This window comes from Scyliorhinus canicula, chromosome 19 (genome assembly GCF_902713615.1).
Source record: "Scyliorhinus canicula chromosome 19, sScyCan1.1, whole genome shotgun sequence".
NCBI classification, from domain to species: domain Eukaryota; kingdom Metazoa; phylum Chordata; class Chondrichthyes; order Carcharhiniformes; family Scyliorhinidae; genus Scyliorhinus; species Scyliorhinus canicula.
Genome location: NC_052164.1, coordinates 1,410,193 through 1,698,550, shown reverse-complemented (window position 1 = coordinate 1,698,550; position 288,358 = coordinate 1,410,193). Strand labels below are relative to the sequence as shown.

General features: G+C 50.4%; 5 protein-coding genes across 15 annotated transcripts; 2 read left to right on the top strand and 3 right to left on the bottom strand.

Moving 5' to 3' along the window:
• The first annotated feature begins 54,107 nt into the window (after positions 1-54,107).
• LOC119954349 (zona pellucida-binding protein 2-like) lies at positions 54,108-149,903 on the top strand. Of its 2 annotated transcripts, XM_038779522.1 has the most exons (8): positions 54,108-54,216; positions 80,178-80,267; positions 82,984-83,109; positions 94,005-94,154; positions 120,235-120,453; positions 122,757-122,842; positions 138,936-139,113; positions 149,376-149,903. In XM_038779522.1, exons 1-8 carry the CDS (start codon positions 54,144-54,146, stop codon positions 149,471-149,473), a joined length of 1,020 nt encoding a protein of 339 aa, XP_038635450.1. In that variant the 5' UTR covers positions 54,108-54,143; the 3' UTR covers positions 149,474-149,903. The 2 variants fall into 2 exon arrangements, with proteins under 2 accessions (XP_038635450.1, XP_038635451.1); XM_038779523.1 differs by lacking the exon at positions 82,984-83,109.
• On the bottom strand, positions 143,830-158,979 carry LOC119954350 (von Willebrand factor C domain-containing protein 2-like). Its single transcript, XM_038779524.1, has 4 exons — positions 158,561-158,979; positions 153,460-153,589; positions 150,927-151,125; positions 143,830-144,253 (listed from the first exon to the last, which is right to left on the bottom strand). The coding sequence occupies exons 1-4, from the start codon at positions 158,936-158,938 to the stop codon at positions 144,241-144,243; spliced, it is 720 nt and encodes a 239-aa protein (XP_038635452.1). The 5' UTR covers positions 158,939-158,979; the 3' UTR covers positions 143,830-144,240.
• A 13,389-nt stretch (positions 158,980-172,368) lies between these two features.
• On the bottom strand, positions 172,369-252,322 carry erbb2 (erb-b2 receptor tyrosine kinase 2). Of its 2 annotated transcripts, none has more exons than XM_038778616.1 (27): positions 252,234-252,322; positions 224,776-224,927; positions 223,873-224,056; positions 220,710-220,847; positions 220,516-220,584; positions 217,572-217,690; positions 216,830-216,971; positions 216,600-216,716; positions 215,937-216,063; positions 214,822-214,895; positions 205,600-205,690; positions 203,870-204,069; positions 198,810-198,942; positions 198,567-198,657; positions 196,645-196,790; positions 196,507-196,551; positions 193,018-193,156; positions 189,079-189,201; positions 188,389-188,487; positions 187,470-187,655; positions 184,833-184,991; positions 184,206-184,281; positions 181,706-181,852; positions 179,071-179,168; positions 175,206-175,379; positions 173,968-174,241; positions 172,369-173,285 (listed from the first exon to the last, which is right to left on the bottom strand). In XM_038778616.1, the coding sequence occupies exons 1-27, from the start codon at positions 252,286-252,288 to the stop codon at positions 172,936-172,938; spliced, it is 3,708 nt and encodes a 1,235-aa protein (XP_038634544.1). In that variant the 5' UTR covers positions 252,289-252,322; the 3' UTR covers positions 172,369-172,935. The 2 variants fall into 2 exon arrangements, with proteins under 2 accessions (XP_038634544.1, XP_038634545.1); XM_038778617.1 differs by having other exon boundaries at positions 175,275-175,379.
• Positions 252,323-252,498: 176 nt separating this feature from the next.
• pgap3 (post-GPI attachment to proteins phospholipase 3) lies at positions 252,499-267,606 on the top strand. 7 transcript variants are annotated; one of them, XM_038779553.1, is made up of 8 exons: positions 252,499-252,724; positions 254,982-255,079; positions 255,387-255,539; positions 258,156-258,218; positions 258,592-258,653; positions 259,963-260,099; positions 264,699-264,903; positions 266,782-267,606. In XM_038779553.1, the coding sequence occupies exons 1-8, from the start codon at positions 252,535-252,537 to the stop codon at positions 266,828-266,830; spliced, it is 957 nt and encodes a 318-aa protein (XP_038635481.1). In that variant the 5' UTR covers positions 252,499-252,534; the 3' UTR covers positions 266,831-267,606. The 7 variants fall into 7 exon arrangements, 6 of the variants coding, with proteins under 6 accessions (XP_038635481.1, XP_038635483.1, XP_038635482.1 ...); XM_038779555.1 differs by lacking the exon at positions 254,982-255,079 and having other exon boundaries at positions 255,387-255,478; XM_038779554.1 differs by lacking the exon at positions 255,387-255,539.
• A 2,552-nt stretch (positions 267,607-270,158) lies between these two features.
• LOC119954239 (phenylethanolamine N-methyltransferase) lies at positions 270,159-277,883 on the bottom strand. 3 transcript variants are annotated; one of them, XM_038779314.1, is made up of 4 exons: positions 277,858-277,883; positions 276,370-276,549; positions 273,149-273,356; positions 270,159-271,961 (listed from the first exon to the last, which is right to left on the bottom strand). In XM_038779314.1, exons 2-4 carry the CDS (start codon positions 276,521-276,523, stop codon positions 271,535-271,537), a joined length of 789 nt encoding a protein of 262 aa, XP_038635242.1. In that variant the 5' UTR covers positions 276,524-276,549; positions 277,858-277,883; the 3' UTR covers positions 270,159-271,534. The 3 variants fall into 3 exon arrangements, with proteins under 3 accessions (XP_038635242.1, XP_038635244.1, XP_038635245.1); XM_038779316.1 differs by lacking the exon at positions 277,858-277,883 and adding an exon at positions 277,590-277,671; XM_038779317.1 differs by lacking the exon at positions 277,858-277,883 and having other exon boundaries at positions 276,370-276,551.
• Between the last annotated feature and the right edge of the window lie 10,475 nt (positions 277,884-288,358).

Below are 288,358 nucleotides of genomic sequence, written 5' to 3'. Positions count from 1 at the left end.
AAGTGCTTATAAAGACTTTGATGTGGGGCTATTAATACAAATGCTTTTTATTGTAACGGATTAAGTAGTTGAAGGAATTTCAATGTAGTGATTTTTTATTTTTATTAATGAGAGTTCTTTTAAAGTCACAAATTAATCAATAGACACTTAGAACTTTATTTTATTTCCTCTCAGCATGGGTCCTGAGGTCTTCCCATGGTGAATACTGGGTTGGGTTGACAAAGGATTTTGGGGGCATGGGTTGGCATGAGCTAGCACTAAGTTGGCATGGGGCTATAAAGGGCTATAGCGGGTGAGTGGAGGGTCAGAAGTTGGCATGGAAGGTATCATGGGCCATGGTGAGTGGGTGGACGCAATAGGTTGGCATTTAGGGCATGTGGTAGCGTAGATAAGTCATTTGGGGTGAGGATTTTTTGTTTTGTTGATTTATTTTTGCAGCTGGCCTGACGCCCAGCCCGTGTCCGGACCCAGCAACCCCTGTACTGCTTTGAAACTGTTTCTCACGATGATGGGGTCGGCTCTTGCTGACGCCCGACTCCCAGAACAAAAATCAGACATCCCGGGGCTGATTGCGTGGACTTGAGTTTGCAGAGCAAGGGGTTCACTTGACTCTATGCCACCAATCTGGGAGGGTACATTCAGGCCATTGTTCTTGTAAAAGAAACATGGAAAGTAAATATACAGGCAGAGCAGGCAATGTGGAAGGTAAATAGTATATTGGCCTTGTCAGAGAATGGAGGTAGAAGAGTAAGGAACATTTTCTGCAATTATACAGGGCTTTGGTGAGAGTTGGAGTACAGTGTGCAATTTTGGGCTCAGATCTTTACCACAATAGAGAGAGAGATTCAATAGAATCCCTACAGTTCAGAAAGAGGCCATTCAGCCCATCAGGTCTGCACAAACCCTCTGAAAGAACAACCTACCTCGGCCCAGCCCCGACCCTATCCCCATAACCCCACCTAATCTGCTGGACTTCGAAGTTTCAGTCATTACCAGGATTTTCGCCACAACTGCCCATGTGGAGTTTGCTCGTTATCCCGGTACTGGCCCACATGTGGGTTTCCTCCTGGTGCTCCGGTTTTCTCCTGCAGTCCACTCAGGGGATATTTAGCATGGCTAATCCACCTACCCTGCACATCTTTGACTTTGCGAGGAAACCGGAGCATCCGGAGGAAATCCACGCAGATACAGAGAGAACATGCTAACTCCACACAGACTGCCATGCACACATCAGCAAATGTGTGGACGACTGCGTGCCAAAGAAAGCAGTACGTACGTTCCCCAACCGGAAACCATGGCTCAACCGCGAGATTGACTCCCTACTGAAGGACAGATCTGAGGCGTTCAAGGCAGACAACCCTGTCCTATACAAGAAATCCAGGTACGACCTCCGCAAAGCCATCCGAGATGCCAAGAGAGAATATCAAACTAAGCTAGAGTCACAGACAGACTCTCGGCGGTTGTGGCAAGGACTAAACAACATAACGGGCTACAAAGCGAAGCCGAGCAGTATCACTGGCAGCAGCGCACCCCTCCCCGATGAACTCAATGCATTCTATGCTCGGTTCGAGCAGGTAACCAACAATCCGCTGTCGAGTGCCCGAGCAGCCCATAATTCACCCATACCCACCATCACAGTTTCCGAAGTCAGATCGGCCTTCCTGAAAGTGAAACCTCGGAAGGCGATGGGCCCGGACGGGATCCCTGGTCGTGCACTCAGAGCCTGCGCGGACCAGCTGGCAAAGGTATTCACAGACATCTTTAATCTATCCCTACTCCACTCTGAGGTCCCCATCTGCTTCAAGAAGACCACCATCATACCGGTACCAAAGAACAACCAGGCAACATGCCTCAATGACTACCGCCCGGTGGCCCTGATGTCAGTTGTAATGAAGTGCTTCGAGAGGCTGATCATGAAGCGCATCACCTCCATACTCCCGGAACGCCTTGACCCACTTCAATTCGCATACCGTCGCAACCGGTCCACATCAGACGCCATTTCCCTGGCCCTACACTCATCTCTAGAGCATCTCGAAAACAAGGACTCCTACATCAGACTCCTATTTATTGACTACAGCTCCGCCTTCAACACCATAATCCCAGCCAAGCTCATATCAAAGCTCCAAAACCTAGGACTTGGCTCTCCACTCTGCAACTGGATCCTTGACTTTCTGACCAACAGACCACAATCAGTAAGAATGAACATCAACACCTCCTCCACAATAGTCCTCAATACCGGGGCCCCGCAAGGCTGCGTACTTAGCCCCCTACTCTACTCCCTGTACACACTCGACTGCGTGGTAAAACTTGGTTCCAACTCCATCTACTAGTTTGCTGACGATATGACCATAGTGGGCCGGATCTCGAATAACGATGAGTCCGAATACAGGAGGGAGATAGAGAACCTAGTGGAGTGGTGCAGCGACAACAATCTCTCCCTCAATGCCAGCAAAACTAAAGAGCTGGTCATCGACTTCAGGAAGCAAAGTACTGTACACACCCCTGTCAGCATCAATGGAGCCGAGGTGGAGATGGTTAGCAGTTTCAAATTCCTAGGGGTGCACATCACCAAAAATCTGTCCTGGTCCACTCACGTCGACACTATCACCATGAAAGCACAACAGCGCCTATACTTCCTCAGGAAACTAAGGAAATTCAGCATGTCCACATTAACCCTTACCAACTTTTACAGATGCACTAGAGAAAGCATCCTATCGGGCTGCATCACAGCCTGGTATGGCAACTGCTCGACCCAGGACTGCAAGGAACTTCAGAGAGTCGTGAATACCGCCCAGTCCATCACACGAACCTGCCTCCCATCCATGGACTCCACCTACACCTCCCGCTGCCGGGGGAAAGCAGGCAGCATAATCAAGGATCCCTCCCACCCGGCTTACTCACTTTTCCAACTTCTTCCATCGGGCAGGAGATTCAGAAGTCTGAGAACACGCACGAGCAGACTCAAAAACAGCTTCTTCTCCACTGTCACCAGACTCCTAAATGACCCTCTTATTGACTGACCTCATTAACATTACACCCTGTATGCTTCATCCGATGCCAATGCTTATGTAGTTACATTGTATATATTGTGTTGCCCTATTATGTATTCTCATGTATTTTCTTGAATTTTGTTTAATTCCCTTTTCTTCCATGTACTGAATGATCTGTTGAGCTGCTCGCAGAAAAATACTTTTCACTGTACCTCGGTACACGTGACAATAAACAAATCCAATCCAATCCAATCCATGGCGGAAATCCTGGAAAAGGCTGAAATTTCTATGTCCCGTCCCTGTACTTGGCATTTACCATCTTCGTGGGCATGGGTCTGGAGTCTGGCCAGGTTTTGCACGTAAGAAATTAGCGGGGTCAGCTGGCCATTCCATTTACCAGCTGCCTCCACTGAAATGGAATTTTGGCAGAACGTAATTGTGGAATCTGGAGTTTCAAGATTAGAACAGGTAAGAGGAGTGAACTTTGTGGATCTGTTTGGATAGCTAGGATACCCCTTTGGGTTTGTTAAAAGTGAACATAATTAGCACTTCTAACAACAACATTGGAACTATTAAGCTGTCGAGTCTGTCAAAACTATCAAGGAAGTGTCAAAGCTGTCAAGGAACTGTGCAACTGAGTTGGATGGACGGGCTAACGTTGGAGGCATGGGATGGCACTAGGTTGACACAGGTGGTATGAGGCCATTGTTGTGGGTACAGTGGCTCTAAATTGGCATGGGGTAGGTAGGGGCACAGGTTGGCATTGATGGGGTATAGGGAATATGTTACAATGATTTTTGTTTAATTATTTTTTATTAATTTAAACACAGTACCAGGGTACAGATGTAGGCCTTGTGCCCAATATGTCTCTGCACCTGGCGGCCTGCGCACTTGTTCCCTGGTCACCGCCCTAACTGCTGCTTTAGCCCATTCCCTAAACTGCGGCCGACATTTTTAAAGGTCAGGTGGTCAGGTTTGTTGAGCCGGGAAATCTCCTGTGCTACCCTTACCTCCTCCCCTGGCTGCAGGCCGCTCGTGCCTCACCATGTGTGGGTCCTTCCCCTAAGCCATCCTCTACAATATGCAAAAGTGTAAGTATCTGAGCTAGTGGCTGCAAGTGTGAGTGAGTGATGGTTTTTGTTCTTCATCAGCCTCTTCTTCCTCTTTCACTTCTTGCCCGTGCAAAACATCCTGGCCAGGTGGTTATTCAAAAAGAGAATGGCACAAAGAAGGGATTGTGGTGAGGTGAAGGTGAAAGTAAGAGCTGCATGTTAGGCGACCTCCAGCTTGTAAATAAGAAGAGATTGTGACGAGTGGGAAGTTGGATATGAGGAGGATGAGGCAAGAGCATCTTCACTCCTTTCAGCCCCATCCTGTCATGGCCTCAATCATGGGAATGAATTTTACCATGGTGCATATTCATCCCCAAGTTAGAAAAGTCAGTGTAGACCAACTGATTTGAAAAAGGCTGCCCTGCGGTAATATTTACCCTGTGCGCAGCCTTCACAAGCTCAGCGTGGCCACTTCTACACCTCAGAGGAAGGAAGTTCCACCCTCAGGAGCTATTGGCCAATCAGACCTTTTGGCATTCTAGTTGCTAAAACACAGTAGTGGACACAAAGAACAGCAATGGATCCTGGATAAGGGGAGGCAGTAGTGTTGTGGTATTGTCGCTGGATTAGTTATCCAGAGACCTCGGTTCCTCTGGGATTCCAGCTTCAAATCCCACCACAGCAGATGGTGAAATTTGAATTCAATAAAAATCTGGAATGGAAAGTCTAAAACCATTGTTGTACCATCTGGTTCACTAAGACCATAAGACATAGGAGCAGAATTAGGCCACACGGCCCATTGAGTCTGCTCCGCCAATGTCCTTTAGGGAAGGTAATCGGTCATCCTCCAGATCCACAGCAACATGGTTGACTCGATTGCCCTGAGGGATGGCCCAGCTGGTGACCCCCACATCCCATGAATGAATCACAAAAAAAAGATAAGTCCGAGCTTTTTGGGTTGGGAGGGATCAGCCGGAGGGCTGTAAATTCACCCCTGATGGCTGCAATTGTGGAAAGCACTGTCTCAAGCATTGAGGTGAAAGTATCCAGCTGTACCTGTCCCAATAGCTAGATGCTGCTAGCTGTAGTTGTGCGCTACATTCTCTTGAAAGAGTGTCCTGGAAGAGTATAATGAGTGTGGTGTGTGTTTGAGCAATGTGCGCAAATTGTGAGATGTGAGGTGAGGTGGGTAGTAACGTTAGGTGCAGGACGATGATGGGAAGCTATGTGTGAGGTTGGAGTCGTGGTTGATTGACATTGTTGGTAGCTGAGAGGTGATGAGTTAAGCTGTGTGTGTATATGAACTGAAATGAAAAATGAAAATCGCTTATTGTCACGAGTAGGCTTCAATGAAGTTACTGTGGAAAGCCCCTAGTCGCACATTCCGGCGCCTGTCCGGGGAGGCTGGTACGGGAATCGAACCGTGCTGCTGGCCTGCTTTGCTCTGCTTTAAAAGCCAGCGATTTAGCTCAGTGAGCTAAACCAGCCCCTATATGAGGCCAATGGTTCTGTAAAGTAACTGAACTCCTCTCACTGCACCCAGGCTGTTGGGGTGAGATTTTTGGCATTGACCACAACTGCTTCCATATCTGCTTCCATTGCCTGTGTATGTCTATAGGGCTTACTGGATCCCTTTGGATAAAGCTCCTCTCTATTCCTGTCCACCAAAGCCATCTTCAGTGATGTGTTGGAGAACCCTGCTCAGTTACACTCTTATTCAGTATTCATCCTGCTTGATTACTTTTTCTCAGCCACTTCCAGCATCTGTTCCAGTCACAATTCACCTCCTCTGGGTTTGAGTGGTGTTAGCTGTTGTGTTCTGCTGCTTCGTGTAGCATAAGCTGCTTCCTTGATGTATGGTTTGACAAAGGAAGCTCCAGACTATGAAATGAGTTCAACGTGTTTATTGAACTATTAACACAGTTCTTAAATGAGTTTGACACTCTGCTAATCAAACTGTCGGAACTCAGTCTATCTTTACCAGCTTGCTCTAAGCCACGTGCTGGGTGTGATGCTGTTGATCAACCCTGATGTACTCTCTAGATGTCTGCCTGTGGAAAGAGGCAGAGAATGTGTGCCTTGTCCTTTTATATGGGTTGTGAAGTGCCCCCTTGTGGTAATGCCACCTTTGGGTGTCCTGATTACCCATTGGTTGTGTCCTGTTGTAATGACCCATTGGCTGTATGTCTGCATGTCATGACATCTCTGGTGCTCCCTCTAGTGGTTACTGAGTTGTAGTGTATTTACATTAACCCCTTGTATATTTACAGTGATGCATATCACCACATTAGCGTCTCCGAATTTTACACTCCATGTTCAGACATGCAACCTCTCAGTTGTACGATTATCACTGGCTGCGCGCTACAATCGTGGTAAAGAATAGGTAACTGCATGCTGCTGGGAGGAAACAGGCATTGGTTACTCCTGTTTTCAGACCCCTGCACCCATTTTTGGATCTTATCGGATTTTGCAGCAAAACGTGTTAAAAGATTATTGTTACATCAAACTTCACACATTTGATTCTAACCAAGAAAGAAATTCTCCAGAGGATATTTTCAGATATATTTTTGTCAGGGTATTTTATTGATTTCTTTTTCAGGATAAGTGGTGAATCTATATATAAAAGTTTCCACCCAGCCAGTGCCATTGTTTAAGGTGCAATGAGAACAAGCTAGTGGTTAAGTCAATAGCTTAAAGTTTGACGCAAGTTTAAACCACTCAGACTCTTATTGGTGACATGTAGATGGGGGTTTCCAGGAGTGTTAATCACATAATGTTCAACAAGTTGAAAATACTTGGGTTACTGATAGTCTGGAAGTGGCATGAGTAAGGTCAGACCACAAAACCCAATACAAAATTTGATGAATAGCAATTGCAAAAGAAATACTGCAAACAGAGCTACCTTTGGCAGCTCCTCATAAAGCAACATTTCATTTTCTCAGAGACACATAGAATATATTATATATGTTACAGGTTACATTAACATATCTACTGGGCTTGTCCCCAAAAGATCAAGAGGAAGTAGCAGATAGAAGGGAGGAATGAAATAGTTCAGTGTCCCGTTACAAATCTGTGATTCCTACAGAAACAAATTGCAATACGATCACGCAGTGGGAATGGCAACGGCAAACCAGTTGGAAAGTGACATAGTGGAGGGACATTGTTTGTTCTGGTTGCATGTGATATATTCAAATCCATCCACAGCATCCAAACTAACATGGACGTAAGTAATTAATTCCCTGACATCTCTTTATAAACAATTCGCAGCTCTATAACCCAAGTGTATCAACAACCTATATAGCTTCTTTAATGGAGTACTACATCTTAAGCACTTTGCCGGTGTTTTATCAGCCGCAGGATATCAGGATAGATAAACAAAACCTTGGACAAAGAGGTAAGTTTTAAGAAGCATCTGAAAAGTGGAGAAAGAGGTAGAAGAACAGAGAGGTATTCTTTCAAGTTCCCATCTAATATCCTTTTGAAATTACCGATGCTCTCTGCTTCCACGACCACCGTGGGCAGTGAGTTCCATGTCATTACCACTTGCAGTGTAGGAACGTTCTCTCATTCCCCCCAATCTCTCGCCCCATCATTAAATCTGTCTCCCCATGTCCTTGTACAGCTTTACTGTCCACCTCCTAAACCTGTCATAATCTTGCACAGAGATGGAATTCCACCGCCCAGGGCCCAAACAGCTGAAGGCACTGGCACCAATGATGGAGGAATTAAAATTGGGAATGCGCATTGTTAAGAAACTCAAATACTTCCCTTCTGTAGTTTGTAGGTATAACGGCCGTGATTCTCCGAAAATGGGCAATGTCCCTGTGATACGGGGTCCTGCACTCCCCCCCCCCCCCCCCCCCCGCTCCTGATACGGGGTCCTGCACTCCCCCTCCCCCCCCCCCCCCCCCCCGCTGCCGATACGGGGTCCTGCACTCCCCCCCGCTCCTGCTGCCGATACGGGGTCCTGCACTCCCCCCCCCCCCCCCCACCGCTCCTGCTGCCGATACGGGGTCCTGCACTCCCCCCCCCCCCCCCCCCGCTGCCGATACGGGGTCCTGCACTCCCCCCCCCCGCTCCTGCTGCCGATACGGGGTCCTGCACTCCCCCCCCCAACCGCTCCTGCTGCCGATATGGGGTCCTGCACTCCCCCCCCCCCCCCCTGCTGCCGATACGGGGTCCTGCACTCCCCCCCCTCCCCCCCTCCCCCGCTCCTGCTGCCGATACGGGGTCCTGCACTCCCCCGCCCCCCCCCCCCCGATACGGGGTCCTGCACTCCCCCCCCCCCCCCCGCCCCGATACGGGGTCCTGCACCCCCCCCCCCCCCCCGCTGCCGATACGGGGTCCTGCACTCCCCCCCCCCCCCCCCCGCTCCTGCTGCCGATACGGGGTCCTGCACTCCCCCCCCCCCCCCCCCGCCGATACGGGGTCCTGCACTCCCCCCCCCCCCCCGCTGCCGATACGGGGTCCTGCACTTCCAGCCACAGGTCCGTGCAGTGGCCAATTTCACACCAGCCCCCACGCAACATGGCGGAGCCACACAGCGGTCCAGCGTGGATGACGACAGCCCCCTCCCCCCCCGCATAGCGCGCGCCTGCCAATCGGTAGCCCCCGATTGCGGGCCTGGCTGTCGCGAAGGCGCCCCCCCCCCCCCCCCCCCCCCCCCCCGGAGGCTGATCCCCACCCCCCACTACCAGGACGGCCACCGTGGCCGCAGGTCCGAGTCCCGCCGGGTGAAACCGTATAGGAACCACGCCGGCGGAACTCGGCGGGAACTCGGCTGGTCGACCGCGGAGAATAATCGCAGAGGCCTCTTTCAACGGCCCCCGACAGGCACCGAATCAACCGCGCGCGAAGTGGCTGGAGAATTGCGCCCCAGCGTCAGAGCAGATCGCAGGTCTGAGTCGCCATTCTCCGTCCCCGCGCTGAGCCAGATTTCGGTGCGGAGGGTCCCGGCCAATATCTTCAGGAGTCCCGAGAAGGTTGCACAAAGAAAATTTCTTTTGGCAAACAAAAGTAAAGGCGTACAACACAGTCCCAGTCGGGTGTTCCGATCCGGCCAGTTCAAATCCGGGCTGGCTTTGAAATACAAGCCCCAGCTGCTAGGCCTCCGTCCTGATTGGGGACCTCATATCCCACATGGAGATCAATTGGGTCATCACCGTGAGTCTCATGAGGGTTATTACATCTCTTCCCCCCCCCCCCCCCCCCCCCGCGCCCCCCCCCCCCCCCCCCCCCCCACACCCCTTGTCCTTTGGTCCCTCTGTCACTGGAGGAATCTCCTTCATTGCTTTGCCTCTGGTGTGTTTCCAGCAGTTGTGGTGCTGGGTCAGAGGGTGTGTAACGTGTCAGGCAGCGATGCTTCCGCACAGATCCTGTCAGCAGTCTCACCCTGACCAAACTGTCACCCAAGATAATGGATGTTTCTATCTCCATGTCTGACCCAGTATCCTCCGTTTCAAGCAGATCAGTGTTAAGAACAAAGAAAAGTACAGGACATGCTGCCCATATAACCTAAAACCTTCCAGGATCCGTATCCCTCTATTCCCATCCTATTCCCATCCTATTCCCATCCTATTCATGTATTTGGCAAGACGCCCCTTAAACGTCACTATTGTACCTGCTTCCCCCACCTCCTCCGGCAGCGAGTTCCAGGCTCCCACATCCCCTCTAAACCTTGCCCCTCTTACTTTAAACCTATGTTCCCTAATAACTGACTCTTCCACCCTGGGGAAAAAAGCCTCTGACTATCCACTCTGTCTATGCCCCTCATAATCTTGTAGACCTCTATCAGGTCGCCCCTCAACCTCCGTCGTTCCACTGAGAACAAACCGAGTTTATTCAACCGCTCCTCATAGCTAATGCCCTCCATACCAGGCAACATCCTGGTAAATCTCTTCTGCACCCTCTCTAAAGCCTCCACATCCTTCTGGTAGTGTGGCAACCAGAATTGAACACTATACTCCAAGTGTGGCCTAATTAAAGTTCTATACAGCTGCAACATGACTTTTATACTCAATGCCCCGGCCAATGAAGGCAAGCATGCCGTATGCCTTCTTGACTACCTTCTCCACCTGTGTTGCCCCTTTCAGTGACCTGTGTTCCTAAATGCCCAAATCCCTATGCCTATCAATACTTTTAAGGGTTCGGCCATTTACTGTATATTTCCCACCTGTATTAGACCTTCCAAAATGCATTACCTCATATTTGTCCGGATTAAACTCTATCTGCTATCTCTCCGCCCAAGTCTCCAACCGATCTAAATCCTGCTGTATCCTCTGACAGTCCTGATTACTATCCGCAATTCGAGGCGGCATGTTGCGCAGTGGTTAGCACTGGGGATGCGGCACTGAGGACCCGGGTTCGAATCCTGGCCCTGGGTCACTGTCCCATGTGGAGTTTGCACATTCTCCCCATGTCTGCGTGGGTTTCACCCCCACAACCCAAAGATGTGCAGGTTAGGTGGGTTGGCCACGCTAAATTGCCCCTTAATTAGGAAAAATTAATTGGGTACTCTTAAAAAAAATTTTTTAATTACTATCCGCAATTCCACCAACCTTTGTGTCATCCACAAACTTACCAATTAGACCAGTTATATTTTCCTCCAAATCATTTATATATACTGCGAACAGCAAAGGTCCCAGCATTGATCCCTGCGGAACACCACTAGTCACAGCCCTCCATTCAGAAAAGCACCCTTCCATTGCTACTCTCTGCCTTCTATAACCTAGCCAGTTCTGTATCCATCTTGCCAGCTCACCTCTGATCCCGTGTGACTTCACCGTTTGTACCAGTCTACCATGAGGGACCTTGTCAAAGGCCTCATTGAAGTCCATGTAGACAACATCCACTGCTCTACCTGCATCAATCATCTTCGTCAATTCCTCAAAAAACCCAATCAAGTTAGTGAGACATGACCTCCCTTTCATAAAACCATGCTGCCTCTCGCTAATACACCCATTTGCTTCCAAACGGGAGTAAATCCTGTCTCGACGAAACCTCTCCTATACTTTTCCCACAAGGTTCACCGCCTGAAAGTTTCCTGGATTATCCTTGCTATCCTTCTTAAACAAAGGAACAACTTTAGCTATTCTCCCGTCCTCTGGGACCTCACCTATAGCCAGTGAGGATACAAAGATTCCGGTCAAGGCACCAGCAATTTCCTCCCATGCTTCCCTCAGTATTCTGGGGTATATCCCATCAGGCCCAGGGGATCTATCTACCAGGGCCTGATGGGATATACCCCATCAAGAAGCCAAACACCTCCTCTTATTTGATCCCAGATTATCTACACACCCTTCCCCAGACTCATCATCCACCAAATCCTTCTCTTTGGTGAATACTGATGCAAAGTACTCATTTAGTGCCTCACCCATTTCCCTTCGGCCCACGATGTTGTGCCGACCACGTATCCTAAGATCAATCTAACCTCCACCCCTTCAATTTACTGCTGTCCATGTGCCTGTCCAAAAGTCACTTAAACGTCCCTAATGACTCTGACTCCACCACCTCTGCTGGCAGTGCATTCCACACACCCACCACTCTCTGTGTAAAGAATCGACCTCTGACATCTCACCTATACCTTCCTCCAATCACCTTGTTATATCCTCTCGTGACAGCCATTTCCACCCTGGGGAAAAGTCTCTGGCTCTCCACTCTATCCATGCCTCTCATCACCTTGTACACCTCTATCAAGTCACCTCTCTGCCTTCTTCGCTCCAGTGAGAAAAGCCCTAGCTCCCTCAACCTTTCTTCATAAGACATGCCCTCCAGTCCAGGCAGCATCCTGGTAAATCTCCTCTGCACCCTCTAGCTCCCCGCATAGATCCCTTCCCCTGTCCTTGAGTGGACCAACCCTTTCCTGGCTATCCTCTTGCTCTTTATATACGTTTAAAAAGCCTTGGGATTTTCCTTAATCCTGTTTGCCAACATTCTGGCCCTTGGGGGGTATTACTCCCTGGTTCATGGCTGATGGACAAGAGGGAAGGGGGACTGATTCATTCGGTGGGAGTGGCTCCAGTGTGGGTTTCCTGCCTTTGAGGTGGTCTACGTGTTTGCGTACTGCCTATTCCTTGGTTTTGACCCTGTCTTCTCTACTATGGTTCCCGGTAACCACCGGGCACCATCCCCAAAATTCCGACGTACACAGTGTTCCCTGGATTGATCCCAAGGTCCTGCTTCCGGTGGTCATGGGACTTTGTCTGGATATCTTATTCTTTCTCGACCTTCCCATCAAGATTGGGAAACATTAGGCTGAGACGAGTTTGTAGTCTTCGGCCCATCAATAATTCTGCCTGTGCTACCTTGGGGTCGTCATATGCGGCGTGGTCCGATAGTTGAACAGGAAACATACCAATTTTGAGTCAACTGATCCTGTGGCTTGTTTCTTGATCCCCTCTTCAAGGTCTCTATCGTTGCTCAGCCAGGCCGTTTGAAAAAGGGTAGCACGGAGCGGTCCGAATGCTTCACTCCATTCGCCTGCATGAACTTTGAGAATTCTTTGCTGGTGAAGGATACCATGGACACTGAATGACTGGCGTAGCTTCTCTCTGGTGGTCTGCAAAGTGGCGGATGGCATCTGGTAAACGTCCATCCATGTATAGTGGGCGTCGACAAGTATTCGAAACACTGACCCTAAGAAAGGACCAGCGAAGGCGACATGTAACCGCACCCAGGCCCCGCCTGGCCCCTCCCACTCCCAGGGGTGAAGGAAGGCAGGAGCTTTTGATGCTCTTGGTACGTTGTACGCTGCTGCACAAATCTCTCAATGTCACCATCAAGTCCCGGCCACAACACGTAGCTCCTGGTGAGCAACTTCATTTTGGACAACCCTGGGTGTCCATTGTGCAGGTCCTGCAGGATGGCTTTCCTGCCTTGCCTGAGACTAGTACACGGACTCGGCACAGGATAATGCCGTCTTCAACACTAAGCTCCCGTTGCTTGGTTGTGAAAACCCGCAGTTCTTCAGGCAGTTTCCCTGTAGCCCCCATGTAGGACAACGGGGCGGAGCTTTGCCAGCATCGGGTCTTTTTACGTCCACGAACGAAGTTGCGAGGCTGTGGCAAGCAACAAAAATTTACTGCCCGCATGACTTTGTCCCTACTGGCGGGGACAGAGCGGCGTGTCGGCAATGGGAGTCGGCTCAGGGCATCTGCGTGCACAGTCTGTGCCCCCGAACTATACTCAAAGGCATATCATATGCCGCCAACAATAGCGCTCATCTCTGGATCCTGGCCCATGCTATCGGTGGTATTGCCTTGCCTTCGTTGAAGAGACTGAGCAACAGTTTGAGATCCGTAATGATTGCAAAGCGTTGCCCACAAACGTTTTCATGAAATATTTTGACCGCGAAGATCACTTTCCTTTTCAATCTGAGCATACCTGCGATCTGCATCAGCTAAGGTTCTTGATGTTTAGGGTATCGGCCTCTCCAACCCATCGTCCAACTAATGGACAGTACTGTCACAATACCATATGGGAGGCATCACATGGAACTAGGAGCGGTCTGGCAGGGTCATTGTGTGTTAGCAGCTTAGAGGACAACAGTTATCGTTTTACTTTGGCAAATGCCTCCCCCTGTGGCACCCGCCATGCCCATTTCTGAGGTTTCTTTAAGAGAGCATGTATCGGTGTCAGTATGATCGGCAGATTTGGAATGAACTTTCCAGAATAATTTCTGAACCTGAGGAATGATCGTAGCTCTGTCATGTTCTCTGGCGTGGGGGCCTTCTTGATTGCTCGGACCTCCTCCTGCACCAGGTGTAAATTGTCCTCGTCTACTCAATATCCCAGGTACATGACCTCTTCACAGTAACTTCATTGAAGCCTACTCGTGACAATAAGCGATTTTCATTTTCTTCCATCAGGAAGACAAATTTGCCATTTTCTTGCGGACACCGGCCTCCGAGAAACGGCTGAGGACTTTCTCGCAATTATTTAGGTGTTCCTCCGCGATGGCTCCAGTAATCAATATGTGGTCCAGGTAGATCGCCCCCCGGGGAGCCCTTGAAGTATGTTCTCCTTAATCCGCTAGAAAATCTCACAGGCGGATGGAAGTCTGATGTATTCATATAATCACCTGTGGGTAATGATGGCCACATATTTCCTGGACGCTGAATCCAACTCCAACTGGAGGTATGCATGGCTCATGCCCAACTTGCAGGAAGAATGACCTCCAGCCAACAGTCTATATCTGCGGCATTGGGTACCCGTCCAACTGCGAGGCCCTGTTCACCGTCCTTCTATAATCACTGCACAGGCGGGCGCTCTTGTCTGGCTTCAGCACCACGACTACCAGTGCTGCCCTCTCTGCGAAATGGCCTGGGCGAATAATCCCCAAGTTCTCCAGCCAGTTGTGCTCAACGTCCACTTTTGACAAGGCATATCGAACCAGGCAGGCTCTAAACTGCCTGAGTTTGGCATCTGGGCCCATGTACATTTTGGCCATGGCTCTCTTTATTTTCCCCAAACCACCTTGGAAAACTTTTGGGTATTTTCTCAGGACCTGGTACAACCCGCCTGTGCCCATTTTAAAACTTTGCTTCCAGTCTTGGCGAAGCCTCTGTGACCAGTCGCGGCCCAATAGACGAGTCTGTGCCTTTAACCACAATCTGTGGCAGGAAAACTGACTGCTGCTCAGAGGCAACCACAACCGTCCCTAATTTCCATCAAGAGTTAACCACATTGCTGTGGGTCTGGAGTCACATGTAGACCAAACCAGGTAAGGACGGCAGATTTCCTTCCCTAAAGGACATTAGCGAACCAGATGGGTTTTTATGACAATTGTTAATGGTTTCATGGTCATCATTTGACTTTCATTTCCAGATTTTTTCATTGCATTCAAATTTCAACGTCTGCCGTAGTGGGATTTGAACCTGGGCCCCCAGAGCATTACTCTTGGTGTCTGGATTACTAGTCCAATACCATTACACCATCACCTCCCCCACACTAAATGTTGGGGCTCCGCAAGCAGATAGGAGGATTACCTTTTGCCGATCGTCTCCTGCAATTACATTCGCCTGAAAGAAATACCTCATCTGCTCAGTACACTGGAGCAAACCTTCCATCTGCTCAGTCCACTGGGCCCAACCTTCCATCTGCTCAGTACACTGGGCCCAATCTTCCATCCGTTCAGTACACTGGGCCCAACCTTCCATCTGCTCAGTCCACTCGGCCAAACCTTCAATCTGCTCAGTACACTGGGCCCAACCTTCCATCTGCTCAGTACACTGGGCCAAATCTTCCATCTGCTCAGTACACTGGACCAAACCTTCCATCTGCTCAGTACACTGAGCCCAACCTTCCATCTGCTCAGTACACTCGGCCAAACCTTCCATCTGCTCAGTACACTGGACCAAACCTTCCATCTGCTCAGTACACTGAGCCCAACCTTCCATCTGCTCAGTCCACTGAGCCCAACCTTCCATCTGCTCAGTACACTGGACCCAACCTTCCATCTGCTCAGTACACTGAGCCCAACCTTCCATCTGCTCAGTCCACTGAGCCCAACCTTCCATCTGCTCAGTACACTGGACCCAACCTTCCATCTGCTCAGTACACTCGGCCAAACCTTCCATCTGCTCAGTACACTGGACCCAACCTTCCATCTGCTCAGTACACTCGGCCAAACCTTCCATCTGCTCAGTACACTGGACCCAACCTTCCATCTGCTCAGTCCACTGGGCCCAACCTTCCATCCGTTCAGTACACTGGGCCCAACCTTCCATCTGCTCAGGACACTGGGCCCAATCTTCCATCCGTTCAGTACACGGGGCCCAACCTTCCATCTGCTCAGTACACTGGGCCAAACCTTCCATCTGCTCAGTCCACTGGGCCCAACCTTCCATCTGCTCAGTACACTGGACCCAACCTTCCATCTGCTCAGTACACTGGGCCAAACCTTCCATCTGCTCAGTACACTGGGCCCAACCTTCCATCTGCTCAGTACACTGGGCCAAACCTTCCATCTGCTCAGTCCACTGGGCCCAACCTTCCATCTGCTCAGTACACTGGGCCCAATCTTCCATCTGCTCAGTCCACTGGGCCCAACCTTCCATCTGCTCAGTACACTGGGCCCAATCTTCCATCTGCTCAGTCCACTGGGCCAAACCTTCCATCTGCTCAGTCCACTTGGCCAAATCTTCCATCTGCTCAGTCCACTGGGCCCAACCTTCCATCTGCTCAGTACACTGGGCCCAATCTTCCATCTGCTCAGTCCACTGGGCCCAACCTTCCATCTGCTCAGTACACTGGACCCAACCTTCCATCTGCTCAGTCCACTGGGCCCAACCTTCCATCTGCTCAGTACACTGGGCCAAACCTTCCATCTGCTCAGTACACTGGGCCCAACCTTCCATCTGCTCAGTACACTGGGCCAAACCTTCCATCTGCTCAGTCCACTGGGCCCAACCTTCCATCTGCTCAGTACACTGGGCCCAATCTTCCATCTGCTCAGTCCACTGGGCCCAACCTTCCATCTGCTCAGTACACTGGACCCAACCTTCCATCTGCTCAGTACACTGGGCCAAACCTTCCATCTGCTCAGTACACTGGGCCCAACCTTCCATCTGCTCAGTACACTGGACCAAACCTTTCATCTGCTCAGTCCACTGGATCCAATCTTCCATCTGCTCAGTACACTGGGCCCAACCTTCCATCTGCTCAGTCCACTGGGCCCAACCTTCCATCTGCTCAGTACACTGGACCAAACCTTCCATCTGCTCAGTCCACTGGTCCCAACCGTTTCCACCAAGGAAACCCCATCAATAAGGAGAAGAGTCGGCAAGATATCGTTTTTTAAAAATTCATTTACGGGATATGGGCATCGCTGGTTAGGCCAGCATTTATTACCCATTTATAGTTGCCCTTCAGAATGTGTGGTGAGCTGCCTTCTTGAACCGCTGCAGTCCGAGGTGTAGGCACATCCACAATGCTGTTAGGGACAGAGTTCCAGGATTTTAGCATATTTCCAAGTCAGGGTAGTGAGTGGCTCGGAGAGGAACCTCCAGGTGGTGGGGCTCCCAGGGATCTGCTGCTCTTGTCCTTCTAGATGGTAGCGGCCGTGGGTTTGGAAGGTGCTGTCTAAGGAACCTTGGTGAGTTACTGAAGTACATCTTGTAGATGGTACACACGGCTGCCACTGTTCGTCGGTGGTGGAGGGTTTGAATGATTGTGGAAGGGGGGCCAATCTTGCAAATCTTTTCTGCGCATCTCTCTACATTCTTCCTAAAGTGTGTGTCCAGCTTTGGACACTTACCCCAGCTGAAGCAGAACCAGTATTTTTGACAGCTTTATCAGAACATCCTTACTTTTGTATTCTACCCCCTTATCGACAAACTCCAGGAACGTATGCTTTATTAATTGCTTTCACAACCTGGCATGTCACCTTCAAAATTTGTGCAGATATCCCCAGATCCATCTGCTCCTGCACTCCCTTTAGAGTTGTACCTTTTATTTTATATTGCCTCGCCTCATTCTTCGACTAAAATGTATCACCTCACACTTCTCTGCATTAAATTTAATCTGCCATGTGTCCATCTATTCCAGCAGCCTACCTACATCTTCTCGAGGTCTATCACAATCCTCCTGACACTTCACAATACTTCCAATTTTTGTGTCATCTGCAAATTTTGAAATAATGTCCTGTGTACCCAAGTCTAGATCATTAATAGATATCAAGAAAAGCTGTTGCCCTAACAGCGGAATTCCACTATAAACATTCCCCCGGTCCAAAAATCAAACCTGTTCAGCACTACCCTCTGTTACCTGTGAATTGGCTCTGTTCCCAACATGTTTCCATTGACAGTGAAAGTGACAGAAAACCATGCGGGTACATAACCAAAGTCATGTTACGTTGCTGTTGGATGGCAGAGTTTTGTGTGAACAATGGAAATTACCCTGCTACAAGGGTAACATAAAGAGTTGTCAAAGCTGAAGCACTTCAAACACTAATCTTTCAGTGAATAATCGAAATAGAACAATTCTTTTTCATTTATGGCTTGTGGGCATCATTGGATTGGCCAGCATTTAGAGATGCCGACGTTGGACTGGGGTGAGCACAGTAAGAGGTCTAACAACACCAGGTTAAAGTCCTGTTGTTGTCAATATTTTTCCCTCTTCTGGACTGTGATAGAAAGATTCAACAACTCTCGTTAAGAAAACAAAACTAAGCTTTATTTACGAATTACAACTGTCTGCATGCAGAAATGGCTGAAACTTGGAGTTGGAGAGCAGTCAAATACAAACTGCTGGGTCCATCCCAAGTCTGCGCTATTACAGAGAAATAGGACGATATTTATACATTATAGAATCAAGATAACATGAGTACAGCTTGGTCAGGAATTTGATCAAAAGTAAAACATAAGCAATATCATAAAACTGGCGTCACCTTGCTGACCTTTAGAGGACTCTGGATCTCATATCATTATCTTGTCTTTTGATCGCATGTTTAAGAAACGGAGCAAACTTGTTTAAGTATCGAAAGAGACGAGTTCTAGCTTATCTTGTGTATTTAGACTGCTCTGGGGTATGACGACTGAGTTTTATCCGAGTTTAGAGTCAGCCAGTTCTCGGGTCAAGTTGACCTTTTCTGCTTGTATTTGTGCCTTAGGTTATGTGAAGTCAGTTTAAATTTCATTGTACCAAGAAACTTGACTAGTTTTCCCATCATGCCATTATTTGCTTCGCACAACACCACAGTCCAACAGGTTTGTTTGTTTCGAATCACTAGCTTTCGGAGCACAGCTCCTTCCTCAAGTGAATGACCCTACGGACATTAAAGAAGCCATCCCCTATGGACAAGCCCTCCATATACACAGGATCTGCTTAGACAAGGAGGAGCGTAACAGACACCTACAGACGCTGAAAGATGCCCTCGTATGAACGGGACACGGCACTCGACTCATTGATCGGCAGTTCCAACGCGCCACAGCAAAAAACAGCACCGACCTCCTCAGAAGAGAAACATGGAACACAACCGACAGAGTCCCCTTCGTCGTCCAGTACTTTCCTGGGGCGGAGAAACTGCAACATCTTCTTCGCAGCCTTCAACACATCGTCAATGAAGACGAACATCTGGCCAAGGTCATCCCCACACCCCCACTACTTGCCCAACTACTTGCCTTTAAACAACCGTGCAACCTCAAACAAACCATTGTTTGCAGCAAATTACCCAGCCTTCAGAACAGCGACCACAATACCACACAACCCTGCCAGGGCAATCTCTGCAAGACATGCCAGATCATCGACATGGGTACCACCATTACACATGAGAACACCACCCACCAGGTACGCGGTACATACTCGTGCGACTTGGCCAACGTTATCTACCTTATACGCTGCAGGAAAGGATGTCCCGAAGCGTGGTACATTGGCGAGATCATGCAGATCCTGTGACAACAGATGAACGGACATCGTGCGAAAATCACCAGGCAGGAATGTTCCCTTCCAGTCGGGGAACACTTCAGCAGCCAAGGGCATTCAGCCTCTGATCTCCGGGTAAGCATTCTCCAAGGCGGCCTTCAGAATGCGCGACAACGCAGAATCGCCGAGCAGAAACTTATAGCCAAGTTCCGCACACGAGTACGGCCTCAACCGGGACCTGGGATTCATGTCGCATTACATTCACCCCCCCACCATCTGGTCTGGGCTTGCGAAATCCTACCAACTGTCCTGGCTTGAGAAAATTCACACCTCTTTAACCTGTGATTATCCCCTATCTCCAGTTGCTCTGTCTGGACCTGTAAAGACTTAATCACCTGCAAAACCTCGCATTCAAAGTATCGTCCAGCATCTTTGACTTTGTCTATATATATGTTTCTGGAACCCACCTCTTCATTCATCAGAGGAAGGAGCTGCGCTCCGAAAGCTAGTGATTCGAAACAAACCTGTTGGGACTTTAACCTGGTATTGTCAGACTTCTTACTGTGCTACAAATGTGATTAAACTGTGATTAAGGGGTTGTAAACATAAGGTAATCATAAATTTTAACCATTTACCTGTTTACATATAGATGGCTAATAGAATATTGTTTATGTTTAGGTGGCTCCCTGGGATGTAGATAATTTATGAGGCATTATGTTTAGTCCTTGCGAAGCAGGTCATGGGACATTATTAGTGGGAGGGGACGGGAGAATGCCTTACACTTGTGGTACAGATACCAGATCTGTCTGTAGTTTGGCGGTTTGCCATAGAATTTTAGTCTGACAAGACAGAAGGATTTCAGGTTGTTCCTAAAAGATCCTCTCCACAGAATCCCCACAGTGCAGAAGGAGACCACCCGGCCCACGCTGTGCAGAGGCGAGCTGCTTTTGGGGTGCAATGTGGCCATTGGATCATGCCCAAAATGTTTTTTGCATCTTCTCCAGCACTTCTATATCTTTTTAGTAATATGATGTGGAGATGCCGGCGTTGAACTGGGGTGAGCACAGTAAGAGATCTTACAACACCAGGTTAAAGTCCAACAGGTTTGTTTCGAATCACTAGCTTTCGGAGGGCAGATGCTTCATCCGTAATTTTAGTAATATAGAGACCTGACACAGTGCCATATTCTAAGTGTGATCAAAGCAAGATTCAATATTAACTTCTCTGCTTCTGACAAACATTGCGTATGCGTTAGTTTAAACATTAATAACAGGATAAACACATTCATACAGTATCTATTTCTAGTGGTGCTACACAGGCTAATGTTGATTCCCCAGGTGAAGACAGCGTCACGAGCGATGCAGTGCACAGAGTTAGAAGTGACGCTACTGGAGTTAATTTCTCCCTCATAAATGTCATTATTTTAGGTCAGGAAGTCAGTATCAACCACCTTGTGAGATCAGTTCGCATCACTAGGTGAAATATATTTTTTAGTTTCATAATTGTGGATTTATTCCAGTACTAGGGCAGTAGAAATAACTCATTTTAACCTGGTTCAACACTGATGGGGATAGGTTTTGCGGTGCAGTGGGTAGTATGTCTGCCTCTGAAGTTGGTTTGAGTCCCACTCCAGGACTGGAAGGCCGAGGAAGGTGTGTTCACAATGTGGCCAAACAGATTGATTATCACCCTGAAAATCTTTCCAATATGCCTACGGCAAATGGTAGGAGCCGGAGAGACTGCCATGCTTGATGCAGAGTGGCACCGCTCAAGCTGTAGCCTCTGGCTCCTTCAGGCTGCTGGTGACCTGTTCCAGGTAAACAAGCTGACAACTAAACCAACGTGAGCATGTGCTTTATCTGCCTCTTGCATCTGTGAATGTGGGAAGTGTTCAAAGTCTAAGTCAATGCAGAAGGATCTGGTCAGCCCATGTATAACAGAGATTTGAGTCGAAAAAGTTGCTGGAAACAAGCACAATATGTTGCTTCCAAAGTCCCAGTGCTTCAAGTTTGAGGCCTATTTCAGTAGGTCAATGGAACTAATTTGGCTATGAAACCCACCCTGTCCTAGTCTGGGGGAGTATTACCAGAGTTTCACATGGCGATTAGTTGGGAATGCCACAAAAAATATAAGCCCTGTGTATGAGCACACTATGGTGGACAGGTACTGTTCAATTCATTCCTCACAAATCAAATGACTTGTCATCTGTTTATACAATATAGCAGCATTGATGACTGGCAGTTCTCAAGAAAGATCCACAAAGAACTTCCTGATCAAAAGAAACAGCCTGACAGGGAGCAACCATCTGACAAGATAATCTGCTAAAAGTCCGACTTGTTGTCTTACCAATAACGGCTTCCGTGTTTAGCTGTTCCTGATTATTGGGCTCCTGAACAGGGTCGGAGGCATCGCTTTTCTCTGGAAAATCTGGAGTTTCACTTACAGTGGGGATTGCCTCAACATCTAAACAATAAAAATGTCATAGCTGATTATGTATTACAATGGTAAAGGTTTAAAAGTGCTATCCGCGATCACATTGTTAACAGCAAATTACTAAAATAGTTAAATCTTCTGTTACAAGCTTATGCAATGAAGATCTGCACAAAAATGATAGCAAATATAAGACTAAGGGGCAATTTAGCGTGGCCAATCCACCTACCCTGCACATCTTTTGAGTTGTGGGGGTGAGACCCACGCAGACACGGGGAGAATGTGCAAACTCCACACGGACAGTGACCTGGGGCCGGAATCAAACCTGGGACCTCAGCACCATGAGGCAGCAGTGCTAACCACTGCGCCACCGTGCAGCCTCTTCGAGCGTGTTACATCCACTTTTGATCAGGGGCTGGTTTAGCACACTGGGCTAAATCGCTGGCTTTTAAAGCAGACCAGGGCAGGCCAGCAGCACGGTTCAATTCCCGTACCAGCCTCCCCGAACAGGCGCCAGAATGTGGCGACTAGGGACGTTTCACAGTAACTTCATTTTGAAGCCTACTTGTGACAATAATCGATTTTCATTTAATTTCTTTCATAGAATCCCTACAATTCAGAAGGAAGCCACTTGGCCCATCAAGTCTGCACCAATCCTCCAAAAGAGAAGCCCACTCCCCGTCCTATCCCCATAACCCCTACACATCCCTGAACACCAAGGGGCAATTTATCATGGACAATCATTAGGTTGTGGGAGGAAACCGGAGCACCCAGAGGAAACCCACGCAGATAGTTACCCAAGGTCGGAATTGAACCTGGGCCCCGGTGAGGCAGCAGTGCTAACCCACTGTGCCGCCGTGGGCCCCTGGCGCTGTGAGGCAGCAGTGCTAACCCACTGTGCCGCCATGGGCCCCTGGCACTGTGAGGCAGCAGTGCTAACCCACTGTGCCGCCGTGGGCCCCTGGCACTGTGAGGCAGCAGTGCTAACCCACCGTGCCGCCGTGGGCCCCTGGCGCTGTGAGGCAGCAGTGCTAACCCACTGTGCCGCAATGGGCCCCTGGCGCTGTGAGGCAGCAGTGCTAACCCACTGTGCCGCCGTGGGCCCCTGGCGCTGTGAGGCAGCAGTGCTAACCCACTGTGCCGCCGTGGGCCCCATGCGCTGTGAGGCAGCAGTGCTAACCCACTGTGCCGCCGTAGGCCCCTGGCGCTGTGAGGCAGCAGTGCTAACCCACTGTGCCGTCCAAGGTCAAAGATGCTACCTTACTTATGAGTATTTCCAGCATTTTCTGATATTATTTCAGATTTCCAGCATCTGCAGTATTTCACTTTGGTCTAAGTCATTTTACTTGCCAACTTTTAAATATATTTTAATTCTGAAAAATTAAAATTGCTTTCTTTCAGCTGGATTCAAATTGCCTCCAAACGTGAGATGACAGTGAGTTAGGATTGTGCCAGGGGCCTGACGTTCCAATTGGGAGCATACCCTTTCCTGTCCTAAAACACGGTGGCATTACATGCTGGGATTGCCCTAAACTGATATTATCTTCCACAATGATTTATTAATCAAGTAAAGGCAGCATTACCTTCTTGTTGAGTCTTTTCTTGGATCTCTTCCATTCCCATATCAGACATATTCTGGAAGAGAAAGTATTAAAATCGCCCAAATTTAAGAAACAAATTCCATTTGAATGTTAATATTTTCTGAATATATTAACTACAATAAATAGATGCTAATCCCTTCATTAATGAACCGAGGAATTTCAGTTTTTATGTAAATTAAAAGCACAAATGCCATTATTTGCACTAGTAAATTAATACATTTATGCACATTCCCATTGACAATCTACTGTGGCTTTTATAGTTGCGATTTTAAAAAATTCATTCATGGGATGTGAACATCGCTGGCCGGGACAGCATTTCTGCCCAATCCTAATTGCCCTTGCGAAGGTGTGGAGCTGCTTTCTTCAACCGCTGACGTCCATGTGGTGTAGGAACACTCCCAGTGCTGTTAGGGAGGGAATGCCCCTATTCTGACCGAGCAACAGTGAAGGAACGATGATACAGTTCCAAGTCAAGATGGCGCATGGCTTGGAGGGGAACTTGCAGGTGGTGATGTTCCATGCTCCTACTGTTGTTATCCTTCAAGTGGTAGAGATTACCAATTTGAAAGGTGCTTTTGAAGGAACCTTGGCGAGTTGCTGCAGCGTAGATGGTCCACGCTTCTGTCACTGTGCCTCGGTGGCGGGCAGAGTGAATGTCGAAGGTGGTGGATGGGGTGGGGTTGCTTTGTCCAGGATGGTGTCGAGCCTCTTGGGTTTTTTTGGAGCTGCACTCATCCAGGCACCATCACACACTCCTGACTTGTGCCTTGTAAATGGTGGAAGGGCTTTGGGGAATCAGGGGGTGAGTTACTCACCACAGGATTCTGATTCTCTGACCAGCTCTTGTAGCCACAGTCCATATATGGCTAGTTGAGTTCAGTTTCCTGGGTAACTCCCAGGATGTTGGTTGTGGGGCATTCAGTGATGGTAATGACACTGAATGTCAAGGGGTGCCTGGCACATGTTTGGCATGAAAGTCACTGTCAACCCTAGCCTGGGTATTGTTCAGGTCTGGCTACATCTGCACAGAGAATGATTCAGTATCTGAGGAATTATGAATAGTGCTGGACATTGTGCAATTAGCGAACATCCCAATGTCTGACCTTATGATGGAAGGAAGGTCATTGATGAAGCAGCTGAAGGTGATTGAGCCGAGGGCAGTACCCTGAGGAACTCCTGCTGTAATGTCCTGGGACTGAGATGATTAACCTCCAACAACCACAATCATCTTATTTTGTGCCAGATATGACTCCAACCAGCACAGAGTTTCCCCCTGATTCCCATTGACTCCAGTTTTGCTCGGGTTCTTTGATGCCATAATCAGTGAAATGCTGCCTTGAACTCACGAGTAGTCACTCTAACCTCACTGCTGATGTTCAGTTCTTGTCGTGTTTATGAATCTGTTGAAATTATTCATGGAAATTTACTAATCTACTGTCACAAATTAGTCATTCTTGTTCCTGTATTTTACATTTTTAAACTGCTGGTTAGTTAGAGAAGTCTGGAAGTACAGGTTGAATCAGTCAGCTCGATACTATGTCAGGGCATCACTAGAATTGGACTTTATAAAATCACCATCACCACGGCACCCTGATCATTCGAAAACAAAAAATCACTCAATCAGGAAAGGACTGAGAGATTTCAGCAGAATTGGATACCTACCATGTATTTATGTCAACTCAGTGGAAAAACCTGAAGCTAAAATTAAAATCACTTAGTTTTATCTCAATTAGCATTCTTCAATATGACACAGCCTGCCTCAACATTACTGTCTCCAATATCAGAGTCTTTACAGTATTGGCAGATCCAGTACTGTAAGCAGAAACAATTCTTCACACTTCATTTCAACCTCACAGGACCTTTTCAAGACAGTACGAACACACTCAAAATGCTCCATAAGGTGGCATCATTGGGGCTCATTAACAAGATCATAGAATCGGTACCGACCAGTTAACACACTAATGGAGGGCTGTTTTTGTGATTGAAGCCTGTGACCAGCGGTATACTGTAGGGATCGGTGCTGGGACCCTTGCTGTTTGTTATATACATTAACAACTTGGATGTGAATGTAGAAGGGATCTTGGTGTACCTGTCCATGGATCCCTGAAGGTGGCAGCACAGGTAGATATGGTGGTGAAGAAGGCAAACGGAATGCTTGTCTTCATTAGCTGGGGCATAGAATATAGGAACAGGGAGGTCTTGGCACAACTTTATAAAACACTGGTGAGGCCACAGATGGAGCAGTTCTGGTCACCATTCCATTGGAACGATGTGATTGTACTGGAGGGCGGGTTGAGGAGATTCACCAGGATGTTGCCTGGGGTGGAAAGTTTCAGGCACGAGGAGAGACTGGATAGACTGGGTTTGTTTTCCCTGGAACAGAAGAAGCTGACGGGGGGAGGGGGAGAATGTGATAGAGGTTTACAAAATTACGAGAGGCATTGATAGGGTAGACTGTAAGAATCTTTCCCGCATGGCAGAGGTGTCTAAGACCAGAAGGCTTGGGTTAATTAGTTTAGAGGGGACCTGAGGAAATATTCTTTCACCCAGAATGTGGTGGAAATCTGGAACGAGCTGCCGGAGAGGGTGGTGGAGACAGGAACTCTCACAACATTTAAAAAGCATCTGGACAAGATGGTAAATCGCCACGGCAGAGTAGGGATGGACCAAGTGCTGGTAAATGGGATTAGTATAGATTGGTATATTTTAGCGATGGAAAGGAATAGGTATACACCGCAGGGCAAGAGTTATAGCTGGGGGAAAGGCAATTATGATGCGATGAGGCAAGACTTAGGATGCATCGGCTGGAGAGGAAAACTGCAGGGGATGGGCACAATGGAAATGTGGAGCATGTTCAAGGAAGAGCTACTGCGTGTCCTTGATAAGTATGTACCTGTCAGGCAGGGGGGAAGTGGTCGAGTGAGGGAACCATGGGTTACTAAAGCAGTTGAAACACTTGTCAAGAGGAAGAAGGAGGCTTATGTAAAGATGAGGCGTGATGGTTCAGTTGGGGCGCTTGGGAGTTACAAGTTAGCTAGGAAGGCTCGAAAGAGAGAGCTAAGAAGAGCCAAGCGAGGACATGAGAAGTCATTGGCAGGTAGGATCAAGGATAACCCTAAAGAATAAAAGAATGACTAAGGTAAGAGTAGAGCCAGTCAAGGACAGTAGTGGGAAGTTGTGCGTGGAGTCCGAGGAGATGGGAGAGGTGCTAAATGAGTATTTTTCGTCTGTATTCACATAGGAAAAAGACAAAGTTGTCGAGGAGAATACTGAGATACAGGCTACTAGACTAGAAGGGCTTGAGGTTCATAAGGAGGCGGTGTTAGCGATTCTGGAAAGTGTGAAAATAGGTAGGTCCCCTGGGCCGGATGGGATTTATCCTAGGATTCTCTGGGAAGCTAGGGAGGAGATTGCTGAGCCTTTGGCTTTGATCTTTGTCAACAGGAATAGTGCCAGAAGACTGGAGGATAGCAAATGTCCCCTTGTTCAAGAAGGGGAGTAGAGATAACCCTGGTAACTATAGACCAGTGAGCCTTACTTCTGTTGTGGGAAAAGTCTTGGAAAGGTTTATAAGAGATCGGATGTATAATCATCTGGAAAGGAATAATTTGATTAGAGATAATCAACATGGTTTTGTGAAGGGTAGGTCGTGCCTCACAAACCTCATTGAGTTCTTCGAGAAGGTGACCAAACAGGTGGATGAGGGTAAAGCAGTTGATGTAGTGTATATGGATTTCAGTAAAGCGTTTGATAAGGTTCCCCACGGTAGGCTATTGCAGAAAATACAGAGGTATGGGATTCAGGGTGATTTAGCAGTTTCAATCAGAATTTGGCTAGCTGATAGAAGACAAAGGGTGGTGGTTGATGGGAAATGCTCTGACTGGTGTCCAGTTACTAGTGGTGTGCCACAAGGATCTGTTTTGGGGCCGCTGCTGTTTGTTATTTTTATAAATGACCTGGAGGAGGGCGTAGAAGGATGGGTGAGTAAATTTGCAGATGACACTAAAGTCGGTGGAGTTGTGGACAGTGCAGAAGGATGTTACAAGTTACAGAAGGACATAGATAAGCTGCAGAGCTGGGCTGACAGGTGGCAAATGGAGCTTAATGCAGAAAATTGTGAGGTGATTAATTTTGGAAGGAATAACAGGAAGGCAGAGTACTGGGCTAATGGTAAGATTCTTGGTAGTGTGGACGAGCAGTGAGATCTCGGTGTTCATGTCCATAGATCCCTGAAAGTTGCCACCCAGGTTGAGAGAGTTGTTAAGAAGGCGTACGGTGTGTTAGCTTTTATTGGTAGAGGAATTGAGTTTCGGAGCAATGAGGTCATGTTGCAGTTGTACAAAACTCTGGTGCGGCCGCATTTGGAGTATTGCATGCAGTTCTGGTCGCCACATTATAGGAAGGATGTGGAAGCATTGGAAAGGGTACAGAGAAGATTTACAAGGATGTTGCCTGGTATGGAGGGAAGATCTTATGAGGAAAGGCTGAAGGACTTGAGGCTGTTTTCATTAGAGAGCAGAAGGTTAAGAGGTGACTTAATTGAGGCATACAAGATGATCAGAGGATTAGATAGGGTGGACAGTGAGAGCCTTTTTCCTCGGATGGTGACGTCCAGCACGAGGGGACATAGCTTTAAATTGAGGGGAGATAGATATAGGACAGATGTCAGAGGTAGGTTCTTTACTCAGAGAGTAGTAAGGGTGTGGAATGCCCTGCCTGCAACAGTAGTGGACTCGCCAACACTAAACGCATTGAATTGGTCATTGGATAGGCATATGGACAACAAGGGAATAGTGTAGATGGGCTTAAGAGGGATTTCACAGGTCAGCGCAACATCGAGGGCCGAAGGGCCTGTACTGCGCTGTAATGTTCTATCTTCTATGGTATTGATGGTCAGCACAGACATGGTGGGCCGAAGGGCCTGTTTCTGTGCTGCACGACCCTATAACTATACATAACAAATCAGTAGGAACCTCCAATGCTGTATTGTTTTTCTTAAGATTCCAGCGTATTTTGCCATCATTATTACCCTCCCCAAAAATTTATTCCTTTTATTCATCACTCTTAATATGCAGAAGAGCTGCCTGATAGCCTTTCCATCAGTTTGCCATTCAAAAATTAGACAAGAATGTTGGTTCAAAAGCCTCATTGATGCTGATTATTAAAAATAGTTGAATAGGATTTGCCATAAATAGTGGAACAGCTGACTTGGGCTGTGATATAATTAATTTTCTCACACACTATCCTCTTAGTCCAGATACTTAAAAGGACGGATGCCGATACTGCATTGCTAAGGGAGAGATGCTGATACTGCATTGCTAAGGGAGAGATGCTGATACTGCATTGCTAAGGGAGAGATGCTGATACGACATTGCTAAGGGAGAGATGCTGATACTGCATTGCTAAGGGAGAGATGCTGATACTGCATTGCTAAGGGAGAGATGCTGATACTGCATTGCTAAGGGAGAGATGCTGATACGGCATTGCTAAGGGAGAGATGCTGATACTGCATTGCTAACGAGAGATGCTGATACTGCATTGCTAAGGGAGAGATGCTGATACAACATTGCTAAGGGAGAGATGCTGATACTGCATTGCTAAAGGAGAGATGCTGATACTGCATTGCTAAGGGAGAGATGCTGATACTGCATTGCTAAGGGAGAGATGTTGATACTGCATTGCGAAAGGAGATGCTGATACTGCATTGCTAAGGGAGAGATGCTGATACTGCATTGCTAAAGGAGAGATGCCGATACTGCATTGCTAAAGGAGAGATGCTGATACTGCATTGCTAAGTGAGAGATGCTGATACTGCATTGCTAAAGAAGAGATGCTGATACTGCATTGCTAAGGGAGAGATGCTGATACTGCATTGCTGAAGGAGATTCTGATACTGCATTTCTAAGAGAGATGCTAATACTGCATTGCTAAGGGAGAGATGCTGATACTGCATTGCTCAGGGAGATATGCTGATACTGCATTGCTGAAGGAGATTCTGATACTGCATTTCTAAGAGAGATGCTAATACTGCATTGCTAAGGGAGAGATGCTGATACTGCATTGCTAAAGGGAGAGATGCTGATACTGCATTGCTAAGGGAGAGATGCTGATACTGCATTGCTAAAGGAGAGATGCTGATACTGCATTGCTAAGGGAGAGATGCTGATACTGCATTGCTAAGGGAGAGATGCTGATACTGCATTGCTAAGGCAGAGATGCTGATACTGCATTGCTAAAGGAGAGATGCTGATACTGCATTGCTAAAGGGAGAGATGCTAATACTGCATTGCTCAGGGAGAGATGCTGATACTGCATTGCTGAGGGAGAGATGCTGATACTGCATTGCTAAGGGAGAGATGCTGATACTGCATTGCTAAGGGAGAGATGCTGATACTTCATTGCTCAGGGAGAGATGCTGATACCGCATTGCTGAATGAGATGCTGATACTGCATTGCTAAAGGAGAGATGCTGATACTGCATTGCAAAAGGAGCTGCTGATACTGCATTGCTAAGGAAGAGATGCAAATACTGCATTGCTAAGGGAGAGATGCTAATACTGCATTGCTGAAGGAGATTCTGATACTGCATTGCTGAGGGAGAGATGCTGATACTGCATTGCTAAGGGAGAGATGCTGATACTGCATTGCTGAAGGAGATTCTGATACTGCATTGCTCAGGGAGATATGCTGATACTGCATTGCTAAGGGAGAGATGCTGATACTGCATTGCTGAAGGAGATTCTGATACTGCATTTCTAAGAGAGGGATGCTAATACTGCATTGCTAAGGGAGAGATGCTGATACTGCATTGCTAAAGGGAGAGATGCTGATACTGCATTGCGAAGGGAGAGATGCTGATACTGCATTGCGAAGGGAGAGATGCTGATACTGCATTGCTAAGGGAGAGATGCTGATACGACATTGCTAAAGGAGAGATGCTGATACTGCATTGCTAAGGGAGAGATGCTGATACTGCATTGCTAAGGGAGAGATGCTGATACTGCATTGCTAAGGGAGAGATGCTGATACTGCATTGCTAAGGGAGAGATGCTGATACTGCATTGCTAAGGGAGAGATGCTGATACTGCATTGCTAAGGGAGAGATGCTGATACTGCATTGCTAAGGGAGAGATGCTGATACTGCATTGCTGAAGGGAGAGATGCTGATACGGTATTGCTAAGGGAGAGAAGCTGATACTGCATTGCTAAAGGAGAGATGCCGATACTGCATTGCTAAGGGAGAGATGCTGATACTGCATCATTAAAGGAGAGATGCTGATACTGCATTGCTAAAGGAGAGATGCTGATACTGCATTGCTAAGGGAGAGAAGCTGATACTGCATTGCTAAGGGAGAGATGCTGATACTGCATCATTAAAGGAGAGATGCTGATACTGCATTGCTCAGGGAGAGATGCTGATACTGCATTCCTAAGGGAGAGATGCTGATACTGCATTGCTCAGGGAGATATGTTGATACTGCATTGCTAAAGGAGAGATGCTGATACTACATTGCTAAGGGAGAGATGGTGATACTGCATTGCTAAGGGAGAGATGCTGATACTGCATTGCTAAGGGAGAGATGCTGATACTGTATTACTAAAGGAGAGATGCTGATACTGCATTGCTAAGGAAGAGATGCTGATACTGCATTGCTAAAGGAGAGATGCTGATACTGCATTGCTCAAGGAGAGATGCTGATACTGCATTGCTAAAGGAGAGATGCTGATACTGCATTGCTAAAGGAGAGATGCTGATACTGCATTGCTAAAGGAGAGATGCTGATACTGCATTGCTAAAGGAGTGATTCTGATACTGCATTGCTCAAGGAGAGATGCTGATACTGCATTGCTAAAAGGCACGTAGCTCTCCTGCATCTATTCCAGATCTGGGGAACTCTGAGCTTCACAGGATCAAAGTCAAGCGTCCCACAAATTGTTCGAGTGTAAAATTCAGCTCTTTTTTAAAAAATGATCCTCTTCAAGAGGAATTCTGTAAATTACCGTTTTTCTAAGTGTGGCTGGATTAGCTGATCTCTCCCCAATGCTACAAATGGGACATTATGATTGGCTACAGCGACAGTGGAGCGGGAGAGCAATAAAGGTTGCTGCACTTGATATCAGGGGCGAAATTCACTGATAATGTTGCTGTGTCCCCACGCCCACGGGAAAACGGGCGGAAATCGTGATTCTCTGTTTTGAAGGGGGGCTAGTTGGACCCCGGGGTAGTCCATGCTGCTCTGGCTGCCGATACGGGGTCCTGCACGTCCGGCAGCGGCCCCATGCAATGTAGCGGACTCACGCAGTGGGCCGACCCCAACAATATAGCAACCCCGCACATCGCGCGCGCCTGCCAATCGGTGGTCTGGGTCCGCAGCCACCACTCTGAGTGCCCGCCGGGTGGAACCATGCCGGCGGGAACTCGGCCAGTTGTCGGCGGAGAATCGCCGCGGGGGCGTCTTTCAACTGGCGGCGATACTCCGGTCCGCAGAGAATCACGGGACAGCGTCGGACTCGATCGCAGGTCTGATGCCCCATTCTCCGTCCCCGTGCCAAGTGCGATTTTGGCGCGAAGGCTCGGAGAATCCCTGCCCCGGAATACTCCGTGCAGTTTTGGTCTCCATATTTAAGGAAGGATATACTTGTATTAGAGTTGGTACAGCAAAGGTTCACTGGATGGTCTCTGGGATGTGAGGGCTGTCCTGTGATGGGAGGCTGAGTAAATTGGATTATGTTCTCTGGAGTTTAGAAGAATGAAAGGGAATCTCATTGAAACATAGAAGATTCAGAAGTGGTTTGCTAGGGAGGACACGGAGAGGCTGTTTCCTCTGACTAGGAAATCTAGAACACAGGAGTACTGTTCCAGAATGAGCTGATCCTTTAGGACTGAGATGATGAGAAATTTCTTCATTCAAAGGGTTGTGAATCTTTGGAATTCTCTATCCCAGGGAGTTTGGGTGGGATTCTCCGGCCACGCCTCCCCGCCGACCGGATATTCCCGCCTGAGGTCAGTGGACCTTTACATGATCCGCCTCCCAGCCGTGGTGATGTGCGGTGGGTGGGGCAGAAGAAACCAGCCCTGTGTGTTTGTGTGCGTGTGGATAGGTGGGTGCGTGAGAGTGAGTGTGTGGGGTATGTCCACGTGTGGGATAGCTGTGCATCTAGTTTGTGTGTGAGGGAATGTGGGTGTGAGTGTGTCCATGGGTGGGTGTGCTGGTGTGTGGGATGTGTGTAACTGGGGTGTATGGGTAGGGTGTGTGTGTGGGATGGGTTTGAACTTGGGCGGAGTATGTCTGTGTGTTTTGGGGTGGAGGTGTGGTGGATGTGTGAGCTGCTGCCTGGTATGTGGGGTGTTTTTGATGGGGTGTGGAGTGGGTGTATGTGCATGGGGCGGGGTGTAGAATATGTGCAGGTGTAAGTGTTTGTAAGTGGGATGAGTGTGGTGGTGCGTGCGTTTGTGTGTAGTAGTCATTGGTGTGTGCATGGAGTGGGTGTGGTGTGTGTGGAGTTGGTGTTTGTGTAGGTGTGGGGCTTATGTGTGCAGGGTGTGTGCATGGAGTGGGTGTGTATGGTGATGAATTTGGGTAAAAGACAAGATTGGATGAAGCCCCATAGTCAAATAGCTTGATGATTCTCCTGGAAGCCCACTGCATCTGTTGAACCACAACCCAGCAATGGTTAGCCGCTTCAGGGGATAGAGGTTGAAAATAGGCAAGTATTGATGCCCAATCTTCCTCTGCAAAAGATGTTCTAATAGAAAGCCAGATGGCCTGTCTCCTCCATCAACCACTCGTGTTATTTTCCTTTGTGGGTTTTAAAACCCCTGAGAATACAGAAATGTCATTCCTGTAATACTCTCTGAATAAAGTAACAACTGAAATGTTGTTCTGTTTTTCGTTTTGATGCAAAGATGAAACTGCTGGTCTCAAGGAGTTAAACCCACGACTCCTGCTCCGCCTGCTCCTAACTTTTTCTAATGGTTACTTCTGAAAACAGTTTCTGGTTAAATTTGCTAAACTTTACTAAAACCAAACAACCAAGATTCTAAACTCAAAAAAGGTTCTCATGGTCCCCTACTCACCAGCAACAGGTTCTGTATCAATAAAATTAACTTTAAAGAGGGTTGTACTGAAGGGGCAGAAATCCCCCTCCTTCTACTGAAAGTGGAAGCTAATTAAAGTTTATTTTAATCGTACGTTTTTTTCCCAAGCTATTCATAGATAGAGAGCTTCTTCAGATAGTGCTATTATTTGGTGAGTGAAACAGTATCAAAATAGGAGTTCCCCCGGATGATCTTGTGAAGAACCTTGTGTGTCTGGTGATATCACAGCAGCCTAATTGCGACCAGTGAGAAGACACAACATATCCCCCAACACAAGACAGAAGCCAAAGAGAAAATGCTGGAAAATCTCAGCAGGTCTGGCAGCATCTGAGAAAAGAGCTAACGTTTCAAGTCCAGATGACCCTTTGTCAAAGCGCCTAACACAGGCAGCTACCAACAGCTTTGAACTTAAGAACAGCTATGGTACAGGAGAAAAAAGGCAGCTGATGTCAAGGGTTCTTGTTAGGATGTAAACAGAGCCAAAATGAATGGTTTCCTTTCTGTAAGAAGCACAGTCTGTTCCTTCACAAATCTTCATCCATATCAGCTTCACTCCGGGAGTATGGATAGAGTTGGACATTTGCAAGGAGCTCGTTCACTGTGTACTGATTGACACCGTAACCCAACGACCATAAGGTCTGGGAGAATATATATATCGAAAATATTCTGATCACCACTTAGTCATTACAACCTTTAAGAGTTGGTGTGAAAGTGGGCAAATAGACTGCCTGACAGTGTCTGCAATACTGGCAGGATCCACAAAGGTTTCATACTCAGCCTGCCTGCTTTATTCAAATAATCTACAAACATACAATGCACGGACAACCTGTCAGCAACTACAGCAAAATTGTAACCAAACATGCTACAAATAATAATGCTGTGAATAATCTACTTGGTGTTACCTTTAATGCCTGGATTTTGTGCGAATGATGTGTGACCAGTTATGAAAATTCTGTGGCAATAATAAAGATTTACATTTCCCTCTGTTGCAATTTTTTCGTGAATTTTCCTCTGTGATACCGAGGTGCTGCTGGTTACTGGGAGCAATTTCCTGAAAGCCTGTCAGACTATGCTACCTCACCAAGTGCCAGTTCTTCATGTCTATGCAGACAGTGTGCGGACAGTTGCCTTGACAGAGTATTCCAGGCAAGGGGAGCGATCATCACAACCAAACCCAATCATGTTCTTACCGAACATTTTCATGTACTTTCAAAAATATGTGAACGGGAGATAAAGAGCAGATCACTTTTCTTCTCAGTTACAGGATACCGAGATCAATCGGACCAGTCCGATCAATGCTGAGATCAGATCAACTAAATCAACACAGATAGGGAATGGAGACCAGGGCTTTGCACCATAAAGGTTCAGTGCTGCTCTGACTGATTCATACTAATCCATGATAGAGCACTCCGCCACATACATAGATAGATAAAAGATAGGAGCAGGAGGAGGCCTCTTGGCCCTTCGAGTCTGCTCCATCATTTATCAGGATCATGGCTGATCATCCAACTCAATAGCCTAATCCTGCTTTCTCCCCATAGCCTTTGATCCCATTCTCCCCAAGTGCTATATCCAGCCCCCTCTTGAATATATTCATTGTTTTAGCATCAACTACTTCCTGTGGTAATGAATTCCACAGGCTCACCACTCTTTGGGTGAAGAAATGTCTCCTCATCTCTGTCCGAAATGGTTTAAACCATTAACCCGGCCCTTTCAGCCAGGATTTTTTGAAATGGGGTTTGAGATATTCATACATGGAAACATGCGTCGAAAATAGAAGTAGGAGGAGGCCATTCAGCCCTTCGAGCCTGCTCTGCCATCCATTATGATCATGGCTGATCAACAAGTTCAAAACCCTGATCCTCCCCCCCCATACCCTTTGACCCTTGAGCCCCAAGAGCTGTATCTAATTCCTTCATGAAATTACACATTTTGGTCTCAACTACTTTCTGTGGTAGTAAATTCCACAGATTCACCACTCTCTGGGTGAAGAAATTTATCCTCACCTCTATCCTAAAGGTTTCATCCCTTGTGCTCAAACTACAAAACTATGATCCCTAGTTCTGGACTCCCCCACCATCGGGAACATTCTTTCTGAATCTACCCTGTCTAATCCTGTTAGAATTTTGTAAGTTTCTATGAGATCCCCTCTCACTCTTCTAAACCCCAGTGAATATAATCCTAACCAATTTAGTCCCACTATCCCAGGATTCAGCTTGCTAAACCTTTACTGCACCCCTTCCATGGCAAGAATACCTTTCCTCAGATAATGACACCAAAACGGCCCACAATACTCCAGGTGTGGCCTCACCAACACCCTATGATTGCTGTAAAACATCCCCATTCCTATTATAGAATATATTCCCATTTCGTAGAATCATAGAATTCCTACAGTGCAGAAGGAGGCCATTCGGCCCATCAAGTCTGCAACGACCCTCCGAAAGAGCACTCTACCTAGGCACTCCCTTGCCCTATTCCCATAACCCCATGCATTGATCATAGCCAATCCATCTAACCTGCACATCTTTGGACAGTGGGAGGAAACTGGAGCACCCGGAGGAAACCCCCAGACATGGAAAGAATGTGAAAACTCCACACAGACAGTAACCCAATCGAACCCAGGTCCCTGGTGCTGTGAGGCAGCAGTGCTAACCACTCTGCCACAGTGCCGCCCCACTGTAGCCAGGAGGCAATCAGTCAATTACAACAGGAGGACTTAGCTCTGGGGTTTTCACTCCAGTCCTTAATTTAATTCTGATCAGTACATTGAGAATCAATTTGTAATGTTTTGCACAATCACAATTGTGCAAGAAATTATGAGGGTATAAAAGTGTGGAACTCTCTCCCACAAAAGCAGTAACTACTCAAACACATACTTTGGGCAGATTATCAACCTATCCCCAGTCATAAAAGCGGGCGGCTGTGCAAACAATCCCACAATTTTCATTTCCATTGCTTTCTGCATAATATTCACAGTTTTAAAGATATTTTGCAGAGTAGTCAGATTATTGTAACAGAGGGAACAGCTCAGGGAAATCAAATTCTCGAAAGTCCCAGTTTCTGGATTGTGAGGGACAAGGTCTGCATGTGTGAGAGGCAGTTGCCCCATGAAAAGGCTGTGAAAAGCTTACGACCCAGCACCGTGATCCACTCACCAAAGTTGTAAAGTGATGCTTCTGGGCTATTTTATTTCCAATGGCTAGATTTGGAAAAAGTTCAATGGATAATATACACCTGCACGGGCAGGTATAATATACACCTGCAGACAGGTATAGTATACACCTGCACAGACAGGTATAGTATACACCTGCGCAGGCAGGTATAATATACACCTGCGCAGACAGGTATAATATACACCTGCACAGACAGGTATAATATACACCTGCACAGGCAGGTATAATATACACCTGCACAGGCAGGTATAATATACACCTGCACAGGCAGGTATAATATACACCTGCAGACAGGTACAATATACACCTGACGCAGGCAGGTACAATATACACCTGCACAGGCAGGTACAATATACACCTGCACAGGCAGGTACAATATACACCTGCACAGGCAGGTACAATATACACCTGCACAGACAGGTACAATATACACCTGCACAGGCAGGTATAATATACACCTGCACAGGCAGGTATAATATACACCTGCACAGGCAGGTATAATATACACCTGCACAGACAGGTATAATATACACCTGCACAGGCAGGTATAATATACACCTGCACAGACAGGTATAATATACACCTGCACAGACAGGTATAATATACACCTGCACAGACAGGTATAATATACACCTGCACAGACAGGTATAATATACACCTGCACAGACAGGTATAATATACACCTGCACAGACAGGTATAATATGCACCTGCACAGACAGGTATAATATGCACCTGCACAGACAGGTATAATATGCACCTGCACAGACAGGTATAATATACAGCTGCACAGACCGGTATAATATACACCTGCGCAGACCGGTATAATATACACCTGCGCAGGCAGGTATAATATGCACCTGCGCATGCAGGTATAATATACACCTGCGCAGGCAGGTATAATATACACCTGCGCAGGCAGGTATAATATACACCTGCGCAGGCAGGTATAATATACACCTGCGCAGACAGGTATAATATACACCTGCGCAGACAGGTATAATATACACCTGCGCAGACAGGTATAATATACACCTGCGCAGACAGGTATAATATACACCTGCGCAGGCAGGTATAATATACACCTGCGCAGGCAGGTATAATATACACCTGCGCAGGCAGGTATAATATACACCTGCGCAGGCAGGTATAATATACACCTGCGCAGGCAGGTATAATATACACCTGCGCAGGCAGGTATAATATACACCTGCGCAGGCAGGTATAATATACACCTGCACAGACAGGTATAATATACACCTGCACAGACAGGTATAATATACGCCTGCACAGACAGGTATAATATACACCTGCACAGACAGGTATAATATACGCTTGCACAGACAGGTATAATATACACCTGCACGGGCAGGTATAATATACACCTGCACGGGCAGGTATAATATACACCTGCACGGGCAGGTATAATATACACCTGCGCGGGCAGGTATAATATACACCTGCGCGGGCAGGTATAATATACACCTGCGCGGGCAGGTATAATATACACCTGCGCGGGCAGGTATAATATACACCTGCGCGGGCAGGTATAATATACACCTGCGCGGGCAGGTATAATATACACCTGCGCGGGCAGGTATAATATACACCTGCACAGACAGGTATAATATACACCTGCACGGGCAGGTATAATATACACCTGCACGGGCAGGTATAATATACACCTGCACTGGCAGGTATAGTATACACCTGCACAGACAGGTATAATATACACCTGCACAGACAGGTATAATATACACCTGCACAGGCAGGTATAATATACACCTGCACAGACAGGTATAATATACACGTGCACGGGCAGGTATAATATACACCTGCACAGGCAGGTATAATATACACCTGCACAGGCAGGTATAATATACACCTGCACAGGCAGGTATAATATACACCTGCACAGGCAGGTATAATATACACCTGCACAGGCAGGTATAATATACACCTGCACAGGCAGGTATAATATACACCTGCACAGGCAGGTATAATATACACCTGCACAGGCAGGTATAATATACACCTGCACAGACAGGTATAATATACACCTGCACAGACAGGTATAATATACACCTGCACAGACAGGTATAATATACACCTGCACAGGCAGGTATAATATACACCTGCACAGACAGGTATAATATACACCTGCACAGACAGGTATAATATACACCTGCACAGGCAGGTATAATATACACCTGCACAGACAGGTATAAGATACACCTGCACAGACAGGTATAAGATACACCTGCACAGGCAGGTATAATATACACCTGCACAGGCAGGTATAATATACACCTGCACAGACAGGTATAATATACACCTGCACAGGCAGGTATAATATACACCTGCACAGACAGGTATAAGATACACCTGCACAGACAGGTATAATATACACCTGCACAGGCAGGTATAATATACACCTGCACAGGCAGGTATAATATACACCTGCACAGGCAGGTATAATATACACCTGCACAGGCAGGTATAATATACACCTGCACAGACAGGTATAATATACACCTGCACAGACAGGTATAATATACACCTGCACAGACAGGTATAATATACACCTGCACAGGCAGGTATAATATACACCTGCACAGACAGGTATAATATACACCTGCACAGACAGGTATAATATACACCTGCACAGGCAGGTATAATATACACCTGCACAGACAGGTATAAGATACACCTGCACAGACAGGTATAAGATACACCTGCACAGGCAGGTATAATATACACCTGCACAGGCAGGTATAATATACACCTGCACAGACAGGTATAATATACACCTGCACAGGCAGGTATAATATACACCTGCACAGACAGGTATAAGATACACCTGCACAGACAGGTATAATATACACCTGCACAGACAGGTATAATATACACCTGCACAGACAGGTATAATATACACCTGCACAGACAGGTATAATTTAGGGGCTCTTTGATCAGAAGTAATCAGAATTTTCTTTTGCATTTTAAAAGCTTTCTAATTTCACATGTTTCAGACACTTATTATAATTCAATATAACATCATTTTAGTTTAATCCTTTTGAAGTGTGATGCCCAAACTGCATACAGTGCTCGAGATGTGGTCAAACCAGGGCTTTGTATAGCTTCGCAAAACCCCCTCCTCATTATATTCTAGCCCTTTTGATATAAAGTTTAAGATTGCATTGACCTTCTGATTAATTTTTGTACTTGATTATTATATTTTAGTGATCTATATGCCGAGACCTCCGGGTCACTCTCGACCTCCACTGCTCTTCACCATTTAAATACATATACATTAAATACATAATTCAACATCATTTAAATAATTTATGTAAAACCTAAACTTGGGCATCTTCCTTCACGCTGAGTCTGAATGATCAGCATTTACTTCTCCTGATTGCCAAAATTCATTTACAAATCAGGAGGGAAGCTACTTAAATTTGTTGTGTGAAGCATTGGTGCTTTATTCAATGGATTTAGTGCCTTATTAGCCCTGTGTGCATCAATATTTGCATCAACATAGATTTCTAAAGGCTAAATCATATCTAACAAACCTAGTCGACTTTTTGAGGAGGTAACTAATGTGGTAGGTGAGTGTCTATGGATGTTTTTAATATTAATTTTTATATATTTGTTCACAGGATGTAACAAAGCTTTGAAAAAGAGTCTCCCAGACTTGAAACGTTAGCTCCCTTCTCTCTCCTCAGATGCTATCAGACCTGCTGAGATTGTCCAGTGTTAGGGCAGCACGGTGGCGCAGTGGGTTAGCACTGCTGCCTCATGGCACCGAGGTCCCAGGTTCGATCCCGGCTCTGGGTCACTGTCCGTGTGGAGTTTGCATATTCTCCCCGTGTTTGCGTGGGTTTCACCCCCACAACGCAAAAGATGTGCAGGGTAGGTGGATTGGCCACGCTAAATTGCCCCTTAATTGGAAAAAAATAATTGGGTACTCTAAATTTAAAAAAAAGAGATTGTCCAGTGTTTTCTGTTTTTGTTTCAGATTCCAGCATCCACAGTAATTTGCTTTTATCTTACAGCTTGTAGGTTTGGAAGGTGCTATTGAAGGAACATTATTGAGTTGCTGCAGTGCATCTTCTAGATGATACATATTGCTGCCCCTGTACGTCAGTAGTGGGGGGAGTCAATGTTTTTTCACATGGACTTCCAGAAGGCAAGCAACAAGGATTTTCACAGTAACTTTATTGCAGTGTTAACATAAGTCTACTTGTGACACTAATAAAGATTACTATGATAAGAGACTGTTGACAAAAATGGAAGCACTTGGATTGGAGGCAACCTATTGGCATGGATAGGCAATATGTTAAAAATTACAAGCAAGGGTGATGGGTATGTACTCCAATTGACAGGCGGCTCCTGGTTGTGTCCGTCAGGGATCTACACTGGGGGCCTCAGCTTTTCACTATGTTCAATGATTGTAATAATGGAATAGAGAATTATATATCCACGTTTGCTGACAACACTGAGTTAAGTGGCACAGTAAATAATGTAGCTTGCAGCAGAAAATTCTAAAGAGACATTGATCCGTTAAATGAATGTGCAATCATCCACTCTGGACCAAAGAGAGATAGATCGGAATATATTAAATAGGGAAAAGTTAGGAACTGTAGAGTAGAGAGATTTAAGGGTTCAAGTACAGAAATCACCAAAAGCTCATGGACAGCTACAAAAAATAATCTAACAGGCTAACGGGATGTTGGTCTTTATCTCAAAGAGACTGGAAGATATTTTTGATTTTATGGGAACAGGCAGGGAGGTGGATTTGAGACCAGCCATGATCTGATTGAATGGCGGAGCAGACTGGAAGGGCTGAACTGCCGACTTCTGCTCCTATTTCCTATGTTCCCAATATAAAGTTGTGAAAGTTATTTTCTATATACAAATCTGATTGGAGCATTCACTCATTTGAGAGTTCAACATCTTAGAACCATATATCAGCCTTGGAAGAATTGCTACGCAGATTCACCAGAATGATATAAGGGCCAGAAGGGTTACATTTATAAGGATGGGTTGTATTCCTGTGTAAATTCGAGATTAAAGAGTTATCTAACTTAGGTGTTTAAGATGATTAAAGGAATTAATAGGATCAAGTTACAGGAACCATCTCCTCACGGGGGGGGAAGTCCAGAACAAGAGGAAATAATGTTAACATTAGAGCTAGGTGCTTCAGTGTGATGTCAGGAACCAATTCTTCACAAAAAGGGTATTGGGAATCTGAACCTCTCGGCCCTGAGGCTGGAGGTCAGCTGAAAATGTCAAAATTGTTTTGTTCAGAAACGGTATTCAGTCACAAAATCAAGGCAGGTAAATGGAGCCAACATCTACATCGGCCGTGATCTAAATGGGGTGGGACAGGCTGGAGGGGCTGAATGGTCAATTCCTGTTTGTATGAGACCCAATGCTCATACTTTCTCCAGTCTAACACAACATTCCTCTAATTCCACATACTATTTGGGGGGCACAGTAGCACAGCGGTTAGCACAATTGCTTCACAGCACCAGGGTCCCTGGTTCAATTCCCGGCTTGGGTCACTGTCTGTGCGGAGTCTGCACGCTCTCCCCGTGTCTGCGTGGGTTTCCTCCGGGTGCTCCGGTTTCCTCCCACAGTCCAAAGATGTGCAGGTTAGGTGGATTGGCCATGCTCAATTACCCAAAAAGATTGGGTTGGGTGGGGTTGCTGGGTTACGAGGGTGGGGTGGGGTGCTCTTTCCAAGGGCCGGTGCGGACTCGATGGGCCGAATGGCCTCCTTCTGTACTGTAATTCTATGATATTATGATTTGGAATATCACGTTACTATTCATCATTTTTACACAAATAGCTGGCGGATTTTCCATGGCGTCATTAGATTTCAGATTTTTTTTTTAAGTGTTATGCTCATTGATATCTTTGTGGTGTTACATAGGAACAAACCAGTGATTCTGCTAGAATTGTCTCTCTCCCTGCGCGAGTCCTCGAATCTTTCACTTTGTGATCCATTATTCTGAATTGTTTGACACCATTCGCTTTTCCTCCCTCTTCTTCTGTTTCTTCTTTCCTGCTCAATGTTCCTCTCCACTTCTTTGTCATATCCTTCATTCTTAGACAGCCACAATTACCATCCATGCTTTTTACTGTCGCTGTGACAGTCCTGTCAGATTTAGGGAACTGACTGGATCAGGTACTAGTACTGGCAGGCTCACCCATCCTCCTCCATTCGATAGTTTAACGGGGGAGCAGATTAATGACCTCTATCGGGGTGTAAAGTTTACAGGGTTGTTTCTTTTGAGTAACTATTTTCTACATTTGGCCACTGACCCCTGTATCAACAACTTCTGATAACATCTACTAATCTGTAAGCTCAACCCCAGCATTACTCCTGCCAACTGCTCGATGTCCACTGTGCTCTACTTATCTTTAATTGACCCTGCTCCGATTCCAAAACCCATACCCAAATAGCAGCCAGATCTCTGCTGATTCCATTCCGATTGCACCAAATCATTTCCAATACGGTTATCTTATTTCTCTTTGCGTTCTTTTTTAAAATCTTGCCTTTTTCATTGTTGTTTGTGAAAGCTTGCTGTGCATAAACTAGTTGCCATGTTTGTTTGCCTAACAGTGACGACAATTCCAAAGCAATTCATTGTCTGTGAAACACTTTGAGACGTCCAGAGGTAGTGAAAGTGCTGCAGAAATGAAAGTTCTTTCTTCTTCCCTTGACTTCAAAATCACCTTCATTCAACAATGCTTTTCTCAGATACCAGGAAGGGCATTTTTCCAAGTACAGGACTCTTCTGGGCTGCTCTCCTTAACCAGGCACCCGACAGGAGGCAGTGTGGTCACTACAGGCCAATTGATAAGATTGTTACGCTGTGGCCAGAGCAGGGACAGGTGAAAATAGCAACTTGCAGTGCTCATTTCTCATTCAAGACAAATGTGTATTTTTCTAACCTCAATCCACCCATTCCAGTTAGTTATTGACCATATTAAGATTCATTATCTCTTTTATTGCCAAATTAAAATTCATATAGAAACAGTAGATACCAAGTGCTGATCAGAGATGACACCTAAATGTGAAAAAGTAACCAACAGATTTATAGTGTAAGGGTCCTTTCCTTCTTTATTCCCCTTTCTTTTATTTTGTCATTCTTATTTTGATCCATGGATGATTATTGGACAAGCAGCCAGTATCTTTAATTCGACCAGAAGAATCCAGATGTTACAGGAGAGACCACTTTGCTAGTCTGTGCTGGTTTGAACAGGAGCTGCAAACCCTCTGGTACCAGGGATGGAGATAGGCTTGGGACTTGGTTTGATTGATTGGCTGGTGGCCAATGAATTGGCCCAAAATGCTGTGCTCTGCCCAGTAACAGGTGGTGATTGGAAGGCTTTTCAGAGTTCCAATGTGTTTCACTTTTGATCCTGGCAGCACGAAGAAAGGTCCTGCTATTCTCTCTCTTCCCAATTTCTCGCCAAAAACCCTGCTGTGAGTGCTGTATTACTGCAACAACAGTGGCCTGAATACAAACCACGAACTGAAACGGAAATTTGAAGAAAAGTAAGGTGCCTCTCCAGAAAAGCTGCTGAATTCCTGAACTTGCAGAGAAACCATTACAGGCTCCAAACCAAAGACCATAACCTGCAAGCTTGCTGTGAAGGAAAGTGTGCTGAAAAACCATCATCTGAAATAAAGACTTTTTTTCCTTTCACTTATGTTTTTTACCCCTTTCCACCTGTTATAACCTGCCTGCTTACCACTGGCTGGGGACTAATGGCAATCCAACAATCCTGTGGGAGTATGAGCTCCCCCAATGAGGGGGGCAGATAAATCATTAGCAGCTTCCCTGCATAAATAAAGCTGGCCAGTTTGGAACAAGGGAGAGAGAGGAGTGAGCAGCAAAGGAGTTGCTGCTGCTGTTGTATATATATATGTCATTGTAAATAAATGTTATTTCTTTCTATCCTTCAACTCGGGCTGGATTCTTCGTGGCCCTCACAAAACTGGCGACGAGGGTTAAAGTGAATTAACTGTCTACACTGCTGAAGCCACCTCCCTGGGTTTTTGTTGGATACAGGTTGGAAGTTGTTTTCTGTTACCCCATGCCTCTGTATGGACGTTTGGATGTTTTTGATGCTGTGCTGGAAAGCTGGAACCAGTACGCACAGCGGATGCGTTACTATTTCTGGGCAAACAACATCACCGAAAACGAGCGCCAGGTGGTCATATTGCTCACCGCCTGCGGCCCGCATACGTTTGGGGTGATTAGGAGCCTTAGGTACCCAGCTACGCCAGACACCAAAACGTTTGATGAACTTGTGAACTTAGTGGGGCAACATTTTAACCCAACCCCATCCACGATAGTCCAGCGTTACTGGTTTAATACCGCAGAGAGGACCCCAGGAGAATCCCTTGCCGAGTTTCTATCCAGGCTACGCAGGATTGTGGAGTACTGTGACTATGGTGAGATCTTGTCAGTAATGTTACACGACCGTTTGGTTTGCGGTATTAACAATGCGGCCACCCAGAGAAAGTTGTTAGCCGAGCCAACATTGACTTTTCAGCAGGCCATTCAGATAGTATTGTCCCGAGCGCAGAACAACGAGTGCAGGAGCTACAGGGAATGGAGGTGAATGCCTTGGGGCGCAACCCCTTCCGTCCGAAAGCATCCCCCTGCACCCCTGCGGTACCTTGGGCGAGGTGACGTCCGGATCGACGCCAGTGGCCGTCGGACATTCCTCCCCGAAGGGAACCTTCTCCAGAACCACTGGATGAGGAGCCATGTCCGTGTCAGACTTGTAGGCGCCGACCCCGTCGCGGACGCCGGTCCTGGGGGCGCCAGAGGCGCCGTCGTTCCGTCGGAGCTGGGGCCAGCCCAGGGCCGTACCTTTCATTTGGATGAACCTGCGGCGACACTCCCGAGGATGTGGAGACGGAGGATGACTGCCTGCAGCTGCATTGTGTGGCAGCTCCCCGTGTGGCAGCTCCCCGTGTGGCAGCTCCCCGTGTGGCAGCTCCCCGTGTGGCAGCTCCCCGTGTGGCCCCCATTAAAGTGACAGTACGGGTCAATGGTCACCCGCTTGAGATGGAGTTGGACACTGGCGCAGCGGTCTCCGTGATCGCCCAGAGGATATTCGATCGCATCAAGCAGGGTATACAGACCCTTACATTAACCGACACACAGGCCAGGTTGGCCACCTACACGGGGGAACCATTGGACATTGCAGGAACCACGATGACCCCTGTTGTTTATGGACGCCAGGAGGGACGTTTCCCACTTATTGTGGTGCGCAGCCATGGGCCCAGCCTGTTGGGTCGGGACTGGTTGCGCCATTTGCGGCTGCAGTGGCAGCACATCCTCCAAACAGTTTCTGGAGGGTTGACTGAGGTGCTAGGACAATACCCAGATGTATTCCAGCCCGGTTTGGGGAAAATAAAAGGGGCAGTAGCCCGTATCCAAGTTGAACCAGGAGCCACGCCGCGCTATTTCCGAGCGCGTCCGGTGCCTTACGCCTTGCTCGAGAAGGTAGAAGGGGAGCTCACTCGTTTGGAGACTTTGGGTATCATCAGGCCCGTCCGTTTCGCTGACTGGGCAGCACCAATTGTACCTGTAATGAAGCCAGATGCCACAGTTCGCTTGTGCGGCGACTATAAACTTACAGTAAATACGGCTTCCCGGCTCGACCGATACCCAATGCCTCGCATAGAGGATCTCTACGCGAAGCTTGCAGGCGGACTCTCGTTGATACCTTTGGGGTATCCTCTGCCTGTTCTATCTTTCAACGCATCATGGAGGGAATTTTGAGAGGTTTACCGCGTGTCGCTGTTTACTTTGACAACGTTTTGATTACAGGGACGCAGAGCAGGAACATTTGGAAAATTTGGAGGCTGTCCTGAGACACTATTCGGAGGCTGGAGTCCGTTTCAGTCTCACAAAGTGCGTCTTTCAGGCAAAGGAAGTAGTCTACCTGGGTTATCGGGTGGACCGCGAAGGTTTGCACCCCGTCGCAGAGAAGGTGCGCGCGATTCAACAGGCCCCCGCCCCGACTGACACTTCGCATCTTTGTTCTTTTTTCGGCCTCGTAAACTATTACGGAAAGTTCCTCCCCAATCTGGCAACTACACTGGCCCTGTTGCACCTTCTGCTAAAGAAGAATCACACCTGGGTTTGGGGTCAGCCACAAGAAACCGCTTTCCGGCCGGTAAAACAATTGCCGTCATCTGGGTTACTAACCCACTATGATCCTGGAAAGCCTTTGCTCATCACGATGCATCCCCGTCTGGTATTGGGGCCGTCCTGTCCCACAAGATGGAGAACGGGGCCGAGGGGCCGATAGCTTCTGCTTCCCGCACATTGACTGCAGCGGAAAAGAAGTACGTGCAGATCGAGAAGGAGGGCCTGGCGGTGGTCTTTGCGGTGAAACGCTTCCACCAGTATGTTTATGGCCGCCACTTCACTATCGTGACTGATCATAAGCCTCTGCTGGGACTTTTCCGAGAGGATAAGCCAATTCCGCCCATTGCTTCCACACGGATCCAGCGCTGGGCTTTGTTGCTCGCTGCATACGAGTATTCTCTGGAACACAAACCAGGAACCCAGATAGCGAATGCCGACGCACTGAGCCGATTGCCTTTATCGACCGGCCCCATGTTGACCCCCACGACCGGTGAAGTGGTTGGAACCGTAAATTTTATGGACACCTTGCCTGTCACGGCATCACAGATCCGTGAGTGGACCCAGACGGAGCCAGTCCTGTCAAAGGTTCGGCACATAGTCCTGTATGGTAGGCAGCATAGACAGCTCCCAGGCGAGTTGCGGGCATTTTCCTCCAACCTGTCCGAATTCAGCGTGGAAGACGGCATCCTCTTGTGAGGGACGCGTGTGATTGTCCCGGAAAAAGGGCAGGAGCTGATACTGAGAGACTTGCACAATGGGCATCCGGGTGTGACCAAAATGAAAATGTTAGCCCGGAGTTATGTCTGGTGGCCAGGCCTCGACACAGACATTGAGAAGGTGGCCCAAAACTGCTCCATTTGCCAGGAGCATCAGAAGCTTCCGCCGGCCGCACCCCTACATCACTGGGAATGGCCAGGGCGGCCTTGGACGCGCTTGCATGCGGATTTCGCCGGCCCTTTTCAAGGATCCATGTTCCTTTTATTAATCGGTGCTCAGTCTAAATGGCTAGAGGTGCATAAGATGTGAGGCACAACGTCCTGCGCAACAATCGAGAAGATGCGTTTGTCTATCAGTCCGCATGGCCTCCCCGAGGTGCTGGTTACGGACAATGGCACTCCGTTCACAAGTGAGGAGTTTTCGAGGTTCATGAAGATGAACGGCATACGTCATATTCGCACTGCCCCTTACCACCCGGCTTCAAATGGGTTGGCGGAGCACGCAGTGCAGACATTCAAACGAGGCCTAAAGAAGCAGTTTACCGGGTCGATGGACACGAGACTGGCTCGGTTTGTGTTTTCATATAGGACCACCCCCCATGCGGTGACTGGGGTAGTTCCCACGGAACTCGTAATGGGCCGGAGACTTCGCACCCACCTTAGCATGGTTTTCCCAGATATTGGTGCAAAAGTACGCTGCACACAAGAACGGCAGGGGCATGGTTTTTCTCGGCATCGGCCGATTCGGCAGTTTGCGTCCGGTGACCCAGTGTTGGCTCAGAATTTTGCTGGTGGTGCCCAGTGGGTCCCTGGCATTATCTTTCGCCAAACGGGCCCTATCTCTTACCAGGTGCAAGCCCAGGGTCGTCTCCAGCGCAAACATGTAGAACACGTTCGGTCCAGAAGACTATCCCTTCCAAAGATTCCCCGCCCTTGGAGCTCATTTCGACAGCCACAGAGACCAGACACAGCGGAGAGTATTCCTCACAATCTGCCTCTGGTGCCGCACTCAAAGCCTGCGCAGGTCATTGCAGAACCGCGTGGGGATAGAGACGCTGAGATGACGGAGGCAGCAGACTCCGACTCCGAGATGGAGACACAGGACGCCTCAGAGGGGGAGTCCTCGGGCCCACGGGCCGTGGATGTACAACCGTTATGCCGTTCATCACGGAAACGCAGGTCTCCGTCTCGTTACACGCCGCCCGATCCAGCACCTCGTGCAAATGGTGTCCAGCCTGCGGCAAAATGAGTCCGACGCCCTCCTTCGCCAGGGTCTTCGGTGGATTCCTTGGACTTTGGGGGGGGGAGGGATGTTATAACCTGCCTGCTTCCCATTGGCTGGGGACTAATGGCAATCCCACAATCCTTTGGGCGTATGAGTTTCCCCAATGAGGGGGCGGAGAAATCATTAGCAGCTTCCCTGCATAAATAAAGCAGTTTGAGAAATAGTTTGGAACCGGCCAGAGGAGAGTGAGCAGCAAGGGAGTTGCTGCTGCTGTATCTATATATGTTATTGTAAATAAATGTTATTTCTTTCTATCCTTCAACTTGTGCTGGATTCTTCGTGACCCTCACAAAACCACCCCTCTGTGTTTGTCTGCCAGTGTAGAGGGTGGGGGAACGTTAAAGTGGGGAGTTACTAAATAGTTAGTAGTTAACCAGTTGTATTTGCTGCATAGTTCATTATAGTTCTTGTTATGAACAGTAATTGTTACAAACCTGATGACTGTAATTATTGGGCCAAAGATTTTGGGTATTTTTCTAAGAATGATTGGTTAATTCAGTTGTGTTGTGACTCTGGGACAAGTGCACCTGGAATTGACCGCGCACTTACCCAGGGTGTCGTAGCAATAGGGCTTTACGCAGTATTACCATCATTAATATGTGTAAATTCAATGTGTACAGTATACATATCGATGTTATGGGATGTGGCGTATGATTAAAAACTATTCCCAACAGGATGCAACTTACAGGCAAGGTCATACCTCAGAATAAATTTTGGAAACAGCAGTACATCTGCACGGATAGGGCCCCAAATCTGAAAACACAATATCAGTGTCAATATCTAATAACGACCATGAAACCATTGTCAATTGTCGTAAAAACCCATCTGATCACTAATGTCCTTCAGGAAAGGAAATCTGTCAGCCTTACCTGGTCTGGCCTACATGTGGCTCCAGATCCACAGCAAGGTGGTTGGCTGGAGTGGCCTTGAGGGTGGGGAATTAATGCTGGCCCAGCCAGCGACGCCCACATCCCATGAACAAATTTTTTAAAACTTTGGCAGGAAGCCTAAGAACAGTACAGACAAAATGGTACATTAAAGGGAGGCAGGAACAGAGCTTGTGGTTTATTTGCAAATCTTTGAGGAGACAGGAGATGTAAACAGGTGGACTTCCTTCCTGATGTTCAATCCCGCAATCAGAGGCTGGCCAACCTCCCTCCCACCCCCTTCCAGGTGACAAGCTCGCCACTGAACTTTACCGGTCACATACACTATGGCCACCTGCAGCTGGGTTAATATGAGCGGTGATGGGATGGGGAGGATGATCATGGGTCTTTCCGCCAGAACCTATATCTGCTGGAGGTAGCAAGGTGGCACAGTTCTGGCATCCCACCATCCTGCCTCCAGGTTCACCACCAGTGACAACACAGGATTCCAGCTGGCACTCCCCAACATGTTCCCGCCTCTTCACATTTTCCAGGAGTGGGATCGCAGCTGTGACAACAATCAAACCCGGCGGCAGCAGCAGAATCCCGATCAAGGTATTTAATGAGCCAATTAACACCTATATTACCAGAGGAATACATCAGAGCATCATACAGCCCACCCACTGTGTCAGAATCATACAGAGCATCATACAGCCCACCTACTGTGTCAGAATTTCAGAAACTTGGAGGCAGTTGCACTACAGGAGATTGAAGTTAGGATTGATTTGAACGGTTTTAAATGTGCACACACCAAAAAAAGGCAAGAATGCTGCCATCCCAGGTGAGGAGCTTGCTATTGTGGCAGGGTCTCCCAAAGCCTCATGTCTCTGACTGTGCTGGGACTGATACAACTGCTCCGCTGGTAAAGATGGCACCTCCACTGAGCTCCTGCTGCTTGGGCCTCGGCAACATTCTCACAGGTGAGACAGCGAAGGTTGCTGGCTGCCAGCTGCCCAAGTAACGGTCCTTGATGTTAAGCCCCCGCCTCCGGAACCCACCTACCGTCCCTTATTGCAGAGCGACTCACATGTAGCTTGCTAATTGGCCGGCTGTTTAAGACTTTGCCAGGAGCTCACTGAAGCAACATTCAGGTCCGGGCCTTGAACTTGGACTAAACAGACAGCTGTACCAAAGAGCTGGCACAGGTCATGGGGCCAAATGGCCTCGTTCTGTGCTGCTTTTGGGATATGAACAGTGAGGGTCTGAGGGTCCATTAACCAGATCAGGCACTACTGGCGGTTCCTTCCTCTGAAGTGAGCCAGTTTGGTTAAGCGATAGTCCGACAGCTCTCACAAGTTATTTTATTGGATTAGTTGCCAGCCACGAGTTACTAGATTTATTGTGTTCAATTTCACAAAATGCCATGATGCGGTCTTACTTCACAAACTCTGGTTTCTAGTACCATAAGTTTCTTTACCCATCAGACACTGCTCTTCTGAAATAGGAAAAGATAGTTATGTTTGTGACACTTGCTACTTTTTTCCTGTTCCATCTGAGCAAGCTGTTCTGGTTATTTATTTTCACACGAGAATACTGGAAAATTTGAATCAAAGCATTTCAGTGTCAGTGAGCAGGCAAACACCCAAAGTAATTTCAGAGGTTAGTGGATGGGGTGGCACAAATCCAGTGGTCTATCCAGTGGTCTGTCTCCTCCTCAGCCCAGAGGGAGAGTTTGAGGCTTCTCGCAATAATCAGGGATTCCTGCTATACCAGCTGATCAACGGCATCCAATTCTAGAATTTTATACAACTGAACAACTATTTAAGGAAAGATTTCATGAAGAAAAACAATCCAACCCAAAACAGTGAAACTTTGCTAACAATATTCTGTAAACTGTCACCAAGGAATACTGGGCGTTGCCCTGGAATTAACCTGCTTCAGATTGTTTCTCCTTTTCCATAACCACATCAAATAAGGTGAGAGATTTGTGACGAGTCTGGAACACACAATATTTCTATTGAAGCACATCACCATTGGGCAGGCCTTTCTTTATTGCATCATTGTGATGCCATAAAGGCATAATTTTTTTTAAAACCTGCATTCTAAATTAACATCGAATCCCTACAGTGCAGACGGAGGCCATTCGGCCCATCAAGTCTGTAACAACCCTCCAAAAGAGCACCCTACTTAGGCCCATTCCCCCGTCCACCCCACCATGTCCCTCTAACCCTATAACCTAACCTGCACAACCCTGGACACTAAGGCAATTCAGCATGGCCAATCCACCTAACCTGCACATCTTTGGACTGTGGGAGGAAACTGGTGCACCCGGAGGAAACCCACGCAGACACGCGGAGAACGTGCAAACTTCACGCTGTGAGGCAACCCATGTATTAGATAAATAGGAGACAGATTATTATTTCCGCTCTTCAAGTTGAGCACAAAATCACGTCCTTAGAATTCATCATCATCTCCCTTTTGAACAAATCTATAATCAAGCATATCCTATATCTATACCGCTAATATTTGATGGTTAAGGTGTCCCTAAATGTGCTAATACGGAGGTCAATTTAGCACTGTCTCTGCACAGCAATGGGTACCAATCTGTCACTCACAATTCTTCCTTCAAATGGCTGCCCTTGTCCATCTTTTCACCATTGCCTGTGGGTGGGTAGACAAACCAAATGAAGGTTGTGTCAGTGAGCACAGGGAAGTATTGGAGATGTTTAAGATCGCTGAATCATATTGAATATTTCAGTCTGAATCCAAACAGCCTAACATGTCAAATACTGCCTCGCTGTAAAAGGAGAAGTTATTGAGCATTCATTCAGGGCAAATGCTACTGAAATTACTTGACAAGATTGCAATAATCTTCTGGATTGTGATTATTTTAGTAAAGATGCTCGCACAGGTCAAGTTGCAAAGTGCAAGGAGATCCATATGCGCCGCACTCTGTGTATTACAAAGAAAAGCCACTAAATAACTACGCCAGGTTGCTATGTTTGAAGCAATGAAGAAAACGTTTATTTTTGAGGAGAAAATTGTTTATAAAATTATAATCACAATCTTAAAAAAAAACATTTTTTCACCAGAAAGTTCGTTTTTACTATCCGTGTGGTGGAAACACATCCAGAAACCTTCTTACATTTTGGTTTGTGTATTTCAGACGGACTGTTTGATGTATTTGAGACTCTGAATGTGTGTTAAAGCTGTCTGAAAGCAGATGTGGGGCGGGTGAAAGTCAGTGTGATTCACAGCAGAGAATGGAAGGGACAGGCAATGTTCCAACACAATGAGATGGTGACAGAGAGCAATGGGCAGCTGCCCATTTGGAGCTCAGGGTTGGAGCTGAAACACAGCTTTGGGTTGACAAATACCCAGGTGCTTCCTGTTGCTTCCCATCTCCAGCATTTACTGTTTGTGGAGGTAAAATAGGAAGAAACCAGTCTGACAATAACCATTCTTCAAAAGATGGTGCAGAATTTCATTCGTTACTTAAAAGAACTTAAAAGAAAGGTCTAATAGTAAGGGGTGTGGAAAGAAATGGAGATACTTGCTGCACACGAAGCCCTCGGAATCAGCAGACTTGTCAAATGAAGCAAGAAGGACAGACCATAATCAGCTTGGCAGAGAGCCCTGAGCGGCTTCAAATACACAAACACCCCCACCTGGCATTAATGTTGCTGCTTTCAGCAATATAGACCATTAAATCTACACCATTAATATATCTCCCCTGTCAATACACAACAGGCTCTGGGCTGTCAATCCTTTCCAATCTACTGTTTCCGTCTCTGCCAGCATCAGATAGGTTTATGTGGCGGGATTCGGGACCTGGAAAGGAAAGCCAAGCACAGGATATCTCCCAATAATAACCCCCAAACTCTACTTTCAAACTTGTTTTCTCAGCTTTCCCACCTATTTTGTTATTCGCAAACTTCCACATTTAAGCTTCAGAAAGTGCCCCCGCGGTATTCCCAATGCGGCTGTAGTTAGGAATGCCGCTGGCTGGGTTACCTGCTCCTTAGCCGCTCTCTCCGCTCCCACGTGTTGGCGCCGCTCTGCCTCCTTCACATTGGATACAGGCGGGAGAATCCCTCCACGCAGCCTTCCGCACTCCCGTGACGCCAGCACGTCACTGGGATACTCTGCGTGCGCGGGGGCGGGGCGCGCTCCCCCGGCGGCAGTGCGCGGGGGCGGGGCAGGGGGCGGGGCAGGGGGCGGGACCTGCGCGGGGGCGGGGCCGGGGGCGGGGCCGGGGGCGGGGCAGTGCGCGGGGGGCGGGGCAGGGGGCGGGGCGCGGGGCGTGCGCGGGGGCGGGGCCGGGGGCGGGGCAGTGCGCGGGGGCGCGCGCGGGGCGGTTGGTGCGCGGCCTGCTGGGCGGCGCCGACCATGAGGAGCAGCCGGGCGGCCTGGCAGCAACTCCGAGTCACGGCGCTGGCGGTCCTCCTGTGCGCCGTGCCAGGTGAGCGGGGCCCGGGGCCTGGGGGCCCGCGGGGCGGCAGTTGGAAAATGAACAGCTGAGAAGAGCGGCCTCAGTCTGCTCCTACCCCCACCCCACCCCCAACCCCCCCTCACCCCCAACCCCCCCTCACCCCCAACCCCCCCCCTCACCCCCAACCCCCCCCCTCACCCCCAACCCCCCCTCACCCCCAACCCCCCCTCACCCCCAACCCCCCCCCTCACCCCCAACCCCCCCCCTCACCCCCAACCCCCCCCCTCACCCCCAACCCCCCCCTCACCCCCAACCCCCCCTTACCCCCAACCCCCCTTACCCCCAACCCCCCCCTCACCCCCAACCCCCCCCTCACCCCCAACCCCCCTCACCCCCAACCCCCCCTCACCCCCAACCCCCCCCTCACCCCCAACCCCCCCCTCACCCCCAACCCCCCCTCACCCCCAACCCCCCCCTCACCCCCAACCCCCCCTTCCCCCCTCACCCCCAACCCCCCTCACCCCCAACCCCCCCTCACCCCCAACCCCCCTCACCCCCAACCCCCCCTCACCCCCAACCCCCCCCTCACCCCCAACCCCCCCTCACCCCCAACCCCCCCCTCACCCCCAACCCCCCCTCACCCCCAACCCCCCCTCACCCCCAACCCCCCCCTCACCCCCAACCCCCCCTTACCCCCCCACCCCCAACCCCCCTCACCCCCCACCCCCCCCTCACCCCCAACCCCCCCTCACCCCCAACCCCCCTCACCCCCATCCCCCCTCACCCCCATCCCCCCTCACCCCCACCCCACCCCCATCCGCCCTCACCCCCATCCGCCCTCACCCCCAATCCCCACTCACCCCCAACCCCCCCTTACCCCCCCACCCCCCCCCCACCCCCAACCCCCCCTCACCCCCAACCCCCCTCACCCCCAATCCCCCCTCACCCCCCAACCCCCCTCACCCCCAACCCCCCCTTACCCCCCTCACCCCCACCCCACCCTCAACCCCCCTCACCCCCAACCCCCCTCACCCCAACCCCCCCTTACCCCCAACCCCCCCTCACCCCCAACCCCCCCTTACCCCCTCACCCCCAACCACCCTCACCCCCAACCCCCCTCACCCCCATCCGCCCTCACCCCCATCCCCCCCTCACCCCCATCCCCCCCTCACCCCCATACCCCCTTACCCCAACCCCCCACCCCCTCACCCCCAACCCCCTCACCCCCAACCCCCCTTACCCCCTCACCCCCAACCCCCCCTTACCCCCAACCCCCCCTCACCCCCAACCCCCCCTCACCCCCAACCCCCCCCTCACCCCCAACCCCCCCTCACCCCCAACCCCCCCTCACCCCCAACCCCCCTCACCCCCAACCCCCCTCACCCCCAACCCCCCCTCACCCCCAACCCCCCCTCACCCCCAACCCCCCCTCACCCCCAATCCCCACTCACCCCCAATCCCCACTCACCCCCAATCCCCACTCACCCCCAATCCCCACTCACCCCCAACCCCCCTCACCCCCAACCCCCCCTCACCCCCAACCCCCCCTCACCCCAACCCCCCTCACCCCCAACCCCCCTCACCCCCAACCCCCCCTTACCCCCTCACCCCCAACCCCCCTTACCCCAACCCCCCTTACCCCAACCCCCCTCACCTCCAACCCCCCCTTACCCCCAACCCCCCCTTACCCCCTCACCCCCAACCCCCCTTACCCCACCCCCCTCACCCCCAACCCCCCCTTACCCCCTCACCCCCAACCCCCTGACCCCCTCACCCCCAACCCCCCCCTTACCCCTCACCCCCAACCCCCCTTACCCCAACCCCCTTACCCCAACCCCCCTCACCTCAACCCCCCCGTACCCCCAACCCCCCCTTACCCCCTCACCCCCAACCCCCCTTACCCAACCCCCCTCACCCCCAACCCCCCCTTAACCCCCTCACCCCCAACCCCCTCACCCCCCAACCCCCCTTACCCCCTCACCCCAACCCCCCTTACCCCCTCACCCCCAACCCCCCCCTTACCCCTCACCCCCCAACCCCCTGACCCCCAACCCCCCCCTTACCCCAACCCCCCTTAACCCCTCACCCCCAACCCCTCCTTACCCCAACCCCCCTTACCCCCTCACCCCAACCCCCCTTACCCCCTCACCCCCAACCCCCCCTCACCCCCAACCCCCCTTACCCCCTCACCCCCAACCCCCTTACCCCCTCACCCCCCAACCCCCCTCCTCCCTCACTCCAAACCCCCCCTTACCCCAACCCCCCCTTACCCCCTCACCCCCACCCCCCCCTCACCCCCAACCCCCCCTTACCCCCTCACCCCCAACCCCTCCTTACCCCAACCCCCCCTTACCCCCTCACCCCCAACCCCCCCTCAACCCCCAACCCCCTCTCACCCCAACCCCCCCTCCCCCCCAACCCCCCCTCCCCCCCAACCCCCCATCACCCCCAATCCCCCCTCACCCCCAACCCCCCCTCACCCCCAACCCCCCTTACCCCCCTCACACCCCAACCCCCCCTTACCCCCTCACCCCCAACCCCCCTTACCCCCTCACCCCCAACCCCCCCATACCCCCAACCCCCCCTTACCCCCTCACCCCCAACCCCCCTCACCCCCAACCCCCCTTACCCCCTCACCCCAACCCCCCCTTACCCCAACCCCCCCTTACCCCAACCCCCCTTACCCCAACCCCCCCTTACCCCCTCACCCCCAACCCCCCTCACCCCCTCACCCCCAACCCCCCCTTACCCCCTCACCCCCACCCCCCTCACCCCAACCCCCAACCCCCCCTTACCCCCTCACCCCACCCCCCCTTAACCCCCAACCCCCTTACCCCCACCCCCAGTCCCCCTTGCCACCCACCCACTACCACCCCAATCCCCTCACCCCCTCACCCCAACCCGCCCTTACCCCACCACCCCCAACCCCCTTTACCCCACCACCCCCCTACCCCCTTTACCCCACCAACCCCCTACCCCCTTTACCCCACCACCCCTACCCCCTTTACCCCACCACCCCCTACCCCCTTTACCCCACCACCCCCTAGCCCCCTTTAACCCCACCACCCCTACCCCTTTACCCCCCACCACCCCCTAACCCCTTTATCTCCAACACCCCACCCCAACCCCCCCTCACCCCCCCCACCCCAACAGCTCACCCCCCCTACCCCAACACCTCACCCCCCTCACCCCACCCCCAACACCCCAACCCCCCCTCACCCCAACCCCCCCATACCCCAACCCCCCCTCACCCCAACCCCCCCTCACCCCACCCCCCTCACCCCAACCCCCCCTCACCCCAACCCCCCCTCACCCCAACCCCCCCTCACCCCAACCCCCCCTCACCCCAACCCCCCCTCACCCCAACCCCCCCTCACCCCAACCCCCCCTCACCCCAACCCCCCCTCACCCCAACCCCCCCTCACCCCAACCCCCCCTCACCCCAACCCCCCCTCACCCCAACCCCCCCTCACCCCAACCCCCCCTCACCCAACCCCCCCTCACCCCAACCCCCCTCACCCCAACCCCCCCTCACCCCAACCCCCCCTCTCCCCAACCCCCCATCTCTCCCCAACCCCCCTCTCCCCAATCCCCCTCTCCCCAATCCCCCTCTCCCCAATCCCCCTCTCCCCAATCCCCCTCTCCCCAATCCCCCTCTCCCCAATCCCCTCACTCCAATCCCCCTCACTCCAATCCCCCTCACTCCAATCCCCCTCACCCCAATCCCCCTCACTCCAATCCCCCTCTCCCCAATCCCCCCTCCCCAATCCCCCTCTCCCCAATCCCCCTACCCCCAACCCCCCTACCCCCAACACCCCCTACCCCCAACCCCCCTCACCCACCCCCCAGCCCACCCCCACTACACCCTCACCCCAGTCCCACCTCACCCCAACTCCCCTCACCCCACTCCCCTTACCCCACCCCACTACCCCCTCAACCCCAATTCCCCCTCACCCTAACCCCCCTTACCCCACCCCCACTACCCCCCTCACCCCCAACACCCCTACCCCCCTCACCCCAACCCCCTTTCCCTACCCCCAACACCCCTACCCCTTTTATCTCCAACACCTCACCCCAACCCCCCTCACCCCCAACCCCCTCACCCCCACCCCCCTCACCCCCAACCCCCCTCACCCCAACCCAACCCCCCTCACCCCCAACCCCCCTCAACCCCAACCCCCCTCACCCCAACCCCCCTCACCCCACCCCCAACCCCCCTACCCCCACACCCCCCTCACCCCAACCCCCCTTCCCTCACCCCCACTGCCCCCTCACCCCACTAGAACCCCCCTACCCCCACTACCCCCTCATCCCTCACTACCCCCTCATCCCTCACTACCCCCTCATCCCTCACTACCCCACTACCCCCCTCACCCCTAGCCCCCTTTATCACCAACACCCCCCTCAATCCCAACACCCCCCTCAATCCCAACACCCCCCTCAATCCCAACACCCCCCTCAATCACCAACACCCCCCCTCAAATCCCAACACCCCCCTCAATCCCAACACCCCCTCAATCCCAACACCCCCCTCAATCCCAACACCCCCCTCAATCCCAACACCCCCCTCAATCCAACACCCCCCTCAATCCCCACCCCCCTCAATCCACACCCCATCAATCCCACACCCCTCAATCCCAACACCCCCTCAATCCCACACCCCCCTCAATCCCAACACACCCCCTCAATCCCAACACCCCCCTCAATCCCACACCCCCCTCAATCCCAACACCCCCCTCATCCCAACACCCCCCTCAATCCCCACACCCCCTCAATCCACACCCCCTCAATCCCAACACCCCCCTCAATCCCAACACCCCCCCTCAATCCCAACACCCCCCTCAATCCCAACACCCCCCTCAATCCCAACACCCCCTCAATCCCACACCCCCCTCAATCCCAACACCCCCCTCAATCCCAACACCCCCCTCAATCCCAACACCCCCCTCAATCCCAACACCCCCCTCAATCCCAACACCCCCCTCAATCCCAACACCCCCCTCAATCCCAACACCCCCCCTCAATCCCAACACCCCCCTCAATCCCAACACCCCCTCAATCCCAACACCCCCCTCATCCAACACCCCCCTCAATCCCAACACCCCCCCTCAATCCCAACACCCCCCTCAATCCCAACACCCCCCTCAATCCAACACCCCCCTCAATCCCAACACCCCCCTCATCCCAACACCCCCTCAATCCCAACACCCCCCTCAATCCCAACACCCCCCTCATCCCAACACCCCCCTCAATCCCAACACCCCCCTCACCCAACACCCCCCTCACCCAACACCCCCCTCATCCCAACACCCCCCTCAATCCCAACACCCCCCTCAATCCCAACACCCCCCTCAATCCCAACACCCCCCTCAATCCCACACCCCCCTCATCCCAACACCCCCCTCAATCCCAACACCCCCCTCAATCCCAACACCCCCCTCAATCCCAACACCCCCCTCAATCCCAACACCCCCCTCAATCCCAACACCCCCCCTCAATCCCAACACCCCCCTCAATCCCAACACCCCCCTCAATCCCAACACCCCCCTCAATCCCAACACCCCCCTCAATCCCAACACCCCCCTCAATCCCAACACCCCCCTCAATCCCAACACCCCCCTCAATCCCAACACCCCCCTCAATCCCAACACCCCCTCAATCCCAACACCCCCCTCAATCCCAACACCCCCCTTACCCACTACCCAACACCCCCTACCCCCTTTATCTCCAACACCCCACCCCCAACCCCCCTCACCCCCACCCCCAACCCCCCCACCCCCTTACCCCCAACACCTCCCACCCCCAACCCCCCCTCAATCCCAACCCACCCCCAACACCCCCCTCACCCCAACCCCCCTCACCCCAACCCCCCTCACCCCAACCCCCCTCACCCCAACCCCCCTCACCCCAACCCCCCTCACCCCAACCCCCCTCACCCCAACCCCCCTCACCCCAACCCCCCCAACCCCTCACCCCAACCCCCCTCACCCCAACCCCCTCACCCCACCCCCTCGCCCCCAACCACCCTCACCTCAACCCCCCTTACCCCACCCCCACTACCCCAACACCCCCTACCCCCATTATCTCCAACACCCCACCCCTACCCCCCTCACCCCCAACCCCCGTTACTCCTAACCCCACCCCCTCACCGCCCCTTAACCCCCTCACACCCAACCCCCTCACCCCCCAACCCCCCCTTCACCAACCCCCTTAACTCCCTCACCCTACCCCCTCAACACCCAACACCCCTTACCCCCCTCATCCCCCCAACACCCCCCTACCCCCCTCACCCCACCCCAACCACCCTCACCCCACCCCAACCCCCATCCCCCTCACCCCACCCCATCCCCCCTACCCCTTTACCTCCATCACCCCCCTTACCCCCACCCTGCCCCCTCACCCCCAGCCCCCCACCCCATCAACCCCCTCACCCCACCCCCAACTCCCCCTTATCCCCAACACCCACTCCAAATCACCCTAACCCCTGACCGTCAGCATCCCCCTTACCCCCAATACCTCTTTACCCCAAACCCCCTCTTGCCCCAACCCCCCCCCTTACCCTCAAACATCCAAAAAACCCCTTGACCCCAATCCTCTTTCTGCAATCTCCACTGTCCAAATCCTTTTACACTCCCCTCTTTCCACTGCCTCTGCCCATTCCCCTCATTTTCCTCCACTATCTTCTGAGTTCTTTTCTACCTCCTGTGTCTTTTCACAAGGTTGGTTTGTTGGGAACCCCACGATGTTTCCCAGCATTAGTTTCTCACAAAATTAACAACATCATAATAATAATAATCTTTATTGTTGTCACAAGTAGGCTTACATTAACACTGCAGGGACGTTACTGTGAAAATCGCCTAGGCGCCACACTCCGGCGCCTGTTTGGGTACACAGGGAAAAGTCCGAATGTCCAATTCACCTAACAGCACATCTTTCGCGATTTGTGGGAGGAAACCGGAGCACCCGGAGGAAACCCACGCAGACAGGGGAGAACGTGCAGACTCCGCACAGACAGTGACCCAAGCCGGGAATTGAACCTGCCGTTGTGAAGCAACAGTGCTAACCACTGTGCTACCGTGCCGTCCATTGGACCCAATCTGCACACTGAAAGAAAGATCATGCTGTTTTCCTGTGGGTACCCTTCCCATCAACTTGGGAAAAGCAGATTAAAATCAGAGCCTGTGGGTGGTGAGTGGGAGGTCAGCGATTTAGCTTCACTGGCAAATTCCTGCCTGTCTTTTGCTGAATCGGCACAGTTAGAATTCTTGCTTTTGCTTTTGTGCAACATTTAAAAAATTGAAATAAAGATTCAATTTGTTATAACCTGCCTGATTACTACTGACTGGGGACTAATGGCAATCCCACAATCCTCAGTGAGTATGAGCATCCCCAATGAGAGGTGGGGCGGAGAAATCATTAGTAGTCACCTGCATAAATAGAGCTGGCCAGTGTGGAACCAGCGAGAGAGGAGAGAGCAGTGGTGGAGTACTGCTGCAGTTGTATATATGTAATTGTAAATAAAGTTATTTCTTTCGATTCTACAAACTTGTGCTGGATTCTTCATGGCTCTCACAAAACTGGCGACGAGGGTTGAAAGTGGATAGCTGTCTGCGCTGCTGAAGCCAGCTCCCTGGATTTTTGTTGGATACAGGTTGAAAGTTTTTTTTCTGTTACACCATGCCTCTTTATGGACGTTTGGATGTCTTTGATGCTGCGCTGGAAAGTTGGAACCTGTACGCACAACGGATGCGTTACTATTTCTGGGCAAATAACATCACCGAAAACGAGTTCCAGGTGGTCAGTTTGCTCACCACCTGCGGCCTGCATACGTTTGGGGTGAAGAGGAGTCTTAAACGTACCCAGCTGCGTCGGACACCAAGACGTTTGATCAACGTCTTGATGGGGCAGCATTTTAACCCAACCCCGTCCACAATAGTTCAGCGTTACTGGTTTAATACCGCAGCGAGGACCCCAGGAGAATCCCTTGCTGAGTTTCTATCCAGGCCACGCAGGATTGTGGAGTACTGTGACTATGGTGAGACTTTGTCAGAAATGTTACACGACCATTTGGTTTGTGGTATTAACAACGCGGCTAGAAAGCAAACAGTGGGGATTAATGGGTGTTTCTCAGTCAGTAGCCAGTGGTGTCCCTCAGAGATCAGTGTTGGGCCCACAATTATTCACAATTTACATAGATGATTTGGAGTTGGGGACCAAGGGCAATGTGTCCAAGTTTGCTGACGACACTAAGATGAGTGGTAAAGCAAAAAGTGCAGAGGATACCGGAAGTCTGCAGAGGGATTTGGATAGGTTAAGTGAATGGGCTAGGGTCTGGCAGATAGAATACAATGTTGACAAATGTGAGGTTATCCATTTTGGTAGGAATAACAGCAAAAGGGATTATTATTTAAATGATAAAATATTAAAACATGCTGCTGTGCAGAGAGACTTGGGTGTGCGAGTGCATGAGTCGCAAACAGTTTTACATGTGCAACAGGTGATTAAGAAGGCAAATGGAATTTTATCCTTCATTGCTAGAGGGATGGAGTTTAAGACTAGGGAGGTTATGTTGCAATTGTATAAGGTGTTAGTGAGGCCACATCTGGAGTATTGTGTTCAGTTTTGGTCTCCTTACTTGAGAAAGGACGTACTGGCACTGGAGGGTGTGTGGAGGAGATTCACTAGGTTAATCCCAGATCTGAAGGGGTTGGATTACAAGGAGAGGTTGAGTAGACTAGGACTGTACTCGTTGGAATTTAGAAGGATGTGGGGGAGGGGGATCTTATAGAAACATATAAAATTATGGAGGGAATAGATAGGATAGATGCGGGCAGGTTGTTTCTACTGGCGGATGAAAGCAGAACTAGGGGGCATAGCCTCAAAATAAGGGGAAGTAGATTTAGGACTGAGTTTAGGAGGAACTTCTTCACCCAAAGGGTTGTGAATCTATGGAATTCCTTGCCACTGAAGCAGTTGAGGCTCCTTCATTAAATGTTTTTAAGATAAAGATAGAAACTATCTAAGGGTTATGGTGTTCGGGCCGGAAAGTGGAGCTGAGTCCACAAAAGATCAGCCATGATCTCATTGAATGGCGGAGCAGGCTCGAGGGGCCAGATGGCCTACTCCTGCTCCTAGTTCTTATGTTCTTACCCAGAGAAAGTTGTTAGCCGAGCCGACAATACTTTTCAACAGGCCATTCAGATAGCATTGTCCCAAGAGAGCGCAGAATGGGGAGTGCAGGAGCTACAGGGAATGGAGGTGTATGCCTTGGGGCGCAACCCCTTCCATCCAAAAGCGTTTCCGGCACCCCTTCTTCAGAACCGATGGAAGAGGAGCCATATCAGTGTCGGACTTGTGGGCATCAATCCCCGTCGCGGACGCCGATCCTGGGGGCACCAGAGACACCGTCGTTCCGACAGAAACTGGGGCCAGCCCAGGGGCCCTACCTTCCATTTGGATGAACCTGCAGCGACTACGTCCGAGGATGTGGAGACAAGACGACTGCCTGCAGCTGCATTATGTGGCAGCTCCCGGTGTGGCTCCCATTAACATGACGGTATGGGTCAATGGTCAGCCGCTTGAGATGGAGTTGGACACTAGTGCAGCGGTCTCCGTGATTGCCCAGAGGACATTCAACCACATCAAGCAGGGTACACAGCCGATAGTAATAGCTTCATTGAAAATCTGGAGGCAGTTTCGCCAACACTTCGGGTTGGCGGCTGTGTCGAGGGAAATGCCGATCCGGGAGAACCACAGATTTGAGCCAGGGAGGTGGGACGGAAGCTTTCGGAAATGGGAAGAGAAGGGGATTATGACTCTAAAAGATTTGTTTCTTCGGGGTCGATTTGCAGGATTGAGGGAGCTGGAAGCGAAGTATGGGCTGGAGCAGGGAGAATGTTTAGGTATATGCAGGAAGGAGATACAGGGCTTCCCGGAAGAACCGGCCTCCACGTTGTTGGAGGAGATGCTGGAGGCAAGTGGACTGGAGAAGGGGACAGTGTCAGCGGTATGCGGAGCTATGTTGGAAAAGGATAAGGCACCACTGGAGGGGATCAAAGCGAAGTGGGAGGAAGAATTGGGAGAGGTTATAGAGGGGGGGGTCTGGTGTGAGGTGCTTCGGAGAGTTAATGCCTCCACCTCGTGTGCGAGGTTGGGGCTGATACAGCTGAAGGTGGTGTACAGGGCACACCTCACGAGGGCAAGGATGAGCCGATTCTTTGAAGGGGTAGAAGATGTGTGTGAACGTTGCGGGGGGCCCCCGCTAATCATGTTCATATGTTTTGGTCCTGTCCAAAGCTAGAGGAGTACTGGAAGGAGGTGTTTAGGGTCATTTCCAAGGTTGTGCATGTGAAGCTGGACCCGGGTCCCCGGGAGGCCATATTCGGGGTGTCGGATCAGCCAGGGTTGGAAACGGGTGCGGAGGCAGATATAGCCTTCGCCTCGTTGATCGCCCGAAGGCGGATCCTGCTGGGATGGAGAGCAGCCTCTCCACCCTGTGCCCTGGCGTGGCGGGGGGACCTGTTGGAATACTTGACCCTTGAGAAGGTTAAGTTCGAACTGAGGGGAAGCTAGGAGGGGTTCTACAAGTCATGGGTACTATTTATTATGCACTTTCAAGAACTGGATAACATCGAACATTAGTTGGGGGGGTGGGGGAGGGGGACTGTGTATGTTGAAGATGGCTATGGGTAATCCCTGATTCCTTTTTTTTTCTTTGTCATTTGTTTATGTTAACATGCGGGCTGATGTCTGGGCATGGTGGGAGGATGGGATCGTTGTTACTGTTATGGGGTTTGAGATATTTGTTGTTGGTTATTGATTGTTGTTGGGTGTCAATTCGGGAGAAAAATTGTGAAAAAGGAGAATAAAAATATTTTTTTTAAAAAGCAGGGTACACAGACCCTTACATTAACAGATACACAGGCAAGGTTGGGCAACTATATGAGGGAACCATTGAACATTGCTAGAACTACGATGACCCCTGTTGCTTATGGACGCCAGGAGGGGAGTTTCCCGCTTATCGTGGTGCGCGGCCATGGGCCCAGCCTGTTGGATCGGGACTGGTTGCGCCATTTGTGGCTGCAGTGGCAGCACATCCTTCAAACAGGTTCTGGGGTTGACAGAGATACTCGGACGCTACTCCTAGAACTTGCAGTAAATACGGCTTCCTGGCTCGACCGATATCCCAATGCCTCGCATAGAGGATCTCTACGCGAAGCTTGCAGGCGGACTCTTGTTCATAAAATTAGATATGAGTCATGCCTACCTCCAGTTGAAGCTGGACCCTGTCTCCCAGACAGATGTAACTATTAATACACACAGTGGCCTGTATGAATATACACTGTTGCCCTTTGGAGTATCCTCTGCCTGCTCTATCTTTCAACGCGTCATGGAGGGCATCTTGAGAGGTTTACCGCATGTCGCTATCTACTTCGACGACGTTTTGATTACGGGGACATCAGAGCAGAAACATTTGGAAAATTTGGAGGCAGTCCCTGGGTGCTTCTCAGAGGCTGGAGTCAGTTTACGTCGTACAAAGTGCGTCTTTCAGGCGAAGGAAGTGGTTTACCCAGTTTATCGGGTGGACCGCGAAGGTTTTCACCCCGTCGCAGAGAAGGTGCGTGCAATTCAACAGGCCCCGCCCAGACTGACACTTTGCATCTTTGTTCTTTTCTCGGCCTTGTAAACTATTACGGGAAGTTCCTCCCCAATTTGGCAACTACACTGGCCCTGTTGAACCTTCTGTTGAAGAATCGCACCTGGGTTTGGGGTCAGCTGCAAGAAACCGCTTTCCGGCAGGTAAAACAATTATCATCGTCTGGGTTACTAACCTACTATGATCCTGGAAAGCCTTTGCTCATCACGATGCATCCCCGTCTGGTATTGGGGCCGCCCTGTCCCACAAGATGGAAAATGGAGCTGAGCAGCCAATAACTTTCGCCTCTCGCACATTGACTGCAGTGGAAAAGAAGTACGCGCAGATCGAGAAGGAAGGCGTGGCGGTGATGTTTGCGGTGAAACGCTTCCACCAGTATGTTTATGGCCGCCACTTCACTATTGTGACTGTTCATAATCCTCTGCTTGGACTTTTCCGAGAGAATAAGCCAATTCCGCCCATTGCTTCTGCACGGATCCAGCGCTGGACTTTGTTGCTCGCTGCCTTCGAGTATATTTTAGAGCATAAACCAGGGACCCAGATAGCAAATGCCGATGCACTGAGCCGATGCCAATGCACAATGATCGAGAAGATGAAAATGAAATGAAATAATAATCACTTATTGTCACAAGTAAGCTTCAAATGAATTTACTGTGAAAAGTCCCTAGTCGCCACATTCCGGCGCTTGTTCGGGGAGGCTGGTACGGGAATTGAACCTGCGCTGCTGGCCTGCCTTGGTCTGCTTTAAAAGCCAGCTATTTAACCCTGTGCTAAACCAGCCCCTTATACGTTTGTCTTTCAGTACGCATGGCCTCCCAGAGGTGCTCGTAGCAGACAACTGCACTCCTTTCACCAGTGAGGAGTTTGCAAGGTTCATGAAGATGAACGGCATACGCCATATCCGCACTGCTCCATACCACCCGGCTTCCAATGGGTTGGCGGAGCGCGCAGTGCAGACATTCAAATGGGGCCTAAAGAGGCAGTCTTCCAGGTTTATGGACATGAGACTGGCTCGTTTTGTGTTTTCGTATAGGATCACTCCACATTCATTGACTGGGGTAGCTCCTGCAGAACTCCTAATGGGCCGGAGACTTCGCACCTGCCTTGGCATGGTTTTCCTGGACATTGGCGCAAAGCCTACGCCGCACTCAAGAAAGGCAGTGGCATGGCCTTCCTCGGCATCGGCCAATTCGGCAGTTTGTGCCTGGTGACCTGGTGTTAGTTCGAAATTTTGCTGGTGGTGGCAGTGGGTCCCTGGCATTATCTTTCGACGAACGGGCCCTATCTCTTACCAGGTGCAAGCCAAGGGTCGTCTCCAGCGCACGTATGTCGACCACGTTAGGTCCAGAAGGCCGCCTCTTCCAAAGATTCCCTGCTCCCATAGCTCACTTCTACAGCTGTAGACACCAGACACAGTGGAGGATCATCCTCACAATCTTCCTCTGGCTCCGCACTCAAAACCTGCGCAGGTCGTTGCAGAACCGTGTGGAGATAGGGACGCCGAGCTGACGGAAGCAGTGGACTCCGACACCGAGATAGAGACACAGGACGCCTCCGTGGGGGAGTCCTCGGTCCCACAGCCTGTGGATGTACAACCGTTACGCCGTTCATCGCAGAAGCGCCATTCTCCTTCTTGTTACCTGCCGTCTGATCCAGCGCCTTGTGCAAATGGTGTCCGGCCTGCGACAAAACGGGTCCGACGCCCTCCTTCGCTAGAGTTTACGGTGGATTCCTTGGACTTTGCGGGGGGTGGGGCGGGGGATGTTATAAACTGCCCCTTTACTACTGGTTGGGGACTAATGGCAGTCCCAGAATTCTTAGTGAGTATGAGCTTCCCCAATGAGGGGGGCGGAGAAATCATTAGCAGAGTCACCTACATAAATAGAACTAGCCAGTGTGGAACCAGCTAGAGAGGAGTGAGCTGTGGTGCAGTACTGCTGTTGTTATATACATGTAATTGTAAATAAAGTTATTTCTTCCGATTCTACAAATTTGTGGCCCTCACAAAACAATTCAAAAGATAAAGTTCCCTCGGCCGTTTGCTGAGTGACTGCCAATGGCCCCTTACGAATAAATCGCTGCTTTACTGTTTGAGATATCACACAGCGAGAAAGGAGATGTTGCATCTGCATTTACAAGGAAAGGTGCAGTAGGGAATGGCGGATGTTGTGGGGTGACTGAAGAGTGGATTAGGGTGTTGTGGAGGGTACAGTCCCTTCAGAATGCTGAAGGGTTAGGATGGAGACAGGAAGAAAAATTTAGGTCTAGCAGTATCTGGAGAGGGAAACAGTTAACGTTGAGTCCATATGACTTCTTCAGAGCTCAAGATATGTTTGGGTGGTTGCATCATGTTGGAGTTGGCAGCGATGGTGCAGCATGACCTATTCAATACAGAGGCTGGTGGAATGTGTTAAGAAAACAAAGGTAATTTTATGGGATTTATGTTTGTATTGGTAAATATTAGAAATAAAGTATAGTTTGAAATGAGTTTTGTTATGGGCCAGGGTTTAGAGAACCCCAGACTGTATCATGGAGTTCACCTGACCCACAACCTTTAATAGATTGTGGTATGGGGAGCACACGGCTCACTCTACGGGCGTGGTACAGCAGAAATGGAAAAGTATTTTGTAAAGCAAAACAATGTTTATTCTATGAACTCAAGTTAACTTTTCATAAAACATACAGTGAACATCTTAGCAACCATTAATTCAAATACAACCCCCAAAGAATACAACACTAAGTAATCCTTTAAGCTTCCCTCTTAACAGCCATAAGACTTAAAAACAAAACCTTCAACAGAAGCACCTCCGGTTTAACTTCACTACTGAGAACAGTTACCACGTTGAACTCAGCAAATGGACATTCATAACCTTGCAGAGAGTCACACACATCCTGCTGTGATTGCAGCTTCTCCAAAACTAAAATGAAACCAAACCCACCCTGCAGCAAAAAGCCTGAAGCAAAAGTAAAAAGCTGACAGACAGCCCAGCTCCACCCACTCTCTGACATCACTGCAGTAAGAAACACCCAATTCTTAAAGATACTCTCAATACAGATATTTATATACACACCCATTTATAAACACCCATTTCTTAAAGGTACTCTCACATGACAGTTTCATTTAATGTTTCTGTGCCTGGAAAGGTAAAACATAGTTAGATTTGTGCTGGACAACAATGACTGTATGTGTGGGGGTCGGTTCTGTTCCAACTATGTCTCTATTGTGCTTAGAGAGGGTTACAGAGTGAAGAATACATTTTCCTGCAGAGGTTTGCAGTGTTACTTAGCAACTGGGACCTGCTAAGATAGCAAAGCTTCAAAGTTTTAGTTCAGCTAATTTGGTGGCAGTTGGCGACAGGATCTCAGAGTGAACGTCTCTCAACTCGGCCAGAAGAAAGACTGGACAGGACGGAGCTGCAAAGAAACGGGCTACCGAAGTATAATTTACGGTCCAGGTAACCAGGAAATTGGAATAGAAGAGTGTTTACAATGACTGAAGTTAAGTGAACAGAGAGCAAGATATTGTTCAGAAGAATTCAAGGAAGATTAAACTAAGTGTTCTGAGTTAAAGAGACAATTGTAGTAACCAGCTTTAAAGTGGGACAGCAATCTTCAAGGGTAAATCAAACATCTGATATTTTTTAATACAGTCTGGGAATCGAGAATTATAGCAATTGTGAGCAGTTTGCACAGCAGTCAAGACACAGAAATCCTAATGGCATTGGCGTAAAATCCTGGATTGGATTTGCTGTTAAAAACGGAGCAGAAGCTTTGTTTAAAAGTCTAATTTGGAAAACCTGGTCTAGATTTTGGAAGCAAATTGCTGAGGAAAAGCATAATAATGAGAGAAGATTTTAAAGCATGTTTGTGGCATTGGAGTTTGGAAACTCACAGAAACATAGAAATTAGGAGCAGGAGGCGGCCCTTCGAGCCTGCTCGGCCGTTCATTATGATCGTAGCTGATCATCCATCTCCGTAGCCTGTCCTGTCTTCTCTACCCCCTCTATATCCTTTGATCCTCTTATCCCCTTCACCCCAAGTGCTACATCTAACCATGTCTTGAAAACATACAATGTTTTGAATTCAACTGCTTTCTGTGGTAACAAATTCCATAGGCCGACCACACTCTGGATGAAGAAATTTCTCCTCCCCATAGTCCTAACACTGAGACTGTGACCCCTGGTGTTGGACCCCCCACCATTGGGGACATCCTTCTTGCATCTATCCTGTCCACTCCAATCCCACAAACATGCTTTAAAATCTTCTCTCATTATTATGCTTTTCCTCAGCAATTTGCTTCCAAAATTTTTGAGAGCAAGGTAGTGCCTCCGGTGCCACACGGCTTCCACGATGGCTTGGGCTTCTTTTTCGACCGAGGAGTGTCGCATTTCAGAGGCGGTGAGGGTGCGTGAAAAAAATGCTACTGGCCGGCCTGCCTGCCTGATTGAGGGTAGCGGCAAGGGTGACCTCTGACATGTCGCTCTCCACCTGGAGGGGGACGGACTCATCCACAGCGCGCATTGCGGCTTTGGCGATGTCCGCCTTGATGCAGCTGAAGGCCTGGTAGGCCTCGGCCGCCAGTGGGACGGTGGTGGCCTTGATTATTGGGCGGGCTTTGCCCACATAGTTGGGGACCCACTGGGCGTAATAGGAAAAGAACCCGAGGCACCTTTTCAGGGCCTTGGGGCAGTGGGGAAGGGAGAGTTGCAGGAGGGGGCGCATACGGGGCTGTTTAGCACAGGGCTAAATCGCTGGCTTTGAAAGCAGACTAAGGCAGGCCAGCAGCATGGTTCGATTCCCGTAACAGCCTCCGCGAACAGGCGCCGGAATGTGGCGACTAGGGGCTTTTCACAGTAACTTCATTTGAAGCATACTTGTGACAAGCGATTTTCATTTCATTTCATACGGTCAGGGTCGGGTCCTGCAACCCCATTTTCCACGACGTAGCCGAGGATGGCTAGCCTGGTTGTGCGGAAAACACATTTCTCCTTGTAAGTGAGGTTAAGGGTTTGGGTGGTCTGGAGAACTGGAGAAATTTCTGGAGGTTGGCATAGTGGTCCTGCTGATCATGGCCGCAGATGGTGACGTTGTCCAAGTAAGGAAACGTGGCCCGCAGCCCTTACCGGTCCACCATTTGGTCCATGGTTCTTTGAAAGACCAAGACCCCGTTTGTGACGCCGAAGGGGACCCGGAGGAAGTGGAAGAGGCGGCCGTCTGCCTCAAAGGCCGTGTAGTGGCGGTCCCCCGGGCGGATTGGGAGCTGGTGGTACGCAGACTTCAGATCCACCGTGGAGAGCACCCGGGTGTGCATGATCTGCTTTACCATGTCCGCTATCTGGGGAAGGGGGTACGCATCAAGGTGCGTGTACCGGTTTATGGTTTGGCTGTAATCTACAATCATCCGGTTCTTTTCCCCGGTCCTGACGACCACCACCTGAGCTATCCAGAGGCTATTGCTGGCCTCTATGATCCCCTCCCGCAAGATTCGTTGGACCTCGGACCTGATAAAGGTCCTGTCCTGAATGCTATACCACCTGCTTCTGGTGGCGACTGGCATACAGTCGGCGGTGAGATTTGCGAAGAGTGGAGGAGGGTCGACTTTTAGTGTCGCGAGGCTACATACGGTGAGTGAGAGTAGGGGCCCACCGAATTTCAGAGTTAGACTTGAGGTTACAATAGAAATCCAGTCCCAACAGGAGAGGAGCGCAGAGGTTAGCGAGTGCATATAGCTTAAAATCGGCGTACTCGGCGCCCTGTATTGCTAGGCTTGCGGTAGTGCACCCCCGGATCTGCACCGAGTGCGACCCAGAAGCGAGGGAGATGGTTTGGTGTGCCGGGAAGATTGGGAGCGAGCAGCGTCTTACCATGTCTGAGTGAATAAAGCTCTCCGTGCTCCCGGAGTCGAACAGGCAAGGTGTTTCGTGTCCATTTACCTGGACGGTCATCATGGAGCTCCGGAGGTGTTTGGGTCGCGACTGGTCCAGGGTGACCGCACTGGGTTGCGGGTAGCCGGCGTGGTCGGAGGTGCTGGTGTGGTCCCAAGATGGCTACCCCCGTCGGTCTCACATGTCGGGTGGCGTTGCAGACGGCGGCCCCCGTCGGTCGCACGTGTCGGGCGGTGAGGAAGATAGCGTCCAAGATGGAGGCCCCCACGAGTTGCACGTGGCAGGCCTCGTGTGCGAGGATGGCCAAGATGGCAGCCCCCGTGAGTCGTATACGTTGTGCGGGCTTGAAGATGGCTGCCCCCACGGACAGTACGAGGCCAATGAGGCATCCGGGGGCGGAGCCGGTAGGCAAGCTGCTACACTGCGGAAACTGCGGGCCTGTGAGTCTGAGGGTCGGGCCTGTGATTTTGAGGGTTTGGACCTGGCCATGCAAACCTTAGCAAAATGTCCTTTTTTCCCCGCAGTCGCTGCAGTTCGCATTCCAGGCCGGGCAGCACTGTCTGGGGTGCTGATGCTGGCCGCAGAAGTAGCAGGGTAGCCCCCCCCCCATGTTGGGTGGGCAGCCGCGCGCACAGGCCTGGTGTACTCTTTGGTCGGGGGTCCACGAGGGGGGCGTGTGATCTGACGGAAACGCGTTGAGGCTTTGGAATGCTACTTCTAGGGAGGAGGCTAGCTTTACAGTACCTTCCAGGTCTAGGGCACCCGTCTCGAGTGGGCGCTGTCTCACATAGTTGGACCTGACTCCAGCCACGTAGGCGACCCTGACTGAGAGGCCCATATGTTGAGTGGCCGTAACGGCCTGGTAGTTGCAACTTCGTGCAAGGATTGAGGTCGCATAGGTACTCCTCCAGTGATTCCCCGGGGCTTTGGCGGCGCGTAGTGAGGAGATGCCGCGTGTACATCTCGTTCACTGGCCTTACATATAGGCGCTTCAACATCGCAAGCACGTCTGCGTAGGTGGAAGCTTCCTCGAGTTGAACAGAGATTCAATGGCTCACCCCAGCGTGGAGGAGGCTGTGAGGTAGGCCTCGAAACAGCGGAGCCAGTGCGAAAAAATCCCTTTCGCCTCCGCGGCTTGCGGGTCGAGTCCCAGTCGGTCAGGTTTGAGGGCCGATTCCATTGTGGTGTTGTAGTCGATTAAATTGATGTGACCATCAATTCACACGAAACAAGGAGTAGAAGTAAACTGTGGCTTTAATCGACTAGATCAGTGCCTGCCTGCGACTGCTCTGCTACTGAGAGCCGCTTACAGGGCTGCTGCTCTTTATACCTCCCCACAAGGGGAGGAGCCAGGGGCAGAGCCCACAAAGGCACCAACATGAAACATCACAGGTAATACCTTACAATGGTCCGTAGGTGGAGCCCTCCTGGACAACAGCGTGATCCAGTTACATACATGGTGAATGGTTAATGCAATACATTCACCACACTCCCAATCCCATGCACTTTAATTTTACACTAATCTCTTTTGTGAGACTTTGTCAAAAACCTTCTGAAAGTCCAAATAAACCATATCCACTGGTTCGCAATCATAAACTCTACTAGTTACGTTCTAGAAAAATTCCAGTAGGTTTGTCAAGCATGATTTCCCCTTCAAAAATCCATGCGGACTGGCCAATCCTGTCAGTTTTCAAAATGCTTTGTTATAAAATCTTTGATAATGGATTATTGAATTTTTCCCATTACCGATGTTGGGCTTACTGGTCTATAATTCCCTGTTTTCTCTCTACCTCCCTTTTTAAATAGTAGGGTTACATTAGCGATGCAGGAACGTAGTGTCCTGGAAGGTGACCACCAATGCATCCACTATTTCTAGAGCTACTTTCTTAACTTCTCTGGGAAGTAGATTATCAGACCCTGGGGATTTATCAGCTTTTAATCCCATCAATTTACCCAACATCATTTCTGTACTAATATTGATCTCTTTCAGTGCCTCCCTCTCACTAAACCTTTTTTTCAACATTTCTGATATCTTATTTGTAACCTCATTATTTAGTTACTCAGCCATTTCTTTGCCCGTATTATAAATTCCCATCTTTCTGATTATTTGTCTTTACTAATCTTTGTCTCTTCACCTATCTATAGAATCTTTTACAGTCAGTTTTTAAAAATGTTCCCTGCAAGTTTACTCTTGTACTCTATTTTCCTCTTCTTAATTAATCCCTTGGCCACTTTTGCTGAATTCTAAACTGCTCCCAATCCTCAGACCTCTTGTTTTCCTTAGGCAATTTGTATGCTTATTCCTTGGATTGAATGCTATCTCCCTTGTAAACCATAGATTGGCCACCTTTCCCACTTTACTTTTGTGCACGATAGGAGTAAATAATTGTTGCAGTTCCCCCATGTACTCCTTGAATGATTGCCATTGCCTATCCGCTGTCATCCCTTTGAGTAATGTTTCCCAATCCACCATAGTCGCATAACGTCTTAGATTCCTTTATTAAAATTCAGGACCATAGTCTCAGAATCAACTTTATCACTCGCCATCTTGATGAAAAATTCTATCATATTATGGTCACTCATTCCCAATCTAGCACAACTAGATTGCCAATGATTCCGTTCTCATCATACAGTACCCAGTTAGAATGGCCTGTTCTCTAGTTGTCTGCTCAATGTTTTGGTCCTGAAAACCATTCCGTTAACACTGCAGGAATTCCTCCCATATGGTATTGTGACTAATTCCATTTGCCCAATCTATATGCAGATTAATATCATCAAATGTTCTTTTATCACATGCATCTCCAATTTCCTGTTAATGCCATCCCCAACATCATCACTACAGTTTGAGGGTCTATATACAATGCCCACTAATGTTTTTTGCCCCTTGGTGTTTCTCAGCTTGACCCATTCAGATTCCATATTGTCAGAGCTAATATCCTTCCTCACTATTGCATTAATTTCCTTCTTTAACCAGCAATGCAACCCCAACGCCTTTTCCATTTTTGTCTGTCCATCCGAAATACTGAATACCCCTGGATGCTTAGTTCCAATCCCTTTTTTTGAAATAATTTTAGAGTACCCAATTCTTTTTCTCCAATTAAGGGACAATTTAATGTGGCCAATCCACCTACCCTGCACATCTTTTTGGGATGTGGGGATGAGATCCATGCAGACACTGGGAGAATGTGCAAACTCCACACAGCCAGGTCCTTGGTGGTCGTGAGGCAGCAGTGCTAAGCAGTGGTAAGCAGCACCCTCCCGCCCTTTCAGTTCCCATCCCTAATCACCGTGCAGCCATGTCTCCCTAATCCCTATTATATCATGGGCAGCGCAGCAGCACAAGTGGTTAACACTGTGGCTTCACAGCGCCAGGGTCCCAGGTTCGATTCCCCGCTGTGTCACTGTCTGTGTGGAGTCTGGAAACGAATCTGAGGCCCGCACCTGGTCCAGGTGTTTATTACATGTTTTCCCCACACGTATCTCATACGACACAGTTCCTGTCCTGGCCTTGACTGTCCCTAGTACCCATGTGGGATCATTCTCAATTTCTGACCCATACATTTTCATCCGTGTTGAACTGCCTTTCTGGGCGAGTGTTGTCGTGGCCCCTGCATTGGGCCTCATGGTGTCGCTCTATTCTGCCATCTAAATTCGGGAATAGTAGACTCAGCCAGGTTTGGAGTTGTCTGCCCATGAGTAGCTCCGCCAGTGCTATTCCCATTGTGGTGTGTGGGTTGTTCTCTATTAGTCAAATAGCCAGCGCAACAGTTTGGTGTCCAATGATGCTGCTGACTGTTTCTTCAACCCGACTTTTAACGGTCTGGATGGCTCTCGCCGCCATTCGATGCCGAGTGGCATGGTGCCATCCTTATGTGCTGAATGCCATTCGACATCATAAATTGTGAAGTCCTGGCTGGTGAAAACCGATCCATTATCCAAAACTAACACCTCCGGGATACCATGAGGTGAGAACGAGGTGTGAAGTTTTTCCGATAGTAGTTGTTGAATTTGCAGAGTTCTTTTTGTAGGCGTCCAGCCATTTGGAATGGTCGTATACTATTATAAAAAACATTGAACCCATAAACGGACCTGCAAAAAGCGATATGAAGTCGCCACCACGGTCTACCTGGCCATTTTCATGGGTGCAGCAGGTCTGCCGGTGGCGTCTTCTGCCCTTGTTGGCATTCTTGGCACCGACCTACCAATGCTGCTATGTCTGTGTCCAGGCCCGGCCACCAGACATAGCTTCTAGCCAGCATCTTCATTTTTGAGACTACAGGGTGCCCAGTACGGCTTGACTGCCTTGACTTGGAACTATTACTCGAGACCCCCATAGCATTATCTGCTCTCTTCTGCTCCAGTAAGGATGGAATTCCGCCTGGACTGGTCTTTCCATCTCCAGTTAGCACCATGTGTTTTATTTTTGATAAAACCGGGTCCCTTTGGTCCATAAACAAATGTTTTGTGTGGCCACTGGAAGGGTGCCCAGGAAGTGTAATGTCATCACCGTTTCCTCTATTTTGGGTACTAATGGCGGGGTGTCAGGTAATGGCAGCCTGCTTAGTGCATCAGTGTTTGCCACCCGGGTTCCTGGCTGATGCTCCAGTTGATAGGTACGCCGCCAGTAGTAGGGCCCAGCGTTGGATCCGGGCCGAAGCTATTGATGGTATTGCTTTGTCTTCTTTCAGCAAACCCAGCAATGGCTTGTGGTCTGTAATTATAGTGAATTTCCACCCGAACAAGTACTGGTGAAATTTTTTCACCACGAAAATCACAGCCAGTCCTTCCTTTTCGATTTGGGAGTACTTTCGTTCTGCTGCTGCCAGCATCCTGGAAGCAAACGCTATGGGTCGTTCCTGTCCGTTTTGCCCTCTGTGTGCCAAAACTGCACCAACGCCATATGGAGACGTGTCGCACGTGAGCACCAACTCTTTCCTGGCGCCGTAGTGTGCCAAGACTTTCTGAGGAAAGCTGTTCTTTTATCTTCTTGAAAGCCCTGTCTTGGCGGGCGGACCAATCCCAAGCTTGCCCCTTTTTTAGTAATTGGTGCAGAGGGTCCAAGATGGAAGCTCTGTCCTGTGTGAACTTTCCATAATATGTCGCCAGTCCTAAAAAAAAGACCTTAACTCCTGGATTGTGGTGGGGGCCGGGGCATCTCGTCCTCACCCGATCCTCCAAAGGGTGTAGCTCTGATTTGTCAACCTTGTACCCCAGATAGGTTACTTGAGGTGCTAGGAAAACCCATTTCTCCTCTTTAGGCGCATACCTGCTGCTGAAAACCTCCTAAGGACTTCCTCCAGGTTTTGCAGGTGTTCTGCCTTTGTTTTTCCTGTAATGAGGACGTTGTCCAGGTAAATGGTGACCTGTTGTAGCCCTTGCAATATATTCTCCATTGGCCTCTGGAATATTCCACAAGCTGACGATACCCCGAAGGGTAATCTTGTATACTGAAAAAGGCACTTCAGGGTGTTTAACGTTGAGAATTTTTGGGACTCTTCGTCCAGCTTCAGCTGTAGATATGCGTGGCTCATATCCAGCTTTGAGATTAGGAGTCCTCCAGCCAGCTTTGCATACAAATCATCAATCCGGGGAATTGGCTATTTGTCCAGTTTTGAGTAGCGATTAATCGTTTGTTTGAAATCTCCACAAAGGCGGACTGAGCTGTCCGGCTTAAGGACAGGTACCACGGGTGCCGCCCACTCTGCAAACTGGACCGGTTTTATTATTCCCTCGCACTCCAATTGTTTTATTTCCATATCGACTTTCTACCTTAATGCGAAGGATACTGGTCGGGCCTTGTAGAATTTTGGGTCAGCCTCTGGATCTACATGCAGTGTCACCTCTCTCCCTTTGTTGTTCCGAGCCCTTCTCGGAAAGCCTCTGGGTATTTGCACAGAGTTCGCTCAGATGGCCATTTTCCAGCTGGAAAATGTTTACCCAATCCAGCTGGATTTCTTTTAGCCAGTTTCGGCCCAATAAGCTTGGCCCCACACCTTTCACTACCATTAAAGGCAGCCTAACCAGTTGCTCTCCATAAGCCACAGTTACATGCGTTGTGCTCAACTCTCTCAGTGGTTCCCCTGTGTATGTCCTCAGTTTTGCCGAGGTCTTGGTTAGGGATAAGGGTTGGAGTCCAGTGCAAATTTTATTGAATACTGTTTCCCCCTATCACTGATACAACTGCTCCAGTGTCGACTTCCATCAGTAATGAGGACGTCCATTTAACCTCATGAATAATTTAATGGGTTTTGAGTTCACCATCGTTACACAATTTAGTTGTTCCTCGTCGGAGATAGGTGGGGCTTCTAGGGTGTGCATTCTCCTGTACCCTGGCCGACGTGACCTTCTCCAAGATGATGGTTTTGGGTTTCCATTTCTCCTTTCTGGCTCCGATCTCTGGCAACAACTACAATATTTTGCTGGGCGAAAGGCTGCAGGAGCTGCCGTCTGTCTGGACCTAATTTTCCTTTGCTTGGGAACGGTTCTGCGAGTGGGCCTGGTTAACTTAATAACCGAGTCGTTCCAGAGGGTGGCTATGCAGTTGCCTATCCCCCAGCGGTAGTCCCTGAACTCAGTTTCACTGGTATGGGCATCTACCTCCATCGGAGTACCCTGTAACTCATGCGCTCCGCTTGCCGTTCTTTTCTAAGGACAAAGCCAGCTGCAATGCTTGTTTGCAATCCAGCTCGGCCTCTGTTAACAGACGTTTCTGTATTGCTAAATTATTTATTCCACATACCAAACGGTCTCGGAGCATCTCATTTAGTGTCAGGCCAAATTCGCAAGCCTCTGCTAATTGCCTTAATCTTGTTAAAAGGTTTGTAACTGACTCCCCAGTGTCTCGGAATGCTGAGTAAAACTGGTTCCTTTGCAGGATCAGAGGTGGCTGAGGGTCACAGTACTCTTTTTACTAAGTCCGTCAATTCCTGGAAAGTTTTCGTGTCCGGTGCCTCCAGTAAAGTGAGACTGTGCATAATGGCAAAGGCTGCTGGTCCACATGCGGTCAGCAGAATGTCCCATTGCTTTTCATCCGGAATTATATCATTTGTTCGAAAGAAGTACTTCATCTGCTCTACATATTGGGCCCAGCATCCCACTGCAGGGTCAAAAGAGTCCAACTTTCCGAATAAAGGCATTTTGCCTGTCAGTGGCTTACCCTCAATATGCGGCAGCTGCTGATGAGCAGGTTTCTTCAGGTTGTTACGTTTTCCTCGTCGCCACTGTAATACGTCCACAGAGGCAGAAGTCCCATCACCAGAATTCCTTTTATTTACAAACCCAACAGTTGACCAACCGTGACCATTCTGTCTGCTGTCTACATCGGGAGTGCAGAGGGTCTGACACTCCCTGTTAGTTTCCCATGGCAGGTTGATGGAAAAAGTGATGCTTCGTATGCTTTGTATGGGGTTCAGGGTGTACTATCTAGATGGTTAAAGAAATGGCTGGGCAACAGGAGACAGAGAGTAGTGGTGGAAGGGAGTGTCTCAAAATGGAGAAGGGTGACTAGTGGTGTTCCACAGGGATCCGTGCTCGGACCACTGTTGTATGTGATCTACATAAATGACCCGGAGGAAGGGGTGGGCAAACTACAGCCCGCGTGACGCATGTGGCCCGCCAAAGGTCTTTATGCGGCCCACCAAGTCATTAAAAAAAAAATTTTTTTTTACTGGTATAGGGTGGATACGTTGACTTGAGTAGGGTGATCATTGCTCGGCACAACGTCGAGGGCCGAAGGGCCTGTTCTGTGCTGTACTGTTCTATGTTCTATATACACAAAAAGGGGTTCCCTCATCGGGCCACTAATCAGGGAACTCCTATTCTAATTGGCCAATCTCAAAGGCCTGGCCTATGTCATTACAAATAGAGAGAGAAGTTGAGGCAGGGGTGAGTCAGAAGGACCAGGTAAAGGTGGGGGGAAGGGGGAAAATTCAAAACAAAGTCAATTACATTTTTAAGTTCATGGTGAGAGCAAGAGGTGGCACCAATATAATCATCAATGTACTAGAAAAATAGATTAGGGAGGGGGCCTGAATATAGCTGGGATAATAAATGTTCCACATATCCCACAAAAGGCAGGCATAACTGGGATCATTGCGGGTCCTCATAACAACACCTTCTATTTGTAGAAAGTGAGTGGATTGGAGGAGTGGTTGTTCAGATTGAGAACACGTTCAGCCAGGCAGAGGAGGAGCGTGATTGTGGGTGGGAACTGGTTGGGCCTCCATTTTAAGAAGAAGCGGAAAGCTCTGGGACCGTCCGAGTGGGTATGGAAGTGTACAGGGATTGAGTTGAATTTGAAAATTGAATTAGGTGATCTGAGCAAAGTGACTCTAGTTGGAATTTCTAAATCCATCTTGCTATTCAGCATATGTGTATAGGGTTTACAGGAGTTTACCTGCTTCAGCCCTAAAGATGCAATGACATTACAACTGTTCTTTTATTTAACACAGGCAGAACCATTGAGTTCATTGGCATAACACAAAATCAACAGGAGCAACCTGAACAAATCATAGAAGTTTATGGCAACAGCAACAGACCAGGTAACTAAAAGCAAGAATGGTTGAATCTGATCAATGACTAACACTAGTTATCTTGGTAAGGCAAAACCCAGAAATCAAGGAAACTTAATAACTTAACAAAAAAAATCAAATGTTATCGAGTTAGCTTATAAAATTTTCTTCAGGGAAGGTTTATTATTTACTTTGAGGCAAAGTGGGATAAGAAGACAAGTTTAAATTTATTTGAGGCCAACAATACCCAATCTTCCACCTCTTCAGAAAGTTATTGTAAAAATATTATGATTGTGTCTGATATTGTTAGATGTGATTTAACACTATTCTAATCTATTTACTGGGTTATGGGGATAGGGTGGAGGTGTTGACCTCGGGTAGGGTGCTCTTTCCAAGAGCCGGTGTAGACTCGATGGGCCGAATGGCCTCCTTCTGCACTGTAAATTCTATGATAATCTATGAAACACTGTACATTCTCATGATAACTTTAACAATAAATCTCAATTACTAATCCTTCAGGGAACCTTTACATCAGATGCTGTGAGTGTCTGCCACTGGCTACTACTACTGGCAACAAAACAAAATTGAACTGATTGCATTAAATCCAAGTTGTATTGCTGCCTCAGTGCTTCATATCTCTGTGTGGTGGGGGAGGGGGTGGTGTTGCTGTTTCAGTATCTGGATTGTAAAGCTCCTTCCTTCCATGATTTTGATCCATGGCTGATTAATGGACATGTCATTTTAAGGCAAGCAGCCTTAAATAATAATATTATTATTAACAGTGTTAAAGTGGATGGCACGGTGGCACAGTGGTTAGCACAGCTGCCTCACAGCACCATGGACCCCGGTTGCCTTGGGTCACTGTCTGTGGAGTTTGTAAGTTCTCCCCATGTCTGCGTGGGTTTCCTCCGGGTGCTCCAATTTCCTTCTCCCACAGTCCAAAGATATGCAGGTGAGGTGGATTAGCCATGCTAAATTGCCCCTTAGTATCCAGGGATGTACAGGTTAGGTTATGGGGTAACAGGGATAGGGTGGGGTGAATAGGGGCGTGGACATGGGTAGACGGCTCGTTCGGAGGGCCAGTGGAGCCTCAATGGACTGAATGGCCTCCTTCTGCACTGTAGGAATTCTATGATGGCCTGCATCATTAATTCAAATGGGAGAATCTAGAAGGCCCAGGGGAGAACATTCTGCTAGTCTGCTGGTTTAAACTGGAGCTGCAGACCCGTTGGCACCAGGGAGAGAGATGGGGCCGGGACTCTGTTTGATTGATTGGCTGGTGGCCAATGAATTGGCCCCAAAGCTGTACTCTGCCTGGTAACAGGTGGTGATTATCAAAGTTCCAAGGTTTCAGTTTTGATTCTGGCAGCACAAGAGGCAGAACCAACTCACTCTCTCTCCAGAAGCCGGCTGTGAGTGCTATCTCTCTCTTTAGAAAGCCTGTGGGTGCTGTATTCCTGAAACCACAGAGACCTGGATACAAACTATGAATTGAAAGCAAAGTTTGGACAGAAGTAAAGTGCCTTTCTAGAAAAGCCTGTGAGTATTGCATCTCTAAACTACAGAGAACCTGAATGAATGAATCTACAGAGAAGCTGTAAACCAAAGACTCTGCAAGCTTGCTGTGAAGTTTGATAAAAACCATCATCTGAAACAAAGATTCCTTCTTCCTTTCACTTAGGAATTAGCTTCTAAGTAACCAGTTGTATTTGCTGCATATTTCATGATAGTTCTAACCTAGTGACTGTAGATATTGGGTAGCCAAGGGCAAAGATTTCAGGTATTTTTTAATAAGAATTGACCATGCACTTTCCCAGGGTGTTGGAACAGGATCTGTCTCAGCACCATTTTCAGTGTTTGTTCTGTTGTATCAGTCTTTGCCTTGCGTCATGTCAGACTTTTCCAATATTTATACTGATGTCTCAATGACTGCGGCAATGTATCTGCATCTGTCTCACTCATTGCATTACCATATACCAACATACTGCATTCGTCAGTCGAAAAACAGAAAGTCTTCATAGCCAAGTTAGAGACCTGCCTAAGAATGTTTTCAGAAGTGTGAATAATAATCCATGCAGAAATACAATCTGAGGTTCAATTTCCAGTGTGCATCATGTTAACTGATCTCAGCTGGAACATTTACATATTTGGTCTCAGTATCACTGGGTAATTGTTCTGAATTGCTGCCCAGTACCTTGTGCCAGAAAATGTGTATGTTAAGAGTCTCTGTGAAAATAAAAAAAGCTGAAACAACCTCTGTGATAAGTGAGCCTGTTGATGTCACTGTTTAGGCTCAAACAAGAAAAATGGCCTGCAGGGCTTCAGGACCTATAGAACTGCACTGTGATGTGAATTAGTATCTTTGCTGGACAAGAAGAGACAAGGGAGACTGAGAAATCTTGTAGAGAGATATGGATTATGATATTTTTGAATTTCAGGTGAATTGATCATGTTATACATGCAAACCCGGGCAGCACGGTGAAGCAGTGGTTAGCACTGCTGCCTCACAGCGCCAAAGACCTGGGTTCGATCCAGGTCCCGGGTCACTGTCCGCGTGGAGTTTGCACATTCTCCCCGTGTCTGCGTGGGTCTCGCCCCACAACCCAAAAAGATGTGCAGGGTAGGTGGATTGGCCACACTAAATTGCCCCTGAATTGGAAAAATAAAGAATTGGGTACTCTAAAATTAAAAAGAAAATGTAATCCTACTATACAAATAATGATCATCTTCATTAACTGTTTTGTAGTAAAAGTTTATGTGAAGATGTACCATGACAGCCCAGCTCTTCTCTGTGCAACTCAGGAGCTTTCTGAAAAAGAATTAGTGGATCCATATTTCATATGGGTGGGCCCATCAGGAAGGAATATAAAAGGTGAGATGCATTACTTTTCTTCCAGGGTCAGAACAAACTGGGCACAAGAAGTTAAATGATCTGACAGATAGTTCTGGCATGAAGCAAGATTACCATGCTATGCGGCTACCAGATAGAACATCATCAATTAGCAGAGGTTATTTACGGCTGAAGGGTATAGCAACAATGCCATGGATGTCTAAGTAATTTGTTGATGCTACTGCTTTACCTGGGAAGTAGAGGAAAATGTGGGATCCCACAGTTAAAATTGGTGGTGCTTTAGGAATCAATATTTTGATCACCCGCATAGGATTCCACTCTCCTTGGAATTTTTAACATTAAAGGCTGAGAGGTTGTGACACTAAGGAACTCTTGGAAAATTAACAGATATGGGGACTGGGCAGGAAAGTGGAGATGAGATTGAAGATCAGCCATGATCTTATCAAATGGTGAAGCAGACTGAAAGGGCTCCATAGCCCACTGCTATCCTTATTTTGTACATTCTCCCCATGTCTGCGTGGGCTTCCTCTGGGAGCGCCGGTTTCCTCCCACAGTCCAAAGATCTTTCTGATTAGGTGGATTGGCCATACTAAATTGCCCCTTGGTGTCCAATGGTTAGATGGGGCTATGGGGATAGGGCAGGGGTGTGGGCCTAGTTAGGGTGCTCTTTCAGACGGTCGGTGCAGGCTTGATGGATCAAATGGCCTCCTGCAATATAGGGATTCTATATTCCTACATTCTTATAGAAATAGCTACCTTGTCCTGAATTAGTATTCAGGAGAAATATTGATCACAAAACTGGAGATGCATTTTAAAGATTGGAAACCAAGTTATGACTTTAAACACTTGAGTCATGCCTATCTTTATCATATCTTTTTTTTAAAAGAAATGTTATTCAAATTTTCACAAAATATCAATAACAGAAAATACTAAGAACAGAAAGAACAAAAAAAAATACCCCCCCCCCCCCCTCCATGTATACAAAAAAGAAGAAATAAATTAGCAAAGAACAAATATACACGTCCCTTCAGAGACCTTCCCCCCCCCCCCCCCCCCCCCCCCCCGGGTTGCTGCTGCTGCTGGCCTTCTTCTACCGTTCTGCCAGGAAATCTAGGAATGGTTGCCACCTCCTGAAGAACCCCTGCACTGACCCCCTTAGGGCAAATTTCACCCTCTCCAATTTAATAAACCCCGCCATATCGTTGATCCAGGCCTCCACGCTTGGGGGCCTCGCATCCTTCCACTGAAGAAGAATCCTCCGCCGGGCTACTAGGGACGCAAAGGCCAGAACACCAGCCTCTTTCACCTCCTGCACTCCCGGCTCCACTGCAACCCCAAATATTGCAAGCCCCCAGCCCGGTTTGACCCTGGATCCTACCACCCTCGATACCGTCCTTGCTACACCTTCCAAAATTCCCCCAGCGCTGGGCATGCCCAGAACATATGGGTATACTTTGCTGGGCTCCCTGAGCACCTAATACACCTGTCCTCGCTCCCAAAAAAACGGCTCATCCTTGTCCCGGTCATGTGAGCCCTATGCAGCACCTTAAACTGTATGAGGCTAAGCCTCGCACAAGAAGAGGAGGAGTTCACCCTTCCTAAGGCGTCCGCCCACATCCCCTCCTCAATCTCCTCACCCAGCTCCTCCTCCCATTTATCTTTCAGCTCCTCCATCGAGGCCTCGTCTACCTCCTGCATCACTTGGTACACTTCCGAGATCCTCCCCTCTCCAACCCACACCCCCGAGAGCACCCTGTCCTGAACCCCACACGGTGGCAGCAGAGGGAACTCCGCCACCTGCCGCCTGACAAACGCCCTTACCTGCATGTACCTAAAGGTGTTCCCCGGGGGGAGCCCGAACTTCCCTTCCAGCTCACCCAGGCTTGCAAACTTCCCGTCTACAAACAGGTCCCTCAATCTCCTAACACCTGCCCTGTGCCAACTCAGGAACCCGCCATCAATTCTCCCCGGGACAAACCGGTGGGTCCCCTGTATCGGGAACCCCATCGAGGCCCCCACCTCCCCCCTGTGCTGTCTCCATTGCCCCCAAATTTTGAGGGTAGCCGCCACCACCGGGCTCGTGGTATACCTCGTTGGAGGGAGTGGCAGCGGCGCCGTTACCAGCGCCTCCAGGCTCATGCCCACACAGGATCTCCATCCTCTTCCATGCTGCCCCTTCCCCGTCCATTACCCACTTACGCACCATCGCTGCGTTGGCATCCCAATAATACCCACAGAGGTTGGGCAGCGCCAGCCCCCCCCTATCCCTGCCCCGCTCCAAGAACACCCTTCTCACCCTTGGGGTCCCGTGCGCCCACACAAACCCCGTAATGCTCCTGTTCACCCGCCTGAAAAAGGCCTTCGGGATAAGGATGGGGAGGCACTGGAACAGGAACAGAAATCTCGGGAGCACCGTCATCTTGACTGACTGCACCCTACCCGCCAGAGACAGCGGCAACATGTCCCATCTCTTGAACTCTTCCTCCATTTGATCCACCAGCCTTGTGAGGTTTAGCTTATGCAAGGCCCCCCAGCTCCTGGCCACCTGGACCCCCAAGTACCTGAAACTCCTCTCCGCCCTTTTTAGTGGGAGCCTCTCAATCCCCCCTCCTGGTTCCCCGGGTGTACAACGAACAGCTCGCTCTTCCCCAAGTTGAGCTTGTACCCTGAGAAATCCCCAAACTCCCTGAGAATCCTCATCACCTCCGGCATTCCCCCCACCGGGTCCGCCACGTATAACAATAAGTCATCCGCAGAGAGCGACACTCGGTGTTCCTCCCCACCTCGCACCAGCCCCCTCCAGTTCCTCGACTCCCTCAGCGCCATGGCCAGGGGTTCAATTGCCAGCGCAAAAAGCAGGGGGTCCCTCGGTATAACCGAAAATACTCCGACCTCCTCCTATTCGTGGCCACACTCGCCATCGGGGCCTCATATAACAGCCCCACCCACCTGACAAACCCCTCCCCAAACCAGAACCTTTCCAGCACCTCCTACAAGTACCCCCACTCAACCATATCGAAGGCCTTCTCCGCGTCCAACGCCACCACTATCTCCACCTCCCCTTCTACCGCTGGCATCATTATAACATTCAAGAGCCTCTGTATGATAGTGTTCAGCTGCCTCCCCTTCACAAAACCCGTTTGATCCTCGTGGATAACCTGCGGCACACAGTCCTCTACCTCGTGGTTAAAATCTTCGCCAACAGCTTGGCGTCTACATTTAAGAGTGAGATCGGCATGTATGACCCACACTGCAGGGGATCCTTGTCCCGCTTAAGGATCAAGGAAATCAGCGCCCGAGACATCGTCGGAGGCAGAGCCCCCCCCTTCCCTTGCCTCGTTGAAGGTCCTAACCAACAGGGGGCCCAACAGGTCTGCATACATCTTATAAAATTCGACCGGGAACCAATCCGGCCCCGGCGCCTTCCCCGACTGCATGCTCCCTATCCCTTTGACCAGCTCCTCCAGCTCAACCGGTGCCCCAGTCCCTCCACCTGTCCCTCCTCCACCCTTGGGACTCTCAGCCGGTCCAAAAAGTGCCCCCCCCCCCCCCCCCCCCCCCTCCTCCACTGGGGGCTCGGACCGATACAGTTCCTCATAAAAGTCTCTGAAGACCCCATTAATGTCTACCCCCTTCGTACCACATTTCCTCCCTATCCTTAACTCCACCAATCTCCCTGGCCGCATCCCGCTTGCGGAGCTGGTGCACCAGCATCCTGCTCGCCTTCTCCCCATATTCATACACCGCTCCCTGTGCCTTCCTCCACTGAGCTTCAGCCTTTCTGGTGGTCAACAAGTCGAACTCAGCCTGGAGACTACGCCGCTCGCTCAGCAATCCCTCCTCCGGAGCCTCCGCGTATCTCCTGTCCACCCTCACCATCTCCCCCACCAGTCTCTCCCTCTCTCTGCTCTCTCCTCTCCCTGTGGGCTCGAATGGAGATCAACTCCCCCCTAACCACCGCCTTCAGCGCCTCCCAGACCGTCCCCACTCGGACCTCCCCATTGTCATTGTCCTCCAGGTATCTCTCAATACATCCTCGAACCCTCCCGCCCACCTCCTCGTCCGCAAGCAGCCCCACCTCCAAGCGCCAAAGCGGGCGCTGGTCTCTCTCCGAGGTCCTCAGATCGAGGTCCACCCAGTGCGGGGCATGGTCAGAAATGGCTATCGCCGAATACGCAGCATCCTCCACCCTCGCAATCAGCGCCCTAATCATAATGAAAAAATCAATCCGGGAATAGGCCTTATGCACATGGGAGAAGTATGAAAATTATCTTTATCATATCTTTATAACGAAAACAGTTTGAGTTTTTCAATCCTATATTGATAAAAGCAGGCCCAGGGGCTGCTCTGTAATATTTCTGTCGTCTTGATCTTAGGCTGAGTGAAATAATTCAGTTATACCAGACCATGCACAAACCTGATCATAAACCATAATCTTCTGTTTTGGGATATAGAGCTGTACATTTGATTCCATTGTATTTATTCAAAATCCATACCTCTCAGCCTCCATGACTTTAGGTTAGAAAACCCTCGGGTTTACTATTCTTTTATCATAAGAACTAGGCGCAGGAGTATTCCATATGGCCCCTCGAGCCTGCTCCACCATTCAGTGAGATCATGGCTGATCTTTTGTGGACTCAGCTCCACTTTCCGGCCCGACCACCAATAACCCTTTATTCCTTTATTCTTCAAAAAACTATCTATCTTTATCTTGAAAACATTTAATGAAGGAGCCTCAACTGCTTCACGGGGCAAGGAATTCCATAGATTCACAACCCTTTGGGTGAAGAAGTTCCTTCTAAACTCAGTCCTAAATCTACTTCCCCTTATTTTGAGGCTATGCCCCCTAGTTCTGCTGTCACCCGCCAGTGGAAACAACCTGCCCGCATCTATCCTATCTACTCCCTCCATAATTTTATATGTTTTTATAAGATCCCCCCATATCCTTCTAAATTCTAACGAGTACAGTCCCAGTCTACTCAACCTCTCCTCGTAATCCAACCCCCTCAACTCTGGGATTAACCTAGTGAACCTCCTCTGCACACCCTCCAGTGCCAGTACGTCCTTTCCCGCATAAGGTGACCAAAACTGAACACAATACTCCAGGCGTGGCCTCACTAACATCTTATACAGTTGCAGCATAACCTCCCTAGTCTTAAACTCCATCCCACTAGCAATGAAGGACAAAACTCAATTTGCCTTCTTTATCACCTGTTACACCTGTAAACCAACTTTTTGCAACTCATGCACTAGCATACCCAGGTCTCTGCATGGCGGCATGTTTTAATATTTTATCATTTAAATAATAATCCCTTTTTCTGTTATTCCTACCAAAATGAATAATCTCACATTTGTCAACATTGTATTCCATCTGCCAGACCCGAGCCCATTCACTTAAACTATCCAAATCCCTCTGTAGACTTCCAGTATCCTCTGCACTTTTCACTTTACCACTGATCTTAGTGTCATCTGCAAACTTGGACACATTGCACTTGGTCCCCAACTCCAAATCATCTGTGTAAATTGTGAACAATTGTGGGCCCAACACGGATCCCTGAGGGACACCACTAGCTACTGATTGCCAACCAGAGAAATACCCATTAATCCCCACTCTTTGCTTTCTATTAATTAACCAATCCTCTATCCATGCTACTACTTTACCCTTAATGCCATGCATCTTTATCTAATGCAGCAACCTTTTGTGTGGCACCTTGTCAAAAGCTTTCTGGAAATCCAGATACACCACATCCATTGGCTCCCTGTTGTCCCTGTTTGGCAGACTCGAGTTAAAGTCTACTAAGCGGGGTGTTTCTTGGCACCTGCAGTGATGGGTAATACCCTGCTATTCAATGGCACTTGGCCATTTTTTTTTGGCCTTTGGGGAGATTCCGCCGAGATGACTCTTAGAGGGATTGGGAAAAGCCCCTCACAAATCGGGGTGCTATTTTGGAAGGCTGCCTGATCTCTTCCTCCCCCCCCCCCCAACCTCCCATTTTTGGAACAACACCCCCTTACCCCAACCTTAGGAAACACCCTCCCCCTCTCTGGGGCCAAACCCTGGATGTGGCACCTGGGCACCCTGGTAGAGCCAGCTGCGAACCCTGGCAGTGCCACCCTGCCCTGTCTCCAATCACCCAATGGCATGGGAGACACCCCCCACAGGTGCTGTTATGCCTGGTCCACGTTTGTGTGGACCAGTACTAAATGGTGCCCTAGCGAGATGTCCCAGGCGTGGCTGAATGGCTCACTTAAATATGCAGATCTGGATCTCACCCAGCGAGGGCGTGCTCCAGATCGTGCTGGGCGGAGTGAGTCGAGTGACTCGTGATCAGCAATGCGCGGAGCCCAGTTCACCTGTTGCGCCCAGATTCGCACTGAGTGGCAGCACGCTAGCTGAATTCCGCCCAACATTTCAAGTCCGTATGGCTCTTCAAAGCAAAAGTCCTGTCTCCAATCAATTAAGACTTCACATCAGACAGCTGTAGGCTTGCTGTGATGGCATGAGTTCCCCACCCATATTTCAGTTAGCAGAGTGGGAACCCTACCATTGGAAAATCCTGCCCCAAGCCACGGCAGGAAAATGCCAAGAATCGTGAATCATGGCACCCTCAAGTGGTCAAAAAATGTACAACAATCTTGTCATTTGTGTCATTCAAGGATATAAAATCAGGGAGGAACTTTTAAAAGCTATGCACAGTATTTATACAAGACAGTAATAACCACTACCTGTATTTAGCATGTTTCACATCGAAAAATATCCCAAACTCTAATGGAGGAGTTCATTAGGATAGTACGGTTAGATTTTGAGTAGGTTTCTAAGGAGGGGGAGTAGTATCAGGTGAAGAGAAATCCAGAGCAGAAAGTAGTGGGACCAGTGGTGGAGCAGAGAAGGGGGTCAGTTAACCAGTGGAAAGTGTGGATCAGTGGTTCTTAATTATTTCATCCGATGTCCACCTCAGAAGGTCAAAGGATCCATGGACCTGACACCTTCCAGTCCTACCCCAATCACTTTCCCTTGCCACAGCAAAAACAACTCAGCAGAATTAATAGACACTTGTAAAAACTGTAAATATTTCACTGCTTTACCACTACTGAATAATATATTTATTTGATTAACCATATCAAGAAATTACTATTTCATGCAAGAAACATCAAGTATATATGTTTTCTTATTATAAACATTAATACTACAAGGGAGCGCATTCATTTGAAACATTCTAAAGAGTTATAAAATTATCACAATTTTGTGAGAAATTATATATATCTAGCATTTATATTAAACGACATCAACAGGAATATAAATCTTGCTTATCAACTACATTGTTGTTGCTTATACTTATGACAACTTGTGACATGCCCATGGGAGCTGGCTGGTTGTGTAATGTCACGGAGGTGGCATGGTGGCGCAGTGGTTAGCACTTCTGCTAACCCAAGGACCCGGGTTCAATCCCAGCCCCAGGTCACTGTCTGTGTGGCATTTTCATATTCTCCCTATGTCTGCGTGGGTCTCACCACTACAAACCAAAAAAATGTGCAGGGTAGGTGAATTGGCCAGGCTAAATTGCCCGTTAATTGGAAAAAAGAATAATTGGGTACTCTAAATTTCTTTTTAAAAAGTGTAATGTCACAGAATGGTGGGGATGAGGTTTTTGTCCTAATCTCTGACATGGCCTTGGCTGTGACATTGTGTGCCAATGAACTGTATTTTGGACCAGCTCGTGGGGTGCCTGGAGAACTATTGTGGATGAGCAGTGGACCCTGGATCACACTTGGAGAACCACCAGTGCATAGTGTAATCCAATACCTTGTCAGTCCTCCCCAAGTGAATTACCTCATGCTTTTCTGAGTTGCATTCCATTTGCCACTGCTCTGCCCACCCAACCAGTTCATTGATATCCACCTGCAGTCTATGACTATCCTCCTCCCAATTGAACACCCTATCGATTATTGTATCATCCGTGAACGTCTTGATCACATTCTGTCCCACAGAATTCTTTCTCGTAGCTTCCCATCACCGAGATGCGGCTAATTAGCCTATCCCTGGTCTATCCCTACCCCCCTTTTTGAACAGTGGGACAATATCACCCATTTCAATATCAAGCTACTGCTCCTACTCTATGATTTAAATTGGTACAGTTCAGCTTAAGTGATTGCCTTCGACTTTCTGCTACCATTGGAATACTGTTGTGTCATCTATGACTTTATTTATTTTGAAAAATATTGTATTGAGGCATTTATATTATAAATTTGAACACAGTACACAATCTCACCCCCCAAAAGCAGCCAACATGGTGCTTACATAACCAACACCCCAACAAAACTTCCCCACCAACCCGTCCCCACCTTGTCCACCTCCCCCAGCCTCCTGTTTATAACACCCCCAGTGACAGTTGAGTTCTTTCCAAGGAAGTGATAGACGGCTGCCACGTCCAGGCAAACCCTACCATCGAGCCCCTCAGGGCGAACTTAATTTTCTCAAGCCTGGGAAACCCGGCCATGTCACTGACCCATACCCCGACTCGGAGAGTCCGAATCCCATACCCTGACTCGGAGGGTCCGAATCCCATACCCCCGACTCGGAGGGTCCGAATCCCATACCCCCGACTCGGAGGGTCCGAATCCCATACCCCCGACTCGGAGGGTCCGAATCCCATACCCCCGACTCGGAGGGTCCGAATCCCATATCCCCGACTCGGAGGGTCCGAATCCCATATCCCCGACTCGGAGGGTCCGAATCCCATACCCCCGACTCGGAGGGTCCGAATCCCATACCCCCGACTCGGAGGGTCCGAATCCCATACCCCCGACTCGGAGGGTCCGAATCCCATACCCCCGACTCGGAGGGTCCGAATCCCATACCCCCGACTCGGAGGGTCCGAATCCCATACCCCCGACTCGGAGGGTCCGAATCCCATACCCCCGACTCGGAGGGTCCGAATCCCATACCCCCGACTCGGAGGGTCCGAATCCCATACCCCCGACTCGGAGGGTCCGAATCCCATACCCCCGACTCGGAGGGTCCGAATCCCATACCCCCGACTCGGAGGGTCCGAATCCCATACCCCCGACTCGGAGGGTCCGAATCCCATACCCCCGACTCGGAGGGTCCGAATCCCATACCCCCGACTCGGAGGGTCCGAATCCCACCATGCTCGTAAGATCCGTCTCTGGGCTACAAGGTGTGTTATGTAATTTGGAATAACGCAAGCTGCCACTTCTTCAGTGTTTCCCTCCCTACCTCCTCCTAGGGGCTGGTTTAGCACTGGGCTAAATTGCTGGCTTTGAAAGCAGACCAAGACAGGCCAGCAGCACGGTTCGATTCCCGTACCGGCCTCCCCGAACAGGCGCCAGAATGTGGCGACTAGGGGCTTTTCACAGTAACTTTATTGAAGCCGACTTGTGACAATACGATTTTCATTTTCACTTGATGCAGTTTTAAATAAAAGATGCTCCAGACTTTGAAGTGAGTTCAATGTGTTTTACTGAACTATTAGCACAGTTCTCAATGAGTTTGACTGCTAATCTAAATGTAGTAACTCAGTCTAACTGAGCCAGCCTTGCTCTGAGCCACGTGCTGGGGTGTGATGCTGAATCACTCTGTAGATGTTGGTCTGTGGAAGGAGGTGGGGTGTGAGTGCCTCATCCCTTTTATAGTGAGATACCATCCCTGAGTGTCCTGACTGCTCATTGGTTGTGTCCTATTCTGTGTGTTCATTAGCTGCATGTTTGCATATCATGACACCAGGGAGGCAAAGGCCAAGACATAAGCCTCTCTCGCTCCCTGGACTCCCGGGTCTTTTGACACACCAAAAATTGCCACCTCTGGACTCAGGACCACCCTTTTACCTTCAGAATCTCCGACATAACTTCGGCAAACCCCTGCCAGAATCCCCCTAGCTTCAGAAAAACTCAAAACATCCGGACATGGTTCACACGACTACGCGCAAACCGCCCACACACATCCTCGACTCCTTCAAAGAACCTGCTCATCCGGGCCACAGTCATATGTCCCTGTGGACCACCTTCAATTGTATAAGGCTAAGCCTGGCACACAACGCGGAATCATCAATGACTTTATGTTGGACAAGCGCGTTCTCCCCGTGTCTGCTCCGGTTTCCTCCGGGTGCTCTGATTTCCTCCCACAGTCCAAAGACATGCAGGTGAGGTGGATTGGCCATGATAAATTGCCCTTAGTGACCAAAAAAGGTTAGGAGGGATTCTTGGGTTACGGGAATAGGGTGGAAGTGAGGGCTTAAGTGGGTCGGTGCAGACTCGATGGGCCGAATGGCCTCCTCCTGCACTGTATGTTCTATGTTCTCAGCAGTCTTAACATGTTGGAGTTCATGTTTGAGAGAAGTGACGGGGAATTGGAACTGGGTACCATTAGTGCACATAAAGAATTGATTGTGCCTATGAACAGTTGTAACAAGGGGTGATACATCATCAAGGAAGGATGGAAAAAAATCATAAATCTTTGGACATCTCAACTGATGAGTACTAAGGTGGGATGAGATGGGGTTGTGTATAGAGTGAGACGGAAGAGATTGGAGAGAAATTGCCTTGCCAATGAGCGAGACTTCATAAAAGAAAAGCTGCAATGGATGATAATGTCAAGGGGTTGCAGAAATAAATCTGAAAATCCCACAATTACGTAATGAAAACATCCGGGTCACCCCTGAAATATACGGAGTCCGAGGATCTGCCCTCAATACTCAGCTTCATTCACATTGGCAACAAGTTTAATAACGTCCTGTAGCTGAGAACTGTGTTGCCCCATAAATAAGATGTCAATTCTCTATGTGTTGAGGATCTTAGAACATAGAAAAGTGTTTCAACTAAATGTTCCTTCAAATGAATACAAGAGGAAGACTTATATGACCCATTGCTTAAAGTAGTTTGTGTGTGTTCCATTTCAGGGGAGCCTTATGTGAGGATATCGGAAACAGGAAGCCTTATGCTGAAATCCTTTGACAAGTTAATGTCAGGAGATTACACATGCACAGTTTCCTACAAGGATGTGGAGAAGAACAAGGAACTATTCCTTGATATGAAATTCTCGATATATGGTAAATATTGGGTAAAAGACAAAGGGCACATTTTTACCCTCTATAGCTGAATTTCCATATTTTCAGCTGTTCACAGTAAAGTTATAGCGAAGGCTGGGAGAATTTCCACGCAAGGAGAATTAGGGCCACATTGTTCTCAAGAGGTAGCAGTGAGCTCATTTTACATGGAGGATATTTTCACAGTGATTCCAATATCCTGCCATATTCAATGGAGTAATATTGTTCAATGGCTGAAAGTGGGCAGTGATGTTGTCTCCCTGGGAGTTATGTTGATCTCTCACTGAAGCTTTAGCACAAGATTAGAATATCTCTGACCGAATTTCAGGACCACGTCATTTGAGATTAGCAGCTTTCTGAGACACAGAATAGGCTGATAATATACTGCACTGCTCACCCATGAGCATGTATGTGAATTTATAATCTTTAATGATGTTTCACTATCTCCATTCTACTGACACTAACAAACTTCTGAATGCATAGTACAGTTTACAGCATAAGACCATTAGATATAGGGGCAGAAATAGGCCATTCGGCCCATTGAGTCTGCTCCTCCAATCGATCACGGCTGATATGTTCCTCATCCCCATTCTTCTGCCTTCTCCCCATAACCCCTGATCCCCTCATTAATTAAGAAATCCCTTATTAATCAGGAACACCAGATTTGTGTTTCCGTCAGGGCTACAGACCAAGTACTGGAAAATAGTCATTAACACTGGGCTGGATTCTCTGATTCTGGGGCTATGTCCCCACGCCGGCATGGGAACGCTGGCGTTTTAAGCCAAAAGAAATGGCGTAAAACGGCCATTGATCCTCTGTTTGGTGGGGGCCAGCATGCCGGTAGAGTAGAGCACCCAGCTCCAGCTGCCGATACAGCCTGGAGAATTGCGAGGTCCGTGGCCACTCATGCGCATGGCGACGGCTTACAGCAGCCGCGCTGTGGTACATAGCGGAGGCCACTCGTGGACCCGGCCCGTGAATTAGTGACCGCCCCTTTGGCCGGTTTATGCGCCCGGACCGCCTTCCCCTGACTGTGGCAGCGCTGGACTGAGTCCACAGCCGCCACTCTCAGTTCCTGACGGAGAGACCACATGCGACCGAGTACCCTCCGAGTAAGCCGCTTTGGAGCATCACGAAAGCAGCGCCGCCCCCGATTCGGTCGGGAACTTTCATTCTCCGGCCGCTCGCCGAACGCGATCTCGGCATCGGCAACCAGAGAATCCAGCCCCACTGTTTCTCAGTGTGTAGTGGCTGTGTTACTCAGTTAATAATCCAGAACACAGTATTTCAAATGTAACTGTGGTATTTGAAACATGGAATTCAGTTTATAAACTAAATATAAAAAAAAATCACTGCTATCAGTAAAAGTGACCAGAAAACTGTTGGATTGTTTCAAAGACCCAGTTACTTCAATAGCTCCAGTCATGGTTGATTCTAGAATGGCCTAGCAAACTACTCAGTTTAATCAAACATCTGCAGAACAACACCCACAACCTTCTTCTGAAGTGAATAATAAATTCTCCTGTTGCCACCCACTCTCAACAATGAATAATAATAAAGACCCAGAAAGATTTAAAACTGTTAGTTATTAAAGAACAGTTAAAATGCCTTTGTATACCTGTTAAAATGGAACTTCAATGCTGTCCATTCTCTTTTTAAAAAATATTTTAGTCAGGCATTTACGAAAACAAAGAAATGAAAGCAGAAGTAAAATTATACAATGTAATAAATAACCAGCATCCCCCCCCCCCCCCCCCGCCATACCCCTCCACCTGTCCTGCCTTCCCCATTTTAACCCCCTTAGCCACCCCACCTCTGCTGACTCCTGAATTCTCCTTAAAGAAGTCAATGAACGGCTTCCACCTCCGAGCGAACCCATCAACCGACCCCCTCAAGACTGTGGTGAATGAACTTCACCTAATGCATGAGCTATCTGTATAATGATGTGACCCATGACCTGGAAGTGATGATATGGGCTACTTCCAGGTACTGTACTGGAACCCCGGTGGGCTCCGCCTCTGGCTCCGCCCTCACCGGGGTCATATATAGTCCGGCCGCCTTTGGGTGGCACTCATTTGTACAGCCGACTCTGACAGGCGAGTTCATGGTTATTAAAGCCTAATGTTCACTCGTTCTCACGGTCTCACAGTGAATTGACGGTATAACAATTTAATATCCATAGACAGCATCATGGAAACTGCTCTAAAGCAGTTCGGCAGTTCGGCGGTCAGCTCTCGGCGGTTGTGGCAAGGACTAAGCAACATAACGGGCTACAAAGCGAAGCCGAGCAGTATCTCTGACAGCAGTGCACCCCTCCCTGATGAACTTAATGCATTCTATGCTCGGTTTGAGCAGGTAACCAACAACCCGCTATCGAGTGCCCCAGCAACCCATAATTCACCCGTACCCACCATCACAGTTTCCGAAGTCAGATCGGCCTTCCTGAAAGTGAACCCACGGAAGGCGATGGGCCCGGACGGGATCCCTGGTCATGCACTCAGAACCTGCGCGGACCAGCTGGCAGAGGTTTTCACAGACATCTTTAACCTATCCCTACTCCACTCCGAGGTCCCCACCTGCTTCAAGAAGACCACCATCATACCGGTACCAAAGAAGAACCAGGCAACGTGCCTCAATGACTACCGCCCGGTGGCCCTGACGTCAGTTGTAATGAAGTGCTTCGAGAGGCTGATCATGAAGCGCATCACCTCCATACTCCCGGAACGCCTTGACCCACTTCAATTCGCATACCGTCGCAACCGGTCTACATCAGACGCCATTTCCCTGGCCCTACACTCATCCCTAGAGCATCTCGAAAACAAGGACTCCTACATCAGACTCCTATTTATTGACTACAGCTCCGCCTTCAACACCATAATCCCAGCCAAGCTCATATCAAAGCTCCAAAACCTAGGACTTGGCTCTCCACTCTGCAACTGGATCCTTGACTTTCTGACCAACAGACCACAGTCAGTAAGAATGAACACCAACACCTCCTCCACAATAGTCCTCAATACCGGGGCCCCGCAAGGCTGCGTACTTAGCCCCCTACTCTACTCCCTGTACACACACGACTGCATGGCAAAACTTGGTTCCAACTCCATCTACAAGTTTGCTGACGATACGACCATAGTGGGCCGGATCTCGAATAACGACGAGTCTGAATACAGGAGGGAGATAGAGAACCTAGTGGAGTGGTGCAACGACAACAATCTCTCCCTTAATGCCAGCAAAACTAAAGAGCTGGTCATCGACTTCAGGAAGCATAGTACTGTACACACCCCTGTCAGCATCAACGGAGCCGAGGTAGAGATGGTGAGCAGTTTCAAATTCCTAGGGGTGCACATCACCAAAAATCTATCCTGGTCCACCCACGTTGACGCTATCACCAAGAAAGCACAACAGCGCCTTTACTTCCTCAGGAAACTAAGGAAATTTGGCATGTCCACATTAACCCTTACCAACTTTTACAGATGCACTATAGAGAGCATCCTCTCGGGCTGCATCACAGCCTGCTATGGCAACTGCTCGGCCCAGGACCGCAAGGAACTTCAGAGAGTCGTGAATACCGCCCAGTCCATCACACGAACCTGCCTCCCATCCATTGATTCCATCTACACCTCCCGCTGCCGGGGGAAAGCAGGCAGCATAATCAAGGATCCCTCCCACCCGGCTTACTCACTTTTCCAACTTCTTCCATTGGGCAGGAGATTCAGAAGTCTGAGAACACGCACAAACAGACTCAAAAACAGCTTCTTCCCCACTGTCACCAGACTCCTAAATGACCCTTTTATGGACTGTCCTCATTAACACTACACCCTGTATGCTTCATCCGATGCCAATGCTTATGTAGTACATTGTATATCTTGTGTTGCCCTATTATGTATTCTCATGTATTTTCTTGAATTCTGTTCAATTCCCTTTTCTTCCCATGTACTGAATGATCTGTTGAGCTGCTTGCAGAAAAATACTTTTCACTGTACCTCGGTACACGTGACAATAAACAAATCCAATCCAATCCAATAAAGCCAGATAAGCTCGAACTCGACGCGCGAGCGAGAGAGGCCAAGGAGATCTTCGAACATTGGCTCCGCTGCTTCGAGGCCTACCTCGACTCCTTCACAACACCTCCAACTGAAATCATCAAGCTGCGACTCCTCCATGCTTGGGTGAGCCATCGAATTTCTGTGATGATCGAGAAAGCGGCCACGTATGAGGCGCCGGTCGCAACCCTCAAGGCGCATTTTGTAAAGCCTGTAAACGAGGTGTATGCCCGACATCTCCTCACAACTCGCCGGGGAATTGCTAGATGAGTATATGGAAAAACTGACCCTGCTCGGGAGGAACTGCAGCTACCGGGATGTGACGGTGGAGGAACACATGAACCTACAGATCCGGGACACCTACGTGGCTGGGGTCCGATCGAACTACATCGGGCAGCGCTTGCGAGAAAATGGGACCACTGACCTATGGGACACAGTAAAACTAGCCACCTCGTTAGAGATGGCTTCCCAGAACCTCAGTGCGTTCCCCGGGGACCCGCCGATCACATTGTTGTGGCTCCCGTCGGACCCGACTATGTCACAGGCCTGTGCAGCACGGCTGCCAGTCCAGCCCCGGGAACCGCAGTACTACTTCTGCGGTCAAGGTCAACACCCCCGGCAGCGTTGCCCAGCCCGCACAGCACGTCGCTGTACTGTGCAGCGACTGTGGCAAAAAGGGACACTTCGCCAAAGTATGTCTGGGCCGACCTAAAGCCCTGAAGTCAAACTCACCAGGCCCGACCCGTGGACTCACAGGCCCGCAGACGCCGCAACGTGACTGCGTGCCTGCCTGGAACGCCCCCTTCAGACGCGTCATCAACCTTGTAGGACCCGTGGGGGCCGTCATATTGCCCGCCGGCTCCAACACCGACCGATACGTGCGACCAATGGGCACGGCCATCTTGGTCACCATCTTTGACCCAGCCCGACACGTGCGACTCATGGATGCCACCATCTTGTGACCCTGACACCGTCGACCACGCTGGCTACCCGCAGCTGGGCGCAGTTACCCTCGACCAGTCGTAGCCGAAGCACTTGGAAAAACTTAATGATGGTCGTCCGGGTCAACAGGCATGAGACCCCCTGCCTTTTTGACTCCGGGAGCACGGAGAGCTTTGTTCACCCGGATACAGTAAGGCGCTGCTCCCTTCTCATATACCCCACATCCCAAACCATCTCCCTTGCCTCCGGATCCCAATCGGTCCAGATCCAGGGGTACTGCATCGCTAACCTCGCGATGCAGGGCGCCAAGTAGGCCCGTTTTAAGTTGTACGTCCTCCCTCACCTTTGGCCCCACTACTGCTTGGATTAGATTTCTAATGCAGTCACCGAAGCCTCACCCTACAGTTCAGCGGACCCTTACCCCCCCCCTTCACGGTATGCAGCCTCGCGACCCTCAAGGTCTCCCCCACTTCGCTCTTTGCCAATCTCACTCCCGACTGTGAGTGTACAGGAGGTACAGTTCCCAAGATATGGCTTTTATCAAGTCGGAGGTCCAGCGATTGTTGAGTGAAGGGATCATTGAGGCCAGCAACAGCCCCTGGAGAGCGCAAGCGGTGGTGGTCCGGACCGGGGAAAAGAACCGGATGGTTGTAGACTACAGCCAGACTATTAACCGATTCACGCAACTGGATGCATACCCACTCCCCGCATCGCAGAGATGGTCAACCAGATCGCACAGTACCGTCTGTTCTTTTTTTTTGAAATAATTTTTATTGAAAATTTTTAAATTTATACAACAATAACGCACCATAGTAAAATACCAAAAATAACAATAATATTAGCAATCATAAACATTCACCCCACCTCCATGAACAACACAGCATTTTAACAACAACGCAAATTAATACAATATAAAGTTACAGACTAGACACTACAATAATGCACCCCCCCCCCCCCCCCCCCCCCCCCACCCCGACCCCGGGTTGCTGCTGCTATTGACCAAGTTACCTATCTTTGAGCCAGGAAGTCCAGAAAAGGCTGCCATCATTTATAAAACCCTTGTATTGATCCTCTCAGGGCAGATTTTACCCTTTCCAATTTTATAAATCCCGCCATGTCACTGATCCAGGTCTCCACACTTGAGGGCCTTGCATCCTTCCACTGTAGCAGGATCCTTCGTCGGGCTACTAGGGACGCAAAGGCCAGGACACCGGCCTCTTTCGCCTCCTGCACTCCCGGCTCTACCGCAACTCCAAAAATCGCGAGTCCCCACCCTGGTTTGACCCTGGATCCAACCACCCTCGACACCGTCCCCGCCACCCCCTTCCAGAATTCTTCCAGTGCTGGGCATGCCCAGAACATATGGGCATGGTTCGCTGGACTCCCCGAACATCTGGTGCACCTGTCCTCACCCCCAATGAACCTACTCATCCTAGTCCCGGACATGTGGGCCCGGTGCAGCACCTTAAATTGGATGAGACTAAGCCTCGCACATGAGGAGGAAGAGTTGACTCTCTCCAAGGCATCCGCCCAAGTCCCGTCCTCTATCTGCTCCCCGAGTTCCTCCTCCCATTTAGCCTTCAGCTCCTCCACTGACGACTCCTCCACCTCCTGCATTACCTTATAGATGTCAGACACCTTCCCCTCTCTGACCCACACCCCCGAAAGCACTCTGTCCATCGTCCCCTGCGAGGGCAGCAGAGGGAATCCCTCTACCTGTCGCCTAGCAAACGCCTTTACCTGCAAGTATCTGAACATGTTCCCTTGGGGAAGCCCAAATTTATCTTCCAGTTCCCCTAGGCCCGCAAACCTCCTGCCAGTAAACAGGTCCCTCAATTTACTGATGCCCGCCCTTTGCCACCCCCTAAATCCCCCATCCTTGTTCCCCGGGATGAACCGATGATTGCCACCCAGTGGAGCCTCCATCGAGCCCCCTGTTTCCCCCCGATGCCGTCTCCACTGTCCCCAGATTCTTAGGGTCGCCGCCACCACCGGGCTCGTGGTAAACCTCTTAGGGGAGAGCGGCAACGGCGCCGTTACCATGGCACCCAGGCTCGTACCCCTACATGACGCCATCTCCATTCTTTTCCACGCCGCCCCTCCCCCCTCCATCACCCATTTACGCACCATTGCCACATTGGCCGCCCAATAGGACCCCAGAAGGTTGGGCAGCGCCAGCCCGCCTCTATCCCTCCCTCGCTCCAGGAACACCCTCTTCACTCTCGGAGTCCCATGTGCCCACACAAAGCTCAAAATACTGCTAGTCACTCTCCTAAAGAAGGCCCTGGGGATAAAGATGGGCAGGCACTGAAAGAGGAACAAGAACCTCGGAAGCACCGTCATTTTGACGGACTGTACCCTCCCCGCCAACGACAATGGCAGCATGTCCCACCGCTTGAACTCCTCCTCCATCTGATCTACAAGTCTGGTGAAATTATGTTTGTGAAGAGTCCCCCAGTCCCTGGCCACCTGCACCCCCAGGTACCTAAAACTCTCCCCTGCCTGCCTAAGCGGGAGCCTACCAATTCCTTCCTCCTGGTCTCCAGGGTGCACCACAAACACCTCACTCTTGCCTAAATTTAATTTATAACCTGAAAAGGTCCCAAACTCAGCTAGCAGCTCCATCACCCCCGGCATCCCTCCGACCAGGTCCGCCACATACAGTAACAGGTCATCAGCATACGACGACACCCTATGTTCCTCTCCACCTCGCACCAAACATCTCCACCTCTCTGAATCCCTCAACGCCATAGCCAGCGGCTCGATTGCCAGTGCAAACAACAAGGGGGACAGGGGACAACCCTGCCTGGTCCCTCGGTAAAGCCGGAAGTACTCCGACCTCCCCCCATTCGTGGCCACGCACGCCATCGGGGCCTCATATAGCAGCCTTACCCATCTAATGAACCCTTCACCAAATCCAAACCTCCCCAACACCTCCCATAGGTACCCCCACTCCACTCTATCGAAGGCCTTCTCTGCATCCAGCACCACCACTATCTCTGCCTCCCCCTCAATCGCCGGCATCATGATGACATTCAACAATCTCCGCACATTCGTGTTCAGCTGCCTTCCCTTCACAAAACCTGTCTGGTCCTCATGCACAACCCCTGGCACACAGTCCTCTATCCTGGTGGCCAGGATTTTTGCCAGCACCTTGGCATCCACATTAAGGAGGGATATGGGTCTGTATGAACCACACTGCTGGGGGTCCTTGTCCCTCTTTAAAATTAACGAGATCAGCGCCCGCGACATTGTCGGGGGCAAAGTTCCCCCTTCCCACGCTTCATTGAGTGTCCGCAACAGCAAGGGGCCCACTAGGTCCACAAACTTTTATAAAATTCCACCGGGAACCCATCCGGCCCCGGTGCCTCCCCTGACTGCATCTGCCCGATCCCCTTAACTAGCTCCTCCAGCTCAATCGGCGCACCCAACCCCTCCACCTTCTCCTCCTGCACCTTCGGGAAAGATAGCCCGTCGAGAAACCTCTCCATTCCCCTCCTCTCCACCGTTGGCTCCGACCGGTACAGTTCCCCATAAAAGTCCTTGAAGACCTAATTCACCTCTACCCCCTTCCGCACCACATTCCCACTCTTGTCTCTCACTCCAGCAATTTCCTTAGCCGCATCCCGCTTGTGGAGCTGATGAGCCAGCATCCTACTCGCCTTTTCACCATGTTCGTACACTGCCCCTTGTGCCTTCCTCCACTGTGCCTCCGCCTTTCTAGTGGTCAGCAAATCAAATTTAGCCTGCAGGCTGCGCCTTTCCCCCAACAGTCCCTCCTTTGAGCCTCTGCATACCTCCTGTCCACCTCCAGCATCTTTCCCACCAGTCTATCCCTCTCGCTCCTCTCCCCGTGTGCCCGGATGGATATCAGCTCCCCACGAATCACTGCCTTCAGGGCTTCCCAGACTATCCCCACCTGAACCTCCCCCGTATCATTCACCTCAAGGTACCCCTCAATACTTGCCCGGACCCTCCTACACACCTCCTCCTCCGCGAACAACCCCACATCCAACCGCCACAACGGGCGCTGGTCCCGCACCTCCCCCATCTCCAACTCTATCCAATGCGGAGCGTGGTCGGAGATTGCAATGGCCGAATACTCGGCCTCCTCCACTCTCGGAATCAGTCCCCTACTCACCACGAAGAAGTCTATCCGAGAGTAGACCCTATGTACGTGGGAGAAGAAAGAGTACTCGCGTGCCCTCGGCCTCACAAACCTCCATGGATCCACCCCACCCATCTGGTCCATAAACCCTCTCAGTACCTTGGCCGCCGCCGGCCTCCTACCCGTCCTAGAGCTGGACCGATCCAGTGAAGGATCCAACACCATATTGAAGTCCCCCCCCCCCCCATGATCAGACCTCCCGCCTCCAGATCCGGGACCCATCCCAACATACGCCTCATAAAGCCCGCATCGTCCCAATTTGGGGCATACACACTAGCAAGTACCACCTTCTCTCCTTGTAGCCTGCCCCTAACCATAACATACCTACCCCCCCTTATCCGCCACTACCTCCGATGCCTCAAACAACATATTTTTCCCCACCAGAATCGCCACTCCCCGGTTCTTCACATCCAACCCAGAGTGGAAAACCTGCCCCACCCATCCCTTCCTCAGGCGGACCTGGTCCGCCACCTTCAGGTGTGTCTCCTGAAGCATTGCCACATCTGCCTTTAGCCCCTTCAGATGAGCAAGTACCCTCGACCGCTTCACCGGCCCATTCAATCCTCTCGCATTCCAGGTGACCAACCGAATCAGAGGGCGTCCTGCCCCCCTCCCCCGTCGACTAGCCATAGCCCGTCGACTGCCCGCCCCAGGCCAGCACCCCCTGCCCGACCCAGCCCCCACCAGCTCCTACCTGACCCTACCAGCAGCAACCCGGTATTCCCCTTTTCCCCCCCTCCCTTCCCCCCCCCAGGCTAGGAACCCTCCCAGCCGTGAACCGTCCTCCATTGTACTCCCGTGGGTCATCTAACTTCTGCTGACCCCGGAAACTCCCGCCAATAACCCGACCCCTCCCAAAGTGGGATCATCCCCCAATCTATCCCTCCTCCAGGCACCGCTCCAGCGCGGGGAAGAACCAGTTAAGGCCCCGCCTCCCCCATCACCGTCTCCGCCCCGCAGCACGGGAAACCAGAGGAAAGCCCGCGCTTTCGCACTGCCCCCCCACACCCTTCTGACGCAGCTCCCAAATACCAGCCCCACTCCATACCTCCTACCCGATATAGAATACAACAAACCCCCCCAACCCTGCTCGCAAGATACACAGCTCAAACAATGCCCCACAGCAAAAAAAAAACATAACAGAACAACACCCCCATAAATAACCATATCAAAATTGCAAAAGTACAAAAAGACAAAAAAAAAGAACACAGCCACAGCAGAATAAAGCATTACAACCGACCCCGCAACCCCCAATCCCTAGTTCAAGTCCAGTTTCTCCGTCCGCACGAAGGCCCACGCCTTCTCCGGGGAATCAAAATAATAATGCCGGTCCGAATAAGTTACCCACAGGCGCGCGGGCTGCAACATTCCGAACTTTATCTTTTTCCTGTAAAGCACCTCCTTCGTCCGATTAAATCCAGACCGCCGCTTAGCCACCTCCGCACTCCAATCCTGGTAGATCCGCACTACCCCATTCTCCCAATTGCTGCTCTTCACCCTCTTGGCCCAGCGCAGCGCACACTCCCGATCACTGAACCGGTGGAACCTCACCAGCACCGCACGTGGGGGTTCATTCTCCTTAGGCCTCCTGGCCAGTACTGTGTGTGCTCCCTCCAGCTCCAAGGGCAGATGGAAAGACCCGGCCCCCACTAGCGAGTTCAGCATTGTAGCCACGTAGGTTGTCAGGTCCGACCCCTCCAGCCCCTCCGCAAGACCCAAGATCCGCAGGTTTTTCCACCTCATGCGTGATCAAGCTCCTCGAAGCGTTCCTGCCACTTCTTGTGGAGCGCCTCGTGCCCCTCCACCTTACTCACGAGGACCACGGCCTCCTCCTCTCGTTCAGTGGCCTGCGCCTGCAACGCCTTGATGGCAGCACCCTGGGTGGTCTGAATCTCCGACAGCCTTTTGTTCGTTTCCTGCAGAGAGCTCAGTACCTCAGCCTTGAAGTCTGTAAAGCAGCGCAGGAGAGCAGCTTGTTGCTCCTGGGCCCACTGCTTCCATTCCTCTGGAGCTCCGCCGGCCGCCATCTTGGATTCCTTCCCCCGTTTTTTCTGGGGAGCTGCTGCCGTTTTTTCCCCCTTTCCACTCCGAGTTCGAGTCATGGACTGTGGGGAAAGTCGATCAGCACACCTTCTCCCACCGGGAGACGTCGAAAAATTTCCGTTTTGGGCTCTAAAAAGAGCCGAAAAGTCCGTTTAAAACGGGAGCTCCCAAATGTGTGGCTTCCTACGTCATCGCCGCCACCGGAAGTCGTACCGTGTGTTCTCAATGGTCAATCTGAAGTTGGCCTACCACCAGCTCCCGATCCGCCCAGAAGAACGCCACTCCACTGCTTTTGAAGCAGCCGGCAGACTCTTCCACTTTCTCAGGGTCCCCTTCGGCGTCACTAACGGGGTCTCAGTCTTTCAGAGAACGATGGACCGAATGGTGGACCAGTACAGTTTGTGGGCTACATACCCATACTTGGACAATGTCACCATCTGCGGCCATGACCAGCAGGACCATGATGCCAACCTTCAGAGGTTCCTCCAGGCCGCCCAATCCCTCAACCTCACGTACAACAAAGAGAAGTGCGTTTTCCGCACTACACGACTGGTCATACTCGGCTACGTCATGGAGAACGGAGTCCTAGGGCCCGACCCCGACCATGTGCCCCCCCTCCCCAAAGCCTCAAGGCCCTCAAACGATGCCTGGGGCCGTTCTCCTACTACGCCCAGTGGATCCCCAACTATGCGGATAAAGCCCGCCCACTTATCCAAACCACCACTTTTCCCCTGACGGCTGAGACCCACTCGGCCTTCAGCCGCATCAAGGCCGACATCACCAAGGCCGCTATGCACGCGGTTGACGAGTCCGTACCTTTTCAGGTAGAGAGCGACGCGTCAGATGTCGCACTGGCCGCCACACTCAACCAGGCGGGCAGGAGGGCAGCACGGTGGCCTAGTGGTTAGCACAACCGCCTCACGGCGCTGAGGTCCCAGGTTCAATCCCGGCTCTGGGTCACTGTCCGTGTGGAGTTTGCACATTCTCCCCGTGTCTGCGTGGGTTTCGCCCCCACAACCCAAAAAATGTGCAGAGTAGGTGGATTGGCCACACTAAATTGCCCTTAATTAGAAAAAATAATTGGCTAATCTAAATTTAAAAAAAAAAAAACCAGGCGGGCAGGCCAGTAGCCTTCTTCTCCAGAACCCACCACGCTGCCGAGATCCGACACTCCTCAGTCGAGAAGGAAGCACAAGCCATAGTGGAAGCCGTGCGGCACTGGAGGCACTACCTAGCCGGTAGGAGGTTCACCCTCGTCACCGACCAGCGGTCAGTTGCCTTCATGTTTGATAACGCACAACAGGGCAAAATAAAAAATGACAAAATCCTGAGGTGGAGGATCGAACTCTCCACCTACAATTACGATATTAAGTATCGTCCTGGGAAGCTCAACGAGCCCCCAGATGCCCTGTCCCGCGGCACATGCGCCAGCGCGCAAGGTGACCGACTTCGGGCTGTCCACGATGACCTCTGCCACCCGGGGATCACCCGGCTTACCCACTTTATTAAGGCCCGCAATCTGCCCTTCTCCACCGAGGAGGTCAAGGCCACGACCAGGGACTGCCAGGTCTGCGCGGAGTGCAAACCACACTTCTACCGGCCAGACAAGGCCCACCTGGTAAAGACCTCCCAACCCTTTGAGCGCCTGAGTATGGACTTCAAAGGGCCCCTCCCTTCCACCAACCATAATATATACTTTCTAACCGTCGTCAACGAGTACTCCCGCTTCCCCTTGGCAGTCCCCTGCTCTGACATGACCTCGGCCACTGTGATAACGGCACTGCACAGCATCTTCACACTGTTCGGTTTCCCTGCTTACGCCTTGAGCGACCAGGACACATCGTTCATGAGCGATGAGCTGCGTCAGTCCCTGCCCCAGCTCCTCCTCCCGCCCCAGCTCCTCCCCCCTGCCCCAGCTCCTCCCCCCGCCCCAGCTCCTCCCCTTACGACTCAGCCTCCACCTCCCTGCCCCAGCCTCCACCTCCCTGCCCCAGCTCCTCCTCCCACGACCCAGCTCCTCCTCCCTGCCCCAGCTCCTCCTCCCTGCCCCAGCTCCTCCTCCCTGCCCCAGCTCCTCCTCCCTGCCCCAGCTCCTCCTCCCTGCCCCAACTCCTCCTCTGTAATGAACTCCAATTGGCTTTATTGGTTGGCCAATTGGAGTATGAGCTCCCTCAATGGTAGCTCATTGAGGGGGCCCATATAATCACCTGTGTAGGCTTTGTGAGCAGTCTTAAGTTGACTGGACTGCTAGCAGCACTGTTGGTAGCTACTCCTGTAATATCGTTATTGTAAATAAATATTGGTGTAGCGATGGAACTCCTGCCTCCCGTGGATTACTCCAGTGGCGACGAGGTAAACTACGAATTTTGCGGAGACCAGCTGCCGCACTCGGAGGGTAAGCCTTGCCATTTTAAAAATGCCGTTTTTTTGGGAGGTTAGAGGCATTCGACCCGGCTATTGAGGACTGGTCCCGGTATGTGGAGAGAATGTGTTACTTCTTCCGGGCAAATGATATACTGACGGACGAAAGGAGACGGCTTATCCTGCTGTCGGCATGCGGACCCTCCGCTTTCGCCATTATACGTAGTCAGACTTATCCCGATGCGCCGGACACGAAAACTTTCCAAGAAGTAACGGAATTGGTGAAAGAGCACTACGACCCAAAACCACCCCTCATTTTGCGTAGGTACAGATTCTACGCAGCGAAGCGGGAAGACAGGGAGTCAGTCACGAATTTCGTGACCCGCATGAGAAGGCTGGCGGAAAAATGTGAGTTTGGCCCGACGCTAAATGAAATGCTTCGGGACCGGTTAGTGTGTGGTATAAACGACCTCACAATACAGAAATGCCTGTTGGCGGAAACGGAGCTAGACTGCAGGCAGGCGTTACAGCTCACACTGTCCCTAGAAAAGGCAGCAAGTGGGGCGCAGGAACTACAGGGCACGCCAATGGAGGTAAATACCTGTGAGAGGGACTACCACAACGGGTCCTGCTACCAGATAGCCGCTCTCAGGAAAAACCTGAGGAATAGAGGGAAAAAGGAAAACCCCAGAACTGCCCCCAAGTCTGCCAGGACTAACTGGAGACAGAGGGAAGTACCGGCTGAGGCCCCCCCAACTGAGAAGGACCGTTTCTGGCACCAGACAGAGTGGGGTAACAACGACAGAAACCCTAGAAGGAGGTGGAAAAAGAGGAATAGCAGGTGGGGACGCAGGGAAGTACACAACCTAGACGCCCCATCCTCCTCCGAAAGGGAACAATTATATAATATTACAACGAAGAAAGCAGAACCCATTAGGATTACCCACGGGTGAACGGGCGGCCGACAATAATGGAAATAGACACGGGTGCGGCCGTATCAGTAATGGGAGTGGCAGCATTTAGAAAAATCAAAGATGGACTCCAGCCACTAACCCTAACAAAAACATCGACGAAACTTAAAACCTACACTGGGGAACCCCTGGAAGTTCTAGGCACGACTCATGTACCCATGGAATATGAGAAACAATTGCTCAGATTACCGTTGACGATAGTAGAGGGCTCCAGACCTAGTTTAATTGGACGGAATTGGCTGAAAGACCTTAAATTAGAGTGGAAGCGGGCAGTTGAGTGGAGTACTCCAAAAATACCCGGAGGTCTTCCAGGAAGGTTTGGGGGAAATCATAGGCGCCAAAGCAACTTTGCACGTGGACCCAGAAGCCCTTCCGAAATTTTGTAAGGCCAGGCCAGTACCTTTTGCATTAAGGAAGAAAGTAGATGACGAAATAGAAAGGTTACGGAGCGATGGCATTATCAGACCAGTACAGTTCTCGGAATTGGCAGCGCCAGTGGGACCAATTTTGAAGCCAGATGGCTCGATACGTCTCTGTGGAGATTTCAAACAGACAGTAAACAAATACGCATTGCTGGACAAATACCCAATCCCAAAAATAGACGACCTATATGCCAAATTGGCAGGTGGGCTTTTGTTCATGAAACTAGACATGAGCCACGCCTACCTGCAGTTAAAAGTGGACAAGGGCTCCCAGAAGTTCGCTACGATCAACACCCTGAAGTGCCTTTTTCGTTATACTAGGCTTCCTTTCGGAGTGTCATCAGCCTGCGCTCTCTTCCAGCGTACGATGGAAAATATTCTGCAGGGACTACCGCAGGTGGCAATTTATTTGGACGATGTCTTAATCACGGGTAGGACAAACAGGGAACACTTAAGGAACCTGGAGGAAGTGCTCAGGCGTTTCGCAAAGGCAGGCGTACGGCTAAAAAGGGAAAAATGTGTTTTTCTGGCCCCACAAGTGACGTACCTGGGATATAAAGTAGACGAGTCAGGCTTACACCCATTAGAAGACAGAGTAAGGGCAATAAAAGAAGCCCCAGCTCCCACCACGGTCCAGGAGTTACGATCATTTCTAGGGTTGGTAACCTATTATGGCAAATTTATTGAAAATAGGGCATCCATCCTAGAACCCCTCCACCAGCTACTAAAAAAGGGGCAAGAATGGAAATGGTCCACCCGCCAAAACCGAGCATTTAGGGACATTAAGGAACAGCTGTCATCCGAAAATGTCCTAGAGCATTATGACCCAAGGAAGGAGTTGGTGGTCACTTGTGATGCATCCCCCTACGGGGTAGGAGCCGTCTTAGCCCATAGAGGAAGGAATGGGGAAGAACGGCCAATAGCCTATGCTTCGAGGACCTTGGTGATGGCTGAGAGGAAGTACGCCCAAATCGAGAAGGAAGGACTGGCGGTGATATTCGCAGTAAAAAATTTTTACCAGTATCTGTGCGGGCGGAAATTCACCATAGTGACGGACCATAAGCCGTTATTAGGGTTATTAAAAGAAGACAAGTCAATACCCCCGATTGCATCAGATAGAATCCAACGCTGGGCGTTGCTACTGGCGGCATATAGATACGTTCTGGAGCACAGACCGGGAATGCGAGTAGCACATGCAGATGCTTTGAGCAGACTTCCCCTCCCGGACACTCCGCCGCAAATACCAAAAGTAGAGGAGACAGTAATGACTCTAAATTTTTTGGACACCCTACCAGTAGACGCACAACATATTCGGTTGTGGACGCAAAAAGACCCAGTTTAGCCAAGATGAAGCATTTACTGCTAACAGGGGAACTGGAAAGACCAGTGGAGCCCCAGATGCACCCATACTGGAGCAGAAGGGACCAAATAACCGTAGAAGACGGTATCCTATTATGGGGAGCCCGGGTAATAGTCCCAGCTCAGGGCCGTCAGGCAATCTTAACCGAGTTACATCACGGACACCCAGGGATGTCTAAAATGAAGATGCTAGCACGAAGCTACGTTTGGTGGCCAGGTTTGGACACAGACATAGCAGCCTTGGTACGTCGGTGCCAGGAGTGCCAACAGGGGCAAAGAGTGCCACCAGCGGCGCCATTGCACCCGTGGGAATGGCCAGGCAGACCGTGGACCCGCCTGCATATTGACCACGCCGGCCCTTTCATGGGCTCAATGTTTTTGGTGATAGTGGACGCCCACTCCAAATGGTTGGACGTCCACCGGGTAAACACGGCAAGCACAGCATCGACAATTGAAAAGCTCAGGGCCTCGTTTGCAACACATGGACTTCCGGAGGTATTGGTGTCGGACAACGGAACGGCATTCACAAGTGGGGAATTTGGAAAATTCCTGAAGGAAAACGGAGTCCGTCACATCAAAACGGCCCCTTACCATCCAGCGACCAACGGCCTGACAGAGAGAGCGGTCCAGACACTTAAAGCGGGACTCAAGAAGCAGCCGGCAGCGTCAATAGACACAAAGCTCTCCCGCTGGCTGTTTGATTACAGGACCACACTGCATTCCACAACGGGGCATACCGCCAGCTGAACTCTTAATGGGAAGGCGGCTGCGAACAAGGCTGAGTCTCCTTTTCCCAAATTTAACAGGGAAAGTGGAGAAACAACAGGAGGCCCAACGCAGAGGGCATGATAATAGAACATAGAACATAGAACAGTACAGCACAGAACAGGCCCTTCGGCCCTCAATGTTGTGCCGAACAATGATCACCCTACTTTAAACCCATGTAACCCGTATACCCGTGACCCAACAAACCCCCCATTAACCTTACACTACGGGCAATTTAGCATGGCCAATCCACCTAACCCGCACATCTTTGGACTGTGGGAGGAAACCGGAGCACCCGGAGGAAACCCACGCACACACAGGGAGGACGTGCAGACTCCACACAGACAGTGACCCAGCCGGGAATCGAACCTGGGACCCTGGAGCTGTGAAGCATTGATGCTAACCACCATGCTACCGTGAGGCCCCAAATAGTCGGCAGCAGAGACATTTCCAGGTGGGGGCACCGGTTTGGGTCAAGAATTATGGTAATGGACCAACGTGGGTCAAAACGTGGGTCAAGAAGGGCCTCACGGTAGCATGGTGGTTAGCATCAATGCTTCACAGCTCCAGGGTCCCAGGTTCGATTCCCGGCTGGGTCACTGTCTGTGTGGAGTCTGCACGTCCTCCCTGTGTGTGCGTGGGTTTCCTCCGGGTGCTCCGGTTTCCTCCCACAGTCCAAAGATGTGCGGGTTAGGTGGATTGGCCATGCTAAATTGCCCGTGGTGTAAGGTTAATGGGGGGATTGTTGGTATACGGGTTACGTGGGTTCAAGTAGGGTGATCATTGCTCGGCACAACATCGAGGGCCGAAGGGCCTGTTCTGTGCTGTACTGTTCTATGTTCTATGTTCTAAAAGCACGGTAGAGTCCCAAACAGGGCCCATATCCTATGAGGTTGCAATAGGAGGTAAGGTGCTGAAGAAACACCTAGACCAAATAAGGGCAGCGGAACCATACCTGGTGGCAGGCGAAGCAGGACCGCCTCAAGCTGGGATAGCCCAGACGGAAAGGATACCCACACCCCAGCCACGATCAATTTCTCCAGACCCCGTCATCCAGTCATCAGAGTCGGAGATGGACACACTTGACGAGGCCGCCGCGACACCTCTCCCCGAGGTGGAGGAAGAACAACTTCCAAGGAGGTCGTCAAGGAAAAGACGGGCACCTACAAGGTACACCCCGCCCACTTCGGAGAACGACCCGGCGACGACACAGAGGTGACAGACCCAGACATGAGGAGGAGGAAGAAGCTCAGAGGAATGCCAGCTGGCAGGTATTCCTCGGACCTTGGGGGGGAGGGGAGGAATGAACTCCAATTGGCTTTATTGGTTGGCCAATTGGAGTATGAGCTCCCTCAATGGTAGCTCATTGAGGGGCCCCATATAATTCCCTGTGTCGGCTTTGTGAGCAGTCTTAAGTTGACTGGACTGCTAGCAGCACTGTTTGTAGCTGCTCCTGTAATATCGTTATGTTAAATAAATATTGGTGTGGTGACGGAACTCCTGCCTCCCGTGGATTACTACATCCTCCCTGCCCCAGCTCCACCCCCCCCCCGCTCCAGCTCCTCCTCCCTGCCCCAGCTCCTCCCCATCCCAGCTCCTCCCCCCTGCCCCAGCTCCTCCCCATCCCAGCTCCTCCCCCTGCCACAGCTCCTCCCCCCGCCACAGCTCGTCCTCCCTACCCCAGCTCCTCCCTGCCCCAGCTCCTCCCCCCTGCCCCAGCTCCTCCCCCCTGCCCCAGCTCCTCCCCATCCCAGCTCCTCCCCCTGCCACAGCTCCTCCTCCCCGCCACAGCTCGTCCTCCCTGCCCCAGCTCCTCCTCCCTGCCCCAGCTCCTCCTCCCCGCCCCAGCTCCTCCTCCCCGCCCCAGCTCCTCCTCCCCGCCCCAGCTCCTCCTCGTTGCCCCAGCTCCTCCTCCTTGCCCCAGCTCCTCCTCCCTGCCCCAGCTCCTCCTCCTTGCCCCAGCTCCTCCTCCTTGCCCCAGCCCCTCCTCCCTGCCCCAGCTCCTCCTCCTTGCCCCAGCTCCTCCTCCTTGCCCCAGCTCCTCCTCCCTGCCCCAGCTACTCCTCCCTGCCCCAGCTCCTCCTCCCTGCCCCAGCTCCTCCTCCCTGCCCCAGCTCCTCCTCCCTGCCCCAGCTCCTCCCCCCTGCCCCAGCTCCTCCTCCTTGCCCCAGCTCCTCCTCCCCACCCCAGCTACTCCTCCCGGCCCCAGCTACTCCTCCCCGCCCCAGCTCCTCCCCCCGCCCCAGCCCCTCCTCCCACTGCCCCAGCCCCTCCTCCTGGCCCCAGCCCCTCCTCCCAGCCCCAACCCCTCCTCCCGGCCCCAACCCCTCCTCCCGGCCCCAACCCCTCCTCCCGGCCCCAGCCCCTCCTCCCCGCCCCAGCCCCTCCTCCCCGCCCCAGCCCCTCCTCCCCGCCCCAGCCCCTCCTCCCCGCCCCAGCCCCTCCTCCCCGCCCCAGCCCCTCCTCCCCGCCCCAGCCCCTCCCCCCCGCCCCAGCCCCTCCTCCCCGCCCCAGCCCCTCCTCCCCGCCCCAGCCCCTCCTCCCCGCCCCAGCCCCTCCTCCCCGCCCCAGCCTCTCCTCCCCGCCCCAGCTCCTCCTCCCCGCCCCAGCTCCTCCCTTCTGCCCCAGCTCCTCCCCTCTGCCCCAGCTCCTCCCCCCACCCCAGCTCCTCCCCCCGCCCCAGCTCCTCCCCCAGCCCCAGCTCCTCCCCCCAGCCCCAGCTCCTCCCCCCAGCCCCAGCTCCTCCTCCCTGCCCCAGCTCCTCCTCCCTGCCCCAGCTCCTCCTCCTTGCCCCAGCTCCTCCTCCCCGCCCCAGCTCCTCCCCCCTGCCCCAGCTCCTCCCCCCTGCCCCAGCTCCTCCTCCCCGCCCCAGCTCCTCCTCCCCGCCCCAGCTCCTCCTCCCCGCCCCAGCTCCTCCCCCCTGCCCCAGCTCCTCCTCCCCTGCCCCAGCTCCTCCTCCCCGCCCCAGCTCCTCTCCCCGCCCCAGCCCCTCCTCCCACTGCCCCAGCCCCTCCTCCTGGCCCCAGCCCCTCCTCCCGGCCCCAACCCCTCCTCCCGGCCCCAGCCCCTCCTCCCGGCCCCAGCCCCTCCTCCCGGCCCCAGCCCCTCCTCCCGGCCCCAGCCCCTCCTCCCGGCCCCAGCCCCTCCTCCCGGCCCCAGCCCCTCCTCCCGGCCCCAGCCCCTCCTCCCCGCCCCAGCCCCTCCTCCCCGCCCCAGCCCCTCCTCCCCGCCCCAGCCCCTCCTCCCCGCCCCAGCCCCTCCTCCCCGCCCCAGCCCCTCCTCCCCGCCCCAGCCCCTCCTCCCCGCCCCAGCCCCTCCTCCCCGCCCCAGCCCCTCCTCCCCGCCCCAGCTCCTCCTCCCCGCCCCAGCTCCTCCCTTCTGCCCCAGCTCCTCCCCTCTGCCCCAGCTCCTCCCCCCACCCCAGCTCCTCCCCCCGCCCCAGCTCCTCCCCCAGCCCCAGCTCCTCCCCCCAGCCCCAGCTCCTCCCCCCAGCCCCAGCTCCTCCCCCCAGCCCCAGCTCCTCCCCCAGCCCCAGCTCCTCCCCTCTGCCCCAGCTCCTCCCCTCTGCCCCAGCTCCTCCCCCCGCCCCAGCTCCTCCCCCCTGCCCCAGCTCCTCCCCCCTGCCCCAGCTCCTCCCCCCTGCCCCAGCTCCTCCCCCCGGCCCCAGCTCCTCCCCCCGGCCCCAGCTCCTCCCCCCGGCCCCAGCTCCTCCCCCCTGCCCCAGCTCCTCCCCACAGCCCCAGCTCCTCCCCACTGCCCAGCTCCTCCCCCCTGCCCCAGCTCCTCCCCCCTGCCCCAGCTCCTCCTCCCTGCCCCAGCTCCTCCTCCCTGCCCCAGCTCCTCCTCCCTGCCCCAGCTCCTCCTCCCTGCCCCAGCTCCTCCTCCCTGCCCCAGCTCCTCCTCCCAGCCCCAGCCCCTCCTCCCTGCCCCAGCTCCTCCCCCCTGCCCCAGCCCCTCCCCCCCTGCCCCAGCCCCTCCCCCCTGCCCCAGCCCCTCCCCCCTGCCCCAGCTCCTCCCCCCTGCCCCAGCTCCTCCCCCCTGCCCCAGCTCCTCCCCCCTGCCCCAGCTCCTCCCCCCTGCCCCAGCTCCTCCTCCCTGCCCCAGCCCCTCCCCCCTGCCCCAGCTCCTCCACCCTGCCCCAGCCCCCCCCGCCCCAGCTCCTCCCCCCCACGTCCCAGCCTCCACCTCCCTGCCGCAGCTCCTCCCCCACGCCCCAGCTCCTCCCCCCTGCCCCAGCTCCACCCTCCACTTCTGTTTAATGTCTCCCATCAGGGCACCCTCTCAGTCCATCAGCTCCTTGTAGAATACGGGTGTCGTCCCCTTCCGCTATCCCCTCCCTCGACAACACCTTATTTTGCTGCCCCAAGGGCGGCAACCCGGGAAAGGTCGGCACCGCTCTCCTCAGGAAATCCTCCTCGGGAAAGGTCGGCACCGCTCCTCCGGAAATCCTCCTCGGGAAAGGTCGGCACCGCTCTGCTCCGGAAATCCCTCCTCGGGAAAGGACGGCACCGCTCTCCTCCGGAAATCCTCCTCGGGAAAGGACGGCACCGCTCTGCTCCGGAAATCCCTCCTCGGGAAAGGACAGCACCGCTCCTCCGGAATTCCCTCCTCGGGAAAGGTCGGCACTGCTCCTCCGGAAATCCTCCTCGGGAAAGGATGGCACCGCTCCTCCGGAATTCCCTCCTCGGGAAAGGTCGGCACCGCTCTCCTCCGGAAATCCCTCCTCGGGAAAGGACGGCACCGCTCCTCCGGAATTCCCTCCTCGGGAAAGGTCGGCACCGCTCTCCTCTGGAATTCCCTCCTCGGGAAAGGACGGCACCGCTCTGCTCCGGAAATCCTCCTCGGGAAAGGACGGCACCGCTCTGCTCCGGAAATCCCTCCTCGGGAAAGGTCGGCACCGCTCTGCTCCGGAAATCCTTCCTCGGGAAAGGACGGCACCGCTCCTCCGGAAATCCCTCCTCGGGAAAGGACGGCACCGCTCTGCTCCGGAAATCCCTCCTCGGGAAAGGACGGCACCGCTCTGCTCCGGAATTCCCTCCTCGGGAAAGGACGGCACCGCTCCTCCGGAAATCCTCCTCGGGAAAGGACGGCACCGCTCCTCCGGAATTCCCTCCTCGGGAAAGGACGGCACCGCTCTGCTCCGGAATTCCCTCCTCGGGAAAGGACGGCACCGCTCCTCCGGAAATCCTCCTCGGGAAAGGACGGCACCGCTCCTCCGGAATTCCCTCCTCGGGAAAGGATGGCACCGCTCTGCTCCGGAAATCCTCCTCGGGAAAGGATGGCACCGCTCTCCTCCGGAAATCCCTCCTCGGGAAAGGACGGCACCGCTCTGCTCCGGAATTCCCTCCTCGGGAAAGGACGGCACCGCTCTGCTCCGGAATTCCCTCCTCGGGAAAGGACGGCACCGCTCTGCTCCGGAAACCCCGGACCTGCAATTACCTGAAATCGTTCTCCTTGGCAGCCCGTACTCTTCCCCAGGTTCTCTAATTTCGCAAAACTGCCCCCTACAAACAGATCCCGAATCACACAATCCCTGCCAGCTGCCATCTCTGAAACCCCTCACATCCAGGCCTCCCTGCCCCCGGGTGCAAACCGATGATTATCGCAGATAATACCTCCATACCGATCCTACCCTGACTCCCCATTTCCTAACCATAGCCTTGTTTGCCGTCCAACAGTTCGTAATTCATTATATTCAACAATGCCAGCACACCCCCCCCCCCCCCCCCCCCCCCCCCCGGCCTTACAGACTCTGATATCAGCGCATTAATCTTCTTAAAAAATAACTTTGGGACGAAGCTCAGCAGATTCTGAAACACAAACAGGAACCTTGGCATCGCCGTCATCTTCATTGTCTGCACCCGTCCCGTCAACCACAGTGGCAGCGCGTCCCAGCTCTTAAAATCCCCGTTCATCTGCTCCACCACCCGAGTCAAATTTAACTCGTGCAGCTGCGCCCAACCCCTCGTCACCTGAATACCCAGGTATCTGAAGCTCGCCCCCACCATCTTGAATGGCAGCTCCCCTAATCTCCTCTCCTGCCCTCTGGTCTCAATCAGGAACACCTCGCTCTTTCCCATGTTCAACTTGTAGCCGGAGAACCGGCCAGAGTCCTCCAAATTCCCCATAATGCCCCAATGCCACCAAGTGGGTCCAAAATAAATGCTGTTCGTTCTCATTTGATACTTGTGCTGAAGAGTTAATATTGGAATTTCCTTTCTCATGTGGCAGTCGAATTCTAGTTCACATAAAGTAGTGTGTAGCATGGTCTGATCCTTTCCTGAATTAGGGAAAGCAAAGTAATTTACACATTACACTGCAGATCAGGGAGTGATATTCATGGTCTAACCTCTTCCAATTGAAAGGGAATAGTTAGGCATGGAGATTCCCTCGACCTACAGAGACAGGGGGATAGAAAGAACAGAATGGCAAAATGATAATGGCTACAATAAATGTAACATTTAACCCACTGTATGACTGGAGATTGTTGCCATGTTGAAGAAGCAATAAAAGTGCTTTTGAGGTACTAGGCTCAGCTTTAAGTGATAATAAGTGAGTTCGAGATGATACTGGATTGTTGATGATTGTGAGCTGTGGGTTATTGTGGCCTCTAGTGGTGGGTGGTGGTGGGTTGTCGATGATGCTAAACTGTCTTAGATGGGCGTGCACCTGTTAATACTGTTGAGCTGTCTGTGGGGCTGTCTGTGGGGGTGAGCATGTCAATAGGAGGGTGGGGGACCTGTCCGGGGTGAGTTCTCATTGTGAGTGAGTTGTCAGTGGGGGTGAGCTGTCGGGGGGTGAGCTGTCGGGGGGTGAGCTGTCGGGGGGTGAGCTGTCTGGGGGTGAGCTGTCTGGGGGTGAGCTGTCTGGGGGTGAGCTGTCGGGGGGTGAGCTGTCGGGGGGTGAGCTGTCGGGGGGTGAGCTGTCGGGGGGTGAGCTGTCGGAGGGTGAGCTGTCGGGGGTGAGCTGTCGGGGGGTGAGCTGTCTGGGGGTGAGCTGTCTGGTGGTGAGCTGTCGGGGGGTGAGCTGTCGGGGGGTGAGCTGTCTGGGTGGGGGTGAGCTGTCGGGGGGTGAGCTGTCTGGGGGTGAGCTGTCCTGTCTGGGGGTGAACTATCTCGGGGTGAGCGGTCTGGGAGTGAACTGTCAGTGGGGGGGACTGTCAGTGGGGATAATCTGTTGGAGGGAAACTGTCTGGAGGGAAACTGGGGTCAGCTGTCAGTGGGGGCAAACTGTGAGGGTAAGCTGTCTGGGGGTGAGCTGTCAGTGGGGGGGAACTGTCAGTGGGGATAATCTGTTGGAGGGAAACTGCCTGGAGGGAAACTGGGGTCAGCTGTCAGTGGGGGCAAACTGTGGGGGTAAGCTGTCTGGGGGTGAGCTGTCTGGTGGCGAAGTGTCTGGTGTTGTGCTGTCAAAGTGTGAGCTGTGAAAAGGGGTAAATTGTCTGAGGAGGGAGCTATCAGTGTCAGAAGCTGTCAGTGGGCGGAGTTGTCAGTGGGCGGAGTTGTCAGTGGGCGGAGTTGTCAGTGGGCGGAGTTGTCAGTGGGCGGAGTTGTCAGTGGGCGGAGTTGTCAGTGGGCGGAGTTGTCAGTGGGCGGAGTTGTCAGTGGGCGGAGTTGTCAGTGGGCGGAGTTGTCGGTGGGCGGAGTTGTCGGTGGGCGGAGTTGTCGGTGGGCGGAGTTGTCGGTGGGCGGAGTTGTCGGTGGGCGGAGTTGTCGGTGGGCGGAGTTGTCGGTGGGCGGAGTTGTCGGTGGGCGGAGTTGTCGGTGGGCGGAGTTGTCGGTGGGCGGAGTTGTCGGTGGGCGGAGTTGTCGGTGGGCGGAGTTGTCGGTGGGCGGAGTTGTCGGTGGGCGGAGTTGTCGGTGGGCGGAGTTGTCGGTGGGCGGAGTTGTCGGTGGGCGGAGTTGTCGGTGGGCGGAGTTGTCGGTGGGCGGAGTTGTCGGTGGGCGGAGTTGTCGGTGGGCGGAGTTGTCGGTGGGCGGAGTTGTCGGTGGGCGGAGTTGTCGGTGGGCGGAGTTGTCGGTGGGCGGAGTTGTCGGTGGGCGGAGTTGTCGGTGGGCGGAGTTGTCGGTGGGCGGAGTTGTCGGTGGGCGGAGTTGTCGGTGGGCGGAGTTGTCGGTGGGCGGAGTTGTCGGTGGGCGGAGTTGTCGGTGGGCGGAGTTGTCGGTGGGCGGAGTTGTCGGTGGGCGGAGTTGTCGGTGGGCGGAGTTGTCGGTGGGCGGAGTTGTCGGTGGGCGGAGTTGTCGGTGGGCGGAGTTGTCGGTGGGCGGAGTTGTCGGTGGGCGGAGTTGTCGGTGGGCGGAGTTGTCGGTGGGCGGAGTTGTCGGTGGGCGGAGTTGTCGGTGGGCGGAGTTGTCGGTGGGCGGAGTTGTCGGTGGGCGGAGTTGTCGGTGGGCGGAGTTGTCGGTGGGCGGAGTTGTCGGTGGGCGGAGTTGTCGGTGGGCGGAGTTGTCGGTGGGCGGAGTTGTCGGTGGGCGGAGTTGTCGGTGGGCGGAGTTGTCGGTGGGCGGAGTTGTCGGTGGGCGGAGTTGTCGGTGGGCGGAGTTGTCGGTGGGCGGAGTTGTCGGTGGGCGGAGTTGTCGGTGGGCGGAGTTGTCGGTGGGCGGAGTTGTCGGTGGGCGGAGTTGTCGGTGGGCGGAGTTGTCGGTGGGCGGAGTTGTCGGTGGGCGGAGCTGTCGGTGGGCGGAGCTGCCGGTGGGCGGAGCTGTCGGTGGGCGGAGCTGTCGGTGGGCGGAGCTGTCGGTGGGCGGAGCTGTCGGTGGGCGGAGCTGGCGATGGGCATAGCTGGCGATGGGCATAGCTGACGGTGGGCCGGGCCGACGGTGGGCGGAGCCGACGGTGGGCGGAGCCGACGGTGGGCGGAGCCGACGGTGGGCGGAGCCGTCGGTGGGCGGAGCTGTCGGTGGGCGGGGCTGTCAGTGGGCGGAGCTGTTGGTGTGTGTTTTATGGTCCTTCAGCTTTATTAATTTTTGAGTAGTTCTGACAAAGAAACCTTTCATTGAAATATTCCAGGCTTTCGAGAACCCGACTATTCATTTAAGTTTTCAACTCGCTATCATACACATGAATGCCATGATCCTTCCAATAATCGTTTTTTTCGTAAGTTCAAGTCAGTAGAGAAGGAGCTAATTGCCGACCTGACCTGCAGAATACCTGATGTCGAGATGAAATGCCATGTTGTCAAATTACCACACAAAGGCCTAATCACTGAACTCTTCATTGCATTTAAAGGTAAGTTCAATATACGTTGCAGCATCTGGAGTCTGTGATTCTTTTGTCTTCAATGTATAAGTTACTTTTTCTCAAAAATCTGTTGCTGAATATGTATACATGACATGCCTTTATTAGCTTTGTGCACCTGTCAATTGATGTGTTTCTGGAAGAAGTTTGTGCCTCTGTTATTTTGATAATTCGTGTTTTTGTACATACACCAATCTCCACTAATTATTCAGTCTTTCAGTGCTTGAATAAATCTTTTAGAAAGAACATTTAATTATCCAAATATGTGGGTGGTGTACTGCCTACTTCCAGAGGGCGTACATTTAAGATTATCCCAAGAAGAACAAAAGGAGGAATTTCTGCCCACAAAGTGTCATTAATAAATGGAACGAAAGAGAAAATGCTGGAAAATCTCAGCAACTCTGGCAGCATCTGTAGGGAGAGAAAAGAGCGAACGTTTCGAGTCCGATGACTCTTTATTTATACTGTGGAGTGAGAATGAAAGATGAGTCCCATATTTCCCACTTTCTCTGTCTGTTAGCTTTGACAAAGAGGCATCGGACTCGAAACGTTAGCTCTTTTCTCTCCCCACAGATGCTGCCAGACTTGCTGAGATTTTCCTATTATTAATAAATGTATTGTGCACCACAAAGAGCGAGTGGAAGCAAAATTCATAATAGGTTTAAAAGGAAAAGTTTGAAAGGAATAGGGGGAGCCAGTGAATGGGATAGATGCAATGGGCTTAATGGCCTCCCCTCCTGCATGGTTTAAGAACATACTGAAGTGAATGAGAATATATCTGTAACCACTGAAGGGCAGGTATATTGTGACAGAGATACTGAAACTCTTTGTAACACTAGGCATTGTCTTTGGCCTCCTCTATATATTTGATGCCTTTACTACTTATTCCGCAATTGGATTCGAATCCCGGCCCCGGGTCACTGTCCGTGTGGAGTTTGCACAATCTCCCCGTCTCTGCGTGGGTTTCACCCCCACAACCCAAAGATGTGCAGGTTAGGTGGATTAGCCACGCTAAATTGCCCCTTAATTGGGAAAAAAAATGATTGTGTACTCTTTATTAAAAAAAAACATTTATTCCATCCGCCATTTGGCCACTATGTCAGATTGAACTAAACGATTCATAATCTCAGTCTCAGGTCAATTCTAATCTAACATATTGACCCCGTATCTCCTGCATCACAAAGATCATTGTTTTTCACTTCCATAACATTGTTGCCTTCCCATTTATCTCAGCCCTTCTAATGCTGAACCTCTGATCCATGCCTTTGTCATATACCAAGTCAACCAATGCAATGTTCCCTCAGCCAGCTTTGCATTTTCCACTCTTATTTGTTTAAATTCACTTGAAACTCTGTTGTCTATATCCTATCCTGTACCGTGGAGGTCAGTTGGGTTGGCGGCTGGTTTGTGATTCGGAATGACTCCCAACGGAATGGGTTCAATTCCTGTACCGGTTGAGGTTATCCATGAAGGCCCTGTCTTCTCACCCTTGCCCCTCGCCTGAGGTGTGGTGACCCTCACTACCAAACACCTCTCTCTCAAAGGAGAGAGTGGCCAATGGACTCTGGCGACTTTCATCCAGCACCGCTGGATGTTTCTATATTGAAGTGCAGGATTCGAGATCTTTACCCCTATGATTCCAACTGAACAGCTTTTCTAAACCATGTCCCTGACGCTGGACTAAACAAAATGGAGTACAGGGCCCACCTCCGAGTGTTAGTTATACATGGTAGCTACAGCAGCATGGGTATGGAGTACAGGGCCCACCTCCGAGTGTTAGTTATACATGGTAGCTACAGCAGCATGGGTATGGAGTACAGGGCCCCCCTCCGAGTGTTAGTTATACATGGTAGCTACAGCAGCATGGGTATGGAGTACAGGGCCCACCTCCGAGTGTTAGTTATACATGGTAGCTACAGCAGCATGGGTATGGAGTACAGGGCCCACCTCCGAGTGTTAGTTATACATGGTAGCTACAGCAGCATGGGTATGGAGTACAGGGCCCCCCTCTGAGTGTTAGTTATACATGGTAGCTACAGCAGCATGGGTATGATCGTGTGGTATGATCATTGGAAGACTTAAAGAGTGGTGGCATCTTATTGGACGGTATTCCAATAATATCTGCAAAGATTTTCAGAATATCACTCTAAGGTAAGGTGACGTTTTTTAATTCACTTCTTTGTGAACCAGTCACTTAAAACTAAACTGATTGAAAAATCTGTCAAAGATCTGGGTTGCAGGCTCAACTTGTAACATAGCTTAAAGCAAGAACTGTTTTCTCTTCAAACCTGCAGTGGATCCTTTTGGCTTTGGATGGGAAGAAATATGTAACAAATTCATACATGACTGTGAGGATGAAACAAACAGAAGAGTAGAGAAAGTAAGTTAAAGAACGCAGAGCAGCTCCTGCCAGATCACTGAGAAGTGTAACGATCTGATAGTGAAAGCCCATCTCTAAGTTTTACGTGTAAGATGTATATCAGTCATGAACACTTAGACTCAGCTTTTCATTCCTGGGTCAGGTGCACAAAAATGGGAGAATTCCCGGCCACACAAACCCTTTAAAAGTGATGCCCAGATGGCAGACTCTCACTATAAAGCGGGGGCGATGGGCTGGATTAGAGGTCAAGGTGAGCAATTTGGGAAGAACTGAAGAGGCTGCAGGGGACAACGGCAGGCCGGGGTTGGCCTGCCTCACAGCTGCAGCACTGCCCAAAGTTTAAAAATAAAGATTAAAACATGTAACGTCCCTCCCTTCCCCACTGATGAACCATCAATTGAATGCGAGACGAGTTGCTGTACAAACGTTAGGCTTTAATAAGCTAGATGTTAGCCCTGCGGTCGACTACAGTAAATGGACGACCGCCGGGCGTACTGGGTATTTATACCTCGCCCTGGAGGCGGGGTTAACTCAGCCTCTCGACCAATCGGGGAGCCACCACATGACTGGTCTCAACCAATCGGTCGAGAGGCACATGACCGACCAGGGCCAATGGTAAGCCGGCGTTCTGCACCAATGGCAGGCAGCTATGTTAATCATACCACCACATTCACCCCTTGCGGAGAAAGAAGCCGGGTTTGGGGGGGGGGGGGGGGAGAACTGGTGGTATGAGTAGTAGCCGGAGAAGGGGAAAAAAAGGGTTTGGCTTCCCACTGGACCAGACATTTAACAATAGTACATATTGTCCATACAAGGTCCATGGTGTTGTTGAAAATTAAATAGACTCGATCAGCCTTTTCGTTGCCCGTGACGTCCTGGCAAACCGCCGCAGTGGAGTTGGTGACGTTGGTTCAGCCGATGGTGGTGGTACCGCTGATGTCCTGGAGTCCGGGAGCGATGGTCCTTGAACTGTCTCCGTCACCCGGGCTGGTGGTGGAGACGCCATGGATGGGGAAGGGGTGGCCTGGGTGGGGCGCTGGGGGAAAAAAAATGGGGGGGGGGGTCTGTGGTGAACTTGGGAAAGGCCACACGCCGGCGGGTGCCAGGTCCCGGAGGGAGACCGTGTCCTGCCGACCGTCGGGGTACTCCACGTACGCATACTGCGGGTTAGCGTGGAGTAACTGGACTTGTTCCACCAACGGGTCGGACTTGTGCACCCGCACATGCTTCCGGAGCAAGATGGGCCCGGGGGCGGCCAGCCACGTCGGGAGAGGGGATCCGGAGGACGGCTTCCTGGGGAAAACAAGAAGACGTTCATGAGGTGTCTGATTTGTTGCGGTACAGAGGAGTGAGCGGATAGAATGTAGGGCATCGGGGATAACCTCTTGCCATTGGGAAATAGGGAGATCTCTGGACCGGAGGGCCAGTAGTATGGTCTTCCAGATGGTACCATTCTCCCACTCGACCTGTCCGTTACCCCGAAGGTTATAGCTGGTCGTCCTGCTAGAGGCAATGCCCCTGTTGAGCAGGAATTGACGCAGCTCGTCGCTCATAAATGAGGACCTCCGATCGCTGTGTATGTATGCGGGGTAGCCGAACAGGGAGAAGATGGAGAGGAGGGCCTTAATGACGGTTGATGTCGTCATGTCGGGGCAGGGAATGGCGAAGGGGAAGCGGGAGTATTCGTCGATTACCGCCAGGAAGTAAATGTTGCAGTTGCTAGAGGGTAGGGGCCCCTTGAAGTCAATGCTGAGACGTTCGAAGGGGCGGGATGCTTTAATCAGATGTGCGCGCTCGGGGCGGTAGAAGTGCGGTTTGCACTCTGCGCAGATGTGGCAGTCACGGGTTACTGTCCTGACTTCCTCGATAGAGAAAGGCAGGTTGCGGGCCTTTATGAAATGGTAGAGACGGGTCACCCCTGGATGGCAGAGGTCCGCGTGGAGGGAGCGGAGGCGGTCTATCTGCACGCTGGCGCAGGTACCGCGGGACAGGGCATCAGGAGGCTCATTGAGCTTCCCAGGACGATACAAGATCTCATAGTTGTACGTGGACAACTCGATCCGCCACCGTAAGATCTTGTCATTCTTAATCGGGGCCCCAAGATGGCGGCGCCCAGGACCCGCATGTGGAGTCGGGGCCCCAAGATGGCGGCGCCCAGGACCCGCACGTGGAGTCGGCGCCCCAAGATGGCAGAGCCCAGGACCCGCACGTGGCGTCCGGGGCCCAAGATGGCGGCGCCCACGGGGCCTTCGTGGTTGCTGGGGGCGGGGTTAGCAGTGCCGGCGGGCCGATCGGAGCGGCGCTCCTCAGAGAGGCGCGCAGGCCGGGCACAGGGACCCGGGGGTGGGGGGGGAGAGATTTGCGCGGTGCGCTGGAAGGGCCCGGAGGAGAGGGGAGGTACGCAGGCCGGGCGCAGGGGCCTTGGGGGGGGGGAGATTGGCGCGGTGTGCTGGAAGGGCCCGGAGGGGGGATCCCCGGTTGCAGCGACCGATTTGGCCTGGCAGACCGTCGAAAAGTGGCCCTTCTTCCCGCAACTCTTACAGAGGGTGGAGCGGGCCGGGCAGCGCGGGTGAGGGTGTTTCGCGAACCCACAGAAATAGCAGCGGGGCCCCGCGGACTTGTCGGGGCGTCCCGCGGCGAAGGCCTGAGGGGGGTCGGGAGCGGTGGATGGCGGTGGGGAAGCGTGCCAGGAGGCCCAGGGTGCTGCAGCGCGGCTGGGGACATAGGCGCGGGCGTTTAAATCGGCGACCTCCAGGGAGGTGGAGAGAGTCCGTGCCTCAGTTAGGCTGAGGTCGTCTCCAGCATCCGCTGGCGGATAGCGGCAGACTGCATCCCAGCCACGTAAGCATCTCTAATCAGAAGTTCCATGTGATCCGTGGCTCAAACTTGGAGGCAGGAGCAATTCCTCCCCAGGATAGCGAGGGCCTGGTAAAATCGTCTAATGACTCACCGGGGAGCTGTTGTCCGGTAGCCAGCAGATGTCAGGCGAATACTCTGTTTACCGGTTTAAGAAACTGTCCTTTCAGCTTATCCATGGCCGGATTGTAATCTTTTTCCTCCCCTATCATCGCGTAGGCCGCCATGCCCACGCTGGAGTGGAGGATATGAAGCTTCTGTGCCATGGTGGGGGGGCTGTTTGCAGACGCCAGGTAACCATCGAAACATGCCAGCCAATGTTGAAAGATTTCTGAAGCGTTCTGAGTTTGCGGGCTGATGCGGCGGCATTCGGGCTTGATCCAGAGCTCCATCTTCAAAATTCTAGCTTATTAAATTGATGAACCATCAATTAAACGCGAGACGAGTTGCTGTACAAAAGTTAGGCTTTAATAAGCTAGATGTTAGCCTTGCGGTCGACTGCAGTAAATGGACGACCGCCGGGTGTACTGGGTATTTATACCTCGCCCTGGAGGCGGGGTTAACTCAGCCTCTCGACCAATCGGGGAGCCGTCACATGACTGGTCTCAACCAATCGGTCGAGAGGCACATGACCGACCAGGGCCAATGGTAAGCCGGTGTTCTGCACCAATGGCAGGCAGCTATGTTAATCATACTACCACACCCATCCCCACATTCCTTATGCGCCATCTATGCCAACCCCCATGGGCCAGGCAGTGGTTAGGGTTACGGTGTTGTCGCTGAACTAATAATAATAATAATCTTTATTATTGTCACAAGTAGGCTTACATTAACACTACATTGAAAACACTGAAAAGCCCTAGTCGCCACGCTCCGGCGCCTGTTCAGGTACACAGAGAGAGAATTCAGAATGTCCAATTCACCTCACAAGCACGCCTTTTGGGACTTGTGCGAGGAAACCGGAGCACCCGGAGGAAACCCATGCAGACACGGGGAGAACTTGCAGACTTTGGGCAGCACGGTAGCACAAGTGATTAGCACTGTGGCTTCACAGCGCCAGGGTCCCAGATTCGATTCCCTGCTGGGTCACTGTCTGTCCAGAGTCTGCACGTTCTCCCCGTGTCTGCGTGGGTTTCCTCCGGGTGCTCCGGTTTCCTCCCACAGTCCAAAGACGTGCAGGTTAGGTGGATTGGCCGTGATAAATTGCCCTTAGTGACCAAAAAAGGTTAGGATTGTTACGGGGATAGGGTGGAAATGAGGGTTTAAGCGGGTCAGTGCAGAGTCGATGGGCCGAATGGCCTCTTTCTGCACTATATGTTCTATGTACTCCGCACAGACAGTGACCCAGTGGGGAATCGAACCTGGGACTCTGGAGCTGTGAAGCCACAGTGCTAATCACCGTGCTACCCATGAGGTACTTCCATTCGATTCCGGTGAAGGCCTTTTCTGCATCCAGTGGGACGATCACCTCTGGTGTTTCCTTCCTTAGGGTCATTATTACATTCAGCAGCCGCCTGATGTTCACAGTTAGCTGTCTACGTATGACAAAGTCCGTCTGATCCTCTGCTACCACCTCTGGTATATTGCTCTCCAGTCTCTTAGCCAGGACTTCGCGTCCACATTGAGCAGCGAAATGGGTCTGTGATGGAACCAACAATTCACTGTGCTTTAAGATATGAACAGTGGTTTTAATCTACTTACAACAGAGCCAGCCTGTTCCACGTTGCGTACTCGATGAACTGACCGACTGGTTCTGAGCATTGGTATTTATACAGCAGTCCAGGGGGAGGAGTCGTGGGCGGAGCCCTGTACAAACTCCTAAGCATTCTCAGCACTACTCCCCCTACTGGTCGGGCAACGCAACTGCGCTTATCAATGCATGGTCTCATGTATATACAACACAGTGTGAATTACGGAGGTACATTCAGCACATTCACCCCCTACAAAAAAATCAAGTCCGGCGGGGGTGGTGGTTCATAAATTGAGTCTGTCCGGTGGTCGAACTGTCCGCTGCGATCTGCGGAGCACCGGGGTTGCAGCCTCTTGCGGTGGCTGGACGGGTGTTGTGGGTTGGGGTACGATGGCGGACTCCAGGGAAGATCTCTTCCGAGCTCCATACCCGTCTGGTTCGACTGGGGGCGCTGGGGGTTAGCCAGTGTGGGCGCGCGGAACAGTTGGAGCGAGCTAGTGGGCTCGGGAGTGCGAGGGGGCAGCTGGGTTGCGCGGAACAAATGCAGCGAGCTAGTGGGCTCGGGAGCCCGAGGGGGCGGCAGGATGGGGTGTAGGGTGAGGGGTGCATCTGTAGTGATAGAGGGGATGCTGGATCCGGCGGGTGCAAGGTCCCGGAGGGATATGGTGTCCTGACAGCCGTCAGGGAACTCGACGAAGGGGTACTGGGGGTTGGAGTGAAGCAGGCGCACCTTCTCTACAAGGGGGTTGGTTTTGTGCGCCCTGACGTGCTCCCTGAGGAGTACAGGGCCCGGTGTCTTCAGCCATGCCGGGAGTGAGACCCCCGTGGTAGTGCCCCTGGAAAAACTAAAGAGCCACTCGTGAGGGATCTGATTGGTCGCTGTGCATAAGAGGGACCTGATAGCGTGGAGCGCGTCTGGGAGGACTTCCTGCCAATGGGAGACTTGGAGATTCCTGGACCGGAGGGTCAGTAGGACGGTCTTCCAGACCGTCGCATTCTCCCTCTCCACCTGCCCGTTCCCCCTGGGGTTGTAGCTGGTAGTCCTGCTCGAGGCGATGCCCTTGTCGAGCAGGTACTGATGCAGCTCGTCGCTCATGAAGGACGAACCCCGGTCGCTGTGTACGTAGCTGGGGGAACCAAACAGGGTGAAGATACTATGCAGGGCCCTGATGACTGTGTGGGAGGTCATGTCGGGGCACGGGATAGCAAATGGGAAGCGGGAGAACTCATCTATGACATTTAAGAAGTAAACGTTCCTGTTAGTTGAGGGGAGTGGCCCTTTGAAATCGATCGCGAGGCGTTCAAAAGGCCTAGAAGCCTTGACCAGGTGGGCCCTGTCTGGTCTATAGAAGTGCGGTTTGCACTCCGCACAGATCGGGCAGTCCCTGGTGACCGCTTTTACCTCCTCAGTGGAGAAAGGCAGATTTTGGGCTTTGTTGTAGTGGGCGAGCCGGGTGGCAGAGGTCATTGTGGATGACTTTCAGGCGGTCGATCTGTGCGTTGGCGCGTGTCCCACGGGATAGGGCATCTGGGGGCTCGTTGAGCTTCCCCGGTCTATATTTAATATCATAACTATAGGTGGAGATTTCGATCCTCTACCGCAGGATTTTATCGTTTTTAATTTTGCCCCTTTGCGAGTTGTCAAACATAAAGGCAACCGATCGTTGGTCGGTGATGAGGGTGAACCTCCTACCTGCGAGGTAGTGCCTCCAGTGACGAATAGCCTCCACAATGGCTTGTGCTTCTTTTTCAACTGCCGAGTGTCGGAGTTCCGAAGCAGAGGGGGTTTGGGAGAAAAATGCAACGGGCCTCCCTGCCTGATTTAAAGTGGCTGCTCGAGCTACCTCTGAGGCGTCGCTCTCAACCTGGAATGGAGTGGATTCATCCACCGCCCGCATGGCCGCCTTGGCGATGTCCTCCTTGATGCAGTTGAAGGCCTGGCGCGCCTCAGCTGACAGGGGAAATAGTGTGGCCTTAAAGAGTGGGCGGGCTTTGTCCGCATATTGAGGGACCCACTGGGCGTAGTAAGAAAAGAAACCCAAGCACCGTTTGAGGGCCTTGGGACAATGAGGTAGGGGGACCAATACGGTCCGGGTCTGGGCCCAGGACTCCGTTTTCCACGACGTAGCCGAGGATGGCTAGTCTGGTTGTGCGGAAAACGCATTTCTCCTTGTTATAAGTGAGGTTTAACTTCTGAGCCGTCTGGAGAAAACGGTAGAGGTTGGCGTCGTGGTCCTGCTGGTCATAGCCGCAGATGGTGACATTGTCCAAGTACGGAAACATGGCCCGCAGCCCGTACTGGTCCACCATTCAGTCCATTGCTCGTTGGAACACCGAAACCCCGTTAGTGACGCCGAAGGGGACCCGGAGGAAATGGAAGAGGCGGCCATCGGCCTCGAATGCCGTGTAGTGGCGGTCCTCCGGGCGGATTGGGAGCTGGTGGTATGCAGACTTCAGATCCACCGTGGGAAAGAACCGATACTGGGCGATCTGGTTTACCATGTCTGCAATCCTGGGGAGGGGATACGTGTCAAGGAGCGTAAATCTATTTATGGTCTGACTATAGTCGACAACCATACGGAATTTTTCCCCGGTCTTGACGACCACCACCTGAGCTCTCCAGGGGCTGTTGCTGGCCTCTATAATCCCCTCACTGAGAAGCCTTTGGACCTCCGATCGGATAAAGACCCTATCCTGCAGGCTGTACCGCCTGCTGCGAGTGGCTACGGGTTTACAGTCCGGGGTGAGGTTGGCAAAGAGAGGAGGGGGGGGGAGATTCGCAACGTGGCTAGGCTGCAGATAGTGAGTGGGGGTAGGGGTCCGCCGAAACTGAGGGTGATACTCTTGAGATTACACTGGAAGAGACTTCCGGTGGCGGCGATGCGCAGTTGAGCCGCACATTCGGCGGCTCCCGCGAATAACGGACTTTGGGGCTCTTTTCAGGGCCCCCAATGGAGCTGGGGCGGCAAATCCCAACGGGGAAGAGCCCAGGAGTCGACCCCAACGGTCCCATGGTCCGGACCAGGAGTGAGGCAGCAAGAAAACCGTTGGAAACAGCTAGGAAAAATCGGAGGCAGAAAAACAAAATGGCGGCCGGCGAAGGCTTCGAGGAGCTGAGGAAGTGGGTCCAGGAGCAGCAGGCAACTCTGCTGCGCTGCTTCCAGGAGCTAAAGTTGGAGCTGCTGGAGTCCATCAAGGTAACCAACAGGGAACTGATGGAGACCCAGACAGCCCAGGGGGCTGCGATCCGGGAGCTGCAGCAGCAGGCCTCCGAAAGGGAGGATGAGGTCGTGGCCGTGGCGGGGAAGGTGGAGATGCACGAGGCGCTCCATAAAAGATGGCAGGAGCGGTTCGAGGAGCTGGACAACCGGTCGAGGAGGAAGAATTTGCGGATCCTGGGCCTCACGGAGGGGCTGGAGGGGTCGGACCTAGCGGCCTACGTGGTGATGATGCTAAACTCGCTGATGGGGGCTGGGTCCTTCCAGGGGCCCCTGGAGCTGGAGGGGGCCCACAGAATTCTGGCTAGGACGCCCAAGCCGAATGAGCCGCCGCAGGCGGTGTTGGTGAGGTTCCACCGGTTCGTGGATCGTGAGTGTGTGCTCCGGTGGGCTAAGAAGGAGCGGAGCAGCAAATGGGAGAACACGGAGGTGCGGATCTTCCAGGACTGGAGTGCGGAAGTGGCGAGGCGGAGGGCCGGGTTTAACCGGACGAAGGCGGTGCTACACAGACGGAGGGTGAAGTTTGGAATGTTGCAGCCGGCGCGTCTGTGGGTCACCTATAAGGATCAACACCATTACTTTGAGTCCCCGGAGGAGGCGTGGGCCTTCGTGCAGGCCGAGAAGCTGGACTCAAACTGAGGGTCCCCCGGATGGGGGATGCTGTACAATACTTTTGTATTTGCTTGGTTTAGTGTAAGATGTGGGGTGGCTTTAGGGTGGGTGGGGTGGTGTTGTACTGTTTATTCTACATGGGTTTTTAAGCAGGGGTCAGGTGGACGGGTTCGGGCAGAGGGGTAAACAGGGAGTTTGGGGAGCTGGTGGGGGGACTGACAATGGGAGTGGCCCTGGAGGAGGCGGGGCCCGGCAGGGCGAAAGCACGGGCTTTCTGCGGGGTTCCCGTGCTCTGAGAGGGTGGGGGCGTGTTTTCTTTTCCCGCGCAGGAGCGGGGGGAGGGTGGACTCGTTGACGGGCACAATGGAGGTGGGGCAGGCCCACGTTGGGAGGAGCCGAAAGTAGGGCGGGAGTCGCCGGGGTCAGCAGAAGTAGAAGGGGGTCGCGGCTAGGAGGGGTCCTAGCCTGGGGGGGGTGGGGGGGGGGTACCGGGTTGCTGCTGAAACGGTCAGGAAGGAGCTGGAAGACGCAGGGGGTGCTGGAGGGGGGGGGAGTTGCCGCCGTGGGAAACTGGCAGAGCGTGGGACGCTGGCCGGAGGTGGGCAAGGGATGGGGTATGGCTAATCGGCAGGGGAAGGGGGCAGGGAGCCCTCGGATCCGGCTGATAACTTGGAATGTGAGGGGGCTGAATGGGCCGGTCAAACGGGCCCGAGTATTTGCGCACCTGAAGGGACTGAAGGCGGATGTGGCCATGCTCCAGGAGACACACCTGAGAGTGGTGGACCAGGTCCGGCTGAGGAAGGGGTGGGTGGGCCAAGTGTTCCACTCAGGGCTGGATGAGAAGAGTAAGGGGGTGGCGATCCTGGTGGGGAAGAAGGTGTCGTTTGAGGCGTTGAAGGTGGTGGCTGACAGTGGCGGGAGGTACGTGATGGTGAGTGGCAAGCTGCAGGGGGAGCGGGTAGTGTTGGTGAATGTCTATGCCCCAAATTGGGACGATGCGGGGTTTATGCGGCGTATGTTGGGCCGCATTCCGTACATGGAGGCGGGGGGCCTGATCATGGGGGGGACTTTAACACAGTACTGGATCCCCCACTGGATCGATCCAAGTCCCGGACGGGTAGGAGGCCTGCGGCGGCTAAGGCGCTGAGGGGATTCATGGACCAGATGGGGGGGGTGGACCCCTGGAGGTTTGCGAGGCCAAGGGCCAGGGAATACTCGTTTTTCTCCCACGTACATAAGGCTTACTCGAGGATTGATTTTTTTGTCCTGAGCAGGGGGCTGGTGTCGATGGTGGAGGATGTGGAATACTCCGCCATTGCCATTTCGGATCATGCCCCGCACTGGGTGGACCTCGGGCTGGGGGAAGAGAGGGACCAGCGTCCGCTCTGGCGCTTGGAGGTGGGGCTGCTGGCAGATGAGGAGGTGGCCGGGCGGGTCCGGGGCTGTATTGAGAGATACCTCGAGGCCAATGATAACGGGGAGGTTCGAGTGGGGACGGTCTGGGAGGCATTGAAGGCAGTGATGAGGGGGGAATTGATCTCCATCCGAACCCATAGGGAGAGGGGGGAGCAGAGGGAGAGGGGGGAGCAGAGGGAGAGGGAGAGTCTGATAGGGGAGATGGTGCAGGTGGATAGGAGATATGCGGAGGCCCCAGAGGAGGGATTGCTGGGGGAGAGGCGTAGCCTTCAGGCCAGATTTGACCTACTGACGACCAGAAAGGCGGAAGCTCAGTGGAGGAAAGCACAGGGGGCGGTGTATGAATACGGGGAGAAGGCGAGCAGGATGTTGGCGCACCAGCTCCGGAAGCGAGACGCGGCCAGGGAGATTGGGGGAGTGATGGATAGAGCTGGGAAGGTGGTGCGGAGGGGGGTAGATGTCAATGGGGTCTTCAGGGACTTCTATGGGGAATTGTACTGGTCTGAACCCCCGGTGGAGGGGGTGGAATGGGGCGCTTCTTGGACAAGCTGCGATTCCCAAGGGTGGAAGAGGAACAGGTGGAGGGACTAGGGGCACCGATCGAGCTGGAGGAGGTGGTCAAAGGGATAGGGAGCATGCAGTCGGGGAAGGCGCCGGGGCCGGACGGGTTTCCGGCTGAATTCTATAAAAAGTATTTGGACCTGTTGGGCCCCCTGTTGATCCGGACCTTTAACGAGGCAAGGGAGGGGAGGGCTTTGCCCCCAACTATGTCACGGGCGCTGATTTCCTTGATCCTGAAGCGGGACAAGGACTCTCTGCAGTGTGGATCATATAGGCCGATTTCGCTGCTGAACGCCGATGCTAAGCTGCTGGCAAAGATCCTGGCCACTAGAATAGAGGATTGTGTGCCTGGGGTCATTCATGAGGACCAGACGGGGTTTGTGAAGGGAAGGCAGTTGAATACGAACGTGCGAAGGCTCCTCAACGTCATTATGATGCCGGCTGTGGAAGGGGAGGCGGAGATAGTGGTGGCATTAGATGGGGAGAAGGGCTTCGATAGGGTTGAGTGGGAGTATTTGTGGGAGGTGTTGGAGAGGTTTGGGGAGGGGTTTATCCGGTGGGTGAGGCTGCTCTACGAGGCCCCGATGGCGAGTGTAGCCACAAATAGGAGGAGGTCGGAGTACTTTCGGCTGTACCGGGGGACGAGGCAGGGGTGCCCCCTGTCCCCCTTGCTCTTCGCGTTGGCAATTGAGCCCCTGGCCATGGCATTGAGGGAGTCAGGGAACTGGAGGGGCCTGGTGTGGGGTGGGGAGGAGCATCGAGTGTCGCTGTATGCGGACGACCTGTTGCTGTATGTGGCGGACCCGGTGGGGGGGATGCCGGAGGTGATGAGGATTCTTAGGGAATTCGGGGGTTTCTCGGGGTATAAGTTGAACCTGGGCAAGAGTGAGTTGTTTGTGGTACATCCGGGGGATCAAGAGGAGGGGATTGGTAGGCTCCCATTGAAGCAGGCAGGGAAGAGCTTCAGGTACCTAGGGGTCCAGGTGGCTGGGAGCTGGGGGGCCCTGCACAAGCTCAACCTCACAAGGTTGGTGGAGCAGATGGAGGAGGAGTTTAAGAGGTGGGATATGTTACCGCTGTCACTGGCGGGGAGGTTGCAGTCCGTTAAGATGACGGTGCTCCTGAGGTTTTTGTTCCTGTTCCAGTGCCTCCCCATCCTTATCCCAAAGGCCTTTTTTAGGAGGGTCAACAGGAGTATCACGGGATTTGTGTGGGCGCATGGGACTCCGAGGGTTCGAAGAGTGTTCCTGGAACGAGGCAGGGATAGGGGGGGGCTGGCGTTGCCCAATCTCAGTGGGTACTATTGGGCTGCCAACGCAGCGATGGTGCGTAGGTGGGTAATGGACGGGGGAAGGGGCAGCATGGAAGAGGATGGAGGCGGCGTCTTGTGTGGGCACGAGCTTGGAGGCGCTAGTAACGGCGCCGTTGCCGCTCCTTCCAACGAGGTATACCACAAGCCCGGTGGTGGCGGCTACCCTCAAAATTTGGGGGCAATGGAGACGGCACGGGAGAAATGGGGTGCTCGATGGAGGCCCCGATACGGGGGAACCATCGGTTTGTCCCAGGGAGCATTGATGACAGATTTCTGGGCTGGCACAGGGCAGGGGTTAGGAGGTTGAGGGACCTGTTTGTGGAGGGGAGGTTCGCGAGTTTGGGGGAGTTAGAGGGGAAGTTTGGGTTCCCCCGGGGAACATGTTTCGGTACATGCAGGTTAGGGCGTTTGCCAGGCGGTAGATGGAGTGGTTCCCCTTGTTGTCCCCACGGGGGGTACGGGACAGGGTGCTCTCGGGGGTGTGGGTCGGAGGAGGGAGGATTTCGGACAAATACCGGGTAATGCAGGAGGTAGACGAGGCCTCGGTGGAGGAACTGAAGGGTAAATGGGAAGAGGTGCTATTGAGGAGGGGACGTGGGCGGATGCCCTGGAGAGAGTGAATTCCTCCTCTTCCTGTGCGAGGCTTAGCCTCATACAGTTAAGGTGCTGCATAGGCCCCACATGACTGGGTCGAGGATGAGCAGGTTTTTCGGGGGCGAGGACAGGTGTGCTAGGTGCTCGGGGAGTCCAGCGAACCACGCCCACATGTTTTGGGCGTGCCCAGCATTGGGGGAGTTTTGGAAGGGGGTAGCAAGGACGGTGTCGAGGGTGGTGGGATCCAGGGTCAAGCCAGGCTGGGGACTCGCAATTTTTGGGGTTGCAGTGGAGCCGGGAGTGCAGGAGGCGATAGAGGCCGGTGTTCTGTCCTTCGCGTCCCTAGTAGCCCGGCGGAGGATCTTGCTCCAATGGAAGGGTGCGAGGCCCCCAAGCGTGGAGGCCTGGATCTCTGATATGGCGGGGTTCATTAAATTGGAGAGGGTGAAATTTGCCCTGAGGGGATCAGTACAAGGGTTTTTCAGGCGGTGGCAGCCTTTTCTGGACTTCCTGGCGGAAAGGTAGGGAATTAGGCCGACAGCAGCAGCAACCCGGGAGGGAGGCGGGGGGGGGGGGGGGGGGTTGGGATTGGGGGGAGGGAGAACTGTGCACATGGGTTTGTGGAGGGTGATATCTCTTTCTCTTTTGTTGTCTGGGTGCTCTTTTGTTTTTTTTTGTTTTTGTTTTTGTTCTTTCCTTTTGTTTGAAGTTGCTCTTGAAGCTGGGGGGGGGGTACTGTTCATGGGGTGTTACCGCGGGTGGTTGTTAATCGAGTTAAGATGTTTATATTTTGTATTTTGTAAAAATTTCAATAAAAATTATTTTTAAAAAAAGATTACACTGGAAATCAAGGCCTAATAAGAGTGGGGCGCAGAGTTCGGGCAGGACCCAGAGCTGGAATTTGGCATAGTTAGCGCCTTGGATTGTGAGCGTCGCGGTGGTGCGCCCTTGGATCTGGACAGAGTGGGAGCACGAAGCGAGGGAGATAGTTTGCCGCGCGGGGAAAACGGGGAGCGAACAGCGTCTTACCAGATCTGGGTGTACGAAGCTCTCAGTGCTCCCGGAATCGGAAAGGCACGGTGTGCTGTACACGTTAATTTGGACCGTCGCCATCGCGTTTCGCAGATGCTTCGGGCGCGATTGGTCCAGAGTGACTGCGCTGAGTTGGGGGTCGTCGGCGGCTCGATCAGCTGTGTTGGAGTGGCCCCGTGATGACTGCCCTCTGAGTTCGTAGTCGTTGATGTGAGTTTCAGAGTTTGAAGGGGATGGATCCCAAGATGGCCGCCCCCATGAGTCGCACATGGCCGGCCGCATGGAGGAGGATTGCCAAGATGGCCGCCCCCATGAGTCGCACATGTCGGGTGGGGGCGTAGTCAGCATACAGGCTGCAGCATTTCGGGACCTGCAGGCCTGTGAATTCAAGGAACGAGTGCTTTGAGCCGTGGGAGGGTTAGAGGCTGGGGCTTTCTTCGCCAGACACACTCTGGCAGTGTCCTTTTCGCCCACAGCTGCTGCAGGTCGCGTTGCGGGCCGGGCCGGGCAGTGCTGCCGTGAGTGCTGATTCTGGCCGCAAAAGTGGCAGGCTGGGGCAGCATTGTGGCTGGGCTGCCGCACGGCGCAGGCCTGGGGGAGTCGCTGGTCGGGGGCCCATGACGGGGTCGCGGGGAATGAGGTGAGGCTGCGGAAGGAGACCTCCATAGTGGTAGCAAGTTCAACAGTCGCTTCAAGATTTAGGGCCCCCTTTTCCAGCAGTCGCTGGCACACGTAATTTGACCTAAGGCCCGCAACAAAGGCATCGCGTACAGCAAGGTCTCTATGTTCTGCCGCGGTAACCGCCTGGTAATTACAGTCACTAGATAAAGTTTTAAGCTCTCTCAGGAATTCTGCGACGATTCCGTAGGCCGCTGGTGGTGAGTAGTGAACACGTGTCGTGCATAGACTTCATTAACAGGCCTCACATACATTTTGTCGAGTAGCGCTAGGGTTTCAGTATACGACACCGGCACACCCAGCCAGATATCTGCGATATCGTGGCCTCCGTTAGCGTTGGAGGTAGGGTGCCCTCCGCTAGCGGATCTGCAAACATTTCCCGTAGGTGTGTGGCCAGGGTTGGTGCAAAACATTTGTAGAAGTTCACCGGGAACCTATCGGGTCCAGCACCTTCCCTGCCTGCATGATCGCTCCCAGTCCTATTGGTGCTTCCTGCTCCCCTCGCCTCTTGTCACCCACGACTGGCATGTCCAGTCAATTGAAGAACTGTTTCATCCCTGCATCCCCGTCGGTGGGTAGAAGGCCTCAGATGCTTAGTTGACCTTTTTTGGTTCGGATGCAAGTCTGCCTCTATTGTCCTTCACCTGTACTATCTCTGTTGTGGTTTCTCAGCTGGTGAGCCAGTAGGCGGCCAGCCTTCTCGCCGTCATCATAGAAGGTCCCCTGTATCTGGTCCAGTTGGTGCAATGCTTTCCTGGTGGACAGCAGGTTAAAGTAGCAGGGGCTGGTTTAGCACACTGGGCTAAATAGCTGGCTTTAAAAGCACACCAAGGCAGGCCAGCAGCACGGTTCGATTCCCGTACCAGCCTCCCCGAACAGGCGCCGGAATGTGGCGACTAGGGGCTTTTCACAGTAACTTCATTGAAGCCTACTCGTGACAATAAGCGATTTTCATTTCTAGTCCATTTGTAGCGTTTTCTTCTCCTCTAAGGGTCCACAGCACCAGGAAACCCGCTGGTGGGGGGTCTCACTGGGAAACCCGTGGGCGAGGGTGTCACCGAGAAATCCGCGGGCGGGGGGGGGGGGTCCCACAACACCGGGAAATCCGCAGGCGGGGGGGGGGGCCCACAACACTGGGAAATCCACGGGCGGGGGGGGGTGTCCCACAACACTGGGAAATCCACGGGCGGCGCGGGGGGGGGGGGGGGGGGGGGGGTGTCCCACAACACCGGGAAATCCGCAGGCCAGGGGGTCCCACAACACCGGGAAATCCGCAGGCGGGGGGGGTCCCACAACACCGGGAAATCCGCAGGCGGGGGTCCCGTCGGGAAACCCACGGACAGAGGTCCCACACCACTGAGAAACCCCTGGGCGAGGGTCCCACACCACTGAGAAACGCCTGGGCGAGGGTCCCACACCACTGAGAAACCCCTGGGCGAGGGTCCCACACCACTGAGAAACGCCTGGGCGAGGGTCCCACACCACTGAGAAACCCCTGGGCAGGGGTCCCACACCACTCAGAAACGCCTGGGCGAGGGTCCCACACCACTGAGAAACCCCTGGGCGAGGGTCCCACACCACTGAGAAACGCCTGGGCGAGGGTCCCACACCACTGAGAAACCCCTGGGCGAGGGTCCCACACCACTGAGAAACGCCTGGGCGAGGGTCCCACACCACTGAGAAACCCCTGGGCAGGGGTCCCACACCACTCAGAAACGCCTGGGCGAGGGTCCCACACCACTGAGAAACCCCTGGGCGAGGGTCCCACACCACTGAGAAACCCCTGGGCGAGGGTCCCACACCACTGAGAAACGCCTGGGCGAGGGTCCCACACCACTGAGAAACCCCTGGGCGAGGGTCCCACACCACTGAGAAACCCCTGGGCGAGGGTCCCACACCACTGAGAAACCCCTGGGCGAGGGTCCGCTGCCAACAAGAAAAGTGAATTGTGACAGCCAGAGAAATCCAGCCATTGTCACGAGAAACATAGAACACAGCTGCCCAGGGCAATTAAAATGCCCCACAACCTGCTCCCATTCCAGTATTTCCATGTTATTCCTTCTCCATTCTGTCAGACACCTTCTCCTGAAGTTGTGATGCAGCCTGTGTGTGATTCTGTTTCAGGCCCGAAATCGTATTGAGGCTTTCTTCAAGAAACAGAGTGTTGCATTGGAAGAAATGAAAGACAACACGCCCACCTTTTATTACATCGCAAATTCTCTGAACACAGTCCGATTGGATCATTGCCGGCCAGGGTTTGGAAAAAATAAGTTAACACACTTAGATTGTTCTGAATGCTGCGGTGAGTTCTCAGCTGCTGTTTTTGGAATTAGGGACTGAATCTGTGGCTATTGTGTGCTTTCCATAATGGGGTGTCGAGGAATGCAGGTGGGGTAATCATTTTTAAACAATGTATTTTATTCACAAGTACAACAACACAATTCAATAACAGTACCAAGACCCTCACTATTCACAGTTTATACAATTTCTCCCCATTTTCACCCCCCCCCCCCCACATTCTCTTTCCCCCCACACCCACGACAAACAATACCTCAAACATTGTCATGAACAGTTCCCGCTGTGTGATCCCCCAACTCAAACTTGATCTTTTCCAGCCGAAGGCACCACTCCCACTGCATCACTCACCCAGCCTGGCACCACCCCCACAGCATCACCCACCCAGCCAGGCCGTCACCCCCACAGTATCACCCACCCAGCCAGGACGTCACCCCCACAGCATCACCCACCCAGCCAGGCACCACCCCCACAGCATCACCCACCCAGCCAGGCACCACCCCCACAGCATCACCCACCCAGCCAGGCCGTCACCCCCACAGCATCACCCACCCAGCCAGGCCGTCACCCCCACAGCATCACCCACCCACCCAGCCAGGCTGCTACCCCCACAGCATCACCCACCCAGCCAGGCTGTCACCCCCACAGCATCACCCACCCAGCCAGGCTGCTACCCCCACAGCATCACCCACCCAGCCAGGCACCACCCCCACAGCATCACCCACCCAGCCAGGCCGTCACCCCCACAGCATCACCCACCCAGCCAGGCACCACCCCCACAGCATCACCCACCCAGCCAGGCCGTCACCCCCACAGCATCACCCACCCAGCCAGATGCCACCCCCCGGCGGTGTTACCAATCGCCAATCCAACAATATATTTCGCCGGGCAATTAGAGAGGCGAAGACCACGACATCGGTCCCCTTCCCCTCCATCAGCTCCGGCATTTCCGGCACCTCAAATATCGCAACCATTGCGTCCGTCCTGACCTGTACCCCCACAATCCTCGATAAAATCCCGAACACTGCCTCCAAGTATCCCTCCAATTTACAGCCCCAGAACATGTGCACGTGCCTCGCTGGCTCTCGCTCACACTGCTCACACTCATCTGCCAACCTCTGGAAGAAACCATTCATCCTCGCCCTGGTCATATGCACCCCGTGCACCATCTTGAATTGAATCAAATTCATCCTCATGCCCAAGAAGGTTGAATTTACCCTACACATGGCCTCACTTCACACTCCCCATCCTATCTCCCCCCCCACCCACCCCCACTCCTTCCATTTATTCTTGATCCTCACCACCTGCGCTCCCCCAGCCAGCCATATATATTCCCAATCCTTCCGCCGCGCGCCCCCCCCCCACCCGCCCTCCACGTCTGGGATCAGCAACCCCTCCAGCAGGATATACTCCGGCAGCTTGGGAAAACCTCTCCATTCCTTCTGCGCAAAATCCCTCGCTTGCATACACCTTAATTCACTTACCTTCGGAAACTCCACCCTCTCCCGCAACTCTTCCAGACTTGAGAACGATTCTTCCACGTACAAATTCTTCGCCCTCACCAACCCCACCTCCCTCCACTTCCTGTACTGTCATCCGTCTCCCCCCCCCCCCCCCCCCCCGGCTTAAACCCATGGTTCCTACACAGCGGTGTCAGCACCAACATCCCCTCCATCCGAAGGTGTCTCCTCAACTGATTCCACACCGAGATCATCAATGTACCACTGGGCGGAAGCAACGGTGTCACCATGGCCCTCAGGCTGGACCCCCTACAGAAATCCTCCTCTATCCTAACCCACTCTAACCTTCCCCCTCCCACCACCGTCTCACTTTCTCCACGTTCGCCGCCCAGAAGCAATGTGGCAGGTTTTGGAGCACCAGCCCCACTTCCTGCCTCTGTAACAGAGCCCTCTTTAACCTTGGTACTGACCCCCACCCGGAGATCACTGCCTCCAATTTCCGTAAAAGAACCTTAGCGATGATGATCGGGAAGGTCTGGAATCAGTCCAGCACCCCCTCCGCCACCAGCCCCGCCAGCATCCTCAAAACGTATTTTGTGTACCTCCCACAGGCCAGTGATATGTAGATTCTGCCTCCTTGACCTATTCTCCTGCTTCTCTACCTTTGCCCTCAGCGACTTGCAACGGTCCCCTAGGAGCCCCACCTCCAATGACACCATCCAATCACTATGATCGGAGACCACTTTCTCCATTTCCCAGATCTGCGACCGCTATGCCTCCAGACACTTCACGACTCTCTCCATCAATCCTCTTACTGCTTCCTCAATGGCCTTCGATCTGTCCTCCTGCCTTTGCTGGTGGACCTCCTGTCTGATAAACGCCATCCGCTGCTCCATCTGGGGCGTTCCCACTTGTGACGACCCTTCCCCCTCCGCCATCTTCACAATTGTTGCTGCACCGTAGGTCTCCTCCAATTCCTTGGCCAGGTCCTTCACTGTTTTTTGCTGGGTCTGCCACTCACGGGGAGACTTCTCCTTCACACCTTCTGCTACACTTTCCTGCCGGAGCTACCCCAATTTTGGATAAAAAAGCTCAAACCAACTCCTTTGAGCCGGAGCTGCCCTGTGCGACCACTCACTCCATGGCCGCCACCGGAAGTCCGCATGTGGGGCAACTATCGTCGCAGTTATTAGTGGCCTATATAAAATCCCAAACCTAATTTGACCTTTTATGTTCTTTCCTACAATCCCACCTTTAAAAATCTATTGGTCATTATTGCTGACAATAAATTAAAAGATAACCTTGGTATATCTTCCTTAACTTGGTGTTTCTTTTTACTCTTTCGGTTTCTCTATTTTTCTATGTTCTCCTTTTCTTCTCTCTGTTTGTTAATACGGGTGGTTGGGGTAGGGGTTGGTGATCTGACCAAGGGCCACGATTGGCAGAATATGGTCTTTATGAGGTGCTGGTTGATGATCTACGGCCACTTTTTGCATTGATGGGTGCAGGATGCAGATTGGGGAGTTAACACTTATTGTACTGGAGGAGATAGTGACAGCGATGACAGATCGGAACATGCACACTGGTGTGCCCTGCCTATCCCAGTAGCATCATTCCTAACACCATCTACCGGGAACAATGGGGACTGAAAGTTAGGCAATGTCAATCTCAGCAATTGAAATCTAATATCCACGTGTGGTATTCAGGAGTGACAGAAAGAGTATGATGTGACCTTCCTGTAAAAATAGGAAATGATTTGTTATATATAAACATTTAATACATTGTTGGAAAATAGTGATCTCTGCACTTCCAGATCTTGGTTCTTCTGCATATTTAAGGATCTTACCATTTAGGCTATATGTCCTTTCCTTGTTCTTGTTCCTGAATATCACTACATTGCATTCAACTTCATTTGCCACCTATTCACCCAGCCCCCTGGCAGGCATTCACAGTTACCGCATCAACAAAGAAATACTCAATGCAATGCACAAGAATGTGAATTTTAAAACAGTCAAACAGCAAATGAATTTTGTTGGGTATTTTCTTGGGGATGCTCCCGTTCCATCCTGTAACTGGTGGATATTCCGCAGAAACTGGCCATCTGCAGAATGTCAGGCAAAGTACAGCCGGTCCCCACATTTGTTATCTTCTGACTCTGTGTAAACTACCTCAGCATGAGCCCAAATTTGCTAAATTCCAGATGGGATACCTCCAAATTGTTATGCGAGGAGGAATAAACTAGAGGGGGTCTTTTTATTCAATCACCTCGGTTGGTTGTAACAAATTTACTTCAAAAGGATCCCTTCCCATGCGGTTATTTTTCCAGTCCCAATTTATGTTTTAAGAGGAGCCAGGCTTTCTTGAGTTTTTAAAAATTAATTTACAGGATGTGGGCTTCGCTGGTTTCATAGAATGTACAGTGCAGGAGGAGGCCATTCGGCCCATCGAGTCTGCACCGACTCTTGGAAAGAGCACCCTACCCAAGGTCAACACCTCCACCCTATCCCCATAACCCAGTAACCCCACCCAACACTAAGGGCAATTTTGGACACGAAGGGTAATTTATCATGGCCAATCCACCTAACCTGCACATGTTTGGACTGTGGGAGGAAACCGGAGCACCCGGAGGAAACCCACGCAAACACGGGGAGGATGTGCAGACTCCGCACAGACAGTGACCCAAGCCGGAATCGAACCTGGAGCTGTGAAGCATTTGTGCTATCCACAATGCTACCGTGCTGCCAACATTTATTGCCCATCCCTAGTTGCCCTTCAGAAGTTGGTAGTGAGCTGCCTTCTTGAACCGCTGCAGTCCCCGAGGTGTAGTACACCCACAGTGCTGTCATTGTGTGTTTTCGTAGTGGTTGAATACAACTGAGTGGCTTGGCTAGGCCATTTCAGAGTCAATCACATTGCTGTGAGTCTGGAGTCACATATAGGCCAAACCAGGTAAGGACGGCAGATTTCCTTCCTTAAAGGAGATTAGTGAACCAGATGGGTTTTTATGACAATCAACAATGGTTCCATGGTCACCATAAGACTTTTAATTCCAGATATTTAGTTGAGTTTCAATTCCACCACTTACCGGGGTGGGATTCGAATCCAGGTCCCCAGATCATTATCCTGCGTTTCTGCATTACTAGTCCAACGACAATACCACTATACCACACCTCCTCATTAAAGATATAATTTGTTTATTAGCTATTAAACGTAAGAAAACTAATAAACAACACATGCACATACATTCACACAGATTAGTAATGAGTACAAAAAAATATAAATCAGTCTTTAACTTGTTCTGTTAGGAATTGGTGAAATGTTACAGCTGTTTGAGACTTCCCACAGCACTGACTTTAGCCGTTGAATAGTTGGTTTTGAGATTGCAGGGTTCTGCAGTTTTGCTGAGAGAGTTGTCTTGCTGTCATTTCAGCTGCGGCTTTGCAGATTTGGCTTGTTTTCAATCAGAGAGAGTGAAACTTTTATTTTTTTACCTGCCAGAGCAGCCGTAACTGCTGTTGCCTTTTCTTGCTTCTATGTCACACCCAGCACTAGTCCACACACCAAGAGCTGAACCCAAGGGTGGACGGAGGTCCTGCCCACTGCCAATCAATGCTGATGTGAGTGCGATCACTCACCATCCTTAAAGTTCTATCCCAACTTTTGCAGCTGGCTTTTTAATACCAGATCCTTGGGAAGGGAAAATGTACAAATCAGAGCTGGGGCATAAGTTACAGGATATAATTCCTGCTGAGATGTCCGAGATGATAATCAGCTTCCATTGTCACCACAGGAGATGGCAATCCATGTTTGCATGGCTTCTTCCTTTTGCATGTCTGTCTGAGAAAGAGTGTGACATTCCACTGACTCTTAGCATCACCCACACAAGACCCTCTCAGACGGTCACTTAATTTTACATTCTCAGAATTTATATCCTCAGCCCTCTTTGGCTCTAACATATATTTTATTAGAGTTTTATCATATTTCACATCATGCAACAAATGTGCAAAACATAAACAGGTACAGTACAGAACAAATATTTTTGTAAACGTAAGAACAGAGAAAGAAAGGTTAATCACAGAACTATAGTCCATAAGGATCAATCAGAGAGGCTGGGGGGGGGGGGGGGGGGGCGAAGAAGATAGAGCCATACAAACATAAAATGGCATAAGGAGATGCACAACTTTATGTACAGCAAAATCAAGACTTACAACATGACTGACAGAAAACCTTGCAGGAGCAGATCAGACTGGGTGGTGTCATGAGAATGTCACTTTAAGGAATGTTTAGCTGCTCATATTACTGCAGTGATGTCAGAGTGTGGGTGGAGCTGAGCTCTGGCTCAGCTTTTTAGTTTCACTTTGAGAAAAGCTTGGGTGTGTCTGTTCCGTTTTGGTTTCATTTTCAGTGTTGGAGCTGAAGCCAGACAAAGCAGCTGTACTGCTGATCTCTCTGCCATGAAAACGTAGAACATAGAACATTACAGCGCAGTACAGGCCCTTCGGCCCTCGATGTTGCGCTGACCTGTGAAACCCCTCTAAAGCCCATCTACACTATTCCCTTATCATCCATATGCCTATCCAATGACCATTTGAATGCCCTTAATGTTGGTGAGTCCAATACTGTTGCCGGCAGGGCATTCCACGCCCTTACTACTCTCTGAGTAAAGAACCTACCTCTGACATCTGTCCTATATCTATCTCCCCTCAATTTAAATAATATTTATCTCCCCTTGTGCTAGACATCACCATCCGAAGAAAAAGGCTCTCACTCTCCACCCTATCTAATCCTCTGATCATCTTGTATGCCTCAAATAAGTCACCTCTTAACCTTCTTCTCTCTAACGAAAACAGCCTCAAGTCCCTCAGCCTTCCCTCATAAGATCTTCCCTCCATACCAGGCAACATCCTGGTAAATCTCCTCTGCACCCTTTCCAATGCTTCCACATCCTTCCTATAATGCAGCAACCAGAATTGCACGCAATACTCCAAATGCGGCCGCACCAGAGTTTTGTACAGCTGCAACATGACCTCATGGCTCCGAAACTCAATCCCTCCACCAATAAACCTTCTTATCAACCTGGATGGCAACTTTCAGGGATCTATGTACATGGACACCGAGATCTCTCTGCACATCCACACTACCAAGAATCTTACCATTAGCCCAGTACTCTGTCTTCCTGTTATTCCTTCCAAAATGAATCACCTCACACTTTTCTGCATTAAACTCCATTTGCCACCTCTCAGCCCAGCTCTGCAGCTTATCTATGTCCCTCTGTAACCTGTAACATCCTTTCGCACTGTCCACAACTCCACCGACTTTAGTGTCATATGCAAATTTACTCACCCATCCTTCTACGCCCTCCTCCAGGTCATTTATAAAAATGACAAACAGCAGTGGCCCCAAAACAGACCCCTGTGGTACACCACTAGTAATTGAACTCCAGGCTGAACATTTCCCATCAACCACCACCCTTTGTCTTCTTCCAGCTAGCCAATTTCTGATCCAAACTGCTAAATCACCCTGAATCCCATGCTCCGTATTTTCTGCAATAGCCTACCATGGGGAACCTTATCAAACGCTTTACTGAAATCCGTATATACCACATCAACTGCTTTACCCTCGTCCACCTGTTTGGTCACCTTCTCAAAGAACTCAATAAGGTTTGTGAGGCACGACCTACCCTTCACAAAGCCGTGTTGACTATCGCTAATCAAATTATTCCTTTCCAGATGATTATAAATCCTATCTCTTATAAACCATTCCAAGACTTTGCCCACAACAGAAGTAAGGCTCACTGGTCTATAGTTACCGGGGTTGTCTCTACTCCCCTTCTTGAACAAGGGGACAACATTTGCTATCCTCCAGTCGTCTGGCACTATTCCTGTAGACAATGATGACATAAAGATCAAAGCCAAAGGCTCAGCAATATCTTCCCTAGCTTCCCAGAGAATCCTAGGATAAATCCCATCCGGCCCAGGGGACTTATCTATTTTCACACTTTCCAGAATTGCTAGCACCTCCTCCTTATGAACCTGAAACCCTTCTAGTCTAGTAGCCTGTATCTCAGTATTCTCCTCGACAACATTGTCTTTTTCCTGTGTGAATACTGACGAAAAATATTCATTTAGCACCTCTCCTATCTCCTCGGACTCCACGCACAACTTCCCACTACTGTCCTTGACTGGCAATCTCTTGATCATTTGGTGAATTCAGAATTATAAATGTTTTCAGTAGTGACTTTAACCTGATGTGCTTCTGTTAAAGATTTTGTTTTTAAGTCGTATGGATGTTAAAAGGACAGCATACAGGGTTACTTAGTGTTGTATTCTTTGGGGGTTGTATTTGAATTAATGGTTGCTAAGATGTTCACTGTATGTTTTAAAAAGGTTAACTTGAGTTCATAGAATAAACATTGTTTTGCTTTAAAAAATACTTTTCCTTTTCTGCTGTACCACACCTGTAGAGTGGGCTGTGTGCTCCCCATACCACAATCTATTAAAAGTTGTGGGTCAGGTGAATTCCATGATACACTTTGGGATTCTCTAAACCCTGGCCCATAACAGCAGAGCTTATATATTTGAGATAGGCATCCTGCACTTTACGGAATGTATCCAACTTAGAACGGAGTGCAGAAGTCTGGAATCCCATAGCAATACAACCCATAACTATTTTATGCCAATTCTGAATCTAAGGATTCGAATCTAGGAGCAGAGGATAGTTTTCCGAGCTGCAAAGGTTCGGATGTTATACAGCGTTTTTTTCACTAACGTCAATAATTCTCCCATCTGGAAAACCCAGAATTGGGAATAAAGGATCAAATTTTAAAGCCTTGGCAAATATCCTCCCAAATTCCTTACCTACTCCAGACTAATAGGATTGAATCTTGACACAGGACCATACACAGTGTATACAATCACCCTCGACTACCAGGCACTTTAAGCACATCTAGATCATACGGTATCATAGAACTTGCTAATTAACTCTTTAGGCTCCGCAGAAGTCAGGTCCCCCTGCCACCACCACCACCGAGGAACAGAATTGTCAAGGCACATTGTTGTCTTATTAACAATAAAGCCTTGTTGCAGATTCTTAAAAAAGGAGTGTCTCAGAATATCAAATTGTTGGCATAGCTGCTCAAAGGATGACCACTGAACATATCTCCCAGTCTATAAATACCTCTATCTCTCCAAATATCAAATCCATGGTCTATCAGACCTGGTGGGAGGTCCAAGTTGCCCTGAATGAGAGAGAGAGCGGAAGTCAGTTTAGATCTCCCTTCTAATTGACAGACCCTCCTCCACTTTCTGTGGGTATTAATAGGATTTTCACACCTCGCAGAGCCCAATCAAAAGTCTCTATAAAACAACAGGACCTATAAAGCATACACTAAATAGCTTGCTTTAATATTGAGTCCGATGGAGGTGGGGTCCTCTCTAACCCAGTCCCTCATCCTAAGATAAGGTTAATTGGTACATTCTGCAATCTCCCCTTTCGAACCTGGAAGCTGCAACTTGGGTAACTTCAAACGAGGCTTCTTCTTATTCTGTTAGAATGAGCTGATTACTCCGTTCATCTCTTTTAAGACCTTAGCAGACAATAAGATTGACAACATCTGTAAAGAATACAGCAATGAAGACATTCATTTTGACCAATGCAATCGTACCCAGCCATGATACCGGCAGGGAGGACCAACGTGTCTGGTCTCAACTAATGGACTCAATCAGCTGAGGAAAATTGGCCCCATCCGGTTGCTCAAAGAAAGGGGTAATTACAACATTCAAATAACTAAACCCTGAAGGGGGCACTGGAATGGGAAATTAGCAAATGAGATGTGCTGCAGAAAGGAGGAAAAGATCAAGTCATGGATCACACCAATCAAAGGACTCAATGATGGTGGAAGCAGCAGGAACTGCCAAGGTGGGACCTGGGGTGGTGGTGATGGGAAGGATATTAGGGTTTTGTTGCTGGTTGCAGTACATGTGACTGTGATGTTGGGATTACAATAGAGGCCTTGCTCAAAGAAGGGCAGGGCTAAACATTAAATATTCCGGGATACAGGAGGATACTGGACCATTATCTCAAAGGGAAGAATGTGCAGGGTTACGGGCACAGACACAGCGGACTGAATGGCCTCCTGTGTTATAACCCTTCTCTGTTTTCGATGATAAGTAACATAGCATTTTAAGTGGCGACTTTCTATGGTCTTGGATTGCATGAGTGTGATGGTGACGCTGCCTCTGGGTAAAGCAGTGTTGGAGCGGGAATCCCAAGCAGGCATTAGCCTCTTATTTGCATATGCGTAGCCTGGTCAGGAAAGGACACCCTCATTTATCCTTATCCAATATGGCACGCAGCCTATTCCTGTCCTGCTGAGATTCCTGCCCATCATATTGGGGAATTCAGAGACTTCTTTGTGCCTTTACACGAGTTCCACTTGCCACAATTTCTAGACCAATGTCTACTCAATACACAGTGACTGTTTACGGCTGGACTGTGGAAGGATTCACAATACCCACTAGTCACTGTACAGAGAACACACAAATTCTGACATTACAATTCCAATTCCTGTGTTGTAGGAACTGTCAACTAAATTACTGATGATCTATGCAGACATTACACTGAAAACATGTCCACGTCTACCTTCTGGTGTCAGGTTAATGATTGTAACCAGGTGAATGACTTTGGTACCTATCATCTCAGCTTTGTGGATATGTTAGATGTTGACTGTAAGGATGTCTTGAGAAATTGCTTCTGTTTCAGTTGCCATGTTGTGTATCCTGACAATATGTCTCCATGTTTACTCCCACAGTGGTTTGTGATCACGGAATGTACAGTCCCAACAACGATATGTTCTGTAAACCCTGCACTAGTGTCAAGATTAATTACTATGGAGCAACTGCCTGCTAACCAGAGCCATGTTATTCCAATTTTATATTCATCTCAACAATTAATGCTGCTCTCTTCCAAAAATAATTTCACCTGCTAAGCACAAGTTAACCTCTGATATTATTAGTAAGATTACATTATTGTCTTACAAGGATCTACCTGTTTACATCAACTAAATTTGTGAAATCTATATTGGGAACAATTGCTGTAAGATCTAGCTTTGTGAAAATTTGTGACTGCTTCTGCTGTCCTAATTAGATTGACGTTATTTATCTCCAGTTGGTAATCGTTAAATATCATACAAATCCCAGTTTGCTGACGTCTCTAATATTCAGCAGTAATGTGGTAATAATGTGGATCATTGTTATGTATAATCAAACTCTCGATTATTGAACTATCCATGAATTATCAGAAAGTGTTAAAGCTTCTTTAAAAATGCGACTAAAACCAAGCACCAGCTTCTTTAAGTTTGCATTTATCAATTAGTTGTTTAACGAGAAGATCAGTCATATATGTCAGTGATTGTTTAATCTCAAGGCAATCAATCATCGGGTTTGTTAAAACAGTGCACATTGAGCTGCTGCTAGGCACAGTGACTGCGTGTGAGTCACTAGGTTCACTAAACAGTCAAGGCTGCACAATCCTATCAAAAAACAAACAGGTGGGGAAAACTCAATTTAACTAACTTATGGTGCAGGCTGAACTTTCGTTAATGTTTTATCATGGTTTGCAGTTTTAAGTCATTGTAAACACAGGTACACAGTGCCATAAACTGTACCACCAAACAACTTTTATTTATATTTTTACAATAAATGTCAGACACTCTGCAAACAGGTGTGGAGATTGAGTGTGGAGCATCCTCCACAATTAGCAGAGACGGTTGCTACATTTGACTAGAAGTTATGGGCAGAGCAGTTTGTGTTAGAGTTCCCATATTGCTGGAACAAGACCGTAGCGAGCACTTTCCCAATACTGACACAGAAGGAAGGAGAGGTTTTAATTCTCTCCGCCTAGCAGAAATAAGGGCGGTAACAATTAAAATTCAGGTGATTGACTTTCTTCCCACTGGAGGTGCCCCAGGAACCCACCTGTCTTGAACCTCACTGACTTGATGCATGAAGAACCCAATGAAGTTGTGAGGGCCAGGTGGAGGGAGCTACAATCCAAATGATTCACTCAGTAAAACTCGACGGCCAGAGGACGGGGCCTTAGAATGGGAAACCTCAAATTATTCCTGTGCAACCAAGAGACACAGAAATTAACAGCTCCATCCCAACCTTACCCTACCCTCTGACAAGACTCGCTTTACTGCTGGCAGAGTGCTGTATCATGGTCTGGTAATTGACCTGGCCTTTCCCTGAATGGATCGTTTGGCCTGTGACCAATTGGTTAAGATCCCCTTTATAATGTGAGCACAATCTAGGAACATTCATTATGACAGTAGCAGGTCCACAGCATTCTGCAAAGAGCCTACCGTCCATGTTCCCATTCCCATTGGTGTCCTTCATTTACACTATAATGATGGCCCTGCCTTGTGCCATGGGAGCTGCAGATTGCTTGCTGTTGAGGTTCCCAGGAGCCATCCTTATATGGACAGAAACAGACAGACTTTCCATCCATTTCCACTTTCACACCAGCAGGGATAATGGTGTTTCCTGCAAAGCAGTTGGGTCCTGCAAGAATGAAACAGTGTTATAATGCCAGAGACAGGCAAGGCTGACTAGTAAATAAAGGTTTAATATAAATCCTGAATCCGGTCCAAATATGGACCAGGAGGAGACCGTATTGCTCCTTGACCTGTGACGCTCAATTAGATCATGGTTGATTGATGCTTCAACTCCATTTACTTGTTTTTGCCCAATTCACCCAACAGAAATGCATGTACCTCAGTCTTGAACGTCTCACTATCCCCAAGCATCCACATCAATAAAGGTGGATTGACTTCCCTCCTCACTATCATTTTAAACTTGCACTCGCTTGTTCTGGACACAGAATTGTTACAGTGCAGGAGGAGGTAATTTGGTTCATCGTGTATGAAGCAGCTCTCCAATCTATCCTTACAACTGAAGCCTCTCATCCCTCAACCATTCTTGTAAACATCTTCTGCTCTCTCTCCAATGTGTTCACATCCTTCCTGCTGTGTGGCAACCAGAACTGTGCACAATATTCCAGCTGAGGTCTAACTAGTGTCTTGTATAAGTTCATAATAACCTTGCTCTTGTGCCGCGATTAATAAAGCCCAGGATTCTATATACTTTATTAACTGTTCTCTCCACTTGTCCTACAATGGTCCATACACATATGCACCCAGGTCCCTCCGCTCCTTATTTTACCCCTTTATATTGTCTTTCCATTTTATTCCTACCAAATGTATCACCTCACACCTCTGCACATTGAACTTCATCTGCCACCCATCGGCCCACTTCACCAACTTGTCCATGTCCCTTTGAAGTTCTACACTGTCATCTTCACAGTTTATCTTTCCAAGTTTGGTATCATCCACAAACTTTGAAATTGTCCCCTGCACCCAAGCTCTAGATTATTAATAAATATCAGGAAAAGTAAATGTCCCAACGCCGACCCTTGCAGAACACCATTTCAAACCTTCCTCCAGCCCAGAAAATATCCATTTGCCATTACTCTCGGCTTCCTATTATTCAGCCAATTTTGTATCCATATTGCTGCTGTCTTGTTTATTCAGTCAGCTATAACTGTTCCCATCGACTGTTCTGTGGCACTGTACTAGATGCCTTCTGAAAGTCCAAATGCACCACACCAACAGCATTACCTTCATCAACACTTTCTATTCCCTCCCCACAAGATTTCTCTGTGTCTACCCATTTAAATCCTTTGGCCATTGAAACCACCTAAGTTAGAGCCCCCTTTACTCTCGCAACTGAAGGGAATGCAGATGTTTTCACATCCTGTCCTCATAGTTTAACTCTTATGTCCACCTGTAGCAAACTGAACATCTGACACCATTCTCTAATCCACATTATTAATATTTATGGTGACAGGTTGAGGCTCCAGCTCAGAGAGTAAGAGCACTCGCCTCTCTGATATTTCACATGTGCCCAACAGGTTGTTCTGGCCAGTTTTGGAACTGAATACAGGAATGGCTAATAAATAGATTTCTAGCTGTATCATTTAGCAAGGAGAAAACCTGGATGCGCTAGGAAGGGAAAGTGGCCTTTCTATTCAGAGTCTGCTTAACTCCCATCTGCATCTTTTATATTCGCTCCATACCGCTACCATCCTTGAAGCAGCACCTAACGATAAACTGGCAGGGTGTTCCTGGTTACCAGCCTTAGAAAGTCTCTTTGATGTTGCCATCAGTCATTCGAGAGCTGTGTGTTGGGAGCCAGTGTTACCAAAGTGGCAAATGTGCAAACAATGAGCTTTTGAGGGGGAGTTGCACTGCCATTGGGAAACCAGTGTGCCATTGACCCATCACAGGAATGGCTATAGGAGCCTGAACTCTTGTCTTACCCGACCCTAGGTGTTGTAGAGTATAAGCACGGTAACACAGTGGTTAGCACAGTTGCCTCACTGCTCCCGGGACCCAGGTTAAATTCTAGCCTTAGGTGACTGTCTGTGTGGAGTCTGCACGTTCTCGTGTCTGTGTGGGTTTCCTCCGGGTGCTCCGGTTTCCTCCCACAGTCCAAAGATGTGCAGGTTAGGTGGATTAGCCATGCACAATTGCCCTTAGTGTCCAAAAGAATGGCTGGGGTTACGGGGATAGGGTGGAGGTGTGGGCTTGGATAGGGTGCTCTTTCCAAGGGCCGGTGCAGACTTGATGGGCCGAATTGCCTCCTTCTGTAAATTCTATCTATCTAAATCCTCACAACTCCAACTAAACCAGGGGTGATGGCTGAGCTTAGCACTCAGTGCTAGCTGGAATACAGCAGCAAAGCTTTGGAAGGCAGCCAGGAGCACTTTGGAAAAGTGAAGTCCTTCCCATCCTAATGCGCTTTTGACCCTACATTGGTATTGTAAATGGAACTTACCCTGCTTGCATACAGGACAGCACTGGTTGGGTTCATATGATGGGTTGACGCAGTGGACAGGAGCACATTCTGCAGTCAGACAGTATACTTGGTGATTAGCCTCACACCGACACCTCTCACAGGCAGATGGCTACAGAAACAATGTTAAACATCAGAAATTGGTGATCCATCAAGCCAAACTTCCTGGAAATATCATTTCAACAGTATCATAATTTAAAACCTGACAGAGAGGTTGATGGGTCAGTGGGAACAACATATTTCATTGAAGGAGTACTAGTGGGGACTTAATATTGAATTCTCTAAGTTTCCAGCATCTTAATGTTCGCTATCCAAGTTATCAGAACAATATCAAATATAGCACCAGCCAGGATCTCGTGCACAAGTATCACAGAATTGTTCTGGTACAGAAGGAGGCCACTCGGCCCATCGTATCTGCCCAGTTCTCCAAATAAGCATCATCACTTGCTGCCATTTTCCTGTCTTTTCCCTGTTCCCCTGCACATTGTTTCTATTCAAATAACCATCCAATGCCCTCTTGAATTGAAACTGCCTCCCCCACATTTCCAGGCCATGCATTCCAGACCCCAACCACTCGCTGTGTGAAAAAGGTTTCCCTCACATTTATTTCCTTTGCAAATCACTTTCCCTCTCGTTCCCGATCCTTTTTCGAGCAGGAACAGTTTCTCCCTGTCTATTTTGACCAGCCCACTCAGGATTTTGAACATGTCTATTAAATCTCCTTTTAGCTTACTTCTCTCCAAGGACCTCTCCAATCTATCCTCATAACTTGAAGTTTCTCATCCCTGGAACTATCCTTGTAAACCTCTTCTGCTCTCTCTCCAATGGGTTCACATCCTATAGTGTGGAGCCCAGAACTGTGCACAATATTCCAACCGAGGTTGAATGAGTGCCTTCTACAAGTTCAGCACAACCTCCCCAGTCTTGTCCTCTGCCCTATTAATAAAGTCCAGAACACTCTGCTTTATTAACTGCTCCCCCCCCCCCCCCCACCCGCCTGCCTGCCACCTTCAATGATTCGGGCACATATATACCAGTAAGAAATAATCGTTCAACAGATTGAATTGGTATAAATTTACCAATAGCAGGCAATGATTGTTAAGTTGTGCATCAATTGGTAACAAAGACCCACTGACTTATTTTAGACTGCAGGGGGTAACTGTGGAGAGAGCATAATCTGTTCAATTCACAAAGTTACTATTTAAAGGCAGCAGGTGGTAGTGTTGGTGTGATAAGTCTGCAGGAGAGACAGATCTGTCCCTCCTAAACCTTTACACTTTGGTAACATGCACATTTATACATCACATTGAAAAAAATATTACAAAAAGGTGTAAATCAACTTTGCTCAGACAGACACAATAAGAGTTCAATCAGTCTGATCTGTACCTGGAACCCGTTTATCAGCCTTTACTCCCTTTGTATATTTAACGACAAAAAAAATCTAGTGATCTCAGTCATGATGCACAACTTGTCTCCACAACTTCCACAGGAGTAAATTGCAGAATAGGATTAGATGGTTTCCTAACCACACTCTCACACAGTACATTCCAGATCCTAATCCTAACCACACTCTCACACAGTACATTCCAGACCCTAACCACACTCTCAGTACATTCCAGACCCTAACCACACTCTCACACAGTACATTCCAGACCCTAACCACACTCTCAGTACATTCCAGACCCTAACCACACTCTCAGTACATTCCAGACCCTAACCACACTCTCACACAGTACATTCCAGACCCTAACCACACTCTCAGTACATTCCAGACCCTAACCACACTCTCACACAGTACATTCCAGACCCTAACCACACTCTCACACAGTACATTCCAGATCCGAACCACACTCTCACACAGTACATTCCAGACCCTAACCACACTCTCACACAGTACATTCCAGATCCGAACCACACTCTCACACAGTACATTCCAGACCCTAACCACACTCTCACACAGTACATTCCAGACCCTAACCACACTCTCACACTGTACATTCCAGACCCTAACCACACTCTCAGTACATTCCAGACCCTAACCACACTCTCACACAGTACATTCCAGATCCTAATCCTAACCACACTCTCACACAGTACATTCCAGACCCTAACCACACTCTCACACTGCACATTCCAGACCCTAACCACACTCTCAGTACATTCCAGACCCTAACCACACTCTCACACAGTACATTCCAGATCCTAATCCTAACCACACTCTCACACAGTACATTCCAGATCCTAATCCTAACCACACTCTCACACAGTACATTCCAGATCCTAACCACACTCTCACACAGTACATTCCAGATCCTAACCACACTCTCACACAGTACATTCCAGACCCTAACCACACTCTCAGTACATTCCAGACCCTAACCACACTCTCAGTACATTCCAGACCCTAACCACACTCTCACACAGTACATTCCAGACCCTAACCACACTCTCACACAGTACATTCCAGACCCTAACCACACTCACACACAGTACATTCCAGACCCTAACCACACTCTCACACAGTACATTCCAGACCCTCACCACACTCTCACACAGTACATTCCAGACCCTAACCACACTCTCAGTACATTCCAGACCCTAATCACACTCTCACACAGTACATTCCAGACCCTAACCACACTCTCACACAGTACATTCCAGACCCTAACCACACTCTCAGTACATTCCAGACCCTAACCACACTCTCACACAGTACATCCCAGACCCTAACCACACTCTCACACAGTACATCCCAGACCCTAACCACACTCTCACACAGTACATTCCAGACCCTAACCACACTCTCACACAGTACATTCCAGACCCTAACCACACTCTCACACAGTACATTCCAGACCCTAACCACACTCTCACACAGTACATTCCAGACCCTAACCACACTCTCACACACTACATTCCAGACCCTAACCACACTCTCACACAGTACATTCCAGACCCTAACCACACTCTCACACAGTACATCCCGGACCCTAACCACACTCACACACAGTACATTCCAGACCCTAACCACACTCTCACACAGTACATTCCAGACCCTAACCACACTCTCACACAGTACATCCCAGACCCTAACCACACTCTCACACAGTACATCCCAGACCCTAACCACACTCTCACACAGTACATTCCAGACCCTAACCACACTCTCACACAGTACATCCCAGACCCTAACCACACTCTCACACAGTACATTCCAGACCCTAACCACACTCTCACACAGTACATTCCAGACCCTAACCACACTCTCACACAGTACATTCTAGACCCTAACCACACTCTCACACAGTACATCCCGGACCCTAACCACACTCACACACAGTACATTCCAGACCCTAACCACACTCTCACACAGTACATCCCAGACCCTAACCACACTCTCACACAGTACATTCCAGATCCTAACCACTCTCACACAGTACATTCCAGATCCTAACCACACTCTCACACAGTACATTCCAGACCCTAACCACACTCTCACACAGTACATTCCAGATCCTAACCACACTCTCACACAGTACATTCCAGACCCTAACCACACTCTCACACAGTACATTCCAGACCCTAACCACACTCTCACACAGTACATTCCAGACCCTAACCACACTCTCAGTACATCCCAGACCCTAACCACACTCTCACACAGTACATTCCAGACCCTAACCACACTCTCAGTACATTCCAGACCCTAACCACACTCTCACACAGTACATTCCAGATCCTAATCCTAACCACACTCTCACACAGTACATTCCAGATCCTAACCACACTCTCACACAGTACATTCCAGACCCTAACCACACTCTCACACAGTACATTCCAGACCCTAACCACACTCTCACACAGTACATTCCAGACCCTAACCACACTCTCACACAGTACATTCCAGACCCTAACCACACTCTCACACAGTACATTCCAGACCCTAACCACACTCTCACACAGTACATTCCAGACCCTAACCACACTCTCACACAGTACATTCCAGACCCTAACCACACTCTCACACAGTACATTCCAGACCCTAACCACACTCTCACACAGTACATTCCAGACCCTAACCACACTCTCACACTGTACATTCCAGACCCTAACCACACTCTCACACTGTACATTCCAGATCCTAACCACATTCTCAGTACATTCCAGACCCTAACCACACTCTCACACAGTACATTCCAGACCCTAACCACACTCTCAGTACATTCCAGACCCTAACCACACTCTCACACTGTACATTCCAGATCCTAACCACACTCTCAGTACATTCCAGACCCTAACCACACTCTCACACTGTACATTCCAGATCCTAACCACACTCTCACACAGTACATCCCAGACCCTAACCGCACTCTCACACAGTACATCCCAGACCCTAACCACACTCTCACACAGTACATTCCAGACCCTAACCACACTCTCACACAGTACATCCCAGACCCTAACCACACTCTCACACAGTAGATTCCAGACCCTAAACACACTCTCAGTACATTCCAGACCCTAACCACACTCTCACACAGTACATTCCAGACCCTAACCACACTCTCACACAGTACATTCCAGATCCTAACCACACTCTTGGACAGTGCATTGCAGATCCTAACATTCACCGTTTTAAATGGTTTATCATCATTTTGTCGTTGGTTCTTTTGCGAAACACCTTAATTTTTTGTCCTGTAGTTCAGCCCTTTCCCACCAATGGGAAATTTATTTCAATCTGCTCTGTCTTGACCTTTCATGATATTGAACACCTCTCAATCTCTCTATCTTCGTTTCAAAAGGAGAACATTATCTTCACATTTGCACTGGATCTATTTTGGTTCTAAAATGTGCTTCCTGATATCACTCCTCTAAATCCAATTTAGGATGATGGTCCCTTTCTGATACCTGCACCAGGCAATTTCTCTCTTTATAACCCACGGAATATGTTTAAAGCTGCTGATTTCAGGGAAATTTGCAACTGCAGGAAAACAGGATATGCGTAAAAAACCGTGCTGGTCCTCTAAACAAAAATCACAGAAAACAATTGAGAGCAGAAACGGGATCAAAGAAACAAAGTTACCCAGAACTCCTGGAAGAGCCGGTACATCTTGCCGCCATATTGACACGAATTGCGGAATTGGGCACAGCGCGGGCAGCAGGAATGGTAATTGAGGCGGGTACACCGGGGCGGGATTCGGGGGCACTGCGGCTTATGGCAGACAGGACCAAGTTCAGTGCAGACACAGGGACACGCTGCTGCCGTGGGGTAAAACGTCTCGCCCACATCAAACACAAACCCATTGTCATCAATGCAGCCTCTCCCTCGGTAATCTGGCAGCATGTAGTCAGAATCACCTTTAGAAAGGATTTCATTGGCACTGGCCGCTTTGGACCTTTCCAGATGTTTCAGCGTCAGGAACAACAACACGAGCCGGGAAACATTTCTTAAAAGTGCCATCAGCGAGGAACAATGTCAAAGTTTTTTTTTGTGTTGTTCTCAGCAAAGGGACAAAGATGATGAAATGCTGCGAATCTGCCGGCCAGTTATAAACATTCAGACTGAGTGACGTATTGGACAAACCTGCAGGTATCTGGCAGCAATCAGTCAGCCAAAATGCCCATCTGATTGAGAAATGCCTCCTGCTAAGTTTCATCAGCAGAGACAGCCTGAGGCTGCCAATGCAGAAAGCAGAAATAGACCCAAACAGATGCCACCTCTCTTGTTTGGCACCAGCTGCTGTCTTTGGGCCAGACATTAGCGAGGTCCTGTGTGGGGCTTCGGCCTGTTACAGTTAGTCACAATATTACATTTCAGCCGGTAAAACACAATCAGATTCATTCCGACAGCAGCCTTCGCTGAAGGACAGTCTCACATGTCACAGAGCAAAGAGATAGAAAAATGAGCAACAAACAAGATAGAAGAGGAACAAACAATTGAGGCTGGATGGTGAGGGGGGAGGGTAGGGGGGACGGGGCGGGTAGGGGGGCAGGGAGGGGGGATGGGGGGGGAGGGGAGGGGGGAGGGTGGGGGGAGGGGGGAGGGTAGGGGGAAGGGAGGTGGGATGGGGGGATGCGGAGGGTAGGGGGGATGGGGAGGGTAGGGGGCAGGGAGGGGGAGGGTAGGGGGCAGGGAGGGGGAGGGTAGGGGGCAGGGAGGGGGAGAGGGGGCAGGGAGGGGGAGGGTAGGGGGCAGGGAGGGGGAGGGTAGGGGGCAGGGAGGGGGAGGGGGCAGGGAGGGGGAGGGGAGGGGGCAGGGAGGGGGAGGGGAGGGGGCAGGGAGGGGGAGGGGAGGGGGCAGGGAGGGGGAGGGGAGGGGGCAGGGAGGGGGAGGGGAGGGGGCAGGGAGGGGGAGGGGGAGGGGGGGGGCAGGGAGGGGGAGGGTAGGGGCAGGGAGGGGGAGGGTAGGGGCAGGGAGGGGGAGGGTAGGGGCGGGGAGGGGGAGGGTAGGGGCGGGGAGGGGGGATGGGACGGGGAGGGGGATGGGACGGGTAGGGGGGATGGGACGGGGAGGGGGGATGGGGCGGGTAGGGGGGATGGGGCGGGTAGGGGGGATGGGGCGGGTAGGGGGGATGGGGCGGGTAGGGGGGATGGGGCGGGTAGGGGGGGTGGGGCGGGGAGGGGGGATGGGGCGGGTAGAGGGGCAGGGAGGAGGGATGGGGCAGGTAGGGGGGGCGGGTAGGGGGGCAGGGAGGGGGGATGGGGCGGGTAGGGGGGCAGGGAGGGGGGATAGGGGGGATGGGGCGGGTAGGGGGCAGGGAGGGGGCATGGGGAGGGTAGGGGGCAGGGAGGGGAGGGGGATGGGGAGGGTAGGGGGCGGGGAGGGGGGATGGGGAGGGTAGGGGGCGGGGAGGGGGGATGGGGAGGGTAGGGGGCGGGGAGGGTAGGAGGCAGGGAGGGGGTATGGGGAGGGGAGGGGCAGAGAGGGGAGGGGGCAGGGAGGGGAGGGGGATGGGGAGGGTAGGGAGATGGGGAGGGTAGGGTGCAGGGGGTGGGGAGGGGAGGGGGCAGGGAGGGAGGGGGTGGGGAGGGTAGGGGCAGGGAGGGGGGGCTGGGGAGGATGGGGGGAGAGGGGATGGGGGGAGAGGGGATGGGGAGGGAGGATGGGGATGGGGGGATGGGGATGGGGGGATGGGGATGGGGGGAGGGGGCAGGGAGGGGCGATGGGGAGGGTAGACACTGAGGGAACACAGCGCTCCCTCAGTACTGACCCTCTGACAGTGCAGGACTCCCTCAGTACTGACCCTCTGACAGTGCAGCACTCCCTCAGTACTGACCCTCCCACAGTACGGCACTCCCTCAGTACTGACCCTCTGACAGTGCGGCACTCCGTCAGTACTGACCCTCTGACAGTGCGGCACTCCCTCAGTACTGACCCTCTGACAGTGCAGTACTCCCTCAGTACTGACCCTCTGACAGTGCGGCACTCCCTCAGTACTGACCCTCTGACAGTGCAGCACTCCCTCAGTACTGACCCTCTGACAGTGCGGCACTCCCTCAGTACTGACCCTCTGACAGTGCGGCACTCCCTCAGTACTGACCCTCTGACAGTGCAGCACCCCCTCAGTACTGACCCTCTGACATTGTGGGATTTGCTCAATGTAGTATATTTCTGGATCCAAAATCATCCCTGAATCCTGAAATAAAAACAGGAAGTTCTGGAAAAACCCATCAGATCTGGCAGCATCAATGAAAGGAAAAACAGTTAATGCTTCGATTCCAATGCTCCCTTCACTTATTTTTGCTGACTGATTATTTACGTTCAGCCTGTCATTCGTGACCAAGGTCGCTGCAGCGAGGAGTGATGTTTGTTTCTTCTGTTGCTCCATAAAAATCTATGCCATCTGCTAACCGGCAGCTCAGAGACAACCTCTCTGCTGAGGTTCTACTCAGAAATAGCATCTGTCTCAGACTATTTATGGATTCAGTACTAATTGTCACAGCCTTTCTTTAGCCATGGAAGTTAGTTGTTCTTAATGATTTACCTGCAGTTGGAGCCCATGATGTGTGTTTCAAGCTGCCTTGTCGCTCACAGCCCTGTTATTTGTGTGGTCCAACGCAGGATTCTGGACATCTCCATTCCCTGGTTCCTGCTTTTTGAACAGTTTCAGTCATTACCATTGCTTCATTGTTGCTGGTAAAGGTCCTAGACCTCTCCTCCCCCCCCCCCCCCCCCCCCCCCCCCCCCCCCCCCCCCAAATAGCACTGTGAGTGTCTCTGGCTGGGTTGTCATTTAATGCCCATCCCTAAAAGTGCTGGTGGTGGTGAGCTGCCTTCTTGAACCGCTGCAGTCCCAGAGATGTATGTACACCCACGGTGCTGTTAGGGAGGGAGTACCAGATTTTAACCCAGCGACAGTGAAGGAACAGCTGATATATTTACAAGTCAGGGTGGTGAACGGCCCAGAGAGGAACTTGTATGTGATGGGGTTCCCATGTGTTTCCTGCTTTTGCCTTTCTAGGTTGTGGGTTTGGAAGGTGCTGTTCTCCTGGTGAGTTCCTGCAGTGGAACATCGGAATTAGTTGGCAATTCAGCCCCTCGAGCCTGCTCCGCCATTCAATCAGATCCTGGCTGATCTCTTCCTGGTCTCAAATCCATCTCCCTGCCTCTTCCCCAAATCCCTTTAACCCGTTTTATGAAATCAGAAATATATCCATCTCTTTCTTGAAACCATTTAAAGATTCGGATTCCCCCGCACTATGGGGCAGCGAGTTCCACAAATTTACCACCTGTTGTTGAAAATACGGAATAATGTGTCATTTGAAACATGGAAGTCTGGCAATATCTGGTCTGAGAGAAACCTGACAGGATAGAGGGAAAGATCCCATGAAGGTTAATAGCAGCTGCAAAGAGTAGGATTATAAAATGCAGATTCTTTCTCTCAAGCAGGCTTAGCAAACACACAGGATTCTTGTATTAAGCTAAAAACAATGGCTCACACCTTCATTGAAAGTAACTATCTTAGTAAGTATCTGGAAAAGCATGAATGAAGGTTTCAGTTGAATTAAATGACAAATGTTTAAAACAGGCAGGTCTTTCAAGTTATAACCAAGTGGATTTTAGCATACAGCTAAAAGCAATGTTTCACACCTTCCTTGAAATTAACTCTCTTAGTAAACAACTGGAAAGGAAAGGGTGAGGTTCAGTTGAATTTGGTGTCAATTCTAAGTGTGAAATTTTGCTAATATCAGGTAAGTTAAAGAAAATTGGAGACAACCTGTCTACGAGAAACATAATTTAAAGTCAAAATCAGTTAAAATAATGAGCTGGGACACAATTGGAAAATAAAACTATTGAAATGCCAGGAATTAAAAGTAACACCTATTGAAACCAAAGCATTTTTTGAATATCACAAAGGAACTTTGAACATCACAAAGGACAATGTAAACATCTGAGAGGTGAGGCCATGCCCAAAATGATTACTTAGTTGTATTAGAATGTTTAGATCAAAAATACTTATTAACAATCAAAGTGAAATAAGTTAATTGACAATAAGGTCATAAAAACTGAATAATTGTTAGAAAGAGAATACAAACCCAGGGAGCAGAAGCAGAGGAGAACTCAGAGAGAGGAGAGAAGCATATTCAGCTCTCACAGCTCGGTCATGGGAAAGATGAGACAAGCAGTCGAGCATAAACAGCTATACATCTAAGGAAGACTAGAATTTAAGCAGGAGTCAGAGTCAACTGAGAGATAGCTCGCAGAGCCGGCTCTTATAGCTCAGTACATGGGATCGACAAGACACAGCAATGGAGCTAACCAGCGAATACATCTCAAGAAGACCAGACTTTAAAGATTGATTGTAAAGGTGGGCCTGAAGGCCAACCAACCAGCAGGATCCAGAAGCAAGATCTTTTTACCTTTCTGTAAAGAAAGTGATTTCAACTTTTAAAAGAAAAAATATAATAATAAAATAACTTAATTTAACCTGAAACAGTGGTTATTCCTAAAGTCTACTTTACTTACTTAGCAATGCAGGACCCAGGACATCGATGTTACTAAGTGGTAAGTAGATAAAATCTTCGGTGAAGGTATGGGTTATACCGAGGGATAACTTGAAAATATAGTTTGACCTGAATAGCACCCACCGTAGCCTGAATCGGAGTCAGGGAGTGAGAATCCCTGTTCACCATTTAGAATGTCGGCCCTTTTTGGTATAGGGGGAATTCTAAGAATACTGGTGAGTTTTCCAAAACACACCCTCAGCAACAGGTTCCTCCTCATCTCTAAATGTTTTGAGTATAAAAACTGGCAAGTCATTCTATAGAACCTGGGTAAGGCCGCACTTGGAATATTGCACACAATTCTGGCCGCCACACTACCAGAAGGATGTGGAGGCTTTGGAGAGGGTGCAGAGGAGGTTTACCAGGATGTTGCCTGGTCTGGTGGGTGTTAGTTATGCTGAATAGACTCGGACTGTTTTCATTAGAAAGACGGAGGTTGAGGGGTAACCTGATAGAGGTCTACAAGATTATGAGAGGCATGGATAGAGTGGATGGGCAGGCACTCTTTCCCAGGGTGGAGGGGTCAGTCACCAGGGGGCATAGGTTTAAAGTCCGTGGGGCAAAGTTTAGAGGAGATGTGTGAGGCAGGGTTTTTACACAGAGGGTGGTGAGTGCCTGGAACGTGCTGCCAGGGGAGGTTGTGGAAGCAGATACATTAACGGCATTCAAAAGGCATCTTGACAAACACATGGATAGGATGGGTATCGAGCAGTGTTTTTCAAACTTTTTTTCTGGGGACCCATTTTTACGAACCGGCTGACCTTCAGTACCCAACCCGGCCGACCTGTGCGTCCCACCATTTTCTCTCACCGTGTTTGTTGCTGACAAAAATGGAGGAAATGGTTTTGGGTCCCTTTGTCTCCCCGAACTTGGAAAAAAAAGGCTGCGACCATATAAAAACAAATGTGGCCGCATGGGCATGTGTCCCCGATAATCGGGGGGCAAGCGCGAAACTGCGCATGTGCAGTGTGGACCAATTTTTTTTCTCTGTTCCGGGCCATTTTGAAGGCCGCTCGCAGCCAACATAGTTAAAAGCCGGCTGCTGCGCGCGGATTTGTGCGATTGGGAGCGCCGCGACAGACAGTTCCGCGACCCTCCCGACACCTGCCAGGGGGTCGCGTCCCCGAGTTTGACAATGCCTGGTAGAGAGGGATACGGTACACGAAGTGCTGAGGGTTTTGGCAAAGGTTGGTACCACGGCAGGCTTGGAGGGCCGAAGGGCCTGTTCCTGTCCTGTATTGTTCTTTGTAAATCTACCGCCTCTCAACCTACATCTGTGACCTCTCGTTCTAGATTGCCCCACAAGGGGGAACATTTGGTCTATGTTTATCTTACAATCCCTTTTAGTATTTTCTACACCTCGATCAGATCCCCTCTCATCCTTCTAAACTCCAGCGAGTATAACCCCAAACTGTTTAATCTCTCCTCATACGTCAACCCTTTCATCCCCGGAATCAATCTGGTGAACCTCCTCTGAACTGCCTCCAATGTCACCACATCCTTCCTCAAATAAGGAGACCAAAACTGGACACAATACTCCAGATGTGGTCTCACCAACACCCTATACAATTGCAACAACACTTCTCTACTTTTATACTCCAGTCCTTTTGCAATAAACACTAACATTCCATTTGCCTTTTTAATTACATGCTGTACCTGCATACCAACTTTCTGTGATTCATGAACAAAGACACCCAGATCCCTCTGTCCAGGAACATCGAGTCTGCTTTCCATTTGGATAATAATTTGCCTTTCTATTCTTTCGGCCAAAATCAATAATGGTCCGCGTGTGTGGAACTGTATCCCAGTGAGAGTCAGTGTGTGTGGAACTGTATCCCAGTGAGAGTCAGTGTGTGTGGAACTGTATCCCAGTGAGAGTCAGTGTGTGGAACTGTATCCCAGTGAGAGTCAGTGTGTGTGGAACTGTATCCCAGTGAGGGTCAGTGTGTGTGGAACTGTACCCCAGTGAGAGTCAGTGTGTGTGGAGCTGTACCCCAGTGAGAGTCAGTGTGTGTGGAACTGTACCCCAGTGAGAGTCAGTGTGTGTGGAGCTGTACCCCAGTGAGAGTCAGTGTGTGTGGAACTGTACCCCAGTGAGAGTCAGTGTGTGTGGAACTGTACCCCAGTGAGAGTCAGTGTGTGTGGAACTGTACCCCAGTAAGAGTCGGTGTGTGTGGAACTGTACCCCAGTGAGAGTCAGTGTGTGTGGAACTGTACCCCAGTGAGAGTCAGTGTGTGTGGAACTGTACCCCAGTGAGAGTCAGTGTGTGGGGGACCCGTACCCCAGTGAGAGTCAGTGTGTGTGGAACTGTATCCCAGTGAGAGTCAGTGTGTGTGGAACTGTATCCCAGTGAGAGTCAGTGTGTGTGGAACTGTACCCCAGTGAGAGTCAGTGTGGGTGGAACTGTATCCCATTGAGAGTCAGTGTGTGTGGAACTGTATCCCAGTGAGAGTCAGTGTGTGTGGAACTGTATCCCAGTGAGAGTCAGTGTGTGTGGAACTGTATCCCAGTGAGAGTCAGTGTGTCCATGAAAGTCAGTGTCCATGTACAAAGATCCCTGAAAGTTGCCGCCCAGGTTGATAGGGTTGTGAAGAAGGCCTATGGTGTGTTAGCTTTTATTGGTAGAGGGATTGAGTTCCGGAGCCATGAGGTCATGTTGCAGCTGTACAAAACTCTGGTACGGCCGCATTTGGAGTATTGCGTACAGTTCTGGTCACCTCATTATAGGAAGGACGTGGAAGCTTTGGAACGGGTACAGAGGAGATTTACCAGGATGTTGCCTGGTATGGAGGGAAAATCTTATGAGGAAAGGCTGATGGACTTGAGGTTGTTTTCGTTAAAGAGAAGGTTAAGAGGTGACTTAATAGAGGCATACAAAATGATCAGAGGGTTAGATAGGGTGGTCAGTGAGAGCCTTCTCCCGCGGATGGAGGTGGCTAGCACGAGAGGACATAGCCTTAAATTGAGGGGTAATTGATATAGGACAGAGTTCAGAGGTAGGTTTTTTACGCAAAGAGTGGTGAGGCCGTGGAATGCCCTACCTGCAACAGTAGGGAACTCGCCAACATTGAGGGCATTTAAAAGTTTATTGGATAAGCATATGGATGATAATGGCAAAGTGTAGGTTAGATGGCCTTTAGTTTTTGACTTCCCACGTCGGTGCAACATCGTGGGCCGAAGGGCCTGTAATGCGCTGTATCGTTCTATGTTCTATGTTCTAACTGTATCCCAGTAAGAGTCGGTGTGTGTGGGACTGTACCCCAGTGAGAGTCAGTGTGTGTGGAACTGTAACCCAGTGAGAGTCAGTGTGTGTGGAACTGTACCTCAGTGAGAGTCTGTGTGTGGAGCTGTACCCCAGTGAGAGTCAGTGTGTGGGGAACTGTATCCCAGTGAGAGTCAGTGTGTGTGGAACTGTACCCCAGTGAGAGGCAGTGTGTGTGGAACTGTATCCCAGTGAGAGTCAGTGGGTGTGGAACTGTATCTCAGTGAGAGGCAGTGTGTGTGGAACTGTGTCCCAGTGAGAGTCAGTGTGTGTGGAACTGTACCCCAGTGAGAGTCAGTATGTGTGGAACTGTACCCCAGTGAGAGTCAGTGTGTGTGGAACTGTATCTCAGTGAGAGGCAGTGTGTGTGGAACTGTGTCCCAGTGAGAGTCAGTGTGTGTGGAACTGTACCCCAGTGAGAGTCAGTGTGTGTGGAACTGTACCTCAGTGAGAGTCAGTGTGTGTGGAACTGTACCCCAGTGAGAGTCAGTGTGTGTGGAACTGTACCTCAGTGAGAGTCAGTGTGTGTGGAACTGTGTCCCAGTGAGAGTCAGTGTGTGTGGAACTGTATCCCAGTGAGAGTCAGTGTGTGGAACTGTATCCCAGTGAGAGTCAGTGTGTGGGGAACTGTATCCCAGTGAGAGGCAGTGTGTGTGGAACTGTATCTCAGTGAGAGGCAGTGTGTGTGGAACTGTACCCCAGTGAGAGTCAGTGTGTGTGGAACTGTACCCCAGTGAGAGTCAGTGTGTGTGGAACTGTATCCCAGTGAGAGTCAGTGTGTGGAACTGTACCCCAGTGAGAGTCAGTGTGTGTGGAACTGTATCCCAGTGAGAGTCAGTGTGTGGGGAACTGTATCCCAGTGAGAGTCAGTGTGTGTGGAACTGTATCCCAGTGAGAGTCAGTGTGTGGGGAACTGTACCCCAGTGAGAGTCAGTGTGTGTGGAACTGTATCCCAGTGAGAGTCAGTGTGTGTGGAACTGTACCCCAGTGAGAGTCAGTGTGTGTGGAACTGTACGCCAGTGAGAGTCAGTGTGTGTGGAGCTGTATCCCAGTGAGAGTCAGTGTGTGTGGAACTGTATCCCAGTGAGAGTCAGTGTGTGTGGAACTGTATCCCAGTGAGAGTCAATGTGTGGAACTGTACCCCAGTGAGAGTCAGTGTGTGTGGAACTGTATCCCAGTGAGAGTCAGTGTGTGGGGAACTGTATCCCAGTGAGAGTCAGTGTGTGTGGAACTGTATCCCAGTGAGAGTCAGTGTGTGGGGAACTGTACCCCAGTGAGAGTCAGTGTGTGTGGAACTGTATCCCAGTGAGAGTCAGTGTGTGTGGAACTGTATCCCAGTGAGAGTCAGTGTGTGTGGAACTGTACGCCAGTGAGAGTCAGTGTGTGTGGAACTGTATCCCAGTGAGAGTCAGTGTGTGTGGAACTGTATCCCAGTGAGAGTCAGTGTGTGAGGAACTGTATCCCAGTGAGAGTCTGTGTGTGGGGAACTGTACCCCAGTGAGTGTCAGTGTGTGTGGAACTGTATCCCAGTGAGAGTCAGTGTGTGAGGAACTGTATCCCAGTGAGAGTCAGTGTGTGTGGAACTGTATCCCAGTGAGAGTCAGTATGTGTGGAACTGTATCCCAGTGAGAGCCAGTGTGTGTGGAACTGTATCCCAGTGAGAGTCAGTGTGTGTGGAACTGTATCCCTGTGAGAGTCAGTGTGTGTGGAACTGTATCCCAGTGAGAGTCAGTGTGTGTGGAACTGTATCCCTGTGAGAGTCAGTATGTGTGGAACTGTATCCCAGTGAGAGTCAGTATGTGTGGAACTGTATCCCTGTGAGAGTCAGTGTGTGTGGAACTGTACCCCAGTGAGAGTCAGTGTGTGTGGAACTGTAACCCAGTGAGAGTCAGTATGTGTGGAACTGTATCCCTGTGAGAGTCAGTGTGTGTGGAACTGTATCCCTGTGAGAGTCAGTGTGTGTGGAACTGTATCCCAGTGAGAGTTAGTGTGTGGGGACATGAGATTTTTTAACACAAAATAGTCAATCTTGCATTCAAGAGATTATTTGGTGTGTTGTACATATGGAATAGAATAGAATAGAAAAATACAGCACAGAACAGGCCCTTCGGCCCACGATGCTGTGCTGAACGTCTGTCCTAGGTTAATAATAGATCATAGAATTTTGGACACAACGGGCAATTTATCATGGCCAATCCACCCAACCTCATGGCCAATCCGTTGCCTCTTTTGTTGATTTTTCCTGGGATGTGGGCTTCGATGGCTGGGTCAACATTTATTCCTCCCCCCTCGTTCTCCTTGGGGGGCATCTGAGAGTCAACCACATCGCTGTGCGTCTGGAGTCACATGTAGGCCAGACTGGGTAAGGACGGCAGATTTCCTTCCCTAAAGGAAATTAGTGACCCAGATGGGTCTTTATGACAATCGGCATTGGGTTTCATGGTCACCATTAGACTTTGAATTCCAGAATTCTTTTTAAATTGAATTCCAATGTCACCATCTGCCATTGTGGGATTTGAACCAAGCTCCTCAGAACATTACCCAGGGTCTCTGGAACACAAGACCAGTGACAACACCGCTGCCTCCCCTTTTTCCTGTTTATCCAATTCCACCTCTGTTTCCGGCAGGACATCAATGTGCTGCATCGAAGGACTTTGCCATCTTCTCTCTGCTCCTCCTGCTGATCATCTTCAATGCGTCCCACCGGTTACTGACCCCCTGCCATTCCAAAATTTCTCCTTCAGGGCCATTCATAATTTACTCAATCATAACCCTATCGATCAAATCTCCCTTGAACCTTCTCTGCACTAAAGAGACAATCCCAGATTCTCATCTTCTCTGCATGTAACCCTCATCTCCGTGGCCCATTCAGAATACAGGAGGGAGATAGAGAGCCGAGTGGAGTGGTGTAGCAACAACAATCTCTCCCTCAACGCCAGCAAAACTAAGGAGTTTATTGACTTCAGGAAGCAAAGTACTGTACACACCCCTGTCTGCATCAACAGGGCCGAGGTGGAAATGGTTAGCAGTTTCAAATTCCTAGGTGTGCACATCATCAAAAATCTGTCCTGGTCCACCCACGTCGAACCTACCACCAGGAAAGCACAACAGCGCCTTCCCTTCGTCAGGAAACTAAGGAAATTCGGCATGTCCACATTAACTCTTACCGACTTTTACAGATGCACCTGGAAAGCATCCTATCGGGCTGTATCACAGCCGGGTATGGCAAATGGTCGGCCCAAGAAACCTAAGAAACTTCAGAGAGTCGTGAACACAGGCCAGTCCATCACACAAACCCACCTCCCAACCATTGACTCTGTCTACACCTCCCGCTGCCGGGGGAAAGCGGGCAGCATAATCAAAGATCCCTCCCACCCGGCTTACTCACTCTTCCAACTTCTTCCATTGGGCAGGAGATACAGAAGTCTGAGAACACGCATTAACAGATTCAAAAACTGGGGCTGGTTTAGCACACTGGGCTAAATCGCTGGCTTTTAAAGCAGACCAAAGCAGGCCAGCAGCACGGTTCAATTCCCGTACCAGCCTCCCCGAACAGGCGCCGGAATGTGGCGACTAGGGGCTTTTCACAGTAACTTCATTGAAGCCTACTCGTGACAATAAGCGATTTTCATTTTTTTCAAAAACAGCGTCTTCCCCACTGTTACCAGACTCCTGAATGACCCACTCATGGACGGAACTGATCTCTCCACAGATCTTCTCTACTGAGTAGTCCTACGCTCCGTATGCTTCACCCGATGTCTATATCTACATATTTCCATTGTGTATCTATCGTATGTCCTATGTTTTTTCACATATGGAATGATCTGCCTGGGCTGCACGCAGGACAATCCTTTTCACTGGACCTCGGTACAAGTGAGAATAAATCCAAATCCAACTTTCATTCCAGATCTCCTGGACTTCCTCTCCAGCAGCTGCAAATCCTCTCTAAAATCTGCTGACGAGAATTGCACACACTGGTGCCTGACCAGTGCTTTCCCAAATGAGAATCATCTTGCTTCTTTTCCAATCCATTTTGGAAGATTGACATCCAAACCCCTTTCGGATTCATTGCCAGTTCCTCTCAAAGCTGTTGCTCGAATTTTGTGGTGAGTGAGAGAAACGGAAGTTGGGAAATTGGAACTCTGAGAAGCTGTAAACGGGGAGTAAAGCTCTGGTGAAATGAAAAGCAATTTCTGTACTTGAGAATGAAATATGAAAATTTAAAAATAGAGTGACATTTATTTACAGCATTGTAGTGTTTACAGGATCCACATTCAAAGAAATAAGCCCCAAGGCTAATCATGGCGGTAATTCCACAATCGGACCACGTGATTACTAACTGGTCCGTATGTGACTTCTTCCCGTGAGGAATGCAGTTGGAAAGAATCAGATCGCACCTGAGAATGACAGTGTAGGACTGCAACACCCTCATTGTACTGAGAACATAGAACATACAGTGCAGGAGGCCATTCGGCCCACCGAGTCTGAACCGACCCATTTAAGCCCTCACTTCCACCCTATCCCCCTAACCCAATAACACCTCCTAACCTTTTTGGTCACTAAGGGCAATTTATCATAGCCAATCCACCTAACCTGCACGTCTTTGGACTGTGGGGGGAAACCGGAGCACCCGGAGGAAACCCACGCAGACACGGGAAGGACGTGCAGACTCCGCACAGACAGTGACCCAAGCCGGGAATCGAACCTGGGACCCTGGTGCTGTGAAGCCACAGTGCTAACCACTGTGCCACCGTGCTGCTGAGGATTAATGAGATCCCCTCACCTCCTGCACATTGTTCACCTAAAGGATCGGGAACTCATCCTTCAAACCACCAGCTCACAATGAGAATGTGACTCTAACTGTAGGATAAAATCCCCATCACTGCATTGGAGTTTGATTAAAGATCTCAGCCGAGTGTTCTCAGCAGCTTATTGGCACAGTCATTCCTGCCTGACCCATCAAACCAGAGCGGTTTTCACAGATCCCAGGCTGAAAGTGGTCAGAACTAAGTAATAGTGACAGTTGATGCAGCCAGTGAAGGCTGCTCACAGTTCCACTATAAACTGTAATCACAATATAAATCCAATCATTTCCCAAAAACTAGTAAAAGTGCTCATATTAAAAACATTCACATCAAATGGATACTTCTAGAAAAAATATTTTTCAAACATATAAAACTTTTTCCCCATAATCAAATATACAAAAATTCTGATCAAAGATTGAAAAGTTAAACTTCAGCCAGAGTCAATCCAAATAGAAATCCAACTCCTTGCCAAAAGTCTGCTCGACAAGCATTAAACTTCATTTTTAAAGAGTTAATTTCTTTTGATGTTTAGAGTGAATGTCCACGCCGTCCATAAACCCAGCTTCAACCCCAACCGCACACTCATCGGGCAACACTCAACTCAGCCGAAGTCCAGGAGAATTTGCATTTGTTCAGTGTGAGGCTCCACAATAACATCAGACACACCACATGCTCAGTCATTCAGAGAGCTCCACAGAGACATCAACCTAGACAATGTGGTGGAGAGTGGCCCCTAAGGGGGGGGGGCTGCAGCCCCAGGGAGGAGGGGCCAGTGCCCCCCAGGGAGGTGCGACTAGTTTCCGGGGGGGGGGGGGGGGGGGGGGGGCACACGGGGAGAGGGGCATTGACAGAGGCTTTATGAAGTTTCCCTTTTGCTGAACCTCAAAGAGCTGCAAGATGTGGACCAGGTGTGGAGAGCTGATGGAAGATGTCATCACTGAATCGTCAAGGACACCTGGATCAGAAATTGGATTTTGTGCTTTTCTCAATTGGTTCTGTTATCTGGACAGTACTCTGAGGAAACGGTCAGCAATCCGCATGCTGGCACCCACAATTATTTGTTCATTGTCCCAGACTGGCACGAGGTTGGTCACTGCTCCACCTGGATTTCTGTAATGCTACGTTTCTGGAAAGCTTTGCTGGTTAACCTGGTTTGGATTCCCTGGCAGTGAGATTCCAGTTTGTAAAAAAACTCCAGTCCAGAAAATCCTCACTCACTAGGAGGCAGTGAGATTCAGTTCAGGTGATTAAAACAAGCTGCCTTGGAAAAGATGTTGTCAGACCAAGCAGAAACATCTCTCTGCTTTGAGTAACTTTAAGGTTTCTATTTCGGTCAAGTTTACTGGCAGTAAGACAGCTGGTTACATCAGGAGTTGCTAGATTCCTCTACACACTGCTGGTCTCGGCCAGGCCAAGATATTCCGGATTCTCTGCCGTCGCCACTCGGATGTACCCATTAGGTTGTGTTAGCCTGGGAGTGGCAGGGGTTAAGCACAGAGTTTTCCCAGGTTGGGAGCTGCCCTGGGGATCCTGGCTCCAGGAATCAGGATTATCGAACGGCAGATCCTTGACCCCGGATACCAGACTCTGGTGAGTCAGGTATTCGGGATTTTCCACCATGTTTCTGAATGAACACTTGGGGATCAGGGGGCCATTCCCAGTACTGCTACGAGCGACTAACTCGGGCCTTCCAGCTTGGGCAGGGGATGAGGTTTCCTCTGGTTGGTTTACGTAATCTAACAAGAAACAAAAGAGAAAGATTAGAAACAAAGTCAGGTAAAGGTGTCGCCAGAGGCCACAAACCCCAAATTCTATCAGACTATTTCCTGGGCCTCGGACATCCTGCCCCTGTGCTGGTATCAGCAGCACCATAACAGAGAAACCATGAGCAAGTAAACTGTGCACTCTGGCACACAGCCAGCCAGTGCCACGCCCCATGGTTCCCAGCCCAGCTGCAGGTTCACACGTCTCGGAGACAAGTGGGAGCAGAATACACCTCTGCACAGGACAACAATTCTTTGACCCAGGGCGGCATGGTGGCACAGCGGTTAGCACGGGTGCCGTGACCCAGGTTTGATCCCGGCTCTGGGTCACTGTCCGTGTGGAGTTTGCACATTCTCCCCGTGTCTGCGTGGGTCTCACCCCCACAACCCAAAGATGTGCAGGGTAGGTGGATTGGCCACGCTAAATTGCCCCTTAATTGGAGCAAAAGAATTGGGCACTTTAAATGAAGAAAAACAAGTTAAAAAAAAAATCATTCCTTTGCCCATTGCAGTGCGATGTTGCAGTAGTTTGACATAGTTAATGGACACTGACTCTCAGTTTACACATGAACAATAACCAATGGAGTTTAGCTGGGTAGTGGGTATTAATGACAAATGAAACAAACACCAATGATATTAACAATTGCTCTCATACCGGTTTCTGTTTGATCGGATCCCAGTGAGATATAACTGTCCACCTCATCCTCTTCCTCACCAGTCACACGTACTGTGGGGTCAGAGCTGTATCGCTGTGTGACACTGTCCTCTCCACTGGGGCAGCATGTCACTCCTCTACATCCTGAATCCTCGGCATCAGCGTAAGTATCCACACAGGCAGCTGCTGATTGTTGAGTGGCACCATATACCAGGCTGGGGCTCTGTGCAGCCTCAGAGCCCTGACCTTCCACCTCTGCCACACTTGTTGCACTCTGGGGAGAAAAATGAGACTGTCAGACATGAGACTGGCACAGGTCACACTGACCACCTTTCACCACCAGGGGGTGTAACAGCTGCCCGCACAGCTTGGGAGTTTCATTTACTGTGAATATTTAACCCCAGTCACCCAAACACTCCTCCCTCCACACCTACACAGTGTCACATCCCATCAGTGGCTCCTCTCTCCAAGGGCATTGATCATGGACGAGCCCAGTGATGCCAGCCAGATATTTACAAACACACCAACTCCCAGTTGGACATTCTTTGGAAAGTCACCTCTGACCAAAGTCCCCTGGCCATCCCTGAAGTGCAAAGGTCAATGATAGACTGACCGTAGCTCCGAGTGAAGCTGGTTTCCCTCGGATTGCACATGTTCAGCTCAATACGGCAGGGGACCCAAAACTGCTTTTTGGTCAGAAAGTTCTGAACCTTTGGAATTCTGTCCCAGAGGGCTGTGGAAGCTCAATCAGCAAGTTTATTCAAAGCAGACGGCGACAGATTTCTCAACACCAATGACATTAAGGGATATGACGGGTATTCTGGTGGAAAATCAGCCACTGAGGGGCCGAATGGTCAACTCCTGCTCCTAAGCCCCAAATCAGAAATTGAAGAAGAGAGACAGATCCTGAGCCTAACTGTGCTCACCCAGCCTGGCCCCTTACACCAGGCACACAATTGCTTCATGGGCGCAGAACACTGAAGAAAGAAATTCAGTGAATATCCTGGAGACGCTCTCTGTCAGTTCCATGGGGTGTGTGCAAAGGTCTGGAATTATGCTCCATAATTTGCTTTCCTTGAACCCAGAACACATAAGTAAGCAGCTGCTCCTGCTCCAGATCTCCATTGTTAAAGCCCCAGATAGGGAGGAGCTGGACTGTTTCTGTCACTGGGAGCCTGTTCTAGGTGTCTTGAACTGGTAGAAAATGAGCGGGGTTAAACACAGTTACAAATATTTACTCTGGAAGATGACATTCTGCTGCTGTAATGGGTGCAGGGCTGAGTGTTGAAAAACCCCTGATGTGGTACCAGATATTCTTCAGCGTCGATCAGGTCCTGCATATCCTCATCTTCCAGCAAGGTGCGGTAGAACTTACTGTCAGTGGGGCTCTGAAGGACCATCTGCTCATCCCCCTATAACAGGAAGACAGCAATCAGCACAGCAACATGGCAGCTACGCCTCTCGCCACATAGACATATAACGGTGCGCAGAATAGGCTCTTGCTTAATGTCCAGTGATGGGGGGGGCGAGGGGAAAGAACAGGGATGAAGTGAGTGGATGAGAGAGGAGAGACTGGCTGAACAAGAGGGAGGGAGGGAGGGAGGGAGAGGGGAGAGAGAGAGAGAGGGAGAGAGAGAGAGAGAGAGAGACAGAGAGAGAGAGAGACAGACAGAGACAGAGAGACAGAGACAGAGAGAGAGAGACAGAGAGAGAGAGAGAGAGACAGAGAGAAGAGGACAGACAGAGAGAGAGAGAGACAGAGAGAGAGAGAGAGGAGAGAGAGAGACAGAGGAGAGGAGAGAGAGACAGAGAGAGAGAGAGACAGAGAGAGAGACAGAGACAGAGAGAGAGAGAGAGAGAGAGAGAGAGAGAGAGAGAGAGAGAGACAGAGAGAGAGAGAGACGGCAAAAGGCAGAGACGGCAAAAGGCAGAGACGGCAAAAGGCAGAGACGGCAAAAGGCAGAGACGGCAAAAGGCAGAGACGGCAAAAGGCAGAGGGGGCAAAAGGCAGAGGGGGCAAAAGGCAGAGGGGGCAAAAGGCAGAGGGGGCAAAAGGCAGAGGGGGGCAAAAGACAGAGGGGGCAAAAGACAGAGGGGGGCAAAAGACAGAGGGGCAAAAGACAGAGGGGGCAAAAGACAGAGGGGGCAAAAGACAGAGGGGGCAAAAGACAGAGGGGGCAAAAGACAGAGGGGGCAAAAGACAGAGGGGGCAAAAGACAGAGGGGGCAAAAGACAGAGGGGGCAAAAGACAGAGGGGGCAAAAGACAGAGGGGGCAAAAGACAGAGGGGGCAAAAGACAGAGGGGGCAAAGACAGAGGGGGCAAAAGACAGAGGGGGCAAAAGACAGAGGGGGCAAAAGACAGAGGGGGCAAAAGACAGAGGGGGCAAAAGACAGAGGGGGCAAAAAGACAGAGGGGGCAAAAGACAGAGGGGGCAAAAGACAGAGGGGGCAAAAGACAGAGGGGGCAAAAGACAGAGGGGGCAAAAGACAGAGGGGGCAAAAGACAGAGGGGGCAAAAGACAGAGGGGGCAAAAGACAGAGGGGGCAAAGACAGAGGGGGCAAAAGACAGAGGGGGCAAAAGACAGAGGGGGCAAAAGACAGAGGGGGCAAAAGACAGAGGGGGCAAAAGACAGAGGGGGCAAAAGACAGAGGGGGCAAAAGACAGAGGGGGCAAAAGACAGAGGGGGCAAAAGACAGAGGGGGCAAAAGACAGAGGGGGCAAAAGACAGAGGGGGCAAAAGACAGGGGGCAAAGACAGAGGGGGCAAAAGACAGAGGGGGCAAAAGACAGAGGGGGCAAAAGACAGAGGGGGCAAAAGGACAGAGGGGGGCAAAAGACAGAGGGGGCAAAAGACAGAGGGGGCAAAAGACAGAGGGGGCAAAAGACAGAGGGGGCAAAAGACAGAGGGGGCAAAAGACAGAGGGGGCAAAAGACAGAGGGGGCAAAAGACAGAGGGGGCAAAAGACAGAGGGGGCAAAAGACAGAGGGGGCAAAAGACAGAGGGGGCAAAAGACAGAGGGGGCAAAAGACAGAGGGGGCAAAAGACAGAGGGGGCAAAAGACAGAGGGGGCAAAAGACAGAGGGGGCAAAAGACAGAGGGGGCAAAAGACAGAGGGGGCAAAAGACAGAGGGGGCAAAAGACAGAGGGGGCAAAAGACAGAGGGGGCAAAAGACAGAGGGGGCAAAAGACAGAGGGGGCAAAAGACAGAGGGGGCAAAAGACAGAGGGGGCAAAAGACAGAGGGGGCAAAAGACAGAGGGGGCAAAAGACAGAGGGGCAAAAGACAGAGGGGGCAAAAGACAGAGGGGGCAAAAGACAGAGGGGGCAAAAGACAGAGGGGGCAAAAGACAGAGGGGGCAAAAGACAGAGGGGGCAAAAGACAGAGGGGGCAAAAGACAGAGGGGGCAAAGACAGAGGGGGCAAAAGACAGAGGGGGCAAAAGACAGAGGGGGCAAAAGACAGAGGGGGCAAAAGACAGAGGGGGCAAAAGACAGAGGGGGCAAAAGACAGAGGGGGCAAAAGACAGAGGGGGCAAAAGACAGAGGGGGCAAAAGACAGAGGGGGCAAAAGACAGAGGGGGCAAAAGACAGAGGGGGCAAAAGACAGAGGGGGCAAAAGACAGAGGGGGCAAAAGACAGAGGGGGCAAAAGACAGAGGGGGCAAAAGACAGAGGGGGCAAAAGACAGAGGGGGCAAAAGACAGAGGGGGCAAAAGACAGAGGGGGCAAAAGACAGAGGGGGCAAAAGACAGAGGGGGCAAAAGACAGAGGGGGCAAAAGACAGAGGGGGCAAAAGACAGAGGGGGCAAAAGACAGAGGGGGCAAAAGACAGAGGGGGCAAAAGACAGAGGGGGCAAAAGACAGAGGGGGCAAAAGACAGAGGGGGCAAAAGACAGAGGGGGCAAAAGACAGAGGGGGCAAAAGACAGAGGGGGCAAAAGACAGAGGGGGCAAAAGACAGAGGGGGCAAAAGACAGAGGGGGCAAAAGACAGAGGGGGCAAAAGACAGAGGGGGCAAAAGACAGAGGGGGCAAAAGACAGAGGGGGCAAAAGACAGAGGGGGCAAAAGACAGAGGGGGCAAAAGACAGAGGGGGCAAAAGACAGAGGGGGCAAAAGACAGAGGGGGCAAAAGACAGAGGGGGCAAAAGACAGAGGGGGCAAAAGACAGAGGGGGCAAAAGACAGAGGGGGCAAAAGACAGAGGGGGCAAAAGACAGAGGGGGCAAAAGACAGAGGGGGCAAAAGACAGAGGGGGCAAAAGACAGAGGGGGCAAAAGACAGAGGGGGCAAAGACAGAGGGGGCAAAAGACAGAGGGGGCAAAAGACAGAGGGGGCAAAAGACAGAGGGGGCAAAAGACAGAGGGGGCAAAAGACAGAGGGGGCAAAAGACAGAGGGGGCAAAAGACAGAGGGGGCAAAAGACAGAGGGGGCAAAAGACAGAGGGGGCAAAAGACAGAGGGGGCAAAAGACAGAGGGGGCAAAAGACAGAGGGGGCAAAAGACAGAGGGGGCAAAAGACAGAGGGGGCAAAAGACAGAGGGGGCAAAAGACAGAGGGGGCAAAAGACAGAGGGGGCAAAAGACAGAGGCGGCAAAAGACAGAGGGGCAAAAGACAGAGGGGGCAAAAGACAGAGGGGGCAAAAGACAGAGGGGGCAAAAGACAGAGGGGGAAAAAGACAGAGGGGGCAAAAGACAGAGGGGGCAAAAGACAGAGGGGGCAAAAGACAGAGGGGGCAAAAGACAGAGAGGGCAAGAGAGAGAGAGGGCAAGAGAGAGAGCGCGCGAGAAAAAGCGCAAGAGAGCGTACGAGACCAAGAGAGAATGCTAGAATGGGAGTGCGATAACGAGAGTGTGCGAGAACAAGAGTGCATGTGTGAACGAGAGAGCCTGTGAGAATGAGAGAAGCGTGTGAGATGAGAGAGAGCATGAAATCGAGAGAGCACATGAGAACAGGAGAGCATGCGTGAACGAGAGCATGCGTGAACGAGAGCGTGCGAGAGCGAGAAACAACACGCGAGAAGGCAAGAGACAATGAGAGCGAGAAACAGATCCATTAACCATGTCCAACATCACTGGGCCCTTGTGTTACTCTGTCCCATACTCACCTGGATTACTACATATCTCGGCGGATCTCGGGCCATTTTTGTGAACTCTGTCACCAATTCTCGGAACCTGGGTCGACATTCAGAATCGATCATCCAGCCTAATATAAAACAATGGGGAAAATACTGTCACTCACTGCTTTCGGTGCAGGGATCCACCCTCTGGAAAATTCACAGACGTTGGAAACCAGGGTGCAAATTAAACAAAGATTCCCATTTATTCAACACCTTTCACCTCAGAACCTCTTTAAGTGTTGCACAGACAGCAAAGAACTTCTGTGGTGTAGTTGCTGTTTCTGAGATTGAGTTTTATTCTGTTATTGGTCACTGTTAACTTTGTTTCGTCAGATTTCAGAGGATTGTCAGGATTACAAAGTTACAAATAAGCATCTGCAAATGGATAGAGTGGATGGGCAGGCACTCTTTCCCAGGGTGGAGGGGTCAGTCACCAGGGGCATCGGTTTAAGGTCCGTGGGGCAAAGCTTAGAGATGTGTGAGGCAGGTTTTTTTACGCAGAGGGTGGCGAGTGCCTGGAACGCGCTGCCAGGGGAGGTTGTGGAAACAGATACATTAACGGCGTTCAAAAGGCATCTTGACAAACACATGGATAGGATGGGTATAGAGGGATACGGCACAAGGAAGTGCTGAGGGATTTGGCCAAGGGTGGTATCATGACCGGTACAGGCTTGGAGGGCCGAAGGGCCTGTTCCTGTGCTGTATTGTTCTTTGTTCAAATACTTCCCAATTGCAAAGAAAGTGGAAATTTGAATTGCTGCCTCAATGCAACCCTTGTCCTCAGCCTCCTGTACTGTTCCAATGACGCTGACTGTCAGCTTGATGAACAGCACTCCCATCCCTCAGTTACACCTTCACCACCATCACCACCTTCACCACCATCACCACCTTCGGACCCAACACACAGGTCAATTATTTCAGATTATGCTCCAATTATTTCAGACACAGCTGTTAGTAATGATTCTAATATTTCATTAACATCTTTTCTAAATCTTTCTCTCTTCACTTGTTCCATGACCATCTCCTCATCCCTTTTGTTATTTAATCTCGCTCATCTTCCACCCTATCACAGACCGTCCTCATTCCTTCCTCCCCCAATCACTGCCCTGTCCTTGTTTAAAACCTGTTATATCTCAAACCCTTCCCAGTTCAGAACCCGCCAGGGTTACTCAGCTCCTGACCTCATTACAGCCTTGGTTCAAACAGAAGAGCTGAATGCCAGAGGTGAGGTGAGAGTGACTGCCCTTTACATCAAGGCAGCATTTGGCCACGTATGGCATCAAGGAGCCCTAGCTAAACTGGAGTCAATGGGAATCAGGAGGAAAGCTCTCCATTCATTGGAGTCATCCCCGGCACAAAGGAACATGGTTGTGGTGGTTGGAGGTCAATCATCTCAGTCCCAGGACATCACTGCAGGAGTTTCCTGGGCCTAACCATCTTCAGCTGCTTCATCAATGACCTTTCTTCTATCATAAGGTCAGAAGTGGGGATGTTCACTGATGACTGCACAATGTTCAGCACCATTCGCCACTCCTCAGATTAATGAAGCAGTCCATGTCCAAATGCAGCAAGACCTGGACAATATCCAGGCTTGGGGCTGACAAGTGGCAAGTTACGTTCACGCCACACCAAGTGCCAGGCAATGACCATCTCTTACAAGAGAGAATCTAATCATCCTCCCTTGACATTCAATGGCATTATCATCGCTGAATCCCCCACTATCAACATCCTGGGGGTTACCTTTGATCAGAAACTGAACTGGACCCAGCCACATTAATACTGTGGCTACCAGGGCAGGTCAAAGGCTGGGAATCCTACGGCGAGTAACTCACCTCCTGACCCCCCCAAAATCTGTCCACCATCTACAAGGCACAAGTCGGGAGTGTAATCTCTCTACTTGCCTGAATGGATTCAGTTCCAGCAACACTCAAGCAGCTCGACACCATGCAGGTCAAAGCAGGCCTGCTTGATTGCTCCTCCTTGCATAAACATTCACTCCCTCCACCACTGGTGCACAGTGGCAGCATCTACAAGATGCACTGCAGGAAGTTACCACACCTCCTGAGACAGGACCACTACCATCTAGAAAGTCAAGATTAGCAGATACCGGGGAACACCACCACCTGGAGGTTCCCCTCCAAGTCACTCACCACCCTGACTTGGAAATATATCGCCGTTCCTTCACTGCCCTCGGGTCAAAATCCTGGAACTCCCTCCCTGACAGCACAGTGGGTGTACCTACACCTGAAGGACTGCAGCGGTTTAAGAAGGCAGCTCACCACCACCTTCTGAAGGGCAACTAGGGATGGGCAATAAATGCTGGTTTAACCAGCGACGCCCACAACCCAAAGTTCTGATGAAAGGCCAATGATCTCAAAATTCTGAAAGTCAGCACATCTGGGAGCTGTTTGTCTCCCACCGATGATGCCGGACTGGGAGTAATTCCAGCATTTCCTATCTTTAGCAGGATGCAATTCAAGTGGCCAGGCCTCTCACCCTCCCTCCTCAGGGCTCAGCCCCACACTGGCTGGGAGCTTCTCTTTGGAGTTCAGTCTCACACCATGGTGATATGCTGAATGCTCTGAGCTGATACTGTGTTATGTGTGCCAGATTTTCAACTCACATTTAACCATGATCATGTAGACATCGATAGTGCAGATTGGGGGCTGTGGGAGACGCTCCCCCTTCTCCAACAGGTCAGGGATCTCTCGAGCAGGGATTCCATCGTATGGTTTAGCTCCAAATGTCATCAACTCCCAGACTGTTACACCTGCAGATCGCCAAACATTCCATTACTATTCTGCACAAGAAATATGACACATAGACAACGCGGACATTTCTGATTAACTGGCCCTCTCATTGTGCGCACCCTGAAGACCAGTCCCTTCTTCCACTCGGCGCTGGAATGTGGCGACGAGGGTTTTTTCACAGTAACTTGTGACAATAAAGGTTATTTATTTATTGAAGTGGCTCGAGAAATAGTGGATGCATTGGTGGTCATCTTCTAGGGTTCTATAGACTCTGGAACAGTTCCTGCAGATTGGAGGGTGGCTAATGTAACTCCACTGTTTAAAAAGTGAGGTAGAGAGAAAACAGGGAATTATAGACCAGTAAGCCGACATCGGCGTGGGTCGCATAGGTCGGCCGCCCGGTGTGAGGCGTGTCATAAGACCATAAGACGTAGGGCAGAATTAGACCACTTGGCCCATCGAATCTGCTCCGCCATTCAATCATATTTTTCTTGATATTTTTCTTGTCCCCATTCTCCTGCCTTCTCCCCATAACCCCTGATCTCCTTATTAATCAAGAACCTATCTATCTGTGTCTTAAAGACACTCGGTGATTTGGCCTCCACAGCCTTCTGCGGCAAAAAGTTCCACAGATGCACCATCCTCTGGCTGAAGAAATTTCTCCTCCTCTCTGTTTTAAAGGATCATCCCTTTAGACTGAGATTGTGTCCTCTGCTTCTAGCTTTTCCTACAAGTGGAAACATCCTCTCCATGTCCACTCTATCCAGGCCTCGCAGTATCCTGTAAGTTTCATTAAGATCCCTCCCTCATCCTTCTAAACTCCAATGAGTACAGACCCAGAGTCCTCAACCATTCCTCATACAACAAGCTCTTCATTCCAGGGATTATTCTTGTGAACCTGCACGTTAGCCTGAAGAGAATCGTGAATAAGGACTCCCTAGTCCCTTTGTGCTTCTGATTTCCTGAGTATTTGCCCATCTAGAAAATAGTCTATGCCTCCATTTCTCCTTCCAAAGTGCATAACCTCACATTTTCCACATTGTATTTCATCTGCCACTTCTTTGCCCACTCTCCCAGCTTGTCCAAATCCTTCTGCAGCCCCCTTGCTTCCTCAATACTACCTGTCCCTCTACAGATCTTTGTATCATCTGCAAACTTAGCAACAGTGACTTCAGTTCCTTCTTCCAGATCATTAATGTATATTGTGAAAAGTTGTGATCCCAGCACAGACCCCTGTGACACACCACTAGTCAGTGGCTGCCATCCTGAAAAAGACCCCTTTATACCCACTCTCTGCCTTCTGCCAGTCAGCCAATCCTCTATCCATGCCAGGATCTTACCCTTAACACCATGGGCTCTTGAATTATTTAACAGTTTCCTAGGCGGCACCTTGTCAAAGGCCTTCTGGAAATCTAAATAAATCACATCCACTGGTTCTCCTTTGTCTAACTTCTTTGTTACCTCCTCAAAGAACAGTTGTAAAGGTCGCCCGGCCGGCTTGAGGCATGGGCTGGCCGGCCGGTGTGGGTTGAGAGGCCTTTTCAGGCACATGTACCCCAAAATCTTGTCTGTCTGTGTGGAGTCTACACATTCTCCCCGTGTGTGCGTGGGTTTCCTCCGGGTGCTCCGGTTTCCTCCCACAGTCCAAAGCTGGCAGGTTAGGTGGGTTGGCCATGCTAAATTGCCCCTTAGAGTGGAAAGGTGTGCAAGTTAGGTGGATTGGCCATGCTAAATTGCCCCTTAGAGTGGAAAGGTGTGCAGGCTAGGTGGATTGGCCATGCTAAATTGCCCCTTAGAGTGGAAAGGTGTGCAGGTTAGGTGGGTTTATGGGGATAGGACGGGAATTGGGTCCAGGCAGGGTTCTCTTTTAGACGGTCAGTGCAGACCCGATGGGCTGAATGGCTTCCTTCTGCACTGTGGAGATTCAATGGATTCTAAGTCCCTCGGTGTTGCCGCTTTCTGCAGTTTTCCCCCATTTAAATAATACTCGGCTCTTTTTTCCCCTTCCAAAATGAACTTCACAATTTCCCACATTATACTCCATTAGCCAACTTTTTGCCCACTTATCAAACTTGTCAATATCTCTGTGCAAACTGTTTGTATCCCTCTCGAAATTTGCCTTTCCACCTATTTTTGTGTTGTCTGCAAATTTGGCGATAGCACATTCGCTTCCTTCGCCCAAGGTTACGGAGTTGGATGATCAGGCATGATCATAATGAATGGCGGAACAGGCTGAAAGGGCCGAATGGCCTCCTCCTGCTCCTTTTTCTATGCTGCAGCGGTGAAGCTCTAAGGAAATCATATTACCACCTCTGTAAGCACATACGGACAATCAGATTGGGCATTGAGATGTGAGGGTGATGCTTTACATACCGTAACTCCACACATCACTTTGGTGAGTGAATTTTCGGTGTAAAATGGATTCCAATGCCATCCATTTTATTGGAACCTAAGGGAGCAACAGATAGGCTCAATCAGTTTGCAAACCTAAAGATATAACTCTAACTGGGAAGAAGCATTGGCACATCTACAATCATGGGCAAACTCAAAACAAGTCAGCTGGAAAAGCAAGAGTGAGTAATGGAATATTCAGGCGCACACTGAGCTTGGACAACACAACTTAACAAAGGGAATAAAGGTTGAGATGGTACTCTCAGACTCTGTGGCTTCTCTCATTATCGCCAGAATTTCAATGATTCAGATTTCTACAGGGATCAAGGCTATGAGAGTGTGCTGAGATAGAGGATTGGCCATGATCATAATGAATGGTGGAGCAGGTTTGAAGGGCTAAATGAGCCACTCCTGCTCCCATTTTCTATGTTTCTACGACTCAGAGCAGAGTGTGGGACCTCCTCAGCTTTAGCAGCAGAGTCTAAGTTGAGGTTTTTTAATGTGGCACTGCCTCAGATCCTCCAGCACAGTTGTACTGAGCTGTTGCAGTGTGTAGTCAGCAGATCCTGCCCAACAGGCAATATTCACCTTATGAACAAACACATTTACCTTTCCTCCGTCTGCGTGATATTCCGTCTCATCGATATCCAGGAGTCTGGCAAGTCCAAAGTCTGTGATCTTCACGTGATTTGAGCTTTTTACAAGGACGTTTCTTGCTGCTAGATCGCGGTGGACCAATCGCACATGATCTTCCAGGTAATTCATTCCCTGAATTTCATGATGGGAATATTCAGTCAGTTGTGGTTCCAGCCCTCTCCTCACTTTTTAAAAATAAATTTACAGTACTCAATTATGTTTTTTTCAATTAAGGGGCAATTTAGCGTGGCCAATCCACCTACCCTGTACATCTTTAGGTTGTGGGGGTGAAACCCACGCAGACATGGGGAGAATGTGCAAACTCCACACGGACAGTGACCCAGGGCCGGGATTCGCCACCGTGGCGTCCTACCTCACTTTTAACTTTATTTTATATCACAACTGAGCGCGTTGAGTTTGTAAGAATAGAGGCAGGTAGACTTCTTGGCATTAACCTAAAAGCAACAAAGGCACACCCTACCCAGTGGACCCTGTAAAAAGCTCTTCAGAAACATCTGAGGACTTGTGCCACAATTAGGAGAGCTGTGATGCACACCAGTCAAGCAACAGCCTGACATGATCATACTCATCAAATCATACCTTAAAGCCAATAACCCAGGTTCCTCCAACACAATCTCTGCTGGGCCCTGTCCCACTGACAGGACAGACACACCAGAGGTGGCTGCACAGTGGCATACAGTCAGGAGAGAGTGGCCATGGGAGTTCCCAACGTTGACTCTGTGCCCATAAAGTTTTATAATAATAAAAGTAGTAATAATAATCTTTATTATTGTCACGAGCAGGCTTACATTAACACTACAATGATGTTACTGTGAAAATCCCCTAGTCGCCACATTCCGGCGCCTGTTCGGGTACACAGAGAGAGAATTCAGAATGTCCAATTCACCTAACAGCACGTCTTTCGGGACTTGTGGGAGGAAACCGGAGCATCCGGAGGAAACCCACGCAGACACGGGGAGAAATTGCAGACTCCGCGCAGACAGTGACCCAAGCCAGGCAACACAACCTCTGTTGATTACCAGTTACCACCCCCCCCCTTCAGCTAATGATTCAGTCCTCCTCCATGTTGAACACCATTTGGAAGGAAGACTGAGAGTAACAAGGGTACACACTGTACTCTGGGTGGAGGATTTCAATGTCCATCACCGAGAGTGGCTAGGTAACACCAGTTCTGAAGAAGCTGGCTGAGTCCTGAAGGATGTATCAGCTAGACTGGGCCTGTGGCAGGTGCTGAGGGAACCATCAAGAGAGAAAAACCTAGTTGACCTTGTCCTCACCAATTTACTTGTCACAAGTATATCTGATTATGACAGTCCTGGTCAGAGTCCCTTTGCAGATAAGCCACATCTCCACATTGAGGACACATTCCATTGTGTTGTATGTCACTAACTGGGATGGATTCAGAACAGATTTAGCAGCTCAGAACTGTGCATCCACGAAGTACTGTGGTGCAGCAGGAGCAGCAGAATTATATTCAATCACAATCTGTAACTTCATGACCTGGTTAGCCCCGGTCTACCACGACCATCAAGCCAGGGGACCAACCCCGGTTGATTGAGAATGCTGGAGAGCATGCCAGGAGCAACTCCAGCAATATCTAATATGAGATATCAACCTAGTAACGCTACAGTGCAGCTCTATATGCATGGTAAGAAGCTAGATCACGCTATAGGCAGAGCTAAGCATCCCACGATCAACCAGTCAGATCTAAGCTCTGTAGTCCTGCCACATCCAGCTGTGAATGGTGGAGGAAAATTAAACAAATCACTGCAGGAGGTTCCAAAAACATCCCTATCCTTAAAGATGGTGATGTTCAGCAAGTCAATGCAAAAGACAAGGCTGCAGCTTTTGCAACTCTTTCACCAGAAGTACCAAGTGAATGATCTATCTCAAACTCCTCCTGAGATCCCCACCATTATAGATGCCAGGCTGCAGCCAATGAGATTCACTACATGTCCTCACGAAACAGCTGAAGGCACTGGATACAAAAGGCTATGAGCCCTGACAACATCATGGCTGCCACGTGTGCTCCTGACTAGCTGCAACTCTAGAAAAGCTGTTCACAGAATCAGAATCACAGAATACTACATTGCAGAAGAGGCCCTTCGGCCCATCGAGTCTGCACCGACACATGAAAAACACCTGACCTGCCCACCTAATCCCATTTGCCATCACTTGGCCCAGAGCCTTGAATGTTCCAAGTGCCCATCCAGGTACTTTTTAAAGGATGTGAGGCAACCCACCTCTACCCCCCTCCCAGGCAGTGCATTCCAGACCCTCACCACCCTCTGGGTAAAAAGGTTTTCCTCAAATCCCCCCTAAATCTCCCACCCCTCACCTTGAACTTGTGTCCCCCTCGTAACCCACTCTTCAACTAAGGGGAACAGCTTCTCTGTATCCTCCCTGTCCATATTCCTCATAATCGTGGACACCTCGATTATGTCACCCCTCAATCTTCTCTGCTCCAGGGAAACCAACCCAAACAAATCCAACCTCCCAACCTCTCTTCATAAACATGTTCCATCCTAGGCAACATCCTGGTGAATCTCCTCTGCACCCCCTGTTCCAGTGCAGTTCTCTCTGATGTACCTTTGCGATTTGCACACACCAGTTGAGGAGATGCTGGGATCCAATCCGGTCCTTGTTTTCTCGGATGTAATCGAGCAGAGATCCGTATGGCATCAGCTGTGTTACCAGCTGCACAGTGGATGTCAGGCAGATGCCAAGCAGACGACAGACGTAAGGACTACTCACTCCTGCCATTATGTATGCTTCCTGTAATATACAAACACTGTTCACCAGTTTGCCAATCTTTACAATACCCACTTTCTGAATCTCCCCTACTGGCTGGTATCTGAATCTTGGTGAAGTGCCACTTAAAATGAAATGAAAATCGCTTATTGTCACAAGTAGGCTTCAAATGAAGTTACTGTGAAAAGCCCCTATTCTCCACATTTCGGCGCCTGTTCGGGGAGGCTAGTATGGGAATTGAACCGTGCTGCTGGCCTGCCTTTGTCTGCTTTAAAAGCCAGCGATTTAGCCCTGGGCTAAACTAGCCCCTTGGGAGAATTTCATCCTCACCTTCAGGAATGAAACAGCAGGAATCAAACCCTGGTCACTCATCCCTCCACCAAGGGGAAAATTGACCATGCTGGAAACTAAACTGCTAAATGTAGATTGGAGCAGAATGGTCAAGGTGAGAATAAGGAGAGTTAAAATTCACAGCTATTCAAGAAGATATCATTGGAAGAGAGGAAGAGCTGGAGTTAAACAGGTGAGAGAATCACCTTGTGTAGAATGTGAGGGAAATAGAGAGGGAGTGGATTAAGACCGGTCCATACTAATTCTATTCCAAACTGAGGGGAGATTTTCAGCCCAGAATCTGGACATCTGCATCAAGCTCCTGATTATTCAGCCAGGTAAGGATTGATTGTATTCCTGTAGCAGTTATTAAACAAAACTATCTTGTTTGAAGCCTCTGAGCTAACACACCATTGGTTATACTTACGTCCAGGATCTCTTTGTTTGCTTTTGGAGAAGTTCCCTCTCTTAAAACCTTAATAGCCACAGGGATCTTCACATCTTCGTCCTCAGGCATCCAGACGCCCTGAATTCAGGAAAAGCATTTAAAGTTATTAATTGATGCTGCCTCACGGCACTGAGGCCCCGGGTTCGATCCCGACCCTGCCATGTGGTGTTTGCACATTCTCCCCGTGTCTGCGTGGGTCTCACCCCCACAACCCAAAAGATGTGCAGGCTAGATGGATTGGCCACGGTAAATTGTCCTTTAATTGGGAAAAGAAAATTGGTACTCTTAATTTACTTTTAAAAAATCTTCCATTGAGTTTACTTTGAACAGGCTTGAGGATAATATGGAAAAATTATTTAGAAATGCTACGCCGGTGACATCAAGCCAATCCATAGATTCCAATGGATCAAACACGTTCTATTCATTCTCAGTATGGGATCACGGTAAGTGCGACTAGTATTCTGAGATAAATTCTGGAGTGATCTAACAGGGAGTGTGGGCTGGAAGAGCTTTCTAAATTCCCCAGGTGCGGAATCAGTTCTACACACAACTGTAATGGACCAATGATGTCAAACGATCCCACACTTCAGTAAACAATGTGTTCATTCAATGTTCAACACTCCAACAGGACATTTTCACTAACCCCCTGCGAGGGAGCTGCTTCCTCACCTTGTAAACCGTTCCGAAGGCACCAGATCCAAGAATCTTCACTTTCTTCATTTCCGTCTCCTTCAGGATTCGGATCTGTGCCTGGTTTGGAACAACTCCACTTGGAGTCAGGGGTTCAACCAGCTGAAGAAACAGGACATCACACAGAGCTGTTTAGATCAGAGATCCGCAGGGTACCCAGGAGGGTTTTTTTTTTTTTTTTTACACACCACATAACCTTCAAAATGACTTGATGATCGGACCAGAACATGAGGCAGAATTAAAAGACTGAAGAGTAAGACTTCACCCTCCTTTGGGAAGGATTTTGTTCCTCTATTCTGGTTGGAATAACCTTCCCGTTAGGGTGTGGGGTAAAGTGTGTTGCTTGCTCAGCGAACAGCTGAGTTAGTGCTGCTGCATATCGAGTCTTCAAATTCACGGTGTGTTCTTGAAAATACAGAAAAATGTGCCATTTGAAACATGGAAGTCTGGCAATAACTGGTTTGAGAGGATACAGGGAAAGATCCCACAAAAGTTTCATAGCAGCTTCAAAGAGCAGGGTTGTAAAATGCAGATTCTTGCTCACAAACAGGCTTAGCAAACACACAGGTTTCATGTGGTAAGCTAAAACAATGGCTCACACCTTCATGGAATGTAACTATCTCAGGAAGCATCTGAAAAAGCATGGATGAGAGTTTCAATTGCATTAAGTGACAAATGTTTAAAACAGGCAAGTCTTTCAAGTCATAACCAAGTTAAATTTTAGCATACAGCTAAAAGCAAAGTTTCACACCTTAATTGAAATAAACTCTCTTAGTAAACAGCTGGAAAGGATGGAAGATGCCCAGCCGAATTTGGTGTCAATTTTAAAGTGTAAAATTCTACGAACATCAAGTCAATTAAAAGAAATTGGAAACGACCTGTCTACGAGAAACATCATTTAAGTCAAAATCAAAGGCAAAGTTATGAGCTGGGGACAATTGGAAAATTAAATGATTCGAAATCACAGAAATAAAAGTTAACTATTGAAACCAAAACATTTTTAAATCAGATCTGAGAGGAGACGATATGCCCAAAATGAATAATTAGTTGTAGTAAGATGTTTACATCAAAGATACTTTTAAACTATCAAAGTGAAACAAGCTCATTTACAATAAAGTCGTTAAAACTTAATAACTCTCAGAAAGGGAATATAAACCCAGGGAGCAGCAGCAACAAGGACAGAGGACAGAGGACAGGACAGAGGAAACCAGCAACAGGAGAGAAGGGGAGGAGAACTCAGAGAGAGAGAGAGAGAGAGAGCTCGGTCATGGGAAAGACAAGGCAAGCAGCCGAGTTTAAACAGTTATACATCTAAGGAAGACTAGAATTTAAACAGGAGCAGAGCCAGAGCCAGCTCTCACAGCTCGGTGCATGGGAAAGACAGGACACAGGAACCAAGTTCACCAGTGAATACAACTCCAGAAGACCAGATTTTAAGAAGATTGATTGACAAGGTGGGCCTGAAGGTCTGTACAACCAACCAGCAGCAGCCAGAAGCAAGATCTTTTTTCCTTTCTGTAAATAAAGTGTTTGCAGCTTTTAAAAGAAAAAATATAATAATAAAAATAACAACCTGAAAAAGTGGTTATTAGCTTACTTCACTTCCTTAATAACGCAGGACCCAGGACATCGATGCTATTAAGGGGTAAGTAGGTAAAATTCTTCGATGAAGGTATGGGTTATACCGGAGGATAACTTGAAAAGATAGTTTGACCTGAATAGCACCCACAGAAGCCTGCATCGGAGTCAGGGAGTGAGAATCCCTGTTCACCATTTAGAATATCAACCTTTTTTTTGGTATAGGGGGAATTCTAAGAATAGTGGTGAGTTTTAACTTCAGGTGCATCCCTTTTCCTGGTAGCATCATTTGTTTGTTTACGACATGGCTGTGCGAATCGATATGTGCAGTTTCTCTGGAGAATCAAGGCCGTAGTTTCACATTTATGTTGTGAAACGGTGTCAGCCGCAGTTTAGTGGGAGCACTTCTGTCAGTCAGGGTTTATGGTCCACTCCATAGCTTTGATACAATAACCCAGGCTGAGAGTGCCGCACTGTCAGAGGTTTAATGTCCCAGCTGAAAACCAAGGTCAGACTCTGTGATACAATTTGAGTAGGTTGGATGGGATGCAAGATGGGATTATTTGACCATCCCAAGTAACTTTAAAAAAAGTTACAGCACATAAACACCCCGGGAAACATACTTTCCAACAATCAACTATACAATTTGGACAACTCCTCCCCCCTCCCTCCCCCCCAACACGACAAACAGCTCCTCCAACACTGTCACAAACATCCCCCACCTTTTCACAAACCCCCCTGCTGAGCCTCTTAGCTCACACTTCATCTTCTCTAACCGCAGGAAGTCATACAGGTCACCCAACCAAGCTGCTACCCCCAGTGGCGATGCCGACCGCCACTCCAGTAAAATTTGCCGCCGTGCAATCAGAGAGGCGAAGGCCACGACATCGGCCTTACTCCTCTCCATGAGCTCCGGCTTCTCTGAAACACCAAAAGATCCGGGTCCACCTCCTCCATTATCCTTGCTAGGGCCGCAAATACTCCCGCCCAGAACCTCTCCAATTTCTCACAACCCCAGAATATGTGCGCGTGATGTGCTGGCCACCACCCACGCCTCTCTCACTCATCTGCTACCCCCTGAAAGAGCCCACTCATTCTTGCCCGAGTCATATGCACCCTGTGCACCACCTGAAACTGTATCAGGCTCATCCTTGCACAAGAGGAGGTCCCGTTTCCCCTTTGCAGTGCCTCACTCCATACTCCCCAATTGATCTCCCCTCCCAACTCCCCTTCCCATTTTTCCTGATCTTCACCACCCGCTCGCCTCCCTACTCCCCCAGCCATAGAACATAGAACAGTACAGAACAGGTCCTTTGGCCCTCGATGTTGTGCCGAGCATTGTCCGAAACTAAGATCAAGCTTTCCCACTCCCTGTCATTCTGGTGTGCTCCAATAACCGCTTGAAAGTTCCTAAAGTGTCCGACTCCACTATCACAGCAGGCAGTCCATTCCACACCCTAACCACCCTCTGAGTAAAGAACCTACCTTGGACATCCCTCCTATATCTCCCACCCTGAATCTTATAGTTATGCCTGCCCAATTCTCCCCTCCCCTTCCACATCTAGGAGCAGCAGTTTCTCCAGCAGGGTGAGACCTGGCAACCTCGGGAACCCCTTTCGCGCAAAGTCCCTATGCTGCAGGTACCTGAACTCACTCCCCCTCGGCAGCTCTACCCTCTCCCTTACCTCCTCCAGACTGGCGAACCCTTCCTCCAAGTACAAATCCCTCACCTTGGCCAACCCCACTCTCCTCCACCTCCTGTGGACACTATCCATCCCCCCCCTGGATCAAACCCCTGATTCTTGCACAGCGGAGTTAACACCGACATCCCTTCCACCCTAAAATGGCTCCTCAACTGATTCCATATCTTCAACCGTGGACTGCACCACTGGCCTCCCCAAATACCTACTCAGCGCCATTGGCAACACTGCCGTCACCATGGCCCTTAAACTGGACCCCTTACAAAATTCCACCTAACCCAATCTACCCCCTCTCCTTCCCACCATCACCGCACCTTCTCCACATTGGCTGCCCAATAATAAAGCAGGTTCGACAACGCCAACCCCCCCTGCTGCCGTGTCCTCCTGACCCTTGGCACCTTCCCCGCCCATAAAAAGTCCAAAATAATTGTGTCCAGATTCAAAAAAAAAAGGTCTCTAATATCCACGGTACAATAGAAACTCTGCCCTCATGTTTTGTCTGGGTGCAGCCTGGGAACAATTGACACTCACTGCCTCTGACAGACATTTTCACACCACCCAGCTGACAGTGATTCCCACTGGACTGCAATAGTTGCCCAATCAGGGAGCACGTGATCCAGGTTGCTGCGCTAACACTCACCTCTCTCTGCTCGAGGAGTCTCAGCATTGTATGTTTCCGCTTCAGTCGTTTCTTGCGCTTAAACCAGACAATGAGGAGTATCACAAGGACCAGGAAGAGTAGCACCCCCACTATTCCGGCCACCACTGAGGTCACCTGGCTACATGGGAGAGAACCAGAGAGATCAGTCAAACATGGATACAACCCTTTAAGGCCTACTCCTCACCCAAGTGGTACAGTGGTTAGCACTGCTGCCTCACAGCACCAGGGACCCGGGTTCAATTCCGGACTCGGCTGACTGTGCGAAGTTTGCATGCTCTCCGTGTCTGCATGGTTTCCTCCCACAGTCCAAAGATGTGCAGGTTAGGTGGATTGGCCATGCTAAATTGCCCCTTAAGTGTTCAGAAATGTGTAGATAGGGATATGGGGATAGGGTGGAGGAGTGGGCCTAGGTAAGATGTTCTTTCAGAGGGTCGGTGCAGACTCGATGGGCTGAAGGGCCTCCTTCTGCACTGTAGGGATTTTATGCTCTAAATGGGCCTCATGGAATCAGGGGGCTCAATAATTACAGTCTCCTATCAACTCCAGGTGTTAGTCAGAAATGTTGGTAAAACAGGGAGCTCTTACCCTGATCTGAATAACAGTAAAATCTATCTTTACTGCACTGCAAGTGGCTCCACACTTATTTATATATTTTATGGTAAAGGAAATTCTCGACAGCTGGTGTTCCCAGATTTCTGATTTCTGGAGCTGAGATGTTACAGTGTAATTCAGTGATTCCTCAATCATTCACACTCCACATCAATGACAAGAACTTTGATCAGTGTCTGCCTTCCACTTTTGTAGACGAATAAAGTACAATTAAACATTTTCCTCAGAAGCTGGGTTCTGATCCAACAGGATGTCATTGTTCGCCTGGGAGAAAATATGATGTGGAGATGCCGGCATTGGACTGGGGTCCATGCCGGGGTGTGGGGGGGGAGAAAATATTCATCAAGCCTCAAGGTCGTCAAGCAATGAGAGTCTGGGTTTCAGGTTGATTAAAACCAACAGGAACTGGTGCCCCAAGGGCCAGGCAGGAGAGGAGCAAACTGCCTACATTCCAATCTCAAGGTTTAGCACCAGTCCCTGAACTGTCAATGCAGCAGTATTACAAAGAACAAAGAAAATTACAGCACAGGAAAAAGCCCTTCGGCCCTCCCAGCCTGCGCTGATCCAGATCTTTTATCTAAACCTGTCTCCTATTTTGCAAGGTCTACTTCCCTCTGTTCCCCGCGCGTTCATATATCTGTCCAGATGCATCTTAAATGATGCTATCGTGTCCGCCTCTACCACCTCCGCTGGCAAAGCATTCCAGGCACCCACCACCCTCTGCGTAAAAAACTTTCCACGCACATCTCCCTTAAACTTTCCCCCTCTCACCTTGAAATCATGACCCCTTGTAACTGACACCCACAATCTTGGAAAAAGCTTGTTGCTATCCACCCTGTCCATACCTCTCATAATTTTGTATACCTCAATCAGGTCCCCCCTCAACCTCCGTCTTTCCAACGAATACAATCCTAATCTACTCAACCTTTCTTCATAGCTAGCACCCTCCATACCAGGCAACATCCTGGTGAACCTCCTCTGCACCCTCTCTAAAGCATCCACATCCTTCTGGTAATGTGGCGACCAGAACTGCATGCAGTGTTCCAAATGTGGCCGAACCAAAGTCCGATACAACTGTAACATGACCTGTCGACTCTTATACTCAATACCCCGTCCAATGAAGGCAAGCATGCTGTATGCCTTCTTGACCACTCTATCAACCTGCGTTGCCACCTTCAGGGTACAATGGACCTATTATCAGCAGATTATTATTATCTGCAGTGTTATCGGCAGCGTTATCGGCAGCGTTATCGGCAGCGTTATCTGCAGCGTTATCGGCAGCGTTATCAGCAGCGTTATCAGCAGTGTTATCAGCAGCGTTATCTGCAGCGTTATCAGCAGTGTTATCAGCAGCGTTATCAGCAGTGTTATCAGCAGCGTTATCTGCAGCGTTATCAGCAGCGTTATCAGCAGTGTTATCAGCAGCGTTATCTGCAGCGTTATCTGCAGCGTTATCAGCAGCGTTATCTGCAGCGTTATCTGCAGCGTTATCTGCAGCGTTATCAGCAGCGTTATCTGCAGCGTTATCTGCAGCGTTATCTGCAGCGTTATCAGCAGCGTTATCAGCAGTGTTAGCTGCTGTGTTATCAGCAGCGTTATCAGCAGCGTTATCAGCAGTGTTATCAGCAGCGTTATCTGCAGCGTTATCAGCAGTGTTATCAGCAGCGTTATCGGCAGTGTTATCAGCAGTGTTATCAGCAGCGTTATCTGCAGCGTTATCAGCAGTGTTATCAGCAGCGTTATCTGCAGCGTTATCAGCAGTGTTATCAGCAGCGTTATCAGCAGTGTTATCAGCAGCGTTATCTGCAGTGTTATCAGCAGTGTTATCAGCAGCGTTATCAGCAGCGTTATCAGCAGTGTTATCAGCAGCGTTATCTGCAGTGTTATCAGCAGTGTTATCAGCAGTGTTATCTGCAGCGTTATCAGCAGTGTTATCAGCAGCGTTATCAGCAGCGTTATCAGCAGTGTTATCAGCAGCGTTATCTGCAGCGTTATCTGCAGTGTTAGCTGCTGTGTTGTCTGCTGTGTTATGACCAGTTCCTGAATGAGGTCCCCCAATTTAAATTCTCGAACAGGACCCCAATTTTATTATGCTCCTGGGTGAGGAAGAATGAGTTTGCTTTCTTCTTTATTCAACCCCCCTCCCCCTGTTGGTGGCAACAAGGGTTAATTTAAGAGGGATCTCTTCCCCCATGGATAACTTTTCCCGGTCCACACATATATATATTTTTTAGAAGGAGCCAATTTAACTAGGTTTTTTTGAGTCAAAGAAAGAGTAAGTTTATTAGTTGCGAAAAACTCAAGAAAAAAACGCAACACACACATTCACACGCTGACCAGAAATTAGAAGCTGGAAGTCCAAACTAAAGTATTTTGAAAAATGAATCAGTTTTTTGCTTGTCCACGAGGGGTAGATGGTTGTGGCCAGTAAGTTGGGTGATTACGGTCGAGCTGACTTTGGTAGTTTAGTGGTTAGTTTGGAGACTGCAGGGCGGCTGAGAGGCTCTTATTTCCTTTAGATTGTGGCTTTTGCTGAGCTCTGCCTCTAGCAACAGAGAGGGAGATATTTCACCTGCTAGTCTTTGCAAGAGTAACTAGCTGCTGTTTCTCTCGTTTGAGTCACTCATACACTGGCATGACAGCACGTAAAGATCAGGGCTGCAGCTAGCTTTTTAACCCATTTCCCTGTGTATTTCTGAAAGGGAATTCTAAAGCCCACAGCCAGAGTCCATGTTCTTTTCAACTCAGGTCAGTTGTTGAGGTGGGAAGTGTAGTGTTTACCCTGTTCACCTCTCTCACACTGACTATGTTAACTGAATAAGCCCATTAGCGGTGAGTTGATTAAAGCAGTGTTGCTACCTGTGAATAGGCTCCACAGGACATCCACGGTCATCAGTTGTACATCTGAAGACACAAAACAAAATCTGTCAGAGAAGATACAAACCAGGAGAGGAATTACTGAAGTTCTCTTTGATTCAGCAGTTGCTATTCACTCACGAATGACTGCAGTTTGTTGGACACAGTTGACAGAGGGCATTTTCATCGGCAAATTTCCAGACATGCCCGTGTGACCCACTTGGACATTTCTCCACGCAATCCGCACCATCCTTGTAATTAACACACTCCACACAGTCATCAGCTCCCTAATAATGAAAAGAAAAAGGTCAGCAACATTTGAGCCTCTGTCCCAGTTCTTCCACACCCAGTTCAAATAACAAAACTGGCAAAGATAGAAAGACAATGCCTCATTTAAACGTTGAGCAGCTGAGCCATAGGAACCAAGGAATTGCATTTATATAGCACCATGAAGGGTACAATGTTCCAAAACAATTGGCAGCAGCATTCTCAGAAAAAATATTGGACACTCAGCCACATAGAGATATGAGGGAAGCTTATCAAAATGCTTAGCCAAGAGATGATTTAAGACACTTTGAGGGGTGTTTTAATGGAGGAGAAAGAGGTAGAGGGATTTAGTTGGAGAATTCTAGCAGCTTAGAGTCTCAGCAGCTGAAGGCATGGCTACCAAAGGTGGAGCAATGCACGGCAGGACTGTGACATAGGCCAGAAATAGAGGAGTGTGGAGATCTGAGGGTTTTAGGACTGGAGGGGAGTACAGAGATAGGGAGGGGGAATATAGGCAATACTACCCTTTGACAGGAGCTTAAGAATTTTAAAATTGAGGCATTGATGTGATTTGAAATTTGTGCTGCACCAGCTGGTTTTACCACTTCAGCAATTGGGCTTTTACAATCAGCTTCAGGCCCTCAGATTAGGACTGAGAAAAATGCATTGAAAGGTTGTGATGGCTCCATGGTGTAATAGCCTTCCAATATTTAAAGCCAGCTTGCTTCCTGCAGCAGGAGAGTCCAGTAGCCAATGCAAAGCAAGTCCGCAATGCACCACAGTCACAGAGCAACGTTCAACTATAGACAGACGTATACACAGATAGACAGATGGGCCAGATCTTTCGGTCTTTGGATGCTTGTTTCCCGGAGGCAACCCAGAGGTGTTGGGAGGGAAGAAAAATTCTTGATTAACCAGGAAGCGGAAGGTTATTATTGGGGGTAGGCAGGAATGGAGGTTGAAACGACAATCAGATCAGCCATGACTCTATTGAATGGTGTAGCAGGTTTGAAGGGCTCAGTATCCTCATCCTGCTCCTAATTTGTATGTTTGTATCGAACTGTAAAAAACAATTGTCATGAAATCGGAGTCCAGCTCTGACTTTGTGCTGATGCTCACTGAAAGGAAGATGCAGAAAATTAGTCCTGCAACTGAAATTTAAAAGGTTATGACCACTCTGAGGCGAGTGACTGCATATGGTGACAAAGTACACTGTGGGTGGGTGGGAAGGAGTCACGGAAGACCGTGGGGATATTAAACTGAACCCACAAGAATGGGAGACGACTAACAACTGCTCCCATCCCCTCATTTGATGTCAGCTCTGTTGTTAAACGAGGCGGGGGGGGGGTTGAGAACTCAGACAGGACGAATGGCTACTTGGGGAAGATACTGAGCACAGCCCACAGCAGTGGAGTGTCTGCGAGTCAGCTGGATTTCCCACCATTGTACTGCTTGATCCCAAGTGAGGAGGCTGAACATTCTCACCCTCTGCCTCACACCAAAGCTGGCACACAAAAGGGGATTTCACCTCACACTGAAGACAAGACATAGTTAACAAAGAAAAGGTTTTCCAAATTGACAGTTCTCCCATTCTCCCGATCCGGCTACTGCCCAATATACCCTCTTTGTCTCACTCCACTGCCCCAGGAATCCTTTCCCTGCTCCCCACTCCTCCTCTTCAATTATTCCAAATCAGCCATGACCAAGGGCATGCAGACAGTACAACCTGGATGCATTCACACGTTTGTGACTGTACAGCACTGGTATGTGAAGTGAGCAGTCAAACTGTTCTTTACCATTCCGCTGCAGCTCAGGTTTTTGTTTTGTGGGAGACATTCCTTGTGACACTGAATACAAGACAGCTCCTGCAGGTACTCTCTCACCACCCTAGAATAAAGGAAAACAAAGCATGAGTTAAGAAAGCAGCCAGGCGCCTCTCCTGAGGCACTCCTTTCCCCAAAAACCCTCATACTACGCCACGCTGTGGTCCATGACCCCATTCCCAACCCACCAACCGCATTTAATTAATGCGCTCTTACCCCTCATATAAGTTGCATGATTCCACGCACTCTCGGCCTCGGAAGAACTTCTCACAAGAGAGGCAGTTTGTTGGTCCTGGGCCCCAACAGGTGTTGTTTGTGCACAGACTGTAGCAGATACTTCCTTCAGCTTCTGTGGGGAAAAGCAAGTCAGATGCAAAAATCAGACAGAACTGTGACTTGTAGCCAGGTGAGTTTAAGGTATACTCCAGGTTTTTTCACAACTCTGCTGACACCATGTACACCTGGGTTGTACAGTACCTATGGAATGAATCATTCCCTTTTACCCATTGTGGGGACAGGAACTGAGACACCCACGGGCTGTACAGTACCAGACAGGAGTGACTGATATGGCAATTTTGAGCTTCACAAATGAGTGAATCACATTTTCTCGGTAGAACATTTACCTTCAGTAAAAAAACTATTTTTAAAAAGAATTTGGAGTACCCAATCTTTTTTTCCAATTAAGGGGCAATTTAGCATGGCCAATCCACCTACTCTACACATTTTTGGGTTGTGGGGGTGAGACCCACGCAGACACGGGGAGAATGTGCAAACACCACACGAATAGTAACCCAAGGCCGGGATCCAACCCGGTCCTCAGCGTTCTAAGGCAGTAGTGCTAAACACTGCGCCACCATGCCGGCCATTAAAAAACATTACACCCTGTTAAGTCAAAATATTTAGAATTGCTAAATTGTTAAATGAAATAACTTTAAAAATAAAATGCAAAAGTATTTTGTAAAACATATTCACTTTCTATTTGTGTCCCACAAACTGACTCTCCCGCTCGCTGGACATCCCGCTCTCGCCGTCTACCACTCGTTGGTTTTTAAGGTTGCCGCAGATCCTCCAGTGTGCAGCCTCTGCCTTTCCCTGATCCTCCGATCACTGCAGACTCATTCGCTTGTCAAACCTCCTGCTCCCCATCTCTTCACTCACTGCTTCCTTCTCCCAACCCCTCATTCAGAGTGAAGGCTCTGAGGATGAGCAGCTAAAGGCAGAAGAGCCGCTTTGCCTTGCAGCTGGTAAGCCGTGAGCTGGAAAGGTGGCAGGAGGGAGGATCAGAGAGTGACAGACACTGCAAACTGGAGAGTCAGCTGTGAGAAGGGGACAGGGAACAGGAGAGGCAGTAAATCATAGGGCCAGCGGGAAGAGTGGAACACTCTTCTAGTGTCGTTGGAACAGCAAAACCGAGCTTCAAAATGGCATTAATTGGATCATGTTGCCTTCTGCCAGCACCATCCAAACCTGTAACTTCTATTAGCTGGGAGGACAAGGACAGTAGGTGCTTGGAAATACCACCATCTGGAGGTTCCCCTCCAAGGCACACATTATTCTGACTTGGAAATACAGTATATCATCATTCCTTCACTCTCACTGGGTAAAAATCCTGGAACTCCCTTCCCAGCAGCACTGTGGGTGTACCTACACCACATGGACTGCAATGGTTCAAGAAAGCAGCTCACCACCACCTTCTCAAGCAAAACTAGGGACGGACAATAATAATGCTGGCCAAATCCTGTGAAAAAAAATTGAAAGGGCTCTCAGGGCAAAAGACCATTAGATTAAGGTAGCTAGGGTGATTCCTCTATCTACTGGATGGTAATTTTTTTTTTTACTTTTTAAAAAATAAATTTAGAGTACCCAATTACTTTGTTTTCCAATTAAGGGGCAATTTAGCATGGCCAATCCACCTAGCCTGCACATCTTTTGGGTTGTGGGGTGAGACCCATGGAGACACGGGGGGAATGTGAAAACTCCACACGGACAGTGACCTAGGGCTGGGATCGAGCTCGGGTCCTAGGAGTCGTGAGGCAGCAGTGCTAACCACTGTGCCACCCTACTGGGTGGTATATAATAACGTTTTCACATGCTTAGGAGAACAATCATGCCTCTGGAGTCCAGTGAGTGACCCTGCTCGCTGCGCCAATTTCTGTAGGAGCATTTTCAGAAACTACGTATTAAGCTGGCTTTCACGCGAGGGGTTTCCCTTCTTAATTACAGGTCAGCTAACACAAAGACTCGCAGAGACAGCAAATCTGGTTAAAAACAGTCTTTATTTTCCAAGCTTAGCCAACGTACGTGGGGGAGCAATCTGGGGCAGTTCCAGATCGACTCTAAGTTTACACTGTTCTTAGTTCAGTAATTATACAATTTTCAAAAGGTTAGTAGCCCAGCTCGGCTGGACATGATCCAATCATTGCAGCTATAAATACATACACTGACCAATAGGACCTCGTGGTCAGCTCATGGACCTTTAGGGTTTCATTCATGGTCTCCTGATGTTTTCCACATACCTTATCCCCTGTCCTTGGTTCTTTATATATACAATCAACCTTATCTTAACCTGGTTCCTGACTGGAACCATTGTCTATATTTGCACGGGCTGCCTGGAGCTGCTGATAAGAAATGTTTTCTGAACAGGCTGTATTCTGTGTGAATCCTCGTTTCTAAAGAATGTGGCTAAGTTAGTTGACTAAGTCCCATTATGCCTTGCGAGCATTTCACGGTTAACAAGGATTTATAGGCTTTATCACTATTATGCTTGAAGAATACATATTTAATTATTAATAATTGCTGCAGGTGGCTCTTCCCAGGGAATACATTTTCTACTGTTTGATTCATAGCTTTTGTCTCGTAAATTAACCTAAATATGTACCAAATTACTTTATGCTGTCATATTCATATCCATATTTTCATGTCTTGGATTGGATTTGTTTATTGTCACATGTACCAAGTGAAAAGTATTGTTCTGCGTACAGCTCAAACAGATCATTCCGTACATGAAAAGAAAATACATAGGGCAAACATAAAATACACAATGTAAAAACATAGACACAGACATCGGGTGAAGCATACAAGAGTGTAGAACTACTCAGTAGAGAAGATGTGGGAAGAAATTAGGAGTCCGGTAACAGCGGGGAAGAAGCTGTTTTTGAATCAGTTAGTTTGTGTCCTCAGATTTTTGCATCTCCTGCCCGATGGAAGAGTGAGTAAGTCGGGTGGGAGGGGTCTTTAATTATGCTGCCCATTTTACCAAGGCTGCGGGAGGTGCAGACAGAGTCAATGGATGGGAGGCAGGTTTGTGTGATGGTCTGGGCGGTGTTCACGATTCTCTGAAGTTTCTTGCGATCTTGGGCCAAGCAGTTTCCATACCAGGCTGTGATGCAGCCCGATAGGATGCTTTCTATGGTGCATAGAGTCAATGTGAACACGCCGAATGACCAAGCAGGCCAGTAGCACAGTTCGATTCCCGTAACAGCCTCCCCGAACAGACGCCGGAATGTGGCGACTATGGGCTTTTCACAGTAACTTCATTGAAGCCTACTCGTGACAATAAGCCATTTTCATTTTCATTTCATTTCATCAACTTAATTTTTTTTAAATAAATTTTTTTCCAATTAAGGGGCAATTTATCGTGGCCAATCCACCTACCAGGCATTATTATAATAATCTAATAATTATTGTCACAAGTAGGCTTACATTAATACTGCAATGAAGTTACTGTAAATAACCCCTAGTCGCCACATTCCGGCGCTTATTCGGGAACACTGAGGGAGAATTCAGAATGTCCAATTCACCCTAACAGCACGTCCGTCAGCACTTGCGAGAGGAAACCGGAGCACCCGGAGGAAACCCACGCAGACACGGGGAGAACGTGCAGACTCCGCACAGTCAGCGACCCAAGCCAGGAATCAAACATCTTTAGGTTGTGGGGGTGAGACCTATGCAGGCATAAATGTGCAAACTCCACGCAGACCACAAATCGACTTTAAAATTAAACTTGCAACACTAAATTGAATACAGGCCCTATTAACTGACCGGCGTTAAAGTGGAGCAATTTAAAACGGGTCTCACTCGACGCGGATCACTCAAACAAAATTAACTGGAGTTTGTACCCAACACTTTAATTATTCCTCACGAGGTAAACTAAACTAAAGCTGCGTATTAGCAACAATGGAACCAGGCTGGTCAGCATTTCTATTCTTCCCAAATGATTCTATATTTCAGTCAACTTTCATATTTTAAGTGTACATTTGTAACAACAATGCTTATATTTGCACTGCGCCTTTGACATAAGGAAATGTCCCAAGGCGTTCCATGGGAATATTATAAAACAAAGAATGCCGTCGAGCCATTTGAGCAGATAAGAGGTCAAATGACCAATAACTTGATCAGTCCTAGGTTTTAAGTTGGGGCCTCACGGTAGCATGGTGGTTAGCATCAATGCTTCACAGCTCCAGGGTCCCAGGTTCGATTCCCGGCTGGGTCACTGTCTGTGTGGAGTCTGCACGTCCTACCCGTGTGTGCGTGGGTTTCCTCCGGGTGCTCCGGTTTCCTCCCACAGTCCAAAGATGTGCGGGTTAGGTGGATTGGCCATGCTAAATTGCCCATAGTGTAAGGTTAATGGGGGGATTGTTGGGTTACGGGTTACGTGGGTTTAAGTAGGGTGATCATTGCTCGGCACAACATCGAGGGCCGAAGGGCCTGTTCTGTGCTGTACTGTTCTATGTTCTATGTTCTAAGTGGTGTCTTAAAGGGGGAAAACAAGATTGTGAGGTGGAGGAATTCTAGAGGTCGGGACTGAAGCAAGTGAAGGTGGTGTGACCACCCCCAATGGTGGATTGATTAAATTCAGGGATATTCAAGAGCCGGCAAGGTGGCACAGTGGTTAGCACTGCTGCCTCACAGCTCCAGGGATCCGGGTTCAATTCCGACCTCGGGTGATTGAACGTGTGGAGTCTGCATGTTCTCCCCGTGTCTGCGTGGGTTTCCTCCGGGTGCTCCGGTTTCCTCCCACAGTCCAAAGATGTGCAGATTAGGTGGATTGGCCATGCTAAATTGCCCCATAAGTGTCCAAAAGGTTAGGTGGGGTTACTGGGATAGGATGGAGGTGTGGGGCTTAAGTAAGAGTCTGTTTCAATGGGTGGGTGCAAACTCGATGGGCCGAATGGCCTCCTTCTATGAGGCTAGAATTAGAGGTGCAGATATCTGAGGTTTTACCACAAAGGATTCAATAGCCAATGTACTACTTGCCTGTGGACGTTTCTACTTACCACACATGTCCTGTGGTTTGTTAGCCGTTATCAACGCCTCCTGACGCTCCTCCTTAAACAAACGAATCCAGGGAATAGAGCTGGCGTAGCAGAGGTTAGGGTTTTGGTGAATAAGCACCAGCCCATTACTAATTTCTTTCAAAGACCGAAATCCCAGAGATTGTATCTGGAGATTCTGCACTAACAATGCATAAGTACCTCTGTAAACAGAGAGGGAGCCTAATCAAAATTAAAAATTAATTTACAAACTATCTTGATCGCTTAGAATTGTTAAAAAACAGAATTTTTACAATGACTCCCTCCAGTCTAAGTGCATTAATCGACGTGTAACAATTAGTGCAAATATAAAGGCAGTGTAAGTTCAGCGATTAGAGCGCGGCGTAAGCGTGGCTGTTGGACGATCCCAGACGCTAACAGTTTCTGGGATATCAGACAGAAGTCCCAATATTTTATTTTATTTGTAAAACTGAGGAAAGGATGCTTCAACCAGAAATGAATCTACACACAAATAGGGATAATGGTATGTTTATTATTAAAACTAGATTTACCATCATGAAAATAATAGCTTAGAATTACCAGTTAAACAATGCTTAACAATGACAATGAAACACTAAATCCTAACTGCAATGCTTTATCTCCACTCAAGCAAAACCTATCTCAGGTCACAATCCACTATTAAATACAGATAGCCAACCCAGGAATATTTGCTGTAAAGAGATGTCTTGGATGAACTGCTTTGAGAGAAGGATCTGGTAGGAAACCAGCTTGCTGATTCATGCCTGTGTCAAACAATTGTTTAACCTGCCATCCTTTTCAGAAACTGGCGTTCAGTTCACAAGCAAAACCAATTTTTCACTAAACTGCTTTGAGAGAAACTGCTAGTCTGTTCACCGACAGATCACAACTGAAGTCCAAATCTCACACCCAACTGCTTCAGCCCCTGGTTCCTCCCATTAACAATATCATCTTACTGAAGCAAAACACAATGTCTCTAATAATCTACTCCCCAGGAACCTGCTTTATATAAACAAAATTCCATTAGCTCTTACTTTTACAATGCTTTAATTGCATCTCTGTAGCCAAAGTGGCTGTTCTTTTTAAAAACATTACTGCAGCAGTTGCATACACACACTAACCCAAGCTTTTAACACTTCCTGAACCAAATACATATAATACAGTACATATCTGAAATTGCTACACTCATCACGCCGGCCCAGAGAGCCGGCCGGCACAGAGCGCGGGCACCTGCCTAGAGCGCGGGCAGGCACACAGGAACCGGCCCAGAGCACGGCGGGCACCGGCCCAGAACACAGGCGGGCACAGGCACAGAGCACGGGTGGGCACACGGGAAGCGCCTCAGAGCATGGCGGGAACTGCGGTGCCCAGAGTGCGGGCGGGCACTGATCCAGGGTACGGGCGGGCACTGGCCCAGAGTGCAGCGGGCACACGGGAACCGGCCTTGAGTGCAGCGGGCACACGGGAACCGGCCCAGAGTGCGGCGGGCACACGGGAACCGGCCTTGAGTGCAGCGGGCACACGGGAACCGGCCCAGAGTGCGGCGGGCACACGGGAACCGGCCCAGAGTGCGGCGGGCACACGGGAACCGGCCCAGAGTGCGGCGGGCACACGGGATCCAGGTGTGAGTGCGGGAGATACATGTGCACTGATGCTGGACCACTGTGACCAAGAGGATTGCCTTGACTGCAGGAATTGGTCAAAGTGAATCTTACCTGGACAATACTCGTCCTCGGATGACAACAAGATTCTCAAATATATTTAGATCAGTAAAATTCCGTGGCCAGGCTTCAATATATAAATAGCCTGCAGAGTAAAATAAATTGAATCAAAACAGATTCATGGCATCATACAGAGAACGCTACAATCAGTTGTTGAATTCAATGTTTTAAAAACAATAAATTCAGAGTGCCCAATTCATTTTTTCCAATAAAGGGACAATTGAGCGTGGTCAATCCACCTACCCTGCATATTTTTGGGTTGTGGGGACGAAACCCACGCAAACACAGGGAGAATGTGCAAACTCCACACGGACAGTGGCCCAGAACCGGGATCTTGGCCTGCTGCAATGTTCCAGTGAAGCTCAATGCAGACTGGAGGATCAACATCTCATCTTCCGGTTAGGCACGCTACAGCCTTCCAGTCTCAACATCAAATTCAATAACTTCAGATGATTAGCTCCACCCCACCTCGACCCATTTGTTTTCATCCCATTTCATTTTAACTGTTTTTTACCATTTATTTCTTTCTTGCCTTTCTTTATATATATTTAACCCCCCCCCCCCCCATTTTATCCTCCTTTCGTTACCATTTCTCCCCTTTGCTTCCCCCTTCCCCTCCCCCCACATCTACACCTGTCAGTTTACCCTCTTTTGATTTGATTTATTATTGTCACATGAAAATGAAATGAAATGTATTAGTATACAGTGAAAAGTATTGTTTCTTGCATGCTGTACAAACAATGCATACCGTACATAGGGAAGGAAGGAGAGACTGCAGAATATAATGTTACAGTTATAGCAAGGTGTAGAGAAAAGATCAACTTAATACGAGGTAGGTCCATTCAAAAGTCTGATGGCAGTAGGGAAGAAGCTGTTCCTGAGTCGGTCGGTACGTGACCTCAAACTTTAGTATCTTTTTCCTGACGGAAGGTGGAAGAGAGTATGTCCGGGATGCGTGGGGTCCTTAATCATGCTGGCTCCCTTTCTGAGGCAGCAGGAATTATAGATAGAGTCAATGGATGGGAGGCTGGTTTGTGTGATGGACTGGGCTACATTCACAACCTTTTGTAGTTTCTGCGGTCTTGGGCAGAGCAGGCTCCATACCAAGCTGAGATACAACCAGAAAGAATACTTTCTATGGCATATCTGGAGAAGTTGATGAGGGTCATAGCTGACATGCCAAATTTCCTTAGCCTTCTGAGAAAGTAGTCGTTGGTGGGCTTTCTTAACTACAGTGTCGGCATGGGGGGACCAGGACAGGCTGTTGGTGATCTGTACACCTAAAAACTTGAAGCTCTCGACCCTTTCTACTTCGTTCCTATTGATGTAGACAGGGGCATGTTCTCCACTACGCTTCTTGAAGTCGATGACAATCCCCTTCGTTTTGTTGACATTGAGGGAGAGATTATTGTCGTCGCACCAGTTCACCAGATTATCTATCTCATTCCTGTACTCTGTCTCATCATTGTTTGAAATCCGACCCACTACGGTGGTGTCATCAACAAATTTGAAAATCGAGTTGATGGGGAATTTGGCCACATATAAGTAGTAGGGGGCTGAGGACGCAGCCTTGTGGGGCACTGGTGTTGAGGATGATCGTGGAGGAGGTGTTGTTGCCTATCTTTACTGATTGTGGCCTGTGGGTTAGAAAGTTCAGGATCCAGTCGCAGTGGGAGGAGCCGAGGCCAAGGAGTTTGGAGATGAGTTTTGTAGGAATGATGGTGTTGAAGGCTGAGCTGCAGTCGATAAATAGGAGTCTGACATAGGTGTCTTTGTTATCTAGGTGTTCCAAGTTAGAGTGCAGGGCCATGGAGATAGCATCTGCTGTGGACCTGTTGCAGCGGTAGGAAAACTGTAGTGGATCAAAGCAATCCGGGAGGCTGGAGTTGATTCATGCCATGACTAACCTTTCGAAGCACTTCATGATGATGGATGTCAGAGCCACTGGACGATAGTCATTAAGGCACGCTGCTCGACATTTTTTGGTACAGGGATGATGGTCGTCTTCTTGAAGCAGATAGGGACCTCAGATTGTTGTAAAGAGAGGTTGAAGATGTCTACGAATACCCCCGCCAGCTGATCCGCGCAAGACCTGAATGCTCGTCCGGGTACCCCATCCGGTCCAGTGGCTTTCCATGGGTTGACCTTCAAGAAGGCTGCTCTGACGTCTGCAATGGTGATCTCAGATACAACTTCATCCGCGGCTTCTGGGGTGGAGGGCTGGCTATCGCTGACCTCTTGCTCAAAGCGGGCATAGAATGCGTCGAGCTCATCAGGGAGGGGTACGTTGGAGCCGGTGATTTTACATGCCTTCATATTGTAGCCTGTTATGTCTTGCGGATCTTGCCATAGACGGCGGGGATCCGTGTGGCTAGCCTGGGACTCGAACTTGGTCCGGTACTGTCTTTTGGCATCTTTGATGGATTTCTTAGATCATATCTGGCTTTCTTGTAGTGGTCAGGGTCGCCTGACTTGAACGCCTCAGACCTAGACTTCAGCAAGCAGTGGCTATCCCTGTTCATCCAGGGTTTCCGGTTGGGAAACACGGGAATTTGCTTCTTTGGCACAGAGTCTTCTACACACTGACTAATGAAGTCAGTTACTGTAGTGGCGTACTCGCTCAGGCTGGTCGCAGAGTTTTTAAATACTTACGAGTCCACTGACTCAAAGCAGTCCGTTAGGAGATCATCTGATTCCTCAGACCAACAATGCACAACTTTCTTTGACGGATTCTCCCGCTACAGTTTTTTGCTGAGAAGCCGGGAGCAGGAGCACAGCCTTGTGGTCAGATTGCCAAAGTGTGGGCGGGCGATACAGCGGGAGGCATGTTTGATATTTGTGTAGCAGTGGTCCAGGATGTTTGGGCCTCTGGTGGAACAGGTGACGTGTTGGTGGTAACTTGGTAGTACGCTCTTGAGCTTGGCCTGATTGAAGTCCCCATCTACAATGAACAAGGCCTGGGGATGTTTCGTTTCAAGGCTACTTGTGGTGGTGAATATTTCGTCCAGTGCGATTTTCACGTTCGCATGGGGTGGGATGTAAACTGCCGTCAGGATAACGGAACTGAACTCCCGCGGAAAGTAGTAGGGGCGGCATTTTAGCGTCAGGTGTTCAAGGTCCGGGGAGCAGAAACTCGCCAGTGTTGCTACATCTAGGCACCAGAAGGTGTTGATGTTAGTTTCTCTGCAGTTAGGCCTTTCACACCTTTTGTTCTCTCTGGGGACTGCCATTAGCACTCTTTCCCCTTGCTTTCTGTGGCTATTGGCCCCGTTTCCCTGGGTTTCTGTGGCTATGACTCATCTTTCATTCTCACTCCACAGTATAAATATTTCCCACTTTCTCTGTCTTTAGCTTTGACAAAGGGTCATCTGGACTCAAAACATTAGCTCTTTTCTCTCCCTACAGATGCTGTCAGACCTGCTGAAATTTTCCAGGATTTTCTCTTTGATTGCACAGACTAAGTGAATGGGATGGAACATAATGTGAATAAATGTGGAGTTATCCACGTTGGAAGAAAAACCAAATGCAGAATATTTCTTCAATGGTGAGAGTTTGGGAAGTGCTTGTGTCCATAGGTACCTGGGGGCCATGAAACGTTAGCATGCAGTGCAGCAAGCAATGAGGAAGACAAATGGTATGTTGGTCTTCATCGCAAGGGTATACGAGTACAGGAGGAAAGATGCCTTGTTGCAGTTGTACAAAGCCTTGCTGAGACCCCACCTGGAGTAGTGTGTGTAGTTTTGGTCCCCTTACCTAAGGAACGATACACGTGCCATCTAGGGGCTGATTCTTGGGGTGACAGGTTTTATGAGGATAGTTTGAGAAGACGGAATTTGTATTCCCTAGATTTTCAAAGATTGAGCGGTGGCCTCATTGAAATGTACAGAATTCTTACAGGACCTGACAGGATGGTCAGGTGCCCTCGCTATTGGGTCTAAAAACAGGTGATATACTCTCAGGACAAGGGGGTTGGTTTAGCACACTAGGCTAAATCGCTGGCTTTTAAAGCAGACCAAGGCAGGCCAGCAGCACGGTTCAATTCCCGTACCAGCCTCCCCGAACAGGCGCCGGAATGTGGCGACTAGGGACTTTTCACAGTAACTTAATTTGAAGCTAGCGCTTTTCCAGGACACACATCCGGAGTGAGACTCATCCAGAGTGGGGATTGCAACTTGGTAATTTGGTGCAGTGAGGTAATTCGGTGCAGAGTGTGAGGAGGCGCTTTTTTGGAGGTGCATTCTAACCCTGGTAAGTGACTGGTAAGTAGTTTTTCTTTTCATTCTTTTCATTGTCTAATTTATTTATTTTTATTTTGAAATTGTTGTTGTATAAGTTTACCTAAGGTTTAATACATGGCAGGAGATCCCAGACCCGTGTCATGCTCCTCGTGTGCGATGTGGGAGCTCAGGGACACGTTCACTGTCCCTGGCTCTTTCACGTGCAAGAAGTGTGTTCAGTTGCAGCTCCTGTTAGACCGCTTGACGGCTCTGGAGCTGCGAATGGACTCACTTTGGAGCATCCGCGATGCTGAGGAGGTCGTAGATAGCACGTTTAGCGAGTTGGTCACACCGCAGGTGAAAATTAATGAGGGAGATGAAAATGGGTGACCAAAAGAAAGAGCAAGAGTAGGAAGGCAGTGCAGGTGTCCCCTGCGGTCATCTCCCTGCAAAACAGATATACCGCTTTGGATACTGTTGGGGGAGATGGCTCACCAGGGGAAGGCAGCAGAGGCCAGGTTCATGGCACCGTGGCTGGCTCTGCTGCACAGCAGGGCAGGAAGAAAAATGGCAGGGCTACAGTGACAGGGGACTCGATCGTAAGGGGAATAGACAGGCGGTTCTGTGGACGCAATCGAGACTCCAGGATGGTATGTTGCCTCCCTGGTGCAAGGGTCAAGGATGTCTTGGAGCAGCTGCAGGACATTCTGGGGGGAGGGGGGGGGGGGGGGGGGGGGGGGGGGAGAGGGTGAACAGCCAGCTGTCGTGGTGCACATAGGCACCAACGATATAGGTAAAAAACGGGATGAGGTCCTACAAGCGGAATTCAGGGAGTTAGGAGTTAAACTAAAAAGTAGGACCTCAAAGGTAGTAATCTCAGGATTGCTACCAGTGCCACGAGCTAGTCAGAGTAGGAATGTCAGGATAGATAGGATGAATGCGTGGCTTGAGAGATGGTGCAAGAGGGAGGGATTAAAATTGCTGGGGCATTGGGACCGGTTCTGGGGGAGGTGGGACCAATACAAACCGGACGGTCTGCACCTGGGCAGGACTGGAACCGATGTCCTAGGGGGGGTGTTTTCTAGAGCTGTTGGGGAGGATTTAAACTAATGTGGCAGGGGGATGGGAACTGATGCAGGAAGTTGGAAGGTAGTAAAACAGGGACAGAAGCAAAAGGAAGGGGAAAAGTGCAAGGCAGAGAAGACATAGTCAAAAATCTAAAAGGGCGACAGTACAAGGTACAGTGACTGAGGGGAGCACAGTGAATAGGCCCAGTAATAACAAAAGGAATAAAACTGGAGATGTTAAGATTCAAAACAGAGGTAAAAAAACCAACATAAGTGTACTTTACCTGAATGCTCGTAGTATTCGGAATAAAGTAAATAAGTTGATGGCACAAATCATCGTAAATGACTATGATTTAGTAGCCATTACTGAAACATGGTCACGACTGGGAGTTAAATATCCGAGGGTATCAAACTATTCGGAAGGACAGAGTGGATGGTAAGGGAGGTGGTGTTGCTCTGTTATTTAAGGATGACATCCGGGCAATAGTAAGGGATGACATCGGTGCTATGGAGAATAAGGTTGAATCCATTTGGGTGGAAATCAGGAATAGTAAGGCGAAAAAGTCACTGATAGGAGTAGTCTATCGGCCACAAAATAGTAACGTTATGGTGGGGCAGGCAATAAACAAAGAAATAACTGATGCATGTAGAAATGGTACAGCAGTTATCATGGGGGATTTTAATCTACATGTCGATTGGTTTAACCAGGTCGGTCAATGCAACCTTGAGGAGGAGTTTATAGAATGTATCCGCGATAGTTTCCTAGAACAGTATGTAATGGAACCTACGAGGGAACAAGCGGTCCTAGACCTTGTCCTGTGTAATGAGACAGGATTGATTCATGATCTCATAGTTAGGTATCCTCTCGGAAGGAGCGATCACAATATGGTGGAATTTAAAATACAGATGGAGGGTGAAAAAGTAAAATCAAATACTAGTGTTTTGTGTTTAAACAAAGGAGATTACAAGGGGATGAGAGAAGAACTAGCTAAGGTAGACTGGGAGCTAAGACTTTATGGTGGAACAGTTGAGGAACAGTGGAGAACCTTCCAAGCGATTTTCACAGTGCTCAGCAAAGGTTTATACCAACAAAAAGGAAGGACGGTAGAAAGAGGGAAAATCGACCGTGGATATCTAAGGAAATAAGGGAGAGTATCAAATTGAAGGAAAAAGCATATAAAGTGGCAAAGATTGCTGGGAGATTAGAGGACTGGGAAATCTTTAGGGGGCAACAGAAAGCTACTAAAAAAGCTATAAAGAAGAGTAAGATAGAGTATGAGAGTAAACTTGCTCAGAATATAAAAACAGACAGTAGAAGTTTTTACAAATATATAAAACAAAAAAGAGTGGCTAAGGTAAATATTGGTCCTTTAGAGGATGAGAAGGGAGTTTTAATAATGGGAAATGAGGAAATGGCTGAGGAACTGAACAGGTTTTTTGGGTCGGTCTTCACAGTGGAAGACACAAATAACATGCCAGCGACTGATAGAAATGAGGCTATGACAGGATTGTTATCACTAAGGAGGTAGTGATGGGCAAGCTAATGGGGCTAATGGTAGACAAGTCGCCTGGCCCTGATGGAATGCATCCCAGAGTGCTAAAAGAGATGGCTAGGGAAATTGCAGATGCACTAGTGATAATTTACCAAAATTCACTAGACTCTGGGGTGGTCCCGGTGGATTGGAAATTAGCAAACGTGACACCACTGTTTAAAAAAGGAGGTAGGCCGAAAGCAGGAAATTATAGGCCAGTGAGCTTAACTTCGGTAGTAGGGAAGATGCTGGAATCTATCATCAAGGAAGAAATAGCGAGGCATCTGGATAGAAATTGTCCCATTGGGCAGACGCAGCATGGGTTCATAAAGGGCAGGTCATGCCTAACTAATTTAGTGGAATTTTTTGAGGACATTACCAGTGTAGTAGATAACGGGGAGCCGATGGATGTGGTATATCTGGATTTCCAGAAAGCCTTTGACAAGGTGCCACACAAAAGGTTGCTGCATAAGATAAAGATGCATGGCATTAAGGGTAAAGTAGTAGCATGGATAGAGGATTGGTTAATTAATAGAAAGCAAAGAGTGGGGATTAATGGGTGTTTCTCTGGTTGGCAATCAGTAGCTAGTGGTGTCCCTCAGGGATCCGTGTTGGGCCCACAATTGTTCACAATTTACATAGATGATTTGGAGTTGGGGACCAAGGGCAATGTGTCCAAGTTTGCAGATGACACTAAGATGAGTGGTAAAGCGAAAAGTGCAGAGGATACTGGAAGTCTGCAGAGGGATTTGGATAGGTTAAGTGAATGGGCTAGGGTCTGGCAGATGGAATACAATGTTGGCAAACGTGAGGTTATCCATTTTGGTAGGAATAACAGCAAACGGGATTATTATTTAAACGATAAAATATTAAAGCATGCCGCTGTACAGAGAGACTTGGGTGTGCTAGTGCATGAATCACAGAAGGTTGGTTTACAGGTGCAACAGGTGATTAAGAAGGCAAATGGAATTTTGTCCTTCATTGCTAGAGGGATGGAGTTTAAGGCTAGGGAGGTTATGTTGCAATTGTATAAGGTGTTAGTGAGGCCACACCTGGAGTATTGTGTTCAGTTTTGGTCTCCTTACTTGAGAAAGGACGTACTGGCAGTGGAGGGTGTGCAGAGGAGATTCACTAGGTTAATCCCAGAGCTGAAGGGGTTGGATTATGAGGAGAGGTTGAGTAGACTGGGACTGTACTCGTTGGAATTTAGAAGGATGAGGGGGGATCTTATAGAAACATTTAAAATTATGAAGGGAATAGATAGGATAGATGCGGGCAGGTTGTTTCCACTGGCGGGTGAAAGCAGAACTAGGGGACATAGCCTCAAAATAAGGGGAAGTAGATTTAGGACTGAGTTTAGGAGGAACTTCTTCACCCAAAGGGTTGTGAATCTATGGAATTCCTTGCCCAGTGAAGCAGTTGAGGCTCCTTCATTACATGTTTTTAAGGTAAAGATAGATAGTTTTTTGAAGAATAAAGGGATTAAGGGTTATGGTGTTCGGGCCGGAAAGTGGAGCTGAGTCCACAAAAGATCAGCCATGATCTCATTGAATGGCGGAGCAGGCTCGAGGGGCCAGATGGCCTACTCCTGCTCCTAGTTCTTATGTTCTAAGCCTACTTGTGACAATAAGCGATTTTCATTTTCATTTTTCATTTCATTTGAGACAAGATCAGCAAGAATTTCTTCACACAGGGGGTTGTGAACCTTCGTAATTCTCTACTCCACAGGGTTGTGGAAGCTCAATCATTGAGTATGTTCAAGACAGAAATTGATAAAGTTCTGGTGATCAATGACTTTAAGGGATATGGGGATACTGCAGGAAGGTGGTGTTGAGGCAGGTGATCAGCCGTGATCTAATTGAATAGGGGAGCAGGTTCGAGGGACTGAATAGCCAGCTCCTGTGTTCCTAAGTGGGACTAATTGGATTGCTCTTTCAAAGAACAACCACAGGAATGATGGGCCAAATGGCCTCCTTCCATGAAACTATGAAAGTGAGAGGGGAGACATTATTTCTCATACAGAATATGTTGGCGTTATCACACAGGTTGCAGCTCTTAGTTATTAATAATAATAATAATAATCGATTGTCACAAGTGGGCTTCAATGAAGTTACTGTGAAAAGCCCCTAGTTGCTGCATTCCGCCGCCTGTTCGGGCAGGGCGCCTTTCAGGGAATGATTAAAGAAACACGACGTAAAATAGTGAAGGGTTCAGGGATAGGGCAGGAAAAAGGGTTTATTGATAGTTTTGGTGTAGTACAGTAGTAACAAAGGAATTATGAGTTGAATGGCCTACTTCTGTCAAATGTCTTTGAAGCCATTGCATTTGACTAGAGCGGTGGGAACTCAGTTACACACAGGGCTAGTTGCAACAACCTGACTGATGCTCAAGTGTCCATACCAGTGATCTCTGTCAAAGGACCAAAAACCTGCAGCTTCCTTGGATCCAGGGGTGGGGTCTTCGCAACTGGGTCACTGAAATTGCAAAAAATAAACACTCAGAGCACAGAAAAGATGACCAGCTCCACTGCACAAACATTGAAATATTCTGCCTCCTCTGGTGGATCCCCTGTCGCACTAGCATGGGGCCTTCTTGGCTTGTAAATCTGACAGTGGGTGGACTGTGTGGGACATTGGGTGCTTCATTGAGGTGCACTCATGTGATGGGACACGTCAGTGTGAAGCACTGACAGAATCAGCATTAGCCAGTTTCAAGTTGAAAAATCACATAACAAAGGGGAAATGCTTCGCTCGCACTGTGCACTCTGCAGTCACAGTCTGGAAACTCTTTACCTTCCGTAAAGGGGTTAGCTCGTGCAAAATTGGGACCCAGTACTGGAGATCATCTCAGCGAGAACTGGTCAGCTGAGATTGTAGGCAAAATAGTCCTTATACAGCCAGAGAAATCCTCAGCACTTCTGTCAGGGCTTAAAGTTCGGAGCCAGGGTTGATTGACGATTCTTGACTGATGACCGCACGTGGTCTCCACCAGAGAGAGGAGACTATGGGTGCAAATTATATGAAACCACAGCATTAGGAAGAGATTACATCAGATCCCCTCGTGCAAATCAGGATACCTTGTGCACACTGAAAAATAACCGTGCCACAATTTCCTGCAGCACGTTTAAGTTAATGTAAACCATGGAAGATCTTGTAAAACCTGGACAGCACGGTGACGCAGTGGCTAGCGCTGCTGCCTCACGGCGCTGAGGATCCGGGTTCAATCCTGGCCCGGGGTCACCGTCCGTGTGGAGTTTGCACATTCTCCTCGTGTCGACGTGGGTCTCACTCCCACAAGCCAAAGACGTGCAGGCTAGGTGGATCGGCCACGCTAAATTGCTCCTTAATTGGAAAAAAAGAATTGGGTACTCAATTTATTTTTTAAAAGGATCTTGGAAAACCTACACTGAAGGAAGAGTTATGTCTAAGCAGCTGGTTACTGGAGTGAGTAAGTAGATATACAGTCAGGTAATAAAATTAGAGGAAGAGTCAGGGTTCACAGTGGGCAGCACTCACCCAAAAAAAGTCTCAGCAACAAACACCAAGCTTCCGAAGATCTTGGTGCAACCAGCGAAGGAATCGATGTTGTTCGAGTTCACGGCCCGCACACCCTTCAGACTGTTTACACCCAAACCATTACACACTGCAAGACAGACGGCTTAGTGAGCAATAAGCAGAGAAGCAGTCTGCAGCAAACATCAAATACATGGATCATTTTGGCTTGCAGAGAATTAAGCTCATCAACGCGCTAAAGGTCCTGTTCATACACGTGCTGAAACTAGTTATTGAACAGACTCAGCCAATGGGGATCACAGCAGAAATCAGGTTTCCTTCCTGGCTTCCAGCGAGGCCAAATGTGGCCAGTTCCAGTCCGAATCTGCACTCTGCCTATAGGGTAGAATCCAGGCCTTGCCATACTTGTGGGCCAGGAGCATGCATTATGAACCCATGCTCATCCTTCAAAGTGGACAAGCACTAAATCTGGGCCAATTTTATCTATGTCACTAACAAAACCAAAGTCACAGCCCATGGGAATCACGTGTCACTCATCAGAAGTTGGAAAAATTAATGAATCTTTGGGATCACCAAAGTCTCACCCCACCATCCTTCACCCTACAACCCCATCACAGTGCACAGCAGGAACCAGTATCCCCTCACTTTTCCTGACTTAATACTAACCTTTGGGGCAGGGGCCATTGCACTTCTCGCATTTCTGTTCATCCCCCCTGTTCACTTCCCTGGTGTCGTTTGGGCAGTTCAGAGTGCACGAACCAACATTATTCGCTAAGTAGTTGCCTGTGAGAGTGAAGAGAGGACAGGGGGAGGGAATGAGACAATGGGAAATTACAACACTGTCAAAGATAAATGCACAGAGAAATAAAGAAGGAATTAAAAACATAGGGTCTTACGAGGACACTTTTTGACACAGCTGGCTCCAAAGATGTATGTTCCTTCGGGATTGGGCTCCATCTGATAGGTGTGAGCATTGTATGTGTTGAGTGGTGGACAGTCTCCACGACACGTACCGGCGTTGCTGAAATGGTAACAGGCCTGGAAAAGACACAAGAGTCAGACAGTCACACACCAGTAGGATCCTAATCAGAGACACGGAGCTTGTGCTGTGCACAAAACCCAGGACAGGACGATAGGATTAAAGAGAGAAGAATTATCGAGAAATGTCCACTCGTTACTTCTCTTACACACTGTTCCCATGGCACAGTGGTCGCAATTCCACTTCTGTGCCAGAATGTGCAGGCAGCCAGAACCACGGGTGGTCCCGGCCAGGGGAGACAGGCATTCCAGACCACCCCGCCCAAGGAAGAATAACACTCCAGCTCTGCTATCTGTTTTGATGTCCAATGGGACCGTTGGTGTGGGTGGCCCACACCATGCTCTCCAGCATCGTATTGTTTGTGTAAGCCTTAATAACCTCCCATCGTACAGGTATAACCAACCTATCACTGCAATAAAGCTGGTTGCAGCCATTGTGGATGGAGGGAGTGCTGATGTCGCAATGTGTTAAACAGTTAATCAGTCTATCGATTATTTTATAGTTTCCCCAGAGAAGGAAGTGATGATAACACCACAGTTTTCCTGCGAATGAGGAATTCTATCTGCTGCTTATGGTGGGATCTCCGGGTGTGTACATACCAGGCAGTCAGTGTCCTTGGGTCCAGTGCAGCCTGCAGCACACTGGCTGTGGCAACAATCGGTCGGGTCTGGTCCTTTACACCGAGTCAGACATTCGGTGGCACAGACCGTCCGAGTTACTGAAACACAAAAAAATCAAGTGTTCAAGGTACCAAGTGTGTTAAAGCACACAAGCATCAGAGTCAAAATAAAGTGAGCAAACATTCTGTGGTACAAGTGCATAACAGGACCACACGCACAGGCCTAACGGGGTTCCTCCCATCCCACACAACACCTCCCAATAACCTAAGCAAATCAGAAATTGGGAGAAATATCTTTCTCCACCCGAGTATAAGGTCTGAGACAAGGGTGGCTTGAGGCCACTCATATTGTCCATCTGTTCAGGCAGGATATTTAGTACAGGAGCAGGTTAAAAAAAAAAAAATCACTGGAACATATGTGGCCCACTGCCCAGCCAGAAAGAAACTGATACAGCAGCCCTCACGTTCTCTCCTACATGGATGAGCAAACTTCCTGAAGTCAGTGTCTCTGATACTGCAACAAAGCTCAGCACTTGCAGAGATTATTAAGAATTCAAACAGATAGAACTGTATGGTTTGCACTCAGATTGCAGTGTAATATAAATATTTTTTTAAAATGTTTTTTATTGAGTTTTCATATTTTATATTGAACAAATTACAAATTATTGAGAGAAAAAACACGCAAAAATTAACATGTATATTTACAGGTAAGCATCTTCGTAATAACAACTGTGGCCGCCCCCTTTAGCCAGCATACATATTTTACAATCTCCAATATGGCCGAGGCACATGTTTATAGGCATTTATTTACAGTTTGGTTTTGGGCCTTAGCTAGCCATCAAACCCCCATAACGAACCCGTAGCCTCCCCCCCCCGGCTACCTTCCCCCGATTCCCGTCTATTTTCCCCTGATTCTTGGCCACCCGACTATTCTTCCTTTTGTTCGTTGGCTACAAACAGGTCCCGGAACAATTGCATGAATGGCTCCCATGTTCTGTGGAAGCCGTCGTCCGACCCTCGGATGGCGAATTTGATTTTCTCCATTTGGAGAGATTCCGAGAGGTCGGACAGCCAGGCTGCAGCTCTGGGCGGTGCTGCTGACCGCCAGCCAAACAGGATTCTACGGCGGGCGATCAGGGAGACAAAGGCAAGGGCGTCCACCCTCCTCCCCAGGAATAGATCTGGCTGGTCTGAAACCCCGAAGACCGCCACTATCGGGCATGGCTGCACCCTCACCCCCACCACTTTGGACATAGCCTCGAAGAAGGCTGTCCAGTACTCCACAAGTCTGGGGCAAGACCAGAACATGTGGGCGTGGTTGGCCGGGCCTCTTTGGCACCGTTCACATCTGTCCTCCACCTCCGGGAAGAACCTACTCATACGGTTTCTTGTTAAGTGGGCTCTATGTACCACTTTTAGTTGCGTCAGGCTGAGCCTTGCACACGTGGAGGTGGAGTTGACCCTATGCAGTGCTTCATTCCAGAGTCCCCACCCTATCTCAATCCCCAGGTCGTCCTCCCATTTCATTCTTGTTGCGTCCAGTACGGTGTCGTCCCTTTCTACCAGTCGGTCATACATGTCGCTACAGTTCCCTTTCTCTAGGATACTTGCGTCCAGTAGGTCTTCCAGTAGTGTCTTGTGGCGGTTGTGGGTACGTCCTTGTCTCCTTTCGTAGGAAGTTTTTGAGCTGCAGGTATCGTAGCTCGTTCCCCCCAGCTAGCCGAAATTTCTCTGTCAGTTCGTCCAGTGTTGCGATCCTGTCGTCCGTGTATAGGTCCCTGACTGTCAGTGTCCCCCCGTCCTGCCTCCACCTTTTGAAGGTGGCGTCAGTCAGTGCTGGTGCGAACCTATGGTTGTTGCAGATGGGAGCCTTGTCCGACATTTTGGTCAGGCCAAATTGCTGCCGCAGTTGGTTCCAGGATTGGAGGGTGGCTGTCACCACTGGGCTGCTGGAGTGTTTTTTGGGTGGGGATGGGAGTGCTGCCGTGGCGAGGGCCCGGAGGGAGGTCCCCATGCAGGAGGCCTCCTCCACACGCACCCACTCGGCTTCTGGATCCATCCCCTTACTCGCTCGGCTGTTGCCGCCCAGTGGTAGAATTGTAGATTCGGGAGGACTAGCCCCCCCCTGGATTTTGTTTTTTGTAGGACCTTCTTTGGGATCCTAGCATTTTTACCCCCCATACGAACGCCATGATAAGTTTGTCCAGCACTTTGAAAAAGGCCTTGGGGATGTAGATCGGAATGGATCTAAACAGGAAGAGGAACCTGGGCAGTACGTTCATTTTGATCGTCTGGACTCTCCCCGCGAGGGAGAGTGGGAGTGTATTCCATCTTTGCAGGTCCTTTTTTACTTCCTCCGTCAGGCTGGTGAGGTTCCATTTGTGGATCCCTTTCCAGTCATGGGCTATTTGGATCCCCAGGTAGCGGAATTTGTGTCGGGCTTGTTTGAACGGCAGCCCCTTTAGTGCTGCTGCCCCCCCCCCCCCCCCCCCCCCCTTTGCGGGTGTACTGGGAAGATCTCGCTTTTGCCCATGTTGGGTTTGTAGCCCGAGAAGGCTCCAAACTCTTTCAGGAGCGCGATGATTCCGTCCATGCTGCTTTGTGGGTCGGAGATGTAGAGGAGCAGATCATCTGCATAGAGTGAGACTCTGTGCTCTCTGCCTCCCCTTCGGATCCCCCTCCAATTTTTTGCTGCCCTGAGCGCGATTGCTAGCGGTTCGATTGCTAGTGCGAACAGCAGCGGGGACAGTGGGCATCCTTGTCTGGTGCCCCTGTGCAGCTGGAAGTATTGGGAGTTGGTATTGTTGGTCCGTACACTCGCCATGGGAGCGTTGTATAGGAGCTTTACCCAAGCGGTGAACCCTGTTCCAAGCCCGAACCGCTGTGTAATACAAATATAAAAGAATTATTGGATAATCACTTACATATCTGGCAATATTCAGGACCTGAGCCCCAACACGATCTTGATTTACAGGCAGAGCTGCAGTTACCACCTGAGAGAAAGAGACAGATACACAGACCATATTAAACCAATGTCCATAACCCTCAGTAACACCTCTGACATATGGCCATGTTGTGGAGCTGTTAATGCCCCCCAATTAATCAAGGATATACTCACACTGCACGGTTCGGTTCGTGTCCAGCGGTCCTGCGAAAGGGATCCTGTTTTTCTTGTCCTGAATATCATCCCATTGGATCGTCTCTTGATAACAGAGCCAGGGGTTATTGCTGATCTGAACATTCCCAATCAGGATTTCTATCAAACACATATTGATATTATTGACTGGACCACAAATCTTCCATCTCATTTGGCGCTGGAAACACGAGTCACTAAGTTCAGCAAAATCATTAATTGCTCAGGCTGCATGCTTTTAAATTCATTCTTCAGATGTGTGCGTCGCTGACAAGACCAACATTTAATACCCATCCCTACTTTCCCTTGAGCAGGTGGCAGTGAGCAACCTGCTGGCTGGCCATTTCAGAGAATGGGAATGTATTCAGGCTGTGAGGACGATAAACCTGACACACCTTAATCACCCAATCCTCTGCACTTTCCGAGAGTAGTGAATTACAGGCCAGTCAGTCTAACATCAGATGTTGGGAAAATGCTGGAATCCATTTTTAAAAAAAAAATATTTTTATTCTACTACTTTTTCACAATTTTTCTCCCGAATTTACACCCACCAACAACAAACAATAACCAACAACAAATATCTCAAACCCCATAACAATAATAACAATCCCATCCTCCCACCATGCCCCAGACATCAGCCCGCATGTTAACATAAACAGATGACAAAAAAGGAATCAGGGATTACCCATAGCCACCTTTAACATACACAGCCCCCCTCCCCCCCCCCCCACCCATCCCCCCCAACTAATGTTCGATGTTATCCAGTTCTTGAAAGTGCATAATAAATAGTGCCCATGAAACTCTCTTCCATTCTGACCCACTGGGAATCAACCCCTCTGACCCAGTTCCGTACCTTCTCCACATTCGCCGCCCAGTAGTAGTACATCAGGTTCGGGAGACCCAAACCCCCTGCCTGCCTTCCCCTCTGTAGCAGCACCTTCCTCACTCTGCTGGAATCTATTCTTAAGGAAGTCTCAACAATGCAATTAGAAAAGCATTGTGTGATTAGAACAAGTCAACATGGTTTCACTGAAGGGAAATCCTGTTTAACAAATTTATCAGGCTTTTTGTGGATGTAACTAATAAGGTAGATAAAGGGGAATCAGTAGATGTAGCATACTTGCATTTCCAATTGCCATTTGATAAGGTGCCATACAAAAGCTTAATATGCAAGATAAGGGCTCATTGAGTTCATAGAGTCATACAGCACAGAAAAGGCCCTTCAGCACATTGAGTCTGCTGGTCAAAAACAAATACTTTTAAAATGTTATGAGGGTTTCTGCCTCCACCAGCCTTTCAGGCAGTGAGTTCCAGACTTCAACCACATTATGGGTAAAAATGTTTTTCCTCATATTCCCTCTAAACCTCCTGCTCCTCACCTAAAATCTATGCCCCCTGGTCATTGATCCCTCCACCAAGGGGAAATGTTTATTCCTGTCTACTCTACCTGTGTCCCTCATTATTTTATCCATCTCAATCATGTCCCCCCTCAGTCTCCTCTGCTCCAAGGAAAACAACCCCAGTCTATCCAATCTCTCTTCATAACTAAAACTCTCCAGCCCAGAAAACATCCTGGTAAATCTCCTCTGAACCCTTTCCAGTGCTATCACATCCATCCTATAATGTGAATTCCAGAACTGCTCACAATACTTTAGCTGTGGCCTAATCAACGTTTTATACAGTTCCAGCATAACCTCCTTGCTCTTAAACTCTAGGCCTCGGCTAATAAAGGCAATATACCGTATGCATTCTTAACCACTGCATTAGTGAAATAGATGAAGAGACAGAGAGTAGCGGACTCAATATTGCTGATTGCACCAAGTTAAGTGGGAGGAAAAGCTATGAGGAGGCCACAAAGATTCAGACAGGCTGGGTGAGTATAATGTAGAGAAGTGTGAAGTTACTTATTTTAGGCATAAGAATAAAAAAGCAGATTTTTTTGAAAAGGTAAGGAAATTGTAAGTGTTGATGTCCAAAGAGACTTGGAAGTGCTTGTACAAGTAATATAGAACTGTAGCATACAGGTGCAGCAAGCAATTAGGAAGGCAGGTGACATGTGCGTCTCTATTGCAGGGGGATTGGAAAACACAAATAAAAAAGACGTGTTACAATTGTACAGGGGTTTGGTCAGACCACATCTGGAATACTGTGTGCAGCTTTGGTCTCCACATTTAGGAAAGGATATACTTACATTGGTGGTGATATAGGAAAAGGTTCAGTAAATTGGTCTTTGGGTTGAGGGGGTTGTTCAATGATGGGCAGCTGAGTAAATTGGGTTTGTATTCTCTGGAGTTTAGAAGAATGAGAGGTGATATCATTGACACCTGCATGATACTGAAGGGGTTTGATAGGCTGGATGCTCAGAGATTGATGGGAAAATGGAGTTGAAGCCAAGATCAGCCATGATTATACTGAATGGCATAGCAGGCTCGATGGGCCATGTGGCCCATACCCTTTGCTCCAATTTCTTGTGGAGCTAGGTTTAAGATGTTAACAATACTGATGTGTTGGTTCTCCAGTCACATCAAGGTCATCTCTGTTACAAGATGGTAGAATTTACCAAAGGCTCACTGAACTGTGCCCATTCTAAATCATTCACTCTCAAAATGATGGGAGCCTCAACAGACTCTTTCTCCTCTTCTTCTTAACCTGCAAAATGTTGTCGGCATTAATGAGTTTCATGCACTCTTTGCCTCCTCTACTCATCTTTTCACCTTGCTGATTCCCTGGAATTCCTGCCGGGGAAACCAATTGGATTTGACCTGTTGACTGTTGAAAGAAGCCCAGCTTTATTTTTAATCACAGGTGAAAGGGCCCTAAAATGCCTAATTCCTGTGATAATAACTTGTTCAGAATTGGAATCCCCAACTGGGATCAGACATGTCACCCAGGAATGATTCCAACATGCTGCAGTGGGTAATGGAGCATTCTGTAAAGTCCTGGGAGAGGTTAGTCCATCTCCTGAGAATGACGAGCAGAAACAGGGAGGTCAGGATCTGTTCCTGGGTTATTTGGGGAGTGGAGGAATTTTTTCAGTCAGCTTTTCTATTCCTGACCTCAAATCTGGGTCAATGTCGGACAGCTGGATGAGTCTATAGAATCGTGAGACCGAGGAACAGAAAAGGGGAAATTATAAAAATGTTCAAACCTGTCAGACTTCTCATGCGCAGCTCTCGGAGACCAGTACCACCGGGGTTAAAGTTAGACAGGACAGCCAGTGCAAACTGATCCTCGTACAACTGGCTTCCTCTTATGATGCGTAGATTTTCTAGAGGAATGTATTCTACTTCATTGTGCGCTATTAAAACATAACCTTGAACCTCCTGAATATTCTGCACAAAAAAAACAAGATCCATAAATCCCAAACGTGGACCTTCTTAAAAAGTAGAGAATTCTTCAACAGACAAGCCCTCTGATCATTCAGTGAGTTTAGTTGAGAGTTGCTCATCAAGAGAGCAGCAAAGGCCAGATTCTATCCCTGCTCTGCACAGATCTCAGCCAAGGCTCCTGAGCATGGTTCAGTGCTTCCCGCTGATTCTTGCCCTGACCCTGGATCTGAGATCCAGGCATTCCACCAAACAAAGGACTGGTTGGTTATGTTGGTCACTTTGGTAGACAGGGATATTAAAGGAGTAAGTACATCTCCCGAGAATGAGCGGCACCAAAGCCTGGGGACGAGAGCCCCGGTGGAGCGGAACCCAGCACTTGCCTGGAGCAGAGGGAATGAACCACCTTACACCCCATTCTGTGCTGTGCTTGCTGTTCCCGTATGTCCACAGGATGGGTTGTACAAATTGTTGCAGTGCCCTGGATCCCACAGAGAGGGGGAAATAAATCAACTCCTGCCAAGTCAAATGACTGCAGCTAAAGAATGTGTGTTCAGGCAGCAAATCCTCACATGTCCCAAAAGTTTAATAAAATGCAAGGTGTTGAAGAGGCGTATTGGGAGATCCCAAAGGGAGACCAACCCATGCACATGATTCAGGGACTGGGAAAAATTAAACCAGTTTCCACAAAGCTGAAACTTGTGCATACTCTTTTTCATAGTTACCTGCAGGAAGGATAGGCTGCGGTTCCCTGTCAGGTGGGTGATCTCCAGGTTGCCCTGCACTTCGTGGCAGTTCTCGTACTGTTTGCGCAACGTGTAGTAATGGTTCTCTAAACTGAATGACAGATCCGGTTTCATGTCTGTCCCAGGACAAACTGAGGAAATTAAGGACAGAAGGCAGGTGTGAATAGTAGTGTTCAAAATACCCCACAACACTCACTGTAACACTCTGATGCATCCCACTCCTCTCACTGCGACACATCCCACTCCCCTCACTGCGACACATCCCACTCCCCTCACTGCGACACATCCCACTCCCCTCACTGCGACACATCCCACTCCTCTCACTGCGACACATCCCACTCCCCTCACTGCGACACATCCCACTCCCCTCACTGCGACACATCCCACTCCCCTCACTGCGACACATCCCACTCCCCTCACTGCGACACATCCCACTCCCCTCACTGCGACACATCCCACTCCCCTCACTGCGACACATCCCACTCCACTCACTGCGACACATCCCACTCCCCTCACTGCGACACATCCCACTCCTCTCACTGCGACACATCCCACTCCCCTCACTGCGACACATCCCACTCCCCTCACTGCGACACATCCCACTCCCCTCACTGCGACACATCCCACTCCCCTCACTGCGACACATCCCACTCCCCTCACTGCGACACATCCCACTCCTCTCACTGCGACACATCCCACTCCCCTCACTGCGACACATCCCACTCCCCTCACTGCGACACATCCCACTCCCCTCACTGCGACACATCCCACTCCCCTCACTGCGACACATCCCACTCCACTCACTGCGACACATCCCACTCCCCTCACTGCGACACATCCCACTCCCCTCACTGCGACACATCCCACTCCACTCACTGCGACACATCCCACTCCTCTCACTGCGACACATCCCACTCCCCTCACTGCGACACATCCCACTCCCCTCACTGCGACACATCCCACTCCCCTCACTGCGACACATCCCACTCCACTCACTGCGACACATCCCACTCCCCTCACTGCGACACATCCCACTCCCCTCACTGCGACACATCCCACTCCCCTCACTGCGACACATCCCACTCCCCTCACTGCGACACATCCCACTCCACTCACTGCGACACATCCCACTCCCCTCACTGCGACACTTCCCACTCCCCTCACTGCGACACATCCCACTCCTCTCACTGCGACACATCCCACTCCACTCACTGCGACACATCCCACTCCCCTCACTGCGACACATCCCACTCCCCTCACTGCGACACATCCCACTCCACTCACTGCGACACATCCCACTCCACTCACTGCGACACATCCCACTCCACTCACTGCGACACATCCCACTCCCCTCACTGCGACACATCCCACTCCCCTCACTGCGACACATCCCACTCCCCTCACTGCGACACATCCCACTCCTCTCACTGCGACACATCCCACTCCTCTCACTGCGACACATCCCACTCCTCTCACTGCGACACATCCCACTCCCCTCACTGCGACACATCCCACTCCCCTCACTGCGACACATCCCACTCCCCTCACTGTGACACCCTTATACAGGGTGGCACAGTGATTAGCACTGCTGCCTCACAGCTCCAGCAACATGGGTTCAATTTCAGCCTTGGGTCACTGTCTGTGGAGTCTGCACGTTCTCCCCGTGTCTGTATGGGTTTCTTCCAGGTGCTCCGGTCTCCTCCCACACTCCAAAGAAGTGCAGGTTAGGTGGATTGGCCATTTTAAATTGCCCCTTTGTGTCCAAAAGGTTAGCTGCATTACAGGAATAGGGTGGACGCTTGGGCTTAAGTAGAGTGCTTTTTCCAAGGACCACTGCAGACTCGCTGGCTGGGCTGAATGGCCTCCTTCTGCACTGTAGGGATTCTATGTATACCCCCCACTCCTCACCACGACACTCTGTACATCCCACACCCCTCATTGTGACATTCTTGATATACTCCACACCCCTCACAGTAACACTCTTGATATAGTCCACACCCCTCACTGCAACACTCTGATATACCCACACCCCTCACTGTAACACTCTGATATACCCCACACCCCTCACTGTAACACTCTGATATACCCACACCCCTCACTGTAACACTCTGATATACCCCACACCCCTCACTGTAACATTCTGATATACCCCACACCCCTCACTGTAACACTGGTATACCCCACACCCGTCACTGTAACACTGATATACCCCACACCCCTCACTGTAACATTCTGATATACCCCACACCCCTCACTGTAACACTCTGATATACCCCACACCCCTCACTGTAACACTGATATACTCCACACCCGTCACTGTAACACTGATATACCCCACACCCCTCACTGTAACATTCTGATATACCCCTCACCCCTCACTGTAACACTCTGATATACCCCACACCCCTCACTGTAACACTGATATACCCCACACCCCTCACTGTAACACTCTGATATACCCCACACCCCTCACTGTAACATTCTGATATACCCCACACCCCTCACTGTAACATTCTGATATACCCCACACCCGTCACTGTAACACTGATATACCCCACACCCCTCACTGTAACACTCTGATATATCCCACACCCCTCTCTGTAACACTGATATACCCCACACCCCTCACTGTAACATTCTGATATACCAAACTCCTCACTGTAACAAAAGAGAAAATGCTGGAAAATCTCAGCAGGTCTGGCAGCGCAGTAGCATTGTGATTAGCCCAATTGCTTCACAGCTCCAGGGTCCCAGGTTCGATTCCGGCTTGGGTCACTGTGCGTGCATGGGTTTCCTACGGGTGCTCTGGTTTCCTCCCACAGTCCAAAGATGTGCAGGTTAGGTGGATTGGCCATGCTAAATTGCCCTTAGTGTCCAAAATTGCCCTTAGTGTTGGGTGGGGTGACTGGGTTATGGGGATAGGGTGGAGGTGTTGACCTTGGATAGGGTGCTCTTTCCAAGAGCCGATGCAGACTCGATGGGCCGAATGGCCTCCTTCTGCACTGTAAATGCTATGATCTGTAGGGAGAGAAAAGAGCTAACGTTTCGAGCCCGATGACTTTGTCAAAGCTTTGCTCCTCACTGTAACACTCTGATATACCCACACCCCTCACTGTAACGCTGATATACCCCACACCCCTCACTGTAACTCTGATATACCCCACACCCCTCACTGTAACTCTTATATACCCCTCACTGTAACACTGATATACCCTACACCCCTCACTGTAACACTGATATATCCCACACCCCTCACTGTAACACTCTGATATACCCCACACCTCTCACTGTAACACTCTGATATACCCCACACCCCTCACTGTAACTCTGATACACCCCACACCCCTCAATGTAACTCTTATATACCCCTCACTGTAACACTGATATACCCTACACCCCTCACTGTAACACTCTGATATATCCCACACCCCTCACTGTAACACTGATATACCCCACACCTCTCACTGTAACACTGATATAATCCACACCCCTCACTGTAACACTGATATAATCCACACCCCTCACTGTAACACTGATATACCCCACACCCTCACTGTAACACTCTGATATATCCCACACCCCTCACTGTAACACTCTGATATACCCCACACCTCTCACTGTAACACTCTGATATATCCCACACCCCTCACTGTAACTCTGATATACCCCACACCCCTCACTGTAACACTGATATACCCCACACCCCTCACTGTAACACTGATATACCCCACACCCTCACTGTAACACTGATATACCCCAAACTCCTCATTGTAACTCTCTGATATATCCCACACCCTTCACTGCGACATTCTGATTGAAGTGAGAAGTCTGCTCACTTACCCTGAGAGGAGGAGAGCTGACCTAATTCGAGAACCTCACACAGCACTGTCAGGAGAGGGACAATATCAGCCCAGGAAGCTATAGTCTGAGCAAACATTGAGAAGCCTGTGAAGGGGTACTGAGTGGAGAACTTGAAGCAGTGAAACTGGTTTCCTGCTCTATAGCTCTTGCCTTTATATCTGGTGGATTCAATCACAGGTCACGTTGGGACAGAAGCAGCAGGCCACTCGTGGAGTATCTGGGTGAACACTTTCTTGTCTGGGATACAGAGAGACGGAAAGCTCAGTCTCCTTCCGTTAAGCTGTCACTGATACCTGACACTCACTCACATCCTATAATTACATAACATTTGCTGAAAGAATGAGCTTCTTCTGCTCCGCTAGCTGTCCCAAGGCAGAGGCAGCTCCACAGTGAGACCGCGAGGACAGCACAGGCCTCTCTACACAAATGTAGGAGAAGAGTAAGAGTGTGGAGGAGCCTCGCTCAGGGTGATGTAAGCATGACAGCAGTGAGGATTTGCAGAGGATGGGGGGAGCAGGGGAGACAAGGTGAGGAAATAGGAGAGGTAGATGGGACGGCAGGGGCAAAAGTACAGGGTATTTATACCCAATAATAAATAACAATCTCAAGATCATGTGAAAGGAGATATGAATCCCAGTGTAGTACTGCGGAATTATGGAGTCAATATAAAGGACATTGCTCATTTTCTGGCCTGGATACCACACTGCTCCAGATGATGATAACACTAAGCACAAATTGCAAATCCTGTTCTTCCGCTTGTCCCAGGAACGCCAGCCAATGTTATTACACATTAACATCAACATCTTCAAAAATATCTGCAACTGTCTTTCCCGTGGCTTCCTGTCTAATTCAGGTATTGCTGACGCACATGGTTCCCTGAATAAACCAAGTACCATCCTGGAGATCCAATTAGGGAGCACTCACAGTACAGAGTCACTGTTTATTCAGGCTGAGGATCACTCTCTGTGTAACTGTACAGTCACTGTTTATTCAGGGTGAGGATCACTCACTGCGTAACTGTACAGAGTCACTGTTTATTCAGGGTGAGGATCACTCACCGTGTAACTGTACAGAGTCACTGTTTATTCAGGGTGAGGATTACTCACTGTGTAACTGTACAGAGTCACTGTTTATTCAGGGTGAGGATCACTCACCGTGTAACTGTACAGAGTCACTGTTTATTCAGGGTGAGGATCACTCACAGTGTAACTGTACAGAGTCACTGTTTATTCAGGGTAAGGATCACTCACTGTGTAACTGTACAGAGTCACTGTTTACTCAGGGTAAGGATCACTCACTGTGTAACTGTACAGAGTCACTGTTTATTCAGGGTGAGGATCACTCACTGTGTAACTGTACAGAGTCACTGTTTATTCAGGGCGAGGATCACTCACTGTGTAACTGTACAGAGTCACTGTTTATTCAGGGTAAGGATCACTCACTGTGTAACTGTACAGAGTCACTTTTTATTCAATAGTCACTGTCTCTGGATATAAAATGATTTATTTGACACACAAATATCCACCACTCCAACATAAAGATGTTGATGGACTCACTGGGCTTTTAAGACAAGTGGTAAGGACTTCATACAGCAGGACAAGACCTCGAGTTACTAACATCACCACTCTGACAACCCCAGATTGGGGTTCGCCCCAAACAGGGTTTGGGAAGACCAGGGGTTAATTCAAGCGCAAGGGAATTTGTCCCTTCCCCTAGAAATAGTTTCTTTTTTCAGAGCTTGGAGACTTGGTAACAGCTGTGACCATCAGTTCGATCCCAACAGGTGCCAGGCACATTCCCCAGCCTGGATCCGAGCCGCTTGAAATCCACAGTCTAAATCCAGGGTTCACAGAAGATAGAAAAATTGTCCTGCTTACATGTGGGTATCTCAGAGAGCAACAATTCACTCATTACAACCTGTATTACACATCGTCCCAGCCAGGTGAGACAGGGCCTGGGGGTCTGGGACTGAGTCCTGGGGCAGGAGAGGTTGAGAGACTGAACCCTGAGGGGGCAGAGCCCAGCCAGGTGGGACTGAAGCCCGGGGGGAATAAGGAAGTTACAGACGTGGTGCCTGTTTGAGCTGAGTTGAGTCTCATTCTGTCCACAATAGGTCTCAGCATCTTGGTTGAGGTGGTGCCAAGCTGAGTGCTGATCATATTGCAGCTCGTGTCTGCCCCTGGACTCCAGCTGACAAACAGCGTGGCTCAGCTCACACAGGGCTTGGGAAATATGTCAGGAATGTGCTAAAAAAGGGAGATTTGTGCCAAGGTCAGTCGGGCGAGGTGGATCACTAACACCATTAGCTCTGCAGCCCTCTGAAATTGGCTTGAAAACAGGTAAATTATTGTTCAACAGCACCCCCACCAAACTGTGGGCCTGGGTTACCATGGTGACACTGCCTGTCTCCATGGTGATTTAACAGTGAGCATCTAGCGAGGTAATGGAGCACGGCAGCTACCGGAGATTTCACCCAGCAATACACATCACCTCCTCCCTGTAAATACCCTTCTGCTTACCCAAAATATTCCAACACAGCCCTCACTGCAGGAAAATGCCCTATCCAACCTCTGCGTCCTGAAAATACCATCTTCTCCCAAAGAAAAACCACCTCTCCCTCAAATTTACCTCCTCCAATCCCGTCTTCTAGAAAATCCCACAACCTGGAATATAGCCCAGCCAACAACCAGACTGCCAAAATAAAAGCAGATTACTGTGGTGCTGGAATCCAAAACATAAACAAAGAATCATCCAGACTCCAAACGTTCGCTCCCTTCCCTCACCACCAGATGCTGTCAGACCTGCTGAGGTTGTCCAGTAATTAACCACTCCACCAAACTGCTTATAAGATCCTGTCTAGACCCCGGCTGGGCAAATGGCCAATCACTGCCGCCTGTACTCCATTTTTTATTTTCAATTTTTAACCTCTGCGCTATTCCACTGTTTGATATTTAAAGCAGTGGAAATGTCATCCTCAAATCGAGGGACAGCTGACCATTTCACTTGAGTCCCACGAGCAAGAATCCACATCTTAAACCATTGGTCGACTGAGTCTGAGTTTCAGGATGTCCAATAACTTGCATTAATATAGCATCTTTAATGTTAGGAAACCTCCCAAAGCAGTGTGCAGCCTGAAGGAGTCATTACTCAGGAAGCTGCAGCTCCTTGTACTATAACTGGGTTGGAGACAGAAATCAAAACATCCCATAAAACCTGCATCCATGCAAATGCAGAAACCAGACTCGCACATTCTCAATCTTACAATCCCACTGAAATCCAAACAGACCTGTAAACTAAAACCAAAGAGGTTTACTGACTGGAGGTTAAATTCTCAGTCTTCCGGGCAGCACGGTGGCGCAGTGGTTAGCACTGCTGCCTCACGGCGCTGAGGTCCCAGGTTCGATCCTGGCTCTGGGTCACTGTCCGTGTGGAGTTTACACATTCTCCCCATGTCTGCGTGGGTTTCACCCCCACAACCCAAAAATGTGCAGAGTAGGTGGATTGGCCACGCTAAATTGCCCCTTAATTGGAAAAAATAATTGGGTACTCTAAAATTTAAATTTAAAAATAAATAAAAAAATTCTCAGTCTTCCATCTCCATTTGCTCTAGTTTTGTTTTCAGTTAATAGATCACTGCACAGGCTTCCAGGAATTACCTAGGTCGGTGTGCCAGTAAGTTTACACTCTGGACACCAGCACTGTTTGATCCAGAGCTTTGCAGAAACAGCAACAACAACCAGCCAGTCTCTGCACTGTACACAACGCGTGATCAATATGATAGGCATGCCTGACTGGGAAGGTGAGAAAAACACAGTTTGAGGTTGGACTGTTGAGGGAGTGGCGCATGTAACTGCAGGCACTTTTGGCTAAAGTTGCACAGAAATCTAAGACGTCACTTGTTTTGATGAATGAAAGGGATTGTGTTTCTCTTCCTGAAACTTGTCAAATAAAAAACATCAAAGGGGCAGCAAGGTGGCGTAGTGGTTAGCACTGCTGTCTCACGGTGCCAAGGACCAGGCTTCATTCCCGCCCCTGGGTCACTGTCCATGTGGAGTTTGCACATTCTCCCCATGTCTGCGTGGGTCTCATCCCCACAACCCAAAGATGTGCAGGGTGGGTGGATTGACCACGCTAAATTGCCCCTTAATTGGAAAAATTAAAATAAATTTAAAAAAATAAAAATCATCAGGGAAGAATGAATGAGGCAGAACATCGCTGTTCTGCAATAAACCTGGGAGGAAAACATTCAGGGACGTTTATTTGATTTCAATTTTTTAGGTACTAAACCTCAAATTTCCAAGAGATTTCAGTTGAATCAACATAAGCTTCACCAAGCACAGACACAGGCACTCTTTGCAACCCCTCCAAATAACCGAGCAGAGACTGATGCTTTCACCTCTCCGCCTCAGTATTGCTGACCCTAGGGGCTATTGAAACTTGGCTGTAAAAAACAATTCAGAGAGAACTTTAATCCAGGAAGTGTGAGACCATTAACCTGGGGGCGGGGGCAGGGGCAGGGGCAGGGGCGGGGGCGGGGCAGGGGCAGGGGCAGGGGCAGGGCGGGGGGAATGCAAGGGGCACATGAGCAGGGGGGACTGTTAACCCAGGCATGCATGATGTGGAGATACAGGGGTGAGCACAGCAAGAAGTCTTACAACACCAAGTTAAAAGTCCAACAGGTTTGTTTCGAATCACTAGCTTTCAGAACACTGCTCCTTCCTCAGGTGAATCCATTCACCTGAGGAAGGAGCTGTGCTCCGAAAGCTAGTGACTTGAATCAAACCTGTTGGACTTTAACCTGGTGTCATAAGACTTCTTACCAGTCATGGATGGGCAGAGATAGCACAAGTGTCTTGTGGTTTTGCTTCACTGACTGCTGACCCATTTAAAAGTCTGTGGATTGAGGACAAGCCCCTCCCGAGTTGCCCAGTTTGAGCTTGGGAATGGGAGAGAGTCAGGAGCCCATTTAACGTTCACATGCTGATTTAGCACACTGGGCTAAATATCTGACTTTTAAAGCAGACCAAGGCAGGCCAGCAGCACGGTTCAATTCCCGTACCAGCCTCCCCGAACAGGCGCCGGAATGTGGTGACTAAGGGTTTTTCACAGTAACATCATTGAAGCCTACTTGTGACAATAAGCAATTTTCATGCTTGGTAGGACTACAGAAAGATAACAGAGTTCCCAGAGGAAGCTGGAACAAACTATACTGAGCAATAAGATCATTTATGATGTTATCGGGAGGACATTGAACAATTCAAGTGATATTCTGGGAAAAGAATAATTGGAGACTTTGTTCCTGGTGAGTTCAAAGTACAAAGTTCCCATGAAACAACCTGACCTGTGAAGGATTAATCTGTAGTGCCACCCTTTAGTAAAACAGTGAGATGTAAACAAAGCTCTGACTGCAGACGCAGTACACCATGTAACTCTTACACTACGATTGTGCCTTTCATGCAGTGATGCTGTGAGCACTAATTGCTCAAGGTGCTCAGGAAACAGAAACAGGATTAACTTGTCTGACTGACTTCTGGCTAAACGCGACACCAATAATAACACAAACAGGCTGCTTGCATAGCTTCACAGAACAAACAACTTCATTAAAAACTGGCTCAACCAGAAGAGTTAATGAATGTGGTTGGCTTTTGATACTCCCCTCAGAGTTGGCAAACTTCAAACAGCAGAACCTGCTGTCTGTTCATAGAGTTCACACAGGCTGAAAATAAGGACAAAAGCTAACTCAGTCTGTGTACCCTAAGGATTATGGCAGAGAGCTTGATGACATTTCTACATTCTCTCCTGTTTTTCACTCTGACACCGGCGATTTGCTGAACCCTACCAGCCCCATCCTCTTGGCTTCACATCGCAAACCAATCACACTCAGTCCCTGGTCACACACAGCAGGAACAACTCTCACACCCGGGACTGCACAAGCACAAGGTCTAAACAACTTCCACATCTCATCATCAAAAATAAAACTATTACTATTAAGCTATTTTGCTGGTAGGGACAGCTGGTTTTCAAACTATATTTAAAGATTATTCATGTGTTTCATCTGGACAGTGTAGGCCAGTTTATTAATCATCTGGAGAACCACTACTGAGCTCAAAACTGCCCAGTGTCATGGGTACTTAGCAGCTCACAGATTAGGAGTCAGTAGCAAGAACTCTGGCCAAAATTCTCCCACCCTCCATCGCCCTTTATGACAGCGATCCTCAGCACACGCACTGTCCAGCAAGGGATCAGCCATGAGAGAAGATCAACACTCAGACTCTGAGCTGCCACTATACATACCCTCCTCGGACCTATTGTGACAAAGATTACCAGCACGGTTCGATGGGCAATTGCTTGATCTGACCAGCAATATCAGCCAAACAAAGCAGAAAAAACTAATACAAAAGCTTCCCTCATGATGATAATTGGAAGGTTTTCTCTGCAGAAACTGCTCATTCAACTGTGATTTTCGATATTTAAACTTCCTCCACTAATTGAACATTAAATTCCCAAACATTCCCCATTCTCAGTTCAGAGCAGTTTGCTGTGTGAGCAGAGAGCTTTGCTGAATCTGAGTCATCTTTAGACGTATCCAACCTATCATAGGCTCACTGCTTCCCTTTCAAATATCACCTGAAAACTGTCCAAAGGTTTCATAGCATCCCTACAGTGCAGAGGGAGGCCATTCAGCCCATTAGCTCTGCACCAACTTTCTAATAGAGCACTGTGCCTAAGTCCACTCCCCTGCACTGTCATGTAACCCCACCCAACCATTGGACACCACGGGCAATTTATCATGGCCAATCCACTTAACCTGCATATCTTTGGACTGTGGGAGGAAACCGGAGCACCCGGAGGAAACCCCGCAGACACAGGGAGAATGTGCAGATTCCGCAGACTGGGCCGGAATTGAACCTGGGTCCCTGCCACAGTGAGGCAGCAGTGCTAACCGCTGTGTCACCCAAACCCTGTTGGCATTACATGCCTGGTTTTCCAATGGCAGCCTGCGTGCGTGAGTTCCTCCATTCAGGGCCCCGGTGGGGCGTAAGCCTCTCCTTGCGGGATCCTGGGGAAGACATAAGCCTCTTTGCGAAGGGCCACGGCTCCCCCCGCGGGAGCCCCTCCACGCAGGGCCCTGCGTCCCTCCTCACTAGTCCCTCCTCACGAGTCTATCTGCGCACAGCCGTGGATCCCTCCTCGTGAGTCTGTCCACGCAGGGCCTGGGTCCCTCTTCGCGAGTCCATTCGCGCGGGGCCCCAGCAGGGCACGATTCGCTCCATGCAGGGATCGCAGCTTTGATAACCAAGTGTCTGAAACGGTCAGTAAGGTAACTTCAGGTAACTTGCCAAGATGACATCACGTTTATTGACGATTGCTGGTCACATTAAACAATTCCTGATCAACCAGACCAAACCTCAATCACTCTGATACAGGTTCAAACTACACTGACCCATCCAACAGTGTTGCAATATCTAAAAATTAATGATTGAAGGACATTTACTCTGATTCTCACCTCAGGCCTTCAACTTTTCCAATTTAATTTTACTCCTTTCACCTGGTGTCTGCAGGTTACATTTGTTTTTGTCAATGTGTCGGTGACATCCTCTCTGACCACAGTAAATCAGAGTAAATTTCTATTAGGAAAATATCAGCCAGGTGCATTCCCACAAACTTCCCTGCACCTACACTGCCTTGAAATCACTGAGATTGAGAGGTGGAAAGTCAAAGCAGCAGTTAATAGATGAAGTCACAGTAACTTCATTGCGGTGCTAATGTAAGCCTTCTTGTGACAATAAATTATTATAGATGACATGTCTGAGAACATAGAACATAGAACATTACAGCGCAGTACAGGCCCTTCGGCCCTCGATGTTGCGCCGTCCTGTGAAACCCCTCTAAAGTCCCTCTACACTATTCCCTTATCATCCATATGCCTATCCGATGACCATTTGAATGCGTTTAGTGTTGGCGAGTCCACTACTGTTGCAGGCAGGGCATTCCACGCCCGTACTACTCTCTGAGTAAAGAATCTACCTCTGATATCTGTCCTATATCTATCTCCCCTCAATTTAAAGCTATGACCCCTCGTGCTGGACATCACCATCTGAGGAAAAAGGATCTCAATGTCCACCCTATCTAATCCTCTGATCATCTTGTATGCCTCAATTAAATCGCCTCTTAACCTTCTTCTCTCTAACGAAAACAGCCTCAAGTCCTTCAGCCTTTCCTCATAGGATCTTCCCTCCATACCAGGCAACATCCTTGTAAATCTCCTCTGTACCCTTTCCAATCCTTCCACATCCTGAAAATGAAAAATGAAAATCGCTTATTGTCACGAGTAGATTTCAATGAAGTTACTGTGAAAAGCCCCTAGTCGCCACATTCCGGCGCCTGTCCTATAATGCGGCGACCAGAACTGCACACAATACCCCAAATGCGGCCGCACCAAAGTTTTGTACAACTGCAACATGACCTCATGGCTCCGAAACTCAATTCCTCTACCAATAAAAGTTAACACACCGTACGCCTTAACAACCCTCTCAACCTGGGTGGCAACTTTCAGGGATCTATGGACATGGACACCGAGATCTCTCTGCTCGTCCACACTACCAAGAATCTTACCATTAGCCCAGTACTCTGTCTTCCTGTTATTCCTTCCAAAATGAATCACCTCACACTTTTCTGCATTAAACTCCATTTGCCACCTGTCAGCCCAGCTCTGCAGCTTATCTATGTCCCTCTGTAACTTGTAACATCCTTCTGCACTGTCCACAACTCCACCGACTTTAGTGTAATCTGCAAATTTACTCACCCATCCTTCTACGCCCTCCTCCAGGTCATTTATAAAAATGGCAAACAGCAGCAGCCCCAAAACAGATCCTTGTGGTACACCACTAGTGATTGGACACCAGTCAGAACATTTCCCATCAACCACCACCCTTTGTCTTCTGTCAGCTACCAATTTCTGATCCAAACTGCTAAATCACCCTGAATCCCATGCCTCTGTATTTTTTGCAGTAGCCTACCGTGGGGAACCTTATCAAACGCTTTACTGAAATCCATATACACCACATCAACTGCTTTACCCTCATCCACCTGTTTGGTCACCTTCTCGAAGAACTCAATGAGGTTTGTGAGGCACGACCTACCCTTCACAAAACCATGTTGATTATCTCTAATCAAATTATTCCTTTCCAGATGATTATACATCCTATCTTTTATAAACCTTTCCAAGGCTTTTCCCACAACAGAAGTAAGTCTCACTGGTCTATAGTTACTGGGGTTGTCTCTATTCCCCTTCTTGAACAACGGGACAACATTTGCTATCCTCCAGTCTTCTGGCACTATTCCTGTAGACAAAGATGACTTAAAGATCAAAGCCAAAGCTCAGCAATCTCCTCCCTAGCTTCCCAGAGAATCCTAGGATAAATCCCATCCGGCCCAGGGGACTTATCTATTTTCACATTTTCCAGAATCGCTAACATCGCCTCCTTATGAACCTCAAGCCCTTCTAGTCTAGTAGCCTGTATCTCAGTATTCTCCTCGACAACTTTGTCTTTTTCCTGTGTGAATACAGACGAAAAATACTCATTTAGCACCTCTCCTATCTCCTCGGACTCCACGCACAACTTCCCACTACTGTCCTTGACTGGCCCTACTCTTACCTTAGTCATTCTTTTATTCCTGACATATCTATAGAAAGCTTTAGGGTTATCCTTGATCCTACCTGCCAAAGACTTCTCATGTCCTCGCTTGGCTCTTCTTAGCTCTCTCTTTAGAGCCTTCCTAGCTAACTTGTAACTCTCAAGCGACCCAACTGAACCATCACGTCTCATCTTCACATAAGCCTCCTTCTTCCTCTTGACAAGTGATTCAACTGCTTTAGTAAAGCAGTTGGTTCCCTCGCTCGACCACTTCCTCCCTGCCTGACAGGTACATGCTTATCAAGGACATGCAGTAGCATGTGAACATGCTCCACATTTCCATTGTGCCCATGCCCTGCAGTTTTCCTCTCCATCCGATGCATCCTAAGTCTTGAATCATCGCATCATAATTGCCTTTCCCCCAGATATGACTCTTGCCTTGCGGTATATACCTATCCCTTTCCATCGCTAAAGTAAACATAATCGAATTGTGGTCACTATCACCAAAGTGCTCACCTACCTCCAAATTTGACACCTGGCCTGGTTCATTACCCAGTACCAAATCCAATACGGCCTTGCCTCTTGTTGGCCTACCTACATAGTGCATCAGGAAACCCTCCTGCACACATTGGACAAAAACGGACCCATCTAAAGTACTCAAACTATAGTGTTTCCAGTCAATATTTGGAAAGTTAAAGTCCCCCATAACAACTACCCTGTTTCTTTCGCTCCTATCCAGAATCATCTTTGCAATCCTTTCCTCTACATCTCTGGAACTTTTCGAAGGCCTATAGAAAACCCCTAACAGGGTGACCTCTCCTTTCCTGTTTCTTAACTCAGCCCATACTACCTCAGTATTCGAGTCCTCATCAAATGTCCTCTCAGCCACCGTAATACTGTCCTTGACTAACAATGCCACCCCTCCCCCTCTCTTACCACCTTCCCTGAGCTTACTGAAATATCTAAACCCCGGCACCTGCAACAACCATTCCTCGCCCTGCTCTATCCATGTCTCCGAAATGGCCACAACATCGAAGTCCCAGGTACCAACCCATGCCGCAAGCTCACCCACCTTATTCCGGATGCTCCTGGCATTGAAGTAGACGCACTTTAAACCACCTTCCTTCCTGCCGGTACACTCCTGCAACATTGAAACCTTAGTCATGACCTCACTACTCTCAGCTTCTTGTGTACTGGAGCTACAATTCAGGTTCCCAATCCCCTGCTGAACTAGTTTAAACCCTCCCGAAGAGCATTAGCAAACCTCCCCCCAGGATATTAGTACCCCTCTGGTCCAGGTGTAGACCATCCTGTTTGTAGAGGTCCCAACTACCCCAGAATGAGCCCCAATTGTCCAGGAAACCCTCCCTCCTGCACCATCCCTGCAGCCACGTGTTCAACTGCTCTCTCCCTATTCCTCGACTCGCTAGCACGTGGCACGGGTAACAACCCAGAGATAATAACTCTGTTTGTCCTGGATCTAAGTTCCACCCTAGCTCCCTGAATTCCTGCCTTACATCCCTTTTCCTACCTATGTCGTTGGTACCTATGTGGACCACGACTTGGGGCTGCTCCCCTCCCCCTTAAGGATCCTGAAAACACGATCAGAGACATCGCGGACCCTGGCACCTGGGAGGCAACACACCAACCGCAAATCTCTCTTGTTCCCACAGAATCTCCTATCTATCCCCCTAACTATGGAGTCTCCAATGACTAATGTTCTTCTCCACTCCCCCTTCCCTTCTGAGCAACAGGGACTGTGCCAGAGACCTGTACCCCATGCCTGACCCCTGGTAAGTCATCCACCCCCAACAGTATCCAAAGCGGTATACCTGTTACTAAGGGGAACGACCACAGGGGATCCCTGTACTGACTGCTTCCCCCCAGCCCCTCTCACCGTCACCCATCTATCTTTATTCTTTGGCGTAACTACCTCCCTGAAGCTTCTTTCTATGACCACCTCTGCCTCCCGAATGATCCGAAGTTCACCCAGCTCCAGTTCCCTAACACGGTTTCTGAGGAGCTGGAGTTGGGTGCACTTCCCACAGATAAAATCAGCAGGGACACTGACGGCGTCCCTCACCTCAAACATTCTGCAGGAGGAGCATTGTACTGCCTTCCCTGCCATCCCCTCTAGATAAAAAACAAGAAAAAGAAAGGAAGAGTTTACCTGATATTCCCTCAACCCCTTAGGTTAGAGGAGGTGGAAGGGTGGGGGATACTACAAGTGTAGTGTCTCGGGTTTAGCAACCCGAATTGTGATTGACCACACGTCATAAACACAGGTGGGCAATAACTAACATGAATCAACCTTGGAAAATACATCAGTGAACAGCATCTCACAGCATCAATCTGATATTAGGTGTCAATACTGATAGGAAAGGATTTATATAGGTATTTCTACACCCTCAAACTGCTACACTGTCAACGAAGCGCTTCTTTAAGCACTACAGGAAATGTTAACAGCTAACCTGTACACAGCAAGAGACAACACAAGGATATGTGATATTGACTAGATAATCTGTGAGAGACACATTGATTGAGTGATAAATATTGCCAGGACACTGGGAGAACTCTGCTGCATTTCAAACAATTGCCATCTGGATTGGATTGGATTTGTTTATTGTCACGTGTACCAAGGTATTTTTCTGCGAGCAGCTCAACAGATCATTAAGTCCATCTGATCCGAGATGGCAGATGGCACATTGGTTTAACATTTCACCCAAAGAGTAACACCTCTGACAGTGCAGGACCCCCTCCCTGCTCTCCCCCAGTGTTAACACCTCTGACAGTGCAGGACCCCCTCCCTGCTCTCCCCCAGTGTTAACACCTCTGACAGTGCAGGACCCCCTCCCTGCTCTCCCCCAGTGTTAACACCTCTGACAGTGCAGCACCCCCTCCCGCTCTCCCCCAGTGTTAACACCTCTGACAGTGCAGGACCCCCTCCCTGCTCTCCCCCAGTGTTAACACCTCTGACAGTGCAGCACCCCCTCCCGCTCTCCCCCAGTGTTAACACCTCTGACAGTGCAGCACTCCCTCCCTGCTCTCCCCCAGTGTTAACACCTCTGACAGTGCAGGACCCCCTCCCTGCTCTCCCCCAGTGTTAACACCTCTGACAGTGCAGGACCCCCTCCCGCTCTCCCCCAGTGTTAACACCTCTGACAGTGCAGGACCCCCTCCCGCTCTCCCCCAGTGTTAACACCTCTGACAGTGCAGGACCCCCTCCCACTCTCCCCCAGTGTTAACACCTCTGACAGTGCAGCATCCCCTCCGCTCTCCCTCTGACAGTGCAGCACTCCCTCCCTGCTCTCCCCCAGTGTTAACACCTCTGACAGTGCAGCACCCCTTCCCTGCTCTCCCCCAGTGTTAACACCTCTGACAGTGCAGCACCCCCTCCGCTCTCCCCCTGACAGTGCAGCACCCCCTCCGGTCTCCCCCTGACAGTGCAGCACCCCCTCCCGCTCTCCCCCAGTGTTAACACCTGACAGTGCAGCATCCCCTCCGCTCTCCCCCTGACAGTGCAGCACCCCCCCCCGCTCCCCCCATGGCAGTGCAGCACCCCCTCCCAATGTTAACACCTGACAGTGCAGCACCCCACCTCCCAGTTATCCACTAATGCTTTTTAAAATATTTTATTCAGTTATTTGTATAAACAAACAAAACAAACGAGAAGTGAAATTGTACGACATAATAAATAACCAACCCCCACCTCCTCCCGTCCTGCCTTCCCCATTTTAACTCCCACATCCTCCCACTCGACCCTTCCCTCTGCCGACACCTAAATCCTCCTTAAAGATGTCAATGAATAGCTTCCACCTCCGAGTGAACCCATCAACCGAGCCCCTCAAGACGAACTTGACCTTCTCCAAACACCGGCTTTCGGCAGCTCCGAGTCCCTCCACCCAAGCAAAATCTGTCTCCGGGCTATCAGGGAGGCAAAGACCGAGACATTGGCCGCTCTCACCCCCTGGACGCCTGGGTCTTCCGACACCCCAAATATCACCCCCTCTGGACTCAAGGCCACCTTAAGCCTCAACATCTCGGACGTTACGTCCGCAAACCCCTTCAGCTTCGGACATACCCAGAACCTGTAGACATGATTCATGGGCCTCCCTGCGCACCACCCACACCTATCCACTACACTCTCAAAGAACCTACTCATCCCAACCACCATTATATGCCCCCTGTGGATTACTTTTAACTGAATAAGACTGAGCCTCACACACGACGAGCATGCATTGACCCTCCACAGGGCCTACCGCCGCCCCAGCCTCCACCTCTCCCCCCCCGCCCCAGCCTCCTCCTCCCCCCCGCCTCCTCCTCCCCTCCTCCTCCCCCCGCCCCAGCCTCCTCCTCCCCCCCCGCCCCAGCCTCCTCCTCCCCGCCCCAGCCTCCTCCTCCCCGCCCCAGCCTCCTCCTCCCCCTCCCCCCCACCCCCTCCTCCCCCCCGCCCCAGCCTCCTCCTCCCCCTCCCCCCGCCCCAGCCTCCTCCCCCTCCCCCCGCCCCAGCCTCCTCCTCCCCCCGCCCCAGCCTCCTCCCCCCCCCGCCCCAGCCTCTCCCCCCCCCCGCCCCAGCCTCCTCCTCCTCCCCCCCCCGCCCCAGCCTCCTCCTCCCCCCCGCCCCAGCCTCCTCCTCCCCCCCTCCCCCCCCCTGCCCCAGCCTGCTCCCCCCCCTGCCCCCCCCTGCCCCAGCCTGCTCCCCCCTGCCCCAGCCTGCTCCCCCCCCTGCCCCCCCGTGCTCCCCCCCCTGCCCCAGCCTGCTCCCCCCCCTGCCCCAGCCTGCTCCCCCCCCCTGCCCCAGCCTGCTCCCCCCCCTGCCCCAGCCTGCTCCCCCCCCCTGCCCCAGCCTGCTCCCCCCCCTGCTCCCCCCCCACCCCTGCCCCAGCCTGCTCCCCCCCCACCCCTGCCCCAGCCTGCCCCCCCCCCTGCCCCAGCCTCCTCCTCCCCCCCCTGCCCCAGCCTGCTCCCCCCCCCCCCCAGCCTGCTCTCCCCCCCCTGCCCCAGCCTGCTCTCCCCCCCCTGCCCCAGCCTGCTCTCCCCCCCCTGCCCCAGCCTGCTCCCCCCCCCCTGCCCCAGCCTGCTCCCCCCCCCCCTGCCCCAGCCTGCTCCCCCCCCCCCCTGCCCCAGCCTGCTCCCCCCCCCCCTGCCCCAGCCTGCTCCTCCTCCCCCCCTGCCCCAGCCTGCTCCTCCTCCCCCCCCCCCCCCCCTGCCCCAGCCTGCTCCTCCCCCCGCCCTAGCTCCACGTCCCTGCCCCAGCTCCACCCTCCTACTTCCTTTTAATGTCTCCCGTCAGGGCGCCCTCCCAATCCATCAGCTGCTTGCAGAATTCCCCTCCCTCGACAGCACCTTATTTTGCTGCCCCAAGGGTGGCAACCCGGGAAAGGTCGGCACCGCTCTCCTCAGGAAGTCCCGGACCTGCAAATACCTAAAAGCTATTCCCCCTGGGCAGCTCGTATTCCTCATCCAGGTCCTCTAATGTCGCAAAGCTGCGCCCTATTAACAGGTCTCCGAACCGCTCAATCCCCACTTGCTGAAACCTCGTATTTAGACCCCCCCTCCCCGGTGCAAACCTATGATTATCACAGATCAGTGCCCACACCAAGGCATCCTCCTGTCTCAAATGCTGCCTCAAGGCTGACACCACCACTGGGATCATGGAGTACCTGGTTGGTGAGAGTGGCAGAGGCCCTGTCAACAATGCCTTTAAGCTTGTTCCCCTACATGAGTTCATACCGACTCCTCCCCCATTACCCATTTCCTGACCACAGTGATATTAGCCGCCCAGTACAGTAGTAATTCATTATATTTGGCAACCTAGCTGCGGAATGTGGTGCAGTGATTAGCACTGGGACTGCGGCGCTGAGGACCCGGATTCAAATCCCGACCTTGGGTCACTGTCCGTGTGGAGTTTGCACATTCTCCCCATGTCTGCGTGGGTTTCACCCCCACAACCCAAAAGGTGGATTGGTCACACTAAATTGTCCTTTAATTGAAAATGAAATATAATTGGCTACTCTGAATTTATTTAAAACAAATTTGGCAACGCCAACCCCACCCCGTCTCCGTCCAAAAAAAAACGTCTTGACCCACGGGGCGCTCTCCCCTAGTGTTAGGACCTCTGACAGTGCAGCACCCTCCAGCTCTCCACTAGTGTTAATAATGTTTATTAATCTTTATTATTGTCACAAGTAGGCTTACATTAACACTGCAATGAAGTTACTGTGAAATCACCTAGTCAACACATTCCGGCACCTGTTCGGGTCACAGAGGGAGAATTCAGAATGTCCAATTAACATAACAGTACATCTTTCGGGACTTGTGGGAGGAAACCGGAGCGCCCGGAGCAAACCCATGGAGACACAGGGAGAACGTGCAGACTCCGTACAGACAGTGACCCAAGTCGGGAATCGAACCTGGGACCCTGGCACTGTGAAGCAACAGTGCTAACCACTGTGCTACCATGCTGCCCATCTCCCCAGCTCTCCACTAGTGTTAGTCTGGATTGTCAGCAAATCCTGTAACTAAATAAATAATCTTTATTGTCACAAGTAGGCTTACATTAACACTGCAATGAAGATACTATAAAAGCCCCCAGTCACCACATTCCTGCACCTGTTCGGTTACACTGAGGGAGAATTCAATGTTCAAATGATCTAACGACACGTCTTTTGGGACTTCTGTGAGGAAACTGGTGCACCCGGAGGAAACTCACGCAGGCACAGGGAGAACGTGCAGAATCAGCACAGACAGTGATCCAAGCCGGGAATCGAACCTGGGACCCTGGCGCTGTAAAGCAACAATGCTAACCACTGTACTACAGTAACTAAACGACAACTTGGAATTTTAATCACTGTCAAATTCTACAAATAATGTTCTATTTCACCCCGAGATGCCCTTTTGACCCAGTTGTCACTCCAACCCCACTGAAATCCACTTCTAATTTCGCCCATATCCATCCTGGCTGCCAAAATCCTCAATCATACCTTTGTGAGTGCTGGATGTGGCTATTATAACACTCCCCCAAAAGCCTCTTGCCTTTCACAAGACCAAGACCAGCAAAAACTCTGCACCCATAACCAAACTCTCAGTGTCACATTCCCCATCTCAGACATGCAGAACTCAATTGTAAAATTCTCATGCTTGTGTCCGAGACCCTACAGTACCAGAATGCCCCCCATTTCTGAAAAATCCTCCAGTATTCCAACTCGCCTCATGCCCCATTTCAAATGTGGCACTGACCATTTCATATAACTCCACTTCCAGTGTTTTTCTCCATTATTGGCGGTATGCAATACGGCACTTTTAGAATTACCTCCTGCTAAATTAATCTGAGAAAAAATATTGACCAATACCCTACAAAGGTAGAGCAGCACTGTCAGAGGGTCAGTACTGAGGGAGTGCCGCACTGTCAGAGGGTCAGTACTGAGGGAGTGCCGCACTGTCAGAGGGTCAGTACTGAGGGAGCGCCGCACTGTCAGAGGGTCAGTGCTGAGGGAGTGCTGCACTGTCAGAGGGTCAGTACTGAGGGAGTGCTGCACTGTCAGAGGGTCAGTACTGAGGGAGTGCTGCTCTGTCAGAGGGTCAGTACTGAGGGAGTGCCGCACTGTCAGAGGGTCAGTACTGAGGGAGCGCCGCACTGTCAGAGGGTCAGTGCTGAGGGAGTGCTGCACTGTCAGAGGGTCTGTACTGAGGGAGTGCCGCACTGTCAGAGGGTCAGTACTGAGGGAGTGCCGCACTGTCAGAGGGTCAGTACTGAGGGAGTGCTGCACTGTCAGAGGGTCAGTACTGAGGGAGCGCCGCACTGTCAGAGGGTCAGTGCTGAGGGAGTGCTGCACTGTCAGAGGGTCTGTACTGAGGGAGTGCCGCACTGTCAGAGGGTCAGTACTGAGGGAGTGCCGCACTGTCAGAGGGTCAGTACTGAGGGAGTGCCGCACTGTCAGAGGGTCAGTACTGAGGGAGTGCCGCACTGTCAGAGGGTCAGTACTGAGGGAGTGCTGCACTGTCAGAGGGTCAGTACTGAGGGAGTGCCGCACTGTCAGAGGGTCAGTACTGAGGGAGTGCCGCACTGTCAGAGGGTCAGTACTGAGGGAGTGCCGCACTGTCAGAGGGTCAGTGCAGAGGGAGTGCCGCACTGTCAGAGGGTCAGTACTGAGGGAGCGCAGCACTGTCAGAGGGTCAGTACAGAGGGAGTGCTGCACTGTCAGAGGGTCAGTACTGAGGGAGTGCCGCACTGTCAGAGGGTCAGTACTGAGGGAGTGCTGCACTGTCAGAGGGTCAGTACTGAGGGAGTGCTGCACTGTCAGAGGGTCAGTACTGAGGGAGTGCTGCAGTGTCAGAGGGTCAGTACTGAGGGAGTGCTGCACTGTCAGAGGATCAATACTGAGTGAGCGCTGCACTGTCAGAGGGTCAGTACTGAGGGAGTGCTGCACTGTCAGAGGGTCAGTACTGAGGGAGTGCTGCACTGTCAGAGGGTCAGTACTGAGGGAGTGCCGCACTGTCAGAGTGTCAGTACTGAGGGAGTGCTGCACTGTCAGAGGGTCAGTACTGAGGGAGCGCCGCACTGTCAGAGGGTCAGTACTGAGGGAGTGCTGCACTGTCAGAGGGTCAGTACTGAGGGAGTGCCGCACTGTCAGAGGGTCAGTACTGAGGGAGTGCTGCACTGACAGAGGGTCAGTACTGAGGGAGTGCCGCACTGTCAGAGGGTCAGTACTGAGGGAGTGCCGCACTGTCAGAGGGTCAGTACTGAGGGAGTGCCGCACTGTCAGAGGGTCAGTACTGAGGGAGTGCCGCACTGTCAGAGGGTCAGTACTGAGGGAGTGCCGCACTGTCAGAGGGTCAGTACTGAGGGAGCGCCGCACTGTCAGAGGGTCAGTACTGAGGGAGCGCCGCACTGTCAGAGGGTCAGTGCTGAGGGAGTGCCGCACTGTCAGAGGGTCAGTACTGAGGGAGCCCCGCACTGTCAGAGGGTCAGTACTGAGGGAGTGCTGCACTGTCAGAGGGTCAGTCCTGAGGGAGTGCTGCACTGTCAGAGGGTCAGTACTGAGGGAGTGCCGCACTGTCAGAGGGTCAGTACTGAGGGAGCGCCGCACTGTCAGAGGGTCAGTACTGAGGGAGTGCCGCACTGTCAGAGGGTCAGTACTGAGGGAGTGCTGCACTGTCAGAGGGTCAGTACTGAGGGAGTGCTGCACTGTCAGAGGGTCAGTACTGAGGGAGCGCCGCACTGTCAGAGGGTCAGTACTGAGGGAGTGCTGCACTGTCAGAGGGTCAGTACTGAGGGGGTGCCGCACTGTCAGAAGGTCAGTACTGAGGGAGCGCCGCACTGTCAGAGGGTCAGTACTGAGGGAGTGCCGCACTGTCAGAGGGTCAGTACTGAGGGAGTGCCGCACTGTCAGAGGGTCAGTACTGAGGGAGTGCTGCACTGTTAGAGGGTCAGTACTGAGGGAGTGCTGCACTGTCAGAGGGTCAGTACTGAGGGAGTGCCGCACTGTCAGAGGGTCAGTACTGAGGGAGTTCCGCACTGTCAGAGAGTCAGTGTTGAGGGAGTGCCTCACCGTCAGAGGGTCAGTACTGAGGGAATGCCGCACTGTCAGAGGGTCAGTACTGAGGGAGTGCTGCACTGTCAGAGGGTCAGTACTGAGGGAGTGCCGCACTGTCAGAGGGTCAGTACTGAGGGAGTGCCGCACTGTCAGAGGGTCAGTACTGAGGGAGGGCTGCACTGTCAGAGGGTCAGTACTGAGGGAGTGCCGCACTGTCAGAGGGTCAGTACTGAGGGAGTGCTGCACTGTCAGAGGGTCAGTACTGAGGGAGTGCCGCACTGTCAGAGGGTCAGTACTGAGGGAGTGCTGCACTGTCAGAGGGTCAGTACTGAGGGAGTGTTGCACTATCAGAGGGTCAGTACTGAGGGAGTGCCGCACTGTCAGAGGGTCAGTACTGAGGGAGTGCTGCACTGTCAGAGGGTCAGTACTGAGGGAGTGCCGCACTGTCAGAGGGTCAGTACTGAGGGAGTGCCGCACTGTCAGAGGGTCAGTACTGAGGGAGTGCTGCACTGTCAGAGGGTCAGTACTGAGGGAGTGCTGCACTGTCAGAGGGTCAGTACTGAGGGAGTGCCGCACTGTCAGAGGGTCAGTACTGAGGGAGTGCCGCACTGTCAGAGGGTCAGTACTGAGGGAGTGCCGCACTGTCAGAGGGTCAGTACTGAGGGAGTGCTGCACTGTCAGAGGGTCAGTACTGAGGGAGTGCCGCACTGTCAGAGAGTCAGTGTTGAGGGAGTGCCTCACCGTCAGAGGGTCAGTACTGAGGGAATGCCGCACTGTCAGAGGGTCAGTACTGAGGGAGTGCTGCACTGTCAGAGGGTCAGTACTGAGGGAGTGCCGCACTGTCAGAGTGTCAGTACTGAGGGAGCGCTGCACTGTCAGAGGGTCAGTACTGAGGGAGTGCCGCACTGTCAGAGGGTCAGTACTGAGGGAGTGCCGCACTGTCAGAGGGTCAGTACTGAGGGAGGGCTGCACTGTCAGAGGGTCAGTACTGAGGGAGTGCCGCACTGTCAGAGGGTCAGTACTGAGGGAGTGCCGCACTGTCAGAGGGTCAGTACTGAGGGAGTGCTGCACTGTCAGAGGGTCAGTACTGAGGGAGTGCCGCACTGTCAGAGGGTCAGTACTGAGGGAGTGCCGCACTGTCAGAGGGTCAGTACTGAGGGAGTGCCGCACTGTCAGAGGGTCAGTGCAGAGGGAGTGCCGCACTGTCAGAGGGTCAGTACTGAGGGAGCGCAGCACTGTCAGAGGGTCAGTACTGAGGGAGTGCTGCACTGTCAGAGGGTCAGTACTGAGGGAGTGCCGCACTGTCAGAGGGTCAGTACTGAGGGAGTGCTGCACTGTCAGAGGGTCAGTACTGAGGGAGTGCTGCACTGTCAGAGGGTCAGTACTGAGGGAGTGCTGCAGTGTCAGAGGGTCAGTACTGAGGGAGTGCTGCACTGTCAGAGGATCAATACTGAGTGAGCGCTGCACTGTCAGAGGGTCAGTACTGAGGGAGTGCTGCACTGTCAGAGGGTCAGTACTGAGGGAGTGCTGCACTGTCAGAGGGTCAGTACTGAGGGAGTGCCGCACTGTCAGAGAGTCAGTACTGAGGGAGTCCGGCACTGTCAGAGGGTCAGTATTGAGGGAGCGCCGCACTGTCAGAGGGTCAGTACTGAGGGAGTGCTGCACTGTCAGAGGTCAGTACTGAGGGAGTGCCGCACTGTCAGAGGGTCAGTACTGAGGGAGTGCTGCACTGACAGAGGGTCAGTACTGAGGGAGTGCCGCACTGTCAGAGGGTCAGTACTGAGGGAGTGCCGCACTGTCAGAGGGTCAGTACTGAGGGAGTGCCGCACTGTCAGAGGGTCAGTACTGAGGGAGTGCCACACTGTCAGAGGGTCAGTACTGAGGGAGCGCCGCACTGTCAGAGGGTCAGTACTGAGGGAGCGCCGCACTGTCAGAGGGTCAGTGCTGAGGGAGTGCCGCACTGTCAGAGGGTCAGTACTGAGGGAGCCCCGCACTGTCAGAGGGTCAGTACTGAGGGAGTGCTGCACTGTCAGAGGGTCAGTCCTGAGGGAGTGCTGCACTGTCAGAGGGTCAGTACTGAGGGAGTGCCGCACTGTCAGAGGGTCAGTACTGAGGGAGCGCCGCACTGTCAGAGGGTCAGTACTGAGGGAGTGCCGCACTGTCAGAGGGTCAGTACTGAGGGAGTGCTGCACTGTCAGAGGGTCAGTACTGAGGGAGTGCTGCACTGTCAGAGGGTCAGTACTGAGGGAGCGCCGCACTGTCAGAGGGTCAGTACTGAGGGAGTGCTGCACTGTCAGAGGGTCAGTACTGAGGGGGTGCCGCACTGTCAGAGGGTCAGTACTGAGGGAGCGCCGCACTGTCAGAGGGTCAGTACTGAGGGAGTGCCGCACTGTCAGAGGGTCAGTACTGAGGGAGTGCCGCACTGTCAGAGGGTCAGTACTGAGGGAGTGCTGCACTGTTAGAGGGTCAGTACTGAGGGAGTGCTGCACTGTCAGAGGGTCAGTACTGAGGGAGTGCCGCACTGTCAGAGGGTCAGTACTGAGGGAGTTCCGCACTGTCAGAGAGTCAGTGTTGAGGGAGTGCCTCACCGTCAGAGGGTCAGTACTGAGGGAATGCCGCACTGTCAGAGGGTCAGTACTGAGGGAGTGCTGCACTGTCAGAGGGTCAGTACTGAGGGAGTGCTGCACTGTCAGAGGGTCAGTACTGAGGTAGTGCTGCACTGTCAGAGGGTCAGTACTGAGGGAGGGCCGCACTGTCAGAGGGTCAGTACTGAGGGAGTGCTGCACTGTCAGAGGGTCAGTACTGAGCGAGTGCCGCACTGTCAGAGGGTCAGTACTGAGGGAGTGCTGCACTGTCAGAGGGTCAGTACTGAGGGAGTGCTGCACTGTCAGAGGGTCAGTACTGAGGGAGTGCCGCACTGTCAGAGGGTCAGTACTGAGGGAGTGCCGCACTGTCAGAGGGTCAGTACTGAGGGAGTGCCGCACTGTCAGAGGGTCAGTACTGAGGGAGTGCTGCACTGTCAGAGGGTCAGTACTGAGGGAGTGCCGCACTGTCAGAGGGTCAGTACTGAGGTAGTGCTGCACTGTCAGAGGGTCAGTACTGAGGGAGTGCTGCACTGTCAGAGAGTCAGTGTTGAGGGAGTGCCTCACCGTCAGAGGGTCAGTACTGAGGGAGTGCTGCACTGTCAGAGGGTCAGTACTGAGGGAGTGCCGCACTGTCAGAGGGTCAGTACCGAGGGAGTGCTGCACTGTCAGAGGGTCAGTACTGAGGGAGTGCCGCACTGTCAGAGGGTCAGTACTGAGGGAGTGCCGCACTGTCAGAGGGTCAGTACTGAGGGAGTGCTGCACTGTCAGAGGGTCAGTACTGAGGGAGTGCCGCACTGTCAGAGGGTCAGTACTGAGGGAGTGCCGCACTGTCAGAGGGTCAGTACTGAGGGAGAGCTGCACTGTCAGAGGGTCAGTACTGAGGGAGTGCCGCACTGTCAGAGGGTCAGTACTGAGGGAGTGCCGCACTGTCAGAGGGTCAGTACTGAGGGAGTGCTGCACTGTCAGAGGGTCAGTACTGAGGGAGTGCCGCACTGTCAGAGGGTCAGTACTGAGGTAGTGCTGCACTGTCAGAGGGTCAGTACTGAGGGAGTGCTGCACTGTCAGAGAGTCAGTGTTGAGGGAGTGCCTCACCGTCAGAGGGTCAGTACTGAGGGAGTGCTGCACTGTCAGAGGGTCAGTACTGAGGGAGCGCTGCACTGTCAGAGGATCAGTACTGAGGGAGTGCTGCACTGTCAGAGGGTCAGTACTGAGGGAGTGCCGCACTGTCAGAGGGTCAGTACTGAGGGAGTGCTGCACTGTCAGAGGGTCAGTACTGAGGGAGTGCTGCACTGTCAGAGGGTCAGTACTGAGGGAGTGCTGCACTGTCAGAGGGTCATTACTGAGGGAGTGCTGCACTGTCAGAGGGTCAGTACTGAGGGAGTGCCGCACTGTCAGAGGGTCAGTACTGAGGGAGTGCCGCACTGTCAGAGGGTCAGTACTGAGGGAGTGCCGCACTGTCAGAGGGTCAGTACTGAGGGAGTGCCGCACTGTCAGAGGGTCAGTACTGAGGGAGTGCTGCACTGTCAGAGGGTCAGTACTGAGGGAGTGCCGCACTGTCAGAGAGTCAGTGTTGAGGGAGTGCCTCACCGTCAGAGGGTCAGTACTGAGGGAGCGCCGCACTGTCAGAGGGTCAGTACTGAGGGAGTGCCACACTGTCAGGGAGCCGCGGGGCCGGTGGTGCTGTTTCTCTGTCAGGTTTACCGGGACGGGGATCTTCACACCGAGCCCTCTCCCCACCAAGTCCGCGCTGCCGGAGCCCCGGACTAGGCCAGAGCCTGGGCCTAGCACTGGGCCCCGGGCCGGGGGGCCGCTCTCACCTGTCCGCCGGGCCGAGCCGAGCGCCGTGAGGAGCAGCAGCCCCGCGAGCCGCATCGTCCCGCCAGCGCCGCCACTTCCGGTGCGGGGGAGGGGCGCGGGGCGGGGCCTCGGGGAGGGGCGGGGCCTGGGACGGGGCGGGGACTGGACGTTGGGCCGATAGGCGTGGCTTTGGGGGGGGCGGACCTGCCGGGTCAGGGGGAAGGGTTGAGGGACGGACTGGGTCCGGAAGCTTTCGGTGACGGTAGTTTGGTGCTGACCCGGAAGTGGTTACCCGGAGTGGGTTCCCCGGCTGGCTGGAGGATGCGGGCTGGCACGGTTGCGGTCTGCTGCCTGCTCTGTGCTGCCAGCGGCCTCCCGGCGGCCCGCTCCTCTCAGGGAGACCGGGAGCCCCATTACCGCAACTGTGTGCGGCTGTGTGAGCGGAACAACTGCTCCGGGGCCGCACTCCGGGCCTTCGGCAAAATGCAACCGCTCCACATGCTGGCGACAGGTCAGAGCCTCACCCCCCACCCACACTATCACCCCCACCCCCTACTCCCACCCCCCCCCCCCCCACCCACACTATCACCCCCACCTCCTACTTCCCACCCCCCTACTCCCACCCCCACCCCCACCCCCCCCCCCCCCCCACCCACACTCTCACCCCCACCTCCTACTCCCACCCCCCTCCCCCACCCCCACCCCCCCCCCCCACCCCCACCCCCCCCCCCACCCACACCATCACCCCCTCCCCCCCCCCCCCTTCCCCCACCCCCTCCCCCGCCATCACCCCCTCCCCCACCATCACCCCCCTCCCCCACCCCCACCATCACCCCCCTCCCCCACCATCACCCCCCTCCCCACCATCACCCCCCTCCCCACCATCACCCCCCTCCCCACCATCACCCCCTCCCCCACCCCCACCATCACCCCCCTCCCCCACCCCCACCATCACCCCCCTCCCCCACCATCACCCCCCTCCCCCACCATCACCCCCCTCCCCCACCATCACCCCCCTCCCCCACCATCACCCCCCTCCCCCACCATCACCCCCCTCCCCACCACCACCCCCCTCCCCCACCATCACCCCCCTCCCCCACCATCACCCCCCTCCCCCACCATCACCCCCCTCCCCCACCATCACCCCCCTCCCCCACCCCCACCATCACCCCCCTCCCCCACCCCCACCATCACCCCCTCCTCCACCCCCACCATCACCCCCTCCTCCACCCCCACCATCACCCCCTCCTCCACCCCCACCATCACCTCCCTCCCCCACCATCACCCCCCTCCCCCACCATCACCCCCCTCCATCACCATTACCCCCCACCCCCACCATCACCCCCCTCCCCCACCCCCACCATCACCCCCCTCCCCCTCCCCCACCCCCACCATCACTCCCCTCCCCCACCCCCACCATCACCCCCCTCCCCCACCCCCACCATCACCCCCCTCCCCCACCCCCACCATCACACCATCACCCCCCTCCCCACCCCCACCATCACCCACCTCCCCCACCATCACCCCCCACCATCACCCCCCTCCCCCTCCATCACCCCCACCATCACCCCCTCCCCCTCCATCACCCCTCTTCCCCCCCACCCCCTCCATCACCCCCCTCCCCCCCACACCCCCCCCCCCCCACACCCCCCTCCCCCCACATCACCCCACCCCTCCCCCTTCCCCACCCACCATCACCCCCACCCACCATCACCCCCACCCCTACCCACCATCACCCCCACCCCTCCCCCTTCCCCACACCCCCCTCCCCCCACACACACACACACCCCCCCTCCCCCCACACCCCCCCCCTCCCCCCACACCCCCCTCCCCCCACACACTCCCCTCCCCCCACACACTCCCCTCCCCCCCACACACCCCCCTCCCCCCCACACACCCCCCCTCCCCCCCACACACCCCCCTCCCCCCCACACACCCCCCTCCCCCCCACACACCCCCCTCCCCCCCCACACACCCCCCTCCCCCCCACACACCCCCCTCCCCCCCACACACCCCCCTCCCCCCCACACACCCCCCTCCCCCCCACACACACACCCCTCCCCCCCACACACACACCCCTCCCCCCCACACACACACCCCTCCCCCCCACACACCTCCCTCCCCCGACTCTCACTGGGGTACGGGTCCCACACACACTGACTCTCATTGGGGTACGGGTCCCACACACACTGACTCTCACTGGGGTACAGTTCCACACACACTGACTCTCACTGGGGTACAGTTCCACACACACTGACTCTCACTGGGATACAGTTCCACACACACTGACTCTCACTGGGGTACAGTTCCACACACACTGACTCTCACTGGGGTACAGTTCCACACACACTGACTCTCACTGGGATACAGTTCCACACACACTGACTCTCACTGGGATACAGTTCCACACACACTGACTCTCACTGGGGTACAGTCCCACACACACTGACTCTCACTGGGGTACAGTCCCACACACACTGACTCTCACTGGGATACAGTTCCACACACACTGACTCTCACTGGGGTACAGTTCCACACACACTGACTCTCACTAGGGGACAGTTGCACCTGTATCTGGTGCAGCTCCCATGTCAACTGAACACTGGTGAGTTGGCATGGCTTACCAATAGCCGTAACCTGCGTTATGAGCCTTGGTGCCAGGCCTTTCCCCTTTATAACTGGAACGGTGTGAATGATGTGGCGGCTCTGAGTGGTGAGTTTGATTGTGCTGAGTTTCTGCTGACGACTGGCTTTGTTTCCTTGGGCAGGCTGGCGCTGTGCTGATGACTGTAAATACAACTGTATGTGGGCGACTGTTGGACTTTACATTAAAGAGGGACACAAAGTGCCTCAGTTCCATGGCAAGGTAATTACGAGCTGATCTGACTTCCTTATTGATATCAGCTTTGCTGATGGAACCCTTACCGTCTGAACTTCCTGTGGTCAACGGATCGCCTCTGGATTCTACACTGCAGACCCCTCGCCACAACCCCACCCCTTCGTCTCGTCGCTGCAACATCACCACAATGCCTCGCTAGCTCTATCACCGCATTCCCTCGCCACCCTCACCGTGACTGCCCCCTGACCGCTTACTATGACCCCACCTTGCTGGAACAATGCCATGCCAAGCTGTTCTTTACTTTCACTGATGACTATTTATTTATTTTTTCCAGTGGCCCTTCTACCGATTTCTCTTCTTCCAGGAGCCTGCCTCAGCTGCTGCCTCCATACTGAATGGACTGGCCAACTATGTTATGTTGAACAGGTACCGGGCGGCAGTCCCTTTCCAGTCTCCGATGTACCGCACGTGCATTTCCTTTGCCATGGTAACAGCAATTCTTACTCCAGCTATTCCGCTATTGCAAAACTGTGTCTTTGGGCCTGTTTAGTGGAGAGGTGTGTAGAAAAGTAAACACATTTTGACACCCCAAAATATTAATCTCTTTATTATAATAATAATCGCTCATTTTTACAAGTAGGCTTCAATTAAGTTACTGTGAAAAGCCCCTAGTCGCCACATTCTGCCGCCTGTTTGGGGAGGCTGGTACGGGAATTGAAGCCGCTCTGCTGGCATTGTTCTGCATTACAAGCCAGCTGTGTACCCCACTGTGCTATACCAGCCCCTGTACATAGGCTGGTATAGCCTCTGTACAGAGCTCCCAACACCAGTGTATGTTTGGGCTATCTGTTCTGTACCTTTTACTTTGTGATTCAAACTTTCTTGTATGGTGTTTCCTTGGAAATAATCATGTCCACCCCTGCAACCCAAAGGTTATCTGGCTCGTCACGTAGCCTGCTGGGGATATGTGGTTAGGAAGTGTGTGAAATCACCTTGAGTCTGAATCTGTTCTTACTCTCTGGAGACTGGAGCAGGAACCCAGGCTTGTTTACCCCTACCCTGGTCCTGGGCTATACTTCTACCCCTGTCTGAGAATGTGTGCAGAGGGAGGTGGTGGGTGCTGAGGCAATCACTCAAATCATTCTCCTGTCTATGCAGTGCTTCTTTATTGAGTAACCCATGAAGGGGATGAATAGCTAGATATTGGCTCCTTTCCATGAGAGTTTTTAGATGAAAATGAAGCAAGTTATTCCAAATCACTGGGCTCTGCCCCAGCTGGAGTACTGTGCCCAATACTGGACTGATGTCAAGGCCTTGGAGAGGTTACGGAGCAGAATTGCTGCAATGCCAGTGATCAGTGGCTGCAGTTGTGTGAAGAGAGTGCAGAAGCGGGGATTATTCTCCTGACAGCAGAGAGGGCTCAAAATCACACAAATAAATAAGGAGAAACTGTTTCCAGTGGCAGGAGAGTCGGTAAGCAGAGGGACACAGATTTGAAGTGGAAAATGTCAGTGCTCAGGGGAAGTGCAAGGGAGAGGGATTAATTGGACAGTTCTTTTCAAAGTGCTTTGTGATGACTGTAGGAATGTCGGATGTATTATCTGTATTTGGTTAATGGTGAGGTGTGTGTGTGTTGCAGTAGTTTTAAAAATCCAGTCAACATTGGGTGTCAGTGCATTTAAAGCATCGTAAAAGCTTGGGCTAATGGGTTTTTGTTTGGATTAAGAGGGTTTCCTGTGGAGTATTTAATTAGAGACATTATTTCAGGGGAGGCATGGTAGCACAGTGGTTAGCACAACTGCTTCACACCTCCGGGGTTCCAAGTTTGATTCCCGGCTTGGGTCACCGTCTGTGTCTGTTTGCACGTTCTCCCCGTGGGTTTCCTCCGGATGATCCGGTTTCCTCCCACAGTCCAAAGATGTATATTGGCCATGATAAATTATCCTTAGTGTCCAGAAAGGTTTAAGTGGGGTTACTGAGTTACGGGGATAGGGTGGAGGTGTGGGCTTAGGTAAGGTCCTCTCTCCAAGGGCCGGTGCAGACTCGATGGGCCAAATGGCCTCCCTCTGCACTGTAAATTCTATGATTCAGCTTAGTAAGATCAGGTAACTAATGGGAGGTGCTGGAGTGCCAGTTATATTAGCAGATCAGTAGAGATTGTTCAGTGGGTAAATGGAAGTCAAACCAAGAAGACAGTTTCTGAAGACTTCCTGTATTGTTCTGACACGTTTCAGCATTACCTCTTCAAACAATCTCAAACTAATTCTGCCTGGGTCTGCTAACTGTATTTAAAGTGGATGTTGACCTGAGGTGGGTTTGTTTGAATGGGAGTAAAGATAGCAGTTAAGGATTTTTGTGTCACTATTGATCAACATTGTTTAGGGGGGACTTGTAAACTATTTTCTGGTGTGATATTTTAATACTGTCAGTAATAAAGTTTTTTAATTTACCATATTTGTATTTCTTTGTGAAGTCACTGCTGGAGCGAGGAATCCTTGCCGCACAGTCTGACAAAATTAAAATAAATCTTGAGGTTTGTGTCCGAGCCATTTTTGGGGTCTGGTCCGGGATTGTAAAATCTTCAACAGGAATGATTGGTCAAATGGGCTCACTCGGCTAAATCGCTGGCTTTTAAAGCAGACCAAGCAGGCCAGCAGCACGGTTTGATTCCCGTACCAGCCTCCCCGGACAGGTGCCGGAATGTGGCGACTAGGGGCTTTTCACAGTAACTTCATTGAAGCCTACTCGTGACAATAAGCCATTTTCATTTCATTTCATTTCAAGACCCCAGCAGAAGCTTGTGTTGACTCCACCCCGACTCACTGAGAATTAGTGTTAATGCCCTTCTCCCAGAATGGAATTGGCATCTGCTGAGGCAGAGCTGAATGGTTGTGACTGTGTGCCGTGTTCTGATTACCTCTAACCTGTCTGCTCATCGCTGTGGTGTTAATTTGAATTGAATACACAGTCCCAAGTTAAGCTTGTGCAGTGTTAAAAGTCCCCAAACTGACCTCTTTGCATCATGACAACACCAAGGATTGAAAGCTAGCGTCTTTAATGTGACGGATATTCAAAATGAGTGTCAACATTTCTCTTCCGGTAGGTCACCCTTAATGCCTGGGTTTGGTCCACAGTCTTCCACACACGTGACACGCTGCTTACCGAGGTAAGTAATCACATTTCATAGGCTGCAGCTTCTGTTATAACCGAACACTCACGGTTTTAGACATAACCTGAAATATATGGGACGGCACGGTCACACAGTGGTTAGCACTGTTGCTTCACAGCGCCAGGGTCCCGGGTTCGATTCCCGGCTTGGGTCACTGTGTGGAGTCTGCACGTTCTCCCCGTGTCTGCGTGGGTTTCCCACGAGTCCCGAACGATGTGCTTGTTAGGTGAATTGGACATTCTGAATTCTCCCTCTGTGTACCCGAACAGGCGCCTGAGTGTGGCGACTCGGGGATGTTATTTATTATTTTATTTAAAATTAATTATTTTTTTATCATTATTATTGGTTTAATGTAAATTTAATTTTGCAGAAAATGGATTACTTCTGTGCTTCGTCAGTGGTGCTGTACTCCATCTACCTGTGCTGTGTCCGGTGAGTCTTTCCTTCGTTCCAGCACTAACAGATTCCATCACCCTGTAACCACTGTCACTGGCAGCTGATTCAGGCTGACAGGCTGAACCTTCTGACAAGGGTGTGAAATTGAACCTGTAGATTCCACACCTGGTTCGATGATGACAGTACCCTGGACTTCTAGTGAGAGACATGGTGTCTATAAAACCCCCTCGAGCCTCAGGTCCCACCCAACTTCTGACAGTATCAGCTGTGACTCAGTGGGCAGCTCTCTTGCCTTTGAGTTAGGAGCTTGTGGGTTCTTTAAGGTCAGTTTCCCTCTTCCAAAGCCTTCCCAAGGAAAACCATGGCAGGGTGGCACCCAATCTGCTTCCATTCGGTAACCCTCTGCCTCCCCATGGCCCCTTCATTTGTGCTGCCTAAACCTCCCCTGTCCCTTCTGGCTGATTAGCTGTTAAATGGCCTGGAATAAAATACTCAAAAGGCCTGAAATCTGGGTTTGTGTTTACTCCCTGCCCCCAATCCCACCCGAAGCTGTACAGGAAATGGTCGGAGAACAGTGGAAGGAGGAGGAATGGATCGGAGGAGGGTAGACTTAGGGAATGAAGACAATTTGAAGGAGTGGATTTGGAATGTGTGCAGAGATGGGCCTGATCCAATTCCCTCAACATCGTCTTTCATGGTTAGCACTGCTGCCTCACGGGGCCGAGGACCTGGGTTCGATCCTGGCCTCAGGCACACTGTCCGTGTGGAGTTTGCACATTGTCCCAGTGTGTGCGTGGGTTTCACCCCTGCAATCCAAAAGTGGGGCAGCACGGGGGCACAGTGGTTAGCACTGCTGCCTCAGCTCCAGGGACCCGGGTTCAATTCCGGCCTCGGGTGACAGTTGTGTGGAGTCTGCACATTCTCCCCGTGTCTGCGTGGGTTTCCTCCGGGTGCTCCAATTTCCACCCACAGTCCAAAGATGTGCACGTTTGGTGGGTTGGCCGTGCTAAATTGCCCTGAGTGTTCAAAAAGATTAGGTGGGGTTGCAGGTATAGGGTGGCGGTGTGGGCTTAAGTGGGGTGCTCTTACCAAGGGCCGGTGCAGACTCGATAGGCCGAATGGCCTCCTTCACTGTACGTTCTATAATTGGGGAAAAAAATTGGGTACTCTAAATTTATAATTAAGAAAAAGATTGTCTTTCAATATTGAGACATTTTATAATTTTGTAAATAATGCAGCAGGAGCAGGAATCCGGTGCTGTTTGCATCTCTCTCTGTAGGATGTGCCTGGCACACAGTATCTGCTGAATGCTGCCTCACCACCTCTGGCACTGTTCGTTCTCTAGGACCCTGGGTTTGACTCGCCCCTGGACAGCCAGTCTTTTTGGGGCCCTACTCATCGTATTGTTCGGGTGTCACGTCTGGTACCTCACCTACGTGCATTTTGACTATGGGTACAACATGGCTGCCAACATTTTGATAGGTGAGAGAGGCTCTGACTGGAGTCTGACTTGTTCCTTATTTTAGTAAGAATGTGTTTAAAATAGGAATGCTTCTGTATCGCGGCGTTTAAATTGAGTCAAGACTGTCTGATTACTGGGAGTTTAACTCTGTATCAAACCCCGTAACTGCCCTGGGAGTGTTTGATGGGGACAGTGTAGAGGGAGCTTTACTCTGTATCTAACCTTGTGCTTTGCCTGTCCTGGTGTGGCCTCACCAATGCCCTGTACAATTGCAGCAAGCCATCCCTACTCCTGTACTCGAATCCTCTTGCTTTGAAGACCAGCATATCATTTTCTGCCTTTCCTGCTGCTGTACCTGCGTGCCTACCTTCAGTGACTGGTGTACGAGGACACCCAGGTCTCATTGGCACGTTCCCCTCTCAATTTATGGCCATTCAGATAATAATCTGCCTTCCCCATTCTGCTACCAAAGTGGATAACCTTTCATTTATCCACATTATACTGCATCTGCCATTCATTTGCCCACTCACTCAGCCTGTCCAAATCACACTGAAGGATCTCTGCATCCTCCTCACAGCTCACCCTCCCACCCAACTGTTATCTGTAATTCTGGAGATCTGAAATTTCATTCCCTCATCTCAATTATTAATATATCATGAGGGGCTGGTTTAGCACATGGGCTAAACAGCTGGCTTGAATGCAGGACAAGGCCAGCAGCACTGGTTCAATTCCCGTACCAACCTCCCCGAGCAGGCGCCGGAATGTGGTGACTAGGGGCTTTTCACAGTAACTTCATTGAAGCCTACTTGTGACAATAAATGATTATTATTATATGTTGTGAATAGCTGGGGTCCCAGCATCGCTCCCTGCGGTCCCCCACTAGTCATTGCCTGCCAATTTGAAAAACACCTGTTAATTCCTACTCTTTTTTTTTTCGTTTCTGCCAAACAGTTTTCTATCCATCTCAGCACGGTAGCACAATGGTTAGCACAGTTGCGTCACGGCTCCAGGGTCCCAGGTTCGATTCCCAGCTTAAGTCACTGTCTGTACGGAGTCTGCACGTTCTCCCCATGTCTGCGTGGGTTTCTTCCGGGTGCTCCGGTTTCCTCCCACAGTCCAAAGATGTGCAGGTTAGGTGGCTTGGCAGTGATAAATTGCCCTTAGTGTCCAAAAAGATTAGGTGGGGTTACTGGGTTACAGGGATGGGGTGGAGGGGTGGGATGTTTTTTCCAAGAGTCGGTGCAGACTCGATGGGCCGAATTTTCACAGTAACTTCATTGCAGTGTTAATGTAAGCCTACTTATGACACTAATAAAGATGCTATAAAAGGAACTGTTGCAGAATCTACAGAATCCTGGAAGATGACCGACAATGTATCCATTATATTTCGAGTCACTTCGTTCAGTACTCTGATATGTAGATTATCAGGCCCTGAGGATTTATCAGTTTTCAATCGCATCAATTTCCCCAACACCATTTCTTTACTAATATTGAGGTCCTTCCATTTCTCCCTCTCACTCAACCTTGCGTTCCCCAATATTCTGGTATCTGATTGGTGTCCTCATTTGTGAAGACAGAACCAGAGTATGTGTTTAGCTGCTCAGCCATTTCTTTGTCCCCATTATAAATTCTGCTGTCTCTGACTGGAAGGGACCTACATTTTCTTCACCAATCTTTTTCTCTTCACATACCAATAGAAACTTTTGCAGTCAGTTTGTATGTTCCCTACAAGCTTGCTCTCGTACTCTTATTTTCCCCTTCTTAATCAATCCCTTGGTCCTTCGTCCTGAATTCTAAACTGCTCCCAATCCTCAGACCTGTTGTTTTTCTTGGCCAATCTGTCTGCTTCTTCCTTGGATTGAATACTATCTCTAATTTCTATTGCAAGCCATGGTTTGGCCATCTCTCCCTTTTTACTTTTGTACACGATAGGAATGAACAATTGTTGCAGTTCCCTCATGCGCTCCTTGAATGTTTGCCATACACTGTCATCCTTTAAGTAATGTTTCCCAATCCATCACAGCCAACTCGCACTTCATAACATTGTAGTTTCCTTTAAGATTCAGGACGCTAGTCTCAGAGTCAACTACTTCATTCTCCAACAAAAACAGAAAATACTGGACAACCTCAGCAGCTTTGACAGCGTCTGCTAAGATTGTCCAGTATTTTCTGTTTCTGTTTTAGATTCCAGCATCCGCAGTAATTTGCTTTTTACTTCATTTTCACTCTTGCTGAAGAATTCACCATATTAAAATCTTCCATCCCCAAGGGGTCTTGCATGCATGACGAGATTGCCGACAATTCCTTCTCATTCCACAGTACCCAGTTTAGGATGGACAGTTTTCTAGTTGACTCCTCAACTTATTGGTCCAGAAACCCATCTTGTATACACTCCAGGAATTCCTCCTCTAAGGTATTGTGGATAATTTGAGTTGCCCAATCTAACCCCGTGCTGTACCTGTCCTGGGAGTGTTTGATGGGGACAGTGCTGAGGGAGTTTTACTCTGTATCTAACCCCGTGCTGTACCTGTCCTGGGAGGGTTTGATGGGGACAGTGTAGAGGGAGCTTTACTCTGTATCTAACCCTGTGCTGTACCTGTCCTGGGAGGGTTTGATGGGGACAGTGCAGAGGGAGCTTTACTCTGTATCTAACCCCGTGCTGTACCTGTCCTGGGAGAGTTTGATGGGGACAGTGTAGAGGGAGCTTTACTTTGTATCTAACCCCGTGCTGTACCTGTCCTGGGAGTGTTTGATGGGGACAGTGTAGAGGGAGCTTTACTCTGTAACTAACCCCGTGCTGTACCTGTCCTGGGAGAGTTTGATGGGGACAGTGTAGAGGGAGCTTTACTCTGTATCTAACCCCGTGCTGTACCTGTCCTGGGAGTGTTTGATGGGGACAGTGTAGAGGGAGCTTTACTCTGTATCTAACCCCGTGCTGTACCTGTCCTGGGAGAGTTTGATGGGGACAGTGTAGAGGGAGCTTTACTCTGTATCTAACCCCGTGCTGTACCTGTCCTGGGAGAGTTTGATGGGGACAGTGTAGAGGGAGCTTTACTCTGTAACTAACCCCGTGCTGTACCTGTCCTGGGAGAGTTTGATGGGGACAGTGTAGAGGGAGCTTTACTCTGTATCTAACCCCGTGCTGTACCTGTCCTGGGAGGGTTTGATGGGGACAGTGCAGAGGGAGCTTTACTCTGTATCTAACCCCGTGCTGTACCTGTCCTGGGAGAGTTTGATGGGGACAGTGTAGAGGGAGCTTTACTTTGTATCTAACCCCGTGCTGTACCTGTCCTGGGAGTGTTTGATGGGGACAGTGTAGAGGGAGCTTTACTCTGTAACTAACCCCGTGCTGTACCTGTCCTGGGAGAGTTTGATGGGGACAGTGTAGAGGGAGCTTTACTCTGTATCTAACCCCGTGCTGTACCTGTCCTGGGAGTGTTTGATGGGGACAGTGTAGAGGGAGCTTTACTCTGTATCTAACCCCGTGCTGTACCTGTCCTGGGAGAGTTTGATGGGGACAGTGTAGAGGGAGCTTTACTCTGTATCTAACCCCGTGCTGTACCTGTCCTGGGAGAGTTTGATGGGGACAGTGTAGAGGGAGCTTTACTCTGTATCTAACCCCGTGCTGTACCTGTCCTGGGAGTGTTTGATGGGGACAGTGTAGAGGGAGCTTTACTCTGTATCTAACCCTGTGCTGTACCTGTCCTGGGAGAGTTTGATGGGGACAGTGTAGAGGGAGCTTTACTCTGTATCTAACCCCGTGCTGTACCTGTCCTGGGAGAGTTTGATGGGGACAGTGTAGAGGGAGCTTTACTCTGTATCTAACCCCGTGCTGTACCTGTCCTGGGAGTGTTTGATGGGGACAGTGTAGAGGGAGCTTTGCTCGGTATCTAACCCCGTGCTGTGCCTGTCCTGATAGATAGATAGAGAAATACAGCACAGAACAGGCCCTTCGGCCCACGATGTTGCGCCAAACTTTTGTCCTAGGTTAATCATAGAATTTTGGACAATTTTTCATGGCCAATCCACCCAACCTGCACATCTTTGGACTGTGGGAGGAAACCGGAGTACCCGGAGGAAACCCACGCAGTCACGGGGAGGATGTGCAGACTCCACACAGACAGTGACCCAAGTCGAAATCGAACTTGGGACCCTGGAGCTGTGAAGCAATTGTGCTATCCACAATGCTACCGTGCTGCCCTTAAGAAGTTAAGAAGTCCTGGGAGTGTTTGATGGGGACAGTGTAGAGGGAGATTTCGGTGTTTGATTTCCAACACTGACCCCTCATGTCGGTGAAACGTTTGCAGGATGAGTGTGAGTGATGTTGTAGTTTGCACAAAGATAAAAGGAAATTTCTTTATTCAGAGGTTTGTGTATATTTGGGATTTTTCAGTCCCAGAAAGCTGTGAATGCCGAGTCACTTGGTTTGGTTCAGACTGAGATTGATAGATTTTTGTGCTCAATGTGAAACGAGATGTGGGAATTGGGTCGGAAAGATGAGTCGGGATAGAAGTCCAGCCGTTACTGAAAGGCCGTGTGGTCTCGAGGGATCTTGTATCTGACTCCGTATTTCTCACATTGTTCTAATGGGGTGCCTGCTTCCCACTCTGTCGTTCCAGGGTTGATTAACATCCTGTGGTGGCTTTGTTGGTGTCTGTGGAATCGAGCTCGTCTCCCCTACGTGTGGAAGTGTATGATTGTAGTTGGTTTGCTGAATGGACTGGCTTTGCTGGAACTGCTGGACTTCCCTCCCTGGCTATGGGTGTTTGATGCTCATGCAGTCTGGCATTTCAGCACCATCCCTGTGCCCTTCCTCTTCTACAGGTCAGTCAGCAAGCAGCATTTACTCAAGTCTGCGCTCACCGCTCCGGGAATCATTGAATTTTGCAGCACAGGAGGAGACTATCCAGTGCATTGTGCCTTTGCAGATGCCATGGACGAACAGTCCTGAAAAATCTCCTTTTCAAACAGTTATCCAATTCTTATTTGGAAGTAAAGATGTTTCCCCATCTCTCATTCTGGTCCTTTTGCCAATGATCTTAAATCTGTGTCCCTCTCGTTATCAACCCTCCTCTTTACTTAATCTATAAACCCCTTCCCGACCCCACTGTGGGCCTGACCCCGGGCCCCGGCCCCGCTGTGGGCCTGACCCCGGGCCCCGCTGTGGGCCTGACCCCGGGCCCCGCTGTGGGCCTGACCCCGGGCCCCGCTGTGGGCCTGACCCCGGGCCCCGCTGTGGGCCTGACCCCGGCCCCTCTGTGGGCCTGACCCCGGGCCCCGGGCCCCGCTGTGGGCCTGACCCCGGGCCCCGCTGCGGACCTGAGCCCGGGCCCCGCTGTGGGCCTGACCCCGGGCCCCGCTGCGGACCTGAGCCCGGGCCCCGCTGTGGGCCTGACCCCGGGCCCCGGCCCCGCTGTGGGCCTGACCCCGGGCCCCGGCCCCGCTGTGGGCCTGACCCCGGGCCCCGGCCCCGCTGTGGGCCTGACCCCGGGCCCCGGCCCCGCTGCGGGCCTGACCCCTGACCCCGGCCCCGCTGCGGGCCTGACCCCGGGCCCCGGCCCCGCTGTGGGCCTGACCCCGGGCCCCGGCCCCGCTGTGGGCCTGACCCCGGGCCCCGGCCCCGCTGCGGGCCTGACCCCGGGCCCCGGCCCCGCTGCGGGCCTGACCCCTGACCCCGGCCCCGCTGCGGGCCTGACCCCTGACCCCGGCCCCGCTGTGGGCCTGACCCCGGCCCCGCTGTGGGCCTGACCCCGGCCCCGCTGTGGGCCTGACCCCGGCCCCGCTGTGGGCCTGACCCCGGGCCCCGGCCCCGCTGTGGGCCTGACCCCGGCCCCGCTGCGGACCTGACCCCGGGCCCCGGCCCCGCTGCGGACCTGACCCCGGGCCCCGGCCCCGCTGCGGACCTGACCCCGGGCCCCGGCCCCGCTGCGGACCTGAGCCCGGGCCCCGCTGTGGGCCTGACCCCGGGCCCCGCTGCGGGCCTGACCCCGGGCCCCGCTGCGGGCCTGACCCCTGACCCCGGCCCCGCTGCGGGCCTGACCCCTGACCCCGGCCCCGCTGCGGGCCTGACCCCTGGCCCCGGCCCCGCTGTGGGCCTGACCCCGGCCCCGCTGTGGGCCTGACCCCATGACCCCGGCCCCGCTGTGGGCCTGACCCCGGACCCCGGCCCCGCTGTGGGCCTCACTCAGAGCCCTGGCCCCGCTGTGGGCCTGACCCCATGACCCCGGGCCCCGCTGCGGGCCTGACCCCGGGCCCCGGCCCCGCTGCGGGCCTGACCCCGGCCCCGCTGTGGGCCTGACCCCGGCCCCGGCCCCGCTGTGGGCCTGACCCCGGCCCCGCTGTGGGCCTGACCCCGGCCCCGCTGTGGGCCTGACCCCGGCCCCGCTGTGGGCCTGACCCCGGGCCCCGACCCACTGTGGGCCTGACCCCGGGCCCCGCTGTGGGCCTGACCCCTCCCCTGCACCACTCTATGCGTTTCGATGTTGCACTGTATTAGAGGTCAGCGCTCTGTTGCTGTGTTACTGGTGGTGGTTAATTGCCAAGTGTCCAGTTTTCTGTTCCTCCGGCGACTGATACAATCTGGACTAGGCTGGGAGTGAGGGGAGGGGTAAGCTGCTTAATTGTAGAATTTTTGTGTTTTAACCGGATGAAAATGCTGTTTGGGTGATACTCACTCCCTGTCTCTCTCTCCCATTCCCCCAGCTTTCTCATTGATGACAGTCTGCATCTTCTCGATGTGAAAAGAGAATAACAATGGGGGCGAGCTGCTGCACCCAGTGACTGCAACGTGAATGTATGAGATGCTGACACAGTGGATTTCATTTCAACATTTTCTGCATTTACTTTGCGCTTCAGACATCATGATTCATTCTATACGTGTTGGTTTATCAGTGAGACTTCGAGCCGGTCAGTTAACACCGTGAGACACAGAGCCGGTCAGTTAATACATGGCACTGGAATTTAGTCTAGGGTCAGAACTCGTGAGGAGTAAATATTTGTGGGAAAAAGGCAAGGGAGCAAAACTAGGTGAGTTACACTTTTAAAAATTTCTTTCAAGGGAAGAGGGTGTCTGTGGCTGAGCCAGCATGTATTATCCATTCCTAATTGCCCTTGTGAAGGTTCTGATGAGCTGCCTTGAACGGCTGCAATCCATGTGGTGTAGGTACACCCACTGTGCTGTCAGGGAGGGATTTCCAGGATTTTGTCCCAGCGACAGTGAAGGAACGGCTGATATATTTCCAAGTCAGGATGGTGAGTGACTTGGAGGGGAACCTCCAGGTGGTGGGGTTCCCAGGTATCTGCTGCCCCTGTCCTATATTATAGAGGTTACAGGTTTGGAAGGTGCTGTCAAAGGATGCTTGACCAGTTTCTGCTTGCAACCTGTAGATGATGCACACGGCTGTTACTGTGTGTCGGTGGTGGCAGGGGTGCCAATCAAGCGGGGCTGCTTTGTCCTGGATGGTGTCGAGCGTCTTGAGTGTTGTTGGAGCTGCACTCATCCAGGCAAGTGGAGAGTATCCCATCACACTCCTGACTTGTGCCTTGTAGATGGTGGACAGGCTTTGGAGAGTCAGGAGGTGAGTTACTCACTGCAGGATTCCCAGCCTCTGACCTACTGTTGTAGCCACAGTATTACTATGGCTGCTTCAGTTCAGTTTCTGGTCAATGGCAACCCCCAGGATGTTGATTGTGGGGGATTCAGCGATGGTAATGCCAGTGAATGTTAAGGGGAGCTGCTTCGATTCTCTCTTGTTGAAGATGGCCATTGCTTGGTACATGTGTGGCACGAATGTCAGCCCAAGCCTGGATATTGTCCAGGTTTTGGTGCATTTGGACATGGACTGATTCATTATCTGAGGAATATCGAATGATGCTGAACACCGCAATCGTCAGCAAATGTCTGACATTGAACATCCCCATCAAACATTGGGCCTTATGATGGAGGGACAGTCATTGATGAAACAGCTGGAAATGTTAGTGCCTGGGATCCTCCGTAGAGGATGTGCAGAGAGTTGGTACAGACATGATCAGCCAAATGGCCACTGCCGGGACTGTAACTGTTCCAGGTGACACCGATCCCAGAGCAGCCGTGTCCTGGCCCCGCCCCCATGGCTGTTTTTAATCAGAAACATTGATTACTTTTCCAGATATTTTTGTTTGGAAATGAGGATTGCTGACCGCTCTGAACCTGCTTCACTTCCCAATGCTGCCACCAAGTGGCACAAACCACCTGCAGCTGCCTTTAGCTTTTATTTTCTTGTTCACTTGACTTTATCTGGAGCAGCACGGTCACACGGTGGTTAGCACAGTTGCTTCACGGCTCCAAGGTCCCAGGTTCGATTCCTGGCTTGGGTCACTGTCTGTGTGGAGTCTGCATGTTCTCCCTGTGTCTGTGTGGGTTTCCTCCGGGTGCTCCGGTTTCCTCCCACAGTCCAAAGATGTGCAGGCTAGGTGGATTGGCCATGCTAAATTGCCCCTTAGTGTTCAAAATTGCCCTTAGTGTTGGGTGGGGTAGGGCAGCACAGTGGCGCAGTGGGTTAGCACTGCTGCCTCACGGCACCGAGGTCCCAGGTTCGATCCAGGCTCTGGGTCACTGTCCGTGTGGAGTTTTCTCCCCGTGTCTGCATGGGGTTCGCCCCCACAACCCAAAAGATGTGCAGAGTAGGGGATTGGCCATGCTAAATTGCCTCTTAATTGGAAAAAATTAATTGGGTACTCTTTAAAAAAAAAAAAAATGTTTAAGTATCGGGTGGTGTTACTGGGTTATTGGGATAGGGTGGAGGTATGGGCTTGGGTCGGGTGCCCTTTCAAAGAGCAGGTGCAGACTCGATGGGCCAAATGGCCTCCTGCACTGTAAATTCTATGGAGAAAAAAATGGAGTCTATGTGGGGAGGGCAGGCTGGTCGGGGGGCGGACCTCGTTGCTGTTCAGATTGAATCAGCCGAGAAAATACCTCTCGCCCATTCACAGAAATTCCAATTCAGCCACTGCAGCAGCATTCCTTCTCCCCATCCTGAATCACCCCCTCTATCCCTCACTCCTATCCCCCGTGTTGCTCACCACCTCCTCTACCTCTCAACCCCTTGTTCCTCCACCCTGCATGCCACTTGTTGGGTGAATTGGATATTCTGAATTCTCCCTCCGTGTACCCAAACAGGCGCTGGAATGTGGCGACTAGGGGCTTTTCACAGTAACTTCATTGCAGTGTTAACGTAAACCTACTTGTGACAATAAAGATGATTATTATTCGGTACCATGTGGCTGGTGCGAATGCTGGCCACAAAGCTAGTGCATGTGTTGATTGGATTTGTTGCATTCTCCACAAAGCCTGAAATGTCTGTGGATTGAGTGGTTAAATCCATTTTCTGAATAGTGGAAATATTTTGAATAGCTTCAATAAATAAATAGAATGCCGGGTTTTTAATGAGTCTGTGAATTCCTGACCTAATGGGAGCAGCTTTTCCAGGCAGACTTCCTCAAGTAGAGTGCGAGAGGTTCATCACTTTCCCATGGGAACCTAGGATGAGCAATACATACAGGTTGTGCTCTGTTTCCCAATGTTTAATATAGTCCTGCTCTAAATTATCCTGTGTTTAACGCAGTTCTTCTCTGCGATTCCCAGTGTATTACGCAGCCCTGCTCTGTGTTACCTGGGGGTTTTCAGCAGCCCTAATTCGTGTTCCCTGGTATAAAGTGAACAGGTTCTGGTTTTGAGGAAATGGTTGCTATTTGTTATAGAACCATAGAATTTCTTAAGTACAGAAGGAGGCCATTCGGCCCATCGAGTCTGCACCAAACCTCTAAAAGAGCACTCTGCACAGGCCCACTCCCCCACCCTATCCACACAACCCCACCTAGCCAGCACATCTTTGGACTATGGGAGGAAACCCACACAGACACGGGGAGAAAGTGCAAACTCCACACACACAGTCACCCGAGGTTGGAATTGTACCTGGGTTCCTGGCACTGAGGCAGCAATGCTAACCACTGTGAGGCAGCAATGCTAACCACTGTGACCGTGTGTTATGATCTGTGTCTCAGACTCAGGAACAAAATCTCCAAATGGCTGAATATTTGAGCTTTGTTCATTGATTTATATTTTAATATCCTTCATCTCTGTATCCGTTTACACAAAAAAGAAAACATTGAAGCTCAACAATTACTGAGTAAACCTAACGAGCAAACAGAACATCGCACGTACACCGAGAACACATATCAAATCATTACATTTATCTAGATATCATTACATTTCAGGAAACGCTGTGAGGGCTTTGAAGATGTTAAAGAAGAGATTGAGCAGAGAGGTCCCAGGGGTGAGGGATTACAGATATATGGTGGAGACTGGACATGCTATGATTGTTTTTGGGGCAGAGAGGGCAAAGAGATTCGATAGAGGTTTGAAACGGTTTGATAGATTAATTAAAGGGAACCTGTTTTCAGTGGCAGATGGGTCACTGATCAGTGGGCTCAGGTTTAAGACAGAGGAACCCAGGGAAATACGAGGAAAGCATTTTCACAAAATGAGTGGTAAGGATTTGGGATGCAGATTCTGTCGCTGGGTCAATATCCTGACAGGCCCTCCCTGACATCCGTGGGTGTATCTGCACCACATGCTTCAAGAAGGCAGCTCACCACCATCACAAGGGCAGTTAGAGATGGACAATAGATACGGATCTAGCCAACAATGCCCACATCCTTTGAAAGAATTGTTCAAAATCAGTAGTAACCTTCAAATTGGCTAAATGGTGGAATGTGGAATAACTGCAGGAATCTGAGGAATAAGCAGTGGAATGAGATTAACTGACTTACTCTTCAAAAGAACCAGTACGGACTCTTCCTGCGCTGCACTATTCTATGTTTCTATACATATGCCTAGAAAATGAACGTAATTATTCATGTGCCAAGATCACATGTTGCATTGCATCTGATACACAAAGATCTGTCTAATTATTAAACATGCCTCTTCATATGGATCTACTTGTTATACGTGATTGCAGCATGTGCCTAATGGTTAGATACACCAATGCCTGAGCAGCTGTAATGATTGTGTAGCGAATCTCTCCTGTTTCAGACAGTTCTTTCAGCTCCATCTACAGTAACAATACAGCACTGGAACAGGCCCTTCGGCCCTCCTGGACAATTACATCAAACACTGCTCGGAATTCAACAATATTTATTGGTTTCTATTTGTTTAGTCCTGGGAGTAGACAAAAATTTGACAAATTAAAATCGTAAAAGCATTTGTGAGTCAGTCACCAAGCAGTGTACTGTACATGGGGAGTGACACAGTAACTCATGGATTGGTGGATAGTTACTTACAGGGGTGACCTGCTGCACTGACTGTTTAACCCAGGGTCATGTCTCTATTTTCTCTCCGCTTCGCTGTGGAAGGTTTTACTTAATTTTTGATTAAATGTTTGTCAAATCTCTGGCAGTAAATTTACAAATATGCAGGTCAGAACTTTTGTGCTTGGAGATAGAAAACGCCACGCACATCATCAACCCCGATTTGCAGTTCAGAGGGCATCTTGTATGTTTTGAAGACACAGATTTTGTAACCAGATTTGCTCACGGCCTCCCTCACGTAATCTTCATCGACAGGAACAACGCTGAGTTTTGCCTCCCCAGCCAAGTAATAAGATTCATCAAGTGCCCCGATCATCAGGAGGAAACCCCCTGGTTTTAGGAGTGAGGTGATGTTCGCCAGAGCCTTCTCCAATGATTTCTTATCTGGACAGACAGCCTCCAGACAGAAAGTTGTGCTGATAGCATCCACAGGATCCAGCACCTTGGGATACAGGGGATTTGGCTGCATGATGTCGCAGTGACAGACATCTTTAATTGTTGTCCGCAGTCTCTGCTCCTTCTCTTCCCAGTGATTACTGCATAGAAGATCATCACCATTACTGATCAATCCCTCACTGACCATTTCCTCACTGACTGAATATTGACCCATCCCTCACTGACCATTTCCTCACTGACTGAATATTGACCCATCCTCACTGGTCATTTCCTTCCTGACTGAATATTGACCCATCCTCACTGACCATTTCCTCACTGACTGAATATTGACCCATCCCTCACTGACCATTTCCTCACTGACTGAATATTGACCCATCCCTCACTGACCATTTCCTTCCTGACTGAATATTGACCCATCCTCACTGACTGAATATTGACCCATCCCTCACTGACCATTTCCTCACTGACTGAATATTGACCCATCCCTCACTGACCATTTCCTTCCTGACTGAATATTGACCCATCCCTCACTGACCATTTCCTTATTGACTGAATATTGACCCATCCTCACTGACCATTTCCTTATTGACTGAATATTGACCCATCCTCACTGACCATTTCCTTATTGACTGAATATTGACCCATCCTCACTGACCATTTCCTTATTGACTGAATATTGACTCATCCTCACTGACCATTTCCTTATTGACTGAATATTGACCCATCCTCACTGACCATTTCCTTATTGACTGAATATTGACCCATCCTCACTGACCATTTCCTTATTGACTGAATATTGACCCATCCTCACTGACCATTTCCTTATTGACTGAATATTGACCCATCCTCACTGACCATTTCCTTATTGACTGAATATTGACTCATCCTCACTGACCATTTCCTTCCTGACTGAATATTGACCCATCCTCACTGACTGAATATTGACCCATCCCTCACTGACTGAATATTGACCCATCCCTCACTGACTGAATATTGACCCATCCTTCCTGACTGAATATTGACCCATCCTCACTGACTGAATATTGACCCATCCTCACTGACTGAATATTGACCCATCCCTCACTGACCATTTCCTTCCTGACTGAATATTGACCCATCCTCACTGACTGAATATTGACCCATCCCTCACTCTCCATTTTCTTATTGACTCAACCCTGGCTGTTTCCTCACTGACCCCCCATTTACCAATTCCTCCCTCACACTGATCCTCCCTGACCCATTAATGATCCATCGCTCATTGACCAATCCCTCACTAACTCTATCCTGGGTAATGCCCCTTACCACAGGTAGTAACATGCACCTTTACCTCTTCCCCTCGAGGCTGCAGACATATTTGATGTAGAGGCTCCAGTCAAAGGCTCCGGGCTCGGCTTGTAGCCATTTCTGTAACTCCTTCCGATTCACCTCCAAATAATCAGACATCACAATGTTGTTGAAGAAGTCACAGGCGCTGATGACTTGGTACAGAGTCGGGCCGGATCCAATGTCCAGGAGGGTATGGCCACGAATTTCACCTGCAGTGAAGCAGAGGCAGAGCTTCAGTGTGAACACACAGTCCGGTTTAAACACTGCAAACCCTGACAAGCAAACGAGGCAGAAATACAACCAAGTTACAACTGTTCTCCACGACACACCAACACGGTCCTCGTCTAATTTAGGACAATTTGTCTTCACTCCAAACGCAGACCCCACCATATTCTGAGGCAATGATCAATTAATATTTGGTCAACTATGAAGAAAAGGCAGTAAATGAAATTGAGGTACAGGTCAACCCTGACCAAGTTGAATAGCCGAACAGGTCTGAGGGCAGGAGTGGCTCCTTGTTCTTGATTTTTTTAAAAATACTGAGCCTTTTAGTGGACATCACCGCTACCTTGAATTGCTTCCCCTGTCCATCCATACCCCAAACGCCTCGCCCCACATTCAGGCAGAGTTGGGTATTGGTCAGTAGACAACGCCGGGTTTAAGTATACACAAACTTTGGATGAAATAATCGCACAGGTCAGCATTGACGGCAATTGATCCAAACAAGCCCTCTACTTTCTAAAGACAGTTCATGTACTAATAGGACAGAGAATCAAGGACCAGAATCGACTGAGGAGAGTCATCATCAATGGGGCAAGAGCGGAGCTGGGCCACTTAGACTGGAATGAAAGGTTAGTGGGGGGAAACTAGCTGAATAATGGGCTAACTTAAAAATGACTAGAGCAAGGGCAGCACGGTGGCCTAGTGGTTAGCACAACCGCCTCACGGCGCTGAGGACCCGGGTTCGATCCCGGCTCTGGGTCACTGTCCGTGTGGAGTTTGCACGTTCTCCCCGTGTCTGCGTGGGTTTCGCCCCCACAACCCAAAAATGTGCAGAGTAGGTGGATTGGCCACGCTAAATTGCCCCTTAATTGGAAAAAATAATTGGCTAATCTAAATTTTAAAAAAAAAATGACTAGAGCACAGCCAAGGTATATTCCCTTAAAAGAGATGTGAAAAATTTGGAAGTATTGTGAACTGTGTAGAGGACAGTGTAGAACTTCAAAAGGTGATGGATAAGCTGATGGAGTGGGCAGATAGGTGGCGGATGAAGTTCAATGCGGAAGTGTGAGGTGTTGCATTTTGGTAGGATGGAGAGACAATAGAAAATGAGAAAATTTAAAGGGGGTGCAGGAGCAGAGGGATTGTGTGTATAGATCATTAAAGGTGCTGGGATGGGTGGAGAGAGCAGTTAATAAACTATCGTACTCTGGGCTTTATTAACAGGGGCATATAGGACAAGAGCAAGGTGTTTATACTGAACTTATACTAGATACTAGTTGGTTATTTGTGTGGAAACAATGTGCAGGGGTTGGGGGACAAGGCAGGGGAATGACGCTATGATACGATGCTCATTTACAGACGTGCAGCATGATGGTGGCCTGCACCAAAACAATTCTGTGATTCTGCAAAGCCTGCTCAGTCTCCTGCTGACCAATCCTCAGTCAACAACCCACTTTCATCAAAACAAAAGCTCTGGAGCTCTGAACAACAGGCATGTGGACTCTCAACGTCAACTCCATTTCTCTCTCCATAGATGCTGCCAGACCTGCTGGGGTTACCCAGTATTTACAACATACATACCCCCATCAGGACACCCATTCCCCCATCACTCTAAACTACTGACCCTCACCTCGGTCACTACAATACTGACCCTCACCTCGGTCATGACAATACTGACCCTCACCCCGGTCACTACAATACTGACCCTCACCTCGGTCACTCCACAATACTGACCCTCACCTCGGTCATGACAATACTGACCCTCACCCTGGTCACTCCACAATACTGACCCTCACCCTGGTCACTACAATACTGACCCTCACCCTGGTCACTACAATACTGACCCTCACCTCGGTCATGACAATACTGACCCTCACCTCGGTCACTACAATACTGACCCTCACCTCGGTCACTACAATACTGACCCTCACCCCGGTCACTACAATACTGACCCTCACCTCGGTCACTACAATACTGACCCTCACCCCGGTCACTACAATACTGACCCTCACCCTGGTCACTCCACAATACTGACCCTCACCCTGGTCACTACAATACTGACCCTCACCCTGGTCACTACAATACTGACCCTCACCCCGGTCACTACAATACTGACCCTCACCCCGGTCACTACAATACTGACCCTCACCCTGGTCACTACAATACTGACCCTCACCCTGGTCACTCCACAGTACTGACCCTCACGCTGGTCACTCCACAATACTGACCCTCACCCTGGTCACTCCACAATACTGGCCCTCACCCTGATCACTACAATACTGACCCTCACCCTGGTCACTCCACAATACTGACCCTCACCCTGGTCACTACAATACTGACCCTCACCCTGGTCACTCCACAATACTGGCCCTCACCCCGGTCACTACAATACTGACCCTCACCCTGGTCACTCCACAGTACTGACCCTCACGCTGGTCACTCTACAATACTGACCCTCACCCTGGTCACTCCACAATACTGACCCTCACCCTGGTCACTACAATACTGACCCTCACCCTGGTCACTCCACAATACTGACCCTCACCCTGGTCACTCCACAATACTGACCCTCACCCTGGTCACTCCACAATACTGGCCCTCACCCTGGTCACTCCACAATACTGACCCTCACCCCGATCACTACAATACTGACCCTCACCCCGGTCACTACAATACTGACCCTCACCCCGATCACTACAATACTGACCCTCACCCAGGTCACTACAATACTGACCCTCACCCTGGCCACTACAATACTGACCCTCACCCCGATCACTACAATACTGGCCCTCACCCTGGTCACTACAATACTGACCCTCACCCTGGTCACTCCACAATACTGACCCTCACCCTGGTCACTACAATACTGACCCTCACCCTGGTCACTCCACAATACTGGCCCTCACCCCGGTCACTACAATACTGACCCTCACCCTGGTCACTACAATACTGACCCTCACCTCGGTCACGACAATACTGCTCCTCACCCTGGTCACTGACCTTTTGCGAATGAAGATGCAAAGCAGCGGAGTTTCCAGGGAACGATACAGTCTTCACTGTCAAAGTTGGCTCGAGGAGGCATATAGTTGTTCTGAAGATAAGCCTGAGGATTGAAGAGCTGGTACCTATCGGTGACCTCAGAAGATTTCAACATCTTCAATCCTGATGTATATAACAGTGCTGTTAATGTAACAACCAACAACACTGTGTCAATGATACAAAACAGAGTGATCAATCAACGCAGCTCAGTCACAGCAGAGTGACCGACCAGCTCAGACACACAGCAGAGTGACCGACCAGCTCAGACACACAGCAGAGTGACCGACCAGCTCAGAGTCACAGCAGAGTGACCGACCAGCTCAGAGTCACAGCAGAGTGACCGACCAGCTCAGACACACAGCAGAGTGACCGACCAGCTCAGACACACAGCAGAGTGACCGACCAGCTCAGAGTCACAGCAGAGTGACCGACCAGCTCAGAGTGACCGACCAGCAAAGACACACAGCAGAGTGACCGACCAGCTCAGAGTTACAGCAGAGTGACCGACCAGCTCAGACACACAGCAGAGTGACCGACCAGCTCAGAGTCACAGCAGAGTGACCGACCAGCTCAGAGTCACAGCAGAGTGACCGACCAGCTCAGAGTCACAGCAGAGTAACCGACCAGCAAAGACACACAGCAGAGTGACCGATCAGCTCAGAGTTACAGCAGAGTGACCGACCAGCTCAGAGTTACAGCAGAGTGACCGACCAGCTCAGACACACAGCAGAGTGACCGACCAGCTCAGAGTCACAGCAGAGTGACCGACCAGCTCAGAGTCACAGCAGAGTAACCGACCAGCTCAGACACACAGCAGAGTGACCGACCAGCTCAGAGTTACAGCAGAGTGACCGACCAGCTCAGACACAGCAGCAGAGTGACCGACCAGCTCAGAGTCACAGCAGAGTGACCGACCAGCTCAGACACACAGCAGAGTGACCGACCAGCTCAGAGTCACAGCAGAGTGACCGACTGCTCAGAGTCACAGCAGAGTGACCGACCAGCTCAGAGTCACAGCAGCAGAGTGACCGACCAGCTCAGAGTCACAGCAGCAGAGTGACCGACCAGCTCAGAGTCACAGCAGAGTGACCGACCAGCACAGACACACAGCAGAGTGACCGACCAGCTCAGAGTCACAGCAGAGTAACCGACCAGCTCAGAGTTACAGCAGAGTGACCAACCAGCTCAGACACAGCCCCAGAGTGACCGACCAGCTCAGAGTCACAGCAGAGTGGCCGACCAGCTCAGAGTCACAGCAGAGTGACCGACCAGCTCAGAGTCACAGCAGAGTGACCGACCAGCTCAGACACACAGCAGAGTGACCGACAGCTCAGACACACAGCAGAGTGACCGACCAGCTCAGAGTGACCGACCAGCTCAGAGTCACAGCAGAGTGACCGACCAGCTCAGAGTGACCGACCAGCTCAGACACACAGCAGAGTGACCGACCAGCTCAGAGTGACCGACCAGCTCAGAGTACCAGCAGAGTGACCGATCAGCACAGTTGAGAATCAGGTATTTATACTGTGAGCTCAGATTGTAGGTTGAGCCAGATTTGTAAATTATTACATTAGTGGGTTGAGGACTTTTGTAAACAGAGTTATCAGTGATAAAAAATCTTTTAAAACCTTCAGGCTGGCCACGAATAAATGTAATTTTATTTTCAATGCGGCAGTGGTTATGGGACTGGCTGTGGAGCGGCAGCAGGTGAGATATTTTACAATGATGGATTAAACAGAAACAAACTGCGAATCGGGAACTGCCTTAGATCATTGGAAAACATTTAAAAAACCATAACCTGCTCCAGATCACCGAATGCTCCGAGCCTCGTCAGAAAGAGGGAGGTGCAGTTTACTGGGAGTTGAAGATCCTCTTTCCCAGACACTGACTTTCCACAGTCCGCAGTTCCAACACTGCCTAAACACTCATTGTTATTCTATATTTAATATGGATATGGCAGCAATAATTTGGTTTCTTCAAACAATAAGTCACCACCCTCTGGCTGAAGAAAGGAATGAATAGGTGAACTCCAATAGTTGTTTATTCCTATTTGGTGCAAGAGTAGAAAGTGAACTGTGGCCAAACCATGGCTTACAAAGGAAATTAGAGATAGTATTAGATTCAAAAAAGAGGCATACAAATTACAAGGAAAAGCAATAGACCTGAGGATTGGGGACAGTTTAAAATTCAGCAAAGGCAGACCAAGGGATTGATTAAGAAGGGGAAAATACAATTTGAAAGTTAACTAGCGGGCAACATAAAAACTAACTAAAAGTTTCTATAGGTATATAAAGAGAAAAAGATTAAAGAAACAAATGTCGGTCCCTTACAGTCAGAAACGGGAATTCATAACAGGGAATAAAGAAATTGCTGAGGAATTAAATTTGTACTTTGCTTCAGTCTTCACAAAGGAAGACATGAATAATGTACTGGAAGTTCTGAGAAGTACAAGTTTTAGAGAGGAGCTGAAGGTAATTAGTATTAGTGAAGAAATGGTTTTGGGGAAATGAATGGGATTGATGGCAGACTAATCTCCAGGGCCAGATAATCTTCATCCCAGGGCATTCACCTGAGGAAGGAGCTGTGCTCCCAAAGCCAGTGATTCGAAACAAACCTCTTGGACTTTAACCTGGTGTTGTAAGACTGCTTACTGTGCTCACCCCAGTCCAACGCCGGCATCTTCACATCATGACCAGAGCACTTAAGGAAGTGGCCCCAGAAATAGTAGATCTATTGGTGGTCACTTTCCAAAATTCTTTGGACTCTGGGATGGTTACATAAGAACTAGGAGTCGGCCATCTGGCCCCCTTGAGCCTGCTCCGCCATTCAATGAGATCATGGCCGATCTTTCTGTGGACTCAGCTCCACTTTCCGGCCCGAACATAATAACCCTGAATTCCTTATTGTTCGAAATCTATCTCTCTTTGCCTTAAAAACATTTAAGGAGATCGCCTCAACTGCTTCACTGGGCAAGGAATTCACAGATTCACAACCCTTTGGGTGAAGAATTTCCTCCTCAACCCAGTCCTAAATCTGCTCCCGTTTATTTTGAGGCTATGCCTCCTATTTCTATTTTCACCCGTCAGTGGAAACAACCTCCCTGCTCCGATCTTATCTATTTCCTTCATAATTTTATATGTTTCAATAAGATCCCCCCTCATTCTTCTAAATTCCAATGAGTTCAGTCCCAGTCGACTCAGTCTCTCCTCATAAGCCAATCCTCTCAACTGCGGAATCAACCTACAGATTGGAGGGTAGCGAATGTAACCCCGCTAGTCAATAAGGGAGGTAGAGAGAAAACGGAACTATAGACCAATGAGCCTAACGTCGGGAGTAGGGAAGTTGCTGGAGTCCATTGTCAAGGATTTCATAGCACAGCATTTGGAAAGCAGTGGTGCAATCCAGTGTTTTTCAAACTTTTTTCCCCGGGACCCACTTGTACCAACCAGAGGACCTTTGGGACCCAAGCTGGGTCGACGTTCGCGACACACCATTATTACTTACTTTTAATGCGGCGAGTGGGCCTGCATGATCCTCACCATCTCACTTGCTTCGTCATTCAATGCTACATTTCTGCAAAGGACTTCAGCTGACGATTTAAGTTCTTGCTGAATGCTTTGAAAAATATCAAGAGGTTTGTCCTTAAACTCGCCATGCTTAGTCTTCAAATGCCTTTAAGATTTAACGGTTTTAAACTTCATTTATCAGTACTTCCCTGCGTATAACACACATGGGCTTTGCATTCTCATTTGGATTGGCACAGTTAGCGCCATACCTCAAGAAATCATCTTTATGTTGCTTTGTTCCCGATTTCAATTTCTTCTTAATTGTTTATTCATCAGAAGCCCTGGAGCCCGGAATACAGCTCACACCAGCAATGACTTATCCTACCGTGGACTCTCATTGGAAGCTCTCTCCAGCAGATTTAGTTATGAGATCCTGGTCTGTTTGTGTCTGTGGCCCTCTCTACCTTATTACAAAGTGACCCACCTTCAGTTCTTCACACAGCCCTGTTGCTGGCAGCTACACAATGGAGGAATCTCACCTCTATGATTTTGCACCCAAACCATTGACGTGCCGGCAGTGTGACCTTCTCTCTGCCGCTGTCTCTGGCGGAAAGACTCATCGTTCATACTTAAAGGCCGGTTGTGGCTGGCAACTTTTTTTTACTTTGAAACTTTATTTCTAATACCTAATTTTTTTTCCAAATTTATAACTTTTTACTCCAAAAAATTAAAACAGCTTCAGTTGAACACGTGCAGCCTTACATTGACACACAAACTTTGTTTTAAATATATTCCCATTTCTTCAGAAATGTAACCAATTTTAGACCAGTGTTCACATATGTCAGCCCCCTTGACTGGTCTGGTTTAATCAGTATTCCGAGAAACCTGGCCTGGCTTCCTCTCACTGTACCCACCCCAGTCACAGACCACTACCCGACCAGTACTTACCATTGTGGGAGTGCAAATGGATGTTGTGCTGGTTGTTGAACGGATTGACCAAGTGGCCGCAGGCTGCATACTGCCGATCGGTGGCGGGGGACGAGCCAAGCAGCGCGCAAAGGGCGAGCACCAGAGCGGAGCTCCAAGCTGGGGCCATCACTGTTACCATCGCGCCAACCCCATTCTCTCCCCCCCCCCTCCCCCCGCTCTGCGCCCGGTGACCAGCACACAGCCCAGCCTCGCGCTGCCCGCCCCCTCAAACACCGCAACCAATCAGTGACTGCCCGTGACCGCATTCTTAAATCCCGGTCGCGGCAGTTGGGAACTATTCCCCGCGATCGGGAATGCCACAACCGATCGTTCCACGACCCACCCAACATCCACCCTGAGTTTGAAATACCCTGGTGAAATCAGGCAGAGTCAGCATGGATTTATGAAAAGAAAATCATGCTCGACAAATCTACAGGAATTCTTTGAAGATTTAACCAATAGAGTTGACCAGGGAGAACCGATGGATATGATTTATTTAGACTTTCAGAAGGCTTTTCAATGATTACAATGTAAAGCTAAAGCGCATGGGTTTGTGGGTAGTGTTTTGAGATGGATAGAAAGCTGGTTAGCAGACAGGAAGCAAACCGTTGGAATAAATGGATCATTTTCTGATTGGCAGGCAGTGACTGGTGGGGTACCGCAGGGATCTGTGCTGGGACCCCAACTGTTCACATTATATATTAATGATTTGGACAAGGGAACTGAATGTATTATCTCCAAATTTGCAGATGATACAAAGTTGGGTGGGAGGGTGAGCTGTGAGGAGGATGCAGAGATGCTTCAGTGGGATTTGGACAGGCTGAGTGAGTGGGCACATGCAGGGCAGATGTAGTATAATGTGGATAAATGTGAGGTTATCCACTTTGGTAGGAAAAATAGGAAGGCAGATTATTATTTGAATGGGTGTAAATTGAGAGAGGTGGATACTCAGCGAGACCTTGGTGTCCTCGTGCATCAGTCGCTGAAAGTAAGCGCGCAGGTACAACAGGCAGTAAAGAAGGCAAATGGGATGTTGGCCTTCATATGTGAGGCCACACCTGGAGTATTGTGGGCAGTTTTGGTCTCCTTATCTGAGGAAGGATGTTCTTGCTATGGAGGGAGTGCAGAGATGGTTTACCAGGCTGATTCCTGGGATGGCCGGACTGTTGTATGAGGAGAGGCTAGATCGGTTAGGATTATATTCATTGGAGTTTAGAAGAGTGAGAGGGGATCTCATAGAAACTTACAAAATTCTAACAGGATTAGACAGGGTAGATTCAGAAAGAATGTTCCCGATGGTGGGGGAGTCCAGAACTAGGGGTTATAGTTTGACGATAAGGGGTAAACGTTTTCGGACTGAGGTGAGGAGAAATTTCTTCACCCAGAGAGTGGTGAATCTGTGGAGCTCACTCCCAAAGAAAGAGGTCGAGGCCAAAACATTGTGTCATTTCAAAATTGAGTTAGATATAGCTCTTGGGGCTAAAGGGATATGGGGGAAGACGGGATCAGAGTATTGAACTTGATCAGCCATGATCAGAATGAACGGTGGAGCAGGCTCGAAGGCCAAATGGCCTCCTCCTGCTTCTATTTTCTATGTTTCTATGAGATTTACCAGGATGTTGCCTGGGCTGGAGAGTTTTAGCTATGAAGAGAGATTGGATAGACTGGGGTTGTTTTCCTTGGAGCAGAGGCGACTGAGGGGGGACATGATTGAGATGTATAAAATTATGAGGGGCATAGATAGAGTAGACAGGAAGTAACTTTTCCCCTTGGTGGCGGGATCAATGACCAGGGGGCAGAGATTTAAGGTGAGGGGCAGGAGGTTTAGAGGGGGTGTGAGGAAAATCCCTTTCACTCAGAGGGTGGTGGGAGCCTGGAACTCGCTGCCTGAAAGGGGGGTGGAGGCAGAGACCCTCAGAGCATTTAAGATGTATTTCGATGAACACTTGTGATCCCAGGGCAGACACGGCTATGGGCCAAGTACTAGAAAATGGAATTAGAATAGTTAGGTGGTGGTTTTTGACCTGCGTATATGCGGTTGATTGAAAGGCCTTTTCTGTGCTGTAACTATGACTCTATGTTTGAGAACTCCCAGATCCCTCTGTATCTCAGAGCTCTGCAATCTCTCACCATTTAGATAAGATGCTTTTTTATTCTTCCTGCCAAAATGGACAATTTCACATTTTCCCACGTTACACTCCATTTGCCAGATTTTTGCTCAGTTACTTAACCTATTTATATGTTTTTGTCGCCTCCTTATGTCCTCTTCTCAACTTACTCTCCTATCTTTCTTTGTGCCATCATCAAATTTACCATCCCTTCAGTTCCTTTATCCAAGTCATTTTATAAATTGTAAAATGTTTAGTCTCCAGCCCTGCTCCGTGTCCCACCCCTCGTCACACCCTGCCAACCAGACAAGACCCATTAATGCCAACTCTCTGTTTCATGTGAGTTAGCCAATCTTCAATTTGTGCCAGAGTGTCACCCCCCCCATGAGCTTTTTTCTGCAAGAACATTTGATGTGTCACCATGTCAAATTCCACAATCTAAATACAGTACATTCACCAGTTCCCCTTTATCCACAGCACATGTGACTCCTTCAAAGAACTCCAATAAACTGCTTCAAACTGATTTCCTTTTCACAAAACCATGCTGACTCTGCCCAACTGCCTTGAACTTTTCCAAGTGCCCGGCTTTAATATTGGGTCGAACATTTTCCCCATGGCAGGTGTTAAGCCAAGTGGCCTGAAATTTGATGCTTCCTGTTTTCCTTTCTTTTTGAATAAAGAAGTTATATTTGCTATTTTCTAATCTAATGGGGCCTTTCCCAAATCCAGAGATTAAAACCAATCTTTCAATTACCTCATTAGCTTCTTCTTTCAAGATCCTCAGATGAAGTCCATCAGGCCCCGGGGCCTGTCAGCCCGCAGACCCAACAATTGTCTCAATCTCACTTCCTTTGTGATTGTAATTTCCCTGAGTTCCTCCCTCACTTCCATTTACTGATTCGCCAGACTCCAGCCGGACTTGCGCCTCAGCCTCTTGTTGCTAACGAGGGGGATCTGCTTTTAAATGCTCCCTCACCACTCACTGCCAGTCAGTACACAAGTGTAGCAGCGCGCAGACCTGCTCCTCGCTTTGGCGATGCAGGAGACGTTAGCTCGTAATAAGCGGGAAAGGGCCAAGACGAGGGGTGGAATACCAGAGATCCGTGTCTTCGCCCCCTGTGAGGAATGGGCCCTGGAAATCGCGGGGTTAACAGAGAGAGCAGTCACCGACAGCGAGGTTGCCATGTGCCGCGGAGGTGAGGATCCACTGTCCCTTCACCCAGGTGACCTGTCTCTCAAATGGGTTGTTCATGTCGGACAAAATGATCCCTCTCACTGATCACATGTCCATTGTCCTGCAGGATCTCCATCTGATGGGGCCAGGCCACCCGGAGTGGACCCCCCCCCCCAACCCCGCAACCCCAGAGACCACCTTGGAGGAGAGCTCCGAAGAGACCACCATCGCAGGTCACAGCTACCACCCAAACATTCCACCAGCATACAGACACACAACTTGGGTGGGCGACATTAGTGGACAGGCTTCTGAGGCACAATCTGGTGAGCACCACACAGTTGTTGATGTACATCTGGTGGAGGCAGGAACCCCCCGGGCGAGACAGCAGTCGGAGGTCTGCTGGATCCCAGGATTCAGCTGGGTCCCAGTCAAATGCCGAGTTTCTCCTGGAGCTGATGCAGATGCAAGGATACAGCTGTAAGATTCAGGAGGGAATTCCAGTGGCTGCACAGCCGATTGGAAGAACCCAAAGGCTATGGGCACAGGAGATGATGCCGACAATGTGTGGCACCGAGGCCAACACTGCTAGGGTGGCAACCGCAGTGGAGAGCCTGGAGCACCTCAACATCTTGAGTGGTGGTGTCCAAGCCATGGCTCAGTCTGTGATCACCATGGCTGAGGGCCTTGGCAGGTGTCCCAGACACAGGCGGGCATTGCTGAGACGCTGCAGAGCATGGCGCAGTCACTCAGGAGCATCCCCCCCCCCCCCCCCCCCCCCCCCCCCCCGGACAGGCACATCTCAAGGTCAGCGCGGTAGAACAGGATGGCACAGTGATGCCAGTAACACTGATAGGTCAGCCAGGGACCTCCAGTCCCTCCAGAGAATGTCTGCCAACGGAATCAAAGGCCACAGGGCAAAAGGCAGCAGGCTGCCTTCACCTCTGATGTGCATCCTGGGGACACATCACCATGTTACAGTGGACCTTGAAAGATCAAGATTGAGAACACTGGGCAGGGAGGGTGTCACAATCTGTAGCTAGGGGGCATGGAGAATGTGCAATGTGCACTGTTAAAACATGTTACACCTGATACAGGTGAAACCTCTGTCATGTTAATCTTCATAATGGGCCTGCCTTTACCCCCATCCCTTGTTGCCCTCTGCTCCTCCCAACCCTGCCCTCTGGCACAGTGGTAAAGGATCAAATACCCCCGACGCAGACCCTGTCCAGAGGGTGGGTTTGACGTGCTGCCAGCAGAAAGACAGGAGTCCGAATTTGGCAGAAACTGAGGGGCACCAGAGCGTTACCAGGGGAGGCTGTGGAAGCAGATACATTAACGGCATTCAAAAGGCAGCTTGTCAAACACATGGATAGGATGGGGATAGAGGGATATGGCACAAGGAAGTGCTGGAGGTTTTGGACAAGGTTGGTATCATGACCAGTACAGGCTTGGAGGGCCGAAGGGCCTGTTCCTGTGCTGTATTGTTCTTTGTTCTACACCTCACAGCGACTGATCATCACTCTCCTGCCTTGTATATTGACTCACTGACGGTGCCAACACAGGCCCATCTCCCTGGGCTAATGTCACAGACCCTGAGAGGGTGGAACAGGATTGTCGGTGGCTGAGGGGGGGGGGGGGGGGGAGGGGGGGCGCGGTACAGTGTGAGGGTCAGGAGTGGGAAGGTTGAGGAAAGATGGAAATAGGGGTGGGAGGGGAGAAGCTGAGGGTCAAAGCCTTGCCCTATGAGAGGCGAGCGAGGATGAGAGCCTCCCTGGTCATCCGGGCATGTCCGTCCCTTGACGCTGCCTGTCTGCCACACTCTGGCTTCTCCTGTGGGTCTTCCCGGGGCTCCTCCACCATCCCCTCCTGGTCCGGCTCCTCCTCCTCAGACAAGGCTACATGTCCCTCATCCTCCTCCTCCAGCCCGTCATCCCACTGCTGTAGCAGGTTGTGGAGGTCACAGCAGACCACCACCCCCCTTTGAGGGGTGTACTGCAGGGCACAGCCAGAACGATCCAGGCATTGGAACCACATTTTAAGCAGTTCGATGTACCGGTCAATGACAGCCTGGGTGGTAACATGGGCCTCGTTATATCGGGTCTTAGTCTCGGTCTCCGGCCTCCACACTGGCGTCAGCAGCCAGGACCTCAGCGGGTACCCCTTAGCCCCCAAGAGCCAACCTTGGGTGGTCCTCGAAGACACCAAGATCCAGCAGAGGACAGCAGAGCGGAGGTGCTGATTGGCTGTTGCAGGGAAAATTTGCATCAGTGCATTGCGGTCACTGTATCCAGAAGGTGTACCTGAGCAAGACACCCTCCGTGTTCAAGTGAAAGCAAGCATCCAGCAGAGGGCAGAAGAGCGGAGCCGCTGATTGGCTGTTGTGGGGAAAATTAGCATCAGTGCATTGCGGTCACTGTATCCAGAAGGTGGTTTGTGGAGGGGCTTTGTCAAGTGTCAGTTAAACCCCAATCACTTCTTCAGTGTTTCCCTCACTACCTCCTCCTCCAACCAAAAAAAAACAATCACTGTAAGGATCCCAGCCGAGTAAAGATCAAAAGGGAGACTCGAGGGCAGGTAGAAGTAGAATAAAGTTGAACCAGCAGGTTCAGGTACGTCACAGCCAGCAGGTAAATTATTGGCTGGTGACTGGTAAGTAGTTTTTCTTTTCCCAGCGGTGTGTTGATAAGGTAAGGTTTTTCTATTTATATATTTTTTTATCATGTGATAAGTGGCAGCGCGGTAGCATAGTGGTTAGCACAATTGCTTCACAACTCCAGGGTCCCAGGTTCGATTCCCGGCTTGGGTCACTGTCTGTGTGGAGTCTGCACGTCCTCCCCGTGTGTGCGTGGGTTTCCTCCGGTTTCCTCCCACAGTCCAAAGATGTGCAGGTTAGGTGGATTGGCCGTGCTAAATTGCCCTTAGTGTTGGGTGGGGTTACTGGGTTATGGGGATAGAGTAGAAGTGTGGGCTTGGTAGGGTGCTCTTTCCAAGAGCCGGTGCAGACTCGATGGGTTCAATGGCCTCCTTCTGCACTGTAAATTCTATGATTGGTAACAATTGGCAGCAAAAGGGGCTGGTTTAGCTCACCAGGCTAAATCACTGGCTTTTAAAGAAGACCAGGGCAGGCCAGCAGCACGGTTCGATTCCCGTACCAGCCTCCCCGGACAGGCGCCGGAATGTGGCGACTAGGGGCTTTTCACAGTAACTTCATTGAAGCCTACTCGTGACAATAAGCGATTTTCATTTCATTTCAATTTTTCTTTTTTTTTCCTTTTTCATTTATCTATTATTTGATATTATAGTTGGACTAAGTTAAGGTTAAGATTAAAAATGGCAGGAGATCTCAGACCCATGTTATGCTCCTCTTGCTCAATGTGGGAGCTCAGGGACGCGGCCGATGCCCCGGACTCCTTCACGTGCGGGAAGTGTGTCCAGCTGCAGCTCCTGTTAGACCGCACGGCGGCTCTGGAGCTGCGGATGGACTCACTTTGGAGCATCCGCGATGCTGAGGAGGTCGTGGATAGCAAGTTTAGTGAATTGGTCACACCGCAGATTAGAATTGCTGAGGGAGAAAGGGAATGGGTGACCAAAAAGCAGAGAAAAAGCAGGAAGGCAGTGCAGGTGTCCCCTGCGGTCATCTCCCTCCAAAGCATGTATACCGTTTTGGATACTGTTGGGACAGATGGCTCACCAGGGGAAGGCAGTAGTAGCCAGGCTCATGGCACCATGGCTGGCTCTGCTGCACAGAAGGGCGGGAAAAAGAGTGGAAGGGCTATAGTCATAGTGGATTCAATTGTAAGGGGAGTAGACAGGCGGTTCTGTGGTTGGAAACGAGACTCCCGAATGGTATGTTGCGTTCCAGGTGCTCGGGTCAGGGATGTCACAGATCGGCTGCAGAACATTCTGAAGGGGGAGGGTGAACAGCCAGTTGTCGTGGTGCACAGAGGCACCAATGATATAGGTTAAAAACGGGATGAGGTCCTACAAGCAGAATTTAGTGAGTTAGGAGCTAAGTTAAAAAGTCGGACCTCAGAGGTAGTAATCTCAGGATTGCTACCAGTGCCACGTGGTAGTTAGAGTAGAGATGAAAGAATAGGCAGGATGAATGCGTGGCTTTAGAGATGGTGCAGCAGTGAGGGGTTCAGATTTTTGGGACATTGGGACCGGTTCTGGGGGAGGTGGGACTGCTACAA

What these genes read in the sequence shown, in the direction of transcription:
- LOC119954349 (XM_038779522.1), top strand. Translation starts at nt 54,144, where the DNA reads ATGAGGAGCAGCCGGGCGGCCTGGCAGCAACTCCGAGTCACGGCGCTG. An exon ending in TATGAAATTCTCGATATATG is followed by an intron (nt 94,155 to 120,234) that starts GTAAATATTGGG and finishes GAAATATTCCAG; the next exon opens with GCTTTCGAGAACCCGACTAT. An exon ending in CAAACAGAAGAGTAGAGAAA is followed by an intron (nt 122,843 to 138,935) that starts GTAAGTTAAAGA and finishes ATTCTGTTTCAG; the next exon opens with GCCCGAAATCGTATTGAGGC.
- LOC119954350 (XM_038779524.1), bottom strand. Translation starts at nt 158,938, where the DNA reads ATGGCACTTTTAAGAAATGTTTCCCGGCTCGTGTTGTTGTTCCTGACG. An exon ending in GGCTCTTCCAGGAGTTCTGG is followed by an intron (nt 153,590 to 158,560) that starts GTAACTTTGTTT and finishes TTGTTTCTGTAG; the next exon opens with CCATCTGCCTGTGAGAGGTG. An exon ending in CTGTCCTGTATGCAAGCAGG is followed by an intron (nt 151,126 to 153,459) that starts GTAAGTTCCATT and finishes TCATTCTTGCAG; the next exon opens with GACCCAACTGCTTTGCAGGA.
- erbb2 (XM_038778616.1), bottom strand. Translation starts at nt 252,288, where the DNA reads ATGCGGCTCGCGGGGCTGCTGCTCCTCACGGCGCTCGGCTCGGCCCGG. An exon ending in TCCTTTGACAGAGATCACTG is followed by an intron (nt 205,691 to 214,821) that starts GTATGGACACTT and finishes TTTACTCTGCAG; the next exon opens with GCTATTTATATATTGAAGCC. An exon ending in CAAACCACAGGACATGTGTG is followed by an intron (nt 198,943 to 203,869) that starts GTAAGTAGAAAC and finishes TTTTCCCCACAG; the next exon opens with AAGCTGAAGGAAGTATCTGC.
- pgap3 (XM_038779553.1), top strand. Translation starts at nt 252,535, where the DNA reads ATGCGGGCTGGCACGGTTGCGGTCTGCTGCCTGCTCTGTGCTGCCAGC. An exon ending in GCTCCACATGCTGGCGACAG is followed by an intron (nt 252,725 to 254,981) that starts GTCAGAGCCTCA and finishes TTCCTTGGGCAG; the next exon opens with GCTGGCGCTGTGCTGATGAC. An exon ending in TGCCTCAGTTCCATGGCAAG is followed by an intron (nt 255,080 to 255,386) that starts GTAATTACGAGC and finishes TATTTTTTCCAG; the next exon opens with TGGCCCTTCTACCGATTTCT.
- LOC119954239 (XM_038779314.1), bottom strand. Translation starts at nt 276,523, where the DNA reads ATGTTGAAATCTTCTGAGGTCACCGATAGGTACCAGCTCTTCAATCCT. An exon ending in TGCATCTTCATTCGCAAAAG is followed by an intron (nt 273,357 to 276,369) that starts GTCAGTGACCAG and finishes GCTTCACTGCAG; the next exon opens with GTGAAATTCGTGGCCATACC. An exon ending in TGCAGCCTCGAGGGGAAGAG is followed by an intron (nt 271,962 to 273,148) that starts GTAAAGGTGCAT and finishes TCTTCTATGCAG; the next exon opens with TAATCACTGGGAAGAGAAGG.